General features: G+C 39.8%; 1 protein-coding gene across 6 annotated transcripts; it reads left to right on the top strand.

Annotated features, from left to right (window-relative positions):
• Positions 1-148,765: 148,765 nt before the first annotated feature.
• ATP11B (ATPase phospholipid transporting 11B (putative)) lies at positions 148,766-271,007 on the top strand. 6 transcript variants are annotated; one of them, XR_013959932.1, is made up of 32 exons: positions 148,766-149,094; positions 175,070-175,186; positions 185,875-185,964; positions 187,872-187,952; positions 193,498-193,605; positions 193,793-193,921; positions 195,884-195,987; positions 202,187-202,234; positions 204,095-204,159; positions 207,129-207,210; positions 210,637-210,787; positions 211,941-212,138; positions 214,366-214,605; positions 215,113-215,288; positions 215,702-215,770; positions 217,838-217,911; positions 217,985-218,088; positions 222,640-222,821; positions 224,584-224,787; positions 228,267-228,420; positions 229,777-229,879; positions 232,352-232,497; positions 234,822-234,881; positions 236,435-236,562; positions 238,539-238,677; positions 243,225-243,290; positions 243,720-243,823; positions 245,366-245,531; positions 248,560-248,645; positions 252,102-252,227; positions 261,947-262,080; positions 267,618-268,711. XR_013959932.1 is itself a non-coding variant. In XM_080656159.1 (31 exons), exons 1-30 carry the CDS (start codon positions 149,068-149,070, stop codon positions 262,047-262,049), a joined length of 3,504 nt encoding a protein of 1,167 aa, XP_080512285.1. In that variant the 5' UTR covers positions 148,766-149,067; the 3' UTR covers positions 262,050-262,080; positions 267,618-271,007. The 6 variants fall into 6 exon arrangements, 5 of the variants coding, with proteins under 5 accessions (XP_080512285.1, XP_080512287.1, XP_080512284.1 ...); XM_080656159.1 differs by lacking the exon at positions 252,102-252,227 and having other exon boundaries at positions 267,618-271,007; XM_080656161.1 differs by lacking the exons at positions 234,822-234,881; positions 252,102-252,227 and having other exon boundaries at positions 267,618-271,007.
• The last annotated feature ends 17,351 nt before the right edge of the window (positions 271,008-288,358 follow it).

Here is a 288,358-nt window from a genome sequence, read left to right as displayed (position 1 = left end):
TAGCCCATAAAGTCACATAACCATAAGAGACAATTGGCCCCTAATTGTACCTCAAAGGTTGGTCGATGGCAGTTCACTTATACTAGTACTTTCTTTCCCACTACACACACACATGGCTCCCCCACGTCACCCCCAACCAAAACATGCAACTTTTAAAATTAAGATTTGTGGAAAGGGCTAAATGGAGTAGCATAGATGAGTAAACAGTGTCACCTAGTGGACAGGAAAAGAAGACAACTAGCAAATCGGCACAAATGGAAATTTGGGCTAGCTGTCAGCTTTGGGCCACATTTTCCCCTCACTCCAGCCCTCCATGATCACCCATGAGCAAATAAGAAAGTTTCCTCAAGCAGACACCAAACAAAACTACAAACATGAAACCAAAATCTGCATAGTTTGCCTCTCCAGTTCTCTAATAAAATAACATTTATTGAGCATTTCCCATGAGCCAATATTTTGAAGCGTGCTCTATACGGTTCATCTCACATAGTCATCCAAATAATCTCTGTTAGGAAGTTTGGGTGATTTTTCCCAAGGTCCCAGAACCTGACTGTGATAGCCCATGCAACAACACCCACTATTTAGCACCCGACACACACAGCCCAAGGGCAAAGAAAGAGATCTTGGGAAATATATGCAATAACACAATAATTAGATACATGTCAAACATTTACTGTGCTCTTGTGACTATTTAGGGGGTACAAAAATGAACTAACATGAATCCTACCCTCTAACAATGTGTAGTCTTAAAACCTAAATTTGTAGACTACTTGAAGGTTGACATCATTACAACCTATCTGCATAGCTCTATAAGGTAATTATGCCCCTGACTTTAGAAATGAGGTTTTATGATTTATTCCGAGTCTCTTAGATAAGAAGTATCAGCTCTTCAGATTTTTTAAAAATATATTTTTATTGATTTCAGAGAGGAAGGGAGAGGGGGAGAGAGAGATAGAAACATCAACGATGAGAGAGAATCATTGATTGGCTGCCTCCTGCATGCTCCCTACTGGGGATCGAGCCCACAACCTGCTCATGTGCCCTTGACTGAAATCGAACCCGGGACCCTTGAGTCCACAGGCTGATGCTCTATCCACTGAGCCAAACCAGCTAGGGCACCTCTTCAGATTTAAAAGCAAGTTCATCGTTCCACGCCTCATGCTACCTCTTTCTCAGACACAGCTATGAGAGATCCCTGGCTTTATGACAAGGGGTGAAGGACGAAGGCAGAAGAAGGCTCTCTTGGGAACTAGTCATAGAGACCAAGGGTGAAATGTCATTTCTTCCTTCCACCCCAGACCTGAGAGAAATGACCATAAATAAACTCTCTCAATAGATCAGGTTAAAATAAACCATCGACATTCTGCAGGTCTCAGAAAATGAGAACTATAAAGAACTTCCATATCTAAAAGAAGAGTATACACAAAGAAACCCACAGCTAACCTCATACTTAACGTTGAGAGACAGGACATTTCCCCCCTAAGAAAGGTAACAAGACAAAGGTATCTTCTCTCATCATTCCTATTCAAAGTCCTAGCCAGTGAAATAAGACAAGAAAAATAAATTAAAGGTATACTGATTAGATAGGAGGAAATAAAACTATTTTTATTTGCAGACTGCATGATTGTTAATGTAGAGAACTCAAAATAACCTACAGAGAAAAAAAAAAAAAACCTCCTGGAACTAATAAATGATGATTGTAGCAAGGTTATAGAAAATAAGATCTACATACAAATGTCATTAATGAGCAACTTGAATATAAAATTGTGAAACAATACCATTTACAATACTACCAAGAAGAAGAAAAACAACTTAGTCATAAATCTAACAAGATACATATGGGGTCTGCATGTGAAAAAATTACCTTTATGTCCCAGAAAAACTTTCTGGGATATAAAAAATAAAACAATAGAATCAGGAATAAATTATATACTTAATCTTGTAAATGCTGGGGAATTCTACCAGAGGTAAGATGCTAAATTTCAAAACCCCAGGGTTAGTGGCCCATCAGAGGTTGTCTGGTTCCCCTTTCCCTGCTGGGCTCTTCTTATAGAGTAAGGGACCACAATCAGGTGTGGCAGTCTCAGAGTCCCTAAGTCACTTAGGAAAGCTAAGGAAAGAAGTAGGAGGGGAAAAAGTAAGGTTTTTTATAAAAAGCCTTAATATGGCAAAAAGAAACAAGTACAGCATTTCTTCTGTTCCAAAGACGTGGATGTTCTGCCTTTCTTCTAGCAGTTAAGATTCCAGATCTAAAATCCTCCAAATATCTTTTTTAATTAAAGAGGTCCTTTTGATTTATTGAATGGAGCTGAGAGATGCAACTAAGTTGTCCACTTACACTATCAGCACCACAAAATAATTCATCTGCATACATCATGCATCCTAAGAACTGGGTGCATCTTGACTTATATGCTGCTTACTCTATGTGACTCTGTGCCTGGCACTTCCATAAGTACTTTACACATATTAGCTCATTTAATCCCCAAGCAACCCCATAAAGGAAGTATTGTTATCCCCATATTATATAGTTAAATATAATGATTTTTTAACACTGCAAAGTTGTTGATTTTTTAAGTTTCACCTTGGATTGCACAACCTACAACATGTCAACTATAATACCTTACAATAATTTAAATATTTCATAACATTTCAAGAAACTATTGTTTGTGAAAAGCAAGGTGTGTTGGTGCTCTGGGGCCCTTGTGCGTCGGTAGACAGGAAAGAAGGGTGACTCAGCTTAGGGAAATCCATATAAATTTGTGGTGTGCTGGTCAGTGTTTAACAACTAGCTCCCCATTTAAATAAAAGGGGCAGGGGGGAGAAAGGAAACAACAACAAAAAACACTGACTTGTAGTGTTTGCCAATTTCCATATATAAATACTCCCACCATTGCCAGTTACTAGATTCACAAAGTTCCTGAAAATATAACCAGCCAGTGGGAGCTGACTCTAGCACACCACAGCAAAGCCCCATGAAAAGAGGGCCCATGACTGTTTTATTCAACCTGACACCCAGCACAAGCACTTAACAATTAGTTGGCACTCAAGAAATATTTGTTGAAGATTTGATGATGGCGGCATAGGTAAACACCTGTACTCACCGCCTCCCACAACCACATCAAAATTACAACTAAAATACAGAACAACCATTATCCAGAACCGCTGGAAAGCTAGCTGAATGGAAGTCCAACAACTAGAGAAGTAAAGAAGAAAACAACGCTGAGACTGGTAGGAGGTGCGAAGGCAAGGAACAGGCTGGTCAGGCACCCACATGTGCTGCTTTTTTTGCTTTTTTAATCGGGAGGGAGATCGCCTCTGTGGAGGCCTCCCAGAGGCACAAGGGGTCCCAGTCCCACACCAGACCCCCCAGCCCAGGGTCCCATTGCTGGGAAGAGAAGTCCCTATGGGCAGTAAGAACTATGGGCTGTAAAAACCAGTGCAGATTGGGGCTCAGTGACACAGACGCTGCTGGAGACCCAGCTGTTCCTCTTAAAAGGCCTGCACCACAAACTGAACTTACAAACTCCCACTTCCTCTGAGTTCCAGCAACAGGGCAAGGCTTTGGGGGAACAGACACATACAAGGAGGAACTGGATTGTCTGGCCTGGGGGCAGGAACTCGGGGCGACTTTCTCCCAGACAGAAGTGCAAGTAGGGATCATTGTTCCTATCCTGGGATCTCCCCCCATGACTGGCAGCCATTTCTGTTTGCTCCGCCCTGGTGATTCCCTAAGGCCCAGCCTCATCCAATTTATAACCCCACCCAAGCAGTGTGCAGAGGCTTTTGTATATGAATGACCTGTCCTTGCTCAAGCTAAAATCAAACAAGCTGTAGCTGGATCAGGGAGTCCCAAACCTATCACTAAAAGGCCCCAGATCTGGCACCAGCACCAGCCTGACTTGCTTCATAGCTGAGCCTCATCTGGAAACTTCCAAACCCAATACACAAAGGAGGAACCTGCAGATCTCTCTGTAGTTTCTGCTGGGTGGCCCCAGGCAGTGGCTGACTTTGCACCTCCCTGGAGACCTAAGATCCAGTGTACCCAGTGGTCAGTGTGAGACTATACCAGATTACAACTCTACACATCCATAAGAGAAACACTCAAAGCCCCACTGAAGCAAGTTCTGGTCCATAGGGGTGTAGGGGTATCTTCTACACAGCAGCTCTCCCACTGTAGTCACAGCTGGTCCTCACAGCCAATTGGCCTGGAGGTCAATTCCTCCTACTGACACCAACAGCAATCAAGTCTCAACTACAATAAGACTGTGCTCACAGCCCACAAAGGGGTGCACCTAGAGCTTCTAACTCAGGTGACTGGGGAGGCTGAGCCACTGGGCCTTATAGAACACCTACTATACAAGGCCACTCTACCAACTCAAAGAGACATAGCAGCTCTACCCAACACATAGAAACAAACACAGGGAAGCAGTCAAAATGTGGAGACAAAGAAACATGTCACAAATGAAAGAAATGGAAGAAAGTAAACTATTGGATATAGAATTCAAAACCATGGTTATAAGGTTATTCAAGAACCTTCTAGAAATCTCCCAAAAAAATGGAAAATGACCAGTCAGAAACTAAGCATACACTGACTGAAATAGAGTAGAGGATTCTGAGATTCAAATCAATGATTTGAAATAAGAGGAAGCAAAAAACAGCCAACCAGAAGAGCAAAAAGAAAAAAAAATTCAAAAATACGAATATAGTATAAAAAGCCTCTGGGACAACTTCAAGCATACCAACATTCACATTATGGGGGTGCCAGAAGAAGAGAGAGAGCAAGATATTGAAAACCTATTTGAAGAAATAATGACAGAAAACTTCCCCTACCTGATGAAAGAAATAGACTTACAAGTCCAGGAAGCATAGAGGATCCCAAACAAGAGGAACCCAAAAAGGACTACACCAAGACACATCATAACTAAAATGCCAAGGGCTAATGACAAAGAGAGAATCTTAAAAGCAACAATAGAAAAGCAGTTAGTTACCTACAAGGAAATGCCCATATGACTGTCAGCTGATTTCTCAACAGAAACTATGCAGGCCAGAAGGGAGTGACAAGAAATATTCAAAGTGATGAATAGCAAGGACCTATAACCAAGATTATTCTACCCAGCAAAACTATCATTTAGAATTGAAGGTCAGATAAAGAGCATCACAGACAAGAAAAAGCTGAAGGAGTTCATCAGCACCAAACCAGTATTATTAGAAATGTTGAAGGGTATTCTTCAAGGAGAGGAAGAAGAAGAAAAAGATCAAAAATATAAACAACAAAATGGCAACAAATACATACCTATCAACAATTGAATCTAAAAATCAAAATAAACAAATAAGAAATCTAATGAACAGAATAAACTGATGAATAAAATAGAATCAGAGGCATGGAAATGGAACAGACTGACGATTCTCAGAGGGAAGGAGGATGGGGGAAGTGGGTAGAGATTAAACAAAGATCTTGTATGCATATATGCATTACCTGTGGACATAGGCAATAGGGTGGTGAGGGCCTGGGGTGGGGCAGGAACCAGGTGGAGGGGGGCAATGGGGGAAAAAAGAGGGACATCTGTAATAATCTCAACAATAAAGATTAAAATTTTTTTTCAAAAAGAAAAAGAAATATTTGTTGAATGAGTGAGTGGGTTAATGAGATGCATCAAATAAATTAGAAAGAGGTAAGTATACTCTCCTCCATTTGTTGTAACATAACTGGGAACTTGCTGCTTCAATGACAACTCAGTCTCTGTTTATCATGATGGTTGTGATTTGTGCTACAATTTTGTGGAGAGAAGGGAAATATTATCTCAACTTTGTGCTTTGTTAATCTTAATGGGAATACTAAGGGATATAAGACTCCTGAGTACATATTTTTCAAAAGTAACAAATAAAAAAAAATTAAATTTGGTTTTTGACTGATTTAATCAAAGAGAATACTTAGAATTTTTAAATGTTATTTAAACTCCTGAAACTCTAGCCTCTAACCTCTTGAAATAATAATTGAAATAATTATTTTGATAAGGAACTATTCTTAGGAACTCATTACAACAAGACAGGGGACTAGCTCTCCACTGTTACCAGGTACTTTCTTACTGCTCCTGGACATGATTTTCTCATAGCATTCATTGGACAGAATCTCAGAAGGGAACTAGGAATTCATTCAATTGTAAATAAATGAATTTATTTCGATTTTTCTAATACCAGACGTGTGTACAACTTCAGAATCTATAAGAAATGGATGCAAGCATTGTATGACACCATTAAACTTCTAAACAGAGAATGAAGAAAAGTACTAGGGCCCTGATACAGCTTAAATTGAGATTTAGAACAATTCAGAGTGTGTAAACAGAAAGGCTAGTGGCTCCCAATCTATAAATATACATATATTTATAGGCTATAAATACACATATATTTATAGGCTATAAATATACATATACATATATTTATAGATAAAATATAGGATTTCCAGTTAAATTTGAATTTCAGATAAACAGTCATTACTTAGGATGAGTGAGACTCCCAATATTGCATGTAACATACTTGTACTAAAAAAGTAATTCTTTGTTTGTCTGAAATTCAAATTTAGCAGGGCATTTGTATTTTTATTTTTTAAATCTAGCAAACCTATCGCAAACACATATTTTCTTGAAATGGCTTTAAAAGGATCCTGAAAGTTCAAATAGATTCCATATTTAAAAGTAAAATAAATACAAAAATTTTTGAGAGAATTCTTTTATAACCTTAGTGTTGAAAGCTTTCTTAACGGACACAAAATCTAGATGCCATGGAAGAAAAGATTGATAAGAGCCACTCTGTAAGAATCAAAACAGTTTTTGAGGTAGAGTCAGGCGGGGGCGGGAGGGAGGAAGGGGATATAAGTCAAGTAAAACTCAAATAACATCTAGGCAAAAATAACAGCAACTTAAAACCTAGATAAAGGGCTAATCTCCCACGAACGTAAAGAGTGCCCACCAATCCATAAGAGTAAAATAAAAATCATTTATCCAATTAAAAAGTTCACAGCGATAGGAACTGTGTATTCACAGAAGAGGAAATAGATATGGTTCTTAAACAAGTGGGGGGAAATAAATGTCCAGCATCACTCCTGGTAATAAAATGCAAATTAAATCTAGGTGAAGTTGAAGGTATTTTCTTCTAATAGACTGGCAAAAATTCCAAAAGTTTGATAATAAACTGTTGGCAAAACTGCATAAAAAATAGCACTTTTATATGTTGTTAGTGAGCTATGAATTGGTAGAATTCTTATGGAGGGCTATCTGACAGTGTCTAACTAAGTTTCAAATACATATCCCATTGAATCAGCAATTCTACTTCTAGGAATTATTTTTTTAATTTAATAAATCTTTATTGTTCAGATTATTACAATTGTTCCTCTTTTTTCCCCCCATAGCTCCCCTCCACCCAGTTCTCACCCTACCCTCTGCCCTTACCTCTCCCACACTGTCCTCATCCATAGGTGTACGCTTTTTGTCCAGTCTCTTCCCGCACCCCCCACACCCCTTTCCCCCCAGAGAATTGTCAGTCCACTCTCTTTCTATGCCCCTGATTCTATTATATTCACCAGTTTATTCTGTTCGTCAGATTTTTTATTCACTTGATTTTTAGATTCACTTGTTGATAGACATGTATTTGTTGTTCAAATTTTTATCTTTACCTTTTTCTTCTTCTTCCTCTTCTTAAAGAATACCTTTCAGCATTTCATATAATACTGATTTGGCGGCGATGAACTCCATTAGCTTTTTCTTATCTGTGAAGCTCTTTATCTGACCTTCAATTCTGAATGATAGCTTTGCTGGGTAGAGTAATTTTGGTTGTAGGTTCTTGCTATTCATCACTTTGAATATTTCTTGCCACTCCCATCTGGCCTGCATAGTTTCTGTTGAGAAATCAACTGACTGTCGTATGGGTGCTCCCTTAACTAACTGTTTTTCTCTTGCTGCTTTTAATATTCTCTTTTTGTCTTTTGCTCTTGGCATTTTAATTATGATGTGTCTTGGTGTGGTCCTCTTTAGATTTTTTTTGTTTGGGGTTCTGTGCACTTCCTGGACTTGTAAGTCAATTTCTTTCACCAGGTGGGGGAAGTTTTCTGTCATTATTTCTTCAAATAGGTTTTCAGTATCTTGCTCCCTCTCTGCTTCTGGCACCCCCATAATTTGGATGTTGGTACGCTTGAGATTGTCCCAGAGGCTCCTTACACTATTTTCAAATTTTTGGATTCTTTTTTCTTTTTGCTTTTCCGGCTGAGTGTTTATTGCTTCTTTGTATTTCAACTCTTTGACTTGATTCTTTGGTCCTCTAGTCTGCTGTTAGATCTCTGTATAATATTTTTTATTTCAGTTAGTGTATATTTAATTTCTAGTTGGTCCTTTTTCATATCCTCAAGGGTCTCGCTAAATTTATTGGCCTTTTCTAGGAAATTCTTGAAAAACCTTATAACCGTGGTTTTGAACTCTATATCCAGTCATTTGTTTTCCTCCATTTCTTTTATTTGTGATCTGTTTCTTTGTCTCCGCATTTTTGCTGCTTCCCTGAGTTGGTAGAGTAGTTTTGTGTGGTAGGTGTCCTCTAGGGCATAGTGGCTCAGCCTCCCCAGTTACCTGAGGTGGACACTCTTGGTGCAACCCTTTGTGGACTGTGTGCTCAGCCTGGTTGTAGTTAAGTCTTGTTTGTTGTTGGTATCACTGGGAGGAATTGACTTCCAGGCCAATTGGCTGTGAGGATCAGCTGTGTCTATGCTGGGAGAACTTCTGTGCTGGAGACACTCTTATGAGACAAGAATTGCAAAATTGCAAAAGCCTCTGTGCTCAGCTTGGATGGGGTGGAGTTTCAGGGCGGAGCAGACAGCCTTGGTTTCCCATCAGCCCTGTCCTATGAGGCCCCTAGGTCTCAGTGTCCCTCAGTAATCGCTGCAAGCACCTCTGAGAGAAAGCTTCCCTCAAGTTTTGCCCACTGCCAAACAGTCCAGTTTCTCCCCGAATGAGTTGGGGTTCCCAGAAACTTGCCCAGAACTGGAGTTCAGTGCAGTCAGGAGCTTCTGTCTCCCTCACTCTTTATAAAGCCAGCCGCTCACTCAGCTGCCCATGCATTCAGCAGTCAGTCCTCTCTGCGCATACGCGCCTCCAGACCTCTGCCTTCTGCAGCTCCCGAGTCTCACTGTGCTTTCTCTTTTCCTGACAGTCTAGATTCCCCCCAAATGAGTCTGGTTTTCCAGCGTCTCGCCTGGGACTGGAGTTCATGCAGTTGGGAGCTTCCTTCTCCCTCCCACTTTAGAAAGCCAGCCGTGCACTCAGCCACCCGTGCACACAGCCGCCTGTCCTCTCCGCGTGCGAGTCTCCATACCTCAGCCTTTTGCAGCTCCTCTGAGTCTCAATATGCTTTCCTCTTTCCCTCTAGTTGTAGAATTTTCACTCAGCCAGCTTTCCTGTGGTCTGGATGGTGTCCGTTCTGTCTTTTAGTTGTAGTTTTGATATTGTTGTGCGAGGCAGCAGTTTAGGTGTTTACCTATGCTGCCATCTTGGTTTCTCCTACTTCTAGAAATTTTTGCTACAGATATACAAATGCAAAACAAATTAAGTACAGGGATATTATCTGTAGCATTGTTGTAATAGAAAAATTTGGCAACAACCTATAGGAATTAATTAAATAAATTATGGGTATATCTACATAGAATACTATGCAACTGTAAAAAACGAATTAAGAAACTATTAATGTGCTAATATGAAAAAAAATCTATATTCTTACTAAAATTAACTGGTATATACTATTTTAATATATTAGAAAAGTAAAACAAAAGGTGCATATGTATATTTGTATTGGTTTTTATTTGCATTAAAAATTTTCCCTGTAGGATAATAAGAAAGCAATAATAGTAGTTACCTCTCAGAGGAATAAAGATGGTTGAATAAATGGCAGGGAAGGAAAATAATCTTTTAATTAATAGTTTTTATACATTTTATATTTAAAACCTGTGAATGTACTACCAATTCAAAAACTTAAATAAAAGTTATAAAAATAGATGTATTGTGTCCGGACAGCATGGCTCAGTGGTTGAGCATTAACCTATGAACCAGGAGGTCACAGTTTGATTCCCGGTCAGGGCACATGCCTGGGTTTCAGGCTTTCTCCCCAGTGTGGGGCGTGCAGGAGACAGTCAATCAATAATTCTCTCATCATTGATGTTTCTATTTCTCCCTCTCCCTTCTTCTCTGAAATCAATAAAAATATATTTTTAATGTGTTATAATTATCCTGATACTGTTGTTATCCAAAATCAATAGGGCCTAGACATAGTGTGCTACATATACTAAGTGGTCTGCCCTACTGTGTTTTCCACCGTTTTTATCTCATGGCACACATAAACTAATTTCTAAAATTCTGTAGCACACCAAAAAATATTTTTGCAGATCTGACCCAAAAAAATAGGTATCATTTTCATTCATTCACACCGGATGGCTATTGTTTTGTTGGCTATTGTCATTTTTTCATTTGACAATCTAAGAGAAAAGAGGTCACTGCCCCTGACTAAATAGTCAGATATTGCATGTTTTTAAAATTATTGCAGCACACCAGTTGAAAATCACTGATTTAGACCATTATCTCTTCATTTATTCAACCACTTATTGAGCATTTGCTATATACTCAGCCTTATGCTAAATACTTAGAGTACAGATATAAATAGTATAAAAATGATTCCTACCCTCTCTGAGCTTAAAGTTTGGTTGAGAGAAAAAAATGCTAATAGCTAATCTTTATGGAGTGCTTCTCCATGGTAACCACTGTGCTATGCATTTATGCAGTTTATCTCATTTAATTCTCACAATAAATCTAAAAAGTAAGAACCATTATTTGAACTGGAGCTTGAGGGATAAGAAGACTTTCCATGAGCAAAGAATGAGGAAACTCACCCCTGCAAGTTGAGGAAACAGCATGAGCAAAGACACGAAGGTAAGTATAAGTTGGCAAGTTTGTGTGATTGTATCATCAGGTTCATGGAGGGATGAAGGGATGAAAAGTTCACTTGGAGCCATAACCCCCAGGCTAAGGGGGTTTGGAATTTTATTCTAATAAAATGGGCACAGATCGTATCTGATACTTTTTCCTGCTTTTATTTTGGGTTACTTGAGATTATGGACTAAAGCTTTAGTATAAGAACAGAACAGAGGTCCCAGAGCAGAATTCAGCTGGAGAAAAACTCATCATGCTCTCTCCCAGACACCTTGATGATGAACACATCAAATTACAGCTCCATTCAACAAGCACCTATGAAGGGCCAAGCCCTGAGCCAAGTGCTAGAAATGGGAAAACAAATAAGTGAAACACATTCCTTGTGCATGAAAGTTTAGAGTTTAGCAGAAAAGAGAGGCTGTTAAATGAGCAATTCCAGTTTAGTCACATCAGTATTTTGATTTGCGAAACATGGAGCACTGTGGGCGCAGTGAGCAGAAGTATATGATGTAGTTCATTGGAGCCCAGGACCACCCCCACCCCCCAATCCCACCCCAAGGAAATGCCTCTGAGACCGGAAGCACAAGTGTCCTTTAGCCAAGTAAAGTAGGGAAAATAAAAAGGAACAGCATGTGCAAAGACATGGAGCTATAACAAAGCACAGTTTGGAGAAATGAGAGAGATCCTGTGTGGCTCAACTGTGAAGGAGGAAGAGTTGTTTTTATTCCCTTTCTACACTGTGTTTCTTTCTCTTTTCTCTATGACCCACTTATCTCTCCCCCAATAGTCTTAGGAAATAATTGGAGAAGCGGAAGGGAAGAAGGCATAGAGTTCTGGATGGAAGTAAAAAGGAAGAGGAGAAGGCAAGATGAAATGACTGAGTGAGGAATGGAGAAGAAAGAAGGGAAACAGAGGAGGAGGCAAAGAAAGAGGTGACACAACTGCAGATAGTCCTAAGCCATAGGGCACTGGTAAACATTAAAATGCACTGAGCCCTGACTGGTTTGGCTCAGTGGATAGAGCGTCGGCCTGCGGACTGAAGGGTCCCAGGTTCGATTCCGGTCAAGGACATGTACCTTGGTTGCGGGCACATCCCAGTAGGGAGTGTGCAGGAGGCAGCTGATCGATGTTTCTCTCTCATCGATGTTTCTAACTCTCTATCCCTCTCCCTTCCTCTCTGTAAAAAATCAATAAAATATATTTTTTAAAAAATGCCCTGAGAACAGCAAAACCCAAAGCATTTTGAAAGAATCCTTTTTTAAAAAGGATCAGAAGAAAACAGCCATTGAGCATTTGCTGTGTGTACTAAGCATTTTCATACATGGAAATCACTTAATCCTCACAAAATCCCCATAACTAAGGCTTTGGAAGACTAAACCAGTGGCCCAAGTTCACATGATTGGTAACTGATGAAGCTGATGCTCAGACCTGGGTCTACTTGAAAATCTCTGCCATTCGAGATAACTAGAGAGCACGGACATTGAAAGAAGATATAACCAACAACTGTGTCATCCTTATCATTTTGCTCAAGGCTTTCTTTGAACCTGAGAAAGGAGTCATCTGCATTCTAACATGAAACTCTTGGAAATTATAGTTTATTAATATTTTTAAATACCTTTAATCTACTCCTGGCTGTACATATTACCCATGGCAATCAAATCATGGGAAACAAGAAAAAAAATAGATACATGAACTCTGACACTAATCCACAACCTCGGATTCACTAATAGTTTCCCAATCATTTCAACATAGAGACACAAACACATCACAATTAGGAGAAAAGAGGCATAGGCACAAATGCTAAGAAATGCAGAATTAAGTTAGCCATCTTTTCATTTCCTCTTCGTATGAGATACATAGTCCAAAATGGCAGAAGGAAAGAGAAGATACTAGAGCTATAGATGATCAGCTGATGATATAATCATCTGCCTCCATTTTCTCTTTCCATGGATAGCCATCCTTAACTATTTGGCGTTTGCCCTTCCAGACCTTTCTCAAATATGAATATATATACACACATAGAAAATACATATACATTTGATAATATACATATATATACACATACTTAACCATTTATATATAGGCTTTGGTTTGGTTTTGTTAGGTTTCTCTTTATTGAATTTATTGGGGTGACACTGATTAATAAAATTGTACAAGTTTCAGTTTTACAATTCTATAATACATCATTTGTATATTATATCGTGTGTTTACCACTCCCAAGTCTCCTTTCATCACTATTTATACCCCCATAACCTCTCCTATCTCCCCACAACCCCCTTCCCTCTGGCAATCACTGTACTATTGTCAGTGTCCATGAGTCTTTCTTTTTTTTTCTTTGCTCAATCTCGTCAACCTTCTCACCCAGCCTTCAAAATCCTCCCCTCTGACAGCTGTCAGTTTTTTCTCTGTATCTATGAGTCTGTCTCCACTTTGCTTGTTATTTTGTTCATTAGATTTCACATATAAGTGAAATCATATGGTACTTGTCTTTCTCTGACTGGTTTATTTCACTTAGCATAATACTCTCCAGGTCCATCCTTGCTGTTGCAAAAGGTAGATTTCTTTCTTTTTATGGCTGAGTAGTGTTCCATTATGTAAATGGACCACAGCTTTTTTATCCATGCATCAACTGATGGGCACTTGGGCTGCTTCCAAATCTTGGCTACTGTAAATAACACTGCAATGAACATAGGGCTGCATATAGTCTTTTGAATTAGCAGGCCCTCAAAGCCAGTCAATGCCTGGGGCCCACAAATGATAGCAAGAATAGAGTGACAAATCTAGTGGCAGCCATCAGGCAGAGCCAACCGTTTGAACTGGGAGCTTGACCCATAGGAAACTTCAGGTGAAGTTAGTAAAGGCCCACACTAGTTTATTATCATCCCCTCAAATATTTATTGAGCAACTACTACTATGTGCCTGGCACTGCACTAGGCTTGAAAAATAAAAAAATAGAAAATGTCTCCCTAACATTAGAGTTGCTGTATTCTGGAACTTGTAAGTGCTAACTAGTTCCAGACCTTGTTCTGAGCCTCCCCTTTCCCCCCACCGCACTCCACCCAGCTCCCTTTCTTTTTCCACTTTGCATAACAGCTTACAGTCCTGGTGTGACAATGGGGTGATGGCCAGAATGGGAAGGGAGATGTGGTAAAATGTAGGATGCATTTTAGCCCATTCAAGTTCTCCAGCCAGGGCAATGGAAAGTCATACACCTTTGCCTCTTCCCCAGTAATGAGTCAGACTCACTCTATATTTTTGGTTCATTGAAATGCTTCCTGCTGTCCTGGGTGGCTTAGGACAGCCAATTTGGGATTGCCATTCACACTTGGATTTAGAGAATTTAAGAGAGCAAGTTCTGTGTTTGTATCCATGGAGACAGGACTGGGGGTGGTTCACGCATTGCATGGAACAGGTAACCTAAAGCAGTCTCTGGGGAGGACCTCACAAGGTGACACCTCAGGCTTGTCAGGACACTTCCCTGCACCATCACATCGCCAATTTACGAAAAAGGGGGACCTCATATTTCCTTAGGTAATTACACTGAACTGGCAGAATGACTAATCCATCCGTTCTAAGCCATCACTTGTATTCGAAAGGTAATCCTAGTCTCTGCTCAAGATCAGAGTTCAAAGCAGGCTAGGATCTCAGCCGAAGGCTAAAGTGCTTGGTGCACCCCTCCCAAAACCCACCCTGAGGTGCTTCAGAAACAGTAACGAGCTCTCAATTAGAAAATCTAGATTCTCTTCTGTGCTCTGATACTAGATGTGTGTTTTAGAGATTCAGCATCTTCATGTCTAAAATGGTGAGACACTCAACACCCTCCTGGGGCCTCAAAGAACTGCCATAAAGACAAAAGAGAATGCATGAGAAGGTGCTTGTAGCTGCAAATTGCAATAGCTACATAAGTGACAGTGATGATGATGAGGAGGAGGAGGAGGAAGATGATGATGATAGAGGAGGAGGAGTGCAAGGGAGCATGGCTAACGTCCACCAACTGGATAAGACTGGTCAACAAATTATTCAATTTTGTCAGTGTAAGTGCATTAACTCTCAACTTTAAAGCTTATTTCATTTACTGTTCTAAGTGCCCACATTAGCCTTAGAAACCAAAGAGTAATACAAACACAGTCTATCACTTTCTTGAGTTCAGAGAGCAACATTTTGAGGACCTAGCCGTTACAAACTAGGTCACTGGACCCAGTATATGTGCCCATGGATATGTAAAAGTAAAGTTATGAAAGCTTCAAGTGGGAAAATCCTGAGGCCACACAGGTTGCTTAATCTTTGTGCTAAATAACTACCAATCTCCAGGGTGTGGCAGGAAGAAAACAACCACATACTCTTGCTAGTGACCCAACTGCCCAGGTGAGTATGAGTTCATGGGAATGCCTGCTCTATTGGGAAGTGGACTGGGCTGACCTGGAGGGACACCAAAGAACGGTTCTCCTTCATGGAGCTCTCATTGTAGACCTCACAGTCTTTTTTTCTTTTTGTTAATTGAAAAGCTAAACTCCTCCTGCCTCAATCCTGTGATTTCCTCAGTGGTTCCTAAAAAACTACAAATAAATCCCTGAAGCGTCCTAAAGCCAAGATTTTTAGAACTGACTTGCTTTCCAAAATCAATGAGGGGGTAGAAAGGGTATGAGGGAGACGGGGTTGTGAGCAGATGGAAACACAGATATAATTCCCTTGTATAAAATTATTACATAATGAAACTTTTTGCAAAACCAGAGATTATGTAAGACATAAAAGCAATGATTCCAAATCAAAGCACTTTATTTGTCAAAGTAACTAAAATAGTTATTTAAAACACACACGCGCACACACACGCACACATACTGTTTTCTAAAGCGTGATATTTCTGCCTGAGTCTTTTCTTCTCACTTGGCAGCCCTGTTGTGTACACAATCTCTACAGGAATGCAGAAAAACCACCTGAGGGAGAAAATTACTAATCACTAAAAATTACTAATCACTCTCTCACACTAAACAAATCCCACCGGGAGGTTTTTAGTTACACGTCGGGATATGGGTTCTTTTTTTTTTTTCCTCTCAGGTTAATGATACAAAGGCATACAAAATAAAAAAAGGAAGCATGTCACATCTTAATATGCATTAGTGGGGATATTTTTACATGATAGCATCTAGGTCTCAGTCCAAAATAAAGGCAAAGTAGACTGAAAGTCTCTAATGCCCACCACTGGGTCTCTCAGAAAGAAAAGAGGCTGGAGAGAGAATCGTACTTCCCACAGCACTGAATGCGGGGCCTATCATCCCCCGGTGGTGGCCCCTATCACTTACGCTAACATTCAACAACCTTATTTTCACATGATATTCAATTCACAAGCTCATCGGGTGCCTGTCATATATTATTTCATTAAATAGATTAGCGTGTTATTTATGGCGGTCCCACCAATTTATATCATATCTTTATACTGTTTATCTCAGACTTGTTTATCTTTTACTGTTTCTTTAGTCCATTGTAAATAGCCTAGGCCTGTGTACCGGCTTAGCTGATCAGAAGTTGAGTGTATCCAATTCAGTGGTCATATTACAAATGAGAGAAATTAGTAGAAGCAGTAGAATGCAGAGTTTCTTTTATTTGAGTGCCCCTCGGGTTCTTTTTTCTTCTTTATTATTATGGTTTTGGCTGATTATAAAACATAACACCATTCACTATGAAAAATGTTTAAGTAGGTCAACAGTATATAAAGTACAAAGTAAAAGTCACTCCCCAATAACTCTCTGATCTGAAGACCATATACACAAATATAGTATTATTTATGTATATTAATATAATTATAGATATAAATATATCATCCAAGTAGAATAATATTAAACAGAGTTCCATAATTTACTTTCCACTTAACAGTATTTTCTAGATATCTTTTCATATCAATAAACATAGAGTTAGCCCTAGCTGGTTTGGCTCGGTGGATAGAGCGTCGACCTGTAGACTGAAGGGTCCCAGGTTCGATTCCGGTCAAGGGCATGTACCTTGGTTGCGAGCACATCCCCCGTGGGGGGTATGCAGGAATCAGCTGCTCGATGTTTCTCTCTCATCGATGTTTCTAACTCTCTATCCCTCTCCCTTCCTCTCTGTAAAAAATCAATAAAAATATATATTTAAAAAATAAAAATAAACATAGAGTTATATCTTCCCTTTGAACAGTCACTGAGTATTCCATTTGGGGGTATATCATAATTCATTTAAATAATTTCCTATTAGTGGACATGTATTTTATACCCTATTTTCACTCTTACTAATGAAGCTGAGGTGAACAGCTTATAAATATGTCCTTGAGTACCTTTCTGATTTTCTTTTAGAATAAATTTCTAGAAAAGGGATCACTTCATCAAAAATCATGATCATTTTAAATTTTAAAATATATTTACAATATACTTTGCAAAAAAGTTGATCCAACATCCCCATAGTCTCACAAACACTACATATGATCAATATATTTTATCTTTGTCAGTCTGATAGATGTTAATGATAAAAATGTCATTATTCTTTTGGGTGCATTTCTTTGTTAGTGAAACAATATTTTCAGATGACTATTTCATTAATATTGTAATAGAATCAAATTTTTTAAGGTTAAAATTCTTCACATGCTATTCTACAGATGGAAACTACCCCTTGATTTTATTGACTACTATCCAATTATCACAACATAAAGGAGTCATCCCCATTTTATAGATGAAGAAGCTGAGTCCAAAAAAAGTTAAGTAGATGGCTAAAAGAGAGTAAACAGCTGACAAGCCTCCTCATGCTAACACTACTTCTGGGGGGATCGGGGGGAATGGATGGAAGGTACTCTGTGCTCTAGACAGGAAGTACAAAGCAGAAATATAAAATGACTCACATTTATCCCCATTCTAATCCGAGCCATACAGAGTTCAATTGCATTTACAACCCCAGAAACCTAACTGACAACGCATTTTAGTTTGTGTTCCAAAACCCCCAAATCTAGACCCCTGTGTTGCCTGCTGCACTGGCACCTAAAATGGCAATAGTAACTGTGCTCTATCTTCAGTCCTTCTTCAGTGTGCAGATGCCATTCAATACTGATTCAACCGCCGTTAAAAAAGAAAAAGCCACATCCGGGGGCAACCCACCTCTGACCCGTGGCTCCAACAGGGAATGGGGTTAACCCGGATGGAGTGGTTCAATCTATACTTTTCTATCAGCAAGTCAAGGAAGAGGAGCTACTTGGGAAACAAAAGGTAGAAGAGGATGCACCTTAGAGAGAAAAGAGAGAGGCGGGGAGGGGGGTGTGTGTGCACATACACGTTAAAATTCTACTCCCCTGTGATATTTGCCTTTCAAATTACAATTTGGCACTCAGAGTAATTAAGCAGCATCTGCTAAATACCCTGTTGAAGGTAATTTCCTTCCCCCTTCCCGACTCCCACCTCCACATCCACGGGCTTTGTTTTGTCCCCCCTCTGCATTGGGAGCCTTGCGGAGGCCTCCCTGTCACCACCTGTGTGGCAAAACCAGCCTTCCCTGGAGATCAGCCTCTCTGCAACAGCGCACAGGTGTGTCCTGAACAATCTCGGCATTCTTGTTCCTCACTTAGGCAGAAAGAAAACAAAGAGGCAGAAGATTAAGTTATACCCAGGTACAAACAGATGTGAGAGAGTACAGGAGAAGCCATGTAGGCTAGAACCATATTTAGGGAAGCGGTACTGGAGGGTGCCTAGCGCTGTCACTGGGTTCAAAATAAATTTATAAATTAACAACTACCGAGAAAAAGAACGCTGACTTTTACATGACAACACCAACTAATTTTAGTTATGGAAATAGCCAGTCTATAGTAAATCTGATTATATTATTGGTGAGGAAGAAAAATAGAATTGACATGTACTGAGTACACTTTTTCTGTGCCATACAGTATTTATGCCAAGGTGTTGGGGGTTTTTCTTGGAAGTTTGAACTTTGCCTCTATGATAGGAAGCACATAAATCTATAAAAATAGGCTTTCTTGTTTCTTCTCCTGCCCTTCACCAGTTAGCTGGCCATTCTGATGCCTCCGATTTGCTATTTTTCAATGTGGAAACATTTCTCTAACCTTCTGTCATACATGCACACATGTTGTGATAATAAATATGAAAATGCTGCATTCTACACAGACCCAAGGATCGCTGAGCCTTGTCAATATAATGTGCAAATCCAAGGAAATAATAACTACAATATTATGTTGTAATGAAGGAAAGCAAATTAAGATCCTTAAAGAAGAAAGGATTTTTTTTTTCAGTAAAGGACAACAGGTCTCTCTCTCTCTCTCTCTCTCTCTCTCTCTCTCTCTCTCTCTCTCTCTCTCTCCCTCCCCTTTTCCCCCTGCCCTCTTCTCTCAAGGGCTAACTCCCATGTTGCAATAACATTTCCACAACCTTGGGCAACTGAAATACCAGTCCTTAACTACAGAGTATTACTCATTCTATGCGTTAAGCTTTCTCAGGCATTGGCATGCCGGGACATCAGAAAATCACAGAGAAAAGGCCAGAGCAATTAATTTTTTTTATGTCTACAAGAAGAAAAAATATTTCAAGTAAACAACCTCAGCCAACATGAATAATTAATAACAATGTTTTAGAGATGCTTCCCACTCAAAGAAAACTCTTACTTGGTTGTTTCTGAGTTTTTACCCCTGAATATGGAGATGCTGATAGCAAACCTGCCATAAGACCAATTCTGAAGGAAACATAGTCTTGCTACCTGAACATGTGCATGCAGGCTAGAACATAGGCATCCTTAGCTCAGAGGTAGAAAACTGAGGAGCATAAACACACAAGCTCCAGGACGCTGCTGTCACACTAATGACAAATGATCTGAACATGGTCCTCCTGGGACCTTAGAGCTGCGGTTGCATTATGACAGGCCATAGAACTGAGCAAAATAGAGGGGTGGGGGCGAGTGGTGCATAGCATCGTGGTTCAGAAAACAGGCGCTCAGACCACTTGGGTTCAAATCCCAGCTGAACTAGGTACAACCTCGTGACCTGGGGCAAATTACCTAACCTCTCTAAGTTACCATCTCTTCTTCTTGACCTTGGGCAAAGTACTTAACCACTGGAAATGACATCTCTTCTTCTGTCAAATGAGCACGGGAATATGACCTTCCTTGTGACTTTGCTGCCATAATCAAATGAGATGATGCCTGTGAAGCTGCTGGCTGCACGGTGCCAGAGTCGGTGCTTGATAGATGGCAGCAGTGGGCAATGCTAGCCAGTGTCATCATTTGGGAGAGGACACACAACTTGTCCAGTGGCTCCCAGCCGATTAGCCAGGACTACGACTCAGTTAAATCCACTTCCTCCATTGCCACCTCTGCCACCTACCAGCTCTGCCATCACCAGGCCCAAGTGATTTAGAGAAACAAGTCAGTTTCCCATGCAACCCAGTCACACCCGCTCTACTCACCCCATCTTTACTTCACCCCAGCCCTGCCCTGCCCTGCCCTGCCCTCCACAGCCACCCTGGGTAAGTCTCAATGGGAGGCTCTGAGCCAGGTCTGAGCACCGGTCTAACTGGATAGTAAGGCCAAGGTCCAAAACCAAAACCTTGACCCGCAAACCCAGGGTGAAACTGCCGCCATTGCCAGCAAAAAGGCAAGGACTTTCAAACTAGGAGGAAAGGGAGCAGAAACAGATAAGTGGTCCCCAACCAACTCCTACCAAGCTCCTAAGAAAGAGGTTTGTCAAGGTTCTGTAGAAGCCCAACAAACAATTAAAATAAAAAATCTTCCACATAAGGATGAAATAGAATAAAGATAAGGCAAGGTGCCCAGGCCACCAGCTCTAGGGTTCCTGAGACACAGAGGCAGTGGTTGAGAAAGTGAAAAAGAGCAAAGGAGACTGGGCAGGCACAGGTCTGGCCAGAGAATGTCATGGACTTGAGAATGTCATGCTTGCACCTATCAGACTCACAAAGAATTCTGCACTCAATTCTGGTTCCTCCAAGAGAAGAGACAGACAAACAGTGAGATGACCTACAGGCTGGTGGTGAGTCTCAACACTGTGTGGGAGGGGGAATGGAGGTGTTTGTCCTGGAAAAGCAACATCTCAGATGAGATATATCAGCTTTCTATGAATTGTTGAAGTTTGCCCATCTAAGCCAACTTTGTCGCTATGGCTCCCACAGGCAGAGCTAGGCTTGGTGTGTGGAACTCACAGGCAAGCAAATTTCAGCACAACATCAAGGTATCTTCAGTGGACATACAAAGTTGTGGTGGGAGAGTTGAACTATTCTGGCAGTTGTCAAGAGGATAGTGGAAATCATATAGGCAGGATCCCTGCACTGGCTAATGGGGTGGAGGATGAAAGAGATGACCTGACACCTGAGGTCCCTTTCCATTCTGGGATGGCAAAATGGGGAGAATCAGTGACACACACAGAGCTACTTTTCTTCATAATAATTACCTATTTATGTTTCCTCCCCTCTTCCTACCACTTCATTTTTTTTTTCTAAATAAGTAAATGGGCCCTTGGCAAGTAGCTCAATTGGTTAGAGTGTCATCCCAGTATACCAAGGTTTTGGGTTCGATCCCCAGTCAGGACACATATAAGAATCAACCAATAAATGCATCAATAAGTGGAACAACAAATCAGTGTTTCTCTCTCGTGTACTCTCTCTAAAAATAAATAAATACATAAAATTTTTAAGTGAATGGGACATACTTGTTTCCTAACCCTCAGATTCAATCACATTTAGAGGCTGATTATTAACATGCTGAAAACACTGGATTACCTCTCTCTTATTCTAATGTGTTGGAAACAGGGGAAATAAGTAGTAATTTTAAAAAACACTTTTTTAAAATGTCAAGATTGAAAGATTCAATTATATACCTTTTCATACCTATAAAAAGCTTATGTGAAAAGTTTTGTTTAGGAAAAGTTTCTAAGCACCAACTAAAAAGGCATCCCTGGATGTAACTATTTTCTCTCTTTTCCGCATCCAGCACAGCTAGAGAGTGGGTCCGATTCCTGAGTAGAGGCGGCTGGGGATTGAGAAATAAAAGAAAGAGACAAGACACAGAGATAGAAAGAAAAGCTGGGGCTGGGTGGACCACTGCCCTCTTCTGATGGAGAGACAGTGACCAAGAGCCAATGCAGCGTGTTTATTTTACACCCCCAAATACCAGGAAGTTTCACCAAAAGGTGAAGACAAAAGGAGATTATTTGCATTCTTGAGTAGGCCCTGAGCATTCCTGGTGCTAGGCTGGATTTAGATATCAAAACCCACTTCCCCACACCATGGGCTGAAATGAAGGTCAATCTGACAACACCCTTGCCCTTTTGGCAAGGCGTGGTTCCAGGGCATGGCTTTGCCAACACCACTGGGTTCAGCTGACAATAAAGAATGCCCATGTGCCTTCCCAGGGGGCCGTCTACATCTCCCCCGTTTTTCATTTTTAAATGTAGCTTGTGGACATGTAGTTGGAGCCTTCGGACTTGAGATCTCAGGAGCTTGCTGATGACTGAAAAAAAGCAGGATAAGATTATCAGTACACAAAGGAATCCAATTAGGTACCAGGCAGTGTTTTTTAACATATTCCATGGATTAAATTCTTTCAAATCATCCAGCAATTCTTTTGCCAGTTTTGCCGGAGATATAATTTCATCATGACTATTCTGAATGGCTTGTACATGTTTGTGTAGCCACACTAGGTCTATACTGATATTATTATGATGCCATATTCCCTGTAGGTGCATCTTGATTTTATTCCAATCCCATAGAGAACTGTTATAGTGGGCTGAAGTCACACAAATATATGTAAAAGCAACATGGCATTGCAGCTGCTGTCTAATCTTTTTTTTAAGGTTATTTTTTTATTAAGGTATTATATGTGTACATATCTTACCATTGCCCCTCCCCACCGCACTCCCATACATGCCCTCACCCCCCAATGTTTTGCATCCATTGGTTATTCTTAATGCTGTCTAATCTTGATACTTTCTAATTGATTATCTAGTCCTATCACTACAGCTTTCAAAGCATTTAGCTTTGTTTCTAGCCTTTTGTCTATATCTTCTTGATCATGAAATGTAGTTGAAGTGTTCTGAGCCAATTCATTGACAAGCTTTGCGTTCTGGATGCTTTGGGTCAAAGGAAGAGAAGAAGTCACAGCAGATGCAATAACAGTAACTAGGGTAACAATACCAAAAATAATAAGTCCCAAAGCATGCTTTTCCCAGGACAGTTGATTGTGTAATTCCTGCAATGCCTAGAGGCCTGCATCATGATACCATTTTCCTGTTATGTTTGTAGGAAGCATAATAAAAGAAGGCTGCTTTAAAATTAATATATCTTCATTCAGGTTATGCCTGGAAGCACAGCTGGTAAGGTTACAGTAATGGCATTGGACAGCATAATGGGTGTCCAATCTGGTGATATTCACATTTCCAGTCACCAATACATATGGGGGCTGGACACAGGCTCATAAGCCATAGCAAGGGCTCAATGTGCATGCTCCTTTAGTATTAGCTAAGGAAGAGCCAATAAAATTAAGAAAGTCAAGAGCAGCAGCTAAACGCCACAGATCTTTCTATAAATTTTCTGTTTTCGTGGTTAGGGCATTACCTACAAAACCTCCTGGTGACATAGGCTCGTGATAAGGATATTTAGCATCAAGCCTGTGGGACCAATCTAATACATACAAGTCAGACCAGAAATATTATGTCTCACTGGTACAGGATTGGCGCAATCTTGCCATTGAGGAAATGCTCCCAGCTCAGTAGTGGTGCTATTAGGACAATAAGAGAGCAGGGGATGCTTATCAGACAGCCATCGGGTGGCCTTAGGAAACCCTAGTTTAGTAACTGTCTGAACATATTTTCTCATATCCCAGGGGCCTTCAATGTTAGCAATGTTTGTGCCTCCATAGGAAGTCTTATTTTCTTGGCCAAGCTGCAAACATCCTGAAGTCCCCCTTTTAGATAAACAAATAGGAATCTCCCCACTAAAGCCATTATAAGTATAATCACCTTGGGAAGAAGGAGTTATATGCTTGTCGGAGCTACCCCCGACCATATTAGTGTTGTTAGTAAACACTGGCACTGATTCTCCGGTCCAGGTGGCTGGATTGATCATAGGGGGATCTGGAACATAAGTCCAGTAAGTTTCTGCTGCAGCCATACTTACCTGGCAGCTGACAAGTGCCATCACAGCAAGAAAAAGGTTGCAGGGGATTACCTGAACCCCCTGTTCTTTCACCACTTGCCGAGCATCGGTGACCCCATGTGGGGACACTAGCTTCTCGGGTGGTTTTGGCCAGCTACCTTCTGCTTCTCTCCTTCTTTGGGGCCGGTAGCTGAGCTGGCATCATCACCGGAGGGGTGATCTTCAGCTTCTAGAATGGTGGGATGAGTTGTTCTCCCAGGTTCATGGTCATGACCCACTGTTCACTCTGGCACCCAGATGGGGTTAGAAGCACCTTCTGGAAAGATACAAACGTGGCCTCTTCCCCCCATCATTACTGGATCTGGCCCTCTCCACTGCCCTGTTTGTAAATCTTTCCATCGTGCCATGCCGGCAGATGCCACGGCACCAGGCGTTTGATGCCTCTCAGCTGCTGTGCGACCCTCATCGTCACAATTTTAAAAATTTAAAGTGTAAAGGGCATGATTTAACTGATTCTGTGGAGTAGGATTATACCTCTCTCCCCCTTTCTGTTTTTGTAATTGAGTCTTTAAAGTTCGATTAGCTCTTTCCACAATTGCCTGTCCCTGGGGATTATAGGGAATTCCTGTTTTATGCGTAATTTGGTATTGCTTACAAATTTGCTGAAAGAAGGAGCTATAGGCAGGTCCGTTATCTGTTTTTATCTGTAGGGGCCGTCCCATGACTGGAAAAGCTGCTAGGCAGTGGTTGATTACATGTTTTGCACTTTCCCCTGTTCGGGGAGTGGCAAAAATGAAACGTGAGCATGTGTCTATAGAGACATGGACCCACCAAAATCTGCCAAATTCAGGCACATGAGTAACATCCATTTGCCAGATTTGATTAGGTTTAAGTCCTCAGGGATTTACCCCTAATGCTAGCACAGGGAGGTGGGTAACACACTGAGGGCATTGCTTGACAATTTGGCGAGCCTGCTCTCGGGAAATAGGGAGTTCCCTTGCGCAAGGCAGAGGCATTTTGATGATGCAGGGCATGTGAGGCCTGTGCCGTGGAAAATGGAGTCTTCTTCTCTCCTGAGGCAACGAGGAGATCTACTTCCTCATTACCTGCAGCCAAGGGACCTGGAAGGCCAGCATGGGATCTAATATGGCCAATAAACATGGAAATCGTCGTTTTCGAATAACTCTTTACACCTGGATATCTTAACATTTCAATGTTATGTGCTTCGCTTGTCCCCGATCAGTGAGAAGAAATCAAGGGGAACTGAGTGGCAGAGGAAAAACAATGTGATGAGGAAGTATGGGAAGAAGGTGGGCACTCTTCTTTGAAAGAGCCAAGCTGGAACAGAGGCACTGAGATAATGGTAAGGAAAGCAGGTGCTGTAGGTGAGAAAAGAAAGAACGAAAAGGTATAAAAAGGGAAGCAGAGAAGGAAAGAGGAGGGCTGGAAAGAAGAGGAAAAAAACAGAGGGAAATTTTCAGTAGAGCAACTGCAGGAGCATCTTCCATGGGGCTCTTCCCTGATCAGTTTTCTGGATGTCCATCTCCGTGGAGGCAGGGAGCAGTACACTTCTGAATGCTCCTCCCTCTCAACCCTCTTTGCCTATTGAATTTCGTTGACTGGAACTGAAGTTAGAGAACGTTGAAGTTATCCTTGTATTCTCTTGTCCATTTTAATAACTTTTTGTTATTATGAGGCACGTTGATTGTAGAAAATTAGAGAATGCAGAGGAAACAAAAGGAGTAAAGTAAAAATCACCTTTACCTACCTCTCACCTAGTAGGCTTAGGTATAAATCTTCCTGTCTTTTTTCTGTCGTTTTTGTTTATAAAATGAGGGTTGAAATCAACAAGCAGTATCTGAATGGTGCACCATACTGTTTCAGATAAAATTTTAAAAGGAAGAGTAGAAGCCATTGGACATCATTTTCTAGATTTTTTTTCCAATGGTGTAAAACTTTCAACTTACTGTTTCTTAAAAAAATTAAAAAGGAGTCAATCTTGATTTTGTCAAGAGCTGGCACAAGGGCATAGGTAGCCAAACAGAGAAAGAGAGGAAAACAGAAATTTGTACAATTAAGAAACTGAGTAAACTACTTCAAAAAAGCAAAGAATTCTATATAATAAAAGCCTAATATGCAAATTGTCCCCTCGGGCAATCATTCAACCAGGAGTTCTACTGAGAGACCGGGAGTTTGACCACTCACTATGATGTGCGCTGACCAACAGGGGGCAGTGTGGAACATGGCGGCGACACGCTGTAACCTCTCACCGGCTACCTAGGGCAGGGGTGATGGGGATGGAGGTATGGTGAGAATGCAGGGTGTCCACCAAGCTCACTCCCCCTGCTACCCTCCCCCAGGACACAAGGGCTCACATGCTGGGGATAACCCCGTGCTCAGGTGCCAGGCGCCTGCAAGGAGCCTGCCCCACACCCACGCAGCATCTTCCAGGTGAGCCAGGCCGCAGCTGCCAGAACCACAGCTGCCGGAACCACAGGGGATTCGTGCAGAAGCTGGTATGCAAGGCCAGCTGGGAAAGAGTACGCTGCCCACTGGGCTTCTGTGCAGCACTGCTGGGCAACCCAGAGGCCCACACTGCGCCCTGACCCGTGGTGTCCAGCCGTGCTCACCGCATCTCTGCATGGGGACTCGGGCGGAAGGGGGCACGTGGGGGCCTGGGGACCCAGGTGCTGCCCAGGGCCCAGAGGTCAGCTGGGACCTGCCCTTCCATGCCAGATGCTCATGCTTTGATCGCCTGCCAGGCCTAGGGACTGCACCTGTGCACAAATTTCGTGCACTGAGCCTCTAGTATCTGTATAAGTTATTTTCAGATGATACAAAAGTAGTGTACTTAAAACAAATGTAAAATTGGTTAAGCAAATGCCATTACTCTACAGTTTTCAGGGTAACAATTTTCATTTCAATCATTACTAAAGACTGTACTGCATCCTAACACTTTTTTCCAAACCAACTAAGAACATCAGGACAAATCACCCTAAGAAATTATATCTAAACAGAGACCTGAGAGATAGGTAGACAGGTATGAGCAAGCTGACAGGTGGACCTGTGACCATGGTAGCAGAGAAAGAGGGTTCCAAGTAAAAGGAATAGTGTGTGTTTGAGAGGGAGGAGAATGTGTCACATTCTAAGACCTAAAAGGCTTCACTGTGGGTGGGTGTGGAGTTTCAGGATGATATGGCATGAGATGAGGTGAGGTGAGCCAAATAGGGCAGGTCCTTACCAGCCTGGCACTGCCCTTGTTCCACGTGGGAAATTAGTCACAGAAACCATTTCTTAGTGAGCCTTGAGGAATGCTCCCTGTAGGGAAAGCTGCTGATCTGGAGCCTTCTATATTACAACACTCTACCACAAAGCTTACCATTGTCACCAATGTGTGGTTCCTGCAAATTTTATCAATGTTGGCAACATCAACTAGCAAGTGTAACAGCCAGCAGCACTTCTATAGCACTCACTATGATCCAGGCATTGTGCTAAGAGCTGTGCATGAATTCATCTTCACAATAATCATATGGGGTAGGTACTATTATTAGCCCTATTTTACGGATTAGAAAGCACATAGAAGTTAAGTAATGTGCCCAAAGTCACAAAGCAGGCAAGTGGCAGAGGAAGGAAATTTGGTTCCAGCAGCTGTGTTCTTACGGATTACACCCTCTTCATGGGCCTACCAAATGGGTTGCACTCTGCATCAGTGTAAAACAAACCAGAGTGGGGAATGTGCCCCTATGACAAGAGGCCTCGGTCAGTATTCTGCTACAGAAGACAAACTGTATTAGAAGTCCCTTAGCTAAACATTTCAGTAATTCATCAGCAGGCGTGCCTCCCTCAGTGGCAATAAAGTGATAATGATCCCCTTTGGTATTTATATAACGTGCTGTCATTTACGAAGCACTTCCCCATGTTGTCTCATGGCGGTGGTTGTCACAACAACCCTGTGCAGCCAGAAAGACTAGATGATCCTGAGAATCAGACCCTGCAGAGGGAAGTGACTGCCAGGGCCACCAGCAGGGAAGCCCAGTGGCAAACCCTGGGGGCCTGGAGCAGTGCCAGCGGCTCCCAGGAGGCTCCCGGCACCTGCCCCAGCCTTGGAGGGGAATCGTGACTGGGACAAGTGGAAGCTACTTACTTTGCTGATTGTGCGACCTCTCTGCCTCAATTTCCTCACTTCCCAAGTAGGAATAATGCTATCTACAATACACAGTTGTCGTGAAGACTCGGTGAGGTGGCGGGGGACACAAAGCCCACTCAACAAAGTCCGTGTTTCCTTTTTCCCATCAACTCCATGTGTCTCCCATGAAGAAGGCTTATGACACATTCATTTTTTAAATTAAATCTTAGTTTATATGTTGTTATAAAAAGGACCAAATGTGGTAGCCTGAATAGTCAACCCTCCATGCTCTCCCCACCATCATTTTCACAAGTCTGTGTCTTCTGTCTGGGGTTTTCTTAAGGTAGGTCACTTAGAGTGTAGCCTCCAGAAAATGTGCGTGTGGGAGGGAGGAGGCTCCAGAACCCCGGCCCCTTTCTTTTATATATATTTTTTATTTATTTCGGAGAGGAAGAGAGAGATAGAAACATCAGTTATGAGAGGGAATCATTGGTTGGCTGCCTCCTGCACGTTGGACCGAGCCTGCAACCCAGGCATTTGCCCTTGACCGGAATCGAACCTGGGACCCGTCAGTCTGCAGGCTGATGCTCTATCCACTGAGCCAACCCAGCTAGGGCATCCCCCACCACATTTCTGACTGTGACAAAGGGGTTGTAGCTGGCTCAGGTGCCCACTCCCGTGTCCAGAAACATCCAGAGATGGAAGGGACTTGCTCCGGATCCCCAGAGACAGCACCATGCCCTTGCCTTCCCGAAGCCCAGCCCAGCATGCAGGCCGTTGGATCACACTCTGTCCTTCCCCAGGCCCAGGGACTCATTGTCCCAGGAGCATAAAAGCCTGAACATTGTGGTAAGAAGCTCCCCCAAAGCATTTAAACCCCAGAGACAAGCATCACAATCCTGCCACTGGCCCTTGGGCTTCCTTCCGGCAGCCGCACCTGCTCAAGTTTGCTCTGTGTTCCCCTGCAGAAGCAACCAGCAGAAAATGCTGGAAATTAAGGAAATTCACTGTCACCTTAAAAAGTGTGTTAAAAAGAAAAAACACATGTCATGCTTTTTATGTGAAATAAATTCAGACACTGAAATGTCTGAGGGAGAAAATGAGTCTTTGAATAGGAGCCGGCAGCAGGGAGAGAATGGAGGGAAAAGGATGGATTTTGAAAATAACTACATTTCTTTTCTTTTCTTTCCTTTAAACACTGCCTGTTCAAGCAAGAATAAGCAGTCTCCAGCAGCCTTCTCCCCTCAGCTTTTCCTAGGGCCTCAAAATCAGGGGAGGAAGAAATGGTATAGTTTGCTTTGCATCTTCCTGCTGTATTTCTGCGGCATTTGATTGCCCTGGTGGTACTTACCTCACAAATGCAGCCTAGTTCAGGCCAGAAGGGAGGCAAAGCCAATGAAAAGAACTCCACGGGCTGGAAGGTGAGCAGGCTGGATGCTGAACAGTGGAAGCCTTTTCATAGGCAATCAATAAGAAGTCGTGGTAGCTTTGGCTGCAGAGGATGCAGTATTCCTTGGGGGATGGTTAGAGTAGGCACAGAGACAGCCAACCTTTGGTTACAGGCAAGGACTCCATTATGTTAGAGCAGGGGTGGGGAACATCCGCCGAGGGGCCGTATAAGGCCCGCAAAATCATTTGGTCTGGCCCTGACAAGGCAGTAGAGGTGAGTTAATTAAATGTTTGACCAAATATAGCAGGCTAATTTTGTATGGCCCGAGGATGATGTTATAAATATCCAACAGCAGCATATTCACAAATCTCTGCAATTTGGAGGATCAATATCAGGAAGAAGGAGAAGAAGAGGGACTGCCCAGAATTACATGAGTTTATATGTGAAATGACTAACATAAGGAACTGAATTGACAAAGATGTACTAGTAAATGGACTAAGTGTTTTACATCAGAAAAAAAAATATAAGTTTAAGATAAAATTTAAGTACACTTATAGAAAAATAAAACTATATTTTTGCTCTTTGTGGGCCTTGAAACTCATACTCACAACAAATATAAAGCATCTAAAATGGGGCCCAGTGCATAGGAGGTTCTGAAGAAATTAACTTCCCTAGCCTAGACTGCTTTAATTTTTTTATGCTACTAATTGTCTCTCTTTAAAGTCTGTGACATTGTTGATTGGCTTAAGAAACCAGTTAGGTTTACTTTGAGAATGCAAACAAGTCAAACAACAATGACTAAAATACCCAACAACTATAAAAGCAGAGCACTGACCTTCCAGTAGTGATGTTGTAATAAGATGTCTATCATTACCCAGAGGCAGTGAAGTCAAAAAGGCCATGTAACACCTATATGCTCTATCTCCTAAGTATACACAGATTTCAGCCACTCTCGTTATTTCAACAATTCTCACCCTAGTCTCTCACCTGGATGCTGCCTAGTCTCCCCGCTTCTGCTCTGGCCCCTACAGTCTACTCTATACACAGAGTGACCCTCTTAAAGCATAAACAGGACTGTGTTTCTCCTCTGCTTAAAACACTCCAAAGAAGGTTAATTCCTACTGCCCCTCTTTTCCTGAGGGTGAGCTAGAACATAGTAGGAAAAGAACATAGTAGGAAAAGGGTAATATAGTAACTCTGTGGTAGAGAAAACTGGAAAACCTACCTTAACCTAGTAATGAAAGTTAACATCACCAGTGAGGTCATATGGATATGATGTGATGAGAAAGAACCTCGCCTCTGTAGTATACTGTCCAAAAAACCCACAACCCTAGTCTAATAATGAGAAAAGCAACAGACTAATCCAGGCTATAGAACATGCTACAGAATATCTGACCAGTACTCCTCCAGAGTCAAGGTCATGAAAAACAAGGGAAGACTGAGAAACGGTCACAGACCAGAGGAAACGAGGGAGATGTGAAAACCAAATGCAGTGTGGTTCCAGGGATTGGACCCTGGGACAGAAAGAGGACATTATGAAAAACCTAACAAAATCCTAATAAAAGCTGGAATTTAGTTCATAGCAATATACTAGTATCAATTTGATAGTCCCGACAAATGAACCATGGTGATTTGAGATGTTTACAATAGGGGAAACCAAATAAAGGATATACAGCAGCAACTCTGTACTATCACTGCAACTGTTCTGTAAATCTAAAATTATTCCTACAGCCCTAACCAGTTTGGCTTAGTGGATAGAGAGTCGGCCTGCAGACTGAAGGGTCCCAGGTTCGATTCTGGTCAAGGGCATGTACCTTGGTTGCGGGCACATCCCAGTAGGGAGTGTGCAGGAGGCAGCTGATCAATGTTTCTCTCTCATCAATGTTTCTAACTCTCTATCCCTCTCCTTCCTTCCTCTCTGTAAAAAATCAATAAAATATATTTTTAAATAAAATAAAATTATTCCTACATACAAGTTTAAAGACACATACAGAAATGTAATTTTCATTATATTTCTATAATCAACTTCAGTCTTTGAAACCCATTTCTGTAAATGATGAAAACCTTTTTAGTTTTATCATTTTTTAGATAATCAAGATATCTCCAGAATAAAATTTACTCACTTTTGGTTTTTTAAAATAAAAGACTTCACATAATTCCCAAATCCTCAATTCCAAAGTCCTCACCGTGGCCTAGGATGTCCTATATGATCTGAGGGGGTGGCCCCTCTTCCTTCTCTGGCATCCTTGCCATCCTTGGAAGCTTTACACAGGTCCTCACCTCAGGACTTACACGTTTACTGTTTGCAGAAACCTACATGGTGTCATTCCTTCCTTTTTCCCAGACCTTGACTCAAATATCACATCTTCAGAGAGGCTTTCTATGATCACACTAAAAAAACAAAACAAACAAAAAAAAAAACAAAAACAAAAAACACCTTTTGCCCCATCCTCCTCACTCTCTAGCCCGGTGGTTCTCAACCTAATGCCGCGACCCTTTACTACAGTTCCTCATGTTGTGGTGACCCCCAACCATAAAATTATTTTCGTTGCTACTTCATAACTGTAATTTTGCTACTGTTATGAATCGTAATGTAAATACCTGTGTTTTCCGATGGTTTTAGGTGACCCTGCTAGCGGTTCTCAACGGTTCTCAACCTGTGGGTCGCTGCTGTAGAGCCTAAGACCATCGGAAAACACAGATATTTACATTACGATTCATTAACAGTAGCAAAATTACAGTTATGAAGTATCAACAAAAAATAATTTTATGGTTGGGGTTCACCACAACATGAGGAACTGTATTAAAGGGTCGCGGCATTAGAAAGGTTGAGAACCACTGCTCTAGCCCCTTACCTTGCTTTATTTTTCTTCAGACTTCTTATTACCTAACATTACATTATGGACTCATTTGGGGTGGCTTTTGTAGTTTGGTTTGGTTTGGGGATTTTTTGGTCACTTTTGTCTGTGAGAAGAGAGATTTTTGTCTGTTTTGATCATTGCCATAACCCCAATACTTAGCAATTCCTGACACACAGTAAAAGTTTAATCTTTTTGATTGAATAAAAATTAAATCTGCACTATTCTTGCCCCTGGCCAGGTGGCTTGGTTGGTTGGAGTATCGTCCTGTACACCAAAAAAAAAAGGTTACGGGTGCATATGGGAGCCAACATATCCATGTTTCTAACATTAATATTTCTCTTTCTCCCTTTCTCTCTCTCTCTCTAAAAAAATAAAATTAAAAAATCAGCCCTAGCTGGTTTGGCTCAGTGGATAGAGTGTCGGCCTGCGGTCTGAAGGGTCCTGGGTTCGATTCCGGTCAAGGGCATGTACCTTGGTTGCGGGCACATCCCCAGTAGGAGGTGTGCAGGAGGCAGCTGCTCGATGTTTCTCTCTCATCGATGTTTCTAACTCTTTATCCCTCTCCCTTCCTCTCCGTGAAGAATCAATAAAATATATTTTTAAAAATAAAATAAAATAAAATAAAAAATCAATAAACATATCCTTGGGTGAGGATTAAAAAAAAATCTGTGCTGTTTTTGCTATAATTCATGTCTCTTCAGGTGGTCCATTTCAATAGGAAAACTAAGATTGCTTTCTGAGCCCAAAAGATACCAGTGATGGACATGTTTGATGTAAAGGAAATGAAACCTCCTGCCTTGGACTAATTATAAGAAGCTATTATAATTAGCTCATTGTTAAATTAATCAGCAAAGCTTTTGCTATCTCAGGAGTAAGTTTTTCCCGAATGATAAGCCCATGGGCAATGGACCATATTTGGCTGCCAGCAAATGTTAAAGAAAATTACTCGTTGTTTAAGATGCTGGTAATATGTAATGAGACCTATCTTTTTAACTTATTGGCATGAATAAGCCAGATTTCTGACTGCAATTATTTTTATAATCAAATGTAGTCTATATACTTCAAATTATGCTCCTACATTAGGGAATTTTCTGAAATTATGAAAATGTTCTCTATCTTGATTGGGGTGACAGTCACATATGTGAATACATTTATCAGAATTCATTGAGTATTATACTTAAGACATATGCAATTTATGTGAATATTACCTTGATATTTTAAAGTATGACCATAAAGTGGTTAAAATTCCATTGTACAAAACTATTTGTGGGAGAAATGTATATGTTTATGTAACTCTATCAGTATGGAAGGTGTATATGTATCACAAGTACTAACTTTTGTACTTATTTTCTGTTTGGAAGTTTCTAACTAAAAAGCACTATCCTAATATTTGCTATTATCATCATCAACATATTCTTTAATTTAAATACAAATCATCTTGAAACTGTTTGTTACCCTCATACAGTAAAATGCAAAAATTATTCCCTCAAATCTAAATAACCTTAACTGGAGACAAAAACGTACTTGAATATATCTAGTTGCTGGGAGAATTGAGGAAAGGTGAATACATTAATTGGAATTAAGCCAGGTGAAACCCCTATTCCTTAAAGGGGGAACTAAAGACACCTGCAGGTAATTAGCACAATCATTAACACAGGGAAACACAAGGTAATGAGCCAGGACTGCAAGCGCTCAGCTAGACTCTGAGAGCAATATTGTAAACCTAGAATTCACACAGTAAATTAGCTCTTAAAATTATTCCAATACAATAACTTCATAACATATATTTCTAAGTTGCCAGATCATAACCTATAAACAAGTAACACCAAATTTTCCCAAGAGGGTTACTAACATAAAAGTAAAATAAATATTTGCAACACTTCTACTTTCAATTCCACAAAGATGACCCAATACACTACCAATTGAAATATATAAGAAGTTTTTTCATTATATATTTTTAATATATTTTTATTGATTTCAGAGAGGAAGGGAGAGAGAAGGAGAGGTAGAAACATCAATGATGAGAGAGAATCATTGATCGGCTGCCTCCTGCATGCTCCCTAGTGGGGATCGAGCCTGCAAACCGGGTATATGCCCTGACTGGGAATCGAACCTCAACCTCCTGGTTCATAGGTCGATGTTCAACCATTGAGCCACGCCGGCCAGGCTTCATTATATTTTTATTAAAAGCTTCTTAAGGTAGAGATTGGGTGTGTGAAGCTGACATCCTTTCCCTCATAAGTATTTGCTTTGGGCATCAACCTTACTTATGTACTTCACAGCACATCTCACCCTCTGAAATCTCATGATTAATGTTTGTTGGCTGACTTGTTTGTGGGCAGGCTCCTCCATTGCCATGTGAGCACCATGAAGGTGAGACATGGATTCTCCTGTCTTTGTGTGTCCAGCACCTAGAAAAATGGGCAGATACACAGCAGGCACTGAAACCACCCAATTCAGCTACGCTAATGGTGTGTGCATGCCCTGGGAAAAGGCTGCTGTGGGAAACACTAAAAGAGCTGTATTGCCCAGCCAGCATGGCTCAGTGGTTGAGTGTCAACAAGGAGGTCATGGTTCCATTCCTGGTCAGGGCCCAAGCCCAGTTGTGGACTCAAGCCCTAGGGTGAGGAGTGCAGGAGGCATCCAATCAATGATTCTCTCTCATCATTGGTGTTTCTATCTCTCCCTCTTCCTTCCTCTCTGAAATCAATTTAAAATATATATATACTAGAGGCCTGGTGCACGAAATTCATGCATGGGGGGGGGGGTCCCCTCAGCCCAGCCTGCACTCTCTCCAACCCAGGATCCCTCAGGGAATGTCCGACTGCCGGCAGTCGGACATCCCTCTCATAATCCGGGACTTCTGGCTCCTGACGGTTCACCTGCCTGCCTGCCTAATCGCCCCTAACTGCCCCCCCTTCCAGCCTGATTGCCCTTAACTGCCCCCCCCACTGGCCTGGTTGCCTCCAACTGCCCCCCCACCGACCTGGTCACCCCAACTGCCCCCCTACCGGCCTGGTTGCCCCTCACTGCCCCCCTCTCCCGGCCTAGTTGCCCCCAACTGGCCCCCCGCTGGCCTGGTTGCCCCTCACTGCCTCCCTGCCAGCCTGGTCGCCCCTCACTGCCCCCCCCCACTGGCCTGGTCACCCCTCACTGCCCCCCCTGCTGGCCTGGTTGCCCCACATAGCCTGCTGTTCAATCCTTTGGTCACCCCTCACTGCCCCCCCTGCTGGCCTGGTCACCCCTAACTGCCCCCCCCCACTGGCCTGACCACCCCTCACTGCCCCCCCTGCCGGCCTGGTGGCCCCCAATTGCTCCCCCCCCCCACCAACCTGGTCACCCCAACTGCCCCCCTACTGGCCTGGTCTGCTCTCACTGCCAGCCTGGTTGCCCCCAACTGGCCCCCCGCTGGCCTGGTTGCCCCTCATTGCCTCCCTGCCAGCCTGGTTGCCCCTCACTGCCCCCCCCCCACTGGCCTGGTCACCCCTCAATACCCCCCTCACCCTTCACTGCTCCCATGCTGGTCTGGTAACCCCATGCGGCTGCTGTTCGGTTGTTTGGTCATCCCTCACTGCCTCCTTTGCAGGCCTGGTCACCCACGCAGCCTGCTGTTTGGTCATTGCATGAGGGCGTCCTGACCAATTTGCATATTTCTCTATTATTAGTATAGATAGATAGATGATAGATAGATAGATAGATAGATAGATAGATAGATAGATAGATTTTTTTAAGAGCTGTATTATGTTGGACCCCAAAGCAACTGTGTGTGGGGCCACTCCAAAAAGACTCACAAGGGATAGTGTAATGGCTAGATGTGTTGTGGACCACAGCAGGCAGTATAGTGGCAAGAGGGGGTGGAAAATAGGGGTGAGAGTAGGGTTGAAGGGGAGTGGTTAGGCCATGAGCAGTGAGGAGAGTGCCTGGATTGGTTGAGGAATATGATGCATAGCAGTTCTGAAGTGGGTGCCAGGCACACAAAAGTATGGCTTGTAGGAACATGATGTCAGCAGCACAGAGGGGTCATGAGGCAGGGCCTGAAGTAGAGCAGTGACAATGGCACGAGAGGCCCTATGAGATACACAGACAAGGCCAGAGGACATGTCCATCACACAGGGGGAAAAGAAGAAAAAATAACATAATTGATCTGTACCGCCCAATCACCATTACTGTGTGGGCATTTCATTCCAGTCCTTTTTGCTAGTCCACACGCTACACAAACATGTTACATTTTAGGGAGTAGTACAGCTCCTTCCCCTTGGCCCATGAACCATTCATGCATGTTCCCAGACATGCTCTCTAGTGTTCCGCCTTGTATCTGTCCTCACTCTGTTCTTTCTGCCTGAAATACCCTTTTCTTTTCCCATTTCCTTGTGAATAAATGCCCCCTACTTATCAAAGGCCAGCTCAAATATTGTACTGGTTTAAGTTAAATTATTTATGCCCTGCCTTAGCCGCATGGCGCAGTTGATTAGAGTGTCATTTTGTACCTCAAAAATGCTGTGGGTTCTGTTCCCAGTCAGGGCACATACCTAGGTTTCAGGTTCAATCCCAAATCCAGATACAAACAAGAGGCAACCAATCAATATTTATCACATCGATGTCTCTCTATCTCTATCTATCTATCTATCTGTCTATCTATCTATCTATCTCTCTCTTTCTCTCTCCCTCTCTCTAAACATATCCTCAGATGAGGATTTTTTAAAAATTGTACTTATATCCTTTTAGGAAATAGATCTCTTTGAGGGTGGTATTTAGCTATATCCTCAGAAAGAGGCAGTGAGGTATAATAAAACAAAAAATTCTAAGCTTTGGAGTGAGAAACATCTGAGTTCAAACTAGCAAAATCACACTGATACAGTATCAGGTAAACTATGCATTCATTGTCCCTTCTGCCATTAACCCATGGATCAAAGGGCCAACCAGATTTGATTGGTGGTAAAGTTAAACTCTTCAAAGGTGGCCTCTGTGATGGCCCCCTTGGATTCCCATCTTCCAGTGGACTAGACACAGGAGCTGACTCTGGAACTGTTATAAGTCCAACATCTTCTCTACAACACTCCTCATACCCTGTACAAGGCTGCTGGCACAAGTCACCAGAGCACAGGTAGATATCTTGGCTTGCTGCATCAAATTGCACTCTAGTTAAAGGCAATGAAAGATGAGGACAACTTCTGGTGTTCACTATCTACCTTAAAGGACCCCAGAAGTCCTCTAGCTTCTTGATGTATAAACACTAGGGGAGGAGTTAAGCATTATTTTGCTCTTGATGATGCTCTGAAGTTCCTTAGCTAGAAAGCATGCTTCAGGTCTTGGCTTTGGCAGGCCAGAGCTTCCTGGAGATCTATAAAATATAGTAGATACTGGTCAACTGTCAGGGCCCTGATCACAATCAGGAAGAGCCAGAGGTAGCAGAGGTAAATGCCATATTTACTCCAAATTCAGATATTCTGATCAGAGTTCAGTTCTCATTATGTGAGAATCTCCTTGTGTGATATATCAAGACAGGTCCTCTTAAACCTGGTGGCAGTTTTATTGGACTGTCGGTATAGATTAAACAAGCTTGGACATATTTTAAGGGTCTAGACCAGTGAGAGTCAGGTCGTACATTAAGACTTGTGGGTGATCCATGAAGGTAGACTGGTCTTGATGACAATGATAATAACAATAGATAATATTCTGTAGGCTTTCCATGTGCCAGGAGCTATTCTATCTCATGTAGGACCTACTGTTATTATTGCCATTTTATAGATGTAGAAAGTGAAACTCGGAGGTAAAGTGATTTGCATAACCCCACACAATGAGTGAACACTGGAGGTGGGATCTGAATCCAAGTAGTCTGAATCCAGAACCTGCCCTCCAAACTAGGCTGGATACATACAGGAGCAGGGCCTGGGCTGTGCAGGGTGATGAGTGCAATCTTGATGAGAACATCCTCTCCTTCAGGGCATTCAGTCAATGGAAGAGAGGCTGGTCAGAGATTAGAATAAGAGAAGAGGAGGGGACTCATGCCAGATCATCAAAAACCATACCCCTTATCCCTCCAACACTTTGTCATAAGACTCTTAAACTACATGGTACAGCTGGCCATTTTCCCACCTCTAGACAAAACCATCATAATATTGAGGCCAACTTATACCAAGCACAGCCCAAATTTGTGCCTTAGTGATGTTAAAAGGTTCAAGAAGGCTCCTAATGGAAGCTTACTAATCTGGATGAAAGGGTCTATTTAACTCTGCTTCTTTCACCAAATACAAGGCAAACCACATCACCTCCCTGGGATTATATGTCGATATGTTCCATATGTCCTGATATAACTGCACCTGCAGCAGAGAGCACAGCAATGTCTTTGAGTTGCAGGTGAACTGCTCCCAGTGCAGCTGTTCCAGGATCAAGGCAGCAGGAATGCCAGCAGGACCAGGTGTCCTAGGCTATACCCAGAATATGAGCTCACTTGGCTGCAGCATGAGGAGGAGGCCATGGAACGCACTGTCAGCATGGCATGTCCCTCTGTGACCTGAGGCTCAGAGTTGAGTCATCCGATTGTGAGAACGCAGGCACTGAGCCCAGAAACACCTTCTAAAGCTGCCTAAGGAGGGCTCTATTGCCACCCCAAACCTCCCGTAACTGGAGGACTGGTTAGGCCCTTGGAAACAGCAGGATTTCTGAGAATAACTGTCTGACACTGACTCCCATGGCTTCACAGCATTGGGATCAGCACCCAGGGGAAGATGGATCTGGGAGCCATGGCAGATACAAGAGCCAGGTCCAGGTGAGTGGGTGGGGAACAGAAGAGAATCCACAGTGCAAAGTCAACAACAAATAACAGGAGTACAGAAAAGGTTTCAAAGGTGGAGCCCAAGAGCTAATACAGAGAACCAAAGTTGCTGATACAGTGACTATTGCTGAGCCCATGGGCAGGGAAGCCCAAATAAGGGCACCAAGTCTATTCTAACAAGCATTCAAAAACTCCAATTCATCCTCATGCTTTTTCTGACAAAACTAGTATTGTCTTTCTCCATAAAAGGTAAATAAAGTAATTTATGTTTGCCCATTCAATGACAGAGGAAGTTGAGAGTTTCCTTTATGTGGGGGTTATATATACACTGAGTGGCCAGATTATTATGATCTCTGAACGCATAATAATCTGGCCACTCAGTGTAAATATATATATATTTACACTGAGTAAATATATATACACACACACACATACTAGTGGCCCAATGCACGAAATTTGTGCACATTAAAAGGGGATTAATTAGAGGAATATTAATTTAATATTGCTATTTGCCCTTTCTCTATAATAGAAGTGTCAGAGATTAAAGAAAATTAGTAAAATGTATATGAAAACCTTCCTCCTGTCAGAGTCTGGGGCGCACCACGGGACCCAGAGTCAAGTCCCTGCCCATCCACATGCACCTCAAAATTGCGTGAGACCCAGACCCGGCCCGCTCCCCCCCCCCCCCCCACATTGGGCTAGATCCAGACCTGGCCAGTCCCACCCTTGTCAAGCCCCACTGGGCAGGGGATGTAGCCTCAGGTCCCTTGGCCCAGTGCTGGGGCAGGGGATGTGGCCTGAGGTCCCCCAGCCCAGACCGGGGCAGGGCGCATGCCTTGAGGTCCCCCGTCAAACCCCGCTGGGTAGGGGACACAGCCTGAGATCCCCTGTCAAGCCCTGCTGGGTGGGGGGCATGGCCTGAGGTCCCCCATCAAGCCCCACCAGGCAGGGGGGCACAGCCTCAGGTCCCCCGGCCCGGCACCGGGAGGGGGGCACAGCCTCAGGTCCCTCGTCAAGCCCCACCGGCAGGGGCTGCAGCCTCAGGTCCCCCATCAAGCCCCGCTGGGCGGGGGGTGCGGCCTGAGTCCCCCCGACTTAGCACTGGGGGTGCACCTTGAGGTCCCCTGTCAAGCCCTGCCAGGCAGGGGCTTGCAGCCTCAGGTCCCCTGGCCCAGTGCTGGGGCGAGGGGTGCGGCCTGAGGTCCCCCAGCCTGGTGCCAAGGCAGGAGGTGAGGCCTGAGGTCCCTGTCAAGCCCCACCTGGTGGGGGCGGGGCCTGAGGTCCCCCGGCCTGGCGCTGGGGCGGGGGGAGCAGCCTGAGGTCCCCTAGCCCAGCACCAGGACAGGAAGTGCACCTTGAGGTCCCCTGTCAAGCCCCACAGGGGTGGGGGAGGGCGTAGCCTCAGGTCCCTGCTGATTGCTTGTTAAGGCTCCTTATGGGAACTTGGCCTCAGCTGTGGATGCAGCCATCTTTGTGACGGAGTGGTGGTCAATTAGCATATTCCCTCTTTATTAGATAGGATTAGAGGCCCAGTGCATGAATTCGTGCATGGGTGAGGTCTGGCCAGCTTGGCCAGGGGGAGGGGACATGAGCGGTTGGCCAGCCAGCCTGCTGATCGAACTCCTGGTCAAGGGGACAATTTGCATATTAGCCTTTTATTATAAAGGATATACACTAAGTGGCCAGATTATTATGCATTCAGAGATCATAATAATCTGGCCACTCAGTGTAAATATCTTTTGTGCACACATCCTACTATATATACACATACACACACACATACAGATAATGTGCCCACAATATCTAGGAAATATATACATAACACATCTCTAAGTATAAGTATTTAGTTGATGAAGACTTAAGAAGAGAGATATAGAAGGCAAGAGATACACAGAGAGAAAAAGAGTTAGAGGCTAAAAATATGAGAGAGATTTACAGATCCAGAGTTCTACATGTAGGAAGGAACCAAAGTCTTGTTTGTTTTTTGAGAGGGGTGGTGCACTTTGGATTCAGAATGCTGTGTCAAGAAAACAATGTCCACATGTCTGGATTATGTTTGGGTTATCTGCACCCTCCCATCTTAGTGCAACAGGATTTGCCAGTGGACCATGTCCAGTGGAACAAAGACGGGAAAAGGATGCACATTCCTTCACACACACCATCACACAGTGACCTCCAGGGTCCAAGGGCCACTTCTGTCTGTGACATGTCCATCTCCTGTCATTAGGCTTGAAGAGGTGACTAACAGAGAGAAGGAAAAGAAGTTTGACACCCATAGCAATTTAGTAAAAGCCCCTCTGCAGGTATATTTTCTTTAGTACTGCTGTTTTCCATCCATATTAGCCAAGGCTACACTTGACTACAGGTGAGGTAAGGGCTACCATGATGATAGTCATTATGCCTCAGGACGTCATTGTTTGTTGATGTGTACGCAGCACTAGTCACTGGCTTTCTTTGCTAGATACAATGCATTTGGGTAAAGGGACCTCCTAACTGCCAGCTGATATCCCCACTCAGTGTCAGAGTGCGAGGGTAGTGTGGGTCACTTGAAATGATAAATGTTGGAGGATGTTAGATTAGATTTTCCTGAAATCCTAGCTTTCATTTGTATAAGTAAATGTCATCTGATGCTTAGCAAAAGCATTCAACTGAAATGAACAAGAATCTTGGATTTCAGGCAGAAACAACCATTGAGATAATTTGTGTCAATGGATAAAGGTTGCCAGAACTCTCTCTCTCTCTTTTTTTAAGAAGTCTAAGGCTTAGCAAATAGTGCCTATATGCCAATGTAAACATGATTAATGAAAGAAGGGTCAAAGCACTACAAGGAAACTTAATTTTCATTTTAAAAATTTTAAGGAAATAAACTCATAAGAAAATTAGTTTAAAAGACAAATGAGTTGATTTCCACAAGCTGTTCAAAATCATAATAACCCATCACTTTTTAATTCTTAAGGGTATGCAAAGTAATCGGATGAAAAATGTCTACCTTTCAGCCCTACAGACATTTCTCTCTGCCCACATTTTCTCCTCCCATTTATCTTTTCTAACTCACCAAAGTATATAATTATTCATAGGGAGAGAGGATTTGTGACCCCAACTGTCTTCGAGAAATCCCATGGGAATACATAGTGGCATTTTCATTCATTCAGAAAATGTGCATTGACTAACTACTATGCCTGCCATTGTCTATGCTGAGAATCCGTTAAGGAGTAATTTAAGCAAGTTTCCTGCCTTCATGAAACTTATAGTTTGCTGGAAGAGAAGACACTAATCCAAAATCACATAAATAAATGCAAAGTTTCAATTCTGGTAAAGTACTATGAGTAAGAGATCTCTGAAACTTTAGAACTTTCTAAAAGGTAGCAATGGGTTCCATGTGCCATTTTCAAGATTTTTAAATGTCTAAAAAAATTTTTTTAGACTTGGTCACCATAAAGGAGTCTATGATTTCTACAATAAATTTCTTTGGTTTGGGTATGAATTATAGCAATTCTGTGTTTAATATATATTGTTCACATTCATCACAATGGTTAACTGGTAGCTACAACTGTCATTACTTATTAAAATGAAAAAAAAACTCATAATTGCTTAACAAATACAATTTGATGGGGGAAAATCTTTCAAAATGTATAGATCATGGGGCAGGCTGGTGATAGGACTTTTGCTACTAACAATGTTGGGAACCACTACTTCACTGGAGAGTCCTCTATTCCCTGAAACAATACATTTAATAAAACAGCTGCTTTCTGGCTTAGTAGTCTTATTAGCAGGCTGACAAATTTTGGTTTTGTTATCTGTGTTTGTGTTTACAGTTATAAACATTTCTTCCCTTGCATCTACAAGGTTATAATTATTAGGTGTTCCAATTAAAGCCATCTAGGAACTCATCCATTATTGCATGATTTTGAAAACATGCTATCTGTTTCAATGACTATGATATTATTAATCGACTAATTATCATCATTGAAAAAATGTGTCCAAGAAGTTTTAAAAACACCTTCTGAAAACAAAGTAATTAAAACCCTTAAAATGTGTATATTATTTGTAGATAAGATGCATTTTTATGTGTAATTGCTCAGCTCTAAGCAATGGCAAAAATAAGCATCAGACCCCACAGAAATTGAGTCATTATTGACTTCTGATGTTTTTGCGACATTCCCTCCAAGCTCAGCATAAGGTATGTGTCTGTCAGCAATGGTCAGCTAGAGGATTAGCTGACACAGCCCTTCACTCTATGGGTCACTGGCAGAACAGACAGGTTCAAATATACAAGATGTTGGCTCTAACTCTTCCTGAATGCCTTTCCTACTTCATTAAGCTTTGAGCATAGCTGCTTGTGTAGGAAAATAACACACATTGGCACTCAAAAATATAAACCCACTGCTTAAATGCAATAGATTTGTGTAGGAATAATGTGACAGACTAGTTCTCAAGAAAATTTTTTGTAAGGCTAAAATAAGAGATTTCAACTATGTTTTATTTTCAATTGTGTTTTATCCATATAATCATATAATTATAACACAGTGGTAGACCCAAATGTGATCATGATATCTGTTCTCCTTCCCTAACTCATGCCCATGCATACAGATAATATCAACCACAATTTATCAAAACAAATTATGACCAATAAAATATATTTAGCATTTTCTCAAAACCTCTCATAAGCCAAGTGTTTGATTTAGTACCATGGCTTTGTATTACTCTGGGAATGACTGGGGAAGACCAACAAGTAGGAAAAGGATACAAGATGCATGACTTGGAATAAAATGAGACAATCCAAAGGCTAATATTAAACTAAAATTCTTAATAAATGTAATTCTCAATCTTCCTTCCATAGACAGGCTGTTAAATATGAGGCTCCCCTAAGTTCTGGGAGACTGGAGGCCCCATCTCCCTGGTTTACCACTTCACCCTCAGTGCCTGGAACTTAGTATGTGCTTATAAATATCTGTTGACAAATAAGTGGAGTTTGAAAGGATATTAGAAACAAACACTTCATTTCACAGAGGGGGAAACTGAAACCCAGAGAAGTAAAATGATTTTCTGAAGTCACAAGTATGTGGCAATCTAACCCTGCTGCTTCCACATGTTGCTAGTGTTTCTTGGAGGAGGGCCTCATCCTCCACCCTCAAAGGAAGACATTTATCCTTTTATTCCAGGGTTCTGTTTCTACGGAAGTCAGAGTTAAAAGTGGTCACCCCTAATCTGAGATGTGCTCTAATCTTATTCCACTTTGCTGTGGCACCAGAACAGTTTCTCAGAGAGACTCCTTTCCGCTCAGATTGCCCCAATTTATGCTCCTCTTGAAGTGATAATATTTGCTAATGAAAGTTGAGGTATGGGCTCAAGGTGATCCTGCCAACCCAAAATAAAAGAAAATGTTGTGAAGATGGAGGAATTTTAAGAGCCATTTTGGTGCAATAGAAAGTATAATTGAAAGCCAAAGATATATTTAGACAGAAAAGATCCTATCCCAATGCCTAGTTTCCATGGTGTTGAAATGTAAGCTAAAATCCTTATTATATAAAGGGACGCGTTTTCTTTCTCATTTTGAATATGCTTGAGTGGTAATGGCAGAAGATTTTGTCATCAGACAAAATAGAAGAATATTACCATTTGTACAGGGTTTTATAGTGGAAGGATACCATTTTATAAACCCAAAATTGAATGTTAGAGACATAAACCAATGTGTAAATTCTATAGACTGTAAGGAGGGATTTAACAACCAGCTATTGTGTTAAAGTCAAAACAGATATGTCCACAAACCTATGGGGCTGGACTCCAGCGTTGTAGGTCAATGCAAGTCAGACCCAAAGGCAGAATGTTCATCCTCCCATCATTATAAAGCATCCAGCTGCATGTGGCCCCAGATGAGCCCCATTCAGACCAGGTAGCACACACATCCTGAGCTCCAGGACAATACAATAAAAAACAGCTCTAACACACCTGAACCAAATGGCACAGAATAAATTAGATACACATAAACCAAAGAAATTACCACATATGTCCCCATTAATTCCACTCACACACAGTGTAAGTATGTTTCACTGGGAAGTGGTAGAAAGGGCAGAAAAGTCTTGGGATTTATTTCTGCAGACAACTTGAAGCCTGAAAGAGCTTGTGACCTGTTGCAAGGGTATTCAGGATGACATCATGACAGTACTAGACATTCCAGAAGACCCTGACTGCACGGTAATTTGATGAGCACATGAGGTGAAGATAGTACAAACAGGAAACAACAGCCTGAGACCTCTCAAGGGTGAGATTGAGATGATTTGACAAGTTAATGAATGAATCTGCTTGAGAGGCCTGAGGATCTGAGGCTACCAGGAAGCAGGAGGAGCCTGGAGAAAGCAGAGCAGGCCACACATGGGAAGGACAGCTGCCTCCTGTGTGAGGGGTTTGGTCCCAACCATGCAGAGAACACCTGCTGAACTCCTAGTTCACCATTTGAGAATTTAGAAGTAATTTTCACTTTGATAAGCTTGGTCCCCACCCAGGCTATAAGCAATTTGGAGGTAAGAACAATAATCTCCTGTTTCATTTTCATTTATATGTATTTGGCAGGGAAGGGAAGCAAAATAGGAAACTCAGACACATGGACAGACCTGGGAACCTAAGAAAATGACACAGCCAGGCTCAGGGAGTTAGAAGATCTAAACTAGAAGGCCACTTCAGGTCCAAGAAAGCAATAGCAGTCAGGTCATTGTCACCCTCAGGAGCCCCTGGTCCCTTAATCTGGTGTTTAATTACAGAGTTGTAATCAAATGTATCTCTAAAGAAATTTCTGCTTTCCCCAATAATGTTTGCAAAACATTCTTCAAAAGACACTTACCATTCCAGAAATGGCGGAGGTTATTGTTTACATGGCTCTATAAATGCCTGTTCTGGCTCAGAGGGTTCTCTGTGATCATCCCAGTGTGTGCTCTGCAATGTTATTACAATGGGAGGTATCACCTGTTTCTCCCTCCCCACCTCCCAAAACACTGTGGCTATAGATTCCATAGCACTTCCTCCACATGGCCCACCACCAACAAACTCAATGGCCCTGCTAAAGCTCATTGGTCTATAAATACATAATCTTAGTTATTTTTCCAGCAGTGTGATAATTGCACATATGGGAACAAGATTTTGATGGAAAAATTTTAATATCTGAATTATCTTCTTTCCCTTTAGTTTGCTGCTAGCAGAAAAATACATTTCCATTAAAAGCTATCTAGATAGCTAAAGGGTACTCTATTCTAAGCAAAGTGAGTTCAGAAATTAGAAAATGAGCCAAAAGTGGATTTTTTTAAAAAATAAATTCATGGCTAAAGTAAGTGTATTTTAGATTCTAGATGTCAAACTCAATTTTTTCCTAGTCATAAATTTATTTTTTTTCTAGAACCAAATTTTAGAAAGAGAAGGCTTTGCAGCACATCATTACTTCATCAGGGCCTAGTTATATCATAGCACTCTATGAGCTGGTGTATACTTAGCAACATAAGGAGCGTAACATAAGGAGAAATAACAGTTTTGGAAACCACAGTCAGTAGAAGCAAAAACAAAGGAATTTGGCTTTATATTAAAGTTTAAAAGATCATGACAATGGGTTAGATGTGAATAATTTGTTTTGGGTAAGGATTATAACAATTCAGTGTTGAATATATATTGTTCATATTCATCACAATGGTAAACTGGTAGCTACAATCATGTTTGCTCATTAAAATTAAAGACTCATAATTACTTAATAAATATGAGTCCACATTTTATTTAGATAATTTCCTTACAATCCTTGCCTTGACCCTCCCACTTCACTTAATACATATACCAACTTTCAATGTCAAGAAAAGCAGATGACAGAAAGATTAGCCTAAATACTAGGGTAATGTTCAAAATAAATTAAAATACCAAATTACAAAACACAATACTACCTACCTACTGACAAGTTTATTCCCTTTTTGAGTCTTGATTGTACCATACTTGATTTCTCAGTTAATTAACCAACTGCCACTACAAAGAGAATTTTCCTGTCTTCTTAATTAAATCAAATGTTGAAAGTCTCTTGGATTACAGCAGTGACTCTCAAACTTGACTAAGCATCAGAATCAGCTGGTTCGTTGGTTAAAACACAGATTGCTGGTCCCCACCCCCAGTGTGTCTGATTCAGTGAGTCTGAATTTGCATTTCTAACAAGTTATTGGTTGATGCTGACACTGCTGATCCAGGAATGACACTCTGAGAACCACTGGATTAGAAGACATTATTGCTGGTTATTATCTTTAACAGAGAAAAGAAACTTGACCTCTCAAAACTACCAGAACCTATTTTTTTTTTCAACAAATATTTCAATAATGTTGTTATTGGCATTTTCAGCAACAGTTTGGTAGACCAGAGCCAAGCAACTGGTGAATGTACAGAGGGGTTAAAGAGTGGGGGTTAGTAGGTCCAACGGAGTAGAGAAAGGAATCTAAGAGAAGCTGACAGGATCAAGTCAACACTATAACTTGAGCTGCCTCAACTCTGAACTCCATTAGAAAATCTGACAGCTAAAGACCAAATCTGAACAATACCTTACTTTGAATACCTAAAATACCTGACTCTGTCAAGATACAGGTTGAGTGTGGGAGTCCTGGAGCCGTGAGGTGGTGAGGAATGGGAATCAAGTCTGGGAGACAACTCCTAAGAACAGGGTGGAAATGGTGTGAATACCAACCCAGGTCAAACTGTTCCAAGAATGTCATTAGAATAAATAAAGAAACATAGCTTAGATAGCACCCTGATTTCTTTCATAACACTTTTTATAATTTTGCTCATAGTTTATAATGGTATTAATAATGCTATTTATAATTGTATGTTGATTTCTGTGTTGATTTACTTTCTCTCATAAAATATAAGCTCCATGTGGACCTGGACCAAGTTTAATTTTTTCAGTAGCACATACTTAGCACTTCACAGAGTGTGTCACAGACGGAAGGCATCTAATAAATGTTTCTTAATGAATACATTCAGGGCATTCAGAGCAAGTGATAGACTAAAAAGCTCAGCCCATGCCAGCTAACTAAAAGTTTACATTGCACCAGAAAACAATCATCAACACAATCAAATTTTGTTTCAAAACCATGAAGCAAAATAACCACACCATCAACTCAATACTAGACAAAGGCAAAACACATTTCCCATTTTTTATTCTCTGCCAGATTAAAATACACCTCGGAAGCACATTAGAATGAAAATATTGAGACACCTTCAACTGCCACAGCAGGAGATAGCCCTGGAGAGGATAGAGATATTGTATTTTAGCAAAGCTGTAATCCACTCTTTGACTCAAACTTAGTCCTTCCAAAAGGAGCAGGTCTTAGTGAGTAGGCAAATATAAGCCTTGTCATAGCAACCAAACAATCAGAGTGACAACACAAATGTGATTTGGTAAGGCGACTCTATATGCTTTAAGGTACTACTGAGAAATTTTAAATTTTTTATTCTTTCTTTCTTGTGAAGGAAGTATATAATTTTTTATATATATATCTGGGGAAGAAAGAAAGAAACGGAAAGTCAAGACAGCCTTGAATAAGATGGAATCAACTGAGTTACATGAAGACAGTGTAAACTGTATTGTACACCAGCTCACTTGGGAAGCTTTGGATCACATGGATTGGTTTCATACACTCTTCTTAGTTGGGAAAAGTCTTCCTAACTGGATATTTTATATAGAAAAAGATAGTTATTCTTCCACTCACAAACAAAAAGAGAGCACATTGCTGCCAGTATATGCTAATGTTCCTTAAGTAATGATTAAGTAATGGTTACATATAAGAAGGGCTAAAGGATGAGCATAAATTTATGAAATTTCACGTATTTTTCTTCAATTTTTCTGCTGGGAGCTAATTATAGAAATAACATTTCAGTGTGTAAGATATGAAATAGTGCCTTGGATATTTCTTGGAACAATACCGTACTTTGAGTACCTGAAATACCTGACTCTGTCAAGATACAGGTTGAATGTGGGAGTCCAGGAGCTGTGAGGTAGTGAGAAATGGAAATCAAGTCTGGGAGACAATGCCTAAGAACAGGGTGGAAATTGTGTGAATATCAAACCCAGGTCAAATTGTTCCAAGAATGTCATTAGAATAAATAAAGAAACATAGCTTCTCCAGGTATTATAGGTGGTTGTGATGTAATACTGGAAGGAGATGGAAAATTCTGGAATTGTTCTTATAATTTTGGTTAATATCTATATATATAAAAGGCTAGCATGCTAAGTGTCCATCTGAGTGGTCACTATGACACACACTGACCACCAGGGGGCAGACGCTCAACACAGGAGCTGCTGTGACATGCACTGGCCATTTATAGAGAGATGGCACCGCAGACCTGGCGCCCACAAAGCAACACTCAGCTTCCCCCAAGTGGGACACAAGCCCTGCCACCACCCTGGAGCGACACCCCACCAAATCGCAGTCAATGCTACCAAGATCCCATGGCACAAAATGTGGCCCAAAGCCCAGCCCAGCCTGAAAACAGTGGCTGTGAGTGCCAGGTAATGATGTCATGTAGCAACGTGTAGCAATGCCCGGCTACCTCTCCCTAGTGACTAGCCTCCTTGGAGTTTCTTCAGCCCAGGAACATGACTTGCTTTATAGCCAGGTGGAAACATTTTACACTTTAACCAAATGTCTGTGAAGCATTTTCCCGTGCCTCATCTCATTTGATCCTCACAGAAGTCCTGGAGTAGGCAGATACGAGACTCAGTGGAATTCTATTTTCTTTTCATTAGCCGGAAAAAGAAGATTTAGAAAGCTTAGAAACTTGATCTGACTAAATAGAAGTAAAAAATGGTGGACCTTGAAAATGACTTCAGGTTTTCTCACTGTGCAGAATATAGTCAAACACTGCTACAGTTAAATATTTTACCCTTTGTTCTCCCTGCGTAATCTACAATAATAATGTGCTTTGTGTTGATATTTACTGCTGTATTGCTGACAATTACCTGAAAAAAAACTTGGGGTGCTTCATTGGGCTGGAAAAAGTTTTCCTAAATCAGAAAGCAGGTCTAAGTAAGCAAGTTTATTCTATATATGTAAAAGGCTAACTTGACTCGCACATGCGTGATACAGATAAAACTCTTTCTGGAGCCAATCTCAAGCTTGTGTTTCCATCTGTCATTGTCAATCGTGAATTTGGCTGACATTTCTATTATAGAGAAAGGGCAAATAGCGATATTAAAATATTTCTTCTAATTAATTTCCTTTCAATGTGAACTAATTCATGCACTGGGCCACTGGTACTATAATAAGATACAAAATGTCAATAATGGAAATAAAATTTATTAACTACATGAACTCTACTTTTTGAAAAACTTCTATGCTCATTTTCACTTTCATTTATATGTTTATTTGTTCAGTTTATGTTCAAAACTGAACTTGTCAACTTCCCTTAAAACCAGTTCTTACTTGGAATTTGTGTGTTGTGGTTCATTCTTCAAGTTTAGAAACATAGAGACCATTTTTTATTTGTCCTATTTGTATTTTGAATGAGTGTGTGTATATATATAGTAAATCCTATTAGTGATGCTTGAAAAATGCTTCTTAAATCTAAAATATATCCACGCCATTTATTCAGTAACTCCCTTCTGCTAGAAAAAAAATCATAAATAAAAGAGGATAATTTGGACAAAGACTTTTATAGCAGCATTATATATAATAATGAAAATGCATAGACAATGTCTGGCACATATATCCATTAGTGGCAAATAAATAGATTGTTATAACCAGAAAGGAAATGCTTTCATTTTTGCAAAGAATATTTAAATGTGAAAATACTTATTAAATATGTTGATTGATATGGGTATTGAAAAAGACTTAAAATATAAAATAAAATATTAACATTTTGCATTTCTATATTTACAAATTGTCTACTATGATATGTATTTTTACTAAAGGGGAAAAGCAAGTTACTAGGAAGAAGGGAATAAGAAAGAGAGGGAAGGAAAGTGGGAGGAGAGAAATGGAAAATTTCTTAGAGTTATTCCTTCCCCTCTATTCTCACTTGAACCACTCAGTACCTGGTCAAGGCACCTCTGGATTGCTGTGTGGCTCCAGCATCTCTTCCTCCCACTCCCTACCCCCTGCCTACTGCTTCCAGATTGCTCTTCCTCTGCCCAAGAGCTCCAAGCTCCTCTGCCAAGAGTAGAATAAAATTCATGCTCTCATACTCTGCTAGTGGAAATACATATTGGCACAAACTTTCAGTAAAGTAATTTAACAAAATATAGCAATAACTTTTAAAACATTCAATATTTTAGACCAAGATGTGTCCTTTCCAATTTCTCCTATGGAGAAAAATATCAGACTATTTAAAATCATTCTCAGGGGGAGAAACCAAGATGGTGGCATAGGTAAGCACCTAAACTGCTGCCTCGCACAACAATTTCAAAACTACAACTAAAAGACAGAACGGACACCATCCAGAACCACAGGAAAGCTGGCTGAGTGAAAATTCTACAACTAGAAGGAAAGAGAAAAGCTCACAGAGAATTGGAGGTACGGCAAAGGGTCTTTGTGCGCGTAGAGAGGAAGGGCGGCTGAGAGCCTGGCTGACTTTCTCTGGCGGAAGGGGGAAGGAAGCCCCCGACCGCACTGAACCCCAGTTCTGACTGTACTGAACCCCAGTCCCGGGCGAAACCCCATGGACCCAGGCTCATACAGGGGGAGTCTGGACTGTCAGGTAGAGAGAAAGGCACCCGGAGACTCGGAGAGCCGGGGGAGACCCGGGGGAGCCCCAGCGGGCAGGGGTCTTGAAGCGCGTGCGCGCCAGTGTGCACAAAAGCTGCAGAGGTTGCCACAGGCTTTCCCTAGCAGAAGGGAGTCAGAAGCTCCTGACTGCACTGAACCCCAGTTCTGACTGCACTGAACCCCAGTTCCAGGAGAGCCCCTGGGGACCCACGCTCTTACAGGGGGGAATCTGGACTCTCGGGCGGAGACTCGGGAGCCGGGGAAGGCAGAGGTCTGGAGGCGCACGCGTGCCAGTGTGCACAAAGGCTGCGGAGGTTGCCACAGGCTTTCCCTAGTGGAAGGGAGTCAGAAGCTCCTGACTGCACTGAGCCCCAGTTCTTACTGCACTGAATCCCAGTTCCAGGCGAGCCCCTGGGGACCCACGCTCTTGTGGGGGGAATCTGGACTCTCGGGCGGAGACTCGGGAGCCGGGAAAGGCAGAGGTCTAGAGGCGCGTGCAGGCGCGTGCGCACAAGGGCAAGGCTGACTGGAAGCCAAGACTGTCTGCTCCGCCCTGAGACTCCAACCCATCCAAGCTGAGCACAGAGGCTTTTGCAATTTGGCAAGTCTAATCCTATAAGGCTGTCTCCAGCACCAAACTTCTCCCAGCATAGACACAGCAGATCTTTACAGCCAACTGGCCTGGAGGTCAATTCCTCCCAGTGATACCAACAACAATCAAGATTTGACTACAACAAGGCTGTACACACAGTCCACAAAGGGGTACACCAAGAGTGTCTACCTCAGGTTAACTGGGGAGGCCGACCCACTGGGCCATATAGGAAACCTAGCACACAAATCTATCCTACCAACTCAGGGAAGCAGTGAAAATGTGGCATCAAAGAAACAGATCACAAACGAAAGAAATGGAGGAAAACAAACGACTGGATATAGAATTCAAAACCACGGTTATAAGGCTTTTCAAGAATATCCTAGAAAAGGCCGATAAATATAACGAGACCCTAGAAGATATGAAAAAGGGCCAACTAGAAATTAAACATACACTGACTGAAATAAAAAATATTATACAGAGACCCAACAACAGACTAGAGGAACACAAGAATCAAGTCAAAGAATTGAAATACAAAGAAGCAAAAAACACTCAACCGAAAAAGCAAAAAGCAAAAAAAAAAATCCAAAAAGTTGAAGATAGTGTAAGAAGCCTCTGGGACAACTTCAAGCGTACCAACATCAGAATTATGGGGGTGCCAGAAGAAGAGAGAGAACAAGATACTGAAAACCTATTTGAAGAAATAATGACTGAAAACTTCCCCCACCTGGTGAAAGAAATAGACTTACAAGTCCAGGAAGCGCACAGAACCCCAAACAAAAGGAATCCAAAGAGGACCACACCAAGACACATCATAATTAAAATGCCAAGAGCAAAAGACAAAGAGAGAATCTTAAAAACAGCAAGAGAAAAACAGTTAGTTACCTACAAGGGAGCACCCATACGATTGTCAGCTGATTTCTCAACAGAAACTATGCAGGCCAGACGGGAGTGGCAAGAAATATTCAAAGTGATGAATAGCAAGAACCTACAACCAAGATTACTCTACCCAGCAAAGCTATCATTCAGAATTGAAGGGCAGATAAAGAGCTTCACAGATAAGAAAAAGCTAAAGGAGTTCATCACCACCAAACCAGTATTATATGAAATGCTGAAAGGTATTCTTAAAGAAGAGGAAGAAGAAAAAAGTAAAGATAAAAATTATGAACAACAAATACATATCTATCAACAAGTGAACCTAAAAATCAAGTGAATTAAAAACCTGAGGAACAGAATAATCTGGTGAATATAATATAATCAGGGGCATAGAAAGGGAGTGGACTGATAATTCTCAGGGGGAAAGGAGTATGGGGGGTGTGGGAAGAGACTGGACAAAAATCATACACCTATGGATGAGGACAGTGCGGGGGAGGTAAGGGCAGAAGGTGGGGTGGGAACCGGGTGGAGTGGAGCTATGGGGGGAAAAAGGAGAAACAATTGTAATAATCTGAATAAAGATTTATTTAAAAAAATAAAAATTAAATAAAGTAAAAATTAAAAAAATAAAAATCATTCTTAGGGTAAAATCTAACAATAGTAGACTTACTAACTTACAAGATCGCAAAATGATTGTGTGGCATTAGAAACCATGCTTCCTAAAAATAATTAATGGCATGCAAAAGTGCTGATAATGTAATATTAAAAGCAAGTTACAAAAGTGTATGTATGTTTTCATTAGAAAGGTAAATATTTGCATAGGGAAAAAAGCGAGAAGGAAGCAGAGCAAAGTAGTTATCTCTGGGTGGTGGAATCATAGGATGTAATTATTTTCTCTCCTTTGTTTATGTCTATTTTCCAATTGCTAAGAAGTAGATCTATTTAGTCAACCTTGCCTTTTATAACCCATACCTTCAGTCAGAGGGTCTCATCTTGTCCCTGCATGATCTTTCCCTCCTCCATACCTTTGCTGACACTGATCCGCCTACCTCGAATTCCCATCTCCTTTTTCTCCAAGAGCAAATTTCAATCTCTCCATATCTATAAAGGTTTCTCTAGATATGCTGATCTTTAGCCATCACTTCTTTCTCTGGACCTCTGTTCATTCCTCGGTTGGTGGCATTACATGCCACTTATCAAGGGCATGGATTATCTCCCTTAATCCCCAAACCTCCCTGGGAGACTTCCATTGTTATATCCATTTCGTTGATGCGGATACTGTGTGATCTAGAGCGATTAGGTAACTTGTACAAGAGTGCTGTTTCATTACTCTTTAATTACTTCATGTCTTTACATGCTTTGTCTCTCCACCTAGATTATAAGCACTGTGTGTTCAAGGACCTTATTTTATGCAACAGTACCTGACTTATCTGGTATACAGAAATTAGTTTTTGCCATAATTGTATTTTCCAAACAATTGTTTGCTTTAATTATCCAACGGTATTTTGTGTTAACCATGTTTAGTCATTTTAACAATTTCCTGACTTCTTAAATTGACTATTGTGAGCATAATTAACTTTTTCTCTAACATGTGTTATCAGTATGAATATTGCTTATGATACAGTTCTGTAATACAATGATGCTCCCAGCGCATATTGGGGAATAGAATTTGCCCTTATACCAAACATCAGCCATAGAATCCTAGTGTGTCTTACATTAAGTACTACCAATTGAGACACATGGATCTAATTCCTTTTCTCTCCTCCCCACTATTAAAATGGACAAATGAGCTTATTTTAACAAGTATCATGTCTATACATATCCAGTTGTATCTGTCTGTTGATAAAAAGAACTTAGTACTGAAACACTACAGCTGGGCTAATTGTAATTAAAACTATAATGGAAAATGGGCAATTTAAAGAATGGGTCAGATAAAAAAAATCTGTCTATTTCAAGAATCCTTACATGGGATTTATATTGCAAATTTCCAGTTAAACTCTCAGGTAGATATAGGGAAGTAAATAGGTAGGTCAGTAGGTAGATGATCAATAGATTGGTAGATAGATAGATAGATAGATAGATAGATAGATAGATAGATAGAGAGAGAGAGAGAGATGATAGATAGATAGATGCATTTATGTATCAAATACACTCAGACACATAAACACTGCTACTGAAAGTCTATTCATACTAATTTGTTGTAAGATTAGATTTATTTTTCCCAACTTGCCTTATGATAATAATTGCATGAGGCCTTTTTGAAGTATTCAATTTAATATTTGAAATATTCAGATTCTAGACCTAACCTCAGGAAATCCTGATTTTGTTGATCTGGGTTGGAGCCTAAGAATCTATCCTTTCTTAACAAGCATTCTAGGTGATTCCTGGGTCTCTCTCAAGAACTTAATGAACTGATATTTGCGGGTAGTGTGGTCTCTGAGTCCCTGCATATCAACGTCTTTATTTTTCCCTCCATGAAAGAGGCTATCTTGGCTAGTATAGGACCTTCTTCCTTTATTGGACAGATGGTAAGAGCTCATAAGGGCCTGTTCTAGGTGGTAATAGTGAACACACAAATCCTCTGTCCTCATGGTGTTCGTATCCTAGTGGGAGAATGGTACAATGAATACATAAGTGCTATGTAGGAAATAAAGCAGAGAAAGGAAAATAGAGAGTGACAGGCGAGGTGGGGAGGGTGCTATTTTATTAAAATACATGGAGTTAGAAAGCTTCCTTGATAAGACCATAATTAAACAAAGACCTGAAGGCAGGGAGGGAGCCGTGTGGGAGTCAGGTGAAGTGAATCCCAGGCTAACAGCAAGGAGGCCATTGTGACCGGCAAGGTGTGAGCAAGAGAATAGGGGCTCTAGATGAAGTGAGAGAATAAAGGGAAGAGCTGCTGAGATGGGAACCACAAGAAGTTTGAGCACAGAAATAATGTGATATGACCAATCTTTTTAAAAGATCACTTGGCTGTTGTGTGAAGAACAGACTCATGAGGAGGTTCTTACAGTAATCCAGGTGAGAGATTTGGGTGGACTGGACCAGTGTTTGGGACAAAGGTTCACTGTTTCCTTTCATATGAATGAGACCGTAATAATTTTATCTCTGTCTTCTATAGATGCCATATTCTGTCTTTGGCTTTCATGTTTCAGAGGGAAAAAAGGCCAGCCTGACTCTTTACTTTTTCACAGAACTGTCCTTTCTGTTTGGAAAATTGTAAGGCTTTCCTGTTTATCCTTGAACCAAAATTTCTAATGAAGCAGACAAAAGACACATTAAGTGAGGTACCAAAAGAAAGAGTTGGGTTGTCAAAGGCCTTCCTTACCTGACCACAGGTGGCTGCCCTTCCCCCACAGCTTCAGCTCAAACCAATTAACGTCAGATCACAGCCCTCAAGCTGGACTAACATCTTATGTCCTCTGCTTTGACTATCACTTTCCTTTGCCAAAAAAAAAAAAAAGCACAAGTCAGAATTAGGTTTGGAGATAATTTCACTGGCCACATATGTTGCCAACATTTAATCTCTATATTTCTACTTTCATCTCTATTCATAAGCATCTGTTCCAGATACTTACTTAGTACTTAGATAAGTCTAAGTATCTAGTCACACATCTCTGTGGCCCTGAAAGAATTTTGATATATGTATTCAAATATATAAATAGAAATTCTGCTTTATTTAGATGTATTTCTTGTTTGTTTGTTTTTAATTTCATATTTGGCTAAAAGCTGAGTTCATGTCTATAAAAAGTTAGTCTCATATTGGATGTAGGCAGAGAAGAGCTTGAAGAAAGTATTTACGCCTTGTGCTGTTTTGTGGGGGTTGGGGAGGGGCTGAACATGGAAGCCTGACTGAATACAGGGTAAGTGAGACGAGGCTCCTCCATGTACTGCACGCTCCGGGAAAGATGTCAAGAAATAAGCAGTATCTAATGGGAGATCGCTGCAGGAAAGCAACTGATAACAACTGATAGGGATCCACAAAAAGATAGAAGTGCAATAAAGACAAACGACTTCTTATTTTATTGTGTGTTCTTCTCTGCTCTGTCTCCTCAGCTATTGGGTTCGGTCTTGCTTTCACTCTTTTCCTGTCACTCACAATCACCATGTTTTCTCTCTCATCCATTCATGAACATCTTCACCAGCTATTTCTGTGTTTTCAGATGAAGAAACACTTCAATGCATGTCATGTGCAGCATAGAAGATACGTATGCAATTGTAGATGAAGCTAACTGACCAAGGGACACCAGGAGGGACAACAAGACCTAGAGAACTAAGTGGGCAAGATGCCCAGTCAGTGGACAGAAGACAAAGATGAACAAAATCCAAAGAGCCACCTGGAGAACAGATGGGGACCGGGGACCAGAATGCTCTTCCCAAATCAAATGGAAAACAGGGAGGCTATTCAAAGATTTGGGGGGCTCGAGGGCAGAGAGAGTGAGCAATGCAGAAGGAATCGTGACTAATGAGCTAATGCAGGTCCAGGCACTATGGGGATTCCCATTAAATGCTTATCATATGCCCAACTGATTCTAGTAGAAAATCTCAAAGGGTGCCACCATTTTTAACCGTAAAAATATTTTTCTTCTTCAGTGGGTGCATTTGTTTTTAAGAATACAGGTACACTAAAATATTCATGGTGGAGGGTTTTCGATGGTGAGAGGGTATCCCAGGGGATATCTCCTGGTGCTGCATTGTCACTTTGTGTGGAACTTTCTCCCTCACTTCATTCTTCATTAGGTTGGAATTGGGATAAAGGAGCAGAATGGGTCATAAGGTCCTGTTCCAAGTAATTAGAGAGTTTCTTCTTTTATCTACATGTGCCTTGTTAAAGTATATCAGTGTCAGCCAGGTTAATTGGAACTTTAATACATAATTGATGTTAATTTATGGCCCTTTTTGTTCCAGGATGCTACTGCAGACCTTAAAGTCAGGATACAGTTTTCTTGTTATTAATTATATACAGAAAGCCAATATCCCCTCTGAGAAGAGACCCATGTCATCTGTAGCTTATTAAAGATACAGTGTGTCAACCATAGGTCACTTTTACTGAGTAAGCCCTCCTTAAATCCCATATTACTCTATAATAACATAATACACTAATCATAGTAAGTGAAATTAGAGTTTTGAGCTGAGGTTCATGCATACTGTATTATAATATGTTTAACACACAATGTTAAAAATGTTATGTTTCTATGACTCACTGTGTTCCACAAGGCCACGAAATCCTAGTTTCATTTTGAAAATCGGTATACCACCTGGAACCAAAAATGCCTCCATAAACATAAGCTATAATACTACCATAAGTGAGGTTGCCATGAATAAAAAATGACAAATGAAGACTATGAAATTTGGATTTCCTGCACTTTCCATCGCCATTACAATTCTAATTCTTATTAATCACTTTTTTGGAGACAGGGAAATAAATGGGGTGTCTCAAACCCAATAAAAAGCTCCATGTTCTAAATTTCTTCCACTGGGAGAAATAATGCTGAATTAAGAACTCAATAGGCAAAAATACAGAATCATGCAAAACTGTAAGCCACATAAAATGCCTTCATCGAAACCTCAAAGTAGAAATTGAGGGAAGGGCTATGCCCTTACTTGCTGAATACCAGTCCTAGAATTGTTGATAGTTAAAAGATGCTAAATTTGCCAATTTTACTTTGTGACTATACCATTTCAAAGAGTGAAAAATGGATGACTTTATATAAATTGAATGCACTGGATTTTTTTATATGTTTTGTTCAACTTAATATTAGCACCATGTGATCAGATATGACATAATGTGAGAAACAGCAGGGGTGTCTCACAACGGAACATGACACAACATGATGTGTCGAGTTTCTTTTGAACCTTTCTTGGGATCCAATATCAGCCAAAAGGAGGTCATTGTAATTATCAGATGATTAATTAATTAGACAGTTAATTGTCAGAGGTAGAGGAATCCAAAGACAGTGTGGTTCTACACATGCATGTTTGTACACAGAGGGAAAGGTGACTTTTTCCAATGTTCTGACCAAATGAAAAGATACTAAAGTTTATTAAAGGATTTGAATTGTTTCTTATGCAGGTAACATTGATGAATAATCACTATGTATTATGCCAGATGCTCTGTGAAGCATGCTCAGAAGTAGACACTCTTTCCTGCCCTCAAAAAAAGTTGATATTCAAGCTGGAAACACAGTGCCTTCCTAGAGACAGTCTGGACATTTGGAGCATGCATAACAAATGGTGTGGTTTTTGTAAGTTAACAATAAAGGAACAAGTTTTAAGGCAATGAGTAAAAAAATAGGAACTACCCCATATACACACTGAGTGGCCAGATTATTATGATCTCTGAAGGCATAATAATTTGGCCACTCAGTGTATATCCTATATAGTAAAAGGCTAATATGCAAATTGTCCCCTCAACCAGGAGTTCGACCAGCAGACAGGCTGGCCAACCGCCCATGTCCCCTCCCCCTGGCCAGGCTGGCCGGACCCCACCCATGCACAAATTCATACACCGGGCCTCTAAAATATATATATATACTGAGTGGCCAGATTATTATACGTCAGAGATCATAATAATATGGCCACTCAGTGTATATACCAGCCGTGGGCAAACTACGGCCTGCGGGCCAGATCCGGCCCGTTCGGCTGTTCTATCCGGCCCGTGGAGCCGAAAGAGCGGAGGGTTCTCTTGCTCTCCCCTCCGCTCCTTTACTTTGAATTTATATTAGTTCACACAAACACTCCATCCATGCTTTTGTTCCGGCCCTCCGGTCCAGTTTAAGAACCCATTGTGGCCCTCGAGTCAAAAAGTTTGCCCACCCCTGGTATATACCATGGTACTGTGTCACCACTTGCTTTTTAGGGGAAGTTACCAAGTGCCAGGAACGAGGGCAAGTGGCATAGCAAAGGCTTTTTTAAAAACAGAAATGAAACCCGTGTCAGACACTCATGAGTTAGGTATAAGCCTAAAAAAAATTAAGGTCCTATGTAAAACTTTAAAATAATCAGTGTTTTACAGTTATTGCCTCCTTTTTATTTTTCAGCTAAATGTAGAGATTCAGGACATGACAGATACTCAGTGTCACGTGTTTATGTAACGGTGGGACACCTCAGCTCCTATCTCTCCTGATTCCAGGGGAGCGGGAGACTCAGAACCCTAATGAAAGAGACTTGATATTTTGAGTTGCTTTATACATATTCAGAAGGTTTTTTAAAACAATCAATGGAAATTAATGCATTGCACAGAATCATTAACAAACACATTTCTTAAGCATCTGTTTGCATAAGATTCTGTCCTAGGCATTATAAAAAGAAAAGAAAAGAAAAAAAAGAGGCATGTAATGATGTGCAATCCAAGATGTAAAGTACTTGTCATTATTCTAAATTAATGAAGAGGTTTTTATTTTATCCCCTCCCCCTCCCAACATTTGTAATTAACTCCACTGACCTTTCTGGGCATAGGTCTCTTCCTCTGCAAAATGAGGCTACCCACTCACAGCCCAGTGAGTGCCAACAACTTCTGTAAATCAGGTGTGCTGTTTTCAATTGTTCTACATTAAAAATAAAAGACAACCAGAATGTTAGGAGGGGTTCTATACGAGAAAAGAGCCATAGTGTTCTCCAGTTATGTGAGCCAAGATGGTGAGAGCTCCCAGGCCTTCATTTTGAGATAGCCGAAACAATTACAATGTATTGCCTTTTTAGGATGCTTTTCAGAATAGTATTGTGACTGATCCTCTCCTTTCCTGCACATTCTTCCCACACCATCACCAAGACTGCACGTCCTATCTCCAAAGCATACCTGGAATGCATGCATGTCTAGCACCCTCTCCCTCTCCGGGTCCACAGCATCTCTGGCTGACAATGACTGCAACAGTCTCTTCAGGTGCGTGGTCCCCACCCAGCCCATCCCCCGCACCGCTGCAAGCGTGATGCGCTTTCAACACACCTTGGTGGGTCTATCCTAGACCCTTTATTCTTAAGTGATAATCTTATTTCACTGAGAAAATAGAAGAAAATTAAAGAGAGCTTCCAGAAAGCTCTGCCACCCCATCTAGCCACACACTCATCCATTCTGCCTGTCTTCCTATTACTCCAGATAAACTGCTTTTGTTTCTGTGTAAAAGCAACCTTTCCACTTGTCCTCTAGATCCCATTCCTTCTTACCCACTTGATGACATTGCTCCAATGATTTTCTCCTCTATGGCATCACCAGTTTCCCCTTTCCTGCTGGACAATCCCGAGAACAGGCAAAAACAGTACACAGTTGACCCTGAGACTCGGGTGTGGCTGAGCATTTACACTATGCCAAACACTTCTTATGTGCTATCTCATTTAATCCTCAAAGGGGAACTATGAGATATTATCTTTGTTTGGCTGCTATAACAAAAACATCATACACTGGATGACATATAAACAACAGAAATTTATTTCTCACAGTTCTGGACTCTGGGAAGCCCAAGGTCAAGGCACAGATCTGGAATCTGGTGAGGGCCTACTTCCTTATTCAGAGACTCCATCTTCTCGCTGTGTCCTCACATTTTGGAAGAGCAGAGGGAACTCTCTGGGATCACATCCATAAAGTAACAAATTCCATTCAGAAGGGGCTCTACCCTTTGACCTATTACCTCCCAAGAGCCCCACCTCTAAATACCATCACATTAGGGGTTAGGTTTCAACATACGAGTTTCAGGGGAACACAGATAATCTATAATAGGTATGTACTATGATTATCCCCATATTGCTGCTTTACAAATTAAGGCTTAATGAGTTTTAAAATGTGTTCACGGTCCCACAGTAAATGGCATAGCCCTGGCTGGAACCCAGTTATCTCTGACACCAAAAGGGTAAAATAGATAAAAGGTGAAGTACTCCTTCCCTTTAAGGTCCAAAGCAGACACACATCCGAAGCCAACCAGGACAGGGACCACCAGTTTCTGATTCTGAATTTCCATGGATTGCTTCCCTTCACGCTGGGAGCAGCTGCCACGAGCCCCGAGCCGCTCTGCTGCCTCCCCTCCCAAACCAGCAGCTCCTCCCGGGACCCTGGCCTCCACCTCGTGTGAGCTGGGGCAGGATAGCGTCAGTGATTTCTGTAATATCTCACACCCACCCGAGCACCTCTGTGGGTAGGGCTAATGTATTAGGAGACTCCAGAATTACAACCATGTAAGTATCAAATAATAAATGAAGGATATTTATGGTGTACCAACTAAAGATACGCTTTCTTTATTGAGATCTCTGACATCACCATGTAGGAACTTATCAGAAATGAGTAATTAGTTTAAGGCCAAGGATTAATCATTCCTACTTAAGAGTGAAGGAAAATTCACAAGATGAATTGACTACTCCGTTTCTATACAACTACAGAAGGCCTCCACCCTTTCAATTACCACATTAAATATGCAACAATGATTAATTTCAAGGGAAGAATATTCATTGTGGTGAATGAATGTTAATAAAACACCACTTCAAGGGAGGGATCAAGATGGCAGCATAGGAGGCTCCTAGACGTCCCTCCTCCCATGGACACACCTAATGTACAGCTAGACACAGAGCAAGTCCCGCACAGAATTCCAGAAGCTGAGTGACTCCTATACATCCAAACAGCTGGGAAAGGCTGAGACACCCTCTTGCCATAAACCCCACCCCCAGCTCAGCACCATACAATCAGGAGGGAACCCCCAAATTCCTGAGGAGCAAAGGATTTGTACTGCATATCTGCATACTATCTTCTAAGGATCCCATTTGAGGTTGGGCCCCCATGACACCTGGCTCTGAAAGCCAATAGGCTTGAATCCATGAGACATACTGAATTATCCTATCTAATAAAGAGGGAATATGCTAATTGACCGTCATGCCCTCACAAGATGGCGGCACCCACAGCCACAAGATGGCACTGCCCAGTCCCCTCAGCCCCGCCTCATCCAGCTGGAGTCCCCCAGTCCCCTCAGCCCCGCCTCATCCAGCCGGAGTCCCCCAGTCTCCTCAGCCCTGCAGGGGAAGGCAGTTGGGGGTGATCATGCCAGCAGGGGAGCAGTTATGTGTCAATCAGGCCAACAGGGGAGTAGTAAGTGGTGATCAGACTGGCAGGCTGAGTGGTTAGGGGCAATCAGGCAGGCAAGCAGGCGAGTGGTTAGGAGCCCGCAGTCCCGGATTGTAAGAGGGATGTCCGACTGCCGGCTTAGCCAGCAGTCGGACATCCCCTGAGGGGTCCCAGATTGGAGAGGGTGCAGGCTGGGCTGAGGGACAACCCCCTTTGCATGAATTTCATACACCGGGCCTTTAGTAGCAAATAAAGAAACAGTTCTTAACAGGAACACAAGCACTCTCCACTTGTATCCCCCAGGGATCAGTACAGAGGGAGTGGGCAAAAATGCCCATCTCCTAATTTGTCCCTCGAAGGGGATAACCACATACTTTCCCAGCTGCTGCCTGTGTCCAGCTTCTAATCAGCCTCCATCTAGGTGCTGACAGTGACCCTCCCCTTTGGGACACTGACAGGTCTTGGCACACTCTCAGATATTGGCTGCCACAAAGAACATAGATGGCAACTTGGACAATCACAAATGTATGAGAGACAACCAGGAGCTTGGGCTGGTCTGACTGACAAGCTTTGTCTCCTACATGAGAACAGTCAGTCAAGACTGGGAGAGGTGGTTATTTTACCTACTGCACAAAAACCAACACAGACAGTCAAGGAAAATGAAAAAACACAGAGGAAAAAGAGCAAACTACACCCAAAGTTAATAGAAGGAAGAAAATAAAGCTCAAAATGAAAATAAATGAAATAGGGACTTAAAAGACAAAAGAAAGATCAATATAACTAAGATCTGGTTTATAAACAAATTTAACAAACCTGTAGCTAGACTAAGAAAATAGAAAGAAGACTAAAATAAATAAAATCAGAAATGAGAGAGGAGACATTGTAACTGATAACAAATATTAAAGATCATAAGAAATTACTATGAACAACTACACACCAACAAATTAAATAACCTAGAAAATTCATAGAAACATAAGACCTAACAAGACTAAATAATGAACAAATAATAAAGAGATTGAATCAGTAATCAAAAACCTCCCAAAAAATAAAAGTCGAGGACCAGATGGCTTCACTGGTAAATTCTACCAAACATTTAAAGAATAAATGCCAATATTCCTCCAACTCTTCCAAAAAAATAGAAAAGAAGGGAACACTTCCAAACTCATTTCACAAAGCCAGCCTTACCCTGATACCAAAGCTAAACAAAGACACTACAAGAAAAGGAAATTATAGGCTAATATCCCTGATAAATATAGATGCAAAATATTAGCAAACCAAATTCAACAATACATTAAATATCAACAAAATATTAGCAAACTAAATTCAATAGTATATTAAAAGAATAATACCCCATGATCAAGTGGGATTTATTCCATGGATGCAAGAATGATTTGACTTCTATAAATCAATAAATATAATATATACCACGTTACCAAAATCTATGTATGATCACCTTAATAGCTGCAGAAAAAGCAGTTGGCATCATTTAACATCTTTTCATGATTTAAAAATAAAAAAAAACTGTCAGCAAACTGGGTTTAGAAGGAACATACCTCAACAAAATAAAGGCCATATATGATAAGCACCTAACATCATACTCAGTGGTTAAAAACTGAAAGCTTTTTCTTTAAAGAATAAGACAAGTCTTCCTATTCTCACCACTTTTATTCAACATAGTACTGGAAATACTAGAAAGAGCAATTATGCAAGAAAAAGAAATAAAAGCCATCTAAATCAGAAAAGGGAGGAATTAAAATAGTCTCTTTGCAGATGAAGTAATATTATATAATCAAAACTCTAAAGACTCCACCAAACAACTGTTAGAACTAATAAACAAATTCAGCAAAGTTGCAGGATACAAAATCAATGTACAAAAATTAATCCCTCTCCTAGTACATCTGGCTGCTTATTTTGAGTAAGATCTCAGGTTCTATGTTACCCACTGAGAAAGGCCTTCCCTAACTAACCAGCATCAGCCAGAACCTCGTCTCACACGCAACTCGCTGGCATGCATTTTCTTCAAAGCACTTTTCACATCTAAAATTGTCATGTTTACATGTGTCCTTATTTATTCTCTGTTTCCTCCTGCTAGAAAGTAAATACCGCGAAAGCACCAACCATGCCTGTGTTGTCCACTACGCGTACTTGGCTTCAATAAATGTTTATGGAATAGGCAGGTGAGTGAGAGGTAGGCAGAAAGAAGCATGGCAGTGTTGACGAGTAACCCAAGAGGACTCCAGGAACTCAATGGGCCTTGAAGGACAGAGTGGAAAACCACTCGGAATCTGATTTACCTGGCCCTCTGTCACTGCTTCTCTCACTGGGAAAGCATACCTACCTCAACATCTGCCAAAGTCAAATAAGTAACCCAGAAAGCAAATGCTAAAGGCTTATTGAATTTAATAACTTTATTTCTAAACAATTCCACAGGATATGTATCACTTCTGAATAGAAGCGAGTGCCAGTATGGGGTTCAACAGAGGTTTTTCTAGTTCAGACCAGCAGTGCCCCAGATAGATTGCTCTATGTATAGAGTAAGAACAAAATGAAGCAGAGCTGCAGGTAACCCTAACCAGTGTTGATGTAAGAAGAAAAAAAGAGGGGAAAAAAACTACTCATAGCAAACTCCTGTCCCATCTCTAAGCCTCAAGCCTAACTAACAAAAGCACATGGAATGTGGAGTCTTGTCAGCTTTGGTGATTTAAATGCTATGGTGTTTACCTTAGACAAGTATTTGGTTTCTATACCATGCTTTTATTTCTGGGAATACTTACACAAAGAAGAGAAACTTAAGGCTTTAATCTCCCACTCCATTAGATAACCACACTCCGGAAGTTTTACTTCATCACTACTTGGAATAGTTGCACCCCATTTCCATCCCTGGTCCCTAACACCATGCTATTTAAACCACAACCAGGTAGGATAGCAAAGAGGATTATATGTTTGGTGAGAATGAAATATGTTCAGAAAACCCCATAAGAAGGAAAGATCCTTTTTCTATCCGTGTGTTTAATGATGATGAACAAGAAAAGGGCAAATGGAAGAGAGCCTCAAGGGCATTTATCGGATAGTTGTTTGGGAACTAAAGCGTTGACAGGTCTTCTCTGGTATGACAACAGGTCTTGAGCCCAGTGTTTGTCAGACTAAGATTGGAACACCTTTTCGCTTGGCTTATGATGTTCTCAGAAAACCAAGGTCAAGGAAAAACTTGGTAAATAAGAGAAGGAAAATGTGCTATCTGAAATAAGTAAAACTTCCTCAAATCTTAGGTTGCACAGCTTATAGCAAGTTAATTTGTATGTATGAATGTGTTGCAAATACATACTCATAAAATTATTTTTTTAACTTCTAGCAATCAAAAAGTACTCAAGCACACACGTCGTAAACGTATATACACTGAGTGGCCAGATTATTATGATCTCTGAAGGCATAATAATCTGGTCACTCATTGTATACCCTATATAATAAAAGGCTAATATGCAAATTGTCCCCTCGAATAGGAGTTTGACCAGCAGACAGTCTGGCCAACTGCCCATGTCCCCTCCCACTGGCCAGGCTGGCCGGACCCCACCCATGCATGAATTCATGCACCGAGCCTCAAATATATGCACACACACTTAGTGGCCAGATTATTATGCGTTCAGAGGTCATAATAATCTGGCCTGGCCACTCGGTGTATATGGTGGAGGGAAAGAAGATTTACCACATATGTGACAAAAGATTAAAATTCTTCTCATGTAAAACACAGTTTGCAAATTAATAAGAAAAAGATTGCTGTCACAATAATAAATAAATGAACAGTATAGAAAAAGCAATTGACAAAAACAAGAAATTCAAACACCCTACTCACATTTACTCATCTTTTATTTTTTATTTATTCAATCAACAAATATGTATTGAGTACCAAGTATGTGCCTGGGATTACACAAGATACCAGGTATATGGCAGTGAGCAAAATAGGGCCCCGCTCTGGAGAGCTCATAGTACAATATTAAACCTGACTTGTAACCAAATAAATTCTAATTAAAATGATATTTTACCTATTAAATGCCTACAATTTACATTTTATAAATTTGGCAAGAAACACTAAGAAGCTTAAAATTTTTCATATGCCTTGTCTTGGTAGTTCCATACCTGAGAATTTTCTCTAATGAAATAATCAGAAAGATGCAAACAGATTTGTGCACAAGGGTGTTAACTGTGCTATTTGTAACAGTGGACGCTGGAAACTACTTTAGTATTCAGCAATTGGTAACTTTTTCTAAAGATATTCAATGTCATTAGAAAATTCTCACCAAAAAAAGTGTGGCTGAAAATTTCATCGTACAAAACTGGACATAGTGATAACATGCTATTGATGTGTGAATATATGTATATTCTACATTTTTTTATAGTTGAAGTGTTAGTCTAACAGTTAAGAAACACACTTTTAAAATAACCAACCTAAGTGCATTTGACAACGCCATCTTGTAAGTTAATTGCCAAATAAAAAGCCTAAACGTGTTTTTTGTAATGTTCACAATTTGGGTAAATTTTGGAACTCATTGGGGTTAAGAAAATACTCCTTACGTTGGAAGCAATACAAACCAATCCTCTTAATTGCTTGAGCAATAAAATGATACTTTATTGTTTTTAAGGGAAGGTTCAAAGTTTAGCTGACATTAACTCTGCCTTTAGAAACACAGCCTATGAAATCATTTAAAGCCCCAGACCACCGAGGTTTGGACTCAGGACTGGGATTGTCTCCCGTGTGGCCCGACTCCCAAAGGTCGCCACCCTGGGTCTGCAGAAGGCAGCCTCCTGCGGGAAGCGCCTCCACTCCACCTCCTGCTGCAGGAGGCACTTGGGCCGTCGCTGGCATTTCAGAACCCTGTTCGAGCCGCTCCTTTATGGCTGATCGTTCTTATTTACTAAATATTTACTTAGCTCTGTGAGGACTCAGAACTAATCACTGTCACCTCTCTTTAATAATAAATGGTGAACTTCAAATGAGACAGAACTCGACCGACTAATCAGTACTCGCCGGGAGGTGCAAAACTGCAACCCGCCAGCGGACATGAAAGGCTGAACATTTCCTGTTCCCGCTCGCGGCCGCCCAGAATAAACTTACACCAAGTGGGAGATGTGGATGCGACCGCCCCCCGCGCACCGGCCGCGGGAGCCCGGCATCCATCTGCCCACGCCCTGGCGGTCCGCCCCTTCCCCTTTCGCCCCGGGGACCCTCAAAGCCCGCCGCCCTGCCTGCTCCACAATCTGGGCTGCGGCTCCCTTGGGTTTTGAATGCTTCCTTTTAAACTCGCTGTTCGGTTGCAAACCAATTAGTCCTTTGCGTTGGCTCCGGCGAGCGCCTGAGAGCAGAGAGCGCCCTGCGCGCCCCTCGCAGCGGCAGCACGTGGGCCGGGCGCAGGGGGCTCCCCGGCCCGCTGGCCTCCGCTCCGCTAAATGGGGGTTCAGCGCGCCAGGCGGCTTTTATGCCAGTGTTCCAGGCTTTGGTGTTCAAGGTCTTTTTTTATTTACTAGGAAAGGTAAGGGTCGCCCCTTTGATCGTTTCATTGTATAACGTGAAGTATAAGGGCCACCCCACACCCTTGAATTCTCATCAAAGCTGCGCGGTCCCACCTTCATCCACTGCTGATCTGGACATATTTTCCGGCCTTTGGAAATCTTGAAAGATGTGGGACCAGACACAGGGATAAAGATCCTGAATATATGTTGGGGCATAACTCGTTTTCATCTAAAATTTCGTTTATCCAAGTTATAATTTGAACTCTATCTCTCCCATTTTGATGAAGGCATAAGCGTTTTAACTGGAGCTGACTACAATTGAGAACTATCTTATTCCCAAATTGTCCCATCTTTTGTGTAATTCTTTTATTTTTTTGTGTCCTGGAGACCCAAACAGATCTTAAGTGAAATTTGTTTTCATATTTAATACATTTCTGTTTCTTTTTTAAACGTGAATTAATTTAGAATAGGCTGTTAGCAACATAGGGATTTATATTAAAATGGCTTGGCCTGGTTCACACAGAGTCCTGCCAATGTACTTTCCATTTTTCCCACGTAATCATCGCTAGGGATGGAGAAAAGATTGGAAGCACTTGTTCTCCAACCTCTCACGGAAAAACATCCGGCCTGTCAGCGGTGAGCTTGGAGTGCCCCCGTGTGGAAGAAAGTGGACGCTACAATATTTTTTTTTTACAGGTGAGTATGGTGCTGCTGCCCTATAGGAACCTTGTAGTTCTTCACTTTTGGTCACATTCCAAGATCTGATGTAACTTTCCCGTTAACATCTGTGAGTGGAATCTCACTCCCTTCCTTCCATGGTAACATAAATATTTGTTGAAAATAATGAATGTATGAATCCTTTTGTTTCCTCTCCTCCCAAAGCTTTCTAGCTGATAAAAGGCAAGAACATTTATTTTCTCACAAAAGCCATAACTGTGTGAGTCCCCATTCTGACATTTAGGAGCAGATAAAATGAAACGATAAGGAGAGCAAATGGGTGTTACCTCACGTGCCCGCTCTCAACTATCAGCAGGAGCTGCCACAGGAGGATACTGAGGCCAAAGGGAAACGAGTGATGTGATGAGTGAGCAGGTGCAGAAAGAAAGTTAATCCCTCTGTGCCCTGGAGCTGAAACCTGTATTATCCTATATAATAAAAGCCTAATATGCAAATTGACCGAACGGCGGAACGACCGGTGGAATGACCGGTCGCTATGATGTGCACTGACCACCAGGGGGCAGACTCTCAATGCAGGAGCTGCCCCCAGCCTGCAGAGGGAGGCGACCAGTAGCAGTGGCAGGGAGCAGGGCCAGCGAGTGGGCGGCCCCAGGCTGGCCAAGGTGGGTGCCAGTAGGGGTCCCCCCCAATTGTCCCTCTGGTCACCCCACAGATCAGCCCTGATCGCCGGCCAAGCCTAGGAACCCTACCCATACATGGATTTTGTGCACCAGGCCTCTAGTTGATCTATAACAGTGTTGGCCATCGGCTAGTAGTCATGGAATTTAATCTTTTTAATTTATTTCAGACTTTGTTTTCAACTCAAAAGTTAAAACAGTGTATTCATCATATCCCTTTAATTCTGCCAAACAATAAATTTAAAAGCTTTCTCTACATAATCATTGCTATAGCCTCTATCCTGGTTTTCTAGATGATGACCCACTCTATCCTTCATGGCTGTTCTATTCCTCAACTTACTTTGATCCATGTGCCTGTGTGTACTGGTGCTTCTCAATCATTCAGTTTATAAATAGAAGTGGGAGGGGGTGTTCATAATTGTGGTGACATCAAGTGGGGCTATCCTAGACAAATTGGTACTTGTAAACTCTAACATTCAAGAGTCAGGGCCTCTGTGCACTCCAGAATGTGATGAGCAACTGGATAACCACACACCTGATAAGCTCGCACCTCAATAAATTCCCCCCAATAAATGTTCTTCAGAAACAGTGTCTGTGCTGCCTGGTCATTCACTCTGGTTTGCTTGACGGCAGATATGTGTAACTACAAGTCTCAACCTCTTTGCAAGCTTCCAGCTAACTGCTGGAGGCAACTTACATATGGACCACAGAAGATTGCCTCCTACTGGACCCTCAGAAGTTGAGTACAGAGATGGCATTTTAAGTACCAAGAAGTCCAAAACAGGCATGCTTCCACTTTACACAACTGATATGTCCCTGAAAAAGTGTGCCTCTCGTGAATCACATTTGTAATTCACTGGAGAAACTGGCTAAACGATGAGACCTTGGAGTGACCCTACCATAAAAAAAAAAAAATGTTTTTAACTTTTGTAAATCTGGATTGTTGTATACTTGGTTTTCTTAAAGCAGAAAGTGTGGCCTAGAACTTTGGTTTCCCTCAGAGATGATGAGCCTTTAGCTGAGTCACATGTTCAGTTATACTCTAAATGGAGGCATTTCCATTAGGATGCTGTTAACAGCAAGTGCCCAAACACCACATCTGTCCTGTACAATGAAGACGGTGGATTGCCTCACGTAACTGAGAATTCCAGCTGGAACTGGAAGCAAGAGTTGATCCAGAGGCTCCAATAGTGCGAGTTTCTTTCCATTTTTCTGCTTTCTCTTCCCAGGTGATGGCTTCATGCTAGAGTTGGATTCATGACATGCCGACATTATCATAGCTGCAGGAAGGAGATGACTCAGTGTTCTCTGAAAAGTAAAAACATGCAGAATCTTTTAGAGACAGACTGAGGATTCTCAGAGGGAAGGGGGAGGGGTGGGAAGAGAATAATCAAACAATTTGTATGCAGATATGCATAACTTATGGACACAGACAACAGTGTGATAAAGGCCTCGGGTGGGGGTGTGAGTATGGAGGAGAGGGCCAATGAGGGGGAAAATGAGGGGGACCTCTAATATTTTCAACAATAAAGATAAATTTGAAAAAATAAAAAATAATTTAAATCTCAAGGGCAAAATAGAGTTTTCACATTTTTTAGATATGTGTTTTCTTACCTCTTTTGTAAACAAAAAAGGTAATAACAGATGAAAATGGCTGAGTCATTTGATTCAAAATATTTTTATGAAATAATGGATAGATTAAACAGTATTTAAGAAAAAAAAAACTTTCTTTCTTGTGAGCCTATCAAGGTCCATGATGGAGGAACCTCCCTTTTGCTACTGTGGTTAGTGTGGTAGGAAGGGGAGGCTGTGGTGAATACCAACACGTACCCCAGGCTTCACATATTACACCAAACTGTTGGTGCGGGAGAAACCTTAGCGAACACAGGGTCCTGCCTCTGTAGTGTACTAAGACCCAGCGACAGAGAGTGGATATAAACTTCATTTTATGAGAACTGAAGAGAAAGTTAAAATGTGAATGCAGACCAAGCTTCTGCACACCCAGACTTGTTTATTTGTCAAGAAATAGCACCTGCAAATCTATCTTACCCAGAACTTCAGCTACTCCAGACCAAACCAGGCCTCCCAATGAGGGCATGGTGGTACAATTTCAGAAGGCAAGCTGGTTCTGATGCCCACAGCTTCTTCCTGGCTGAACATGGTGTTTTCTGCGTTGAGATACATATACAGCAAATGATGCATTGTATATTGTAGGAAAATATACGTGGTATGTTGAGCTCATGATTTCACTAAGATTATTGTTTAGGATGAGTCTATATCTGATGTGACACTGGTATTTCACCTATATAATCCTTTTTTATCTTTAAGTATAAGATTCAAAAATACCTATGATCATTTTACATAGTCAACCTATGCTTGAAAGCTAATTTTACACACTACTGTATTCACAGAAAAGCTTTGAACAGTCTGTGTATGTATGAAGATTAAGAGAAAAATTTTATAAAGCTTTAGAGATAGTCAATCTCATTAATGCCATTGACTGCCATTAATCTCACTGATTTCTTTGCTGTTTTCTTTATATAATTTTTAAAGAAATGGAGCTCATTGGCTTTTACTCAGTAGTATTTGCACAAAACTTCAAGTCTCTTCTCTATATAATCTTTAATCTGACAAATTGTATGCATGACCTGTGCTGATGTTAAAAGGTAATTGCTCACTTCAACATTCTAAGTTTAGCCTCCCATGGCACGTTTACATTCTACATGCAAGATAAAGTGAATGGAAAAGATCATCAACTGAGAACTGCTTGATCATGGTGAAGTTTTATTGTCTTAACTACCTTGTTTAAACTCTGCTGAAGAACTAGTTATAAATGTTTTAAACCTTATTAAAGAGACACTTGGGGAAACGTCTCAGATTACTGCTTCAGAATATTTAGAGACACTAAATATTCTGAAAGGTCCTTCTACCACAAAAATAAGTAAATCCTGGATAAGCCATCCTTTATTGCATTTCCGAATTTATAAAAAGAAACGGAGGGAGGAATTTTCAGGATATCCCCTCCAAAAATAAATATTTAAAATGCAGGAGCACGAGCAGTAATGAAAAGGGAAAGACATACTGGCCTAAAGACAAAAGCCAAGTCAGAGCAGTGATAGCTGGACTAAATCTTTGGCCAGAAGCAAGTACAAGAGGTGAACCTGAGATTCTCACATTAAGTTGATAGTCTCAACGGGAATTAAAATGTTCCAGGTCAGTAGTCTCCCTGTTTCCTAGCAAAAGCAAAAATGTTTTCTAGAGAAAATCATTCCAGTTGTATTTCCACAAGATTCCAACTGATTAAGGGCAAGCAAATATTGGGTCAAAACCAAAATCAGAAAATACACATAGAAAGAAGTCACCATTATTTCAAATTATCAGTAACTTCAAACAGATTAAAGTCCCCAAGGAATTCATTCTAAAATTGCCAGGTATAGAATATAAAATTGCTATATATAAACTATTCAAATAATTAACTGTGTAATCATTAAGAGACTGTAAAAAAAATATCCTGCGGATATGAAAAACAAAAACAAAAAGAACTTTTGGAAATAATAAATATTGTTGAAAAAAGAAAACTTAACAGATGGCTTAGATTTCAGATTACATGTCAATGAAGAGAGAATTAATGAACTGGAAGATATATCTGAAAGAAATAAAATGAGATAGACATTAAGTTATATTGAAAAATATGGAAGGATAGAATAAAAGACTTCATATAAATCCAGCCAGAGTCCTAGAGAAGAGAATAGATAGAATGGAGGCACTGTAATTTTTGAGAAGAAAATGACAAAGAATTTCCCAGAATTGATGAAATACATGAACTCACAGGTAAAGGAAATCAATACATAACAAGCAAGATCAATAAAAAGAAATTCACAATATAGACAGTGTAATGAAATTGTAGGCCACAAAAGACAAAAAGAATATTTTAAAGTAACCTGAAAAAAAAGGAATGATTATTAGACTCTCAACAATAACAACAGAACGCAAAAGAAAGGAAAAATAATAACTTCAAAGTTATTGAGAGAAATTGACTGTCAATTTAAAATTATGTATTCAACAAAACTGTATTTTCAGAAATGAGAAAATAAAGACATTTTCAGTGGAACAAAAACCTAGAGAGTTTGCCAACAAATCTTCATCATAGGAACTTTTAAAGAATGTGCTTTAGTAAGAAAGAAAATCATTGCTAAAAGAAAGTCTGAAATGCCCCCCCCCCAAAAAAAGTGAATAAATTGGTAGAGATGTGGATAACTCTAAAATGAAATTATATGTATGAATAAAAAGAAGACAAGGAGGAGGAAGAGGATAAAGAACGGAGGAGGAGGAGAGAAGGAGATCTAATTTATAGTGTTTAAAAATAAGATATAAAACTAAAGTTCTTACCTTCAATAGCATTTGAATCAGAAGTGAGTAACTAACGGGAGTGTTCTAAGATCCTTGTATTTTTCAGGGAAATATTGAACATATTGACTTACTTTAAATGTAAATGTAATATGTATAGTATAAATTCAGTGTTAATTACCAAAAGAAAATATATTATTTTTAACTAATAGAGGGGCAAATTTGGTTAAGAAAAAAAATTTTTACTAAAAAGCTGAATTTTAAAAAGGCAAAGGGAGGAAAGAAGTAAGAGCGAAACAGATATGGGGTATTACATTGCTGGAAACAAGTCCAAGTATATCAATAATCACAATAATTATAAATGAATTAAACTCCAGTTAAAAGAAAAATAACAGGTTTGTTATTGTTTTTTTAATCTATATATACATGCTATAATAGTCACATCTAAAATACAAAAATGCATTCGTCTACATTTGTATATGTGTAAGTTAGTGTACACACATATATTTCTTTGCTCTGTCAGTTGAGAGACCTAAAAAAAAAAAAACCTGAATAGCAATGAACACATCTAGCACCCAGATCATCAGATCATGGTTGCTGACACCATTCTCCAATAAAAAAGAACAAGGGCTCCTTGGAGATATGGCTGACTAGGACTAAGGCAGGAAATATACAAGACCAGAAAGTAAGAAAATGCTAAAAAAAATGATGAGAGTAGCTCAAAGGAGTACAAAAAGATCTCCCAATGGCCAAAGCTAGAGCAATGTGAACAATAAAATAAATAAAGTAGTACTGGTTTATAGCCCAAAGTAAAAAATAAATATCCATGAACCGATAGTTATATAAATGATTGGATAAATTAATAAATGCAGGGAAAATATCAAGTGCAAAATAATCCCAAATATATTGTGCAGATACACCCTCAGGAAGGGGGAGACATAACAACATAATGTCCCACTCTTTAAGTAAGGGCTATCTATAGAAAATATTTTCAGCAGGACAATAAATGAAATACATTTCAAAACACATGAGTTGCACATAAAGCCAAGCTTACATTGGAAATTTTTATGTTTAAATACGTTAGAAAAGAGATAAAAAATCAATTTTCTAAGAATCTATTCTCAAGAAGCTAGGAAAAGAACAGCAAAATAATTTCAAAGAAAAATGAAAGAAGGAAATATTAGAGCTAAAAGCAGAAATTAGTAGAAAATACATAAATATAAAAAAACACACAAATTATCAATATTAGGAATGAAGGAGGGGGTATCGCTATAGGTAATACAGATTTAAAAATAAATTCAAAAGATACAATAAATAATGTGTGCCAATAAATTTGACAATTTAAATGACATGGACAAATTCCTTGGAAAACATAACTTACCAAAAGTGACACAGAAAGGGCACAAAAGTTTTCTTTACAGAAAGATTTTTAACTACATATTCAATTTCTTTAAAATAGAAGAGGATTATTTGAGTAATTTTTTTCTTCGTTCATTGGCATTTTTGCCTTCGAGAAACTGGTCTGTTTACCTAAGTTGTCAAATTTATGAGCATAAAGTTACGTGTGATATTCTATTTATTATCCTTCCAAAGTCTGAAGAGTTGGTAGTTACTTTTCACACCTGACACTGGTAACTTTGTCTTCTCTCTTTCTCAGTTTGACTAAAGGTTTATCCATTTTATGGATCTCCTCAAATAACCAGCCTTTGATTACATTGCTTTTTCTCTGTTGTTTTTGTTTTCTATTTCACTGCTTTCTGCTATCTTTATTTTTCCCTTTATTCTGATTACTTTGGACTTAACTTTCTCTTCTTTTTCTAGTTTCTTGAGATAGAAGCTTCTAAAGGACATCTAAAAAGAAAACTTACATTTTATAACATACTTAATGATAAAAGACTGAATGCTTCCCCCCTAAGATCAGAAACAAGACAAGGATGTCTGCTCACTCTGCTGCTATTCTACATCATAATGAAGATCAAATGGAATAAGCCAAGAAAAAGAAATAGAAGGCATGCATTTTGGAAATAAATAAGCCTGCCTTTATTTGCAGGAGACATAATTTTCTACGTAGAAAATCCTAAAGAATCTTAAAAAAACACTGAACTATGAGTTTGGCACTATAGCAGAATACAAGATCAATATTAAAAAAATATTAATTGTGCCATAGCCAGTTTGGCTCAATGGATAGATCATTGTCCTGTACACCAAAGGGTCCTGGGTTTAATTCTGGTCAAGGGCACGTACCTCAGTTGCAGGCTCCTCTCTGGCCCTGGTCCCCTGGTGGTGTTGGGGCAGAAGGCAACCAATCGATGTGTTTCTCTCACATCGATGTTTCTCTCTTTCTTTCTCTCTTCCACCCTCTCTAAAATAAATGGAAAAATATCCCTGGGTGAGTATTAATATATATATATACATATATAGTATATATTAATTGTAATTTTATATACCGTTGCATGGATTCATGCACATTGAAAGGAAAATTAGAATATTTTAATATCACTATTAGCCCTTTCTGTATAATAGAAGTGTCAACCAAATTCACAATCAATAATGACAAATCAAAACAGATGCATGCGATTGGCACCAGTGAGAGCTTTATATGTACTGTGCATGTGCAAGTCAACTTAGCCTTTTACATATCCTATCTAATAAAAGAGTAATATGGAAATTAACATCACTCTGTTACACCCACAGGCCACACCCACCAGCCAGTCAGGAGCTAGTATGCAAATTAACCCCAACCAAGATGGCTGCGGCCACAGAGCGAGCAGGAGGCTTGGGTTTCCCAGGCAATGGAGGAAGCCAAGCTTTCCGCACACCCTGGTGGGCCCAGGCCTCCACTCAAAGCTACAAAGTTTCAATTATAGAAGATACATAAATCCCAACAAAAATGGCTGCGGCCACTGAGCGAGCAGGAGGCTTGGCTCCGCTCCAGGCTACAAAGTTTCAATTATAGAAGATAAATAAATCCCAGATCCCAGGCCTCCGCTTGGGTCACTGGGGGGGGGGGGGGGGCGTGGCCGGCCTGCAAACCACCACAGGCCCCTCGCCCAGGCTGCCCCATGCCCCAAGGGAACCCCCATCCTGATCCGGGACACCCTTCAGGGCAAACCAGCTGGCTCTCACCCCCACCCGTGCACCAGGCCTCTATCCTATCTAATAAAAGAGTAATATGCAAATTGACCATCACTCCAACACACAAGATGGCTGCCCCCATGTGGTTAAAGATCCTGCCCCCATGTGGACGCAAGATGGCCGCCACAAGACGGCCAGCAGGAGAGGGCTGTTGGGAGGGACCAGGCCTGCAAGGGAGGGCAGTTGGGGGTGATCAGGCCAGCAGGGGAGGGCAGTTGGGAGGGACCAGGCCTACAAGGGAGGGAAGTTGAGGGTGATCAAGCCCGCAGGGGAGGGCAGTTAGGGGTGACCAGGCCGGCAGAGGAGGGAAGTTGGGGGTGATCAGGCCAGCAGGGGAGGGCAGTTGGGGGGACCAGGCCTGTAGGGGAGGGCAGTTAGGGGTGACCAGGCCTGCAGGGGAGGGCAGTTAGGGGCAAACAGGCTGGCAGGGGAGCAGTTAGGCATCAATCAGGCTGGCAGGGGAGTTTTTAGGGGGTGATCAGGCTGGCAGGCAGAAGCGGTTAGGGGCAATCAGGAAGGCAGGCAAGCGAGCAGTTGGGAGCCAGCAGTCCTACCAGGATCGGGCCTAAACGGGCAGTCGGACATCCAGGATCGGGCCTAAATGGGCAGTCAGACATCCCTCGAGGGGTCCCAGATTAGAGAGGGTGCAGGCTGGGCTGAGGGACACCCCCCCATGCATGAATTTCGTGCACCGGGCCTCTAGTATAGAGTAAACTTGCTTAATTATACCTGCTTTCTGATTTAGCTAAACTTTTTTCAGCCCAATTAAGCACCCCAACTTCTCTTTCAGGTAATTGTCAGCAACACAGCAGTAAATATCAACATGAAGCACATTATTACTGTAGATCACACAGGGAGAAAAAAGGGTAAAATATTTAACTGCAGCAGTGTTTGACTATATTCTGTGCAGTGAGAAAACCTGAAGTCATTTTCAAGGTCCACCATTTCTTACTTCTTTTCAGTCGGGTCAAGTTTCTAAACTTTCTAAATCTTCATTTTACGGCTAATGAAAAGAAAATAGGATTCCACTGAGTCTCCTATTTACCTACTCCAGGACTTCTGTGAGGATCAAATAAGATGAGGCACTGGAAAATGCTTCACAGACATTTGGTTAAAGTGTAAAATGTTTGCACCTGGCTATAAACCAAGTCATGTTCCTGGACTGAAGAAACTCCAAGGAGGCTAGTCTCTAGGGAGAGGAAGCCGGGCATTGCTATGTGAGGTCATTACCTGGCGCCCACAGTGACCATTTCCGGGCTGGGCTGGGCTGTGGGCTGTATTTTGCACCATGGGGTCTTGGCAGCGTTGACTGCGATTTGGTGGGGTGTCGCTCTGGGGTGGTGGCAGGGCCTGTGTCCCACTTGGGGGAAGCTGAGTTTTGCTTTGTGGGCACCAGGTCCGTGGTACCATTTATTTTTAAATAACCAGTGCACATCATGGCAGCTCCTGCATTGAGCATCTGCCCCCTGGTGGTCAGTGCATGTCATAGTTACTGGTCAGACAGACACTTAGCCTTTTATATATATAGATGAATGAACAATTAAAAATTAAAATTTAAAAGCAGAATCATTTACAATTGCATCAAAAAACAAGAAATGCTTAGGGATAAGACTAAACAAAATTATGCAAAACTTGTATACTAAAAAGTACAAAGCAGCCGAAACCGGTTTGGCTCAGTGGATAGAGCATCGGCCTGCGGACTGAAGGGTCCCAGGTTCGATTCCGGTCAAGGGCATGTACTTTGGTTGCGGGCACATCCCCGGTGGGAGGTGTGCAGGAAGCAGCTGATCGATGTTTCTCTCTCATCGATGTTTCTAGCTCTCTATCCCTCTCCCTTCCTCTCTGTAAAAATATCAATAAAATATATTTAAAAAAAAAAAAAGTACAAAGCAGTGTTAAGAAAAATTAAAGAACTAAATGTAGTGAGTTCACAGATCAAAATATTCAATATTGTTAAGTTTTCAGTTCTTGCCAAATAGATCCACAGATCCAACACATTTCCAATCAATATCCCAAGATGCTTTTTTTTTTTTTTTTCCTTAGGAGTAGACTAGCTGATTCCAAAATGTACATGGGAAAGAAAAGACCTAGAACAACCTATTTTCCCACCAGGCACCAATACAGTCCCTATATCCAAGTTTCATATTATCTTCATAGTTAGTGTTTTCCCTTAACTATATCTATTTGTCCTGCACTCATTACTTAATCTATCGTACATGGAATGATTGAACATTCTTTAAACCACATATAACCACATTTTATTAAGAGTAATGGTTGACAAATACATTCAATTGAAATAAATTTCTATCGCTTTGAAGGTTATATAAATGTATAATCACTATATTATACACCTGAAACTAACATAATAGTGTATGTCAACTGTAACTGAAAAATAAAAAAATTTAACCAAAATTAGTAGGTTAGGGGGGAGAAAAATGGCAGCGGAATAGACAGACGTGTTCCGAGCCTTGTCCCGGAGCAGAAAGAAAGAACAGCTGAGGGTCGCACTAGGAGTGTTTGTTGGCAAGTTGGGGGACAGCTGAACTCCAGAAGAAGGTGGGAGACTGCTAGACGGGGTTCCCCTGACCTGGCAGCTCCCACTGCGGCTGGGTCCCCTCCCGGAGCTGCGGGCTTGGACGCGGAGTCGCTGCCATCTGGAACCGGAAAGTGGAGCTTATCGGAAGCCTGAGAATCCACAACTGCGGCACCCACGGAACAGCTGCGAGCCCCAGAACAACGCTCCCCAATTGGCGCAAACACACGGGTTCAGAGGAGCTCTACACTCCAACACGGAAAGGTCAGATTTCGCCTAGGATAAGGTGAGGTCTCTGGTCCCAGCGCGAGAGAGGAACGCGCGTTTTGCGGGAGCTGGAGGACCAGGGAAGTCTGTGCCTAGAAAAATCGGTGGCTGCTGGGGCTGGCGTGATCTGTGAATGTGGAAGGGGGTCCTCAGAGCTGCTAACAGAAGGGCTCTCTAAAAAGCAACCCATTTTGATCTGAAGTGCAGGGACACCCTAAGAATTTCAGGGGTGTGCTAGACTTACGCGCAGCCACGGAGTGCGCACACTTGGGCTTTTTCCTCTTGAAATTCTTGCTTCTGATTACTAAGCCCAATTCATAGGTTCACCCAGTTGGGGACACCCTGGGAGACTACAGGGGAAAGTTGTTTTTCTGGAACCTGGGGATCGGAGCGGGGAGTGACCATCGGAGAGCCAGCTCTGAGGCAGCCCACTCCCACAAACCGGGGAAAGAAGGCTCTAACACTCCCTAGAGAGGCCATAGATAAACCCGGAAGTCAATTCAGAAACACTGCCACCCAGGGGCTGAATCACAAATTGACTCTTGTGTAATCAAAAATAAAGGAATACGAATTAAGACACACCGCCTGCTTAAAATCAGGACTGGCTTACATCACTGAAGAGCAGTGGAACGCAGGGAACTGCAATACTGTCCGGACTGAGAAACAGGCGTGCCAAACAGAACAACAGAGGAAGTGAATGACCTTCACTACTCCACATTTTATTATTATTTTTTATTTTTTTATTTTCATTTTTTGCATCTTTTACTCAAGAAACTAATTTTTTTCCTCACTTGATTTTACCTTTTTAATTATTACATTTTTATTTTCAATCCGTATTATTACTACTGCTATTTTATCTTTTTTTTTTTTTTTAAGTGTCATTTTATTTTCTCTTCATTTTGTTTTGGGATTAATGTTCTACATTCTATTTTTATCTTTCCTTTAGCATCATTTTACTCTATCTCAAATCTACCTTTATGCCATCACTCTCTTCCTCACTTTTCCCTTTTCAGTGTCCTGTTTATCTTACCCCTTTCCTGCTTTAGATTTTCCCTATACTTTCTGTTTACCCCCTTTTAAAATTTCACCCTACTTATATATCTAATCTCCAATACCCTGCTCCAAGTCCATACACACCTCTCTCTTCGCTGTCTTAACTATCCAAAAAATTGTTTTTCTCTCTGTCCTTTTGTTGTTGTTCGTTTGAATGTAGATTATATCGAATTTTTATGCTTTTTTATGAGATTGTTTTGCTTATTCTTCTTTTGTTTATTTTTTTGTTTGTTTAGTGCTTCTGTTTTCCCTTGCCTCACTCAATATTAGTTGGTGTTGTAGTTTGTATTAATCCCCAGGTACTTGTTGCTGGCATTTGCTGGGATAAGTGATTGTTCTATTGGAGTTTTATCCCCAATATATATAGTCTGTTTCCCTTTCTCTCTTAGTCTCTTTCTTGTCTTTCTTACTTTTTTTTCTTCTTTTTTTCCCTTTTCCCAATTTCATTTTGACACCCCTTTTTTTCTTCTTCTTCTTTCTTTCTTTTTCCTCTTCTTCTTTCTCTACTATCCCCTAATTTGCCTTTCTCTCTCTGGTGGTCACCTTTATTGGAGGTTATTAATATCGTGAATACATTTCTGTTCAGTGCCTTGTGTGTTGTACCTGGTAGTGCTGTATTTTGTGTCTTTAAATCGACGCAGGAGAGAGAGAACTACATAACCAGACACCCAGAGAAGAGAGACCATGGGGAGACAAAGACACAGCCCGCATATGAAAGAAAAGCAGGCATCACCAGAAAAGGAAGTAAACGAAATGGAAGCAAGCAACCTTCCAGAAAAAGAATTCAGAGAAATGGTCATAAGGTGGCTGAAAAGAATGGAAGACAAATTTGACAATATGAGCAAGAACCAAGAGGAAATGAAGAAGAACCAAGAAGAAATGAAAAATGACATCGCTGCTGTAAAGAACTCAATAGAAAGCATCAAGAGTAGACTAGAAGAAGCAGAGGACCGCATCAGTGAGCTAGAAGACAAGATGGGAAAAAATACCCAAGTAGAGCAACTTCTAGAAAAAAAAATTAAAAGGCAGGAGGAGAGCCTAAGGGAACTTTGGGACAACACGAAACAAAACAACATCCGCATAATAGGGGTTCCAGAAGGAAAGGAAGCTGAGCAAGGAATAGAAAACCTATTTGAAGAAATAATGACAGAAAATTTCCCTGATATAGAGAAGAAAAAACCCACACAAATCCAAGAAGCTCACAGAGTCCCAAGCAAAATGAACCCCAAAAGACCGACGCCAAGGCACATTATAATTAAATTGGCAAACACCAACGACAAAGTAAGAATCTTAAAAGCGGCCAGAGAGAGACAGAAAGTTACATACAAAGGAACCCCCATCAGACTAGCAACTGATTTCTCAACAGAAACTCATCAGGCCAGAAGGGAATGGAATGAAATATACAAAGTCATGCAAAGGAAGGGTCTGAATCCAAGAATACTGTACCCAGCAAGGCTGTCAATCAAAATTGAAGGTGAAATCAGGAGCTTCACAGACAAAAAAGGACTAAGGGAATTTATTACCACCAAACCAGCAATGCAAGAAATGCTAAAGGGTCTGCTGTAAAAAAAAAAAAAAGAAATAGGAAGCGAAGAAGGAACACAGGTGTAAAGAATAGGAATGGCGACAAATAAGTACCTATCAATAATAACTTTAAATGTAAATGGATTAAATGCCCCAATCAAAAGACATAGGGTAATGGATTGGATAAGAAAACATGACCCATATATCTGCTGTCTACAAGAAACCCACCTCAGAAAAAAAGACGCACACAGACTGAGGGTGAAGGGATGGAAAAAGGTTTTCCAGGCAAATGGAACTGAAAAAAAAGCTGGGGTAGCAATACTTATATCTGACAAATTAGATCTCAAACTGAAGGACATAACAAGAGATAAGGAAGGCCACTTCATAATACTAAAGGGAGCAATCCAACAAGAAGAAATAACTCTGGTAAACATATATGCACCCAATACAGGAGCACCCAAATACATAAAAAAAACTCCTGGAGGATATCAAGGGAGAGATTGACAGCAATACAATCATAGTAGGAGACTTCAATACCCCACTATCACCATTGGACAAATCCTCTAAACAAAAAATCAGCAAAGAAACATCAATCCTAAATGACTCACTAGACCAGATGGAATTAATTGACATCTTCAGAACATTTCACCCCAAAGCCACAGAATATACATTCTTCTCAAGTGCACATGGGTCATTTTCAAAGATAGACCATATGTTGGGACATAGGCAAAGTCTCTTCAAATTCAAGAAGATAGAAATCATATCAAGCATCTTCTCAGACCACAGTGGCATAAAACTGGAAATCAACTACAATAAAAACAACCCAAAGAAATCAAACACATGGAGACTAAACAGCATGCTATTAAACCATGACTGGGTTACCAGAGAAATCAAAGAAGAAATAAAAAACATCATGACAACAAATGACAATGAAAACACTACAATCCAAAATCTATGGGACACAGCGAAAGCAGTCTTGAGAGGGAAGTTCATAGCTCTACAAGCCTACTGCAAAAAACAAGAAACAGGGGTAATAAATTACCTAACCCAACAACTCAAAGAGTTAGAAAAAGAGCAACAAGAAAAGCCCAGTGTAAGCAGAAGGAAGGAAATAATAAAGATCAGAGCACAGATAAACGACATAGAGACCAAAGAAACAATACAAAAGATCAACAAAACCAAGAGCTGGTTCTTTGAAAGGATAAACAAGATTGATGAACCTCTAGCCAGGCTCACCAAGAAGCAAAGAGAGAGGACCCAAATAAACAAAATCAGAAATGAAAGAGGTGAAATAACAACAGATCCCGCCGAAATACAAAGGATTGTTAAAAAATACTACGAACAACTCTATTCCAACAAACTGGACAACCTGGAGGAAATGGACATATTCCTAGAAAAATATAACCTTCCAAAACTCAATCAGGAAGAATCTAAACAGCTCAATATGCCAGTAACTATGGAAGAAATTGAAGCAGTCATCAAAGAGCTTCCGGCAAACAAAAGCCCGGGGCCAGACGGCTTCACAGGAGAGTTTTACCAAACATTCAAGGAAGAGCTAAAACCTATCCTCCTCAGACTATTCCAAAAAATTCAAGAGGGAGGAACACTTCCAAGCTCCTTCTATGAAGCCAGCATCACCCTAATACCAAAACCAGATAAAGACAACACAATGAAAGAGAATTACAGGCCAATATCCCTCATGAATGTAGATGCCAAAATCCTCAACAAAATTCTAGCAAATCGGATCCAGCAGTACATCAGAAAGATCATACACCATGACCAAGTAGGGTTTATCCCAGGAATGCAAGGATGGTTCAATATCCGAAAATCAATAAATGTGATACATCACATAAACAAATTGAAAGATAAAAATCACATAGTCATATCAATTGATGCAGAAAAAGCATTTGACAAAATCCAACACCCTTTCTTGATAAAAACTCTCAACAAGGTGGGAATAGAAGGATCATACCTCAACATAATAAAAGCTATATATGATAAACCCACAGCTAACATCATACTCAATGGGCAAAAACTAAAACCATTTCCCCTAAGAACAGGAACAAGACAGGGATGCCCACTCTCACCACTCCTGTTTGACATAGTACTGGAAGTATTAGCCATTGCAATTAGATAAGAAGAAGAAATAAAAGGCATCCAAATTGGAAAAGAAGAAGTAAAGCTGTCCCTATTTGCAGATGACATGATATTGTACATAAAAAACCCGAAAGACTCTACCAAAAAACTAACAGACTTAATAAATGAATTCGGCAAGGTAGCAGGATACAAAATTAACGCCAAGAAATCTATGGCATTTCTATACACCAACAGTGAACTTACAGAAAGAGAGACTAAAAAAGCAATCCCATTTTCCATCGCACCAAAAAAATTAAGATACTTAGGAATAAACCTAACCAAGGAGGTAAAAGACCTATATGTGGAAAACTACAGGACACTGAAAAAAGAGATAGAGGAAGATGTAAACAGATGGAAGAACATACCATGTTCATGGATTGGTAGAATCAACATCATCAAAATGTCCATACTACCCAAAGCAATCTATAGATTCAATGCACTCCCCATTAAAATACCAACAGCATATTTCACAGACCTAGAAAGAACTCTCCAAAAATTCATCTGGAATAAAAAAAGACCCCGAATAGCCACAGCAATCCTGAGAAAGAAGAATAAAGTAGGAGGGATCTCAATACCAGATTTCAAGCTGTATTACAAAGCCACTGTTCTCAAAACAGCCTGGTACTGGCACAAGAACAGACATATAGATCAATGGAATAGAATAGAGAATCCAGATATCGACCCAAACCAATATGCGCAATTAATATTTGACAAAGGAGGCATGAGCATACAATGGAGTCAAGACAGTCTCTTCAATAAATGGTGTTGGGAAAATTGGACAGATACATGCAAAAAAATGAAACTAGATCACCAACTTACACCATACACAAAAATAAACTCAAAATGGATACAGGACTTAAATATAAGACGGGAAACCATAAAAATACTAGAGGAATCCACAGGCAGCAAAATCTCAGACATATGCCAAAAGAACTTTTTCAGTGATACTGCCCCTAGGGCTATGGAAGCCAAAGAGAAAATAAACAAATGGGACTACATCAAAATAAAAAGCTTTTGCACAGCAAAAGAAACCATCAACAAAACAACAAGAAACCCCACTGTATGGGAGAACATATTTGCAAATGGTATCACTGATAAAGGTTTAATTTCCAACATCTACAGGCAGCTTATACAACTTAATAAAAGGAAGATAAATGATCCAATAAAAAAATGGGCAACGGACCTAAATAGAATCTTTTCGAAAGAAGACAGAAGGAAGGCCAAGAGACACATGAAAACATGCTCAAAGTCACTTATTATCCGAGAGATGCAAATCAAAACGACAATGCGATACCATCTCACACCTGTCAGAATGGCTATCATCAACAAATCAACAAACGACAAGTGTTGGCGAGGATGCGGAGAAAAAGGAACCCTTGTGCACTGCTGGTGGGAATGCAGACTGGTGCAGCCACTGTGGAGAACAGTATGGAGTTTCCTCAAAAAACTGAAAATGGAACTCCCATTTGACCCAGTAATCCCACTCCTTGGAATATATCCTAAGAAACCAGAAACACCAATCAGAAAGGATATATGCACCCCTATGTTCATAGCAGCACAATTTACAATAGCTAAGATTTGGAAACAGCCTAGGTGCCCGTCAGCAGATGACTGGATCAGAAAACTATGGTACATCTACACAATGGAATACTATGCTGCCATAAAAAAGAAGGAATTACTACCATTTGTAGACACCTGGATGGAATTAGAGAACATTATGCTAAGTGAAATAAGCCAGTCAATGAAAGAAAAATACCACATGATCTCACTCATTTAGGGATAATGAAAAACATTATAAACTGATGAACCAAAAGATAGTTACAGAGGCAGTAGAGCATCAAACAGAGTGTCTAATTACAGCGGTAAGGTTAGGGAGAGGTGGGGGAAATAAGAGATCAACTGAAGGACTTGTATGCATGCATATAAGAGTAACCAACGGATGCAAAACATTGGGGGGTGAGGGCAGGTATGGGAGTGGGGTGGGGGGGGCAATGGTAAGATATGTACACATATAATACCTTAATAAAAATCTGAAAAAGAAAAAAAAAATTTAACCAAAAATAAATAATAACATAAAACAATTTTCCTATCTTGATTGGCTTGTTGGGGAGAATCAAGAAATGTACATATCAATATGTGAATTTATCATATAATCTTTTTTCTAGAAAATATAAGTGAGAATCTGTATTTTCTCACTCATAAGCAATAGAATGAGTGTATTGTTTTCATATTTTTCAAAGCTGTTTTTTTCACTAATATCTGCTGCTCTTCATATGGTGTTTATGTGAAGATATATACCAATTATTGTAAACTAACAAAAAGGAAGGTACTGTGAACATAAACCTTAAAATATGAATAGTAAGGTCTTATTTTTAAAGTCCTACCTATGTTGTTTTCTGTTATGGACTGAACTGGGTTCCCCCAAAATTCATATGTTGAAGCTTTAATTGTAGAAATTAATTGTGATATTTTGTTATGACAATGTGACTATATTTGGAGATAGGGCCTTTAAAGAGGTATTAAAGCTCATTGAGTTCATAAAGATGAGACACCCCCCCCCCCAATCCAATAGAACTGATGTCTTTATAAGAAGAGGATGAGACACCAGGGAGTCTGAGGAGGTAAGGCCATGTTAGGTCACAGCCAGAAGATCTCCATCTGCAAGCCAAGGAGAGAGGCCTTAGGAGAAACCAAACCTGCCAACACTTTGATCTTGGACTTCCAGCCTCCAGAGCTGTGATAAAATAAATCTCTACTGTTTAATCCACACAGATTGTGATTTTTAATTGATTTTTTTATTAAGGTATTACATATGTGTCCATATCCCCCATTGCCCCCCCACCCCACTCCCATACATACCCTCACCCCCCTGCTGTCTCTGACAATTGGTTATACTTATATGCATGCAAGAAGGAACACAAACATTAAGAATAAAAATGATGATAAACAAGTACTTATCAGATTGTGATATTTTGTGATGATAACCCCAGGAGACTAAGATGTAATCTATCAAGCATTTACCACTAGTTTTGGCTTTACCTATTTCTGTGGATGTTTCTGTAAAGTAACCAAAATTCATGTCATTTGGCCTCCTCACCCCTTACATCCGCCACCATTTTTTGAGCCAATCATCTCCTCCTATATGTAGTGTATCCTGTGTGTGGCATGCCTCCAAAGCTTCCTAGAAATTCAGGGTTGGTTTCTGCACCTATTTGATCAGTTCATTTCTCAAGTTTCTGGGTTGATGCAGACCATCACAAAGCTCGCTTGGCCCAGGGACAGAAATCAATAAGGAGGGAGACAGCAGGAACGACAGGGGTTGGGTTCAGAAACCTTGCCACACAGTGCGCTGGCTTTGTTGAGCTTCATGGCACAGTCCCATGTTCTGTAAACTTTTCATCTGCACACAAATTGCATTTCACAGCGATACTAAAAGGGTGGATTCTGATGCTGCATGTGGGAGGTATGCACACAAATCCTGTTATCAGATAATAGGATTACCATGCATGCCTCCTGAGAATGCTTTGAAACTTTATTCCTCAATCTACATATACAGCCACAGGCCAGCCATTTTATTACACAACAAATAAAATTGCTGCCAAATCAAATCAAATCAAAGCCACTATTATTTTCCTCATCCTTTCTGAGTTGAGCTGCAACAACAGCCATATCAAAGTGAGTGTTTTCTTCTTCCCTCCCACATCCACACTGTCATACCCCCACCCACCCAGGTAACACATAGTTTCTTACATGCATTCGTTCGGACCCCCACAAGAAATTATAGGCCTTAAGGAAACTCAGAAGAAAAATGGATAGAAAAAAAAAATGCCAGGTCTTCTTCAAAACTTATAACCAAAACGTTATTTTAAATGGTCACTTGCCATACATGTTGTCATTGGCTTTGAGTTGACCCTTTCCCCTAGTCTTAGGACATGGACAGCACAGACACAGGTGCAAAAATTTCATGTGTGTGACTTCTGCCCTCTTGTGGCTAGGAAGACCTCATACCATCTCCAGCTTCATTGTTCAAGCTGTGGAAAGATCAGCCATGATCCCCAGGGTTGGGTGATGGATGGTTGATCCAAGTTCCTGAACCAATAACCAGAACGCCCTGACCTATCAAAGATTTTTCTCTCAAATGCAAATTTGTTTGAAAATGATTCACGGGATACAAATAAATATGTTGTACATTTAATGAATCATTTTTGCTGTAAATTAATTGATGAGAACTACAACATAAGCCCTAGCTGGTTTGGCTCAGTGGATAGAGCCTCTGCCTGCGGACTGAAAGGTCCTGGGTTCAATTCCGGTCAAGGGCACATTCGGGCTCGGTCCCCAGTAAGGGGCGTGCAGGAGGCAGCCAATCAATGATTCTCTCTCATCATTGATGTTTCTCTCTCTCTCCCTCTCCCTTCCTCTCTGAAATCAATTTTTTTAAATATTTTTTAAATAAATAAATAAAATAAATATGCAATTTAGTGAGTGATATACCTGTTTCAGGTAACATATGAACACTTGACATCTAGAGAATCCTAAAATATCTAGATTGTATGATTAACTCCTGTGCAAGATGAGTCTAAAGAGAAATTGTGAAATGCATAACATTTTATTCAGGGCCAACACCATAACTCCCCCCACTTTTTTTAATCCATTCAAGACCCTCATGCTACCCTTGGACTGGACAAGCCTCACCTTCAGCTGTCCTCTGCCCTCTCAGGAGGGATCCTTCTCTGTTCGGAATTATCTCCACTCATCCTTCTTCCCTACCTGCCCTGAATCTCATTGCCTCAGAGTTTTACTTTATGGCTATTTTGTAAAAGATCATTTCATCCTATACCTCTTAGATGTGTCACAATGTTGTAATCATCAAAGCAGGTGTGGATTCAAATAAATTTTTCAACTCACTACCTTCTTGACCTTGGCCAAATCCTGGAGACTCCCTGCTGACCCAATCACTTCCCCTTCCCCTAACAACTCTCTTGAATTTTATGGTAATCACCTCCCTGCTTTACTTTATATTTTCACTATCCAATTATGAAATCCTAACCAATATAATTTAGTTTTGAAGTCTACTTTTAAAACATATTTAATTAGAATATTTATAAAGTAGGGGGTATTTTTTGCATCTACCTTCTTTCACCCAAAATTATGTAAATAAAATTCAGCCATGTGCTTATATGTGGTTGTTGTTTCTTCATGTTCTTCTTGCTGTGTAATATTTTATCTTATTAACATACTATAATTTATTTATCCCATCTTTTGTTAATGATTCTTGGGGTTGTTTCCAATTTGGGGCTTTTTCAATCAATCCTGCTCTAAATATTATTGTACATGTATCCTGGTGAATATAAGCTCACATTTCTTTAGGGCATATAATTAGGAGAAAAAATTTCTGGGTCATAAGATATGCAAATCTACAATTTTACTGAATAATGTCAAATAGTTTTCTGGAATGGTTGAATCAGCTTACCTCTCTCCACTCCACCACCAATATATGAAAGTTCCTATGGTCCCACATCTTCCAACAAATTCTTATGTTTAGAATTTAAATATTACCCAGTCTGATGGGTATGTAGTTGTGCCTCATTGTAATTTTAATTTGAATAATCTTGGTTATGTACTATTGAATCTGAATGTCTTTACATGCGTTTATTGGCCATTTAGACATCCTCCTTTGTGAATTGTCTGTTCAAGTTTTTTCCATTTTCCTATTGGGCTGTCTGGTTTTTTTCCTTATTGAATTGTAAAATTTCTTTTTACATTTGGCCTTTATCTGTTAAGTGTGTTGTGTTTTCTTTTCTCTGTGACTTTCCTTTTCCTTCTCTTATGTGTCTTAATATATCTTCTGATGCATGTAGTAAAATTTAGCAATCTTTTTTTTCTGTGCCTTCTTTTCAAATATCTTTCCCTAGATCAGGAGCATAAAAATATTGTCCTAGATTATCTTCAAAATGCTTTATTGCTTCGCATTTGACATTGAGATCTACTTTCTACCTAAAATTAGCTTTTGTCATGTTGTTGATTATGAATCCAATTTCCTTCTTTTTTCTTTCTTATTTTTTATTTCTTTGTTTTGGTTTGTTTTTGTTGTTTGGGGGTTATTTTGTTGCTGTTGAATTATCAGATCCTTAAACATTTATTTAAGTTATCTTTATTTTCTTTCATTATGTTTTATAGTTTTCATCCAAAGGTCTTGCACTTTTTCTTTTAGATTTCATACCCAAGTACATAACTTCATATGCTATTTTAAATGGTATCTTTCACATCCTTTTCCAAATATTGATTGCTGGTATATAGAAATTCAATTAATTTTTATATTGATTTGTATCCATTTCTCAATTTGGTTATAAATTCTAATAATGCATTCATTGTTCTTTTAGATTTTGTGTATTAGAATCACATCATCTTTAAATAATGACAGTTTTGTTCCTTCCTTATCAATCCTTTTAATTCCTATTTCTTTTACTTACCTAATGGCTCTGACTGGGACTCAGCTAAAATTGTGAATGAAAATAGTAATAGTGAGCACCTTATATTTTTCCTGATTGTTTCATTTATAACCCTGGGATTTTAATTTATGGAGGTGACTAAGTGATGACATAGAGCGGTTAATGCCATTGAAAGAATGGCATTATAGTCCCTGAGATAAGAGGCCAACACCACATGACATAGGACCACCTGAAGAACACCATGTGTGGTCAAGAGGCAGAATAGGAGGGGTGGAAAAGCCTAGGCCCAGAGCCCTTACAGGTGTTTTCCTGGAAAAGGCAGAGCCGAGCAGAGCAAACAGTTCAGGATTAATTAGTTTGATCAGTCAGTGTTGGGCTGTGGGCTGCGGGCAGTCTCTAGCTGTCTGGTTCCTGGCTCTGAAATGAATTAGGCCAGGGGAAATAATTGGCTTAGTGTGTGAGAGTTAGGTAGAGGAGGTGGTTGGCTTACACATAAGAGGCATGCTGCCAAGTGAATTATTTACTAATTTTAGGGATTAACTAACCTTGTGTCAGTGTAAGAAATGTCCAAACCTGTAAGAATTTTTATGAGTCTATTTGAGCCAAACTGATAATTGCCGAGAAGCAGGATCTAAGCAGACTGAGAACATGCTCCAGAGGATGGCAGTTTTGCAGCTTATCTTATACATTACAACCCAAGGAGGAGGCATAAGGAGGGTTACATGAAATCCATTGGTGACAGACTAGGGAGGCGGGAGAAAGCAAAGCGGGGAAATCCCTAGGATTGGATACAGAGTAAAATGAAGAAACAAATACTTCTTTTACATGGGTGGGTATAGGATAGGTAACAATTAATATTTACAGCACACAGAGATGGTATGCTGTTATACGGGGGAACAAGATAACTATGAGGGGTCCCCTGGTCTCATACGCTGGTGGGAGATTGTGCCCTGAGGGGTCTGGGAAAGAAGAAGTGCTCTGACATCCCAAAGTTATATCCTGCATGCAGAATATAACTCAGTTAAGGTAAAGATTGACCTTTGTCAAAGATACCAGCCTAGAACATGACGACCCACCATGACTTGCTTTTAAGAAGTTTTCATTTCAGACCATCCTATGTGGTTACTTTAGGTCTCTGAGTTTGTAAGGCCGCCATGCAGGCCTCCCCTGAGCTTGGCAGGTTTAGTATGTGGCCCCCTTTTTGTCCACACTTGGGAGGCCAGCCTCTCCTCAGCCAGCAATTATTTTAAGATGTCAAAACATCATAACCCCAGCTGGTGTAGTTTAGTGGTTGAGCATCAACCCATGAATCAGAAGATCACAGTTGGATTTCCGGTCAGGGCATATACCCAGGTTGTGAGCTCGGTCTCCAGCAGGGGGCGTGCAGGAGGCAGCCAATAGATGATTCTCTCTCATCATTGATGTTTCTCTCTCTCCCCCTTTCCTTTTCTCTCTCTGAAAGGAAATACTAATAGGCTGGAGCAAAACTTCGGAGAGCCGGTTTCTGACCACACTTTAAAAATGAAGTAGGGGGCCTGGCCGGCGTGGCTCAGTGGTTGGGTGTCAACCTATAAACCAAGAGGTCACGGTTTGATTCCAGGTTGGTGCATATGCCCAGGTTTGCGGGCTCGATCCCCAGTATGGGGCATGCAGGAGGCAGCCAATTAATGATTCTCTCTCATCATTGATGTTTCTATTTCTCTCCCTCTCCTTTCCTCTGTGAAATCAATAAAAATATTTTTTTTAAATAATAAAAATGAAGTAGGGGTAAGGCAATAATGGCATAAGTAGGAAAGCAAATGTTCATGGTAAAAACTCTAAGGAAAATTATTTGCCATCCCCAGATTAAGTGTGTGAATAGATGTTAAATAGCCATTTTATTCCCATGAATGGTAACATTTCATCTTCAGAATCCAGACTCTAGATAGTTCAGCTAACCCGAGTGCAGATAAGAAAGACAGTAAAGAAAAAGTTATCCAAATAACTCAAATAGATTTGACAAGGTTTGTTCACTAAGACCCATGTCTTTTGCTCAGAGGAGAGGCCCTTTCACCCTCTTTTAGTGTTTCTTTCCTCTACCGTATTCACATTTCTCTCTTATCGTTGTTCTTCTTCCTCTTAGGAAGCATCCAGGAAAAAAAAAATGGTCTGCCATCAAGAGGTCAGAGTGAAAATTTGAAAAGAGAAATGTAATATCTAAAAAAAATATGGCAGTTTGGATTAATTTTGTTTATGGGGAAATGGCACTTGTATAGATATAGATGTGAACAAAAGCCAGCTCCATCTTTGTGTCCCATTTCACTTTTAAGTTTCAGGTTGTGACCTTTGACCAACTTTACTGTCCTTAGCAAGCACATCAAAGCTTTCTAGTTGATTTTCTGTGTTCTTTAAATGTAGTTATAAATATTTTTGTTAGCAACAGCTAGAATGGCCTGACAACCAAGATCAATATCACACTGGTCATAGAATCAATTATAAACAATTATCTAGCACAAGACCACCAGGGGGTATGGCCCTGGTGCTAATGCATTCTTTGTCTCCTTGTCTTTTCAGTCATTAGTACCCAAGAGATACTATTAAAAAAGTACTGCGACAGGTCAGTTAGTGGAGAATAATCTGCACAAAATTGCTGGATCATCTGTTCTGCTCCAACCCAATCTTCTGTAAGTAAATCACCTTATAATAAACTAGAGGCCCGGTGCACGAAATTCCCTCAGCCCAGCCTGCACCCTCTCCAATCTGGGACCCCTTGGGGGATGTCCGACTGCCGGTTTAGGTCTGATCCCAGGGATCGGGCCTAAACCGGCAGTCGGACATCCTTCTCACAATCCAGGACTGCTGGCTCCCAACCACTCGCCTGCCTACCTGCCTGATCACCACCTAACCATTCCCCTGCCAGCCTGATTGACACCTAACTGCTCCCCTGCCAGCCCGAATGCCCCCAACTGCCCTCCCCTGCTGGTACCCCCAACTGCCCTCCCTCCCCTGCAGGCCCGGTCGCCCCTAACTACCCTCCCCTGCTGGCCTGATTGACCACAGCTACCCTCCCCTGCTGGCCATCTTGTGGTGGCCATCATTGACCACATGGGGGCGACCATCCTATGCAAGGGCGTGAGGGTTAATTTGCATATTACCTCTTTATTATATAGGACTAGTGGCCCGGTGCATGAAATTTGTGCCCAGGGGCGGTGTCCCTCAGCCCAGCCTGCACCCTCTCCAATCTGGGACCCCTCGAGGAATGTCAGACTGCTGGTTTAGGCCCGATCCCTCTTGCAATCCGGGACCGCTGGCTCTTATCCGCTCACCTGCCTGCCTGCCTGATCACCCCTAACCACGCTGCCTGCCGGCCTGCTCGCCCCCAACTGCCCCCCCTTGCTGGCCTGATCGCCCCCAACTGCCCCCCCAGCTGGCCTGCCCACCCCCAACTGCCCCCCCCGCAGGCCTGCTTGCCCCCAACTGCCCTCCCCTCCTGGCCTGATCACCCCTAACGGCCTCTTCCTCGGCTCCGCCACCATGGCTTTGTCTGGAAGGATGTCTGAAAGGTCTCCCGGAAGATCTCCCAGACTAATTAGCATATTACCCTTTTATTAGTATAGATTCTGTTGTATTCTATGGAGTAGCTTCTTTTTTCTTTGTCTGAAGATACTTTCTCGTCAATCTAGTACATCTGTGCCCCACTGTTGACCAGCACTACAATTTTCAATTACAAGATCACAGCATCATACAATATCTAAAGTGCATAATGATTTTTCTTAAAGATCAAGAAAAGGTTAACTTGCCTAGCTGGTGTGGCTCAGTGGTTGAGTATTGGCCCATGAACCAGCAGGTCACAGTTCGATTCCCTGTGAGGGCACATGCCCAGGTTGCAGGCTCAATCCCCAATAGGGGCATGCAGAAGGCAGCCAATTGATGTTTCTCTCACTGCTATTTCTATTTCTATATCCCACCCCCTTCCTCTCTCTACAATCAATTGAAAAATATGTTTTTTAAAGAAGTTTACCTTGTTGTTCTTGAAAAGTGCAAGGAATGTGTATTGCACTATTAAAAGGAATCCCACTAAAACATCATTAAGAATCATTTTTAAATGAGGGCTTGTGAGAGTGTAACTCCCCTATTCCAAATCATTATTTTATTGTAATAATTTTTTCTTCTCTTCACATGGTGATGAGAGAACACTCTATTAAGCAATGTGACTGTGTGACTAAGAGGTGGCTCTGAAATCAGATAGCTCTGGACTCAGCTATTTCAGAGCTGTGTGACGTTGGACAAGTTACTTCACTACCCTAAGCCTGGGCTCCTGATCTCTAAACTGAGATAATTAGTACCTCTCTCCTAGGGTTAGTAGGAGGATAAAATAAGGTGACGCTTTCGAGGCACTTAGCCCACACAGCAATGGCTCAATAAGTGAAAGCTATAATTTCTATTGTCTTAATGCTGGAGGCAGTGTTGCCTAATGACTATGGACTCTGCAGCCAAAATGCACAGCTTCTAAGTTCAAATCGTGGCGTAACTACTTACTTAACTGTGTGACCTTGGGTAAGTTACTAAATCTCTCTAGACCCCTATTTTCTGGTCTTTAAAATTGCGATAGTGAGTGTACCTACCTCATAAGGTTGTTGAAAGGATTAAGTGAGTTAATGCATAGGAAGTGCTTACATCAGGGCCTGGTACATCTAAGTGTTGATTGCCACTGTAATTAACGATGGACTGTACCATTATTACAAAGTACTTTCCTCCTTCACTTCAGCCATGCCTCCCCTGGCAATCATGTCAGACAAAGTGCTCTTGGTGACAGCATCCCAAACCAATAATGATATCCTTGTGACACAAACAGGAGAATCTGATATAAATGTTTATAAATTCCACACAAATACATATTTGTCAAGCAAGTGTTTAACTGAATCAGGAATCCTAGCATCAAACAATTCAAGTATCACATTACATAATAGTAAATTTTGAAAAAGGAAATAAATTAATGATGTATAGTTACAAAAATAGGTTCCTTATCTCTCTAATTCATGGGGAAATTATAGCTGTCTAGTAGTCTAAATAGGTGCAATTCATCCAGTTTAGCATAAGGTGGCGCCAACGGATACTTTAATCTGTGGTTGCAAGTATTGGCCATCAGAAAGTCTAGAAATACAGCAAGAGCTTCCAAGTTAACTCGGGAATTCCCAAGGAGCCTCAGCTGTCAGCAGCTTCTGGAAACCTTTTGTGTCCACCCTTCTGAAATTGCTTCATCTTGGGTAAGATCAGGAAAGTTCCTCTACATAATTGGGCCTAAAATTAACCTTTGGCTTTACTGATATTATTAACTGGGGCATATATGTTTGACACCTGCCAGGAAGCTGTGCTCTTGTTCCTTTGTTTCCTTGGTTTCATTTCTGGTAAACAAAAATAACACATACGAAGGGTAGAAAAGCTATCCAATTTTAAATACTAAAAGATAATAATACATAATGTCCAGAGATACACATTAATCCCATGCCCCAAAATCCCAAATACCCTATTTCTGTCAGAAGTACCAATACTGCCTGGCTGGGGTGGCTCAGTGGTTGAGCATCAACCTATGAACCAGGAGGTCGCTGCTTCGATTCCTGGTCAGGGCACATACCCGGAGTGTGGGCTCAATCCCCAGTAGGGGCTATGCAGGAGGCAGCCATTCAATGATTCTCTCCTCTCTCCCTTCATCTCTGAAATAAAAATATATATATTTAAAAAAGAATAGTACCAATATTTACTGGTTGACTAAATTCACAGCATTTGGGGTATTTTATTCTTCCCTAAGAGTAATAATATCCACCTAGAACTTTATTTTTTAAAATTTTTATTGAAGAGCTTACACAATAACGTGTACACAACGTTATTGAACTGTAGACTGAAAAGTTGGTAAGTGTAAGATAGTAAGTTTTATGTGCTCTTTACCACAATTTAATGTTTTTAATTTTAAAAAATAAAAGAAAATAAACCAAAAAAAAGTATTTAGCCATTTAACATTTTGATGCATTTAGTGCAAATTAAGTGAAGCAGTGATGCCCATAGTATAGACAGGCCAATAAGCAAGCTCATACGAAAGAAATAAATTTTTGAAAGTCTGACTTTAGGATTCACTGGGCATGTGTCACAAGGAACACACACCAGGCCTAGTCCTATGGATAAAAAAAGGGCAATATAGATGTGGAAGGTAAGAGCAGACTTTCAACTTCAACCTCAACGTCTCCAATGACTGGGCCACAGGTCCATGTGACCCTGAGCACTTCTCCAGGAGGTCAGATGGTGAGCAAAAACTGTAAGAGTCTTTGGCACCCACAAGAATTACTGGGTGTCTAAAAGGAGGGAAACTAGTGAGAAAAAAAAAAAAAAAGAGAAGTAGTTGTTTTTTCAGATTCCATCTGGATTTCAGGCTGGATTTCAGACAAGACTCATTCGTCAACATCTAGGAAAACCCCAGCAATGGTTAGAAATGCCTATAATAAAAAATGACTACTTCTGTAGCCGAAAAACTCAGGGTACTCTACAGCATCCTCCACGTGGCCAAATACAACCCTCCCAGACCCCTTCACGCCCAAGTGGTGCTAGGGTCTCTGGGCACATTTGTCTAGCTCCTCCCTAAATGTTCTTTTAATTTTAATTTTGTAATTACAGTTGGCATTCAATATTATATTAATTGCAGGTATGCAGCATGGTGGTTAGACATTTATATAATTTGTGAAGTGATGCCCCTGATAAGTCTAGTACCCACCTGGTCCAAATGTTCTGATTCCCATAGTTAACATGTTCAAAAATGGTCCTGAATGCAGAGTACGGGAAACTCAGTCTTTTGTTTAAACTTTAGTCATGAAGAAGTTACCCTGAATATGTGTTGGGGAGAAGATAAAATCTTCTTTATTTCTACATTGTAGGAGATTATTTGGTCATAGAGGAGCATCTACTCTCTACCCCACTGGGACTAATTTATGTTTTCTGTCAGAAACAAGTTACCCCTTCTGCATGGTTTGTCTGAGCTCAGGAGAGAGTCTGGCCTGGCAGAGTGGTCCACTCGCAGGGGTTTCTTCCTCCTGTACCACCGATGGGTCCAAATGAACCCAGTACACTGAGCAATGCAGCCCGTACAGGGTGTGTGGTCTTGGGGATGAGAGAATCGGGGAGGAACAGGGTGACTATCCAGGGAGGTCTGTTCAAGGAGGTAATGAAACGAGGAGGGTCTGAGATAAGTATCACGAGTCAGAGTTCAAATCCAAAAACTTAACCTAAGGATTCTGGAAGAGCTGAAACTTCATGGGCCATCTGGGCAATGCCAGAGAGGGCTGTTCCCTCCATCTGCCTTTTCATGCTCACTGAGACATGGGGAGAGAAGACCAACCCCAAGGTGAAATGCCCTGGCTGTCAAACTTTACTGGGCCCAGGATCACCTGGGGACCTTGTTAAAAACTAGATTCTAATTCAGTAGACTCTGGTGAGGGAACAGGGTACAAAGACTATGCATTTTAACCAGCACCCCAAGGGATTTTTTTTTTTTAAATCCTCACCCAAGGATATTTTCCCATTGATTTCAGAGAGAGTGTAAGAGAGAGGGAAAGACAGAGAGGAATATCAATGTGAGAGAAACACATCAATTAACTGCCTCCTGCACAAGCCCCGACCAGGGCCCGGGCTGGGAGGAGCTTGCAACCAAGGTACGAGCCCTTGACCAGAATCGAACCCAGGACCCTTTGGTCCACAGGCTGACGCTCTATTCACTGAGCCAAACTGGCTAGGGTCATCCCAAAGGATTCTGAGGCAGGAGTTTCATGGACCACATTTTAAGAAGCACTAAAATAAGTTATAGCAATGCTCAGGTCACCAGGCTACCATTGGAAAAGTCGTTCCCAGAGATTGAAGTAATGTGTATGAGCATAAATGACTTTAAAAAATCCTATTAGTTAATGTGTGCTATGTATTGTCCCCACAGAAAGAGGTATCCAAAAACCATTGCATTTGAATTAAATGCTACTGATAAAAAAGTCCAGGACCAGGAGGCAAGGAGTGTAGTAGATGACCAGGCAATACCCATTATGACGCCCTCCTACTGGCAGGTGCAGCAACATAAAACACGCTTTACATCATTTACAAAAATTATGTCATAGGTCACAAATTCGATCAGTGTGGAGTTTATATTATTCCTGTAATAATTTCTATTTCACATTATATTTCTTTTTTTTCATAACTCATGGTTCAAAAGTAATACAAGCATATCTCTAACATTTAAGACTTCAAGGGAAAAGACCATAATGGGGCTGCCAAGTGGAATTCAGATCTTACAACAACCAAGAAAATTACAGCCCTTGAAAACCAAGAAGAGAAGCATTGAGTTGATAGTGAACACAGTGTTGTAAAGCAAAAGATAGCAGTGAAATCAGTCTGGAAATGTGAATTTACTGATTTGAAAGAGTATTGACTTCGTTTCTAGTGAACTGATACCCAACAATGAAGAGACATCAGAATTCGGCAGTGACAAGGGGGTTGGGTTTGATGTTTGACAGACGTTGAAGGAGAAGGTGTCCTGGGTTTTAAGGATAGAGAGTATCCGCCATGATGCATTTCTGTCATGTTTTTGTTAATTGTTATGGAGCTATGGTACCAATTATAATACTGATTTCTATTGGAAATCAGTTTCCTTTTTGCTTTCTGTATACTAATATTCTAACGAGAAGTGTGATTTAGATGCCCACATGCCTATGATATTGGCATTACTTCCAATCCAATAATTTACTTCTGTGCTTTGTGACTGTTTTTACTGAAATATTTGTTTGGCTACATGTGTCATGACTCACTAAACACAAACTTCTCCTCCATGATTCTAGCTCAGACCCTGCTGTATGGAAATTCTGTTTTAAGGATTTGAAATGAGGAGCCTGGCCAATTCCCAACCCACTTATATCTTTTTATTTTTATTTTTTAATATATTTTTATTGATTTCAGAGAGGAAGGGAGAGGGAGAGAGATAGAAACATCAATGATGAGAGAATCATTTATCGGCTGCCTCCTGCACGCCCACCCCCCTGACCTCCCACTGGGGATCAAGCCCACCAACCCAAACATGTGCCCTGACCAGGAATCGAACCATGACCTCCTGGTTCATAGATCGATGCTCAACCACTGAGCAACACCAGCCGGGCACCATTTATATCTTTTTAAAATTTTATTATTTCACTGATGTTCTTTTTTTATGGTAAAAAAACACATAACATTAAATTTACCATCTTTATCATTTTGAAGCATGTAGTTTAGTAGTGTCAAATACATTCACATTGCTGTGCCAACAGAGCTCTAGAACTTTTTCATCTTGCAAAACGGAAACTATCCCCATGAAGTACTAATTCCCCATCTCCCTCTTAAATTATTCTCCACAAACTCAAGTTCCATCCCTTGGTATCGTCTTTCATATTAAAAAAATGGCATTGAAATTCATCAACGTCCAAAATATCCAACTTAATTGGATTCTGTTTTCATAGAATTTGACTCATTAAATTAAAATCTATGAAGTCTAGTGCCATGAGGGAGCATTCTCTGGTATCTATGACTTGGTGATTTTCCTTTCTATTTTTTTTTTTTTTTTTAGTTGATTTCAGAGAGGAAGAGAGAAGGATAGAGAGCTAGAAACATCAAAGATGAGAGAGAATCATCGATTGACTGCCTCCTACACGCCCCCTCCCCACCCTCCCCCCCCCCCCCCGCCCCGCTTACTGGGCTTCAAGCCTGCAACCTGGGCATGTGCCCTGATCAGGAATTGAGCCATGACCTCCTGGTTCATAGGTCAACACTTAACCACTGAGCCACACCAGCCAGGCTCAGTGATTTTCAACAGGGTGATATTAGTATGTCCAGTGAGACCATTCTTCCCTGTGCTGTACTCTCTATGCAGTCAGCCCAGGACATTAGCATCCCTGCCCCCACTCCCACTAAATGCCAGCAGCATCCCCAATCATCGTGACAACCAGAAACACCCCTCATATTTCCAAACACCCTATGGAGAGTGTGGTCCCCTCCTGGCAGAGTTCCACAAGTTGTGCCTTTATTAGGACCCTTGACTCTGGGTGATCTCCTCTGCCACTCGTATGACCTAGTTCAATTAGATCACTAACAAGTCCAGGGTACTGATAAGGTTCCAGCTACTTATTATGCCAAAAATCATTATGCTTTCCCACACTCTTTTCTCCTACAAGCATCAGCTTGAGTTTTTTGGCCAGTTCCCTTGGGCCCACACTTCTTTGAAGTAACTGTCATTAAGTAAGTTCTTAATAAGAGAGTCCTGCCCTGCTTCATCCACCTGCTCGCCCAGTCCTGCCACCACATGTGCTTTTTATTTCCTTATATAGACCCAAGGGGGAGGTGGGTGCGGTGTCCAGGAGCACAGAGGTTGCCAGGAAGGGACAGCCTTAGAGGGGTTTGCATGCCAAATGACTGTTTCAAAAGCGAGGGCCTGGGTTATCACCACCATCATCACACCATTGGCTCAGGCTCCCTTTTCAGAGCAAAAGGCATTGCCTTGAAGAATAGTCCAATTTTGTCAGAGAGAATGAGAATGCAGCAACTTTTATCAGGCAAGACACAATGAGTCACTCCTTCCAAGCTGGTTTCTCTGGTTTTTCTGGCGTTGGGTAGTTTGATCTGATAGTGAGAACCAGGAACAGACTACCTGCTGGTTCTGCCTCTGATTCATAGCAAGGCTTTCTTTTTCTTGTAATGGATTTATTACTCACCAAAGTAAGCCCCAGCCACCAAACTTGATAGGATCCCAGAGAAGAGAGCTTATATTTGACAGCATACAGCTATGAAATTTATGTCCCCTCCAATTACATCTGTGATTTCACTTCACATAAGTGATGACAAGTTGTATGTATTGTGTCATGATGAGATTGCATTATCTGCTTCTTGTCGTGACAAGACAGACAATGGCCCCATTTTTACCGGAAGCTACAAAGTTAAGGTGTGCAGCAGACTATGTATCCTTTTTACTTTTTTTCCCCCTAGCTCAAACATCAGTTTACAGTAACATAATCTTCTGTGAAGTCTCATGGGGAGAAAAGCAATTTGGACATTCCCACTGTTACCTGATTCGCAGACTCTGTTGAATGCAGCAGACACCTCGTGTTACTGTCTTATCGATTCTGGAAACACCTGATATATGCCTCATCTCCTCTCCATTCTCCCTCCAAGCATCTCTCATTACACGCCCCGCCCTTTTTCTTTCTTTTTTTTCTTTTTTTTTTTTTTTTCATCCTCTCCACCATTCTCAGACAAGGGCTTATTAGCTTCCTTTCCCACTTGCTCTCCCCATCACTGTCTGTCTTACCTCTTCCTTATTCTGCTGAATGCTCTTTCTCACTTCCTTCTAATTCACTGGCCCTTTCCTCTGTCTTCCCTCGGAAACAAGCCTCCTCTGTCCTAGAAATAAAACAAAGCAAACAGAAACACCTTGGCTAAGCTGACCCATTAGTTAACCAGCCTGTTCCTTTCCTTCCTTTCTCTACCAAACTTCTGTTCTCCACCCACGGCTTCCACTTTTGTATCATCCATTCACTTTATTCTAGCTCCACCTCCAGCGTCCCAATGAAGCTCCATTCTCCAGAGATGTTCACCTTATGTCTCTGCAGTTCTCTGCAGCTGACCATCCAATTCAAAGAGGTTTTCTTTCTTTGAATTTCAAGACTTTTCTAATCAATCCTCCCACTTCTGCTCTCTTTATTCTTGACATCCACCCCACAGAAATCCCACCTACACTCAGGTCTTCGACTGCTCAATTCCCACCTCGCAGCGCACTCATAAGCAGCTGTGCTTACCCGAGACTATGTCCCCATTTCACACACTTTCTTCCTGAGCTGCAGCAGGTGGAGACTGGATGTCTGGCAGGGGAAGGGCCTGATTCATCCCAGCCCTGCTCCCCTGACATCCCTGTCCTTCAGTCCACTGCTCATTCTACTGGCATACCTCTCCCCTCAGATCATCGTATTGCTCCATCTTGGCAGCTCATTTACTTATTATATCTTGGATTCTGAGTTTTCTCCTGAGGTTTAATTATACATTTTAACTACCTTCTAAATATTTCCACTTGATTCTCCTATCATCACCTCAAACGCAAAGGCAACGAATAAATGAACTACCTCTTGGGGTGGGGGGGCACAGTATTCTTTCTGAATCACAGATTTCTTTCTTTCTCATTTTCACATAGTGAATCTCAAAATTCCAGTAAGTTTTGTGGGTTTTTTTCCTCCTGTTCTAGTTACCAAGCCCTCTTAATTCTTCCTCTGTACTTCTCTTTTCTTTCCTATGTATTTCCACTACGAGTATCCCATCTTAACTAGATTTATGTATCCCATCTGCAACTAGATTAATCTTCATAGAACCCTGCTCACAAACATTTATTCTTGCCTTTATTAATCGGAAGTTTTTCAGTTGCATAAAAATCCCAGTTCAAAATCACAGATTAAAAAAGAAATGTTTTGGCCACTTGCTCTCACCACCACTGTCTGTCTTACCTATCCGAAAGACCAAGGGTATCTGCCTTCAAGCATGGTTAGATGTAGGTACTCAAGCAACTCACCAGGAATCAATCTCTCTCTCTCTCTCTAATACATTTTATTGATTTTTTTTCAGAGAGGAAGGGAGAGGGATAGAGAGTTAGAAACACCGATGACAAAGAAACATCCATCAGCTGCCTCCTGCACACCTCCTACTGGGAATGTGCCCACAACCAAGGTGCATGCCCTTGATCAGAATCGAACCTGGGACCCTTCAGTCTGCAGACCAACGCTCTATCCACTGAGCCAAACTGGTTAGGATCTCTCTCTCTCTCTCTCTCTCTCTCTCTCTCTCTCTCTCTCTCTCCCCATCTCTTGGCTCTGGGTTGGCTTCACTCTCAGGCACACTTTTTTTTTTCTTTTTTTTAAATTGAATTTATTGGGGTGACAATGGTTAATAAAATCATACAGGTTTCAAGTATGATTTTTAAAATCATACATCATCTGCATACTGCATCCTGCACTCACCACCCAAAGTCAAGTGTCTTTCCACCACCATTTATACCTAGTTTGCCCTCTTCCACCTCCCCCCACCTCCCTTTCCCGCTGGCAATCACCGTCACTGTTGTATGTGCCTGGTTTTTCTTAAGTGTGACAAAATAGTCACCACCACCTGAAGTCTTATAGTAAAGAAACGTAGCATCATTAGGGGAAAGAGAGTATCCTTTCTTAATTGTCCAGCATAAATCTTAACACTGGCTCTGATTTGTAAGACCTGGGCTATGAATCCGTCCCTAGACCCTGGGGTGATGTCAACCTACCCCGCCTACCTAGATTAAGAGTGGGAAAAAGCTTGGTTCCCATAGAAAATAAGTGTGCTATTACAAGATAAGGGGATAGGTTCTGGGAAGGCAAAGGCAACAGGTGTCCAAACGCACTCTCCCACCATATAATACAGTTAAATTCCCTCAGTCTGACATTCTAGATCCTCATACCTTAATGTGTTCTAAAACTTCCTTTCCTATTTTTCTCACCCAGTATCAAGCATAAGCCTCTCACTTGAGACAATCAATTTTTCCAGTTTATTAAGATATAATTGACATATGATAATGTATAAGTCTAAGGTATACAATGTAGTATATATTGCAAAATGATTACCACAATAAGAATAGTTAACATATCCATCACCTCACATACTTATGTATGTGTATATATATATTTTTTTTTTCAGCCAATCTCAGCTATTTGCTATCCTCTGATCTCTCCACGGTTTTTCTATCTCTGTATCTTTGCTAATACCACTACCCCGTCACCACTTCAAATTATACCCATCTTCCCAACCCAAGATTTGTACACCTCTTTTTGGTCCATCTAACCATTCAGATAGCAATGGTTAATGCTTTTATTCATCCGATTAAGATTTATTGACTATGATCTGGGCCAAACAATACCACTCAAAAATCAGAAGTAGGAGATAGTGTCTGTTGTCACTTAACCAAAAGATTGGTAAAAAATGGGAAAAGCTAGTATAGAAATGAATATTTATTTAGAATGAGAAAATAAATTAGAAGTAGTTACAAATTTTGAAAAGTTGGCACATCACAAAATCACAAGATCTAACAAGCGACAGTATTTTTGTTAACTGCCTAGCACCCCTCTATAATTCTTGTTGGTACATTTTGGGCTGTAGATTCTTTAATCAGATCATCATTTATTTTGTAATATTTCCTATAAAGAAAATAAAAATATAATTCAGTGTTTTCTCTAACCTCACTGAGACTTTTTGCTCTTTATTATTGATACACTGCAGGACTTATTTCAGCTTCACAACTCACATTTGGTAACATATGTATAAATATTTAAGATGCTGTCAAACTTGAGGGAAACTCTATCTTCAAGTACTTTTTTTCCTATTTATGATCTATCGGATGGAAATTTTTCCAGAGACTAGCTTCTGGCTCTTAATGTTTTAAACCTTGTTGCTCCTCCACAACATACTGGTGTCTGTGGAACACATGCACATACCTCACGATAGCAATCTGGCCTGCACTCTGGGGTGGCGAATGGCATTGGAATCGGCACAGAGGTTGGTAGGAATGGTCTTAGAAATCTTTCCACATCCTACACGGAAATGGCCAACAATAACGTTACCCATGGAAGTGACAGTAGACTAGGTAAATACATCTAAATAAAATTCCACTGAATGTATTTCCAGCTCAGTTTCTGGCCCTGGCACCACTTGAGATTAGGTACAGCACTCAGGAATCAAATCCCAGGTCTCTTCCAGCCTCCTTCTCCCTGTACTTCCTAAATCTGACCAGGCACTCTTTCTTCTTCCAGAGCACCTCCTTTCTCAAAAGGTCGGCAGCCACAGAAATCTCATCGCCAAGATTTGTCTAACCACCTAGACCAGTTCTACCAGCCCTTCCCATTTCAAAGCTTTAGGAGCCCAAGAAAATTGGCCAGAAAATTCAAGCTGACACTTGCAGGGGCAAAAGACCAATGCTGAGTTACAACACAGTATCCAAAATGGCCAAATGTAAAACTCTAGTGCCTGCTTACTAAATGCTGTTCCCCAAACAATAAATGCCTACATAGACCAATTCTCAAGCTGGAGTGGCAACTGCCGCCAACAGCCCCACATCTGATCACCAAGGAGGTCAACTCTTCCCCCTTCCCTTTAACTAAGCTGAGAAAAGGTGTGGGGTTTTCTTTTCATAATGAATTTTTAATATGTGAAAAGCAAACTAGAGTTGTGTTTTGTTGGCCCATTAGAGTTCAACTTGCAGGTGCCATTCCCCTTGTGCTGGACAACGCTCCTTCCGGGGGAAAAACAGACCTCAATCACAGGAGGAGCAAATCTTTACTTTGCAAAAAAGATCCAACATTTTCCAAGAATTACACAGACCTCAAGGACCTGTGCAAAGAAGGCCTGCGCCAGGTAACCTTGATCATTCCTTGCAATGGCTTTAAGGCCCCAATATGTGGTTAACACAAAGCTGGGAGAAAGAGTGAATTAATAAAAGGAGCTAAAAGGTTTGCTCGAGTTAATTCGATGAAGTTTTAAAAGAAAGAATAAATGTGGAATACTATAGTTGAGTCAAAAAATCTCCAAATGCTTGCAGAAGTACAAGAAGATAAAAACAGATAACATTAATTGAATGTTACTATATGTTGGCCACTATTATAAGGGTTTTGCCTGTGTTTATCATATCCTAGATAAGTTGACTGTAAAGGCTGTGTGAGTACAAGCTATCAGTAACTCACTTGGCAAGACTGTAAGGACTGAAAATGGTGTGGGTATAGTGCCTGGCACAAAGTAGGCACTCAGTAAATGTGAGCTAATATTGGTTTCTAAAGAATGCTTGAAAGAAACTATCCCCTTTAATATAGAGTGATTCTTTCATCTTAGGTGGAGGGATGTAAATGAAGATAATAATTACTTCCAATTAGTTGTAGGATATCAGTCTGAGGAGGGAATGCATTTATTCTGTGTGGCCCCGAAGAAAGAATTTTTAAAAACAATGTATTAATGTTATGAGGAGCTGGTAAAAAGAAAGGGAGGAAAAAGGGAAAAGAAGAGGGAGAAGGGAGGGCAAAAAGTGGGGAGAGGGGAAAAGAAAAAAAGGGAAGAACAGAGAAAGGAAGTTGTTCTGCCTTAGAAGCAATGAACTCCCAGAAGTCTATGGGGCTATTCTAGAAAGGGCAGGACAGATCTTTGACAAGGCTGATTATAAGGGTATTTCAAGCATCATATAAGCTTGCAGGTAGGAGATGTTTTTTAGCACTTGTCTAATACCAAGTCTCATCTCCACCCAGATGGCTTGAGATATGAAAGCTAACACTATGGAGACTTTCATTAGGCCTCAAGTTTCACAAGGACAGTTTTCCACAAAATGGAATACCCATTAATGAAGCAAAGGATAAGGCTGGTTCCTGGATAAACCAGTAGGAAATATCCACACTATCTAATTTTTAAAGCCCTTTGAAATTAACAAGAGAGTAAACTTTCCCCTATCAGCCCAACAATCCTGAGGGCAGTTACTTTCCTCCCCCCGCCCCCCTTTCTGCTGCCAGAGGACAGTGGATAATATTTGTACAGCTTTAGGGAATTCAGTAGTTAAATGCATGGGATAATGTAATTCTTGGAAAATGTTGGATCTTTTTTGCAAAGTAAAGATTTGCACCTCCTGTGATTGAGAATTCAACACTATAAACAATTAAGAATTGTAGACAAATATAAAGTGCCATCTTTGTTATTTTCACAGTTTCATTCAACATATTCCTTGGGAAAAAATCGTGTTTCATTATAAAGAACCAGCTTTAAGATTAAAAAGACAGATATCTATGTTAACTGGATAAGGTATATCCTATCCTATCTAATAAAAGAGTAATATGCAAATTAACCATCACTCCGCTACAAAAATGGCGGCGCCCATAGCCACAAGATGGCGGCGTCCAGTGCTCTCAGCCCCGCTGGAGTCCCCAGTCCAGCCCCACTGGAGTCCCACAGTCCGGCTGGGAGGCACTCGCGCTCCCACGCACCGATCCCCACCGCCAGCGGAGGCAGCCCAGGGTGTCCGGCTGGGAGGCGGCCAGGTCCCCACACACCGATCCCCACCGCCAGCGGAGGCAGCCTGGAGTGTCCGGCTGGGAGGCGCCTGGGGTGTCCGGCCAGGGGTCACGTGGGATGCGCCCACTCAGGTAGCGGATCATGCCTGGCTGCTCTGCGGCCTCTGGAGTGTCTGGGGCTGTGCAGCGAGGCTGGAGTGTTTGGGCCTATGGGCCCGGCCAGGGGTCGTGGGGACCAAGTGGACAGGCGGGATCCGCCCACTCAGTGGCAGATCCAGCCTCACTGCTCCCCAGCCTCTGGCATGTCTAGGCCTGTCAGCCCCTCCATGAGGCTGGATGTTGTGTCCAGGGGACACACAAGTGGGCGGGGAGTTGACTCTGGGTCTTCTGGCGCAGGGGGACTTGATGCTGTGTCCCAGTTTGTGCTGGCCCAGACTCTGACAGCAGGGAGGAGGAAGACCCACCCACACAGAATCAGCCAGAATCAGCCATTGGTCAGACAGCCCTCAGTGGCCTGACAGCAGGGAAGAAGAAGTCCCACCCCTAGAGAATTGGCCGTTGGTCAGACAGCTCCCTGCCACCTGACAGCTAGGACTCTCATTCACCTGACAGCAGGGAGGTGGGACTATGTCTAAACATCTACTATTGATACAAGGTAGCTCTGCAGCTGAAAGAAGCCGGCGTTATCGACAGAAAATGTCTGAAGACCAACGTGTTTCAGATCTTGAAAGAAGGCAGCACCTGCAACAGAATGTATCTGAAGAGCAGCTATTGGAAAAATGTCGCTCTGAAGCTGAAAGAAGCTGGCGTCATCGACAGAAAATGTCTAAAGATCAACGTGCCTCTGAACTTGAAAGAAGGTGGCAGTGTCGACAGAATATGTCCAAAGAACAGTCATCAACAAGTACTACCAATACTTGTAGGAACTGCCTTCTCATCGAAAATGGAGTACATGAGGATGCAATTCTCGAACATAGTTGTGGTGGAATGACTGTTAGATGTCAATTTTGCCTATCACTAAATTTCTCCGATGAAAAACCATCTGATGGAAAATTTACTCGATGTTGTAGCAAAGGTAAAGTCTGTCCAAATGATATACATTTTCCAGAATACCCAGCATCCTATCTAATAAAAGAGTAATATGCAAATTGACCATCACTCCAACACACAAGATGGCTGCCCCCATGTGGACACAAGATGGCCACCACAAGATGGCCAGCAGGGAAGGGTAGTTGGGAGGGACCAGGCCTGCAAGGGAGGGCAGTTGGAGGTGATCAGGCCATCAGGGGAGGGTAGTTGGGAGGGACCAGGCCTGCAAGGGAGGGCAGTTGGGGCGATCAGGCCATCAGGGGAGGGCAGTTGGGAGGGACCAGGCCTGCAAGGGAGGGCAGTTGGGGGTGATCTAGCCTGCAGGGGAGGGCAGTTAGGGGTGACCAGGCCAGCAGAGGAGGGAAGTTGGGGGTGCCCGGGCCTGCAGGGAAGTGCAATTGGGGGGAACCAGGCCTGTAGGGGAGGGCAGTTAGGGGTGACCAGGCCTACAGGGGAGGGCAGTTAGGGGCAAACAGGCTGGCAGGGGAGCAGTTAGGCATCAATCAGGCTGGCAGGGGAGTGGTTAGGGGGTGATCAGGCTGGCAGGCAGAAGCGATTAGGGGCAATCAGGAAGGCAGGCAGGCAAGCAGTTGGGAGGGATGTGAGAGGTATGTCTGACTGCCTGTTTAGGCCCGATCCTACTGGCTGGATAAGGATAAGGCTAGTTCCTGGATAAACAAGTAGGAAATATCCACACTATCTAATTTTTAGGCCCGATCCTACTGGGGTCGGGCCTAAACGGGCAGTCGGACATCCCTCGAGGGGTCCCAGATTGGAGAGGGTGCAGGCTGGGCTGAGGGACACACACCCCCATGCACGAATTTCATGCACTGGGCCTCTAGTTTATATATAAAGTATTTTACAAAACTATTGTGTAAGTTCATTGTAACGTAGTCTTAGAGTCACACTTCTGATTTTCACTTGATTTGAATCAATCTCTAGTCAGGCATTTTGTAAACATTACACATATAACTCACTAATTTATATCTTAGTACGTAGTATGGTACAGTGGTAAAATGGGTTGGTGCTAAAGCCAGTCTGTCTGGTTCAAATCGTGGCTCCACCACTCACTAGCTATTAAGCTTAGGAGAGGTGCTCAAACTTTTGTGCCTCACCTCTAACACAGAAATAATGAGTATCCAGCTCAGAGGGTTGTTGCAAGCTAATACAAGAAAGCATGGGTAATTACTTAGTCAGTGAATGTCAGGTACCACGGTTATAGTACAAACATTAAAGGAAGAAAATACATCACATTTCAGAAAGGTTGACTGATGCTGAGTTTAAATACAGTACCCTAAGTAACCAACTGTAAAAATCTAATAGCTGATTTGATCCCCTGTCAGGGCACATACAAGAATCAACCAATGAAAGCATAAATAAGTGGAACTGAGAGCTGAGATTCGGGGGGCTGAACAGTGGACAGAAGTCAGTGAGTTCTGGGGAGCATCTGTTGCATAGCTTGTTTACTAAATGGTGTTCTCCCAAACAATAGTAGCTATACTGGCAAGAAAAGTTGACCTTTTATTTCAGAAATATAGATTTCTTGTTGATTCTTGCATGCAAAGAGTATCTTTTGCTATACATGTGAGGATGTGGGTGTTATTTAGGGGGTGGGTGTGTATCAGTCTCCTGGCAGAGTTCCCTGTGATTCTATAGTGAGATTTTCTCCACTGTGATAACTGAGATCAACTTAAGACAATCACATTTGATAACACATGATGAATTTTCTAAAGCTTCATTATCATAAGAAGCAAATATGTCAAATATATCCTATACATTACTTTTTAACAAAAGAATAAGGAACAGTAATCCATAAATAATTGGTGGGATGAATTACATACTATGATCATTTCCAGTGGTGACTTATTCTATAAAAAATTAGTAATAGCTAACATTTACTAAGTACTAAATATGTGCCAGGCATATTTCTAAGTGTTTTATGTCTATTTTTTCATTCTATTCTCATTTATTATTATCCTCCTTTTATGGATGTTCTAAGAGGCTAAGTAATTTGTTCAACATCACACAGAAGTTGTGAAGGCACAATTCAAAACTATGCAGTGTGATTTCTGAGCCCATATTATTAACCATCTCATCCTCCTCCAAAGAGACAAGTTCTCAGTCAAATCTTCACTCTCTAAAAAATGCTTCCAAAAAGAGTTTTATCAGCATATCCTAATACTTTTAAAATATGATATAATTTATAAAATTCAGTATCACACACATTTCAGGAATACATAGTTTGCATAATATTGTTTTTATTAGTTCAGTCTGGAAAAATAGCATATTATTGATAATCTGTTTTCCTCTTGGACTCCAAGTAAAGAATGTATTTACCTAACAAATGAAGTTAGAAATACCTCCATGAGCTGAAGAGAGGAAATGCCACAAGGGAACACAGATCATATATAAACTTGGGCTACAAGTTCTCCCCAGTTCTAGGAGGTACTGGAAATTTATTTCAGAACTAGAGGCCAGATGCACGAAATTTGTGCAAGGGGCTCGGCCCCTGCTGCCGCAGCTTCATCAGGAAGGTAGTCTGGAAGGATGTCCGGTCTAATTAGCATATTATGCTTTTATTATTATAGATCATATACATATTTATCTTTGGTGTAGTTTATAGTAAAGTGCACATACAGAGCTTTCATTCTAGAGTAGGTTTAATCAAACATAAGTGCCTTTATTCTCTTCATAAAATCCCAAGATAAATATTCTTTGAGGAGAAACTAAGGAGAAAATAAACAAATGGGACTACATCAAAATAAAAAGCCTCTGCACAGCAAAAGAAACCATCAACAAAACAACAAGTAAGACCACTGCATGAGAGAACATATTTTCCAATGTTATCTCCGATAAGGGCCTAATCTCCAAAATTTATAGGGAACTCATACATCTTAACAAAAGGAAGATAAACAATCCAATCAAAAAATGGGCAAAGGACTTAAATAGACACTTTTTGAAAGTGAACATACAGAAGGCCAAGGGACATAGGAAAACATGCTCAAAATCACTAATCATCCAAGAGATGCAAAGCAAAACAACAATGAGGTGCCACCTCACACCTGTCAGAATGGCTATCATCAACAAATCAACCAATGACAAGTGCTGGAGAGGATGTGGAGAAAGAGGAACCCTCATGCACTGCTGGTGGGACTTCAGACTGGTGCAGCCACTGTGGAGAACAGTATGGAGTTTCCTCAAAAAATTAAAAATGGAACTTCCATTTGACCCAGTGATCCCACTTCTAGGACTATATCCCAAGAAACCAGAAACACCGATCAGAAAGGACATATGCACCCCTATGCTCATAGCAGCACAATTTACCATAGCTAATATTTGGAAATAGCCTAAGTGCCCATCAGCAGATGAGTGGATTAAAAAACAGTGGTACATCTATGCAATGGAATATTACACTGCTATAAAAAAAAAGAACTCTTAACATTTGCTACAGCATGGATGGACATGGAGAGCATTATGCTAAGTGAAATAAGACAGCCAAAGAAAGATAAATATCACATGACCTCACTCATTTGTGGAATATAATGAACAACATAAACTAATGAACAAAAATAGATCCAGAGACAGAGAAGCATCAAACAGACGGTCAAACTTCAGATGGAAGGTGGGGGGCAAGGGGGTAAGAGATCAACTAAACAACTTGCATGCATGTATCTATAATAATAAAAGTGTAATACGCTAATTAGACCAGACGTCCTTCTGGATGACCTTCCAGATGAAGCCAGGGCTGCGAGGGAAGCCCAGGTCCTGGGTGCCAGAGGGAAGCCAGTGCCGGCATCCGGGGGAAGGAATGTCTACTCTTGCATGAATTTCATGCATCAGGCCTCTAGTATAAGAATAACCAATGGACAAAGATACTAGGGGGATCAGGGCATGTGCTGGGGGGTGGGGATGGCTGGGGAGAGGTCAATGGGGGGAAAAAGGAGACATATGTAATACTATATGTAATATTTTAAACAATAAAGAATTTTTTTAAAAAAATTGAATTCAGCTAAAAAAATTCTTTGAGGGACTGGTCAGAATAATTTTTAAATTTTTTAATTTACCCTCCCTGGCCAGGTAGCTTAGTTAGTTAGAATGTCATCCCAATATGCCAAGGTTGCTGGTTTGATCCCTTATTAGAGCACATACAAGAATCAACCAATTAACGCATAAATTAGTGGTACAATGAATCTCTCTCTCTCATCAATTTAAAAAATAAATAAAAATTTTAATTTATCCAATTCTCCTCCTCCAATCTCAAGCAAAAAGAAAAGTCCTATGTAACTTCTTACCTTAGGAATTGTTACAGAGCTGAACACATATACATATGAAGTCAGAGGCACTTCTGGTCTTTTGCAAAACCTAAGTCTATAGAAGATATAACCCTGGGTGTCTTGGAGCAGAAGAAGAGAGAAAAGAGCATTTTAAAAATGAGAAAAGAGAGAGAGCCGAGGTTCTGGGAGCTGGACAGTGGACAGAAGTCAGTGAGTTCTGGGGAGCACTGTTGCAGAACTTGATGGTAGTGTCAGCTTATGGTGCTCTTAAGGAGGATAGACCCTAGACACAAGGGCCAAAGGCTCCCCAAGACGCTCCTTCCCCAGGCATGATCTGGAAGCAGCCAAGCCCTCAGACCCCACTGATGAGACACGGGCATGTCAGCAGAAAACACAGTGGGCCATTGGTCACTGACCAAAGCAGTCAGAATCTTCCCCAAATATGAGCACCGTCCTGTGGCCAGAGCCAATCAAGACAGTGAGAGTATGCTCTGCCTGTTCTGTAGGGTGAGGGCTCAAAGTCAGATTTCAGTAGATTTAGGAAAAATAAAGAAATGTGATACTTCCTGCACAGCTGTTTGTGAACTGAAATCTATTCCCATACAGGTAGGTATCTGGAATGGATGCATACCACCTCCTTTCAAAGGCACAGTTTTGGTACCTAGAGAGTACAAACTCAGATATTCATCCCTTCTTACAGAATTATGTCTTAACAAGTTTAAACAAATAAGTGGAGTGGAGAGGTCTCTAAAAATTACTGATTGGAGACAGTTATTAGGGAATTTTGTCTAATGAATTAAGCTTCAAAGTATGGAAAAATTGGTAATAGAGGAAAAATTGGTAAATTGGTATAGTTTATTAACTTTGATAGTTCAAATATGGAATACAACTGTATTCACAGTATAGATCATGGGCTCTTCAAGAGACTTATTTAAGGATGTTATAAAGGTAACATATTTTCTTCTAAGAAAGATCCAAAAGATTAAAAATCAGTTCCTGGTTCCAGCTTACCTCTTATTAATTAATAACATTATAGAGGAATGTAAGGTATATTCTACATGGTCAATTATTGGATTTTATTTGTTTTGATTTCTATGGAATCATTGGTATAATTATTAAAATCTACATTGAAAACTCAAATATTTTAGTTAATGTTTTTGTGTCTTTTTAATTTCAAAATTGATAGCTAGGGAGTTTATTAACATAGCAAGAAACTTAAGACATCATGATTTGTGCAAAAGACAAGACATGAGATAGTTTCTTGATCTAAAATGGAATGGATTCCTTGCTCAAATCAAGAGAAGCGTCCTATATAATAAAAGCCTAATATGCAAATCAACCAAACAGCAGAACGACGGGTAGCTATGATACACACTGATCACCAGGGGGCAGACGTTCAATGCAGGAGCTGCCCCCAGCCCGCAGGCCCCAGGCCAGCCAGGGTGGGTGCCAGCGCGCCCCCCCCCCCCCACAATCGCCCTGCCGGTTGCCCCACAGATCAGCCCTGATCGCTGGCCAGGCCTAGGGACCCTACCCATGCACGAATTTCATGCATCAGGCCTCTAGTTAATAATAAAACATAATCCATTCATTTCAGATGAACTAAAATTATTAACTTAAAGTTAAGTTTCATTTCCCATTCCAGATATATAAATATTATAGTTTTTTTTTCCCTTGCCATTAAAGATAGATGAAGGGAGGAAGAGAGGGAAGGACGGAGACAACGGGAGAGGCTGTTGGTCCCTAACAATCTTAGAAACTAGTTGAGAGAAGAAAACCATCTGAAAAACCTCATGAACAAAGCAACACCATCACACGCTGGGTTCGATGCCATAATCAGTTGGTACATCATTTCACTAAACAGGCTGAAAACTAAATAACCACTTCGTGTTAGTGGAGTATTTTATCATTGTTTATTAGGTGCCAGAATATATGTCAATATCAAAAAAGGGCAAGGAGCCTGGAAAAGAACTGAGGACAGCTCAAATTGGTCATCAAGGAAGTCATTTCCTGCTGACTGATTGAAACTTGAGGTTACGGTACCTTTAATGTTTTCATGTCTCTCTTTTCATTGGTTTTGTGTTTTTCTACTTTTTTTTTTTTTTCACTTCTGTCCTCTTCTCCAGGAATAAAAGGCTGTCAGCCCATGTGGTTTTGAAGTAGTGAAAAGTATTCAGGCAAAAAGACTTGGGTGTGAGTCTCACCTGTGTCTTCCTACTTGCTCTTGGGCTGGGGAATTAAAGGTCCTTGTCTCCATTTCTTCCCAGGTAAAGGGAAATGATAGGGCCAGCTTCACAGAGTGAGGATGGGGGAAGTGGAAGTCAGGAAACCAGCATCTGAAAGGGATTAAGAAGTACAGGTTGGCAGTTACAGAAGAGTCAGGGGGATGGAAAATACAGCATAGGGAATATAGTCAACAATATCGTAATAACTATGTATGGTGTCAGATGGGTACTAGACTTATCAGGGTGATCACTTAGTAAGTTATAAAATGTCTAATCGCTGGGTTGCATACTGAAACAAATATAATATTGTATGTCAACTGTAATTGAAAAATAAAAAGTGACTTAAAGAAAAAAAAGGAAGAAAGCACCTGGCACAGAGTAGGAACACAATCAGTGGTGCCCATTATTCTTTTCCCTTTGGAAAAAGGATAGAAAGAGAAAGAATCTCTGTTTTAGAGCAGTGCTTCTCAGCTTTTTAACATCCGAGGGTGTTGTTTAAATGTAGATTCCCTTGATCTCAGTTTCCAGGAAGCTCAGAATTGAATGTTTGCTTATTATTGTAGGTGGGTTAGAATAGTAAGTGGTAAAATTATCCCAACTATCTATATAGTTTCAATATATGTATCTTTACATTTTTTGAGGTAATTTACATACAATTGAATACACAGTTATTAAATGTGTAGTTTGATGAGTTTTATAATTATATACACCCATGTAAACACTACCTAAATTGAGATCTAGAATATTCCTCTCACCCCAGAATATCACTTCTCGCCCATTCCAGTCAATCCTTTCTGGTTTTAATATCACAGACATGGTTGTTACCATGGGCCTTGGACTTCTTGTAACTAAAGTAAGATATATTCTTTTGTGTCTGGCCTCATTCACTCAGTATTACATGTGTGAGATTCATCTATGTTGTTGATTTATCAGTAGTTTGTCCTTTTTTATTGCTGAATAGTATTTTGTGGACATAGTTTAAATTTTCCATTGGGTAATTACCAAGGAGTGAAATTAGTTGGCTATATGGTAGATTTATGTAGAGTTATATGAACTGTCAAGCAGTTTTCCTAAATGGTTGTTCCACTTCTTTGTTAATATTAATTCATTGCCATTTTTTCTGATATCAGCCATTTAGTGGGTATGAAATTGTAGTTTCCATTTGTATTTTACTGATGACTTTTTATGTGCTTGTTGACCATTGGTATATTTTTTGAAGTATCTATTTAAATACTTTATTTTTATTTTGGTTTTAATTTTTTTCTTATTGATTTATAGTTCTTTATAATTTTCAATATAAATCTTTAGTCACATATGTGTATCATAAACATTAAAAAAATAAAGTAAAATAAATGTAGATTCTGATTCAGTAGGTCCTGGGAGGAGAGTCTGAGATTTGACATTTCCAGTGTTGCTGGTCCTTGGACCACATTTTGAATAGCAGAATTTTAGAGGTCAAAGAAACATGGAAATGGTCAGAGAAGAAAGAGCAATATGTAGGGAAATAAAAACCAATATTTATAGAATGCCTACGTATATATAATTATATCTTTTTTTAATCCTGAAAAGAACTCTAAGAAGTAGGTTTTATTACTATTTTACAGAGCAAGAAATTGAGGATCAGGTGCACTAGCTCATAGGATATCTTTGTAATTGCAAACTCACATTCACTGTCCACTTTGAAGGAGGATGCAGTCAGACAGATCAACAGAAGGCAGTCAGGACGAATGAGTCTAAGTGGAAGAGAATGATCAAGTGGGGATAAGCATCAGTGACTTATAGAGGGAAAAGTGAAGGGGCTCAGGGGATTGGAGAGTGCATTTAATGGGGAGAGCAGCAAAAAGAGTACAAGGGCAATAATCTCTTCACCCTCTCTCTTCCTCCCATACTCCTTCTAAAGCTAGGATAGCTGCTGTTCAAGGTTAAACCCGCCAAATCATCACTGACATAGCACTAGTGCAACTGTCATTTTCCATGCAACGAAAGAGTGGATCTGGGCCAACTTCACCTCTCCTCGTTATTTCCATGGCTACCAAGATAAGAAAGAAAATGCAAAGGGAAGGTCAAAAGGAGGACAATCAAGTACTGCATTTCCAAGGGGACATTTTCAACTACGGAGTTTAGCACAGAGTTCATATCTAATCTAAGTTCAACATTGCCCTGGCAAACAAGAGCTGGAGCCAAAGGTATCAGTTCATGATTATAATGAGGTCTAACAGGTGACAGTCATATGACAAGAAGAACACGCTGCCACAAATGTCTTACTGGAAGGCAGCAGGCATTGCCATGTTTAGGTTCCACAAACTGTGGACTTTGTTCAGGGCAGACACAAAAAAATATAACTAGATTTAATGAACTCTGACCTTAGTTTTGTCTTCAGTATGACACACTTAATTGTTTTTAAGGCACCATTCAGAAATATACCAATTTGGACCCAAATTAGTAAATTTCTTCAAAAGTTTTCATGAAAACTATATTGTAAAATGCCAATAATGCACATAATGTGTTTTATTACACTACCAACTTCTTTCCTTGAAGGTATAGGACCCGAGCGGAATTGCCTTGGATGAGTCCCCTTCCTTATCTTCATGGATAAGATCTGCCTAAGGTGATCCCACAGGGCAATGTTGATCAAGGAGTCAAAATAATACCAGGAAAACGGTCAAAAGACAAGCTGAACCAGCTCTATGACAAGGGAAATCAACATGTACTTAGTAACATCTACATGTTAATTTTATTTCATTTTCACAAATCTGTAGACTAGGTAGTGACATGACCATGATGCTGGGACTGAGATTCAGACAAATTCATTAACTTGCTCTTGCGGATAGTACTGGCAAGTGGCAGAGTCGGAATTTAAAAAGAAAAGCCAATGCTCCTACAGAGGATAGAGGATTGTGGTAGAAAGTGGCAATTGCCTCCTTATATCAATTCTCCTCTTCTTCCTTAGCAGAGTCCCAATTTTTACTGGGGAGTATTCTCATTTGGAATAAAATACTGTGTTTCCCAGTTTTGCAGCTAGTTGAGACAATTTTGCCTAAATTAGTTGTCGCAATTTAAACTCTGGGTAATGAGACGTAGGTGGAAATGTTACATGGGACTTGGGAAGTATTAATAGTAATCTCTCCTGTGTGGTCAGTCTCCCTTCTGAGACCTCAGTTCTTCGTTCTCAGGCCACCTCCAATTGGACTGGACTCCAACTGTGAACGCCATCACCATTGACTGAAACCCTTCTCCGGTCCCAGCTTATTTCCTACCTGCCTTTCCCGGGGCGGTGATGCTCCTCTGCTTCTCTGAGCTCCCCATGTTGGAAAGCGCATCCCAGATGCTACATGAGAACCAAGGAGCCACTAAAACTCACCAGGGTTCACAGCTGGTCTTTAGTGGCTGGTCGCACCTCCCGTCTGAGCCTCTGCAAGATTGGAGCCCAGCTCTGAACTCCAGCAAGCTGGCTGGGACTGCCACGGGCCCCATTTCCAGGGCTGGCCCAAGGATGCCTCACCTTATCACAAACATACCTGTCAGCTTTACAATCTCAGGCCACAGAGCATCCAGAACTAGTGCTGCCTGCTCTGACCCTTCAAATCAGATCCCCTTTGGCCACTGCCGCCTGCATGGAACAAACTGAACATTGTAGCATACTACCCCTCCACCCTCAGGATATTACCAAGAAGGCTGTTATGCCTTCCCAATGAGCAAAATGCCAGCCACATGTACATTCCAGTCAGTATATACCTGGCCAGTAAGTTGCAAATCTGTCTCAGCTCAAATGTTTTCTCCTTTCTTAGTGTTACCATTCAGAAACCCTTTTATGATAAGTTTATATGCCTAAGCCAACCTCTCTTGATTTGAAGTATATATAAAATTAGGTCAGTTTTAAATCATAGAAATAAATACGCCTACAATCTGACCATTATTTTCTACTCTCTTGTCAATAGATATGAAAATGTGTTCTAATGCAAAGCTCTTTTTTTTTTTTTTTTTTTTTTTTTTTTTGAGAAAGAGAGAGAGATTTGCTGTTCCACTTATTTATACATTCATTGGTTGTCTGGACGACACTCTAACCAACTGAGCTATCCAGCCAGGGCAACAAAGATTCTAATTAGATCAAGAAAGTTACTAGGAGACACAAGTTGGCAAAGATTCTAACTTGAGAGATTTGGCAAAGCCACAGCATGCAATGCTTGTAAGGTAATATTAATGTCAGTGAAGATCAATCTCTTAAGTATTACCAGGAGGACTCAGAAGGAAAACTAATCCAGATGAGAGAGAAAAGTAGGAGAGCTTATTTTTAATTATTATTTTAAACAATTTCAAAATCCTTATTGGCTTTTAAGTGTGGAAAACCAATGCGGAAATGAATCATTCTTTCTACAGGTCTGCTACTGGACTCAGAGATTGACATTGTTGATCTGCAGTTTGCAAGAGAAAAAGGGATGGACTACATTTTGGATGTGCATACTTTCATTCAGCATTATGTGGTTCTGAAACCCACCTTCCAGGACTCTCTAAAACACAGAAAGAGGAAAAAGTAAATTTGACTAGGGAAACATTGAGTTCCTTGTGAATATTAAGGTAGAATTTTTATTAACTGTAGAACTAAGTACAGAAGGCCAGTCAGCAAGATAAAAGTATAATCAGGATTCCTTTTGTGTTGACATATGATTATAGAAACTGACCGTCTAAATCTGCAGTGTGAGCCAGCAGGTGGAGACCCAGGAAAATTGATTGTGCACATGAAGTCTGCCGGAGCATTCTCTCTTATTTGGGAGAGGGTCAGTCTTTTTGCTCTGTTTAGGCCTTCAACTGATTAGATGAGGCCCACCCATATTAAGGAAAACAATCTGCTTTACTGATTAAAATGTTAATCTTACCCAAGAACACTCCAGCAGAAACTCCCACAGTAACATTTGGCCAAAGATCTGATCATCCTGTGGCCCGGCCAAGTTGACACATTAACATTCATGTGGCAGGGTTTATATAGGCCCTGTGCACTACATATTGCTCTGCATAATGAAGGTTCAGAGTAATTAGATCACTGCTAGTTTTGCATAGCATGGGCCTTTGCTTCTCAGAGATGTGGGTTCCTGGTCCTCTATGATGTCATTATCTATGTGACACTGAGCAAATTATCTCAAGTGGGTACACTTCAGTTTTCTCATTTGTATTTTAGGAATAATAATAATAGTACCTACTTTGTGAAGGCATTATGAGGATTAAAATTAAATGCATATAAAGCACTTAGCTCAGGACTGAGCACATAGTAAGAAGTCAATAAATGTTAACTATTATTACAATTATTCCCATATGATCTCCCCCTCTAATTGAATGATCAGTTACTCAAGGCAGAGAATTTATTTTTAACCTCTCTCAAACACAATCCATGCTTAATCCATTATGTGCATCTGTTAACTATTTATGGGTTTAACTGATCTCAGATTCTATGACTTTCCTTTTTATGATGAGAATGCCAGAGGCAGGACTATATTTTAGTAGCAGAATTTGTGCTCATGTTTTGTTTTTTTAAGAAATAAATGTGGGAACTAGTTCATAAGCTGTTGCAGTAATAGGAGAAGTTAGACAAAATCCATGAAGCAGAAATAAGCTCTAAACAGGCTCTGGTGAAAAAAGATAAGGTCCTTCAAAGGAATAAAATAAGTTTATAAATGGGATGGTCTGGAGCACATGTGCTGCATTCTACAGGCTTTGGTCGCTTAGCAAAATTGATGTGAGTTCTATTTAAAGAATTCCAGATTATTTTGAAGCAAATCCAAGAGATCATATCATTTCTTCTGTATATATTTCAATATGTATCATTTTTTATTGAAGAAACTAGAGGCCCGGTGCACGAAATTCGTGCACGAGGTGGGGGGTGTCCCTCAGCCCAGCCTGCACCCTCTCCAATCTGGGACCCCTTGAGGGATGTCCAACTGCCCATTTTGGATGTGCATACTTTTATTCAGCATTATGTGGCTCTGAAGGGGAGGGCAGTCGGACATCCCTCTCACAATCCAGGACTGTTGGCTCCCAACCATTCGCCTGCCTCTGCCTGATTGCCCCTAACCGCTTCTGCCTGCCAGCCTGATCACCCCCTAACCACTCCACTGCCAGCCTGATCGACACCTAACTGCTCCCCGGCCGGCCTGATTGCCCCTAACTGTCCTCCCCTGCAGGCCTGGTTGCCCCCAACTGCCCTCCCCTGCTGGCCTGGTCACCCCTAAATGCCCTCCCCTGCTGGCGTGGCCCCCCCAACTACCCTCCCCTGCAGTCCTGGTCCCCCCCAACTGCCCTCCTCTGCTGGCCTGGTCACCCTAACTGCCCCCCCTCCTGGCCTGATCTCCCACAACTGCCCTCCCCTGCAGACCTGGTCCTCCCCAACTGCCCTCCTCTGCTGGCCTAGTCCCCCCCAACTGCCCTCCCCTGCAGGCCTGGGTCCCCCCCCAACTGCCCTCCACTACAGGCCTGGTCCTCCCCAACTGCCTTCCCCTGCAGGCCTGGACCCCCAACTCCCCTCTCCTGCAGGCCTGGGTCCCCCCTAACTGCCCTCCCTTGCTGGCCTGGTCTCCCCCAACTGCCCACAACTGCTCTCCCCTGCCAGCCATCTTGTGGGGACCATCTTGTGTCTTGGAGTGATGAACAATTTGTATATTACTCTTTAATTAGATAGGATAATAGCCACAGTACTATCACCACCACCACCTCCACAAAAAACAAATCAGGAAAAATTCCTTAAGACTATTACTACCCAGTGCTCAGATTTTACTTATTGTAATTATAAAGCCTTTTAAAAAACAGTTTGTTCAAATCAAGATATAAATAAGGTCCATATATTGTGATTGGTAGATATATATCTTGAGGGCTTTTTTTTTTTTTTTAATAAGAAAAGATAGCTCTCTCTCTTTCTTGTTGACACAAAAGGTCTTAGTTTTGCAGAAGTTCTCACTGTCTAGATTTTGCTGATTGAATATTCATGGACTCATTAAACATATTCTTCTAGACTGCTTATTTCCTGTAAGTTAAAATCTAAAACTTGGTCATTTTTAGATTTTTCTTTTTTTTTTGATGGAGGACAAAATTACCTCCTAGGTTTTATATACTTCCATTAGAAGGTAAGTGTCTGGTTATCTTCCTGGAATGCAAACAGCCATTCTTAAGCAATGCCTACACAGTGATATTCTAATTCTATTATATCTTTCTTACTTATGGGAGATAAAAGAAAAACTTTCCCTCATTGCTATTAGCTTACTCTAAGGTACAGGTCATAATAGAACCATCAACTATTGAAATTATAAATTTATTAAAATTTTGGTAATTAAGTTTTATGTTTGACATTATATTATAGAACCAATCATTCCTTACCACTGTCAGCTGCTAAATTGTGTCTGTACTACACATTTATATCATAAAATAGATGCTCAATTTTAATTAAAGATGATAGTTTCTAAAAATGACCAACTAAAATTTTCATCTATACCTCTAATAGTATTTATTTACTTAACACCAATGTCTTCTTACTGTGGAAAAAGAGGTAATGAATGTATTCATGTTTATTATTTTTATTTCTTTTGAATTATTTTCTTGGGACAAATTCCTCAAAGTTCAGGAATTAATGGAAAAAGGACTTGATTCTATTTATGTCTGTTTTTCTTTATTAACTTATTTTTTACAGAAGGATTATATTAATTTACAGTATATTAATTTAAATTAATCAAAAATGAATCCATCATTTTACTTCAACATTGATAACTGTTATATATTGCTATTTTAATAGATATAAAATGCTATTTTAAAGTTGCTTTCATTTGTATTCCTTTGATTACTATCAAGAAATAACATTTTTTCCCATGTGTTTGTTTACTAATTATTTTTACTCGTGGGTAGAAGAGATATTTTTCTTGAACTGTGAAAAGGCATTTCTGAACAACATAACTATATAATGGGAGCAGGGAATTTTAGAATCTGGTCTCTATTCAGTTTTCACAAATTGACTTACTAGGAGTGAGTATGAATATTTCTGGTTTGAATTTCCTTTCTATAAAGTTAGGCTGATTATACTTTAACCAAAATGGAAGGCTATCCAGAAAAATTAGTGAGTTTACATACCTTTAATTCTTATAAAAAAGAATATATCCTGTATGCATATATGCATAACGCATGGACACAGACAATAGTGTGGTGAAGGCGGGGGGAGGGAAGGGGTGTGGGGGGGAGTGGGGGCAGGATAGAAGGTGTCAAGGGGAGAAATGTAATACTTTCAGCAATAAAGAGTTTTTTAAAGAGAATATCTAATTATTTTAAATATTTTTAAAGTAAAACTTTAAAATATGAATTTAGCATTACAAAAAAAGTTAATCCAAGATGAACTTTGAATTTTCTTACATTCAATTATATCCATGAACTTGGGATCAGGAATTTACTCTGAATAACAAGACTATTGTCCTCTATACATTCCTACTTAGGAAAAAAAATGGAGTAGATATGAGTTAAAAATTTTTTAAAAACCAGTTCTTCCAGAAACAAATCAATTTATTTAGCAAGTATTAACTAACGCATTGATTTCTTGAGGATGGAAGCAGGGGATGCTGTTTAGGGAAGGAAACTTCCCTGAGGGTTTGATTATATGATGACATTCCCTCCATCCCCTCCCACCCCCTGCACTTGGGAAACCCAGAGGATTTAACAACCAATCCTGTGCCCACCCAGATACTAGTACAAGTCAATGTACTGCTTGCTCCCCTGGGAAGGTGACTTTCCAAACCAAACCTTGGCTCCAGCCTAATCCAGAGGAATGAGCAAGAGAAGGCTAAAGAAAGCATGCACAGGGTGGCCACGGAGACCTGGCTCTAGGCTAGACTCTGTGTACTAGTCAGGGTCCCCAGTGTCAAGCAACCAAATTGACTTGAATTAATTTACAACTGACAACAATTTCACTTATCCATTTTGAACAGTTTACTGGACATAGCAATTTTCTTGACCCATAGATACACAATCACAGTGTAACAATGCCAAAGTGACAATGGTTTTGCAGAACATTTTATATCTCCTACAAATATTACTCCTAGGAAATGTGATCAGTTGTTTTCCCCAGAATACATAGACTTTCCTTTTTTCATTGGCATCTTAGTGGTCAATTAAATAATAACCATGCTAATAAAAATAGCAAAATAATGTATAATTAACTTTCAAAAACCAGTAAATTTATCAAAGGGTTAGATATTCAGAAACCCTAACTTTAAACTTAGCTTGTTAATGATAAGCTTTATTTCTATGCTCTTTATTTCTTCCATTTCTGGAACTAATGTAAAACTGGAAATAATGTCAAAATGATTAAAAGCTAAAAGTTTAGTAATCACTCTTGTAAGTAGTACATGAGATAAGGAGATACTCTTGAAGAAGAAATCAGATTGCCCCCTGGGTGTTAAATCAAAATCAACACTGAGGTGTACCTAATCGAAACAAAATAGCCTGCCACCTAATTGATAAAGTGAAGGCAAGTATGGTAGAGAGACCTGGTCTGCCACTAAAACATAGGAAAAGGAGATTCACAGTGTAAACACTGGCAGAGCCCAGTTAATTTGTGTCTTGAGGAAAGGGAACCCAGCCAGCTTCTACTAAGTATCTGGTCTGCCTGGTAGGTATTTCCTTAGAGCAGAAATGTGTGCATTGGGCTCTCTTAACATAACGCTATTAAATATCTCTCATAAATACATCCTCTTCTAAGCCTACGCTCCTCAAGTTATCTTCTGATGATTTGGCTTCTTTGTCATTCTTTCCATTCAAAGAATGACAGGAAGAAAAACTAAACAATGGGCTCCCCCCAATCCCTGAAGGTTGTAGTTCTCCTTTTTTTTTTTTTTAAATATATTTTATTGATTTTTTTACAGAGAGGAAGGGAGAGGGATAGAGAGCCAGAAACATCCATGAGAGAGAAACATCGGTCAGCTGCCTCCTGCACACTCCCCACTGGGCATGTGCCCACAACCATGGTACATGCCCTTGACCAGAACCGAACCTGGGACCCTTGAGTCCCCAGGCCGACGCTCTATCCACTGAGCCAAACCGGCCAGGGCATATTTCTCCTTTTGAATGAATAAAATACCTTTCTGGTTTCATATGTCAATCTTTGGCGTCTGATCACCAAAATCCGGATGAAACGTTTTCTAAACTGTGGGGTTTGCAGCAGACTCTATGGAACAGTGAGTTGTCCAAGATTTCCCCAGGTAATCCCCTCTGCATCAATGAGTGTGAAGCAAACCTCTTCTTTTCCAAAATGTCCACACCCTTACTAGTGAGCACAGTGCACTTGGGCCACACTGCAGCCCCAGGATGGAAGCATAATGGTGGATGCACAGGTTCACAACCAGAAGGTAACTTCTTTTCTGTCTCTTTCAGGTAAAAGAGACTTCACTTGCCCCATCTCCCTTGAACTATAGAGTGGCAAATACAGATGCTAGCATTATAATAGGACCTCAATAGATTTGTGGTGAAATGATGGCTCTTCTTGTGTATGTTTGATTGTCTATCATGAAGGATAGGAAGTCGCTCACCATTCTAGGAGTATTTTCATGACTACATATGACTGGACCATTCAGTCTGAGTGTGCTAGAGATTCGGCCCTCCCCTTCCTGGTCCCTTCTGTCTCCCATCAGTATCCCAGAGGATTCCCACACCCTCCTTGCTCCAGTCTTCAGCAACCACAATAGCTCTGATCTTGGCTTCTCCACACCAATTATGATCTCCCTGAGTGGAAAAGTAAAGCATCATTCCAGTCTCAGGTGTGTTCCTACAAAACTCTGAGCCCAGATCCTGCCTGCAGCCACCTTGCACCTGTAGAAAGGTGACCATGGGGCAGGCTGCATTCCTTCCTAAATGCTACTGAAAGTCCCAGGATTAGCTATCACCAGTGAGCCATGTGGCACAGCCTTAGGACCCCAAGGACCCCAGCCTTAGGGCACCAGGTGTGGCTCAGGGCCCAGGAGAGATAACAGGTGGGTATCCAATCCCTGCTGCCGCTTTGGTGTGGGGTTGCTTGGTGTTGCTGCAGGCTGACTCCTCCACTGGTCCCAGGAGTTTCAGATAGAGCCAAAGCCCACCTTGAATTTCAATGGGTCAGCAAGAGACAGGCACAGGCTGCTGTCCCAGAAAGAGAACGAAATTGGGGTCTCCATTAAGAAAGCTCCTTGGCCCTGGCTGAATAGCTTAGCTCCGTGGTTGGCAAACTGTGGCTCGCGAGCCACATGTGGCTCTTTGGCCCCTTGAGTGTGGCTCTTCCACAAAATACCACGGCCTGGGCGAGTCTATTTTGAAGAAGTGGTGTTAGAAGAAGTTTAAAAAATTTGGCTCTCAAAAGAAATTTCAATCGTTGTACTGTTGATATTTGGCTCTGTTGACTAATGAGTTTGCCGACCACTGGTAGTTGGTTAAAGCACCATCCCAATACAGCAAGGTTGTGGTTCCATGCCCAGTCAAGGCACACACATATCACCAATGAATGCAAAAATAAGTAGAACAACAAATTAATGTTCTTCCCTCCCTCTCTCTCTTTCAAGTCAATATATTTAAAACAAACACAACAACAAAAATACCCTCCTTGGCCCTGCCCCTGATGCCAGACAGATCTTCCAAAGGTCTTCTACTTATTCTTTCTCCAAATGCTACATATGGATAAAATGTAATGCTTCTCTAACCACATCCAGGGTATTTTTGCTTCCCCCCTGAGTAAATGTTCTGCTTTGGTGCATGGATGTCGTATATTCAATATTGGGAGGCCTACTGCATTTTGTTAAATAAAAGTGAAAATGTATAGTTGGCAGATTTGTCAGTGCTAACTAAGTAACTGCCTTTAACATAGCACTAGAATAAGAGCATTCAAATTTCCTTTAATACTAAGGATGGGGTTGTCTAAGTGACCTGGTTATTTATGTATCCTAAATTGGAAGTGTGTGTGCGTGTGTGTGTGTGTGTGTGTGTGTTTTAAATCAGGAAGAGAGAGAAAGACATGATAGATGAGACACAGAAGCAGAGAAGCAAAGTGTAATGCCAAGGGTTTTCAGCCTTTGGTATTGAGATTTTGGACACTAAAATTATTTAAGAGCAAATATAGTTTAAAAGTATATAAAAATGTTACTTTTGTAACTTACAATACTTGGTTAGGCAGAATATCAAGGTTGCTATTTTGGGGGCCCAGAAATAAAAGCCTAATATGCAAATCGACCAAACAGTAGAACGACCGGTCGCTATGACGCACCCTGACCACCAGGGGGCAGACGCTCAATGCAGGAGCTGCCCCCTGGTGGTCAGTGTGCTCCCACAGGGGGAATGCCGCTCAGCCAGAAGCCAGGCAAACGGCTGGCGAGCGCAGCGGCGGTGGTGGGAGCCTCTCCCGCCTCCACGGCAGCACTAAGGACCCCTTGGGGGTCCCGGACTGTGAGAGGGTGCAGGCCAGGCTGAGGGACCCCCGCCCCCAGTATGTGAATGTCGTGCACTGGGCCTCTAGTAAAGTAAATAAGAATGAATATCTATAGAGAGATGATCACAAAATACAACATTGACTAAATCAGTGAATATAGGCTTGTTGGCAAAATAATACAAAGTAATATTTATCATCCTAGTACTTAAATGCACATTACTATGGCTGGGAACCCGTTAGGAGAACAATATTCTTACAGCTTTAAGGTAAATATGGAAAACGTTATGAAATTTAAAGTTCACTGTGTAAGTAGTCAGACACAGGGTACAGAGTTCCAAAGCCATCCCTGTTGGGCCTGGGAAGTCAACATCAACAGTCAGCTGACTTTTTTTTTTTTTTTTTTTTTTTTTAGTGCACTGTAGCAGCTCAGAACAGGTATTTTAACCTGAGAGGAACATGGATTTGTTTGTTTGTTTGTTTAATATATTTTTATTGATTTCAGAGAGAAGGGAGAAGGAGAGAGAGATAGAAACATCAACGGTGAGAATCATTGATTGTCTGTCTCCTGCACGCCCCCTACTGGGAAATGAGCCTGCAACCCAGGCATGTGCCCTGACAGGGAATCGAACCGTGACCTCCTGGTTCATAGGTGATCGCTCAATCACTGAGCCACGCCCGCGAGCCTGGGTTTGACTATTGGCCCTGACACTTCCTCGGTGGGTGTTCTTGGGCAAATTGCTTAACTTTTATGAATTTCCCCACCTGCAAAATGGGAATGATTATAATTACATCCCTGCTAACAGTTAACATATTTAACAACTGGTACAGGTTGGGCACCAACAATTCAGAATAGACTCAGGCCTTGGCCTGAGAGCAGGGTCCTGGAGGGCTGCTACTGTGACCTATGTTAACTCTTTAGTTTCTAGATTTGAGGAGAACAAGGTTGAGGGGTCTGCAGATGAAGAGCTGGGCAACCAGAGAAACAGGGAGGGGGCACTTGGGGAATTTAACCAGCAACTCTCCACTGCCCACTCTGGAAGTATTTCCGTGGGTTTTTTTGTTTGTTTTGTTTTGTTTTTTAGTTAAATTTATTGGGGTGACATTGGGCAACATGAACATATAGATTTCAGGGTATCTCAGTGTTTTAACAACCAGTTTGGCAATATGGCTATGTAATGCAGAGTTGATGTGATGATTAAATTATAAAATGCAGGTAAAGTACTCAACATACATGAAGCTCAATAAATGCCAATTATACTACCATTAATAATAGTGTCATGATAGGAATAAAATAATGCCAACTTCAGGATTACAGTGAGGATTAAATAAGAAATGTGTTATTGAGTTCAGGGCTTGGCTCCCAGTAAGTGCTTAACACATAGTAGGTATTGTTATTGATATTATTATTGTTGTTACTTTTATTATTATACTAGAGGCCCGGTGCAGGAAATTCGTGCACGGGGGGGATGGGGGGGGTTGTCCCTCAGCCCAGCCTGCACCCTCTCCAATCTCGGACCCCTTGGGGGATGTCCGACTGCTGGCAGTCAAATATCCCTCTCACAATCCAGGACTGCTGGCTCCTAGCTGCTCACCGGCCTGCCTGCCTTGTCACCCCTAACCACTTCTGCCTGCCAGCCTGATCACCCCCTAACTGCTCCCATGCCATCCTGAATGATGCCTAACCGCTCCCCTGCCAGCCTGATCGCCTCCAACTGCCCTCCCCTGCTGACCTGTTTGCCCCCCACTGTCCTCCCCTGCCGGCCATCTTGTGGCGATGTCGCAGTGGCCATCTTGTGATGACATTGTGCAACACCACCTAGGTTTTTATTATATAGGATAATGTTTGGTGTGTAGATTAAATTGGATGCAGTAGATTAAAAGGCCAATCAGAGCCAGCCAATTTTGCATGTATCTCAGCTTTCCTAGCTACTAAATAGTTACTGTACTCAAGATGTAAAATTATAAAAAATAATATAAAAAACTAGTGAATATTTAAAAAAAAAAAACAAAGAGTTTTTCTTTTTCAACTTCTACAAGACATCTTATAATCTGGAAATACACCTAGCTTGTCAAATACTGCAAAAGAAAGTTGAATTCATAAGCATAATTGCATCTGACAAATTATTGATTGTAAACCCAGAGAAGGCACAATATAAAGAAAATGATAAAATCGATTCTAGCATCCTTGAAGCAACGTGAATCTTGATTGTTATTGATATTTTAAAATTTCAATGGTATATTTTTTCATTTCTGAAAGTTTATATTAGAGACAAATCATATTTTTGGCTAAATTAGCAAGCAGGTAATGACTTTTCCAATGAAATACATTAGCTCAAATCTGAGTCTTCTGAAAGCTTTCTTAGACTACATGATTTAACAGTTCCTCAAGACTGTGGTTATGCAAAGCAAAATAGCTATTTTTAAATCGCCTGCTCATTTTTCTTAGACATTGAAAACAGAATAATTTAATGGATTTGGGGTTTGTGGGTTTTGAGGTTCAATTGTGTCTTGGCACTCAATATTAAATCAATTAATTACCAATCTGCTATCTCATTTTACAATGAGCTTAAAGTCTCCAGTGTACAGTTAGTGGTCTAGTGATTTGAAAAATGTGGGTGAGATGAAGTGTAACTCTACTGAACTTATCTACAACTAAAATTAACAGTATTTTCTTCTTAGTGGTTTTACTCCACAAAATAACAGTCTTCACCATTGTTATGAGGGAGCTGTGCCTGAGGGCATCAATCACCTCAAAAAGCCCAGAGCCAGAACTGAGGGTCTTACTTTAAATTTCGATTCAAATAAATTATTTCCACAGTTTGAAGTCAAAGCTAATTTGTATTACCAACTAATCAATATTATACCACAAGGTCTGTTACGGCCTTAAAAGGGGTTTTTCTCACTCAAGTAATCCTGAGAGAAAAGAAGCTGCTATCATACGAGCTCTGTTTAAACAGAAATTTTAAAATTGTACTCACAGTAACCAGATGCATACTTTTATTAAACATACATTGTGCATATATAATTTTCTGTCTTCTGTTGATTCACTAGCTTTCAAAGGCTCATTCTATCTGAATGATGAAATAAAGACAAATGGCTTGCAGAGAAAGAAGCTGGAATCAATTGGAGATATGGAGAAGAAAGATAGGTAAGAGGTAAATGTTGAAGATCTGTTCCCCACAGAGCTGATATTGTTAGAGAAACACAAAGAAGTTACACAGACTTTGAGCTCCCCAGCACTGTTTATTCACAAAAGATATCTCTTACTCCACAATTATTTTCTCTGAGCACCATATTGAGATCCCCCCACTTATTAGTAATTAAAGAAAAACTCTGGATTAGTTACAAGAATGTATAGTGTTTAATAGTGTAATTATTGCATCACAGTTAAACTGCATCTTTCTATAAGTAGCCACATTTAATTTAATTAAGCATGTTTTTTTCCCTCAGCCTAACATTTAATCAATAAAAATGTAAGCCAGGTGAATAAAGAGGAATTAAAGAGTTCATTACATTTGCTCACCTCTGATACTATTAAAAATACTAAATAAAAATTAATATTAAAGTTAATAAAGCATCAAAGTTATATTAAAATAGATGATCAATAGCAGCAAATGTCCCACTTTGAAGAATGCAAGTGTAGTACTTTCTGTAATTCTCCTGGGTTGGATGCAGTCAGTGATGCGTCTCCTTGGGCTCTGAGCCAAGGGCTATGGAGAAGCTGGGAACCTGGATTCTGGGGAAGGACATAGCGGTCAAGAGGAAGGGAGATCCAGGAAGAAAAGACTGCCAGATTTCAACTGGAGACAAGTTATATGTTCTACAACAACCCCCAATGAGCACTGTTAGGACTGAGATGCTCACTGCTCTCTACATGATCTGGCCTCAAATAAGAATAGGTTCTCTCTGGTATTGGACTAGCACACCCAGCCTGATGCTGAGGAGCGTGCCAGCATGTATAGGAGTTAGCAATGGAACTCATTTCAGGGAGGCCAATGGAGACAATATTGAAACTATAAACTATCAAGAGCTTAAACTTGATAAAGCGTAATAGACAGAGCTAAAAACTGGCATTTCTGCCACTATACTATTTAATTAACTAACAAGGAGAAAAGCTGTATTTCCTTGTCTGGCATATCAAAACAATTCAATAAAGTAAAAACAAGATGCCATTCAGAATTCTAATGCAAACTTGTGGAACCTCTCACATTCACTAACATCATTAATTACTGAGTTGGACTAAGGCCTGTTAATTAGACTTCACAGACATTATTATATTGCTCAAGGTTAAATTATATAGTATTTATATCTTTCTATACAGGTACATAAATAAAAACAACATATAGAAAATAATATGGAGGGAAACATCTACATAGTGTGTGTTTAAAAAGTTGTTTATTTTTCCTATTGTGGTTGTGAGGGTTTTTCCCCTCTTCCCAAAGTACAGGGGAAAGTCACAGAATGATGCATATAACAGTAATCTCTTCCCTTTTATTTTCTAGTATAATGATAATGTTGATCCACCACTATATGATTGAATTGAATTTCTGTTCATGCCAGTGATTCATTACTTGCTCTCTCTTGTCCTATTTAAGGATGGAAGTGCAAGCTATGATCATGGCACGGCGTTTTCCTCTATGTAAAGCTAACAACCATCTCTAAGGGTTGAACCTATAATTTTATACTCATTAATACCTCTGGATATTAATACCTCTAGGCAGTCGCATATACACATGCATGCATAAATACACACTGACAACACCATCACCCCTGCTTTGTGTAGATGAGGTGCAATCTCCTTTTCTGCAGATAAGATGTTTCTTCAAGCAAAGTCACTGGGTGTATATATACTGATTGGCAAGAAATAATGCCCTATCTAGAAAATTTATTATGTCTAACTATAATTCTTTATTCTATCTACCTATAATTTTCTACATTGGTACAATTAGTGCATTTCTGAGTACTTTCACATATAATATTTTTATATGTTCAAGATGACAGAATTAAATTGTGTTGCTGTTAATAACATAATTATAAGACAGTGTCCAGGTCTTCACTATGAGCTCCTTGAGGGCTAGGCCTATGGAACTGCGAGCCCAGGCATCTAGCACAATGGCTGGCATTTGCTGAATGCTCAACAAATATTTGTTGAGTAACTGAATAATGGCAGAAGTGAGGATGGAGGGAGAGAGCCAGAATCTAGCATCTGGGTTAGAATAGGACAACCTTTAGTACGATTTTATGGGTGGGTCTTATAAAACTGTCCAGAATAAATTGATTATAATGACAGATTTACAATGTATTTGATAGGAATTATCTAGAGGAAATCACTTTACCTTTCCAGAATAGCAACGTTAAATAGTCTTTAAGTCTTTGATTAAATCAGTATCATGCAGGAGCATACCTGTTATTTCATTTGTCCTCACCTAGTAAGTCATCATTTTTATTTTTTTAAACAAAAATACACTGTTAATTATGGGATCATCCTATCGAATAAAAGAGTAATATGCAAATTGACCATCACTCCAAGACACAAGATGGCCGCCCCCATGTGGTCAAAGATGGCTGCCCCTATGTGGACACAAGATGGCCACCACAAGATGGCCTACAGGGGAGGGCAGTTGTGGGCAGTTAGGGGTGACCAGGCTGGCAGATGAGGGCAGTTGAGGGAGACCAGGCCAGCAAGGGAGGGCAGTTGGGGGTGACCGGGCCGGCAGAGGAGGGCAGTTGGGGGGAACCAGGTCAGCAGGGGAGGGCAGTTGGGGGGGCCAGACCTGCAGGGGAGGGCTGTTAGGAGTGACCAGACCTGCAGGGGAGGGCATTTAGGGGCAATGGGGCCGGCCGAGAAGCAGTTAGGCGTCGATCAGGCTGGCAGGGGTGTGGTTAGGGGGTGATCAGGCTGGCAGGCAGAAGCAGTTAGGGGCAATCAGGCAGAGGCAGGCGAGCGGTTGGGAGCCAGCAGTCCTGGATTGTGAGAGGGATGTCCGACCGCCCGTTTAGGCCTGATCCTAGTGGGATCGGGCCTAAAGGGGTGGTCAGACATCCCTCAAGAGGTCCCAGATTGGAGAGGGTGTAGGCTGGGCTGAGGGACACCGCCCCCCCCCCCCCCCCGTGCATGAATTTCTTGCACCAGGCCTCTAGTATTATATAAAGCTTTTATCCTTTTTCTTTAAGTTGCATACTGCAAGTATGTACTATATGCACGTGCATACTGTGAGTACATATTGTGGGTGCCAGGCGCTGTAATCAGTATTTTACCTTGCTGCCTCATTTAATCTTCACAATAACAGTTCTGTGACAGGTTCTAATATTACCCATCTCTCTCTCTCTATCCTATCTAATAAAAGAGTAATATGCAAATTAACCATCACTCCGCTACACCCACAAGCCACGCCCACCAGCCAATCAGGAGCTAGTATGCAAATTAACCCAACCAAGATGGCTGTGGCTATGGAGCGAGCAGGAGGCTTGGTTTCCCTGGCAATGGAGGAAGCCAAGCTTTCCACACACTCTGGCCAGCCCAGGCCTCCACTCAAGGCTACAAAATTTCAATTATAGAAAATAAATAAATCCCAGATACCAGGGCCTCCACTTGGGTCACCAGGGGGCATGGCCAGCCTGCAAACCACCACAGGCCCCTCGCCTAGGCCGCCCCATGCCTCAAGGGAACCCCCACCGTGATCTGGGACACCCTTCAGGGCAAACCAGCTGGCCCCCACCTGTGCACCAGGCCTCTATCCTATCTAATAAAAGAGTAATATGCAAATTGACCATCACTCCAACACAAGATGGCTGCCCCCATGTGGTCAAAGATGGCTGCCTCCATGTGGACACAAGATGGCCACCACAAGACAGCCAGCAGGGGAGGGCAGTTGGGAGGGACCAGACCTGCAAGGGAGGGCAGTTGGGGGCAATCAAGCCTGCAGGGGAGGGCAGTTAGGGGTGACCAGGATGGCAGAGGAGGGAAGTTGGGGGCAACCAGGCCTGCAGAGAAGGGCAATTGGGGGGGGGGGACCCAGGCCTGCAGGGGAGAGCAGTTGGGGGGCGGGGACCAGGCCTCCAGGGGAGGGCAGTTAGAGGCAAACAGGCTGGCAGGGGAGCAGTTAGGCATCAATCAGGCTGGCAGGGGAGTGGTTAGGGGGTGATCAGGCTGGCAGGAAGAAGCGGATAGGGGTAATCAGGAAGGCAGGCAGGCGAGCAGTTGGGAGCCAGCAGTCCTGGATTGTGAGAGGAATGTCCGACTGCCTGTTTAGGTCCCAGATTGGAGAGGGTGCAGGCTGGGCTGAGGGACACACACCCCCATGCACGAATTTCATGCACCGGGCCTCTAGTACAGTTATATTATTGTGGGATGACTATTTTTTAATTTATCTTTATTGCTGGAAGTATTACAGATGTTCCCCCTTTTCCCCTCTTGACTTCCACCTGCCCCTCCCTCAGGCCTTTACCACACTATTGTCTGTGTATGGGTTGTGCATATATGCATATAAGTTCTTTAGTTAATCTCTCCCCACCCACCCAACTCCACCTTCCCTCTGAGATTCATCAGTCTGTTCCAGGCTTTTACGTCTCTGGATCTAGTATTTTGTTCATCATCATCTTCTTTTATCCCCTTTTACTCATAAAAGTCCAGTTTACCACTCTAAAAGATTCTCTGATTTCTTAACTGCTTACTTAAAAGTTGATTGCATTTTTAGAGTAGCTGGTAAAACAAATATTGGTGCTCTTGAATGTCACAAGCTGAATCTCTGCCCTATAGAAGAACACAGTGTCATGGGGAAGACTGGCATTAAACAAATTTCAGCAAACAATTATATGATTACCAGTGTTGACTCAGCACCTGCTTGGGGCACCAGTAGAAACTAAAGGAGAGAGAGAGAGAGAGAGAGAGAGAGAGAGAGAGAGAGAGAGAGAGAGAGAGAATTTGAATCAGAAGAAAATCTAGAAAGAAGTTATATTCAGGATATGTATACATTTTATTGTAAGCCATTTCAAAAAAAAATAAACATTTGTTTTACCCAGCTCTGCAAGGGGACCTAACCTTCTTTGATGAGTAACTTTTAAGATGAGACTAAAATGATAAAGAAGAATTAGCCAAGTAAGGAGGTAGAGGATATCAGAAGAGATTTCCAAAGGGTACATGCATCATGCCGGCCTGATTGCCCACAACTGCCCTCCCCTGCTGGCCTGGTCGCCCACAACTGTCTTCCCCTGCAGGCCTGGTTCCCCCAAATGCCCTCCCCTGCAGGCCTGGTCCCCTCCAACTGCCCTCCCCTGCAGGCCTGGGTCCCCCACAACTGTCCTCCTCTGCAGGCCTGATCGTCCCCTACTGCCCTCCCTTGCAGGCCTGGTCCCTCCCAACTGCCCTTCCATGATGGCCTGATTGCCCACAACTGCCCTCCCCTACAGGCCTGGTCCCTCCCAGCTGCCCTCCCCTGCAGGACTGATCGCCCACAACTGCCCTCCCCTGCTGGCCATCTTGTGGTGGCCATCTTGTGTCCACATGGGGGCAGCCATCTTTGACCACATGGGGGTGGCCATCTTATGTGTTGGAGTGATGGTCAATTTGCATATTACCTCTTCATTATATAGGATGCCCAGGATTTTGCTCCCCTACACCCTCACCTGCTCTCTGATATCCCCTTGCTGTTATTACTGTGAAACTCCCATACCCTTCCTTGGTTGTAAGCTATTACCAAAATCAGATGTTCAGACTAACCCCTTGAACAAGTCACCACTGTCATGTCATCTTAAAACTCATCTTTATGACAATAATGAATGGTTACGTCTTATATTTTCCTTTATTCCTTCTATTAAAAAAACATTGAAGATGGCTTACAAAATATGCACTGTATAATAATATATTAAGGAAGTGAAGTAACCAACCAAAGGCAAACTAAGTGTACACAAAATAAAAAGCCAGGATAAAAGTATTTCACAAAACTTACACTGTGGAGTGTGGACACTTGCTCTAAGTATGCCTCTGAATTTTTAAACTACCAACACACGATAGAAGGAAGTACATTCAATTACACAATTCAAAATGCTCAGAGGATTATACGACAAACTTGTTGCTCAAGAGAAGCAGAGTCATTTGTGGTAATGAATTTCTGCAGGCGCTCCTTACGACAATGGTGCAAGAGTAAGTGGCATTCTCAGCTGCACCTCCACTGTAAAAACAGTGGTGAGATTTCTGAGACTGCTTCTCCTAGTGTTAGATAAGACAAGGGGCTCAAGGTGTGGACCAGGCTAGCTAAATGCTATTCTTGCTAAACGTTAAAATGTAACATAGTATTTGGCAAGTCAGCAGTAAAAAAGAGGAGCTTGACAGGAACTCAACCTAAATGTAGCCAACTGCAGAGAAATCAAGATGTAATTGACCAAATAGTATATACAAGCAATGACTAAGTCTCCCTTTGGGAAGACTGAGCTTTGAATATGAATGCCTTCTCCTTCACTTGCTGCAAGTAAATAAAACTACCTTGCAACACCCAGGTCATGTTCAAAAGAGTACCCCAAGCATGAACCCCATGAGTTGGGCAAACTCCTTGAGTTAGGTGACACTACTGTCCCTAGACTTTGTATGTTGTTCATGTAATCCTAAACTACAGTTCAGTAAAAGTAATCATAAGAGTGGCCATGATGGGGAAAATGAGACATTTTGGGGGGGCTAGCAATCTGAATCTGTGCCAGTAACCTAATGCACATTCTTGTTAGCCTACTGCCTAGTCACTGCCACTTCTTTAATTATCTGGTCCTGCAAGACCTGTTTACCTAAATACTACTCCCATTTTAGAGAGGCCATAAACCATAAACAATACACAGCCCCCAGATGGAGTTATCAGCACTGGTGCTAGGCCAGGCCTTTATATGTGGTCTCACGGCCCCCACCCCAACACACGGGGCTTTTTGCAAAGCCCGCAAAATGTCTGGAAGTCCCATCCCATATTTGGGGGACAGAGAAACCAAAGGGAAAGCTTCCTCCATATTGGCTTGCTCAGGATTTGGAGAGAAACAGCCTCCCCTGAGTCCCGTACTAGTGCATGAGAAACATCTGAAAATAAATGGGTTTTTCCTGTGCCTCCAGTACTCCTGTGTATTTTTCGGTTGCCTGGTAAATTCTATAACAGCCAAAAGAAGAGTATGCAAAGGCAGATTTCTCATCTGTTTTCTCTCTATATATAAAAGCCTAAGCAACTGTTCGACCGTTCGATCGTTGGACCATTCGACTGGTAGCTATGACGTGCACTGACCACCAGGGGGAAGATGCTCTGACAGGTAGGTTTGTTTGCTGCTGAGGTTCGGACGGTTTGGACTGGGAGAGATGGCCTGGACACGCCCTGGAGCCTTCCCGTGGTCCCTCCCCAGCACCGATCGTGCATTGGTGAAGTCCTTTGGCCTGGCCTGCGCACTTTCGTAATCCAGGACCCTTCTGGGGGATGTCGGAGAGCCACAGGCCAGGCCAAGGGACCCCACCGGTGCATGAATCCGTGCACTGGGCCTCTAGTCTAAAGATAAAATGTAGGTAGATTGCATAGTCTTCAGAAAATCCTCCATTAACATTACTTCTCCCAACTGTTCATTTCTGTAAACCACACAGGTATGTGGGCAATTTCTGGCATATTCATTTCCTTTAATACTCAGCAGAATTGAAGATAAGATTAATGTTGTTTTATAAATGTTAAGGAAACAGAGGGCAACTGGGGAAATATGTGTGGGCTAAGCCAAGATTTTCCTCAGACCCCACCGGGGCAAGAATCTGTGCACTGGGCCTCTAGTATACTTATAATATTGTGCAACCATCACCACCACCCATCTCCATAACGCTGTTCATCTTGTAAACTGAAAATCTATACCCACTAGACAATAGCATCCCATTCCCACCTCTCTCCAGACCCCAGCAACCTCATTTTACTTTCTGTAAGCTAAGACTGTCTGTAAGACCTAATGCAGTCTTTTTTTGTTTGTTTTTTGTTTGTTTGTTTTTAAGAGAAAGGGAAAGGGAGAGGGAGATAGAGAAACATTGATGTGAGAGTGAAACATCAATTGGCTGCCTTTTGCATGTCCCCTCCCCACTCAGGGATCAAGCCCAAAACCCGGGCTTGTGCCCTGACCAGGAATTGAACTGGCAACAGGATATGGGCTGACACCCAACATACTGAACCACACTGGCCAGGACCAAATGCAGTCATTTTAATGAGGAAAAAACACACACTCATAAAACATTTAACCTCAAGCAATGAAACTTCCTCGTGATGTGCATAAGATAAAGTATTACAAAACGAATGCTTCTTAGTGGCTAAATAACTTGACCTATTGTGTAGCATAAATAACTCAAAGTTGGTTAAGTGTTGAAGACTATGAATAGCAGCTTTGGTTTTGCTGCAGCTGCTCTGAGGCCATCAATCTTTCTGTCAGTAATTCAATCGCAGGATACTTGTGTGTCTAAGCTCCTCCTCTCTTACAAGTAAAACTAAGTCCAAAAGTACACTCGTTCATTTTTCTGTTTTGTTACAAGAGAAGTGATAGAACACTGGATCTAATTCATGCAAAAGTAGTATGGAGTTATTAAAGGGCAACTTAAAAATAAGAAAGAAGGAAGGTGCAGAACATATTTATGGTTTACATGCATTGACTTGTCGTTTTTATGGATCCTAACTCTCACTGTGCTTTTGAGTTTCAATTCTGTATAAGCATAAATAGCCAAAAATTAAAACTGCATTCATATAACTTAATCCACAACTGATAACTGTTTGAGAATCTTTCATGAAAAGTTCCAAAATGTAATGTGATATTGTTCCTAGTAAATTTCTTCACAAGGTGATAAAACATATAATCCTGGGCAGTACTGGAAAAGCTTGCCTGAAGAGTGTTTTCTTTTTGTGTGTGTGTTTTTTTTAATTTTTTATTTTTTTGTCTAAAGTCTGGTCTGGAAATTCTGGAAGGATAATCAGAAGGAAACTGCTTTTTTATTTATTTTTAATCTTCATCCAAGGATGTGTTTCTATTGATTTTAGAGAGAGGAAGGGAGAAAGAGAGAAAGACAGAAAGAAAGAAACATCAATGCAAGAGAGAAACATTGATTGGTTGCCTCTCATATGCATCGAACTCACAACCTAGATATGTGTACTGAGAGGGAATCAGACCCGAAAACTTTTGATGTAGGAGATGATGCTCCAATCAACTAGCCACCCAACCAGGGCCAGAAGGAAACTGCTTTTTAAGTGGAATAATTTATAATCTAGTAGATTTATGATTTTGAGAAAGTATAAAGTTGCTCTTTTAAAAAATGAGATAGAACAGATTCACTTCAGGCCAGAAGTGATTGGCATGAAGTATTCAAAATAATGGAAAGCAAGGACCTGCTACCAAGACTATGCTATTCAACAGGCCATCATTTAAAATTGAAGTCAAAATAGCCCTAGCTGGTTTGGCTCAGTGGATAGAGCGTTGGCCTGTGGACTGAAGAGTCCCAGATTCAATTCCAGTCAAGGGTACATGCCTGGGCTGCAGGCTCGATCCCCAGTAGGGAGCATGCAGGAGGCAGCCAATCAATGATTCTCTCTCATCGTTGATGTTTCTATCTCCTTCTCTCCCTCTCCCTTCCTCTCTGAAATCAATAGAAGTTAAAAAATAAAAATAAAAAACAAATTGAAGGCAAAATAAAGAGCTTCCCAGACCAAAAAAGACTAAAGGAGTTCACTATCATCAAACCAGCATTACAAGAAATGTTATAGGAACTGCTATAAGAATAAGAAGAGAGAGAAAGAGAGAGAGAGAAGGAGAGAGAGAGAGAAAGAGAGAGGAACATTGGCATAAAAAAATGGCAAAAAATACTAAGTGCCTATCAATAATAACCTTAAATGTAAATGGGTTAAATGCTCTAATCAAAAGACAGGGTAGGGGAATGGATAAAAAACATGACCCACATATATGCTGTCTACAAGAGACACACCTCAGAACAAAAGATACACATAGGCTCAAAATGAAAGGATGGAAAAAAATTTCATGCAAATGGAAGCACAAAATAAAGCGGAGGTAGCAATAATCATATGTGACAAAATAGACTTCAAAGCAAAGGATATAACAAGAGATAAGGAAAGCTACCTCGTAATACTAAAGGTATCGATCCAACAATAGGATACCCTGCTAAACATATGCACCCAATGTCAAAGCACTTAAAAATATAAAAAAACTATTGGTAGATTTTAAAGGTGACATTGACATCAATACAGTCATAGTTGGGGACTTTAATACCCTACTGTCATCAATGGATAGATCTTCCAGACAAAAAATAAATAAGGAAACAGTGATCTTGAACAACACCCTGCACCAGATGGATTTAATTGATATTTACAGAATATTTCATCCCAAAGTAACAGAATATACATTCTTCTCAAGTGCACATGGAATAGTCTCAAAGATAGACCACATATAAGGACACAAAATAAGTCTAAATAAATTAAAGAAGATAGAAATTATGTCAGCATCTGCTCAAATCACAATGCATGAAACTATAAATCAACTATAATAAAAAAATTCCTCAAAAATATTCAAACACATGGAGGTTAAATAGCATGTTATTAAACAACTAGAGGCCCGATGCATGAAATTCATGCAAGAGTAGGCCTTCCTTCCCCCGACTCCGGGAACCAGCTTCCTTCTGGCACCTGGGACCCAGGCTTCTCTCTGGCCACCAACAGGCACCCGGGACCCGGCTTCCCTTGCAACCCCAGCTTCATCTGGAAGGTTGTCCGGAGGTCATCTGGCAGGATGTCCAGTCTAATTTGCATATTATGCTTTTATTGTTATAGATGAATGGGTTTCCAATGTGATCAAGAAAGAAATTAAAAATTCCCTGGTAACTAATGAAAATGAATACACAACAACCCCAAATCTATGGGACACAGTGAAAGCTGTTCTGAGAGGGAAGTTCATAGCACTACATAGCACTACAGGCCTACTTAAAAAAAAAAAAAAAAAAAAAAAAAAAATTTAAGAAAGCATCTAACCCTACCACTTAAAGAATTAGAAAGATAACAACAAGAAAAGCCCAGAGTAAGTAGAAGGAAGGAAGTAATAAAGATCAGAGTGGAAATAAATGACATAGAAACTGAAAAATAAAGTAAAATAAAATAAAATACAAAAGATCAATGAAACCAATAGCTGATTCTTTGAAAAGATAAATAAGATTAATAAACCTTTAACCAGACTCATCATGAATAAAAGAGAGAGGACCCAAATAAATAAATTCAGAAATGAAAGGAAAAGTAACAACTGACATCCCAGAAATACAAAGGATTGTAAGAAAATACTATGAACAATTATATGCCAATAAGCTGGACAACGTGGATGAAATGGACAAATTCCTGGAAACATACTACCTTGCAAAATGAATCAGGAAGAATCGGAAAACCTGAATAGACCAATTACAACTAAAGAAATTAAAGCAATAATAATAATAATAAAACCATTCAAAAACAAAAGTCCTGGACTGGATGGCTTCATAGACGAATTTTACCAAATATTCATAGAAGAAATAACACCTATCCCCCTCAGACTATTCCAAAAAATTCAAGAGGCAGGAAGACTTCAAGCTCTTTTTACAGGGCAAGCATTATCCTAATTCTAAAACCAGGTAAAGACACTACAGAGAAAGAAAATTATAAACCAATATCCCTGATGAACATAGATGCTAAAATCCACAACAAAACATTAGCAAATTGGATCCAGCAATACATCAAAATATCATACACCATGATCAAGTGGATTCTATTCCAGGGATGCAAGGTTGGTACAATATTTGCAAATCAATAAATGTGATTTGCATAAACAAAATAAAAGATAAAAATCACATGATCATAACAATGGATTCAGAAAAAGCATTTTATAAAATCCAGCACCCGTTTATAATAAAAACTCTCAGCAAAGAGGGAATAGAGGGATCTTACCTCAACATAACAAAGGCCATACATATATGAAAAGCCTAGAGCCAACATTATACTCAATGAACAAAAACTAACAGCATTTCCCTTAAGACAAGGAATAAGACAGGGATGTCTGCTTTCACCACTCTTATTCAACACTAGAGGCCTGTTGCACGAAGAGATTCGTGCAATAGGCCTTCCTTCCCTTGGCTTCCAGCACCGGTTTTCCTCCGGCAACTGGGACCCAGGCCTTCTCTCCAGCCAGAGTCTGCCACCTTTGCTGCAGGCACCAGCCAGAGTCTGCAGCCTTCGTCTTCGCTGCAGGCTCCGGAGTCTGCAATCTTCATTTCGCTGTGGCCAGAGTGCTGCCCCCGCCCTTCCCTCTCATAGCAGGAGTCCTGCCCCGCCTGGCCACTCTGTGCCCGGAGCAGCTGGGCTGTGGCCATCTTTCTCCTTCTAATTTGCATATTCCCTTCTGATTGGATGGTTAATTTGCATGTTTCTCTTTTATTAGTGTAGATAGTACTGGAAGTTCTAGCAACAGCGATCAGACAAGAAGGAGAAATAAAAGGCATCCAAATTGGAAAGGAGGGAGTAAAACTGTCATTATTCGTAGATGACATGATATTGTACATGATATTGAAAACTCTAAAGACTCCACCAAAAAACTGCTAAACCTAACAAATGAATTCGGCAAAAGATCAGGATACAAAAATTAATATTCAGAAATCAGTTGCATTTTTATACATCAACTAGAGGCCTGGTGCACGAATTCGTGCGTGGGTGGGGTCCCTTGGCCTGGCCGGCGATCGGGGCAATGGGGGACATGGGGGACGTCTAGCTCAGTCCCAATAAGGGCCGATCAGGGGCCAGCGGGCGGGGGAGGGGGGCGGTAGGGACAGTGGAAGGTTGACTGGGCACGGGAGATTGGCTGTGGGAGCGCACTGACCACAGGGGGCTGCTCCTGTGTTGAGCATCTGCCCTGTGGTGGTCAGTGTGCATCATAGTGACTGGTTGACCGGTCGTTTGGTTGACTGGTCATAACGGTTGCTTAGGCTTTTATATCTATAATAATAAAAGTGTAATATGCTAATTAGACCAGGCAGCCGAATGACCTTCCGGGTGACCTTCTGGATGAAGCTGGGGCTGCGAGGGCCGAGGCAAGCCGCTGTGGCTGCAGCTGTGAGGGCCAAGCCCCTTGAATGAATTTCATGCATGGGGCCTGTATATAGATAATGAACTATCAGAAAGAGAAACTAAAAAACAGTCCCATTTACAATTGCATAAAAAAAATAAGGTACCAAGGAATAAATTTAACCAAGGAGGTAAAAGACCTGTGCTCAGAAAACTGTAAGACATTAAAGAAAGAAACTTAGGAAGATAGAAACAAGTGGAAGCATATATATATTGTGTTGATGGATTAGAAGAATTAACATCAATAAAATACTACCCAAAGCAATCCATAGATTCAATGTAATTCCATTAAAAAAGAAAAAAATATCCCTCTTGGTTTTGTCTTTGGTACACTTGAGAATCTATATTATATCAAACCAAGAGATGTTTTTTTTTTTTCCTTGGGAGTGAACACATCAAAAAGAACCATATTTTCCATTAATTCAGTGGCTGTCATGTGATGCTGGTAAACTTACTCTCTCAGGTCTGTCACCTCACTTGGAATGGCTTAAGTTTCAGTTTCCCTATCTATCATCAGAGCACAACTTCCTATAACATGCTTTTACTTCTGGATCTCTGCCAGTCCAGCACTTTTGAACTCAATGCTTCGCTCTAGCAATAATTTCCTACCTCACCCTTCTCTCTCCAACCTATCACACAGAATGTTTGTGGAGTAAGATTCTAATTTCATCTTGTCATTTCTTGTTCAGAAAATTCCAGGGATCGCCCATTTCCTATAAACTCTTGTGACTAGCCAGAAACTCTCCCAATATTATGCCTCACCTTACTTAACCAAATCCCACCTCCTATTACTCCAAATTAACAGTTGTTCCTCAAACACCCTGAACATTCTTATTCTTCACTCTTAAAAGTATTTGTTCCTGCAGTTCATCCTGAGGGAAAGTACCTCCTCCCATTCTCCCTCCCATTTTAAGTTCAGTTTAAATTTAGCTCCTTTCTTCTGAACTCTCCCCAATTACTACTGTGCACATCACATTTCTGAAATTAGTGACCATTATTGGTATATTTCTTTAGGACTTAATCCCATATTGACTTGGATTGTTATTTAACTGATTCCTGTCAGCATCTTCTCTTTCCAAGTAGATTATAAACTCCACCCAGAGCGAAGGTGCTCACCTTAAAAGTTTCATTTGTGTCTCCTCCTAGTTTTAGGCAGTTGTTATGCATACATTTGGTGCTCAATACATTTAAGAAATAGCTGTGTGTGATATATCCTGATTTTTTTATTCTATTTTTTAAAATACCAATCATGACACACCAAATTGATTTGCTCATGACTAAAGGATTATAATCTACATATAAAATACTTTATGCTCCTTGAATTCAAATGAGGTATATAAAATTGTTTTTGAAAAATGCTTACAACAAAATAGTACTTTGAATTCTCATTCTGTTCCTGACAGCTTGAGTTACAATTATTATCTTTAGAGTTATCTTGAGATCACTTCTTACCATATTCTACCATAGCATTTAGAATCAATTCCTCCTCCCACTTCTACTTTTTGAAATTTGGGACACCGTTAAATAAAACAAAGTGTCATCTAGATTTCTATTTCTTATGCTGTCTTGACAAACTTTAGTGGCATATAAATAAACATTTCAGGATTAATTTTAATTAGACCACTTGCAGATGAATAAAAGCAGGTATAGTCATACTTTCGTGTCTTTACATATCTTAGGAACTCGCATGAGCCTTATTGCCTAATCATACAGAATCTGAATCCCAGTTTTGCCAAGTTACTTACCCTGAGCCTTTATTTTCACATCCATAAAATGGGAATAATAATACCAACTTCAAAGAATTTTGGAGGGTTAAAGTAGATCGTGCAAGTACAGAGTTTAGGACAGAGCCTGGGACACACAAGTGTTCCATGACTGGCTTATCACTATAACAAATAAATGTATCTCAAACTTCCTTTAGGTTCATAAAGTAAGGTTCAATCATAAGAACAAAAGTAAGATTAATTTTTCTCTTTAAATATGTAGCTCAGCTCTGACTGGTTTGGCTCAGTGGATAGAGCGTTGGCCTGCGGATTGAAAGGTCCGGTCAAGGGCATGTACCTTGGTTGCGGGCATATCCCCAGTAGGAGGTGTGCAGGAGGCAGCTGATCGATGTTTCTCTCTCATCGATGTTTCTAACTCTCTATCCCTCTCTCTTCCTCTCTGTAAAAAATCAATAAAATATATTTTTTTAAAAATGTAGCTCAGTGACTTTTCTTTCTTTTTTAAAATTTTACTGATTGGTTTTAGATAGAGGGAGCGAATCATCCATCTGCTGTTCCACTTATTTTTGCACTCATTGGTTGCTTCCTGTATTGTTTTGCCCCCACCAGAGATGGAGCAACCTTGGCTTACCCAGACTACCCAGGTGGTGTTCTAACCAACTGAGCTATCTGGACAGGGCCTTTAGCTCAGCGATTTTCGACCTTTTTCATCTAATGACACACAAACTAATTACTAAAATTCTGTGGCACACCAAACAATATATATTTTTTGTGGATCTGACAAAAAAATGATATAATTTTGATTCATTCACACGGGACGGCTATTGTTGTGTTGGTTGTTGTCATTTTTTCATTTGGCAGTCTAAAAGAGGTCAGTGTCCTAATAGTCAGGTATTGCAAACTTTAAAAATTCTTATGGCATACCAGTGTGTCTCTGTGTCACAATGGTTGAAAATTGCTAAGCTAGCTAATTTTTGTGATTGGCTTATTTATTATATACAATTCCACTGCTGGTTTTATATATCATAAATATCCCTGAGGAAAGGCTCTATTTGTGGTGCTGGATAAGCATTATGTAATAAGAAATGTCTATGTAAATTAAAACAACATATATATGCAATAACTTGCCCAGTCATGCTAATCTCATTTAGATTTCTTTTCACGTTATAAAATGTCGTTTTTTAAAAAACCACAAGTGCCTGTGTTAAATGAAGTGTGCTTTAATTCAGCAAAATTATTGCACACAATACTTATACATAACACTTAAGATGTTCACGGGGCTGCTTTTGAACAAAGGGTGACCTGACGCTTCATTTCAGCCTTCCAAATCAAAGCCTTGTCCAGTTATTTTTATATTCCTCCTTGTCTTTGTTTGTCCACCCTTATCTTACCTAGGCCTGGTGTTTTTGATTGCAGGAGTGTAGCAATGAACAGAAAACAACAAACTTCCCACTGAGTATTTTTCACCCTAACCTGTTCAATTTAACACTGCAAAATAGTGTCTCATCCATTCTCCTGGAAACACTGGCCCAGAGTGGACCAGGCACAGAGGATCTGCATTCCTTTCAAAATTACTTAAAGGGAGTGATCAAGATTCCCCTTACCCCAACTCAGTTGTTTGCTAAAGAGGGCTGCGTTCTGCGCTGAGGCTAAGGCTTTGACAATTGAGCCCAAAGTCTGGGGATTAACCTTCAGTCCCCACTCTCGAGATGGTTGCATATGCGTGTCGGGGGACGGGTGCGGGTGGGGGGTAGGAGGGAGTGTACCTAGAAAGCGACGGCAGAAACACACCTGCAACAGGAGGTAGCAATAAAGGAGTCCGTCAGAAACCCCAGGCTCCACAGACTGCCCCTCAGAGGCGACTTACTCCCACCCCCGAGATGGGGCGGAGCGTAGAAACTGCGTTCGCGAACCCCGCCCCTTTCCTCGGCTGGACCCGCCCACACGGCTGAGCCCCGTTCTAGACGCCGGCGGAGCGCGCCCAGGCCCTGGGTCCGCCAGTCCCTGTCGTCACGTCCGGGGGCGGGCCGGGACGCTGGGGACGGGCCCGGGTGGGGCCGGGACGCCGGTAGGGGGGCGGGGGGGCCGGGCCGGGCGGGGGTGGGGTTGTGGCGGTGCCTTGGATGACAACGGTCAATAATGAAGGTGGCTGCGGCGAGGCGCCTGGCTCAGCAGCGCCGGGTGGGGGTGGCGCCGGGGCCGCGCCTGTGAGACCTTGGGGCCGGCGCGGTGAGATGGGGGCCCGGCACGGGGAGTGAGGTGGAGGCGGCGGGAGCGGCGAGCGCAACTTTAGCCAGAGGGGCTCTCACACTTCCTCTTCTGGCTCGTGGGCCTCCACCTGCAGCCCCTCTGCCCTCGCGTCCCGCGGGACCGGGACGGCGACGGCGGGGGCATGTGGCGCTGGGTCCGGCAGCAGCTGGTAGGTACCTCCAACCTCCCGCTCGCTCCCGCGCGGCCTCTCCGGCCGGGGTGGCGGGGCAGGGCCGGTGGCGCGGGGCCGGGCTGGGGCGTCGGGCTTAGGCCGCAGCGGAGGCGGGAGCGGGGCCGGAGCGGGCGAACCCTGCGCAACCCCGCGCGCGTCTCGCCTCCCAGCCCGGGTCGCCGGGGCTGGCTGCGGGAGGCGGCCGCTTCCTGCCCGCGCTTCTTGGCGACTCCCTCCTCGGCGGCTGCGGCCCAAATCGGGGATCCGGAGCGGGGATCCTGGGGAAACGGGGCGAGGGCACGGAAAGTGGAAAGAGGCTGGCGCTTCCTGCCTCTAGCAATTTGCGACACGTTGGAGGGGAGGACTCGGCTTCAGCCTCTCTCGTCCCTGTTTGCAGTTAGTGCAAGATCCAGTGTGGCGTTGGTTATCAAAAGGAGGGTTCCTGTCCTAGTCTAACCCCTCACAGCGGACGGAGTGTTCCCCAAAGCCTGCGTGAGGGACAGAAGATATTCCAACAACCCGTTTAGTTTCGGAAGAGGTTTGTATGGGAGTTATGTAGGACTGCGTGCTCCTACCTTGTCCTCACCCCACCCCAGGTGAAACTTTTGGAATGTCGACCTTATTTTTTTTTTTTTTTTCCGTCCTCCCGAAGGCAGTTTGAGCGAAATAGGGTTGGAACCAGTGGAACATCTCGGGGTGAGGGGGACGAAATCTTAGAAGAGGGCGAGTTAAGACATATCAAAAGCGCCACGTTCTTAGAATGAATTCAGAGAGAGAAATCTTTCCTGCCTCTTGGCAAATACAGCACGAGGGCAGCAGTGGAAATTTAGGACGAAAGTTGCTTCTGGCTGAGGAAGCCTAACCTTGTCTGGATGAGGAGGCCTGTGACTGGCTGCTGCTTAATTTCTAAATCGCTTTAGTTTAAATGCTCCTACAGCTCAGTGGTTCCGTGTATTAATTCAAAAGGCAGTGAAGCAAAAACGATTTTTGGTAGACGAAAGCGTTGGGAACACTCTTTCCCTGCCTCTAGAACAGCAGTTTGTCGTTAAGACTGCGAAGTATGCCGTTTCAGAGCCAGCCTTTATTTTGCAGTGGGCATTATTCTAAAAAAAATCTTATATATGAAACTAGAACTGCCTGCCACTCCCTCAAACAAATGTTGGCTATTTTTAGTTAATTGTGAATTCAGATAGTCCAGATATATGCCTTATTAGAAAATCAAGCTAATGATCTTCTATAATAATAAAAGCGTAATATGCTAATTAGACCTGATAGCCAAACGACCTTCCAGAGGAAGCCAGGGTTGCAAGGGCCCCTAGCCCTAGCCCCTTGCACGAATTTCGTGCATCGTGCCTCTCGTATCATTATACTACCATACTGTGGAAAGACTTCGTTGCAGTAAGCCATAGCACAGTAACTTGACTCGAAGTTAATTATTTTTTTCCTGATGTTAATTATTACAGGTCTGATCTCATGCTTTTGATTTGCCAGTCTTCCTGTATAGAAGGGTTATTTACCTGATGGTGTTTTTGTCTGGTAGGAAGATCATTCTGAAGTGGTTCTCTTAAAGCTTTTCCTGTAGATGAAGACACAGCTTCTCAGTGTTAGGTATTTTTGTTAACCTGAATAAAATCCTGCTTGTATAACCTCTCATGTTCAAGACAGACAATTTGGTCATGTTTTTTAAAAATGACTTCAAATGAATGCAACCTAAAGGAAGGGTGGCAAGTTGTGTGGCTAATTTCTAAGACGACAAGTCGAACAAGTTGCTGTGCGTAAAAAATGCTGTCTCTGACGTTTAGTTGCTCACCTCATTGGTTTTATTTTTAAGTTATCAGATCTTCTAAGTATGTAATCAAACCTGTGCCAATTTAGGACTTTGTACCTTTGATTAACTTTGTACAGTCACTTAAATTATACATTAAGGATAGTAATGAAAGCATATTTTACTATCCCAGTCATAAGCAGTTATTTTAGTTACTCTACCAGGAATTACTCAAAGTCTAGTTTAGATTATACTTCAATTTGCTCAATGGATTGAGTCATCTGTGTCTTTTAGGAAGAGACTTATTTTAAAAATTGATATAAATAGGACAAAATTGGGAAAATTAATATGCAAATCAAGGATAGGTTTTTGGAGTTCTAAACACACCTTATTTATTATATGAAACCTGATTTTCAACAACTTTTCTTGCCCAAAAAGTTTATAGTCATTTTATTATAGAAATAAATACTATGCTCTAGTACTTTCTCCTTAATTAAAGAAATGCTTGACTCCTTATCTCCACAAAGTATTTTCACTAACTAGAATCGATGAGGAAAATCAGGAGGTTGTCAGAAGCTTGATGTTTTCTGTTAGAGAAGTAGAGTGGAAAGAATATCATTTCCCTTTTCTTTTCTCAGAGAGAGTGCAGAAAACATCGATGTGAGAGAGAAACATAAATGATTTGCCCTGACCGGGGATGGACCCCCAACCTAACTATGTGCCCTGACCAGGACTCAAACCCATGACCCTTCAGTTTATGGGACAACCCTCCAACCAATTGAGCCACACTGGCTAGGGTTCTCTTTCTCTTTTGTTCTTTTCTGGCTCTCAATTAAGTTATTGTACACTAAGAAAAATTTTTTATGTCTTTTTGGTACAGTTAGTATTATCCATAGTGTACTTATTTCTAGCAGCATATGTGTATTAACTCAGAGATAGGATGACAGCATTTTCATTATAATAGTGGAAATGTCATTAGCTACTAACTGTTTTCTAATATTTAGATTTGTATAGTAATTATTAACCATATTTGCTATTAAAATTCTAATTAATTAAATTAAAAATTTATGTGACTATTACCTACCATATTGGATAGATCAGAGTAGAATATTATCATTATCACAGAAAATTCTACTGGACACTACTACTTCAGACTTTTAACTGAAAGTCTTTTTCAATAAATATTTTAGTTGATATGTAATATTTACAGGGCAATGTAATGCTATGTTTTTAAAGCACATCCTGTAGTGCAGACATTATAATGTGCTAAATACTGAGGATACAAATGTAGGTCAGTGAGCGCCTTAATTCATCTTTTTATGCTCATTGTCTATCATAGTACTTGACATAGAGTAGACATTGGGTTCATGTTTGCTCAATAAATAAGCGAAGAAAGAATGAATCCCATGGTATTGCTTCTGTGTTCAGAGATATACAGTGACAAAATCCAAGAGTGACCAGTCCAGAAGAAAGCTAGAAAATGGCTATAATTTTACAAAAATACAACTGAACGTTGTTATAGTAAGATGCTGTTTCTTAAATTTTTTCATATTTGTTTTGGCAGTGGTGGAAGGGCTGATAAGATTGTTTTCTGATTCACTGAGAAAAAATGGGGAGCTCTTATTCTAAACTGTCTCAACTTTCTGTTTTCTCACCACACACACTCACTGAACTTGTTTGTAATTTTACTAAATTCTTCCCTTTCCACCTGTCACAAGGTAGGTGTGATAGTCCTCTTTAGCCTGTAGCCTGTTTTCAACTTAGCAGCTAGAGTGATCTTATTTAAACACAAGTTAGATCATGTAATTCTTATATTTACAACCTTCTAAGGCAGGGGTGAGCAAACTTTTTGACTGGAGGGCCACAATGGGTTCTTAAACTGGACCGGAGGGCCGGAACAAAAGCATGGATGGAGTGTTTGTGTAAACTAATATAAATTCAAAGTAAAGGAGCGGAGGGGAGAGCAAGAGAACCCTCCGCTCTTTCGGCTCCTCAGGCTGGATAGAACAGCCGAATGGGCCAGATCCGGCCCCCGGGCTGTAGTTTGCCCACGGCTGTTCTAAGGACTTGCCTTCTTGCTCACAGTAAAATTAACTACTTGTGCTATTAATCCTGTTCTCCACAGTCCCCATCAAGTATCTGTACTTGTATGTTTAGTCTTTACCTTTAACCTGTGAACATGTTTAAGCCTCTCTCTACTATTTTAATTTGTACTGTACCTGAAAATGTCATATTCTTTTCAAATTTCTAAAAAATAGGTCTTTTCTGAATAACTATGCCATCTAATACACATGAAGTGTGGCTAATTCGAATTGAGATATTCTTAAGTATAAAATAAACACAGGATTTCAAAAACTGTATGAAGAAAAAGGAATGTAAAATCTCAATTTTTTTATATGAATCACATGTTAAAGTAATATTTTGGATATATTGGGTAAAGTAAAATATTATAATTCATTTTACCTGTTTCTTTTTACTTTTAAAAAATATGATTATTAGAAATTTTAAAATTATAAATGTGGCTTGCATTTGTGGCTCATTTATATTTCAGCTAGTGCTGTTGTGTTTCTATCTATATATATAAAAGCCCAGCGACCAGAACGGCGGAACAACCAGAATGACCGGTGGCTGTGATGTGCACTGCAGCAGCCAACCAGCCTGATCTGGGCCCTGATCAGCCCATTCCCGCCCCCGCCCCCCCCTTGCTGGCCAGGCCCCTGATCAGCCCCCAACACCCTGATCTGGGGTAGGGTTGGCCAGCCAACTGCCTGCGGCCCCTCCCCACTGTTGACCCAGCCCAATGGGCCCCCATTGGGGTGGGCCAGATGGACCCCACCTGTGCACCAATTTGTGCACCGGGCCTCTAGTATAGTATATAAGTCTAGATATCTCAGTAGACTAAATATCTGAGGGTAGGGGCTATATATCTTGCTTGTCTTTATATCCCTTGCTCTCAAGACAGCAGCTGGCCTATTGTAAGTACTCATATTCCAAATGTTGGTTGAATAAATGAGTGTCAGATTTATTTCAGCATCAGTTTGGAAGTACTAGTACCTGCATTCTTTGCCTTTCTCTCAAGGAATGAAGCATAGGAAAAGGAAGCTCAGGCCTCTGATAGTATTATTTTGATGTGGCTAATAAGTTTTAGTCTCATGAATTAATATTTAAGAACCTAGATCTTTGAATGTTTGCTGCTTTTATCTCTATGTTCAGGCATATATTTTTAGATACCCAGTTTTTCATTTGGTTAGGGAGAGTCAAGCATTAGAAGAATCCCAACTATCCCAGCAGTACTGAAGTTGGTATCTTGACCAGATTCTTAAAGAACCTTATGATTCCAATATTGTCATTAAATACCCTGTAGCCTGTTTTCAACCTAGCAGCTAGAGTGATCTTATTTAAACATAAGTTAGATCATGTAATTCCTTTATTTACAACCTTCTAAGGACTTGCCTTCTTGCTCACAGTAAAAACCAAAGTCTACTTGATCTGTATCCCCACCTCCCCAAATCACTTCTCATTTCCCATCACTCTTCATTCGCTTTATCCACGCTGACTCTCTTGCAATTCATCAGAAGTGTCAGGCCTACAGTGCTTAAATCCCAGAATCTTTGTCCAGGCTGTTACTTCTGCCTGGAATGTTCTTCCTCCAGTTATCTGCTGTCTCCTTTACTCCCTTCATGTCTTTACTCAATTCTTATAAGTGAGGCCTTTTCTGGACATTCAGTATGAAATTGTAACGCTCCCCAACACTTCCCTATCCCCCTCCCCTGCTTTTTATTTGTTAGCACTTATCACTATTCAATATACTCTGTACTTTTATTATTTATCTCATTTATCCTATGAAGGCAGTGATTTTGGTCTATTTGTTTTAGTTCTCCATATAACCACAGCTGTTTCTCAAATCTGCATCCACATTTAGGTAATAACCATTTCTCATTCATTCATTCATTCATTCAGACATTTTCTGAGCACCTACTCTGTGATAGCATGTTACTAGGCTCTGGAAGTACCAAAATGAACCCCTGTTTTAGCCAGTCTTCTAGGAGTCTCTTCTTCCCTAATGGATATATAATTGCATTGTTGTCATTTTTTTTCCTATTACAAAAAGTGTTTTAGTGACTGTTCTTATTTATGTATTTTAAATTTTTAAAAAATTGATTTTAGAGAGGGGGAGAGAGAGAGAGAGAGAAACATTGATGTGAGAGAAACATTGATTGGCTACCTCCAGCCTGAAATCTGGACATGGGTGCTAACAGGGTATCAAACCTGCGACCCTTTAGTTCATGGGATGTCACTCAACCAACTGAGCCACATTGGCCAGGGGCCAGGGCGATGTGTTTGTTTTAAATTGAAATACTTAGCAGTGGAACTGCTGGGTCATAGGGTATACACATTACGACTGTTACTAAATGTTGCCAAATTATTTTCCCAAACAGGAGAGTTCCCCTTTCCCTACATCTTGGTCAACACTTTGTACTGTTAGACTTAAAAAAATTTACCAATCTGATGGCTGTGCTTTATATCTCATTTTTTTTTCTAATTTGTATTTTTCTGATTGCTGGTGAAATTCAGGTGTCCTGTATTTCATTCATATGAATAGATTACCCATTTTTCTATTGGGTAGTTTGTCATTTCCTTATAGTTCCTTCTGTAGTCTGGATGCTAATTATTTGTTGTATATGTTGTAAATATCTTCTTCCAGTCTGTCCCTTGTTTTTCACTTGTTCATAATGTCTTTTGATATAGAAATGTAAAATTTATTTGGAAGTAATTGCATTAGACACATGATTTCTGCTTTTTTTTTTTACTTATCTAGAAATTCCTTTCCTATACCAGGATCAGAAAGCTGTTTTTCTAATGTTTTGTGCAAAGTGCCTTAAAATTTAGTTTGTCAACATTTAGGTGCTTAATATAGATGGAATTGACTTTTGTATATGGAATAAAGTAAGTAATTTATTTTCTTCCATATGAAAAGTTACTTATCCCAATGCAGTTTATTGAATGAGCCATCTTTTTACCACTAATCTATGTTGTTTGCCTTCTCTGTCATAAACGAGCATTCTCTTTCACATATCTTGTACTCCTTCTAGGTTCTCTATTCATGCATCTGTTGACCTATTGGGGCACCAATAATACACTGTCTTAATTATATATATATATATATATATATAGTTTAAAGTATTACATACTAGAGGCCCGGTGCACGAATTTGTGCACCAGTGGGGTTCCTGGGCCTGGCCTGTGGGATCGGGCTGAAACTGGCTCTCCCAAGGGGTCCCAGATTATGAGAGGGTGCAGGCCAGGTCAAGGGACTCCACCGGTGCACGATCGGGGCCGGGGAGGGAAGCGGGAGGTTGGCCAATAGGGGAGGAGTTACAGGAGGGCTCCAGGGCATGTCCAGCCCATCTCACGTAGTCCCAATCAGCTGGACCCCAGCAGCAAGCTAACCTGCTGGTCTGAGCGTCTGCCCCCTGGTGGTCAGTGCACGTCAGAGTGAGCAGTTTAGCGGCCTTAGCATATCATTAGCATATTATGCTTTGATTGGTTGAACGGATGACAGGACACTTAGCATATTAGGCTTTTACTAGAGGCCCATTGCAGGAAGATTCCTGCAAGAATGGGGCTTCCTGTGGCGGTCTCCACCGCCCCGCCTGCTTCCCTCCCATCTCTGCCGCCCCTCCTGCTTCCCTCCCTTCTCCGCCGCCCCGCTTGCTTGCTTTTCCGCAGCTTCACTCCCTTCTGCAGTGCTTGGCTTCCTTCTACGCTGTCTTCAGTCTTCGCTCTGCACCTGGATATGCAAATTAACCACCATCTTGGTTGGGTTAATTTGCATACTTGCTCCTGATTGGCTCGTGGGCGTGGCTTGTGGGCGTAGTGGAGGTACGGCCAATTTGCATGTTTCACTTTTATTAGATAGGATTATATAGGATGTCTCCTTTTTCTCCCATCAACCCTTCCCCCTCCCCAACCATTCCTACCCCACCTCCCCAGTGTCCATGTCCATTGGTTATGCTTATATGCGTGTATACAAGTCCTTTGGTTGATCTCTTACCCCCCTCCCCTACCTTCCCTTTGAGGTTTGACAGTCCGTTCAGTGTTTCTCTGTCTCTGGATCTATTTTTATTCATCAGTTTATGTTGTTCATTATATTCCACAAATGAGTGAGATCATGTGATATTTATCTTCCTCCAACTGGCTTATTTTACTTAGCATAATGCTCTCCAGGTCCATCCATGCTGTTGCAAATGGTAAAAGTTCCTTCTTTTTTATAGCAGCATAGTATTCCATTGTGTAGATGTACCACAGTTTTGTTTTGTTTTTATTGTTTAAAGTATTACATATGTCTTCTTTTCCCCGGATTGACACCCCTCTGGCCACTCCCACCCCCAAGAGCAAACCCCCACTACCCCAGTGTCTGTGTCCATTGGTTATGCCTAATATGCATGCATACAAGTCCTTTGGTTGATCTCTTAGCCCCCCCTCCCCTGCCTTCTCTCTGAGGTTGGACGGTTTGTTCAGTGCTACCTTGTCTCTGGATCTATTTTGTTCATCAAATTATGTTGATCATTATATCCCACATATGAGTGAGATCATGTGATATTTATCTTTCTTTGACTGGATTATTTTGCCTAGCATAATGCTCTCCAGGTCCATCCATGCTGTTGCAAATGGTAAAAGTTCCTTCTTTTTTATAGCAGCGTAGTATTCCATTGTGTAGCTGTACCACAGGTTTTCATCCACTCATCTGCTGATGGGCACTTGGGCTGTTTCCAAATCTTAGCTATTGTAAATTGTGCTGCTATGAACATAGGGGTGCATATGATTGGTGTTTATGGTTTCTTGGGATATATTTCTAGAAGTGGGATCACTGGGTCAAATGGGAGTTCCATTTTTAACTTTTTGAGGAAACATCATACTGTTTTTTCCACAGTGGCTGCACCAGTCTGCATTCCCACCAGCGTGCACGAGGGTTCCTTTTTCTCCACATCCTCGCCAGCACTTGTCATTTGTTGATTTGTTGATGATAGCCATTCTGACAGGTGTGAGATGGTACCTCATTGTTGTTTTTATTTGCATCTCTCGGATGATTAGTGACTTTGAACATGTTTTAATTTATCTCTTGGCCTCTGTACGTCCTCTTCCAAAAAGTGTCCTTTGCCCATTTTTTGATTGGATTGTTTATCTTCCTTTTGTTAAGTTGTATGAGTTCCCTATAAATTTTGGAGATTAAACCCTTACCTGAGATAACATTGGCAAATATGTTCTCCCATGCAGTGGGCTTTCTTGTTTTGTTGATGGTTTCTTTTGCTGTGCAGAAGCTTTTTGTTTTGATATAATCCCATTTGTTTATTTTCTCCTTAGTTTCCATTGGCCTGGAAGCTCTATTGGTAAAGATATTGCTATAATATATATCTGATATTTTGCTGCCTATGGATTCTTCTAAGGTTTTTATGGTTTCCCATCTTATGTTTAAGTCCTTTATCCATTTTGAGTTTATTTTTGTGTATGGTGTAAGTTGGTGGTCTAGTTTCATTTTTTTGCATGTATCTATTTTTCCCAACACCATTTATTGAAGAGACTATCTTGACTCCATTGTATGCTCTTGCCTCCTTTGTCAAATATTAATTGAGCATAATGGCTTGGCTCTATTTCTGGGTTCTCTGTTCTGTTCCATTGGTCTATATGTCTCTTCTTGTGCCAGTACCAGGCAGTTTTGAGAACCGTGGCTTTGTAATACAGCTTGATATCTGGTATTGTGATCCCTCCAACTTTTTTCTTCTTTCTCAGGATTGCTGTTGCTATTCGGGGTATTTGTTTTTTTATTCCAGATGAATTTTTGGAGCGTTTGTTCTAGGTCTGTGAAATATGCCGTTGGTATTTTAATGGGGAGTGCATTGAATCTATAAATTGCTTTGGGTAATATGAACATTTTAATGATGTTGATTCTACCAACCCATGAACACAGTATATTCTTCCATTTGTTTATGTCTTCCTCTATCTCTTTTTTCAAATGTCCTGTAGTTTTCCGAGCGCAGGTCTTTTACCCCCTTAGTTAATTTCATTCCTAGGTATCTTAATTTTTTTTGTTGCAATGGTAAATGGGATTGTTTTTTTAGTGTCTCTTTCTGTGAGTTCATTATCCTAATATATAAAAACCCTGGGTCTGTCACATCCGCAATGACCGGGAGGCTCAACCATTTCAAAATTCTCTCCATTTCAAATGAGGCAAGATCCTATCCATTTCCAAAGTTTTAATGCTTTAGACCTTAGCTCTTGATCATTTTCTCTTCTTCCTTGATCCCCTAATACTTGTTCTTTCCCATAAATTTATGTTTCTCCCTCTCCCAGATTTTTCATTTCAAATCTAAAAATATGCTTATGACTTGCTTACACTAAAAATTTTCACTTGGTCCAGCTTTTCAGTAGTTAACCACCTCCTCATCTTCCTCTCCTCCCCTATTCATCAATCCATATTAGCAAAAGTCACCAATGATTTCCTAATTATTGAGTTCAGTGGTCTATTTTTTTTTAGTTGATATATTTTTTCTGGGTTTCTGCCATACCACTCTTGTTTTTCTTTCTTTTGGTGACCTTTCTTCTTTACCTCTTTTCTCCTATGTTTATCTTAAATGATAGCCCTGAGAATTCCATCTCTTACCCTTAATTCTCTTCTTCCTCTGTACTCTTAATAGGCAGTCTCATATATATATTTAACTTCAACTATCATCATGCTTGTCAGGTTCCAATCTCAAGTTCAGCCCTCTTTCCTAACCTCCAAACAAACATATCTAGTTGTTTACTGGATATCTGTATTGGGTGTCCCACATTGAAACCAGAACATGATTCTAGTTTAATCTTAAATATGTAAGGGAAATAGGAAATTAGGTGATATCTAAGGTAAATAAGGCTTAAATCACTAAGGTTTCATCAACTCCAAGTGGGCAGGGACTTGTCAAAAATTTTTATCATCAGTGATCCTTAGCATACTACAAAGCACATAGAAAGTACTCAGTGAATACTCTGATTGGTTGCTCAAGTAGATTCTTTTCATTATATGCAGAAGGCAAGAATTGCAGATCAGGCTGTAGCCGGTTTGCTCAGTGGATAGAGCGTTGGCCAGTGTACTAAAGGGTCCCAGGTTCAATTCCAGTCAAGGGCACGTGCCTGGGTTGTGGACTTGATCCCCAGTCGGGGGCGTGCAGGAGGCAACTGATCAATGATTCTCTCTCATCATTGATGTTTCTATCTCTCCCTCTCCCTTCCTCTCTAAAATCAATAAAAATATATTTAAAAAAAGAATTGCAGATCAGTACAATTTTAATAGTATTATTCAGGATAAGTGAGCTTGCTGAAAGAACTAAAAATAAGCTCAAGTATTTTCTGTTTTAAAAAAATACATTTTCAAAATTATGTCAGTTTGACCCAGTGTTGCCAAATCACTTCTATGCTTAAAATTTAATTTTTCAAATTTTCATAGCAGTTTACGATTTGCTGAATCCCTTTTTTCCCTAACCTTATGTAAATATGTTTTACTTTCTTCTGAAGCATGTTTCTCAGGTTCCCAGCATATAAAATTATTAAGACAATTGTGTTCCTTTTCCTTCCACCTTGGTTTTTTTTTTAATCTTTTGTTTTCATTCTTATCTAAATACCTAAATAAATTCACATAGCATCTCCATTCTTTGAGTTCAGTATATTTTTTATAGTTTAGAATTTTTTACGTAATACATTAGCTTATTTAAATCTGTACTTGGAACTATTTGTTAGAGTTTCCTGGTTTGGATACTGGTTATACTGCTCATGGTATAAGCAGCAACTTCTAACATGAGTGATTCTGTTATAGACCCAAGATAGTGAATTCTTAGAAATAACTTATATTCAGCCATCCAAGTACATGATTGCTTTTCATCCCCATTAGACCCAATTTTCCCTGTTTCTAACAAATATTTTATAAATGCTCCTTCCTCACTTACCCTATATAATAAAAGGGTAATATGCAAATTGACCAAACGGCAGAATGACCGGTCACTATGACGCACACTGACCACCAGGGGGCAGATGCTCAGTGCAGGAGCTGCCCCCTGGTGGTCAGTGTGCTCCCACAGGGGGAGCACTGCTCAGCCAGAAGCCCTGAGCAGGGTTCACCGCTGGCGAGCCCTGCTGTGATGGCGGGAGCCTCTCCTACCTCGGTGGCAGCGCTAGTGATGTCCCACTGATGGCTTAGGCCTGCTCCCCGTGTCTAATATCTCTGCCTCACCAACCCATTTACCCACCTACCAAATGCCAGTAGACACTCCCCTCCCAATGATTGCAAAAATCATTACCAACCTTTTTTCTGAAATGGGCCTTAGAAGTCTTTTATCCTGCCTTAGGCTCATTCTCCAAAAGGAATTTTGACTTTGAAACATTTAATCTCTTAGTTGTAATAGAGAACAGTTACATATAGTTCTCTCAATGAGAATTGGAAATCACACTAAAGCAACCAATCAGGAAACGATAGATGAGTAGAAAAGCTTGTAGAGCAAAGTATATGATCATTCAGAAATATTATTTCAGTAATAGTATTATTTGGATTGATTTGCTAAATATAAATGCTTGGTATTTCATTGTACCTATCTGATAACAGGAATGACATATAGTTTTATTCTATATAAAATCAAGAGTCTTAGGGATTTAGAAAAACATTAAAAATGTTTATAATTATGGCAAGATGAAAGGTAGGATGTCTAGATTGTGGAAAGTGTACTGGTAGGTACAAGATGGTTGGTTTTTTTTATTGCTGCTGCTGCTGTTATTTGATAGCAGTTTCTAAGTTTAGGCATTCTTGAAAACAGGTTTCCTATATATAAAATTAGGACAATTGTGTATTTTCCTTTCACCCTACTTTTCTTTTTTTTGTGTGTGTCATTTCTTGCCTAAATAACTAAATGGGATTCACTCTGCATCTCTATCTATTTTATCTTTTTTACTTTAGCATGCTTTTTTAATGTTATTGTGTAGAATTTTGTGGTTGTATTTTTGTGATATATTAAACTTTGAAGGTACTGTGTAAAAGATACGTTGTTTGACTGACTATATGTCTTTGGCCTGTCTCAGAGTTGTAGCCCACTGCTTCTAATATACTAAGGAGGACCTAGGAAGCCATCTTCATTGCCATTGTTTAAATATATTTTTATTGATTTCAGAGAGAGAGAGAGAAACATCAATGATGAGAGAGAATCTTTGATTGGTTGCCTTCTGCACACCCCCTACTGGGGATCAGCCTGCAACCTGGGCATGTGCCCTGACTGGGAATTGAACCGTTGACGCCCAACCACTGGTCCACACCAGCCAGGCAATTGCCATTGTTTATGATTATGAAGGGAAAAGGAGAAGACTCAGAAGTGTTTGAGAAACCTGGGTAGAAATTTCTTTTTATCCATCTATTTCAAATCTGGATGCCAGTTAGAAGATTTACAAGTTTCATTCCTTATCTAGCCATTGTTCAGCTGATAAGCAGATCAAAAAAAGCCAAATTTAGGGTTCTTGATTATAGAAACCTAAATTCTCCCTTACTAAGGCCTGCAATTTTAAAATTTCTTCTAAGCTAAAACACTGTCACACATTTATTTTTGTCATAAATGTCTCTGATTCTATACATAGATATCACCAGTCTAGCAAACAGGGGATATTCATTATCATGGTCGAATTATGACCAAATAGGACTCTTTTAATCCAGAAAATCCATGGTGTAAGTCCAGAATGGGTGAAATTTATATTTTTAATTGTGGTAAAATATGCATAAATTAAAACGTATTATTTTAACAATTTTTAAGTGTATAGTTCTGTGACATTTAGTACATTCACAGTATTGTACAGCCATCACCACCATCCATCTCCTGAACTTTTTCATTATCCCAAACTGAAACTTTGTATTCATTAAACACTCTCTATTCCTCCCTTCACCAAAGGCTTGCCAAACCCTGAATTTGACGTCTCTTTCTTATTCCTTATACTAGAGGCCCGGTGCATGAAGTTTGTGTACTGGGGGGGCCCTTAGCCCTCCCCGTGCCTTCTCGCAGTCTGGGACCCCTTGCTCCTTACACCCGCCTGCTTGCTGCTCCTTAACGCTGCCGCAGAGGTGGGAGAGGCTCCCACTGCTGCTGCGCTCACCAGCCATGAGCCCGGCTTCTGGCTGAGTGGCGCTCCCCCTGTGGGAGTGCACTGACCACCATGGGGCAGTTCCTGCATTGAGCGTCTGCCCCCTGGTGGTCAGTGTGCATCATAGTAACTGGTCGTTCCACCATTTATCCATGTTGTAGCATGTGTTAAAATTTCCTTTTTAAGACTAAATATTATCCCATTGTATGTATGTACCACATTTTGGGTGATCATCTGTCCAATGCACACTTGGGTTGCTTCCATCTTTTGACTATTGTGAATAATATTACCATGAACATGGGTGTAGAAATATCTGTTCAAGTCTCTACTTTCACTTCTTTTGAGTATATATCCAGAAGTGGAATTGCTGGATCATATGGTCATCTGTTTACTTTTTTGAGGAGCTGTCATACTGTTTCCAGGTGTCTGCACCGCTTTACATTCCATTCAGCAGTGCACAGGGATTCCAACTGCTCCACATCCTTGCCAATACTTGTTTGTTGTTGTTTTTTAAAATAATAGTCATTCTAATGGGTGTACAGTGGTTATCTCATATTTCATCATGGTTTTGATTTGCATTTTCCGAATAAGTTGATTTCTTTGACATATGGAATGAACCCCACCAACTGTAAAGCTATACAAATGGCTTTGATGAGTATAGGATAAGTCTAGGAATACCAGACTAAAAAGTTTCCTATTAGCCTCTCTTTCACTAGTAATGGTAGATTTTTTTAAATAGCTAGCTTATGTTACCTTTAAGAATCTTAAAGTCTGGAGGGCCAGATGGATATACAGACAAGCAATTAAAATTCAGTGTTATAAAATCTAGAATGGGAGTGTATAAAAGGTTTGGTGGGTGTAGTCAATAGCAGATGCCGTCCTTTATTTCTGGAGAAGGGGTGTCAGGTAAAGCTCCACTGAGAAGGAAGTTCTGAAGCTGAAACTTGAAGGATCACTAAGCTTTTGCTGGAGGTATATGTCGGAGTAGGGAATCAAGATCGGGAAGTAACGTAACCTGTCATAGATGAGCTTTCTCTAGTAAAGCACTGGCAGATGATTAAAGAATTTTGGAATTAAAAAGTCACTCTAAATTTTATATCCTGTAACTAGAGAGCTTGTCCTAGTCCATCCCTGCACTAAACCAAAGTTCTTGAAAGCCGAACAATCTGATAGATGACAAACTACTTTAAATCTTAAAATGAAAATTATGTTAACATGAAACAAGTTAAAATTAAATTGTGTTCGAATTAAGGGCATATTTAAGTTATTCTCTATCACCTTACTTTGGTCTGTTAACTGTGTAAAATGATCTTGTCTTTACAATACCTTTACATGGATATATTTTATTTAAATTCTGTTTTCCAGAAAACAGTAATTTACAATTAAGTCTGTACATGTGGTAAAATACATTAAATTATTCCTCCCTAGAAGCATTGTATTTTTGCTAGGCCACTTACATGGACCTGTGGATGTTGGAACATATAGCCAACACAAATCACTTTCATATAAAAGCGTGACCTAAATAAAGCTCCGTCATTTGTTTTAATAATCCTATTCAATTTTTTACTCTGAAGCTTTTTTCATTGTGGTTTGAGTTTTGTTTGTTTTGTTGTTGCTTTTGAAATTTTCTGTTATGGAGGAACTAGATCACGTATAAGAATAAGAGGCACAAATTTACTTTTGATCACTGTGAACTCTAAAGATAATGTTTTCTTAGTTATGTGACAATATTTAATTATAGGACTACTAGAGGCCCAGTGCATGAAATTCATGTATGGGGGGGTGGTGTCCCTCAGCTGGCCTGTACCTTCTTGCAATCCAGGACCCTTTATGTAGGATCCCTAGGCCTGGCCAGCGATCAGGTCCAATTAGGGCTTTCCTTCCCCCGGCTGCCAGCAGCTGGCCCCACCCCCACCACTGCTTGCCATCTGTGCGGCACTGTCCCCCCTCCCCCGGCACCAGTCACTTCCCTCTGTGGGCAACAGGCCATGGGGTGCGATCACTTGGCTGGCCTGGGCCTCCCTCTTTGGGGCGATCGATTGCGGATCCCCCCCATCGGTTGCCCCGCAGAGGGTGGCCTGGGCCTTCCTCTGCAGGGCGATCATGAAGCGATGGCCAGGCCCCCTTGGCTGGCCTGGCGCCAGTGCATGTCATAACGTGTTTGTCTGGAAGGTCATCTGGACAGTTGTTCTGCTGTTCAGTTGATTTGCATACTACGCTTTTATTATTATAGTTTTAGTGTCTTCTTAGCTCATATATTTGTAACTAGTGGCCTGGTGCACGAAATTAGTGCACGGAGGGAGGGTTTCCTCAGCCCAGCCTGCACCCTCTCCAATCGGGGACATCCCTCTTGCAATCTGGGACCACTGGCTCCTAACCACTCACCTGCCTGCCTGCCTGATCACCCCTAACTGCCTCTGCCTGCCTGCCTCTAACTGCCCTCCCCTGCCGGCCTGATTTCGCCCCCAACTGCCCTCCCCTGCCGGCCTGATTTCGCCCCCAACTGCCCTCCCCTGCCGACCTGATCTCGCCCCCAACTGCCCTCCCCTGTAGGCCTGGTTGCCCCCAACTACCCTCCCCTGCCGGCCTGGTTGCCCCCAACTGCCCTCTGCAGGCCAATTTAGTTCTGATTGGTCGGTTTCTATGCCAGTCAGCATCAAAATCTCTGCCTTGTAGGCAGCCATTGGTTCCTCACACTTCATCCAGATTTGGTTCTGATTGGTCGGTTTCTATGCCAGTCAGCGTCTCTGGGCCTATCAATGGGGCCTGATCAGAAAGGCGGGGCTGATCAGCAGACCCTGTGGAGGCCTGGAGAGAAATAGAGGCGCGGCTGCTGGCCCAGCCCGGAGAGAAAGAGAGAGGCAAGTGCTGATCAACAGCTGCCACACAGGCTGCAGATCAGACCCTGCTTCTCTTTTCAGGCCTCTCTCCGGGCCTGATTCACAGCTCCCTCAGCAGTCAGTGCTGGGTCACCACACCTGCAGCCGCAGCAGTCAGTGCTGGGTCACCAAAGCAACCCAGTGCTGACTGCAGGACTGACTTATGGTTGGTCGAGCCTCCGGTCGTGACGGACCCTGGGTGTTTATATATTAGGATGCTTGCATTTTTTTTATAAAATCTTTGGGATTTTAAGATAGTGCAGAGGCTGGTATATTTGGTGTCAAAATGTGAAAAACTTTTGATTCATTTTCAAGTACTGCTTCGTGCCAAAAATCAATTTCTAAAAATTATAAAGCTACTTACTGGTTTCGTTTCCCTAGGCCTTAACAATCTGTGGTTATAAAAGGAGCCTATTTCAAATCAGTCCTGTGTGTTGTCAGTTCTTCCCCTAAATCAGCGGTTGTCAGCCGGTGGTCTGTAAACCACTGGTGGTCCATGAGGTCCGAAAGTTTGGCATCCGCTGGTTTAAGGAAACCTTTGGAGCAGCAGTCACCAACTGGTGGTCCACAGGCCACTGGTGGTCCATGAAGTCCGAAAGGTTGGCGACAGCTGCCCTAAAGACCACTGTGAGACTTTTTGTTCAACTTCAAATACTCACTCTTTTTTTTTTTTTTTAGTACCTGTGGCTTTAACATATGCTCACAAATCCAGAAAGAAGAGAAAAGAGGTTTTGAATTTCATACTTTAATTTTAGAGTATGAGAGTTTTTATTTTTAAACAATTTAAAGTTGTGTGCTTCCAAAACCCATTTTGGGTGACTAGAATACCACTAATATATCTTGATTCCTTTGCCTAGGACAAGATGAAATCAGAGGAGAAAGTAGCAGGCAAGCACCAAAGGGTTGAGGGTATAAATGGGTAGTCTGGGATGACTACAGAAAATGTAATATGTGCCAAAGGTTTCTGAACTCAGGTATTAGGGAGTTCAGATTTTACTTCTTTCTCAGTGCCATAAAATTGCTGATAATGCTTGCTAGAAATAGTTTCAAACTACTAGTATACTTGAAGTTCACACGAACAGTAGTTATTCAATTAATTTTAATACCAGATGTGTGGGTGTTGTTTTTTTTTACTTCTGTGAAAGAGAGGTGTTATTGAAACATAAAGATTTTCTTGTGTTATTTTTAAAATGTAAAATATTGAGATGGGGAACTGATTACAAAAGCAGACTTTAGGGTAAGTGGTTTTAAGCTTCTTTACATGAAAACTATGCTTGCTTTTATCAGAAAAAAATCCACTTATATGCAAATTTGCATACACTTTTAGAGATTCAGGTTTCAGAGACCTGAAGGCCATTTTTAGACCCTGCTATAATTCACTTTATTTTTACTTAGTTTGTGAGTAGTGTAATTTGTTGCAGAGAAAATGATGCCAGTGAACTGAATTGGGTTAATTTCCACAAGGGACCTTTAGCTGTACTTATACTACAGTCACAAATACAAATTTAACTATTTTATGTTTGAAAAAGAATATACACACCCACATATATTTGCATGTCCTTGATTATAGCATGATTGGAGATTGTGTGACTTAATCACAAGTGAAAAAACCACACAACTACAAATGCATAAGTGGGTGTTATGGCTTCTTTGGGAATAAGGAAAAACTTATTATTTTCTTGGATTTGTCTTCTTATTTTAAATTACGTTATTTTTGAATATGGTGATGCTAAAAATTCAGTTTAATTTAAAATTGATCTTTTTTGAGCATTTCAATATATCCTCTTAAAATAATTGAGAAAATATCTAAGGAATTCTCAGACTTGAGCATGTGATCATTGATAATTCTAGTCATGAATTAAATGTTGCATATATACATCCTATCTAATAAAAGAGTAATATGCAAATTGACCGTACATCCGCTACACCAACAAGCCACACCCACCAGCCAATCAGGAGTGAGTATGCAAATTAACCTAACCAAGATGGCTGCAGCCATGGAGAGAGCAGGAGGCTTCGGTTTTCCTGGCAATGGAGGAAACCAAGCTTTCCGCCTGCCCTGGCGGGCTCAAGGCTACAAAGTTTCAATTATAGAAGATAAATAAATTCCAGATCCCAGGGCCTCCGCTTGGGTCGCCCGGTGGTGTGGCCAGCCTGCAAACCACCACAGGCCCCTCACCCAGGCCGCCCCATGCCCCAAGGGAACCTCCACCCTGATCCGGGACACCCTTCAGGGAAAACCAGCTGGCCCCCACCCATGCACCAGGCCTCTATCTAACCCTATCTAATAAAAGAATAATATGCAGATTGACTGTCACTCCAACACACAAGATGGCTGCCCCCATGTGGACACAAAATGGCCACCACAAGATGGCCAGTTGGGAGGGACCAGGCCAGCAGGGGAGGGCAGTTAGGGGTGACCAGGCCGGCAGAGGAGGGAAGTTGGGGGCGACCGGGCCTGCAGGGAAGGGCAGTTTGGGGGGACCAGGCCTGCAGGGGAGAGCTGCGGGGGGGACCAGGCCTGCAGGGGAGGGCAGTTAGGAGTGACCAGGCCTGCAGGGGAGGGCAGTTAGGGGCAATCCGGCTGGCAGGGGAGTGGTTAGGGGTGATCAGGCTGGCAGGCAGAAGCAGTTAGGGGCAGTCAGGAAGGCAGGCAGGCGAGCAGTTGGGAGCCAGCAGTCCTGGATTGTGAGAGGGATGTCCGACTGCCCAGTGGGATCAGGCCTTAACGGGCAGTTGGACATCCTTCGAGGGGTCCCTGTTTGGACAAGGTGCAGGCTGGGCTGAGGGACACCCCCTTTCCATGGACAAATTTCGTGCACTGGGCCTCTAGTATGTATATATATGTTTATATGTATTTATTGGGAGGGTCTTCATTTTTTTGTCTCATAACTTTAGATGAACATCATAATTCCAATCTTGGTGGAATTTAGCAAAAAAATATAAAATTCTATATCAGTGGTTCTCAGCCTCAGTTATCTTGACATCCTGTTAAAGATTTGTATATTCTTTTAGACCAGCTGTGGGCAAACTACGGCCCGCGGGCCGGATCCGGCCCGTTCGGCTGTTCTATCCGGCCCACGGAGCCGAAAGAGCGGAGGGTTCTCTTGCTCTCCCCTCCGCTCCTTTACTTTGAATTTATATTAGTTCACACAAACACTCCATCCATGCTTTTGTTCCGGCCCTCCGGTCCAGTTTAAGAACCCATTGTGGCCTTCGAGTCAAAAAGTTTGCCCACCCCTGTTTTAGACCCTCAAATTTACTTTGTTTTTTCTCTTTAACTTATCCCAGAAGCTTGAATGCATGGTTATAACTTAGTGTTATTTAACATGGTTTCAGAGTAGATAGTGAGTGAATGTGCTTCATGCATTTTAATGCTCTAGTTATGTGTATTCTTATAACTTTATGAACTTTATAAGCAAACTTCCTATGAGCCCCCTTTGAAAAATAAAGTCAGAGATTACAGTATTAGAATTCAAGCTAGTTGCTTGTTCATTTATTTATTGAGTTGAAACATACCTTGATTTGCTCAGGTATACAGTATAACAAATCATATAATACTTCATGGCTTAACATACAACTTAAACTCAAATATTTGTTGAATAAATGATGCCATGTACCTTTAAGATGAGCAGTGGCTTCCAACACTGATTTTGAGACCTGCCTTCCCCCCCTCATGAGTTATTACAAGACACAATTGTAACATGTTTAAAAGATAAATAAGATGGATAAACCTTTAACCAGACTCATCAAGAAAAAAAAAAGAGGACCCAAGTAAAATCAGAAATGAAAAAAGAGAAATATAAAGGATTGTAAGAAAATACTATGAACACTATATACCAACAAATTGGACAACCTAAGCAAAATTCCTAGAAAGAGACAATCTTTTAAAACTGAATCAGGAAGAATCAGAAAACCTGAATAGACTGATTACAACTAATGAAATTGAAGTAGTAATCAAAAAACTCTCAGCCAACAAAAGTCCTGGACTAGATGGCTTCATAGGCGAATTTTACCAAACATTCAAAGAACTAACACGTATCCTTCTCATACTATTCCAAAAAATCCAAGAGGAGAGAAGACTTCCAAGCTCTTTTTACGAGCGCAGCATAATTCTAATTCCAAAACTAGAAAAAGATACTACAAAGAAAATTAATTAGTGGCCAATATCCCTGATGAACATAGATGCTAAAATCCTCAACAAAGTATTAACAAATGTGTGGATCCAGCACACATTTAAAAGATTATATACCATGATCAGGTGGGATTTATTCTGGGATGCTGGGTTGGTACAGTATTCGCGAATCAGTACATGTGATACATCAGATAAACAATATGAAAAATAAAAATCACATGATTATGTGAGTAGATGCAGAAAAAGCATAAAATCAGCACCCATTTATGATAAAAACTCTCAGCACACTAGGAAAAGAGGGATCTTACCTTAACATACCAAAAGCCATATATGAAAAACTAACATCACACTCAATGGGCAAAAACCAAAAGTGTTTCCCTTAAGATGAGGAATAAGATGGGGATGTCTGCTTTCACCACTCTTATTCAACATAGTACTGGAAGTCCTAGCCACAGCATCAGACAAGAAGAAATAAAAAGTATCCAAATTTGAAAGGAGGAAGTAAAACTGTCATTATTCGCAGGTGACATGATATTGTACATTAGATAACCCAAAAGCCTCACATTTATTAGACTACTAAATCTAATAAATGAATTCTGCAAAGTAGCAGGATACAAAGTTAATATTTAAAAATTAGTGGCATTTTAGCAATAAGGAACTAACATAAAAAGAAATTAAGAAAGCAATCCCAATTGCAGTTTTTAAATGTACCTAGGAATAAATTTAATCAAGGAGGTAAAAGACCTATACTTGGAAAATTATAGGAAATTAAAGAAATTGAGGAAGATACAAATAAGTGGAAGCATATACCATGTTTATGGATTGGAAGAATTAACATAATTAAAATGTCCATACTGTCCAAAGCAATCTATAGACTCAGTGCAATTCCTATTAAAATACCAGTGGCCTATTTCACAGGTCTAGAACAAATATTCCAATAATTAATATGGACCCCAAAAAGACCCTGAATAGCCTCAGCAATCTTGAGAAAGACCAAAGTTCGAGGTATCAAACTATATTGCGATGCCATTGTAATCAAAACAACCTGGTACTGGCATAAGACCAGGCACAGAGATCAATGGAACAGAACAGAGAGCCCAGAAATCAACACATGCCTTTATGGTCAATTAATCCTATCTAATAAAAGAGTAATATGCAAATTAACCATCACTCTTCCACGCCCACCAGCCAATCAGGAGCAAATATGCAAATAAACCCAACCAAGATGGCTCCCGCCACAGAGAGCAGGAGGGAGGCTTGGGTTTCCCTGGCAATGGAGAAAGCCAAGCTTTCCTCCTGCCCTTGCCGGCCTAGGCCTCCACTCAAGGCTACAAAGTTTCAAAGATGAAAGATACATAAATCCAAAGAGAAGTGGCGGCAGTGATGGAGCTGGAAAGAGCAGGAGGCTAGGGTTGCCCCCGGTGATGGAGGAAGCCAAGCTTTCCTCACACCCTGGTGGGCCCAGGCCTCCGCTTAAGGCTACAAAGTTTCAATTATAGAAGATACATAAATCCCCCCCAAAATGGCTGCCGCCACAGAGCAAGCAGAAGGCTTTGCTCCGCTCCAGGCTATAAAGTTTCAATTGTAGAAGATAAATAAACCCCAGATACCAGGGCCTCTGCTTGGGTCACCAGGGGGCATGGCCAGCCTGCTAACCACCACAGGCCCCTCACCCAGGCCGCCCCATGCCCCAAGGGAACCCCCACCCTGATCCGGGACACCCTTCAGGGCAAACCAGCCCCCCCCCACCCGTGCACCAGGCCTCTATCCTATCTAATAAAAGAGTAATATGCAGATTGACCATTACTCCAACACACAAGATGGCTGCCCCCATGTGGACACAAGATGACCACCATAAGATGGCCAGCAAGGGAGGGCAGTTGGGAGGGTCCAGGCCTGCAAGGGAGGGCAGTTGTGGGCAATCAGGCCCTCAGGGGAGGGCAGTTGGGAGGGACCAGGCCTGCAAGGGAGGGCAGTTGGGAGCAATCAAGCCTGAAGGGGAGGGCAGTTAGGGGTGACCAAGCTGGCAGAGGAGGGACGTTGGGGGCGACCGGGCCTGCAGGGAAGGGCAGTTGGGAGGGACTCAGGCCTGCAGGGGAGAGCAGTTAGGGGCAATCCGGCTGGCAGGGGAGCAGTTAGGCATCAATCAGGCTGGCAGGGGAGTGGTTAGGGGGTGATCAGGCTGGCAGGCAAAAGCGGTTAGGGGCAATCCGGAAGGCAGGCAGGCAAGCAGTTGGGAGCCAGCAGTCCTGGATTGTGAGAGGGATGTCCAACTGCCCGTTCGGACATCCCTCTCACAATGGACAGTCGGACATCCCTCGAGGGGTCCCAGGTTGGAGAGAGTGTAGGCTGGGCTGAGGGACACCCCCCTCCCCCGTGCACGAATTTCGTGCACTGGGCCTCTAGTATTTGGTAAAGAAGGCAAGAGCATACAGTGGGGTAAAGACAGTCTTTTCAATAAATGGTGTTGAGGACATTGGGTAGGTATATGCAAAAAAATGAAACTAGACTACCAACTTACACCATATATAAGAATAAACTCAAAATGTATTAAAGATTTAAATGTAAGTTGTGAAACCATAAAAGTCCTACAAGAAAACAAACGAATGGGACTACAAACTACAAAGCTTTTGCACAGAAAAGACCAATAGAATGAAAAGGCAAGCCACTGAAAGGGAGGACATATTTGCTGATATATCTGATAAGTTAATTTCCAAAATATATTAAGAACTTTTACCACTCAATACCAAAAAAACAATCCAATAAAAAGTGGGCAACAGACCTAAATAGACAGTTCTCCAAAGAGGACATACCGATGACCAATAGATATATGAAGAAATGCTCAACATCACATCGTTGGAGAATGGCTTGCATCAATGAATTAACAAACAACAAGTGCTGGCGAGTATGTGGAGAAAAGGAACCCTTGTGCACTTTTGGTGGGATTGCACACTGGTGCCACCACTGTGGAAAGCAGTATGGAGTTGCCTCAAACAATTAAAAATGGAACTGCCTTTGGCCCAGTAATCCCACATGTGGTAATATCCTAAGAATCTTGAAACACTAATTTGAAAGAATATATGCACCCCTATGTTCATGGCAGCATTATTTACAATAGCCAAGATTTGGAGGCAGCATAAGTGTCCATCAGTAGATGAGTGGATAAGCAAGCTGTAGTATATTTACATAATGGAATACTCAGCCATGAAAAAAAAAGATATTTTTTGACAGCATGGATGGATCTGGAGATTATTATGATAAGTGAAATAAGCCAGAGAAAGAAAAATACCATATGATTTCATTTATATGTGGAAACTAATGAACAGAATAAACTAATGTACAAAATAGAAATGGAGGCATGGATACATGGAACAAACAGTTGTCCGAGGAGTGGAGGGAGGGGAGACTGGATGAAAGAAGGTAAAGAGATTAGCCAAAAGATATATAAACATAACACATAGACACAGATAACAATGTGGTGATAGCCAGAGGGAAGAGGGGACAGGGGCTAGGTGGAGGTGAGCAAAGGGAGAGGAAATGGGGACATCTGTAATAGTGTCAACAATAATAATGTTAAAAAATGAAAAAAATAAATATGCATGCCACATTTTCTCCTTGAAGAAACTGATTTTGAAATTGGACACAAAATGGCACCTTCAGATCCACAAGATGAGGCCATCTCTATAAAATTTAACTTCATGTTTTTGTGTGTGTGTGTGTGTTTATGGAGCATACAAATGCATTTAATTCATAGTCCTGTACTAGCTGTTTCTAAGATAACAAAATAAATTTAAAAAATCAGAATAACAGCAGTTGAAAATTATATATTGTACTGTTAATATTCTTATGTACTAAATAAAATACCAGTTTAGGTAATATGGGAATTTCCACTATTTGTGTGTCTGTGCTTAATGGAAATTTTACAGGGATCCTAAGCATTGAATGGCAGCCACATTACTTAGTAGATTATAAAATTAGAGTCCTTAATATCTGAAAATGGATTATTCTAGTTTATGAATATCAAATTTAATTGACTTTCTAATTTAGTAGTACTAGTAAATAACCCTTGACCACCATGGGAAAAAAAAAAAGAAAGAAAATTCTAAGAAATTCCAAATCATTGTCTATTAGAACCAAAAAAAGGTTTTGGCATTTGGTGATTGCTTTTAGCTTGTCAAGGGGATCCAGAGATTTACCAGGGAAAAAGTACGGCACTATAGGAATTAAGTATTAGTATTCTTATCAGTACAAACTTTTCCAGTAGAGATCATTATTAAATGTACCTTGAGCTATGGTCGTTTAAATTTGAGGCCAGAATTATAACATAACCATATTTCAGGGAGTCAGTTGATAATTTAACTAGCACAAGGAGATGATTGTATGAAATGAGCCTGGCAAGACCTAATGCATTCTAAATCCTCTGGAAACAAAGTTCTTTCAAATCACGGTGATCTGAGTGTAGAATAAATAAAATATAAATCTTTTTCGTCACATGTGGTAGGTGCTAACTAGGTCCTAGCTACTCTTCTATGATATTTTTTTCTTGTGATAGCATTTCTGATAGTACGGACTGGTTTTCATTACCAGAGCTGTTACCCGGTTATTTTATATCTGAATAAAATGTTCCTGTTTACCTGTGAAAGAAAAAAAATATGTGGCTTAACTCTGCTAATAAAGAAATAGAGTCTAGCCGAAACCGGTTTGGCTCAGTGGATAGAGCGTCGGCCTGCGGACTGAAGGGTCCTGGGTTCGATTCCGGTCAAGGGCATGTACCTGGGTTGCGGGCACATCCTCAGTGGGAGGTGTGCAGGAGGCAGCTGATCGATGTTTCTCTCTCATCGATGTTTCTAGCTTTCTATCCCTCTCCCTTCCTCTCTGTAAAATATCAATAAAATATATTTAAAAAAAAAAAAAAGAAAGAAATAGAGTCTATACTGTATGTAATTCAAGGCCAGTAATATGTGTAATCTGAGCAGTTAAAACCAAATGTAAAGAATCATAACAACTAATCTTATTGACCATTATTACTTTTTCTTTGCTTTTTCTTAGGGTTTTGACCCACCACATCAAAGTGACACAAGAACTATTTACATAGCCAACAGGTTTCCTCAGAATGGCCTTTACACACCTCAGAAATTTATAGATAACCGGATCATTTCATCTAAGGTAAGAACTAACACTACTATTAAAATTATATATATGTATCACTTTATTTTGTACATTTATTACCTTAAAAATTCAAGGAAATAGTTGGTAGATTTATCTTAACTAAAATTGTGAACTGTAAAATAAAAGGAGTTGCCAACTGTTAATAGCACGTAGCCAACATACTAAAAATTATCTTTAGTTGCAATTAAACTAAGAAACTAATATTTATACTAAGTGCCAGGCACTGTACTAGGTACTTCTCATATCATTTAACCCTAACAGCAACTCTGAGATAGCTTTAGAAAGTGTTACACTCATTTTGTACCAGTTTCATAACTGGACTTGATGGGAAATAATTTACTGAGGGTTGCACACTAGTAAGTGATGAGATTGGAGTTTGACCTCAGTTCTGTGCAACTTTAAAAAGACTGACTTCCAATTTTATCCTCTTCTCTAAACATGTTATAGTATCAAATACTGCTTCATTCTTACATATTCTTCCATGTTTTATTTTTAAAAATCTCTTAGTTTATTTTGAAAGTGACGATTATAGTGTAATACTGTCCAATAAACTTCTCTCATGATGGAAATGTTTTCCACAGTAATATGATAGCCATTAGCCACCTAGGGCTATTTATGCCTTGAAATGTGGCTAATGCAACTGAAGAACTTAATTTATTTTCAGTTAAATGTCAATAGCCACACACATCTAGTGGTTTATTGGACAGTGCATTTACAGAGTATGTGAATCAAAGAGACTAAGGGTAACGTTCTTAGATCATACGTATTGCTTAATAGACCACCTTAAGAAGCATTTTTGTGTTACTCCTTCCCTTTCCTCCAGAGTGACAAACAATTTTCTCTCTAATACTGATCTGGTCTTTCTCAAGGATAATGTCTCAGGACAATATCCTTGGGAAAGATGAGGTTCCTTTGCTCTATTCACATTATTTGCATATGCTACACACCATTAGTGACCAATCTCATCAGTAGTTCTAAAACAGCAGAAAGGGGAAATACAGGAGTAATAGAGGAGCTCTAAATTAATGACACAGTTCTTAGTAAATTATTCAAGAAGTAAAAGTCTTGAAAATTTTAAGGTTTTTTTAAAAAACCTTTGGATATAATTTGTGTACAGTAAATTCAACAATTTAAGGGTACAGTTAAATGAGTTTTTACAAATGGATAAGATCATGTGACCACCACCACCATCAAGATGTAGAATATAGTCACCACTCTAAAAATTAGCAGCCAGTCCCCCTTCTTCTCACTTCTAACACTAGCAACCACTGATCTACTTTCTGTAACTATAGTTTTGTCTTTTCTGGAATTTCATATAAATACAGTCATACGGTATGAGTCTATATTGTGTCTGACTTCTTTTCACTTAACATAATACTCTTGAAACTCATCTTTGTTGTTGTTGCAAGTATCAGTACCAGTAGTTGATTCCTTTTTAGTGCATGGTTTAACTGTGTTCTGAATTTGGGTCATTTTTCTTTTGTGGTTCTTTCACTACCAGTATTTTCCCCTTACATTTTCAGCTACTTTCCCAGCCCTGAACTCTAATCTCTGTCATATTTTATTGATAAGGGTTTAGTTTTCCCTTGTTTTGCTGCCATAGCTGTGAGTTTGGATAGTGTCTCCAGACTAAGAAGCCATAGCTGACAATTCATACTCCTTCTAATTGCAATTTAAAAAAAATTAAACTCCAGTTTCTATTTATATTTTGGATATTTCCCAGAATTTTCAATAATTTTTTAAAATCTAGTTTTTGTAATTTTTATCTGCTAGGAGTTCACAGGACCACTGAACTCCTGCGACAGTACTGAAACCTATGTGTCCTGGAGAAGTTGGGATTAAGTATCTGTTTATGACTGTTTTCATATGAGGTAGTATTAGGTTTAATGTTTTGACCACAGTTTCAAAAATGTAGATATTGATATAAGTACTGCCCTTTTTTGTAGCACACATGAGAACTCTCTCATTGCTCCCTTATTACTTCCTTATTCTACTACTGTTTTCTTAAACTACTTCCAAACCAGATTACCTGCTATTTTATAGTCATATTGAACTTCCCTACCACTGTGCCTTTGCTATGATTTCATGTTGATAACCACGATCTTTAAAATATAGACTTTATGTTTTTGCAGAGTTTGTAGATTGCATATTTTTGTAGAAATGTAGAATCCATGTTTTTTACCACAATTTCAAGAATGCATATATGTGTGTGTGTGTGTGTGTGTGTGTGTGTGTGTGTGTGTGTGTGTACATATATATATATATACATATATATATATTAGAGGCCCGATGCACAAAATTTGTGCAAGAGTAGGCCTTCCTCCCCCCGGCTGCCAGCACTCACTTCCCTCTGGCACCTGGGAACCTGGCTTCCCTCTGGCTGCTGGCACCCAGGATCCAGGCTTACCTCTGGCCACCAGCAGGCACCCAAGACCCGGGTTTCCCTCTGGCCGCTTCCCTCTGGCTGCTGGCAGGCACCTGCGACCCAGGCTTCCCTTGCAGCCCTGGCTTCGTCCAGAAGGTCTTCCGGAAGGACATCTGGTCTAATTAGCGTATTACACTTTTATTATTATAGATATACTAGAGGCCTGGTGCACGAAATTCGTGCACTGGGACGGGGTGTCCCTCAGCCCAACCTGTACCCTCTCCAATCTGGGACGCCTCGGGGGATGTCCGACAGCCTGTTTAGGCCCGATCCCACAGACATCCTTTTCACAATCCGGGACTGCTGGCTCCCAACTGCTCGCCTGCCTGCCTGATTGCCCCTAACTGCTTCTGCCTGCCAGCCTGATCACCCCCTAACCACTCCCCTGCCAGCCTGATCGATGCCTAACTGCTCCCCTGCTGACTGGATGGTCCCCAACTGCCTTCCCTGACAACCCGGTCACCCCCAAATGCCCTCCCCTGTATATTCCCTCTTTATTAGATAGGGTTTTTTCTTTAACATATTGTACTGCCCTAACTGGTTTGGCTCAGTGGATGGAGCGTCGGCCTGCAGACTCAAGGGTCCCAAGTTCGATTCCGGTGAAGGGCATGTACCTTGGTTGGGGGCATGTACCCAGTGGGGAGTGTGCAGGAGGCAGCTGATCGATGTCTCTCTCATAGATGTTTCTAGCTCTCTATCCCTTTCCCTTCCTTTCTGTAAAAAATCAATAAAATATATTTTTTAAAAAAATAAACTTTTAAGATTCCTCCATATCTGCCTGGCTGGTGTGACTCAGTGGTTGAGATCCCAGGCTGCCGCCGCTGGGAGGGGATCGCTCCATGGGGGTGCGCGCCCCTCCCAGGCTGAGACTCCAGCCCAGGCTTCCGCCGCTGGGAGGGGATCGCTCCGGGGGGTGCACACCCCTCCCAGGCTGAGACCCCAGCCCAGACTGCCCCCGCTGGGAGGGGATCGCGCCATGGGGGTGCGCGCCCCTCTCCAGGCTGAGACCCCAGGCTTCTCCTGGGAGGGGATCTCTCCGTGGGGGTGCGGGCGCCTCCCAGGCTGAGACCCCAAGCTGCAGGTTTGAGTGTGTGGGATCACTCCGTGGGGAGTGAATTTGTTTTTGTTTTTTATAAAGGGTCAGGAGGGCCTCTGGGCAGCATTCCGCCAGGCTGCTTACTCTGCCGGCTCTCAGCGGCAGCCCTACCTGAGACTGGAGGACTCCGGTGGGGCTGAGAAGACTGGGCGCTACCATCTTGTGGCTATGGGCACCGCCATTTTGTCGTGGAGTGATAATTAATTTGCATATTACTTTTATTAGGATATGTATATAGTCAAATTTTTTTCTGACCATAAATGAGGCTGGCTTCTATTACTCCTTTTTTACTACCTTTTTAGTGTACTATTGTTCCCTTAAACTCTTCCAGAGTGCATTATCTTTTATCCCACAAAGCCATAATGAACTTTCCTCCTCTTTGCCTTTGTTCATACTGTCCTTCCTTCCCGAAATGTTCTCCCTCTATTTGCTCTCTATTTTCAGTCTGTGAATTTCCTCTCTTAAAGCCCATGTCAAATATGATCTCCGTTATTAAATTTTCCTTTCTAACTGCTTTTTCCTTTCAATTCTTTGTATATCTCTTCATTTTTTTAATCTTCAAATGCAGCTATTGATATTTTGTTTTTAGTCCCCTTTATTTAATATTGAATTTATCATTGTTCCTCTTACAGTGCAAGTATCTTGCATGTTATAGATGCATGATATGTTTTGGTTTAATTTAATTTACCATAGTGACTACCTTATTTTAAATTTAAACTTCTTTGCAAAAGATTTAATTTTATATCTTTCTTTTGTTCTCTTACTAATGTCAGACCTTACAAAGGAAAAAAAGTCAATTATACAGTAATATATAACTGCAGAGAAGTTATATTTCTAATTCATATTTCTTGTCCATTATTAATAACAATTTGCAATTTTTAAAGCATGATAAATCATTAGTTTTTTCAGAATATTTTCATATTGTTTAATATTATTTTACCAGTGTCCCTCTTCTATATATGACAGGACAAGCGCAGAATTTGGACTCATTTATTAATATATTTGTATTTTAGAAAACTTGGAACGGTAATCTCTAATATCTGTAAGCTAGTTTTCATAAGAAATTTTTATTTATTCCAAGTTTTTCCATTGCATTACTGAGCTAGCCAAAGAAAATGTCCTAAAACCTGTGGTGCGGTGTTTCTTCCTTTTGTGCGTCCCGCACGGAAAGGGAGAAAGACAGGTTCCTGAGGGGAGGAGCTGGGGATTAAGAAATTAGAGAAAGAAAGAGACAAGAGACAGAAATAGATTCAAGCTGGGTGCCGGGTGGCTTCCTATCCTCTGATAGAGAGACAGTCACCCTCACCTTAGACAACACAGCATATTTATTGGTTTCCAAAAGGGATTTTATGATCAAAAGGAGTTTCGGGTGTGCCCAAATCCTATTCATCATGATCTGAGTAAGCTCCTTATTTGGGTGGGTCAAGGTCCTTTTTGTTCCTCATTCCAAGTACATGGGTACTGATAACAGGATTCTGCCAGTGCCCTTGGGCTCAGCTGATAAGAATTAAAAAAGTATCCATGTGCCTTCCCAGGGCTCTCTACAAAAACCAGTTACCTTTCTGCCAATTTATGTAGTTGTTCTTTTCAGTATTCTGGAAGACAAAATATATTATCACTGTTTTAATTTAAATAGCTTGATGTAAACTTAGGACATTGCCAACGTAATTCTTATAAAGTTTATACATTTGATTTGATGACTGAGGGAGTTACATGGAATACTCTGACCCCTATAGGGACAACTGTATTTTTACTCTGGTTAAGATCAGCTAGAGATTATTTGAAACAGAGTTATTACCATATCATATATAGGTATTGAATAGTAATTTGTTTTGGTGCCAGGAAGTATCTACCTCTCTTCCTTCTAGAGCCCTGACATAAATCCCAGTCCCAGAATGTGGAGCCACTGGTTCGACCCTAGGAAAATATGTTTCAGGTATCCCAGATTAGAATTGAAAAATATTTCACCTAAGAAAAAGGGTTGTTCGCTATTGTACAACTATTTGTGCACCTTTGAGTCAAATTGGCTTTTGTGGGCTCTTCTGGGAATCTAACTGGTCAGAGCACATAACTAAGTTATGGTTTCAATCCCTATTCGGGGCGCATACAGGAAGCAACCAATGGATGTTTCTCTAACATATCAGTGTTTTTCTCTTTCTTTCTTTCTCTCTGTCTCTCTCCCTCCCACCCCCTTCCTTTCTCTCTAAAACATAAATAAAAACATATCCTTGACTGAGGATTAAAAAATAAATTGCTCAGGGAGAAACCAAGATGGCAGCATAGGTAAACACCAGAACTGCTGCCTCGCACAACAATTTCAGAACTACAACTAAAAGACAAAACGGACACCATCCAGAACCACAGGAAGGCTGGCTGAGTGGAAATTCTACAACTAGAAGGAAAGAGAAAAGCACACTGAGACTCAGAAGCTGCAAGAGGCAGAGGTACTGATACGCACGCGTGGAGAGGACTGGCAACTGAGTGCACGGCTGGCTTTCTCAAGCGGGAGGGAGACAGAAGCTCCTGATGGCTCTGAACTCCAGTTCCGGGCGAGACTCTGGGGACCCAGACTCATTCGGGGAGAAACTGGACTGTCTGGCAGCAGGTGAAACTTGAGGACGGCTTTCTCTCAGAGGTGCTTGCAGCGATTACCGCGGGACACTGAGACCCAGGGGCCTCTTAGGGGAGGGCTGACGGGAAGCCATTGCTGTCAGTTCCGCCCTGAGACTCTGCCCCATCCAAGCTGAGCACAGAGGCTTTTGCAAGTCTTGTCTCATAAGAGTGTCTCCAGCACAGAAGTTCTCCCAGCGTAGACACAGCTGATCCTCACAGCCAATTGGCCTGGAGGTCAATTCTTTCCAGTGATACCAACAACAATCAAGGCTTAACTACAACAAGACTGTGCACACAGCCCACAAAGGGGTGCACCAAGAGTGTCCACCTCAGGTAACTGGGGAGGCTGAGCCACTGGGCCCTATAGGACACCTAGCACACACAGCCACTCTATCAACTCAGGGAAGCAGCCAAAATGCGGAGACAAAGAAACAGGTCACAAATGAAAGAAATGGAGGAAAGCAAACAACTGGATATAGAGTTCAAAACCACGGTTATAAGGTTTTTCAAGAGTTTTCTAGAAAAGGCCGATAAATTTAGCGAGACCCTTGAGGATATGAAAAAGGACCAACTAGAAATTAAGCATACACTGACTGAAATAAAAAAATAATATACAGAGATACAACAACAGACTAGAGGAGTGCAAGAATCAAGTCAAAGATTTGAAATACAAAGAAGTTAAAAACACCCAACCGGAAAAACAAAGAAAAACGAATCCAAAAATATGAAGATAGTTTAAGGAGCCTCTGGGACAACTTCAAGCGTACCAACATCAGAATTATGGGGGTGCCAGAAGAAGAGAGAGAGCAAGATACTGAAAACGTATTTGAAGAAATAATGACAGAAAACTTCCCCCACCTGGTGAAAGCAATAGACTTACAAGTCTAGGAAGCGCAGAGAACCCTAAACAAAAGGAATCCAAAAAGGACCACACCAAGACACATCATAATTAAAATGCCAAGAGCAAAAGACAAAGAGAATATTAAAAGCAGCAAGAGAAAAACAGTTAGTTACCTACAAGGGAGCACCTATACAATTGTCAGCTGATTTCTCCACAGAAACTATGCAGGCCAGATGGGAGTGGCAAGAAATATTCAAACTGATGAATAGCAAGAAACTACAACCAAGATTACCCAGCAAAGCTATCATTCAGAATTGAAGGGCAGATAAAGAGCTTCACAGATAAGAAAAAGCTAAAGGAGTTCATCACCACCAACCCAGTATTATATGAAATGCTGAAAGGTATTCTTTAAGAAGAGGAAGAAGAAGAAAAAGGTAAAGATAAAAATTATGAACAACAAATACATGTCTATCAACAAGTGAATCTAAAAATCAAGTGAATACAAAATCTGATGAACAGAATAAACTGGTGAATATAATAGAATCAGGGGCATAGTAAGGGAGTGGACTGACAATTCTCAGGGGGAAAAGGGGTGTGGGTGGTACGGGAAGTGACTGGGCAAAAATCATACACCTATGGATGAGGACAGTTGTGGGGAGGGGTAAGGGCAGAGGGTGGGGTGGGAACCGGGTGGAGGGAAGCTATGGGGGGAAAATAGAGGAACAATTGTAATAATCTGAAAAATAAAGATGTATTTAAAAAAATAAAAAAATAAAAATAAATAAATTGCTCATATGGGAAAGGAAGTTTCAGGTCTCAAACCAACTGATTAAGAAGTAAATTTTTGACATACATAATTTTTGGAATTAGAACCATCTTACATTGCACCAGATAAAATTAAGTAAAATATCTCTTTAAATATCTTGAATTGTCAATTAAGGCTTCATTGCTTGACATCAGGATAATTATCTGGAAAAAATCCCAAACATTTCAACCATGTTTACTTATTTACTAAAGGCCCAGTGCATGAAATTCGTGCGTGGGTAAGGTCCCTTGGCCTGGCCTGGGGTCAGGGCCATCTTCCCTGGCTGCCTGCAGCCAGCCCTGCTCCCCACTGCCACCCACCCCCGTTTCCCCGTTTGCCATCAGGAGATTGGAGCCTGCCAGCCAGGGAAAGGGACCAAGAGGTGGTCAGAGCACCTCATAGTGACTGGTCAAGCGGTCATTCTGGTCATTCCGCTGTTAGGGTCAATTTGCATATTACCCTTTTATTGTATAGGATTCATCTATTTTATTAAAGTTTTGATCTCCAACTATGTGCCAAGTAGTAGTATAATTGCTGGATAGAGCAGTAAATAAAACAATGTTCTACCCTCAGGGATCTTACATTCTACTTGGAGAATGTACACAGGGTAATGTAACAGTGCTATAAAGTGTTCTTCTGTTTCATATCTGAAGTTGTGTTGTGAGTAATGAGTGACACAAGTGAAATTTGTACTGTATTTGTATCCTGCCCCTATTATATAGTACTAGAGGCCCAGTGCACGAAATTCGTGTATGGAGTGGGGTGTCCCTCAGCCCAGCCTGCAACCTCTCCAATCTGGGACCCCTCGAGGGATGTCCGACTGCCCGTTTAGGCCTGATCAGTTTGCATATTACTCTCACAATCCAGGACTGCTGGCTCCCAACTGCTCGCCTGCCTGCCTTCCTGATTGCCCCTAACCGCTTCTGCCTGCCAGCCTGATCACCCCCTAACCACTCCCCTGCCAGCCTGTTTGCCCCTAACTGCCTTCCCCTGCTGGCCTGATCGCCCACAACTGCCCTCCCTTGCAGGCCTGGTTCCTCCCAACTGCCCTCCCCTGCTGGCCATCTTGTGGTGACCATCTTGTGTCCACATGGGGGCAGGATCTTTGACCACATGGGGGCAGCCACCTTGTGTGTTGGAGTGATGGTCAGTTTGCATATTACTCTTTTATTAGATAGGATAGAGGCCTGGTGCACGGGTGGGGGCCAGCTGGTTTGGCCTGAAGGGTGTCCCGGATCAGGGTGCGGGTTCCCTTGGGGCATGAGGCGGCCTGGGTGAGGGGCCTGTGGTGGTTTTCAGGCCGGCCACGCCCCTTGGCGACCCAAGCAGAGTCCCTGGTATCTGGGGTTTATTTATCGTCTACAATTGAAACTTTGTAGCCTGGAGCAGAGCCAAGCCTTCTGCTTGCTCCATGGCAGCAGCCATTTTTGGGGGGATTTATGTATCTTCTGTAATTGAAACTTTGTAGCCTTAAGCGGAGGCCTGGGCCGGCCAGGGTGTGTGGAAAGCTTGGCTTCCTCCATCACCGGGGGCAACCCTAGCCTCCTGCTCTTTCCAGCTCCGTGGCTGCCGCCATTTCTGGTTGGGTTTATGTATCTTCTATCATTGAAACTTTGTAGCCTTGAGTGGAGGCCTAGGCTGGCAAGGGCAGGCGGAAAGCTTGGCTTCCTCCATTGCCGGGGAAACCCAAGCCTCCCTCCTGCTCTCTGTGGCAGGAGCCATCTTGGTTTGGTTTATTTGCATATTCGCTCCTGATTGGCTGGTGGGCATGGCTTGTGGGTGTGACAGAGTGATGGTTAATTTGCATATTACTCTTTTATTAGATAGGATTATAGGCTTACGAGTTGATTAATAATATATCAGACACATAGCAATTAATATGAGCCAGGTTATTTTCTAATTGCTTTACAAATGTATTAGCTCATTTAATCTTTACAGTAACATGATTATAAAATACAATATGATAATTATTGTCCTCTTTTTATAGAGGTTAACAAGGTCATTTAGTGACCTTGAATTAGGATGCAGGCCAGAACAATTTAAACCCCCTACCATCTATGTTCTTAACCATTATGCTCCACTGTTTTACTTTAAATATTGACATTGTGAAAGATTTTCATATCCTTTATGAGATTTTCTTGGTGGGTATGCCAGTGATCACTTATCTAAAGTATTTTTTATTTTTATTTTTTTGTCAATCCTCAACAGGATATTTTTCCCATTTATTTTTTGAGCAAGTGGAAGGGAGGGGTGTGGGGAAGAAAAGGAAAGAAATATTGATGTGAGAGAGGCACATCAATGGGTTGCCTTCTGTACCCAGGTACGTGCCCTTGATTGGAATTGAACCTGAGACCCTTTGGTGCATGGGCTGACCCTCTCACCATTGAGCCACACTGACCAGGTCTAAATAATTTTTTTTTTAAGTGTTGTTTTAGGTCTGTTTTCTCCAGCTTCTAAAATATCAAGAATTTAGTAGCAAAACTGCTAGGTTATAGTTTACCTCATTTTAAAAATTATATTAAAATTGCCAATAAATAGTAAAAGAAAGAAAAAAGAGTAGACTCTAAAAATCAGATAGTTTCTATAGCTTGGGGCAGGGTGAAAGGAGCAAATGGGGTAGGGAAATGGGGGATATCTATAAAATAAGAATTACACAGGTGCTCACTTCAGCAGCACATACACTAAAATTGAAACAATACAGAGATTAGTATGGCACACAAATTGTGAAGCGTTTCATTTTTTTGTAAACTTTAGAAAGAAATTCAACAAATTTCAATCATTAAAAAAAGTTACATGAATTTGGCTAAGAGCTTAATAAATCGGATTTAACTTTTATTATTCTATCTATAGAGTGTATATTATTTTTAAACATTAACTTATTGTTCTCTTTCTCTTTTTTTTTTAGTACACTGTGTGGAATTTTGTTCCAAAGAATTTATTTGAACAATTCAGAAGAGTGGCAAATTTTTATTTTCTTATTATATTTTTGGTTCAGGTAAGCTTTGTCACTCAATAGATTGTTAAATTTATAGATAAAATTTCTAAAAATATGTTGTCAGGGAAAAGTTACATAGCATTCTAAATCATTTAATTTTGGGGTCATATTTTTTTTCTGCAAAGCTTCCCCATGGTATTTAATGAATACAACCACATCAAGATTTCTAAAAACTAGCCAGTGAATTTTAAGATTAATTTTATTTGTTTCATTATTGATATGCTGTGATGCTGATAACCATAATCAAAGCCAAGAAAAAAAGATCATCTTTCAAATGCTCATTCAGAACATAAATATTTTGGGTTTTAATATATAGCACATGTTTGTTTTTTTTTGTTTGTTTTTTTTTATATATTTTTTATTGACATTTTTTACAGAGAGGAAGGGAGAGGGATAGAGAGCTAGAAACATCGATGAGAGAGAAACATTGATCAGCTGCCTCCTGCACACCCCCCACTGGGGATGTGCCCGCAACCAAGGTACATGCCCTTGACCGGAATCGAACCCGGGACCCTTCAGTCCGCAGGCCGACGCTCTATCCACTGAGCCAAACCGGTTTCGGCTATAGCACATGTTTTTGGCACATTTTTGCCTATAGCACAAAGTGTATTTTTCTTTTCTTTTTTTAATGTCAATTTTACTTTTATTTAAAACAATATTTTTTCATTTTTAAAAATCCCCATGAAAATAGGTTTTTGTTTAGAAGACCGTTTTCTTAACTTGAACCTGTATAAATTATAGGCTATTTAACAGTTTCTTAATTTCACATTGCTTTTTTTCTTTAATATCAAAATATCAAGAGAATAGCTTATGAAACTTGAGTAGGAGTCAATATTTAAAAATAGTTATTACTATTTTCTTTTTAAAAGATTATTTTTTTCTGGTAATACTTTAGCAGTCTCTTTCAATGTGGCATTGAATTTTCATATGAACTCTGAACTTTTCTCTCAGTAGAACCTAGAATTTCAAAAGAAAAAACACTTGCCAAGTTATTATTTAAAGCTTGAGGTAACATATACTATTTTTTAAAAATTGTTTTCCTTCATGAGCAGAGAAGAAACTTCTGATTTTTTTTTTTTTTTTTTTTTTTATCAATAGAACATCAGCTTGGTTTTCTCAGAAAAGTGAGAAATTTATACTAACCGTGTCCACATAACATGCATTTGTGAAATTACCAGCTAAGTTCAGGAATTCAGCTTGTCTGTGAAATAGAACAAATTTAATTATCCTCCATGGCATGGTGTAAAGGAACATTAATAGTAAATCATTTAGAGCCGTATTCTAACTAGCCAAACATAATTAATGCAAAAATTTATTTACTTCTCCAGCAGTTTTTAAAACCTCAGTTGTATGATAATAATTGCAGCATCATTTTCCAAGCTATACCCCCTCTGGCTCTGCTAGATTTAACAAAATCACTTATGGAAGAAAAACGCTTTCCCTAGTCCCATTCCTTGCTCTGTCTCCCTAAGTAGTGCGTTTATTCTGAATTCCAGAGTAAAAATTACTGACAGACTTTTCAGCATTTATCAGGATGGAAGAAGAAATGTGAAATAAGATTCAGAGCAGCTGTAGCTCCACTCCTTGGCAAATATGGAGGAAGAATTGAAGTACTCTCTGTAAAGAAGGCAGATTAATGACTGAGTCTACTCTAACAATATTTGTGGGTATCCAGTAGGTTTAGATATTCTAACCCCATATAAGAGCCAATAAAGTGAACTTGTAAAACTGAACTAAATTATCCTCACTGTATAATATGTCCCTCCTATTATTTTTACTCTGGACTATGATACTCATTTTGTATAGTGTTCTCAGAATTCCTAGTATGTTTGAGATTTAAGATGTTAATAGCATGATGTGTACAATATAAAAATATAATATTCTGTATTCTTTTTTTTTTAATCCAGCTTATGATTGATACACCTACCAGTCCAATTACCAGTGGACTTCCATTATTCTTTGTGATAACAGTAACGGCCATAAAGCAGGTATGAATTGCTTCTTATTCTTGTTTCCCCATGTCATTTGCAATTTGCTAAATATGTCCACTCCAAGGTAACATTTATTGTTGGGAAAATAATTTCCATAAAAAAGCAGCAAGTGTTTTTGATGTTGCATATGGTAAAATTAAACTGAGTTAAGCCACTCTGTTATATTTCAGGTGATTCATGGTATGTTTACCATTGTTAAAATGTTGTTCTCTTGACACACCCAGAAAGCATTCAAAACAAGCATTTTATATGTATAAACAAATTATATCCTATGTAATCAAAGGCTAATATGCAAATTGTCCGAATGACGGAACGACTGGTCACCATGATGCGCACTGACCGTCAGGGGGTAGGTGCTCAATGCAGGAGGTTCCCCCTGGTGGTCAGTTCACTCCCACAGGGGAAGCGCCTCTCAGCCAGAAGCCCTGAGCCAGGCTTATAGCTGGCGAGCTCAGTGGTGGTGGCGGGAGTGTCTCCTGCCTCTGCGGCAGCGTTAAGGATATCCGACTGACATCTTAGGCCTGCTCCCCCAAGGACTCCTGGACTGCGAAAGGGCACAGGCCGGGCTGAGGGACACCACTCCCCCTCTCCACAGTGCATGAATTTCGTGCACCGGGCCTCTAGTTTTAAATAAAAATTGTGTAGTGCTTTCCTACTTTTTACACTTTCTCTGGTTAAGTTGGTTTTTATGTAAAGTTGTACCCTAGTGGGAAATAGCTTCAACCAAATCCTGAATTGGTATTCAATTCTAGTTATAGAAAAGAAGAGTATTATTGCATGAACATGTCAAGTTAAAAATAAAGGAATTTGTAGAAAGGTCATGTCTTTATAACTACAATTTCTCTAAATATCTTGGCAGGGCCTCAGTTATACAGAGATTGTTCCTTCCACTTGAAAGAGAGTTAGTTGAATTTTCTTATGTAAATTTGATATATTTTCATTTTATAAGATTTAGGGATAAGGTTTAAATTGCTTGGGAGTGAAATTGGCAAACATTTTATAATTCCTGGGATGTAGTATATTTTAACAATTATGTTATATATCTAGTATGTCAGAATATCATGCTACTGCTCTCACTGTTTGATTTTCCTTTCTTCAGTGTTCTTTTGGAAACTGTCAGTCAGCATCCAAATCACTTCATATGGTCACATATTTACTTAGTTTTGCAGATGTCATTTATTTCATCAGAGTAACACATATTTGTCCCTTGGACCTATTTTCTATATGTAGTTCCCTCTTAGGTAATTTCATCCATGGTAGTGGTTTAATTTATATGGTACTTTAATGGTACTTTTATAAAGTAAATTTATATGGTACTTTATATGGTACTTTAAATCGTTTGCGGGTATGGTCCCTAGGCTTGGCCTGCGATAAGGGCCATCTTCCCTGGCTGCCCGCAGCCAGTCCCACTCCCCGCCACCACCCACCCCCGGTTTCCCGTTCGCCATCGGGTGAGTGATCGGTGCCTGACAGCCGGGGGAAGGGACCGAGAGGTCAGCTGTTCCCGCCTGCTCACCGGCCCCACCCCCACCGTGGGTGGTCATCGGAGCCTGTCGGCCAGGGAAAGGAACCAAGAGGTGGTCAGTGCATCTCATAGTGACTGATCCAGTGGTCATTCTGGTCGTTCTGCCATTAGGGTCAATTTGCATATTACCCTTTTATTTTATAGGATGGTTCCCAAATATATATGTATCCTGAAACTATTGCCTGAACTCTGACACTCACATACAACTGTGCAACTTTTCCACTTGGATAACTTAGGCTTTTCCTGACCAACATGTCATTCTCTCATTTTCTGCTCTGTTCTTTTTTCTTCCTATCATTTGGTGCTACCTGTTTCTATTGAATAAATGTTTATTAGTTTGTCTGTTGCCTTCATTTGAATGTTCAGCTCTGTGAGGGCAGATACTTTGTTTTATAAACCAGTTTATTTCTAGTGACCAGAACAAGGTCATGCTCCGATTGTATCTCCAATAAATAAATTGCTTGACAGATGAATGAATGAATGAATGAATGAGTGAATGAATGAAGCTACTGAGTATTTTTTTAAAGCAATTTTAAATGTTGCATTACTTCATGCCCTGGTTTCCCAATGTATGTATATTTGGCCAAATACAGCCTGGGTTTATTTGGAATGTGATGCCATTAACCAAATTGAAAAATGCTGATAAAAATCTGCAAAATAGGAATGTGATGCCATTAACCAAGTTGAAAAATGCTGATAAAAATCTGCAAAATAGGAGAGTTAAATATATTTATTATTATTTACATCCTGTCCCCTACTAAAATGGGTTAAATAAAAACACGTAATATAAAAAGCAGAAAGATTATACCTCAAACTGTGTTACAATGGTTGATGTAGTTAAGTTCTAAATTTACATGAGAGCTTCTTGATGACTAAAGCAAAAGCAGAAATACGAAAGGTCATAATTTTCAAAGAGAAAATTTGATGTATAAGGATTTTTTTCCCTTTACAACATCAGGATTCAGAGTTTTCTCTTTTCTAACAACTATTCCTAAATTGTGCTCATTTACTAACACACAACATACTAAATATACTGTTCAGGTTTATATGCCCATTCCTATAGATCAGTAGAATAAATTTTAGAAAAATTGTACAAATGAAAGTAGCCATGTTCCAGTCTTTCCTTTTTCTCTCCTTTTAGTCTGCCTTTGTCCTTTGTACTTTTATCAAAATAGGAAAAGCTATATTATCACTTTTTTATACTCTAATTGAGTAAAGATGTTAGTTTTCTTGTGTTTTTTTTTAACTTCTCCCAACCATATTTGCATATTAAAGGTTTTTTTAGTTATGTAATGCAAAGTGTAGTGCTGTGGTAAACATCATAGTCTTTGCCTTCTATGAGCATAAAACCCATGAAGTAGGGAAGATAAAACCAAACACAAAAGCAGTTATAGTTCAGTAAGGTGTAGTGGTCAGACCCAGTGAGCTGTAGATGTTCAGAGAAAGGGTGGAACACTGTCTGCATAATCAAGGAGGGTTTCGTGGAAGAAACATTATTAGAGATGAGACTTGGAATAAGGGTAAAATGACAATTGGTGAAAAAGGTAAAGTAGCAACAAACAACTTATGCAAAGTCCCAAATGTAAGAAAAGGCAAGACCTTTTTTGTGAAATGACATGGCTGACTAATGTTTGACACTATGTAGCAAAGTACTAAAAGGTAATACTGGAATTTACCATGCTTGGTAAATTAAACATGGTGGAAGATTCTTTGGTCTAAGCATTGGAGAGTTATTGAGGGGACTTTGAATAGGATAGCGAATTAAAACAGTGTTTTGGAAAGATTAATCTGGCAGTAATATGTAGGATGAATTAAAATTTGTGAACTTGTGTTAAAAATAATGTTTTTATTATTAGTGTCATCTGGCTATAAAAGGAACTATGCTTTTTGACAGTTTCAGAAAAAAAATGTTTTGACTCTCCATTAAATTTCTCTAAAATTGGCATACCACATCTTCAGTGGGGCCAACATCATATTTTTTTTTTTTTGAGAGCGAGAGAGAGAAACATCGATTTGTTGTTCCACTTATTTATGCATTCATTGGTTGATTCTTGTATGTGCCCTTACTGGGAATTAAACTGGCAGCCTTGGCATATCGGGATGATACTTGAACCAACTGAATTATCTGGCTAGGGCTGCATCATTTAAATGCTTTTAAGAATGGTTTCCCAAAAGGTTTCTCCCTGAAAAAAAGATCTTGAAGTAATTTTTAATATTTGCTTTATGTGTTATAGTGTTATAATATTTTTAGGTAATAGATGCACATGTTTTAAAAAATAGAAAGTACAAAATATCATATAATAAAAGTCATTTATACTCCTAAAACTCGCCCCCTCCCCGTCTCCTGGTTCTCCTCCCCTGAGGGAGCCATTATTTGTACATTAGTCCAGATATTGATACAGAGTGTTTTCAGAGGCAAGCATTTTTTTTTCATAATGTTCGCATAGAACACAACATATTCTGTACTTTACTTTTATCACTTAATGCTATCAGATATCATTTTGTTATCTTGTGTTATACCTCTGAATTCTTGACTTTTCTTTGAAATAACACAAGATGTCTTGTCCACTTAGTCTTTGTGAAATGCTTATGTCTATTTCCTTTTTTAATGATGATCCACATACCCTATCATATTTTTTGCAAGTACAAATAATAATTCTATTGGTCTAGTGTTTAAGAAAGTGAAATAATTCAACATCAGTTTTAAAATGTGTTCTTTTTTCCTATTTATTGTCTGTAATAATGCTGTATGAATTTTTATACATATACTATAGGCCCGATGCATGAAATTCGTGCAAGAGTGGGCCTTCTTTCCCCCAACTGCCGGCACCAGCTTCCCTCTGGGACCTGGGACCTGGGCTTCCCGCCAGCACCCAGGACCCGGGCTTCCCTCTGGCTGCCACAGGCACCCGGGACCCGGGCTTCCCTCTGGCTGCCGCAGGCACCCGGGACCCGGGCTTCCCTCTGGCTGCCCGCAGGGACCCGGTTCAGCCGCCGGCAGGCACCCGGGACCCGGGCTTCTTCGGGAAGATCTAGCATATTTCGCTTTTATTATTATAGATATATTTAGAGAGAAGAAGGAGGGGGAGAGAGTGAGAGAAACATTGATGTGAGAGAGAAACCTTGCAAACTTCTTGCACTTGCCCTGTCTGGGGTTCTGACTACAAATTGAACCTGCCACTGTTTGAGACGATGCTCCAACTGACTGAGCCACATCGGACCGGCTGCATAAATTTATATTTTTTTGTTTAAAATATCATTTGTATGTAGAAGCAATAGAACTTATTGATTGACTAGGTGTTAGGGAAAGGTAGGAATAAAAAAAATGACTCCTCAGATTTCTAGCATGAGCAGCTTAGTAGATGGTGATGTCATTTGTCAAGATGGGTAACATGGAAAATGCAACATATTTAGAAGATAACATCATTAATTTTTGAAATGTTCAATATATTAGATATCAAAATGGAGATATTAAGAATACAGTTGGATTTCCAAGTTTAGAGTCTAAAAGAAAGATGTGAGCTGAAGATATAAATTTCAGAAATTTTTGAAGACCACAGGTATAGAAGAAATCTTGTAGCGAGAAAGTGAAGGGTGAAAAAAGGGCCCATAAAGATGACAGAAGGAGGCTTTCATAAGGAAACTGAGAAAGATTAATGGAGAGGTACTCTGAAAATAAGAAAAATGTATGTAATGAAACCAAGTTTTTATGAGTATATGCATCAAAATTGCCTAATATAATACTGGTGAATGAAATGTTTGAGGCAATTTTTATGTTTCTTTTTCTCATTTGATAAAAATATCTTCTAATTAGGTGAAGAGACTAGCCAAAGAACATATATGCATAGCCTATGGACACAGACAATAGTGTGGTGAAGGCCAGGGGAGTTGGAGTGGAGAGGCTGGGTGGGGTGGGCAAAGGAGAGGATAGGGGACATCTGTAATAGTGTCAACAATAAAAGAATATATCTCCTAATTATACTAAAAAGGGCGCTTTTATTCTTTTGATATTTACAGGGGTATGAAGATTGGTTACGACATAACTCAGATAATGAAGTAAATGGAGCTCCTGTTTATGTTGTTCGAAGTGGTGGCCTTGTAAAAACGAGATCAAAAAACATCCGGGTATGCATTTAGTAAATAATGTATGTCAATTATATTTTGATATCACAAACTTTAATCTGATTATATTTTACTGAAAGCCTGCTTTTCTACATTAAAATATTTTGATAGACTACTTGTTTAGAACTCAATTAAATAAGTCCTTGACTTTTAAAATTAGTATATTCACTCTCCCCAAAATTCTTCATAGGTGGGTGATATTGTTCGAATAGCCAAAGATGAAATTTTCCCTGCAGATTTGGTGCTTCTGTCCTCAGATCGACCTGATGGTTCTTGTCACATTACAACTGCTAGTTTGGATGGAGAAACTAACCTAAAGGTTTGTATGTGTATAAAATGTCTTTGGATTATAGTGATATTTTCTTTTGGTTAAGGTAATAAAGTTTGACCTGATAAAGGAGAAATATTTTTAAATTACTGAAAATTCTAAGAATTACTAAGTTTTTAAAAGAAATAATGTTCTGTATTTATTTCAAGGGTAGCCTCACATGGTTTAGTCAAGTTAAAGAGAAATGGGAAGTGTTGTTAGGAAAAATAAAATATTTTAATATTTTGGTGCTTTTTTTAGATAAGGGAGATTTGAAATAGATGGGGATGTAAAGTACAGCATAGGGAATATATATATATATATATATATATATATATATATGGTGTCAGATGGTTGCTAGATTTATCGAGGGGGGTCACTTAGTAAGTTATATAGATGTCTAATCACAGTTGTACACCTGATTATATTATAATTTATACTAGAGCGGGGGGAGGGGTGTCCCTCAGCCCAGCCTGCACCCACTCCAGTCCGGGACCCCTCGGGGGGTGTCCGACCACCATTTTAGGCCCTGTGGGATCGGGCCTAAACCGGCGGTCGGACACCCCTCTCACAATCTGGGACCACTGGCTCCTAACCACTCACCTGCCTGCCTAATTGCCCCTAACCCCTCTGCCTGCCTGCCTGATCGCCCCTAACCTCTCTGCCTGCCTTCCTGATTGCCCCTAACTGCTTCTGCCTGCCTGCCTGATTGCCCCTAACCTCTCTGCCTGCCTTCCTGATCACCCCTAACAGCCTCTGCCTGTCTAATCACCCCTAACTGCCCTCCCTTGATGGCCTGATCTCACCCCCAACTGCCCTCCCCTGCCGTCCTGATCTCATCCCCAATTGCCCTCCCCTGCCAGTCTGATCTCACCCCCAACTACCCTCCCCTGCCGGTCTGATCTCGCCCCCAACTGCCCTCCCCTGCCAGCCTGATCTTGCCCCTCACTGCTCTCCCCTGCTGGCCTGATCGCCCCTAACTGCCTCTGCCTGCCTGATCACCCCTAACTGCCCTCCCCTGCCAGCCTGATCTCGCCCCCAACTGCCCTCCTCTGCTGGCCAATTTGGTTCTGATTGGTCAGTTTCTGTGCCAGTCAGCATCAAAAGCTCCGCCTCCTAGGCAGCCATTGGCTCCTTACATTTACCCAGATTTGGTTCTGATTGGTCAGTTTGTATGCCAGTCAGTATCTCTGGACCTATCAACGGGGCCTGATCAGAAAGGTGGGGCTGATCAGCAGCCCTGGTGGAGGCCTGGAGAGAAATGGAGGCACGGCTGTTGGCCAGGCCAGGAGAGAAAGAGAGGCAAGTTCTGATCAATGGCTTCCACAGAGGCTGCAGATCAGACTCTGCCTCTCTCTTTGCAGGCTCTCTCCCGGCCTGATCTGCAGCCCCCTAGGCAGTCAGTGCTGGGTCGGGGCACCGGCAGCAGCCCCAGTCAGTGCTGGGTCGCCATGGCAACCCAGCACTGACTTCCTGTCTGGTCGAGCCTTTGGTCGTTATGACCCTGGCTTTTTATTATACAGACTAGAGGCCCAGTGCATGAAAATTCGTGCACTCGGGGGAGTTCCTCAGCCCAGCCTACTCCTTGCAGTCCGGAACCCCTAAGCCGCACTTGGACATACTTAGCGCTGCTGCGGATGCGAGAAAGGCTCCCGCCACCGCCGCTGTGTTCATAGCCATCAGCCCGGCTTGTAGCTGAGCAGAGCTCCCCCTATGGGAGCACACTGACCACCAGGGGGCAGCTCCTGCATTGAGCATCTGCCCCCTGGTGGTCAGTGCATGTCATAGCGACCAGTCATTCCCAGTTGTTCTGCTATTGGGGTCAATTTGCATATTACCCTTTTTATATATAGGATAATATTGTACGTCTATTATAATTGAAAAATAAATTATTTTTTAAAAAAGAAATAGTTGATATGTAGGGTCCCATTTAGATCTTGAAACTGCAGTTTAATCCTTGTGGTTTTTTTTTAGACTCATGTGGCAGTTCCAGAAACAACAGTATTACAAACAGTTGCTAATTTGGACACTCTTGTAGCTGTGATAGAATGTCAGCAACCAGAAGCAGACTTGTACAGGTATGGTGTGATAGTCATCCTACTCATTTAAAGTCCTGTTCACAGATTTCATTTTTACCATCATAAACATACAGTGAAATCTTTAGCTAATCAAAGACATTATTGAAGAGGAGGTAGTGGAGAGATACATTAAAGGGAAAAAAGGCTAAAGCAGAATTTGCCAGAATTCTAATCCAAAGTATTAATTCAAAAACCGTGCTCTTTTATTCAGACGTTTCTTTCCATTACTTTCTATTTCTATATGAACTGGTTTTATCACCATTATAGGAAATTTTATAACTATAATGGTAGTTATTAGAGAAGTAAGATTATTATTATTTTTTGATCCTCACGTGAGGATATTTTTTCATTGATTTTTTAGAGGGAGTAGAAGAGAGAGGGAAATACAGAGAAATATCAATGTGAGAGAAACACATCGATAGGTTGCCTCCTGCACAAGCCCTGACCAGGGCCCAGGGCTGGGGAGGAGCCTGCAACTGAGGTACGTGCCCTTGACTGGAATTGAACCTGGGACCCTTTAGTCCGAAGGCCAATGCTCTATCCACTGAGCCAAACTGGCTAGGGCAATGGTCGGCAAACCGCGGCTCGCGAGCCACATGCAGCTCTTTGGCCCTTTGAGTGTGGCTCGGCGTTAGAACCACTTCTTCAAAATAGACTTGCCCAGGCCGAAAACCGACGTCTGCGCATGGGCCACGAAGTTTCAATCGCACTGTACGTGCACACCCGCACGTGGTATTTTGTGGAAGAGCCACACTCAAGGGGCCAAAGAGCCGCATGTGGCTCGCGAGCCGCGGTTTGCCAACCACTGGGCTAGGGCGAAGTAAGATTATTTCGTTAGAAGAAAGTAACTCTGTGTATACACGTACTCCATGAAGGCAAGGGCTCTGTCTTTGTGTTCACTTGGAATGAATTCCTTTTAATGTTGTGATTTACTAAATACAGTTTAAGTCATCTTCCAGTGATATACTAATTATTGTGGGCTGTGAAATAGGAACAACTTTTTATTATGAAAGTGATATACTAAACTCATTTTCACTCAGTAACTGGTGATTAAATACAAATTACAACCACATTGTAAAATTCACCCTCAGCTTCTTGTCATATAATATGTCTCCCTCTATTGGTTGAAATGTTCATATCTTATTAGTCATTTGCTTTTCCAGAATAATCTCTTACATAATTTGTTTTGGATCCATATATTATTTATAATGGAGTTTTCTATGTGATGTTATATAATTTTGTGGTTTCATTATAGTCAAATGAAGTATAGAATTTTCTAATTAGCTAAAAATTTGCTGTCCTATGCTTTAAGAGTTTAAACTATGAGATTTAACTGTGAAGAATTTAGTACTTTAAGATTTCTATATTGCTATTTCCTTGTCTCAAAAAATGGTGAGTTATAAAAAATTGTATGAAATGGAGCATTAAGTAGGCATAAGATTAATATGAGATTAAGTATCACTAATGTGATGATGAGTAGTTTTTATATTATCTTGGAAAATGTGGAAAAAATTAAAACATTTTTTAATAGGAAATAATTCACTGTTAAATATAAGGTGTTCCTCTTTATTTTATCTTTCCCTTTTCCGTAGTGAAAGTATATATTTTGTTTTAAATATATATGTAACTACTACAGAACACTTTTGTAATAGAAAGATAACTCACATTTATTGCTGTTTATATTTATTCATTCAGCAAGTTATTGTTGAGCACCTATCTGTTCATTATGGTGAGTGGGAAATAAGATGAATCAGCATGGTTTCTATCCTTGAGGAACTCATAGCTGTAAAGATATTATATATATAAAATTATATTTTTTCACTTTTCTATATGCTACATATAAGGGGAATATTGAAAGCATTTTTTTTTAATATATTTTATTGATATTTTACAGAGAGGAAGGGAGAGGGATAGAGAGCTAGAAACATCGATGAGAGAGAAACATCGATCAGCTGCCTCCTGCACACCTCCCACCAGGGATGTGCCCGCAACCAATGTACATGCCCTTGACCGGAATCGAACCCGGGACCCTTGAGTCCGCAGGCCGACGCTCTATCCACTGAGCCAAACCGGTTTTGGCTTGAAAGCATTTTAAGTGTCCAAGTAGGAGAATGCTTAGATGGGTACATGGTACAGTTATATAAGAGGGAAATATGTAGATTATAAAAATATTTTCAAAGAACTTAATGACATAAGAACATACTGAAATACAATGTTAAATAAGATACAGAGTTGTAGCTCTCATAATCCCAATTATATATTTTTAAATGTGTATTTCTGTGTACTTGATAGATAGTTAAATGGCAAGATAGAAGTATAGATAAGTACAAAGAGAAAGAAAATTCTGGAGGAATTACATGTCAAAATGTTAGTAGATATTTCTTGGTGATAAGATTTCAGCTGCTTTTTATTTATTTATTTTTGTTCTCCATAGTTTCTAATATTTCTTGAATGTGGAATGCTTTTGTACTTTAAAAAAGTATTTTCCATTTTACTGTACAGTATTCTTTTTTAAAATTAAATCTTTATTGTTGAAAGTATTACATATGTCCCCTTTTTCCCCTATTGACTTGTCTGTACAGTATTCTTAATGATCATTTCTAATGGCTACATAACAGTCTAAGTGCATATACTATTACCTAACCATTACCTAATTTTTCAATACTTAACTTCCTCTGTTTTGCTATTACAAACATTGCGTGGCGCCTTGTTACAAATAAGTTCATCAATTCAAAATCCAGTAGCTAGATAGTTCATTGCTTCTCTTTTTTGATATAATTAGTTCACTTGGCTCCGAGGATATTCCCCTCTCTTGGTTTTTCTCCTACTTCAATAGTCTCTCCTTTCATTCTCTTTGCTGAGTTCTCTTCTCCTTTGACTTCTTGATGTAAGAGTGCCCCAGGACTGTCCTTGGTTCTCCTCCTTTCCCTACCTATACTTTTCACTATCAACACTCACTCCTTTGGTAATTGCATCCAAGGTGATGGCTTTACAGATCATCTACATGCTAACTCTCAGATTTATATCTCCATTCAAGATGTCTTTTCCCAAATTCCAGACTGTTATATCCAAGTTCATGTTCTACAGTTCTACTTAGACATTTAATAGAAATCTCAAATTAATCATGTTGGGAACTGAGCTGATTTTCCCTCCAAAACTTTTTATGCCAACAATCTTTCCTTAGTTGATAACAGTCTCTCCTTCCAATTCTTCAGGCCAAAACCCCTTGGAGTCACATCCCCTCTCTGCTAACCTCTCCTCACCTCCTCTCTCACATCTCATCTCAATCCATCAGAACATCTTATCTGTTCACCTGCAAAATATATCCAAAATTTGACCATCTTTTACTCATTTCACTGCTACTGATTTGTTCTGAGCCAACATAACCTCCTACCTGGCTTACTGCTATTCTTACCAGTTCTCCCCTTTCTTTCCCTTGCAGTCTGTTCTCACAAAAGCAGCCAGAGTGGCCTTTAACTTTTTAGACTCTGACTTAGAAGTTCCACTTCTAGGAATTTTTTCTAACAAAATAATGAAATTCTACTACTCCTAGGAACTTAGCTTAATGAAAATGTGAAAAGGTATGTATACAGGCTATTCAGGGCTGCTTGTTTAGACCAGTGATTTTTAACCGGTGTGCTGCAAGGATTTTTATTTTATTTTATTTATTTTTTAAATTCCTATTTTTTTCTAATAAACATGTTTTAAAACTTATTTACTTACTTATTATTTTTTAAATCCTCGCCCGAGGATATTTTTCTATTGATTTTTAGAGAGAGGGGAAGGCAGGGAGAGAGACAGACGGAGAGAAACATTGGTATAAGAGAGACACATCGATAGGGATTGGTTGCCTCCTGCACATGCCCCCACCAGGGTCCTGCAACCAAGGTGCCTTCCCTTGACCAGAATCGAACCCAGGACCCTTCAGTCCACGGGCTGATGTTCTACCCACTGAGTCAAGGCTAGGACACTGCAAGAAATAGTAAAACATGCAGTACCTGACTATTTAGTCAAAGGCACTGACCTCTTTTCCCTTAAGATTGTCAAATTAAAAAATAACAACAGCCAACACAACTGTAGTCATCTGTGTGAATGAATAAAAATTATTCCTTTTTATTTTTTGGTCAGATCGGCAAAAAAAATGTACATTTTGGTGTGCTGCAGAATTTTAGTAATTAGCTTATGTGTACCATGAGATGAAATAGGTTGAAAATGACTGGTTTAGACTACCCATAAGTTGGAAAAAAGAAACTTTCATTAGTAGTGAATTATTTTAAAAAGTTACACAGTAACCCCCAAAACACAATATTATGTGTGACCATTAAAAATAATGATGTAGATCTATGTTTTTGACAGGACATGTTAAGTGGGAGAGGGTATTACCAACAGTATTTAAGGTATGGTCCCATTTTTGTTTTTAAAATACATATTTTTCTATATGTGTATGGAAAAAAGCCTGGAAAACATATCCCAAAATAATAGCAGTGTTTGTATTTGAGTAGTGGGATTACCTGTAATGGTATTTCCTTTTTGATATCTTTTTTATATTGTCTGAATCATTTTTTAAAACATGTGTGTTTGAGTGTATATCTATATGTATAAAAGCCTATGCGACCGTTACAATCGGTCGACCGAATGACCATTCGCTATGATGCGTACTGACCACCAGGGGGCCGACGCTCAATGCAGCCAACCTCCCGCGGTCCCAGCCCCAATTGGCCCCGATCACCGGCCAGGCGGAGAGACCCCGCCCGTGCACAAATTCATGGACCAGGCCTCTAGTAGTCTTTATAATCAGAAAAGAGAATGGTAAAGCTATTTTTGCTTTGAAACAAAACAGTGTGGCTTTGGAGAAAGGGCTAAGGAAAGTGCAAGATGAGTTAATCCAGCATGGAACTGGCATGAACCTACAGTTAAAGATAACAGGACAGATAAAATGAAGGAAAACAGGAATTCTCTTGTTGGAATTTAGCTCAGGAAAATCAAAAGAATGGTCTACATCATCTCTGAAAGATGCCTAGGGAGACAACAGCTGAATTGGTTCTTTAAATCTAAATCCGAAGTTGAGGTTGGAAACAAGGCTACATAAAATCCACTAAGTGGAGATTAAAAAAAAAAGAAGAAAAACAGCAGTGCATTTCCCTGATACAGACAGTTGAAGGAAGCAGAAGTAAGAGATTAGCAAGAAACAGTGAAGCCCAAGGGATAAAGCATCTGTGACCTGGAAACAGAAGGAATAATAGGGGACGTTGGGAAGGGAATGCTTAATATTGCTTTGCCTAGTTAAATGATTAACATGAAGCTCTGTCTAGAATTTGCTTCAACTCAAAATTTACTTCTCACTGTAGTAGAAAATAATTGTTCATTTGAATTGACTCTGTGATGTGGAGCTGTTTAAGTAGTGGAATTTGGATCTGAAAGGCCAGGTTATGAAAATTCATTGATAACAAGCCACTTATTCTAGAACCATGGTCGGCAAACTGAGGCTCGCAAGCCACATGCGGCTCTTTGTCCCCTTGAGTGTGGCTCTTCCACAAAATACCACGGCCTGGGCGAGTCTATTTTGAAGAAGTGGCGTTAGAAGAAGTTTAAGTTTAAAAAATTTGGCTCTCAAAAGAAATTTCAATTTGTTGTACTGTTGATATTTGACTCTGTTGACTAATGAGTTTGCCGACCACTGTTCTAGAAGCTCTAGAGTTCACTGATAGGTTTTTGCTTACTACTCTATTCCCACCACTTAATTCACACATAGTAGTTGCTCAATGAATATTTGTTGGATGAATGAATGCATGAATAAGTAAATGAATGATTCTAATCACAGGAAGCTTATTTAATAAACTGATGAAATATGTGAGCATTCATTTTGGCTAAATAATGTATACTTGTGTAGCAAATATAAATTCTCATGATGATAAAACTAATAATGATAATAATATATAACATTTGTATCACCATTTTGAAAACATTTTTATATTCATTACCTCATTCATAGCTGGAGTGGGATGGCAAGAATTGTTAGAGCTTATTGACTGATAAATATTATTTTTATAATTTCTAACATGATTATTGGACCAGTCATAGAAGCAAAATGTTCGTTTGTTTCATGTATAAGAATAGTGCCAAAAGTATCTAGTTTTCCACCTATGATGTCATAAGTAACATATCTGTTTTTTTGGTAACATGGTGAATTCTTTGATAGATTCATGGGACGAATGATAATAACCCATCAAATGGAAGAAATTGTAAGGTAAGAACAAAATCACATTATTTGGGGGAGGGACTAAAATCAAGTTAAAGAAATATTAGATAAGTAAGCTTCATATAATGTAAAAGGGTTCACGTGAAAGCATTTAGCACTTTATCTTCTAGTTATTTATACCAGCAACAAGTGAGGGCGAAGCAAATTTCATGAAATAATATCAAAATAATTTAGTAAGATTATTTATATACTTGTATTTTTTTCTAATAATATCAGGTAGTAACATAAAAGGAAACATAAACATTCTTATTCAAATCCTTACCACCACTTAAAGTCTAGAATACAAGAAAGGTTTTCTATAATGTTTAACAAGTATAAGTGTTACAGTCTTCTTCATTTCAAAATCATTTAACACAAACTAGAGTACTTAGTGGCCAATCCAGAACCTCTTATTTACTCTTCTGATTGTTTTTTTGTTTGGTTGATTATTTTGTTTTCCCTCTATATTAAGGTTAATTTCTGGCTGCTGCATGAAAGGACTTGGGCTCATTTCAAAGATTTGCTAATAGGATGAGATTACATTGTTACTCCTGACCACAAAGCCAAATTTAAAATAAATCTTGGAATCATCCCTTGAACTTCTAAATCAAATTAGCCTTTCACCTTTTTTCTGGAGACATATTCATTTGAACTGGCTGCTTGAAATAAGTCACTGACATAAAGAGTTGAGCATTTCTTAAAATGAAATTCTCAAGTCAAGCCACCAAAACTATCATGCATCAGCACTGATTCACATTTTTAATAAACATTAACACAGGAGCATGTTCAATGAACTCTTTAGCCATGGTCTTTGCTGAAGCAACCAGAGTTTGCTGATGAACTACCTTTTAATTCAAAGCTTTCTATCATTATATCCCAATTGTATATGCCAGTGTGAGCGCAAAGTTTTTCTATTCGTTGTTAAAAACAATACCATGTGAAAAGGAGCTATTTTATGGCTTCTGGTTAATAGATTTTGGAATATCCATGTAGTGTGCTCCACATATGACTCAATATTAAAACCATACTTGTTAACCATGTCCCAAACACCTGGTCCTCCTTGGTTCATTGATTTTTTTAGAGTGTTTGGGTTTGTAGACATCTTGGTTCTGATTCTGTTTGATTTGGATGACTGTGTATGTATGTTTCAGAAAAGCGTAAGGGATCTCAACAAAATTAAGACTTTTTAAATTATCCATAACAGTCTTATCATTTTGCTGTCACTAAAAAAGTACAATTTCCTTTCTAGTTATTCCTTCTCATTTTATATCTCCTTTATGGAGAGACATTCAAACAGCAAGAAGACCTGAGCTCCAAGAAGTTTGCAATGCAAGTAGTAAAGTTGTAGTATCAATCTTGCCTACAAAAGTACTAACTCACTTACTACATGATTTTTTATAATCCAAAGTAATTTTAATTGTGCAGAACTCATGCATTTACACATAAATCATGCTACAATTCTTATTTATGTTGCATTTTAATTCTCTATTTTCTTTGAAAACTGTTTATTAATTTTGCTCAAAATTTTCATCCTCTATTAAACATTTAAAAATCATTGCTTAAACTTTTATTTGTGTTTTATGTTTAAAATTTTTGCAACTGGTCTGGTGGCTTTATGAGTTTATGTACCAGCATAATCTTATTTCTGAGCCACCGATCTTAAAGTAACTGAAATGCTAAAGCAGGTGTTTTTGTTATGGTAACTAACATTATGATTGACCTAAATAGTAGCTAAGATTTTGGTTCTATATAAAAACAGTGTTGTAACTATAACTCAAGTACTTTCTGCTAAAGATGCCATTTTAGAATTTAATTAAATGTTTAATATATTTAATGCTTTTTTTTGTGTGTGTGTGTGTTTTTCCCTAGACCTCTGGGGCCAGAGAGTCTCTTGCTTCGTGGAGCCAGATTAAAAAACACAAAAGAAATTTTTGGTTTGTATATGTTGAAAGTTTTTAATTATAGGTTCATGTTGATACTTTATGAAGTATTTTTAAAAGCACAGCATTTGTGTTCTTTTGGTTGGGTAACTTGTTACTTAGTTACATGTTGCCTGTGATAATTTTCTTACAAAGATTGTGTTAATATAATTTTGGTTGTAGTGTTTGTTATTAATCTCTATTTTTGAGTAATAGACTAGAACCTTACTCTTATATTTTCTTTGTTAATACTTGTGAAACTGAGTGCTAAGAAGATAATTCTGGCAATTCTTTCTATTCATGGTGGATGAGAACCAATATTATCTGGTATTATGGTATAGTAAACCACCCGTGTAATTCTATTATGATTATTCTTAAATTGGATGAATAAAACTGCTGACTTATTCTTTAATTCAACAAATTCTTATTAATATGACTATATATTTGACCAGGTACTGTTGAAATGTATACTGACTGGGTCAAAATGATGAATAAATAATGTTCTTGCATTGGAGATTTATTAATTAATCAATTAATTAACTTACGCTCTGAGTCAATTTTAGGCAAATTGTGAAATCAGTGATAATCTTTAGCTGTCAAATAGTTCTTCCCTCTTCAGAAATGGCCCTTCATATACTAGCCAGCTTATGTTATTTACTGAATGTTTACAGCTTTAGGGGTCTGTCCTCTTCCTCATCCTCTTCTTTCATCTGTCTTATCTCTCAGTATTAGGCTCTCTGATAAAGAAGTCCATATACTTTTTTTTTAATGGAAAGTAACAAGTGTTGGTAAGGATGTGGAGAAATTGGAACCCTCATACATTGCTGGTAGGAGTGTAAATGTTGCAACTGCTGTGGAAAACATTGTGGCAGTTTCTTAATAAGTTAAATTCAGGATTACCATATGACCCAACAGTTCTACTCCTAGATATATACCCCAAAGAACTGAAAATAGATCTTCAAACGAAGACTTCTACAAGAATGTGCATAATAGCCTATTTACAATTGTCAGAGAGTAGAAACTGCCCAAATGTTCATCAACTAATGAATGTATAAACAAAATGTAGGATATTCACATAATGGAAAATTATTTGCTATTAAACAAATGAAAACATTTGCTGAGTGAAAGAAGCCGGACACAAATGTCACATATTGTAGGATCCCATTTACTTGAAGTACCTGGAATAGGCAAATTCATAGAGATGGAAAGTAGATTAATGGGCTGGGTAGTGGAGGGGAATGGGAATGATGCTCAGTAAGTACAGGGTTTCCTTTGCGGGTGATGAAAATGTTCTCAAGTTAGATAGTGAGGATGGTTGCACAACAGTGTGAATATACTAAGTGCCACTGAATTGTACATTTTTAAATGATTGAAATGGTAATTGTATGTTATGTATATTTTACCACAATCTAAGAAAACTATAATAAATGTTCTATGGCAAAAGCCAAAGAAAACCTCCAAAGCTTTAGACCCTCTCATGTAATGCTGTATTTTAAAACATCTCTCTAGCATTAAAACCTTTCACGCTCTTAAAAGATGTGTATTTGAATGCCTTTAGATGGGTCTGCTATTGTTTGCCTCAGACCCACCTCTCTCTATTGTGTAATTCTGGCTGATTTCTATAATTTTGGTGCCATTTGAGTTATAATTTCTGCCTTTATGGAATAATTTTAATGGTGAAAATTCCAGGACAAATGTTTAAGAAGAGGACATGATGAATCCTACACTGCTTCTCAAATCTTACTATTTAGGCATGGGTGTAAACATTTATTGATTATCTGTTTCTAGGCATTTTGCTAACTTGTCATACAAACTGCACAACAATTTTATGAGGTATTAGAGGCCTGGTGCATGAAATCGTGCACGGGTTGGGTCCTGCCCCACCCCTGATCAGGGTGGGAGGGCCAATCGGGGGTGGTTGTCCAGCCGGCCCCACCCCCTGGTCAAACTCTTGGTCAAACTCCCGGTCGAGGGGACAATTTGCATATTAGCCTTTTATTATATAGGATATTTTTCCACTCTAAAGGTGGAGAAATTGAGACTCAGAGATTAAATAACTTGCCCAATGATGCAGAACTAATAAGTGGCAGAGCTAGCATTCAAACCAAGGTCTAATTCCAACAAAGTATTTTAGAAGGCTGGTCTTACCTAATTTCATTCACTCCCCAGTTTTAATCCCATTATTACTGTCATTCTCACTAATTTCATAGTCATTCACATAGGCACAAACTTTTTAAATGGCCCATTCCTTGTGTTTATTTACCCTGATAGGTTTTCATATTATCTCTCCAGTGCTTATGAAATTATGACTAGGGGTTCAGATTCTGGCATTCAGGTGTTTTCAAACTCTGATCATAATCTATTGTTCCATCAGAACAGAAAGTGCTTTTTCATATCTGTCTTTGTTAACAGTGTTTGCTCTATCTATAATGGCCTGCCCTACCGTTTTTGTTTTCCCAAATCCTTTTTTTCTATCAATTTCAACTGAAATAGTATCTCATTCTTTTTTTTTTTTTTTTAATATATTTTATTGATTTTTTACAGAGAGGAAGGAAGTGGGATAGATAGTCAGAAACATCGATGAGAGAGAAACATCGATCAGCTGCCTCTTGCACACCTCCTACTGGGGATGTGCCCGCAACCAAGTTACATGCCCTTGACCGGAATCGAACCTGGGACCTTTCAGTCTGCAGGCTGACGCTCTATCCACTGAGCCAAACCGGTTTTGGCAGTATCTCATTCTTATATCTCAGTTATAACTCAGAAACAGAATCTTCATGCCTTCCTTATCCAGCAGGTTGAGTAATTGGAGTTCCCTAAAATTAGTATCAGAAAGCCTTTAAAAAATTCAAAGAAAGAAAAGTCAGATTGTAACAGCTGTCAGATAATGCATTTTCCCAGATGCTTTCATGCTGGTGAGTACATTTTTCTTGGGAAACATGCTAGGGCATTATTTTAAAGTACTATTTTGTTTTGTTTTGCAGGTGTTGCTGTATATACTGGAATGGAAACAAAGATGGCGTTAAATTATAAGAGCAAGTCACAGAAGCGATCTGCAGTAGAAAAGTAAAACTTTTCATTTATTTGCACATAAATATGACTGTGGATGTGTATATAATTCATTGTGTATAATTTTTTTGTGTATAAAAATATATTTGACCCCTGTATAATTTCAAATCAACACAGGATGGTATCCTTGAGATTAGGGATGGCTTCTTATATTTTTGTATACATGTAGCATTTTGCACAATGTTTGGCATATAGCAGATGCCAAATTATGACTTTAAAATAAATATTATTTGGTAATAATGGAAACACTTGATCAGACTAACTCTCCTACAGATAACAGTAGTAAAATCTGGACAAAATATTTTAAAAAAATAAACGATAATTTTAAAGCTCTGGAGAGTGGCCCAAAAAAAGACAGAAACTGGCAAAGAATGTACTCTTGAAAGACAGTATCAGCAAGGGGAAAAATTTAAGAATGTAGCTTTTTTCCTGAGGGCACTCTCAAATTCATGGACTGCAAAGGGCATCCGAGAGCCTGAGTCTTTACAGGATTTAGGTATCAGAGGACAGGGAAGAGCGTCTAAAAAGGGGAAAATCTTATACAGGAAGGAGCCACAGAAGAAATGAGCTCTAAAACCTGCACATAAATTATTTCCATATCCTTGGCTGACTATTAGAACTATACATGTGCAGGGGAGACCCCAGTGGGCTTGACAATGAAACCGTAACAGTATGTACCAGCAAGCTGAAAGATCCGAGCAGAGAATTTTGCTGTTGCCTGTTGCAATGGAGATAGTCTTTGGTGTTTGAGCCTAGCCAAGTTAACTTCCTGTTAAAATTAAAAACAACACACTTTGAGGAACCTAAAAGGATACACTATGCAATCAAAAATAAGCAGACGTGAAGAAAATGTAACTTGTACTAAGTAGAAAAAGCGCTCATTTGAAACTGCCTCCATAATGATTTTGCAATTAGCAAAGACTTTAAAGTATATATTATAAACTAGAGGCTCAGTGCATGAAAATTCATGCTCTGAAAGGGGGTCCCTTAGCCCAGCCTGCCCCCTCTCACAGTCCGGGAGCCCTCAGGGGCGGGAGGCGACCCAGCGATCAGGGGAAGGCAACGCCCCCATCACACCTCTGCTGTTGCCACTGCTGGCAGCACAAGCCTCGGCCGGCCCTGGTTACCTGAGCCTCGGGCAGCCCTGGGCAGTTGGGCAGCTGCCATCCAAGGCTTGCCTGCGCCTCAGGCGTCGTCTGGGCAGCCACCATCAGTGGCTTGCCTGTGCCTTGGGCCGGCCCCGGGCGGCTGAGGGGACTGGGGTACTCCGGAGGCAGGCGCCCCAGTGGGGCTGAGGGGACTGGGCGCTGCCATCTTGTGGCTGTGGGTGCCGCCATCTTTGGGGACTTGGCAGTCAATTAACATATTCCCTCCTTATTGGCTGCCACCATCTTTGAGGGTGGGGCAGTCAATTAGCTTATTCCCTCTTTATTGGCTGTCGGTGCCACCATCATTGCGACGGCGTGAGGGTCAATTAGCATATTCCCTCTTTATTAGATAGGATAGTTTGTTTCAAAGGTCTAAAGGACATGTCAATGAACGTAAGAGAAATCTCAGCAGAGAAATGGAAACTGAAAAAAAAAAAAGAACTCAGTGGAAATTCTTGAGTTGAAAAACATAATGACTGAAATGTAAATGTTATTACAAGGGCTCAACACCAGGTTGAAGAAAGAAGAAATTGTCAGTGAACTTCAAAGAGCAACAAATTATTCAATCTGAAGAACAGAGAAATATGAACAGTTTTAGAGCCATTTGGGACAGTATTAAGCTGTCTAGCATAAGTATAATCAAGATCCCTGAAAAAGAGGAGAGAAAAGGGACAGAATAAAAATATTTGAAAAAATATTTGAAAATTTCTAAAATTTCACACACACACACACACACCCAAAAAAAAACAGCAACAGAAAGGCAAAAGCCTAGGTTAGAGGAAAATTCCTAGCTATAAAAATTTAAGAGAAGAAGAAAAGGTTAAAATCAGTCATCTAAATTTCTACCTTAAGAAGCTAAATAAAGAGGAGCTATTAGACCCAATCTGAGAAGAGAAGAAATACTGAGGATGTGAGCTGAAATCAATAGAATAGGAAACAAATAATAGACAAAATTAGCAAAGCCAAAAGTTGGTTCTTTGGAAATATTAATAAAATTGATAAATGTCTGTCTATATTGAGGGATGGGGGGAGGGGGGAATTGTAGGAGAGATATACTGGAAAATTACCAATATTAGGGATGAAAGAGAGGCTGTCACTATAGATCTTACCTACTGTGGTCACTGTATCCACAGACAAATATAAACAACTTTTATGTCTCTAAATTTTCCTTGATGAAATGGCAAATTCTTTGAAAACACAACTTCCAGAAATTGACACAGGATAAAACAGAAAATCTAAACCACCTTTTATCTATCAAAGACATATAATTTATTGTAAAAAATATCTCCACACAAAAGTATAGTGAGTCTTTCAATATATGGTGCTGGAACATTTTGACATCCATTATCCAGAAACTGACACATGACCCTTTCCTCCCACCATATATAAAATTAATTCCAAATGTAAACTTAAAATATAAGAGCTAAATTTATAAAACATGGGAGAAAATATTTGTGACCTTGGATTAAGGAAAGATTTCTTAGATAGGAAATATACAAAAAAAAGTGAACGAAAAACAAAGCCCCAAATTGATAATTAAATTTCATAAAAATTAAAAACGTATGCATTTCAAAAGACACTGTTAGAAAAATGAAAGAAGACAAGCCATAGAGTAGGAGAAAATATTTGCAAAGCTCATCTATATATATAAAAGGCTAAGTGACCAGCCAACCTGCCAGGAGGTATGACACACTGACCACCAGGGTGCAGACCAGGGGTCCTCAAACTTTTTAAACAGGGGGCCAGTTCACTGTCCCTCAGACTGTTGGAGAGCTGGACTATAGTTTAAAAAAAAAACTATGAACAAATTCCTATGCGCACTGTGGGCCCAGGACAAGTCAGCTGCTAAGCAGGACAGGCAGCGGCACCCAGCAGGCCGGATAAATGTCCTCGGCGGGCCGCATGTGGCCCGCGGGCCGTAGTTTGAGTACGCCTGGTGCAGACGCTCAATGTAGGAGCTGCCCCTAGCCTGCAGGCCCCAGGCCACCCAAGGCAGGTGCCAGCGGGGAGGCCCCCCCGATTGCCGAGGTAACTGGCGGGGGCGGGGCCAGTGAGTGGGCAGCACCAGGCCAGCCAAGACTAGTGCCAGCAAGGGCCCCCCCGATCGCCCCACCAGTCGCCCACAGATGGGCCCTCATCGCCGGCCAGGCCTAAGGACCCTACCCGTACACGAATTTCGTGCACTGGGCCTCTAGTATCTATATAATAGGAAACAGTAGGAAAATTAAATTTTTTTAAAAGCACATAATTGATATGTTTTATATTCTCATTTTAGGTCAATGAATACATTTTTGATAATTTATCTAATAATCCTTATTTCTGAAGCCATCATCAGTACTATCTTGAAATACACATGGCAAACTGAAGAAAAATGGGATGAACCTTGGTATAACCAAAAAACAGAACATCAGAGAAATAGTAGTAAGGTATTTTATTCTGTTCTTGATTCTGCTGCTGTAAAGGAAACTTCTGATAGGAGTGACCACTCTGATCTTCCTAAAACCATTACTATTGAAGGATGACAAAAGGACATTGCACACCTGGAACCAATACAAAATATTGAAATTAAACTGTAATTAAAATAAAAGAATCACAGTAGATGAAAAAACAAACTACATTGCAAATGAAAGGTAGCCAGCCTGTATGTACTGGTATACTTTTTGCATTTTAGGACATGAACAATTATATTTTTATGTCATGATTTGAATAGTTACAAGAGATCACAAAAATTTAAATAATCTGTATTGGCATCCACTTGAATACTACAAATTCATTTTTTTATTTCTGTATCTTATAAGTGAAATAAAGAGTAAGTTGATTTATTTTCAATTCTGTCAGAATAATTCAAGGAATCTTATTGTCAGTCTGTTAATAGAATGAAGTTAATAACACAGTTTATGTCATACAAAGTTTTAAACGGATTAAATATGGACTACCAAGAGAATTTAACCTACAATTTGGGTAAATAATTGTTCTCCAAATTTCACTTTAGATTAAAATACAAATACTGAATACAAATTTGGATCTCAAGAGACCACAAAGCAGATAATCTCAGGAACATATTTTCAGGATCTTTCACAGAATGCAATTTAAATGTGGTACTACTATGCCATTGAAGTAGGCTATTTCTGTGTAATCTGTAATTTAAGAGTTTTAAATCCTAGCAGTTTCAGCCTACCAATTTTATAATTTTTAAAAATTACACTCAATTTTTAGTTATCTGTAATTTTGAAGAGTAAAAGTAGAATGGTAAGCATATTCCAGAGGTTATAATTAAAATTTTGCAAAAGCAGTTTCAGTCACACCAGGTTTTTGGTAGCTTCTGAAAAGTAACACATTCAATAATTTGAATGTAACCGTTTTTTTCTTTTATTTTGTTTGAGAGTCTAATGAGCAATAAAACTACCAAGGAAATGTGTTAAAAAGACAACTCAAAAATGAATTTTAATCCATGAGACTATCTGCTTCAAAATATAGTTAATAGTCTGTTTAGACATGAAACTTTCTGATAATTTTCTGCAGTAATACTAAAGATAGTTTCATATTTTCACTTATCAAACAATCATTTTTTCCCTCTAGATTCTGAGATTTATTTCAGACTTCCTTGCCTTTTTGGTACTCTACAATTTCATCATTCCAATTTCATTATATGTGACAGTCGAAATGCAGAAATTTCTTGGGTCATTTTTTATTGGTTGGGATCTTGATCTCTATCATGAAGAATCAGATCAGAAAGCTCAAGTCAATACTTCTGATCTGAATGAAGAGCTTGGACAGGTAATGACCCTTTTAATTTGTTTTCCTGACTTGTTATTTTAATCAAAACAATACATGTGCAAAGACTAATAAAACAGAAAACATTAGAAGCCTTTTACCAAAAAACAACCCTACTTTGCTCCACACCTAATTTTGTTTTCCATTTTTAAATTTTAAATCTGTTATTTGTTTGACTGGTGATGTATTTTATATCATCATATTTGTTTAAGACTTCATTCTCACTCTTCCTAATCTAAAAGTTTTTTATTAACTTATATAAATAAGTGACATCTCACCCAGGCAGTGTGGCTCAGTGGTTGAATATCAGCCTATGAACAGGAGGTCACAGTTCGATTCCTGGTCAGGGCATATGCTCGGGTTGCAGGAGGCAGCCTATTAATGATTCTCTGTCATCATTGATGTTCCCTCTCCCTTCCTCTCTGAAATCAATTTAAAAAAATATTTTTTTAAAAGTAAGTGACACCTCCTAAAATATCCTTCTTTAAATTACAATTCAACATTTTCTATAGATACTGGGCAACCTTTAATATCACATAGCAAAGGTAAAGTATATTTTATTTCTAGTTTCACCATTTGCTAGTTATATGATGGGGGTTAGTTACTTAATTATTCTGTTTATCTTTACTATTTCCAAAAAAATGAACTTTGAGGTATAGTTTCTCATGTATCATTATGTCTTGGTCAAAACAATTTTGTTCCAACTTTAATTCTACCTCCCTTGTTATATATTGATCTTTTTATTCTGCAATTTTGCTGAACTCACTTGTTAGTTCTAGTAGTTTTTTCAGTGGATTCCATGACCTGTATACAAGTTTGTGTTATCTGCAAATGGAGATAGTTTTACCTCTTCTTTTCCAAATAAATACTTTTTCTTTTTTTTTTGTCCAATTGTCCTGATTAGACCTTCAGTACAGTGTTGAATAAAAGTGGCAAGAGCAGACATCTTTGTCTTATTCCTGAACTTGGAGGGAAAGCATTTAGTCTTTTTCCATTAAGTAAGATGCTATCTGTGGGTATTTGTAAATACATTTTACCAGGTTGAGGAGTATGCTTCTATTCCTAATTTGTTGAGTGTTTTTTTAATCATGAAAGAGTATTGAATTTTGTCAAATGCTTTTTCTACATCTATCAAGATAATTATTTTATTATTAGAATAAAGGTCAAGTACCATTTATTATTATGGTGGGTTTCACTGATTGAGTTTTATATGTTGAACCAATCTTTCATTCCAAGGATAAATTTCACATGTTCATGGTATATAATCCTTTTTATATGTTTCTGCATTTGGTTTGTGTCTATTTTCATAAGGGATCTATAGTTTTTATCCCCTTGTGATAGCGACCTCCCGTTTTAAATGACTTCTTTCTCAAGTCATCATTGCAATAAGCATGTTCTCATCATAATTCTAGTTGTATCAAGAATTGAGTATTTTATTCTTCTCTTTATGGACCTACCTTCTTTTAGGGTTAATTTTCTAGAATTAGTCTCAAAGAGTAATAAAATTATTTGTCTTACTTACTTTTTAAAATATGTTTTTAAACATTTCTTTTTACTGAGTGTGTTTCGTGCCCTCAGTTTCAATTTCCTCTGTCTATTTCAGACAACTTTCTACCTCTGACTTTTTGTGTTGCTATCATTTTGTGTTTCTGGTTCCAGCTCTGTACCATTTCTCCTGGACCAGATTCCCTTTCACATTCTAGGTTAATTAAGCATGCCTTCCATCCCTGCTCATAGATCATTCTATTTATTTTTTATTGATGAGAGAGAAAGAGAGAGAAATATTGATTTGTTGTTCCATTCATTTATGTATTCACTGATTGATTCTTGTATGTGCTCTGACCGGGGATTGAACCCACAACCTTAACGTATTGCAACAACACTTTAACCAAATGAGCTACCCAGTCAACACTCAGAGATCATCCCTGAATCCTACTAAACATCCAGGAGATAAAAAGAAGTACTAATACTACATTTTTAATCAATTCCACAGATGAACATGCACATACAGATGCCACAAACTTCAAAGTGTATATTTTAAAAAATATTTTCTGTTACCCTGTTTTGTTTCCATGGCATCTCTAATTATTTAACGGATTATCAGAATTAGCATCAATATATCAATTTTAATAGGCAGACTTCACTTAAGGAGACAGAGGACAACATTTCTTGTCTAACGTAGGACCGTGAACACAAAGGTTGTGCTTTTTTTTTTGTTTTCTATCTCTAGGTGGAGTATGTGTTTACAGATAAAACTGGCACTCTGACAGAAAACGAGATGCAGTTTCGGGAATGTTCAATTAATGGCATAAAATACCAAGAAATCAATGGTAGACTTGTATCTGAAGGACCAACACCAGACTCTTCAGATGGAAACTTAAGTTATCTTAGTTTTTCCCATCTTAACAACTTATCCCATCTTGCATCCACTTCTTCTTTTAGAACCAGTCCTGAAAATGAAACTGAACTAGTAAGCAATTTTTAAATTAATAAATAGGAGTTTCTTTTCAAATAGTTCTGTTTGTGTTAGTGGGGCAAGAAATATGTATTTGAAATGTATATCCTTTGGTTTAATACTGAGAATTTACAGTCACTTAATATGTGTTTGTAAATGGAACTAAGCTAAGGAAAGCCTACTGCCTTTAAGTAAAGAAGACTATGTGAGACAGAGCTTAAATTTATTTAATACTTTCTGAGACCCACTTCTTCCACAAAAGAGGTTTCACCTTTACTTGCAATTTGGTTATGCCTCCTAAAAAGTTGGCGGGTCATAAGCAAATGTGACATTTTACTCTTTAAAGGTAGAAGCAACCAGCTGTTATTTAAGCAGTTCAAAATTGTAGCATTCTTATTCTAGCTCTTAGGTTACCAAAATATGAACTGTATTTATTTGCATTTTTTAGAATTCTGTTTCTGGTTTCCTAAATGTTATTTGGGATTGGTATTGATAGTGTGAATATTAATTATGTATTTACAGATTAAAGAACACGATCTCTTCTTTAAAGCCGTCAGTCTCTGTCACACTGTACAGATTAGTAATGTTCAGTCTTATGGCATTGGGGATGGTCCCTGGCAAGCCAGCCTTGCACCCTCCCAGTTGGAGTACTATGCATCTTCACCAGATGAAAAGGCTTTAGTGGAAGCTGCTGCAAGGTAGTTTAATCTGATTTCCAAATTGTCAGAAAAAACGTTTTCAATAAAAAATGTGAAAATACTAGTATTTGAATTGTCAGACAAAATTCATAAACACATAGAGGTAGAAATTTATTTCAGTTTTTTTAATGATGTGTCATTAATTGTTAAGCTTGCAATAGAGTCATATTTTGATGTGATCTCTAAAAATCTGGTTAATATGAATAATATAATCTGTGAGAATACATGTGTATTGTTTTGGACCTACTCTGATCCTTCAAGTTCTTAAAGATAGTGCTATATTAAAAGGAAATATTTTAAAATCCATCTTAAACTTGTATTTTAAATATTTTTATTCAAGCTATGTTATTATGATATATTGAAAATATGAAATATTCCCTAAATTTTATATTTTTTTCTCATTTTAATCCTAGGATTGGCATTGTATTTATTGGCAATTCTGAAGAAACTATGGAAATTAAAATACTTGGAAAACTGGAACGGTAATTATTTTCTTTATTGTAATTTTCTATATATCAAGCATTTAGTATAGAACAGATTTAGGTAAATTGTGGCTCAAAGGCCAAATCTGGCCTACAGCTTGTTTTTGTACAGCCCATAAACTACATTACATTTTTAAGAGATAGTTTAAAAAAAATAAGGAAGAATATCTAACATAGACTATATATGTATACAAAGCCTAAAATATTTACTATCTGGCCCTTTACAGAAAAAGTTTACTGACCCTGCTCTAAAATGATGTTATTATTACATTGTATTTCATCACAGTAATAACAATATTCTGCTCTGAATCTTTCATCTCTATTTTAGCTTAATGGTTCTTGAATTTATTTATACTTTTGTTTTTACTTACTCCTAGGGGAATGATTTTTATAAGTTTCTTACTAATAAAGAAAAACTTTCTTATATTTTCTATGATTTTATCTTTTAAACATTAAAGAACAGCTATCTTATTTCCACTGTATGATAAAGTAGGCCCATTCTTAACTATAATCAAATCTTTCTTTCATGATGTTATCCGTTTCAGTCATCTCAACTCCAGCTGTAAGTTTTTAGACTATGCCTTTCCAAACTAAGTAGAGCTTATTCTTTGGCTGCTTTCATGTGGGAGCCTGTCTAGCTCATTCTATCAACTTAGAAGCCATCATTCCAATCAGTGTTTATCTTTCAGATGGACAAAGCATTGCATATGTACATCATCTATAATAATCTATAATAATAAAAGCATAATATGCAAATCAACTGAACGACCAAACAGCAGAATGACTGTCCAGGTGACCTTCTGGACGACCATGCTATAACACGCACTGGTGCCAGGCCAGCCAAGGCGGGTGCGATGCGATTGGTTAGGGGGCCCCCGCCATCACCCCATGATTGCCCTGCAGAGGGAGGTCCAGGCCACCCTCTGTGGGGTGATCGACGGGGCGGGGGAAGGGGCTCCACAATCAATCACCCCCAAGAGGGCGGCCCAGGATACCCAGCCAGCGGCGCTGCGGCAGGCGGGTGGGGCGTCCCTCTGAGGAGCCATTGATGGAAGAGCCCCACAATTGATCGCCCCACAGAGGGGGGCCCAGGCCACTCAGCCTGTGGCCACAGAGGGAGGCCCAGGCCACCAGCCAGTGACGCTGTGGCGGGTGTGTGGGGCTGGCCAGCGATCGCCCCGCAGAATGAGGCCCAGGCCAGCCAAGCGATCGCACCCCACACGTGTCGCCCACAGAGGGAGGCGACTGGTGGCGGGGGAGGGGGGGCAGCGCCGCACAGATGACAAGCAGGGTTGGGGCCAGCTGCCGGTAGGTAGCCAGGGGAAGGAAAGCCCTGATAGGCCCTGATCGCTGGCCAGGCCTAGGGACCCTACCTGAGGGGTTCCGGATTGTGAGAGGGCGCAGGCCAGGCTGAGGGACACCCCATCCCCTGCCCCCCCCCCATGCATGAATTCCATGCACCGGCCCTCTAGTTGTATATATTCATCCAGAAGACTTTTTAGTCTACACCTGACCCATCCATGCAAATTCTTTTACTGCTCCTTAGAGAGGCATTTATTCCCCAACCCTATATACATATATTCTATCCCAAGTTCAAAATCACTGCTATAATGAGCCTCTGTTATTCATGTGAGTGTGTGTATTTCTTAGGTGTGTCTGGGCAGAAAAGAGGAGAATCAGTTACATTTTTTAGTGAGAAAGACATGGAGCTATGGGCAGATCTGGATTCCACTCACAAACTTATTTGATGTTAGGCAAATTACTTAGTCTTTCTGTGTTTAATAGTCCTCATTTGTAAAACGAGATAAGACCTACCTCCCTTGGTTCTCGTAGGTCTTAAAGCACGATATGTAAACATGGCATTTGGTAAGTGCTCAATAAATGTTAATTCCTTCTATTGTATCTTCTTTGTTAGTAATAACTTATAACCCGTCATCTTGAAAATGTAGTTGAGGTTAATTTCTTGTTCTAAATTAATCATTTTTATCTTTAATAGGGACTCTTTCTAAATATTTACTTGATATTATTCAAAAAAGTAAAGTTTTGTCTTTTCTTTTTTCCCATTAGGTACAGACTGCTTCATATTCTGGAATTTGATTCAGATCGTAGGAGAATGAGTGTAATTGTTCAGGCACCTTCAGGTAACCAACCTGAACTTCTATGAATTTTTATTTATCTAATATTAAGAGCTTGATAAATCATTTTTCTTTTTAGGTGAGAAGTTTTTATTTGCTAAAGGAGCTGAATCATCAATTCTCCCTACATGTATAGGTGGAGAAATAGAAAAAACAAGAATTCATGTAGATGAATTTGCTTTGGTGAGTGCAAATATCTATGATTTAAAAACTCTGAAAGATATGTATATCTACCTATATATTATATGAATATTTGAAAGATTTGGGATTTCATTCTTGCATTAATTTATCAAAAATTATAGAATTATGTGTTGGTTCCATGTTCTTCAGTTAAAAGTTGACTTTTAACCTGTTAAAATGTGTCTTCTCTTTGAACCTATTAAAATCAGGGTACTTCCAGCAGCAAGGACCATTTAGGTTACTATATTAAAAAGTGGGGAGGGATTATTCTTCATGGGAGAAATCAAGATGGCGGCATAGGTAAGCACCTATGCCTCGCACAACAATTTCAAAACTACAACTAAAAGACAGAACGGACACCATCCAGAACCACAGGAAAGCTGGCTTAGTGGAAATTCTACAACTAGAAGGAAAGAGAAAAGCTCACAGAGAATTGGAGGTACGGCAAAGGGTCTTTGTGCGTGCAGAGAGGAAGGGCGGCTGAGAGCCTGGCTGACTTTCTCTGGCGGGAGGGGGAAGGAAGCCCCTGACTGCACTGAACCCCAGTTCCGACTGCACTAAACCCCAGTTCCAGGCGAAACCCCATGGACCCAGGCTCATACAGGGGGCGTCTGGACTGTCAGGTAGAGAGAAAGGCACCCAGAGACTCGGAGACCCGGGGGAGCCCCGGCGGGCAGGGGTCTGGAGGCGCGCGCGCCAGTGTGCACAAAGACTGCGGAGGTTGCCACAGGCTTTCCCTAGCAGAAGGGAGTCGTAAGCTCCTGAGTGCACTGAACCCCAGTTCTGACTGCTCTGAACCCCAGTTCCAGGCGAGCCCCTGGGGACCCACACTCCTGCCGGGGGAATCTGGACTTTCGGGTGGAGGCTCGGGAACCGGGAAGGCAGAGTTCTGGAGGCGCGCGCGGGCAAGGCTAACAGGAAGCCAAGACTGTCTGCTCCGCCCTGAGACTCCACCCCATCCAAGCTGAGCACAGAGGCTTTTGCAATTTGGCAAGTCTAATCCTATAAGGCTGTCTCCAGCACCGAACTTCTCCCAGCGTAGACACAGCTGATCCTCACAGCCAACTGGCCTGCAGGTCAATTCCTCCCAGTGATACCAACAACAATCAAGACTTAACTACAACAAGGCTGTACACACAGTCCACAAAGGGGTGCACCAAGAGTATCCACCTCAGGTTAACTGGGGAGGCCGACCCACTGGGCCATATAGGAAACCTAGCACACAAAGCTACCTTACCAACTCAGGGAAGCAATGAAAATGCGGCGACAAAGAAACAGATCACAAACGAAAGAAATGGAGGAAAACAAACGACTGGATATAGAATTCAAAACCATGGTTATAAGGCTTTTCAAGAATATCCTAGAAAAGGCCGATAAATATAACGAGACCCTCGAAAATATGAAAAAGGACCAACTAGAAATTAAACATACACTGACTGAAATAAAAAATATTATACAGAGACCCAACAACAGACAAGAGGAACACAAGAATCAAATCAAAGAATTGAAATACAAAGAAGCAAAAAACACTCAACCGGGAAAGAAAAAAAAATCCAAAAAGTTGAAGATAGTGTAAGAAGCCTCTGGGACAACTTCAAGCGTACCAACATCAGAATTATGGGGGTGCCAAAAGAAGAGAGAGAGCAAGATACTGAAAACCTATTGGAAGAAATAATGACTGAAAACTTCCCCCACCTGGTGAAAGAAATAGACTTACAAGTCCAGGAAGCGCACAGAACCCCAAACAAAAGGAATCCAAAGAGGACCACACCAAGACACATCATAATTAAAATGCCAAGAGCAAAAGACAAAGAGAGAATATTAAAAGCAGCAAGAGAAAAACAGTTAATTACCTACAAGGGAGCACCCATACGACTGTCAGCTGATTTCTCAACAGAAACTATGCAGGCCAGACGGGAGTGGCAAGAAATTTTCAAAGTGATAAATAGCAAGAACCTACAACCAAGATTACTCTACCCAGCAAAGCTATCATTCAGAATTGAAGGGCAGATAAAGAGCTTCACAGATAAGAAAAAGCTAAAGGAGTTCATCACCACCAAACCAGTATTATATGAAATGCTGAAAGGTATTCTTAAAGAAGAGGAAGAAGAAAAAAGTAAAGATAAATATTATGAACAACAAATGCATATCTATCAACAAGTGAACCTAAAAATCAAGTGAATTAAAAACCTGAGGAACAGAATAATTTGGTGAATATAATAGAATCAGGGGCATAGAAAGGGAGTGGACTGATAATTCTCGGTGGGGAAAGGAGTATGGGGGGGTTCAGGAAGAGACTGGACAAAAATCATACACCTATGGATGAGGACAGTGCGGGGGGGGGAGGTAAGGGCAGAAGGTGGGATGGGAACCGGGTGGAGGGGAGCTATGGGGGGAAAAAGGAGAAACAATTGTAATAATCTGAATAAAGATTTATTAAAAAAATAAAAATAAAAAGTGGGGAGGGTTACTAAAAAAATAAAGGGGAAATCCCAAGGATGTGGAGAAATTGGGACCCTCATACACTGGTGGGAATATAAATGATATAGCCACTTTAGAAAATAGTTTGGCAGTTTTTCATAGGACATGGAGTATACTAAATGATGTAGCAATTTCACTCCTAGGCATACACCCTAGAGAATTGACAACATGTCTACCAAGAACTTGTACACAACTGTTCTCAGCAGCAGTACTTCTAATAGCCAGAAAATGGAAACACCCATATGTCCATCAACTGATGAATGGATTAAACAATATGTCATATCCATATAATGGACTATTTGGCCACTGAAAGAAATGAAGTACTAATATATCCCACAACATGCACCAACCTTGAAAAGATTATGCTGAGTGAAAGAAGCTAGTCCCAAAAGTCCACAGAGTTTATTTATATGAAAGATCCAAAATAAGCCAATTTATAGTGATTGCCACAGTCTAAAGGAATGGGGGGAAGTGTAGTGTCTGCTAATGGATACAGAATTCCTTTGGGTATGATGAAAAGGTTCTGGAATTAAATACTGAAATAATTACACAACTCTTTAACTAAAAATTAATGAATTATTCTCTTTAAAGGAGTGAATTATGTCTTTCAATAAAATAATGTAGGAGAATCTTACAGAAATAAAGTGCGAATTATGTGAATAGAAAAATTATTAAGCAGTTCTCTCAGTCTTAGGACCTCATGATATCTCATTCCTGCTTTTCTGTAAATGTATGCTATGTACTCATCTCTGCTCAACTGCCTCCTTTACTTACGGTTTCTTTTTTCCTATTACTGTTCCCTAATTGTTTATGACCTGGTTCATTTACCACACTGTAACATCCATGAGAACAAAGACATTGTTTTACCTTACTATCATATCAGTATTCAGAACAGTGTTGGCACATAGTTGACAATAAATGTTTGTTATAGAGAAAACTAAGTTCATTTGTTAATAAATCTCATAGTCCTTTAACTGTTATTTAAGAGAAGCATTTATAGGTGTGGGTCATTTGCAAATCAAGAAATGCCAATATTTAGAAATCTGCTAAATAGTGTCATATAGTATTTTTAAATCTGCCTTTCCAAGTTCTGTAATTAGAACATTTACTTTGGGTTTTTCTGAGGAAAATATATAGCAAGAAAAGGAACTTTTATAAGTTTGTAGATTTATATACCAACTTTCAAATACTAATACCATAAGAAAAATTTGAACCCAGTAGGATCAGAAAAATCAAGCATATATATTTTAAAATTCTGTGTAATTCCAGTTCACCAGTGAAGATGTAATGATACAATTTTAATTCATTCAGTGGCTCTAGAAAGTATTGGTTGTTTGACAATGGCCACCTTATAGACTTCTTTATTTGAATTGCAAGTTTGTCATACCATAAAACCAGGAGTGGGGAACTTTTTTCTGGCAAGGGCTACTTACATATTTATAACATCACACATGGGCCATACAAAATTGTCAACTTAAAAATTAGCCTGCTGCATTTGGTCAAACATTTAATTAACTCACCCCTAATGCTTTGGCAGGGCCAGACCAAATGATTTCACAGACCTCTTATGGCCCGGATGTTCCCCACCCCTGCCATAAACCCTCAGGAAATGATAGTCCCTTTTGTTTAAAAAATTTCTTATGAAGTAGGTAAAAGTGGATTTCTAATAGTTAAAACAGAAAAGTAGAACCTGGGGCTGCCTCTCTCTTGATAATCATGAAGGTTCCATTATGGAACTTTCTGGCTTTCCATGTAAAACAGTTTTAAAACCACAGATAAGATAATCTTATGATTCTATCTATTCTCTAATATACAATTCAATGACCTTACTTGTTTTGAGCAATTTATTAAGAACTCCTTAGAAATTGAAAGAGTTATGATAATATGTGTTCCATAACTCAGATCACTAGGACTTTGTGTCACCTCATTTATTTTCTGTCACTAGATGATAGCACTTTTTAAATTATTTGTAATTGATTTTTGGTAATGGGGTCCTCAGTTTTATTTCAGTGACTTCTTGATTCCCCATTAGTTATTTTTGTTTAATTTTTGTCTTTAATTTTTCTGTGTTAGAAAGGGCTAAGAACTCTGTGCATGGCCTATAGACAGTTGACATCTAAAGAATATGAGGTAATAGATAGACGCCTATTTGAAGCCAGGACTGCCTTGCAGCAACGGGAAGAGAAATTGGCAAATGCCTTCCAATTCATAGAGAAAGACCTAATATTACTTGGAGCTACAGCAGTAGAAGACAGGTAAGTATCAGATAAATAGGCAATATCATTTTTCTCATGCAAGAATTTTTTTAGCCAAGTGTTCCTAATTTATGACATAAGTTTTATTTATTAACATCATGTAATTAATATATTTAAAATCAAAATCAGCAGTTAAAGCCTTTTTTCCCATCAGTGTGTATAATTTTCTTCTAGCAATTTATCTGAAATAGTTGAAAAAAATACAGCTTTGTATAATTTTGCTCATAGACTTAAATTTTTAGGATACTCTGCAGTATGTTCCATACAAAGACTTTAAGCACCTGCTTAATTCTCTGGCCTCACCTCCCACTACTGTGTCCTTCCATTTTATACTTCCACTAGAGGCCTGGTGCATGAAAATTCATGCCCTGGAGGGGGGTTCCCTCAGCCCGGCCTGCCCCCTCTCACAGTCCGGGAGCCCTCAGGGGCGGGAGGCGACTTGGTGATCAGGGGAAGGTGACACCCCCATCACACCTCTGCTGCTGCCACTGCCGGCAGCGCAAGCCTTGGCCAGCCCTGGTTACCTGAGCCTCAGGCGGCCATGGGCGGCTGGGCAGCCGCCATTTGAGGCTTGCCTGCGCCTCGGGCCAGCCCTGGGCAGCTGTGGGGGCTGAGGGGCCTGGGCGCCACCATCTTGTGGCTGTGGGCGCTGCCATCTTTGAGGGTGTGGCAGTCAATTAGCATATTCCCTCCTTATTGGCTGTGGGCACTTCCATATTTGTGAGGGCATGATGGTCAATTAGCATATTCCCTCTTTATTAGATAGGATAGTACCAAACTGTCTGCAGTTTTCCTCTGAACAACTATAGTTAACACTGTTCTATTTTATGGCTTTGTTCCTTGGCAAGGCTATGCCTTCTAGCTGATCATTCTCCTCTTACCCATTTATGAATACCTATTTATAAAGTATAGTTCAGGTATTACCCCACTCCACTAAAACCTTTCCATACTTCTAACAGAATTTAAAAAGCTCTTTTAGTGAAGTCTCTCTCCATGTTTTGTAGATCTGTGTTGTCCTTGTGGCAATATATTACAATTATTTGTTTAACGACTTTTTTCTCTATTAGCCTGTGAATTTCTTGAGGTCCATTTATTTTTTGTCTTTGTTTCCAGCACCACTCTTAATATGCCTTTCACAGTTTCTTGAGTTAAATTGAAATCTGTGAATTAAATTGAATTTTACAAATTAATTCTGTTATATTTTTTCTACCTCTGAGATCCATGTGTGTTTGCATTAAAAAAAAACAACCCTAGATTTTCATTTACTTTTCAGTTGTCCTTATGAAAACATTTCTGAGACTCACCTGAGGTTATATAGTCCTTTATTGTCTAAGTCTAATTTTTGAACTGCTGATATGAGAGATTTCCTTATCAAAAAAAAAAGAGAAAAATCTTATAGTGAAATTAAAGCTTTCTAATAAAATAGTTTATGTAGGCCATATACTTAATTGCTTCTATAAAAATCAACTTTGAAAATATATTCTTAAAATATGAGTTTGTAATAAACGAGGCATGTGGCCCATCAGCTGAGAGTTTGACATGCTTGTAGATTTTATGTTAAATAGATGATCACGGATTTGGTTTTCTTGTCTTTTCCCTAATGGAGAAAAAGAAAATTCAGTTTTATCACTGAACTGAATGTTACTATAACATTCTTAGGTCAAGAAGTCCAGAATTTACCTTACTTATACTCCGTGATTTATATTTAAAATACAATCAGAAAAGTATTTTCTACTGCTAATTTTGTTTCATTCATTTTCAGACTACAAGATAAAGTTCGAGAAACTATTGAAGCATTGAGAATGGCTGGTATCAAAGTATGGGTACTTACTGGAGATAAACATGAAACTGCTGTTAGTGTGAGTTTATCATGTGGACATTTTCACAGAACCATGAATATCCTTGAACTTATAAACCAGAAATCAGACAGCGAATGTGCTGAACAATTGAGGCAGCTTGCCAGAAGGTAAGAATATAATTATCTGAGTCAGATAGTTGAGGGGTAAGCAAACTATGGCCCACTGCCAGTTTTTTAATGCCCATGAGCCCAAAATAATTTTTATATTATTTGATCAATAAAAAGGAATCCAAAGAATAATATTTCATGTTGTGAAAATTATATAAAATTCATATTTTGATGCCTGTGAATAAAATTTTGTTGGAACACAACCACCTTCATTCATTTACATGTCGTAAGTGAAGGCTTTTGCACTATAGCAACACAGCTGAGTAGTTATAACAGAGACCTTATGAAACATTTTTATCATTTTTCACTGCTGCTTGATACACTTCAAGTTACAGCAACTCAATTATAACTCAATAGTGTCTTGAGTGCCACACATACTGCTATCTGACATTTTACTTTTTATTTTCAATCCTCACCTGAGGATATGTTTCCATTGGTTTTTAGAGATAGAGAAGCATCATTGTGAGAGAAACATCGATTGGTTGCTTCTCATACAATTGAACCTGCAACCTAGGTATGTGCCCTGACCAGGAAACAAACCTGCAACCTTTTGGTGTACAGGACGATGCTCCAACCAACTGAGCCACCCAGCCAGGGCTTACTATTTTAATTATCATTATTTACTCATCATCTCCAAACAAAAAAATAGACTTTTATTTATTTCTTTCTTTGTTTTAATTTTATTTTTATTGTTTAAAGTATTACAAATAGTAGTACATATGTCTCCTTTTTTTCCCCATTGACCTTCCCCTGGCCTCACCTACCCCCTGGCACGTGCCCTCACCCCACCCCTCCCAGTGTCTTGTGTCCATTGGTTATGCTTATATGCATGCATACAAATCCTTTGGTTGATCTCTTACTGCCCCCCCCCCCCCCCTCAAACAAAAAGATAGATACAGAGGCAGAGAAGCATCAAACAGACTGTCAAATTACAGTGGGAAAAAAATGGACTTTTTAATGTCACACTTTTTTTTTTTTTAATATATTTTTATTGATTTTTTACAGAGAGGAAGGGAGAGGGATAGAGAGTTAGAAACATCGATGAGAGAGAGACATCGATCAGCTGCCTCCTGCACACCCCCTACTGGGGATATGCCTGCAACCAAGGTACATGCCCTTGACCGGAATCGAACCTGGGACCCTTCAGTCCACAGGCCGACACTCTATCCACTGAGCCAAACCGGTTAGGGCTAATGTCACACTTTTTAAAAAATATATTTTTATTGATTTCAGAGAGGAAGGGAGAGGGAGAAAGAGATAGAAACATCAATGATGAGAGAATCATTGATCAGCTGCCTCCTCCATGACCCCTTCTGGGGATCGAGCCTGCAACCCGGGCATGTGCCCTGACCTGGAATCAAACCCAGGACTCTTTAGTCTGCAGGCCGACATGCTCTTCACTGAGCCAAACTTGCTAGAGCTAATATCACACTTATAAAGCACAGTGAAGCCTTAACCGGTTTGGCTCAGTGGATAAAGCACAGTGAAGTGTTGATTATTTTATCAAATTAGATGCAGCGCAATGCTACTTTGAGTGCTGGCCTTCAACAATATATTTAAGTGTCTCTGAATAATAAATACAATGCTTGCACCAGAATGTAAATCTGTGTATTGCTTCTTTTACCAAGAAAATCTTTACAAAAGGGGACTGGGGAGAAACAGTGGAACCAAATAGTGTGATCAGTAATGTAGTTGATTTAGATACTGATGCAAGCTTCTTATCTCTTCCTGGCATCAAATAGTTTGCCCAGTTGCCAGTAATCAGACATGAGTAGTACTCATATAGCATACTAGTGGTCCAGTGCATGAAATTCATGCACGGTGGTAGGGGTTCCCTCAGCTCAGCCTGCACCCTCTCTAATCGGGGACCCCTTGGGGGATGTCCGACCGCCGGTCTGACATCCCTCTCGCAATCTGGGACTGCTGGCTCCTAACCGTTCACCTACCTGCCTACCTCATCGCCCCTAACTGCCTCTGCCTGTTGCCCCTAACCCCTCTGCCTGCCTGCCTCATCGACCCTAACCTCTCTGTCTGCCTGCCTGATCACCCTGACTGCCCTCCCCTGCCGGCCTGATCTCGCCCCCAACTGCCCTCCCCTGCATGCCTGATCTTGCCCCCAGCTGCCCTGCCGACCTGATAGCCCCTAACGGCCTCTGCCCCCACCACCATGGCTTTGTCCAGAAGGAAGTCAGACATTTGGAAGATGGCTGGTCGACCCGGTCTAATTAGCATATTACCCTTTTAGTACTATAGATAAATTATATAGGATATGATTGCTTAAATGGGGGGGAAAGCCTTTTTCATTAGGAGGAGATGCTCTTGGCAGACAAAAATACATAATCCCTATGTCTGGACTGATAGCCAGCCATATGCACTATACTGCCAAACTGGTCATTAAAAAATTGAACCGCTTTCTTACACCTTACACCAAACAGCTGTTACCCTTAAAACCCCTCCTCAGCCCCCACCTTAGGTTCTGCCTTTGCAGTTCACCCAGATTTGGTTCTGATTGGTCGGTTTCTATGCCAGTGAGTGTCAAAAGCTCTGCCTCCTAGGCAGCCATTGGTTCCTCGCAGTTCACCCAGATTTGGTTCTGATTGGTTGGTTTCGATGCCAGTCAGCATCTCCAGGCCTATCAACGGGCCTGATCAGAGAGGCAGGGCTGATCAGCAGCCCCAGCGGAGGCCTGAGAGAAAGAGAGGCGCAGCTGCTGGCCCGGCCCGGAGCAAAAGAGAGGCAAGTGCTGATCAACAGCTGCCACGGAGGCTCCGGATCAGACCCTGCTTCTCTCTCCAGGCCTCTCTTCAGGCCTGATCCGCAGCCCCCTTGGCAGTCAGTGCTGGGTTGGGGCGCTAGCAGCGGCAACCCAGCACTGACTTCCGGTTGGTCGAGCCTTCAGTCATTTTGGATATTACAGACCCTGGGATTTTATATATTAGGATATTAGGATGCCCACAAGGGAAGTGTTATCCATGTTTCACCATAGTAATAGCTCATGTTACAGTCCATTGTAGGAGTTAATATCAAGAATAGTTATGATTCCTTCATTCCTTTGCTTCCTACTTACACATTTTCATGATTTTTTCTGAATGTTTTTATTTAATTTTTTAAAATTAGGATTTACTAAATATAACAATGTTTTTATTTTAGTAAGACTTTATACTCACAATTTGGGAGAATATACTGAGATTATATGTTACAGTTCACATTTAGAAAATATAGTTACTGTGTCTACATATCAGTACATTGTAAAATTGAATATCATCTGTTTAATTCATGATATCAGGCACTCTCAGTTCTACTTAATCTTAACTTCAAGGTAATACAATTTAGTTTGTTCCCTGACATGTCAGTTTTGTAATAATAAAGTCTGTAGATGAATGGTCCATTTTTCAGTAAGAAACTTTTGTTTACTAAGCTAGTGTAAATAATATGACTTCAAAGTATCTTACAGAGGACATAATTATTTTCTGTTTTAGAATTACAGAGGATCATGTGATTCAGCATGGGCTGGTGGTGGATGGGACCAGTCTATCTCTTGCACTCAGGGAGCATGAAAAACTATTTATGGATGTTTGCAGAAATTGCTCAGCTGTATTATGCTGTCGTATGGCACCACTGCAGAAAGCTAAGGTATGTTTGTGTTATAAAAAGTTCAAATTAGATACATAGATCTAAAGTATTCTTTAAGATTAATGACTTAACTAGGTCTATTTGGAGGTATGCAGTATATGAATCTTAACTACAGGTCAGTCATTTTTCATATTATGAATTTTAACCATGTATATTATTAGACCTTTGGAATTTTCAGAGTCAATGTAGAAATTTCATCTATGCATAATAAATAACCTAGAAAGTCTGTGATGGGTAGCAATTGTGATTTTTCCTGAGACACAAATTTGAGCTCTGACAACTAAAGTTTCACAATTTAGTTACTTACCTACTGAGGGAACCTATAAGACTTCAGTTCACATGCACCTTCAGGTGGTTCTGTTGATCTTTGCTTATTCTTGCATTCTCGTGAAATGATAATTCTCTTTATTAAAAATGGCTATTAAGTAATAGAACTTTAGTAAGAAGTTGAAAAGCCAGTTGTGGTATTAAGCTATATACAAAAATTTAAATTTCAGCTATGATTCTAAGTGAAAGCCTATACAAATACTTTTTATAACTCCAAATTTGTAATTTGAGGTTTTAGACTATATCCTTCACAAATAGTATCCTTTGAAATGTACATCTAAACACTGGTTTGTTTCACATATAGATCTAATAAATTAGGCATTCAGTAGTTTTTGGCTTCATGGAACTTTCTTATAATGCCTATATTATTATAACTCATGTCCCCTCAGACTATGGAGACTAAAACTGGAGACCAAACAGAGCTAACATCTAGGTTCTTTATAACAGTACATGCAAGAATTTCAAAGAAACATTTTTTTAAATTTCATTGAATTTAATTTTGATTGCTTTTTAAATTTTTGAAAATAATTATTTTTGCCTAACAAAGTTCAAATAGTTATTACTTTTTGCACCGTTATTAAGCTTTTTACAAAGTTAAACTGTATTTAAAGATCTTTGCTTCCCATAATAAAATCCAAGATAATACTGTGTGTGTGTTTTTGCTTTTTGTTTTTTGTTTTTTAATATTTTTTATTATTGATGGTATTACAGATATCTCCCATTCCCTCTCTCCTCTACCCTCCTCTTCCCAGCCCCTACCCATCCCCCCAGGTCTTCACTACACTTATTGCTCATGTCCATGGGCTATGTATGTAAGATAATACTGTTCTGCAATGTCATTCTGAAAGACATTTCTAACATCCTAGTGGAAAGAGACATCCCTCAAAAAATGAACCATAGAGAATATTATTGTCTAATATAAAATTAATTTTTTCTACTTCCTTCAACAGAGTCATTTCTGATAAATGGCTTTCTATAAATATAAGAAGTTGAAATTTTACCGTGATTAATTAGTTGTATGTCTTTCAGGTAATAAGACTGATAAAAATCTCACCTGAGAAACCTATAACATTGGCTGTTGGTGATGGTGCTAATGATGTAAGCATGATACAAGAAGCACATGTTGGCATAGGTGATTGATTTTTCCTTTTTCCCTGAGCTTTTAACATTGGTACAGTTATTTGGGGATTTTGAATTTTTCTTTTGTAGACTAAAGTATAGTATCAAATACACGAATGAAAACTGAACGCAACATGGTAATATATTATAGTGTTTCCCTATCAATATTTTGAATATTTTATTTCCAAATTTTCAAAGAAATGAATACCATGTTAATGAATTTTTCTATTCCAATTCTCCTTAATAATTAATTTTATTTTTACATGTAAAGTACTTTCATATATTATTTTATCCCTTTTAAACTCTAAATTTGTGATTTACATAGATACTTTCCTGGTTTTAAATTCTCGTTTTAGAATGTTATTGTTATTTTTTGTCAATCTAAAGATTCTGCAGCTCATTTTAAAGACAACTTTAGAGACAAAATCATACCAAACTGTAATAAAATATAAAATTCCAAATAGCCTTCCTACTTAATAACCTTTATCCTAAATTTTTTGCCTAGCATTTTTATTGGATTCAGAATACTAATTATTTTATTTATATTTAAACTATCAGTCATTTACTATTTAAACCATATTCTGACCTGTTTTCCTCAATAATTTTATTATACAAATACAGAAGTAAAGAGAAAAGTGGGTTTTTCATTAAAGGATAAATTTTTAATTTTAGAAAAGAGTGTTACTGGTCCTGTTTTGGAATCATCTCTGTAATATCCTGTGAGGCATAGTTATTGGGTCTAATGTTTCTATTTTATTTCAAATAAACTCCTACTTCTTTAGGATAATTAAATCTTCATTTTGAAAACTTAATTTTCTTTCCAGTTTGTATATTGTTTCCCATAATTCTCCCTAATAATTTGATATCTTCCTATATCATATATTAAAGCATAAAAAGCTATAGTATTTATAACAGTTTGAGTCTAGTATGCTAGCAGACCGACTAATGAATAGGATAGATTTAAACAGATGTTTAAATAGATTCAGATAGATGTTTACCTGGTAAAGCTATTTAAACATCAGTAGGGAAACAACTTACTTGATAAAAAATACTGATAAAACTTGTTAAAGACCGTAAAAAGTAATAGAGGAAAAATTTAATGAATAATCGTGTATTTTGAGGTGTAAAAAGGTCTATTAAGTACAAAACCAAAATAAAGCAAGAAAAAGATCAATATGTGTGGCAAAAGTAAATACTGTCCCAAAACAATTTTAAAGACAGAGTAGTAAAGAATATTTTCAAAATAGATGACAAAGTCTTAATATTCCTAATATGTGAATTCTTAACAAATTAAGAATAAGAAAAATACTATAGTAGAAATATGTGGAAGGATGTGAACCATCAGTTGTCACAAAAGGAGAAATCTAAAATGAATACTAAATGCATGAAAAAAGGATTCAGTCTCTTACTAACAATCAAAAGAATGCAAGTTTATATTGCCTATCAGAGTGACAAAAATTACAGATTGATAAAATCTGGAATTGGTAAAGGTATAGATTAGTAAATGCTCTTATTCGATGTTTGTGGGAGTCAAATTATAAATGTTTGCCTGTTGACCTGGCAGTCGTGCATCTAGAATTTCTTTGAAGAAAATATGTGAATATGTTGACAGACATTTGTTATAAACAGTGTCCATAATAGTATATTAAGAGACAAAAGTAGATTACAAAACAATCCCATTTTTATACACTTGTTTGTATGTATAATAAATATACAGACATACAGAATATGTGGAAGGAAAAATCCTGAAAGTATATATACCAAAAATAGTTTTCTTTTTCTAGATGCTGTGAATAAAGTTGTCTTTACCTATAACACTTTCGAACATTTCTATCCTTTTATGACAAAAATTTAAATTTTTAATTTTGAAAAATAATTTTTCAAAGCTGCTTCCAGATTTAAAAAGTAAACTTGGCAATAACTCTTTTGAAAACTAAAAGATTATCATAACCTTAAAAAAGTACTCATTTATCAGATAAAATTATGTACTGGTTTCAGATGATAGTGTACTTTAAAAACGCATTTTGTTTGAGTATGTGTGAAAAATTTAAAGAACTCAAACATGCTCATTTTTGGTAGGTTCAAATTATTCAATCTGGATATTATTTATGTTCAGTGAAGTTAAAACTATTTTATAGCAGCCTCTCCATTAGAAATCTATTAACAAATACTTTGAACTTATTAGTGTAATTTATGTTCTTATTAGATCTGGGACTTTCAATATTATTTTTATATTAATTATATTTTATATTACATTCTAAACCTTTGGAAATTGATGCTACCTGCCTAGTATATATTGTAGTTTTATATTCATTATATATTTGATTTAGAACAAATTTTTGGGAATCTGCTCTCTGCTGTATCTTAGGATATAGTGATCCTAAGTCCAATTTCAACTGTTATAATTAACACATTCACAGATAAATCATGAAAATTGTACTTAACAGTTTTCAATGAATTTGCCTTTTTGTCTTCTTTATTGCAGGAATCATGGGTAAAGAAGGAAGACAAGCTGCAAGAAACAGTGACTATGCAATAGCAAGATTTAAATTTCTCTCCAAGTTGCTCTTTGTCCATGGTCACTTTTATTATATTCGAATAGCTACCCTTGTACAGTATTTTTTTTATAAGGTGAGTTTCATGGAAATATTTTATTTATTATTTATTTTTTAAAAAATATGTTTTTATTGATTTTTTAGAGAGAAAGGAAGGGAGAGAGGTAGAAACATCAATGATGAGAGAGAAACATCATCTATTGGCTGCCTCCTACATGCCCCCTACTAGGGATTGAGCCTGCAACCCGGGCATGTGCCCTGACCGGGAATCAAACCAGTGGCCTCTTGGTTCCTTGGTCGATGCTCAGCTGCTGAGCTACACTGGCCGGACTCATGGAAATATTTTAGAATCAATTATTGACAGTAAGTTGAAGCTTCAATTTAAGGAATACTATCACCATACAAATTATTCTTAAAAATTGTTCCCATAACAATTTTTCTTAAATATCATTTCCATAAAATAACAGTTTGTGGAATATACTTTGATTATTAGTCATGAATCTGATGTGTACTGACAGAAAGCAAATCAAGGGTTGCTTGGTGCCAAGGGTGCAGGTTATAGAGTTGACTGGAACGGGATATGGAAAATTTTGCATGAGAGAAAAATTAATCTAGTTTGATTGTGGTGGTGGTTACACAGGTGTATAAATTTGTCAAAACACATAAAAAATTTACACTTAAAATAGATACATTTTATTTTATGCATATTTGAACTCAATTATTTTGATTTCTTTGATGTTATATTGTTTTGAACCAGTAGTAAGTTTTAATTTAACTTCAATGCGATGGTTTTAAGCAGGCATTCTAAATCTTTTTGTGTCATGAATGACTGTTTGGTAATCAAGTGACATGTATAAATTACTCAGTATAGGGCTTTTAACACGTTAAGCGCCATGTCAATCACCGGTGACTGACACTGTACTTTCCGGAAAGGAAGACAAAACAGGCTTGGCGCTTAATGTGTTAAGTGCATAAAATAAAATACATAGGGTTACAAGGAAACTAATTATGTTGAAGTACTGTTCTGTCTCTTGACTCTTTTGAGGAAGGTAGGATTTGGTGGAACTCACGTTAAGAGCCCCTGAGTACCAAGACATTTAATACACCAGAATATCCTATGTTGCCTGTATACCTGTAATTAAGTAATAGCTGCAAGCCAATGAAAGAACACAGGTAGATTGCATATCCTATATAATAAAGAGGGAATATACAAATTGACCATCACTCTGCCACAAAGATGGTGGCGCCCACAGCGGAAGCTGAGTTTCCGTAACACAAGATGGCTGTACCCACAGTGGAGGCTGAATTCCCATAACGAGCCTTAACGAGCAATCAGCAGGGCCCTGAGGCTGCGCCTCCCCCCCGCCCCCAGGGGGCTTGACAGGGGACCTCAGGCCGCGCCCCCATTCAACAGAGCTTGACAGGGGACCTAAGGCTGCACCCCACTCCCGGCGCCAGGCCAGGGGACCTGAGGCTGTGGTGCGCCCCAGACTCTGACAGGAGGAAGATTTTCATATACATTTTACTAATTTTCTTTCATCTCTGACACTTCTATTACAGAGAAAGGGCAAATAGCAATATTAAAATATTTCCTCTAATTAATCCCCTTTTATTGTGCACGAATTTCGTGCACCAGGCCACTAGTCTATATATATATATAAAAGCCTAAGCAACCGTTCTACCGTCTGACTGGTAGCTATGATTGTGCACTGACTACCTGGGGGCAGACGCTCAACACAGGAGCTACCAAGCTGTGGTGACTTGGCAGCTGCGGTTTTCGGGTGATGCACCCGAAACCAGAGAGGAGGGAGCCCGATTTCAGGGTGTGTCACCTGAGAACCACCCTCCTGCAATGTGGAACCCCTCAGGGGATGTTGGAGAGCCGGTTTTGGCCCAATCCGTGCAGGCCAAGCCGAGGGACCCCACCCGTGCATGAATCCTCTAGTTGTTAATGATGGTGGCAGGTTTTTTTTCTAGCTTATAGTTTTGCTGTGACATAAGTATATTGAAATCAGAAGATGTTTGACAGTTCCATTTATTCTGTTTTAAATACTTTAAAGCTACTATACCCTAAAGTTGAAGTAAAACTTACTTGTGCTGTATGTGAAAAGTATCGAATAGTAATTGGAAGGTATAAATTCAGAATTATGGTATTACTTGGCAATGATACAAGTTGAGAGCGTTTTATTCTGACATTTGCAGTTCTGTGTAGAATACTTTCAGACATTTTTTAATAAAATGGGAATTCTATTTTCCCATTTTATATGGACAAGTTCTTATAGGCAGATCTGTTTTCCATATCAACTGAGACTGTGTTTCTAGACTCATTGGTCATTTTAAAAATTTTTTTTCTTTTGGACCTAAATATTTTAATTATTTCCATTTAATCTTGTTTTTCAGAATGTGTGCTTTATCACACCCCAATTTTTATATCAGTTCTACTGTTTGTTTTCTCAACAAGTAAGTAAATAGAAGCTTTTGTTTTTATACTTTCAGAATAAATTATGTGTATTCAGTGTTTGATAAATCCTTGGAGGGAATTTTTTGTAGTCCTACTGATAATTAGATAAAACTTTTCTGATTAGTGTATTTAATCAGTATAGCATTCATAATATTTATTCTGATTTTTAGTTTGAAATGTGTTAATACCAAAATATATTTTAATTCTGGATACTTTTTTAAAAATAGATATTAACTCTTAACAACTTAAGAGATAATTTTGTAACATTTTTCAACTTATGTGTATGTAATATTTCTATAAAATTTATATCAAGCCAGGACAGAAAATTGTTGGGGATATTACCTCTTTTTTTTTTTTTAACTCATAAATTTTTTTAGATTTGGAAGGAACCTTACTTACCTAGTGATAGAGTTCAGGGATGACATACAGGTTTAATCTCAGAAGCTTACTAAATAATCGGCAGGACCACCAGGAGCACTATATTGAAAGCGGTTCTCAAGCTATAGGCTCAGAGGGAAAACCCTTTTCTTGATTAGCAGTAGCTATACACATGTCACATATTTCCCATTCCTGATCTACTCTGTCTTACTGATCTACTCTGTCTTACTTTATAAAAAAGGAAATTAAAATACACAGAGATTCAGTAACTTGCCCAAGCTCTCATAGCTAATAACTATACCATATTTGGACCTACTGCTTCTGACTAATTGAGCGCCCTCTTCACAAACTGCACTATACATCTCTAATTGATCAAGACATTTGTTTAAGTTTATTGAAACAACAAAAGCTTAATTACTTTAGGTTTTTCATGATTTTTTCCTAACCTTATTGTTTTCTCCTGTTTACAATCTGTAACTTCTAATTCTAAATATCTGCTTAGACATTGATTGTCAATAATGTTTGTTTACTTGAATGAAGTAAAGAATGCTATAAGAGCATATGACAAGGAGAACTAACCTATTTTGATTAAGTTTCAAGGAGTTTACAGTATAATTAAAGATAAAATATTAATAACAATAAAAACAATATGTGAAGCATAGACAAAGTGCTAACCAAATTAGTACCAATAGTAGCACATAGGACTGTTTAGAAGAGAAAGCTATCATAAATTTGTAAAGTTTCATGGATCATGCCTTAAAGGAAGCGTAGGACTTAGATGCAAAGACAAAACCGTGAAAGCAAAACTAAATGTGTAACATATCAAAGGGATAGTAAGAAACCTAGAAGCATGTAGGAGAATTGTGTAAAATTATATCACAGTGACCAAATTGTGGAGAATCTTGAAATGTAGATCCAAATCACTGTATTTCCAGAATTATTTGGCATAACAAAATATTCCAATTTCTACAAGAAATATAAATCTATGAACATTATATGTGAATGCTTAAGTCAGAAACAAATTGGGATTATTAAAATGGATTTTTATATAAATTGGAAAAAAACTACATAATTTTTGTTTATTTTGATATGCTTCTTTGTTTTTAATATGCATAAGTATAATAATTAATACATACTTTAGAATCTCAAAATTCCTATCAATTTCTCTTTCTAGACATTGTATGACAGCGTGTACCTGACTTTATACAATATTTGTTTTACTTCCCTACCTATTCTGATATATAGTCTACTGGAACAGCATATAGACCCTCATGTATTACAGAACAAGCCCACCCTCTATCGGTAAGTATTTTTCAGTATTAAATGTCCATAACATTTCTGATTGCAAGTTACCAATTTTTAAAAATAAGCAAATATTTGGTCATTAATACTTTACTAAGGAAAGTACTTTAGTTGTTGTATGGTTTATAATTGTTGAACACAATAATTTTTCCAATGTTTTTAGGAATGAACACTTTTACCCTAGTAATGCATCAAGTAGCAGTTGTATAATTTACATTTACTGTTGGAAGCCAGTAATAGTCTATTTCATGTGCACAAATGAAGTTATTCAGTAATTGGTTGTCTCTAGAGTTTCTTAAATATTAATTTTTATGTTCTGGCATTGCCAAATTTATGAGTAGTAATCAATGTAAAATGTAGGGTTAGGGACATTAATTCTATCCCATATCCTCTGCATTAGTCCTGGTTCCACAGAACCAAGTAATCACAGAGATGTGGAACTTTCCTCAGAACCAGTTTGATTTCCACGTTAACCTGACCTCCACTCTTATAGAGGCATTCAGTTATCTGGAAATGGCAAAAACTTAACCTTGATTTCCCAGGATATCTAGGACTGGGCTTGACCCAAGATTGGCAAAGACTGGTTTTCTCATGATAGCTATTGATGGACATGAAATCTATCGGAGCCTCAGTGCTGAACCTAACTGAAATGACTCCACTAAAAAGAACAGTCATGGCAGAGTGACTGAATGTTCACAACAGAATATAATACAGATAAATCAACTTTTTACAATTAAGCTAAAATATTAGCCTATATCATATTTCTTTTTCAAATGAGTAAATGAATTTGAAAGTATTATCCTACATAATAAAGAGCTAATATGCAAATGGTCATCACGCTGTAACGGCTCAGATACTTAACACTGGGGAGAGGAATGGGGATCATCCAGACACAAATGAGCTCGCAAGAGATGAATGTGAACCAGCCAAGCACAAATGAGCTCGCGAGAGAGAAATGGGGACCCGACATGCACAAATGCGCTCACAGGAGAAGAATGGGGACCCGACATGCACAAATGAGCTCGGGAGAGAGGAATGGGGACCAGACAGGCACAAATGAGCTCACAGGAGAAGAATGGGGACTAGACAGGCACAAATGAGCTTGGGAGAGAGGAATGGGGACCAGACAGGCACAAATGAGCTCGCGTGAGAGGAATGGGGACCAGCCAGGCTGCGGCCCAGGAAAGGGACAAGCCGCCTACCCCGCGGTCCCGGGCACCGGCACCTGCGGCCCAGGCAAAGCCGGCCCGGGTCCTGGATACCTGCTGCCAGCCAGAGGGAGGGAAGCCCAGGTCCTGGGTGCCTGTGACCAACCGGAGGAGGGAATCCTGGGTCCCGGGTGCAGGGCAAGGCAGAGGCAGTTAGGGGCGATCAGGCCAGCAGGGGAGCAGTTAGGGGCGATCAGGCAGGCAGGCAGGCGGTGGTTAGGAGCCAGCAGTCCCGGATTGTGAGAGGCAGTCAGACATCCCCTGAAGGGTCCCGGATTGGAGAGGGTGCAGGCCAGGCTAAGGGACTCCCCATTCCCCCCATGCATGAATTTCGGGCACCAGGCCTCTATTCTATATATATAAAAGTCTAAGTGACCATTTGACCATTCGACCAGTAGCTATGATGTGCACTGACCACCTGAGGGCAGACGCTCAATGCAGGAGCTGCCGATCTGCGGTGACTTGGCAGCTGCGGTTCTCGGGGGACACACCCACACAATTCCAGGGTGCGTCACCTGAGAACCACCCCCTCGCAATCTGGGACCCCTCAGGGGATGTCAGAGAGCTGGTTTCAGACCAGTCCTCCCAGGCCAGGCCGAGGGACCCCACCGGTGCATGACCCCGGTCCTCTAGTGTGAACTATAAGTTGTTATGCAGTTATATATTATTACAAGTAGTGGTTTGATTGTATTGATTATTGATTAGATAAATAATAAATATGAGTCCTAATATGTTCCTTTTTCTTCTCTTTTTTAAAAAAATGTACAGAGACATTAGTAAAAACCGTCAATTAAGCATTACAAATTTTCTTTACTGGACCATCCTGGGTTTCAGTCATGCCTTCATTTTCTTTTATGGATCCTATTTTCTAATGGGGAAAGATGTATCTCTTCTTGGAAATGGCCAGGTAAAATTTATAATTTTTAAAATTGGTTTATTAATGGTTTGATTTAATTTGGTTTTTGATAACTTTCTGTCATAAAAAATAAAAGTGAAATTCAGTTTAAATTATAAAATTGCAGATATTAAATTAAAATGCAATTATAAAAAGGTTTTAACATTTTTTACTTGATATAATTTTATTCAAATTAAAATAAAAAGGCAATACAATGTAATCATAATATGAAGCTCAAAGTACCAGGCAATTTTGCTCTTCAAAAATACAAGGGGATATATTCATGTCCCTGCATGCTGTTCACTCCATAATAATGAAGTTTTTAATAATAGCTACTGTCGCCGAAACCGGTTTGGCTCAGTGGATGGAGCGTCAGCCTGCGGACTGAAAGGTCCCAGGTTCGATTCCGGTCAAGGGCACGTACCTTGGTTGCGGGCACATCCCCAGTGGGGGGTGTGCAGGAGGCAGCTGATCGATGTTTCTCTCTCATCGATGTTTCTAACTCTATCCCTCTCCTTTCCTCTCTGTAAAATATCAATAAAGTATATTTAAAAAATAAATAAAAAAATAATAGCTACTGTTTACTTAGTGCTTACTTTTGTGCTAAGCTCTTTACATATCCCATATCCATTAATCCTCACAATAATTCTGTTGGAGAGATACTATGACCCACCCTTTTTAGATGAGAAATGAGGATTTAGAAATGAGGATTTGCTTTTAATTGCATGAATTATTTTTTTGGTATGTTTAGGAAGTGCTACAGAGTTTTCTGCCCTTCCTGCTATTCTCCACACAGCAGTCCACATGATCTTTTAGAAATGAGAATACAATCATCTATCTAATATGCTCAAAATCATCTGGTGTTTTATTATAAGCCACACTGATTTTCTTGTCACTTGAACAGACCAGTTTGTTCCTGCCTTAGGACCTCTGCACTTCCTGTTTCTCTTCTTGGATGCTTTTCTCTCACATGCTTTGCTGAAACATCACTGGCTCAAGAAAGCCTTTCTAGCCCACTCCCTTAAAATGCTGTCTCTTTCACCTTTCATCACTTACTGGCCCCTTACTGTACGTTTACATTTCTTCATAGCACTAATCTGTCCCTCAAGGTATATATTTTTAATTTATTTGTTTATCTGTCTCCTTCACTATGTGTAAACTCCATGAGGTCAGCAATTTTGTCTTATCATTGCTTTATTGCCAAGGCCTGGAATATAATAGATGTTCAGTTTCTATTTGCTGAGTATACAAGTGAATAATGAATGAGCCTTTTTAACTTGGCTTTATTAAATAACTAGAGGCCCGGAGCATGAAAATTCATGCACTGGAGGGGGTGTCCCTCAGCCCAGCCTGCCTCCTCTCACAGTCTGGGAGCCCTCAGGGGTGGGAGGTGACCCTGTGATCAGGGGAAGGTGACGCCCCCATCAGACCTCTACTGCCACTGCTGGCAGCGCAAGCCTCAGCCAGCCCTGGTTACCTGAGCCTCGGGCAGCCCTAGGCAGCTGCCATCCGAGGCTTGCCTGCACCTCAGACCAGTCCTGGGTGGCTGGGCAGCCGCCATGCGTGGCTTGCCTGTGCCTCAGGCCAGCCCTAGGCGGCTGGGGGTCTGAGGGATCTGGGGGACTACAGAGGCAGGCGTGCGGAGGCTGAGGGGACTGGGCACTGCCATCTTGTGGCTGTGGGCGCTGCCATCTTTGAGGGCGTGGCAGTCAATTAGCATATTCCCTCCTTATTGGCTGTGGGTGCCACCATCTTTGCAATGGCGTGAGGGTCAATTAGCATATTCCCTCTTTATTAGATAGGACTAGAGGCCCGGTGCACAAAATTCGTGCACGGGGTGGGGGTGTCCCTCAGCCCAGCCTGCACTGTCTCCAATCTGGGACCCCTCGAGGGATGCCCGACTGCCCTCTCACAATCCAGGACTGCTAGCTCCCAACCGTTCACCTGCCTGATTGCCCCTAACCGCTTCTGCCTGCCAGCCTGATCACCCCCTAACCACTCCACTTCCAGCCTGATCGATGCCTAACTGCTCCCCTGCCAGTCCGATTGCCCCTAACTGCCCTCCCCTGCCAGCCTGGTCACCCCTAAGTGCCCTCCCCTGCAGGACTGGTCCCCCTCAACTGCCCTCCCCTGCAGACCTGGTCCCCCCCAACTGTCCTCCTCTGCAGGCCTGGTCACCCCCTACTGCCCTCCTTTGCCAGTACGGTCACCCCTAACTGCCCTCCCCTGCAGACCCGATTGCCCCCAACTGCCCTCCCTTGCAGGCCTGGTTCCCCGCAACTGCCCTCCCCTGCAGGCCTGGTCCCTTCCAACTGTCCTCCCCTGCAGGCCTGGTCCCCCTCAACTGCCCTCCCCTGCAGGCTTGGTCACCCCCAACTGCCCTCCTTTGCTAATCCGGTCACCCCTAACTGCCCTCAGGCCTGGTCTTCCTCAACTGTCTTCCGCTGCAGGTCTGGTCCCCCTCAACTGCCCTCCTCTGCAGGCCTGGTCACCCCCAACTGCCCTCCTTTGCCAGTCCAGTCACCCCTAACTGCCCACCCCCCCTTGCAGGCCTGATTGCCCCCAACTTCCCTCCCTTGCAGGCCTGGTCCCCCCAGCTGTCCTCCCCTGCAGGCCTGGTCCCCCCTACTGCCCTTCCCTGCTGGCCTGGTCCCCCCAACTGCCCTCCCCTGCAGGCCTGCTCCCCCCAACTGCCCTCCCCTGCAGGCCTGCTCCCCCCAACTACCCTCCCCTGCTGGCCTGATTGCCCACAACTGCCCTCCCCTGCTGGCCATCTTGTGGTAGCCATCTTGTGTCCACATGGGGGTGGCCATCTTTGACCACATGGGGGTGGCCATCTTGTGTGTTGGAGTGATGGTCAATTTGCATATTACCCTTTTATTAGATAGGATTAGGTAACAAATTCAGTTAGAAGAAGTTATCCAAAAAATAAGCAAATAGTGATAGAAAGTGTTTTGAGCATCTGTCTCTTCTGAGTGGGGTAGAGCTAGGGTTAGTACAGTTTAAACTTTACACATTTTGGCAGGCCTTCTTTAACTGAGAAAGAACATACCACTGTAAGTATAAGCTTAAGTATACTTGTAAATAACTGACTGACATAAATAGGTCCCACTTAACCCAAACCAGTATAATAAGCCCAACTAACTTCTCTTTAGCCAGATCCCCAAAATGCCCTCTGCCTCTCACTTCATTACCAACTCAGGGGGAAGTCAGAATGGAAAGAGGCAGTAGTCTTAGCTGATTAATTGCAGTTGAAATACATTACTTTTGCTAATTGCATAAAAATAACAACAACATGTGAATGTGTTTTTATAGCTCCCTAGGGCCTCGAATGCAAGAGGAAGCCCTAAATAAACTCTGCTTCTAAGAAAGATTCCATGTAACTGGGCCCTGTAAAACCAGATACTGTACTGAGGGATAAGACATGTGCAGTTATTACCACATCCAGGCACAGGTTCTCTGGCTGCATTTAATATCTGTCCACATAGCCCTGAAAGAGGAGACTGGCACTCCTCCAAGAGCTGAGTAGAGTGAGACCCACTGTTTTTCAGTATTTCTAGGTAATTTCTAGAGATGATAAAAGCAGAAAAAAGAGGGATTCATTATGCTTTTTCATTCTCTTAACCAATAAACTCTTCTAATACCTTTAAATAAAAGAATATTAATTGATATTTTATTGTTGATAACTATTACTTATAGATTGCTGTTTATCAGGCACCCTATCCTTTTTGCAGACCCTAATTATAAAACCCATAAGGTTTCCCCCCATTTTACAAATGAAAAAAGTGAGATACAGAGATGTTAAGTAATTTGTCAAGTAAATGCTAATTGTTAGAAATCTGTGATAACAAAACAGAGCCTTTTAAATAATTTTTAAACCAATAGTAAAGACTATGACTACTTTATGAACTAAGTTAACATAAACTTCTAGTTATGTTCTTATTTGTGGAACTTAAATCCTGACATTCTTTGGGGATTCTGCATTTTTAATAAACTATGTAAGTTTTTGCTATTAAAAAAGCCCAGGGGGATACTTTCTGACTGACATTAACACCATTTTTACAAGGAATCCTTGAGGAGTAATTTTGTTAGCCATTATCTTTCAGGTAATGGTTTTGTGTGTAATTTTTTTTTCCTGCTCTGCCTATGCCTTGTCCAGAAATACAGTGACAAGTTATCTGGTGTAACTTCCGGTTGGAATGGTTATAAAAAATAATTGTGATCAAGCAGGGTTTTGTTATCATTTTTACTGTGTGACAGGAATGAAGCAGTCACTATATCTTTCTAAATAAAAACAGTGTGTGCCACATAATTCCAAACCCATCTTGGGTTTTCAGTCTGATAATGTTATGCCATGGATAATAACAATAAACATAGTAATTCTTATGGTGTTTCTTCTCAGACTCCTTTAACTTTACTAATCTAGTCACAGATTTCAAATGTAACTGGCTTAAATAATGCAAGTGCTTTTGGTAAAGAATGAAGTTACTTTCTGCTTAACATCCAACTTAGCATCATGGTGACACATAGTACAATAAGGGTTTGTTCTTTCTGTTTAGATGTTTGGAAACTGGACATTTGGCACCTTGGTCTTCACAGTAATGCTTATTACAGTCACAGTAAAGGTATGGCAAAGAAATTAGACAGATGAACACACTTTGTATATATATATAATTCATAGTTAAATTTCTTTAGCCATAGATGCATATTTTTCCTTTTTCCTTCTTTAGTCATGAATGATTTCACTGATTGCTATTTAATAATTCATTTTTGTCAAAAATCTTAAGTTCATTATTTTGAAAAGCATCTGCTGATTATTATGGTCAATAAAGGTTAACCCCACAGTACGCATCTCTGAAATTTTGCTTCTCTGTATATAATGCATGACAACACAAGTTATTTCAGGCAATGGAATTGAAAATAAAGTACTTTATCTTCTAAGAAACTTTGTCATAGGAACCTTACTCACTTATAATTAATATATTTCATTCATAATTTTTATCTTGGAGGTTAAAGACTTATATTAAGGATTTAAAATTTTTTTCCCTTTTTAGATGGCTTTGGAAACTCATTTTTGGACCTGGATCAACCATCTTGTTACTTGGGGATCCATTATATTCTATTTTGTATTTTCTTTGTTTTATGGAGGGATTCTCTGGTGAGTAATTATATTGTACTTTAATTACATTCATTCAACTCTGAAAAATACAGGTGGGCAAAAGTAGGTTTACAGTTACTAGTATGGAAAATAATACAATCCTATATAATAAAGAGCTTAATATGTTAATTTGACCGAACAGCAGAACGACCATCGGGACGACATTCCGGATGAAGCCAGGGCTGCGAGGGCCGCCTGAGGCTGTGAGGGGCTGCAAGGGCTGCCCGGGGCTGCAAGGGCTGGCTAGGCTAAGGGGGGCTGCGAGGGCTGAGCCCCTTGCACGAATTTCGTACATTGGGCCTCTGGTAATTAATAAACAGTAATAGAAGAATAAACTTTTGTGTACTCACAGCTGTAAACCTATTTTTGCCCCAGCCCTGTGTTGTGATAGATTTCTATTTTGAACAAATAATCTTGAGGTCCTACAGATTTACATCTTTCAGTAGTAAATATAGAGTAAAAAGAAACTAACAATTACTGAATAGTATGTTCTAGGTGTTTTACCTAAGATATTACATTGATTCATCACAATAATCTTAATAGTCTCCATATTTTCTATATGGAAACTGAGCCCCAAGATTCCAAAGGTTAAAAAAGAACAAAGCTAGGATTTAAACCCCAGTTATTTTGTTCCACAATTAATGTCCTTAACACTAACCTTATTTTCTCTAAATTATTTACTAATGTACATACTAAAAAGTCATATTGAGCCATTAAGTTTTCATGAATGACAACTTTTCTGTTAAAACTAAATAGTATGCTTCATCTTCATTGGTAAATTGCCACTCATATTTTCAGCTACTATGATAGATTAAAAATTAATGCCTCTACTAAGAGTTTTTTATAAGTGATGAACAACTAAAGTCTCTCATTTGGAGAATTTATAATACATTTATCTGCTGTGCCTTTGATCCCTGTATTGGGTAAAAAATTATAGAAGATGAGCAAAAAAACTTAGATTAGCTAAATAATTATCTTCCACTTAGGATCATAGAAGGCTACTCTTTGGAATAACACTTTGTTTATAATGTTTGTTTTTAATGTTCTTTATTTTTTCATTTCTTTCTCTGTTTCCCCATTTTAAAATATATTTGTAGAGAAGAACCTCTAAGTAGAACTTTTCAACCTAAGATTTGGATAATCGATCTTTTAATTGCTTAGTAGAGAATATTTTACTACATACTTTTTCTTGTGTTTATTGGTCTCAAGTCTGTATTACTAAGTAATTCTTTTGATATCCTACTAAGATAAGAGTTATCTAGTCAACTACTTGCCACTTTTCTAATAAAAACTATAATTGTCATTGAAAGTAATTAAATTGAATTTTATTTTTAATAATTAAAGTCTATCTTATTTTATTAGTAATTCAGTTAATTACTGGTTCTAAATTTTGAACATTATCCCAAACTTGTATTCCAAATTAAATTGTAAACCTTCAAATATAGTAGGTTTGTAAAATATTCACATGTAAAACCACATGACTTGATTTAAGAAACCCTTATCAGTTTCTACTTTTATTAATCCCACTTCCTTTTTTTGCAGGCCATTTTTGGGCTCCCAGAATATGTACTTTGTATTTTTTCAGCTCCTATCAAGTGGTTCTGTTTGGTTTGCCATAATCCTCATGGTGGTTATATGTCTGTTTCTTGATATTGTGAAGAAAGTATTTGACAGACATTTCCATCCTACAAATACTGAAAAGGCACAGGTAACCATTTTTATATACAAAACCTTTTATTTAGGGGTTTTTAACAATGAATAGCTATCATTATAATTTGCTTATATCAGAAAATAAGAAATTATTCATTTCTGTATTAAGCATTTTACAGTGTAAATATTAAGTCTGATCTTTTTAAAGTTCTGTTAATTGTATGACTCCTGACACATAGTAGATGCTTAAGAAATAATAGCTATTTAGTTGACTGTGCCTTGTTTGTATATTTGACTTGTACATGAGCCAGAAGTCTATCTGATTAATTTGTCTTATTACTGTACCATAGCATTGGATCCATAGGCTCAAGAATACATTCTAATTAACATTTATGCCGCAATAAACACGGATTTTTTTCGTCTAAATTTGGAAATTTAGTTACATATTCTACAAATAGAATTTGTTTCCCTAAGTAAGGGTTGAGTTAGGCTTCCTATGTGGTGCATTGGGGTTTTTGTTTGTTTTGTTTTGTGGTGCTTTTTTGTGAATGCTCACCTGGGGATATTATTTCCATTGATTTTTAGAGAGAGTGGGAGGGAGGAGAAAGAAGAAACATCTATGTGGGAGAGACACATCAATTGGTTGCCTCCCACACGTGCTCCAACCAGGGCCTGGGATCCAACCTACAACAGAGGTACATGCTATTGACCAGGAATCAAATCTGTGACCCTTCGGTGCGCAGACCGGCGCTCTAACCACTGAGAATACCGGCCAGGGCAGCATTGGTTTTCATTTCAATGATCATGTCAACATTTCTTTAGCCTTTATTTATTTTGGTAACTCAGTCCTAACCAATATACATTTTAACACCATTGAAGCAGCATAGGCCTCCAAAGCCTGGCAAACTTAATTCAGATGCTGTTTTAACCATTTGTAAAATGTGTGCCTTTAATCAAGTCATTTCCTAAGCCTCAGTTTCCTCCTCTGTAAAATCAGAATAATAACTACTGTCATACATGATTCTTAGAGTTGATGAATATAAAACACCTAACACTGGACCTGTATATAGTAAGTCCTCAGTAAAAACATAATTAGCCTTCGATCCCCAGTCAGGGCACATACAAGAAACAACCAACGAATACGTAAATAAATGAAACAACAAATTAATATATATCTCACTCTCCTCACTCCCTACCTTCTTTCCTCCCTCCCTCTCTGTCCTTTTCTTTCCTCTATCTCTCTGAAATCAGTTTTTAAAAAAACATAATTACAAGAATGATGAGGATGTTGCTCTGTGATAATTGATCTCCAAATAAGGCTAAATAATTGACATAATCTGATTACTCTACATATGCATATATTTATATCAGTATGGAAAAACTTTTCTACTCTGCAGTCTATTACTTAAATATACTAGTATATCAGAAAAGTTTACCTACCTTTTTTAATCTTAAGAGAGAAATATTTATAGTAACAGAAGAATATATATATAATAATAAAAGCATAATATGCTGATTAGACCTGATGTCCTTCCGGACGAAGCCGCAGCAGCCGGGGGCCAAGGCAGAGGCTCCCGGCCACCGCACTGAGGCAGAGTCAGCCACCGCAGCGGCCGGGGCCGAGCCCCTTGCACGAATTTCACGCATTGGGCCTCTAGTTTTTAATAATTGCCTATTATACTTTTTCTAGACCTTTATAAAGTTTATACATTCATCTCCCACCTTGATCTATAGAAAGTTATATTTCACCAAAATATATTAATGACATCACTGTAAAAACTATTCTTATTTTTTTTTATGTTTTTTCTTGATTTCAGAGAGAGGAAGGGAGAGGGAGAGAGAGAGAGAAACATCACTGATGAGAGAGAATCATTGATCTACTGCCTCTTGCACAATCGAGCCTGAAACCCAGGCATGTGCCCTGAGCGGGAATCAAACCAGTGACCTCTTGGATCATGGGTCAACACTCAACCAACTAAGCCACACTGGCCAGGCAAAACTTTGTTCTTTATAAAAGTAAATAATTAGATTTATTTACATTTACCTTTAGAAATTCTATAATAAGCAGTGCATTTGCAAATTATGATGTATTTTCATAGACTTCTTAATAAAGGTGATAATATTAGTTCTTGTTACCTTTTTGATAGCCTCTTTCTAAAGGATTACATAGGAAATATTTTGTACCTTAAGGAGGACTCTTAGACAAGAAAAGGTTAAAAGTACCTTAGTTATATTGTGGTTCTTTTTTTAAAAAAATATATTTCTTTATTGATTTCAGAGAGGAAGCAAGAGGGAAAGAGAGATAGAAACATCAATGATGAGAGAGAATCATTGATTGGCTGCCTCCTGCACGCCCCCTACTGGGGATCGAACCCACAACCCGGGCATGTGCCCTTGGCCGAAATCGAACGTGGGACCCTTCAGTCCGCAGGCCGACGCTCTCTATCCACTGAGCCAAACTGGCTAGGGCTATCTTGTGGTTCTTTAACCATAGGTTAAAATTGATTAAAAATGGAATGTGTAATAAATCACTCTTTCTATCTGTGTGTGAAAGCTGCCATAATCTCCCTTTTTATCCCATTTTAAATTTACTTTAAAATGACTTGACAGGTGTTCTATGTTTTCTAATCCAAAAAAGGAAATCTCTGCTTCCACTCAGGAATCTTCTGTGTTTTGTTTTTTTCCTTCAACAATGTATGATCATTCAGATCCCATGTGTAACATTATTCCTTTGCTGTAAGCAGTAATCTTTATTATTTCAGCCTTATACCTTTGAGTTCACATGATGAAGAATAATTAGAAAGTTGTCAGCCATTTTATTGTTTACTAGAAAAATCATATCAAAAGAAAAGTTGTCAGCATTTATTTTGCACTTTGTTTTACTCCAGAATAACAATGTGGTATTAAGCATGAAGAAAGCGAGTAGTCCTACAAATGTCAGTCATGTATATATACGATGTATGATATTTCCTGCTCTTATAGGGACAGATGTGTCTTTATATAGCTTGTCCTGTGTCTGTCTCTTAGGTGATGAATACAGCTCACTGACTCTTTGTATGTCCCATCCCTTTTCTGTCCACTTATAGATGTACTCCAACACAGTTGCTTTAAGTGACGAGTTCATCGCACTGCAGCCATTGTCAAGGGCAAGGAATCAGCTGAGCAAACTTAGGTAGAGTAGGAGTAGAACCTTGTTAACTTCTGCATGCTAAAGGTCAATTAAACACTATTTAAAAGATGGGCAGAGGCATGAATTAAGAGTGGGCCATTTTTTGTTAGCACAGCTCTGTCTCTAATTTGACCTTTATTAATATGTATGTTAAAACCTAAAAAAAAAAATCCATTTCTTCATTGAGAAGAAAATTTAGCAGAACAGGACAGAGATCTGTACCTTGTTATATATTTTACACTATTTTTTGTAGCACAATTCTAATGCTTCTGCTTGTCATATTCATATTTAAGAATGCTCCTGCATGTTGAGAAATTTAAGCTAACAAAATTCATCAAAATTTAGTTTTAAGTTTCTGTTACTTGAAAGTGAGAGTTGCTCATTTTTTATCTTGCCTTAATCTGTGTTGTAAATTCATGTGCATATTTGTCTTTGTACATTGTAATGGCTGCTGAAGCATTTCATATCCTTGCTTCTGTTTAGTGCATCTATAAATTGAACATTTACTTTATATCTCTTATACATACCTTTATCTCTACAGACAGTCCCATTCTGTCAGTTACCACAAAAAACACACACCCAGTAATCTAGAGAAGTCTTTTGATGGAAGAAAATGAAAGCTTACATCCTAGAACTGTTGGTATTAAGATACCAAAATCATATAGTGTTAACTTTAATACCAGTCTGGTTTGAAGAGAAAAAGTAATATAACTAAAATATTTGTTTAATTTTGGCACTCTTCAGTTTCTCATTCTATCAGTATTTTGTGGATTCTTAATCATATGCTATATATATATATATATATATATATATATATAATCGGATTTCCCAAAAAATGTATGCACACACTTTGAATAATTATAAAGGCAGTGTTTATTAAAATACATTTTATTTTCAAAATTGAACTTTCAGCTGTTAAAGTATGTATACATTTTTTTGAATACCCTATAGTTTTATGTGTTTTTTTAAAAATATATCTTTTTATTGATTTTAGAGAGGAAGGGAGAGGGAGAGAGAGATAGAAACATCAATGATGAGAGAGAATCATTGATTGGCTGCCTCCTGCACACCCCCTACTGGGGATCGAGCCCACAGCCTGGGCATATGCCGTTGGCCGGAATTGAACCTGGGACCCTTCAGTCCGCAGGCTGACGCTCTATCCACTGAGCCAAACTGGCTAGGGCAGAATACCCTATAGTTTTTAAGTCTTTTTTATTCTCAAGGTTTCTAATCTCTACATTCACTTGATCAAATAAATATTTTAATATATTTTATTGATATTTCACAGAGAGGAAGGGAGAGGGATAGAGAGCTAGAAACATCGATGAGAGAGAAACATCGATCAGCCGCCTCCTGCACACCTAATACTGAGGATGTGCCTGCAACCAAGGTACATGCCCTTGACCGGAATCGAACCTGGGACCCTTCAGTCCGCAGGCCAACGCTCTATCCACTGAGCCAAACCGGTTTCGGCCAAATAAATATTTTTTACAAAGCACCACTAAACCTCTTATGGAACTCTGTGAGTTTACAATTTTGAGCTGTTCTAAAGTTTTACCAAATCTTTTGAATTTATTATTAGCTTCAAGATTTTTGAAATATTCTACTTTGAATTACAGTTATAAGAATTATAGATGAATATACAAATGAGTGTAAGTGGTAGTCAACTAAATTTTATGTTTAAAACAAAAACTAAAACAATCTTGAAGATGTGTCTTCACCTTTGGTTGAGCCAAATATGTATATCACATTTTATCTGTATGTGCTTTTCTGAAAACAGTGGGTATTCATTATATATTTAACAGCTAATTAACTCTAAGGCAATAGGAAAGCTCATTATTTAAAGAACATTCTTTTGTCAAGTAAAGATAACTTTTGCATTGAGAATAATCATAATATTTTTATGAAATCATATTTTACATAGTGTGTTGACTTAAATCAAGCCACAAAAAAGAATGAGGTAAAAAGATCACAAACTAGAGATTTCAGGCTCCATAATCATGTAACAAAATAGTAAGTTTGACATTCATCTGTGCAAGAACACAGTGATAGCAGGCTATGTTGATCAGGTAGCCTTTGCTGCAAGCCACTCTCCAATCAGGTGGACTAAGAAAGGGGAGATAGTGGACTGTCAAATGCTATCCTCAGCACTGCTTCCTATATGTCCTAACCAAAGCAGTTCACCTCTCTGAGCTTCCAGGTTCCTCACCCATCAGATGGTCATTTTACACACTGTGACTTATTTTCTTACTATCAGTATCAGAGGAAAACGTGTACCCACATACATCTCCTGATGCATCCTATAACTTTTGAATACATCTTGGTTTTGAACTGCATTGAGCTATATTCCTGGGTGTGATCCATGGTAGCTTGATTGTTTACAGAGAGGAAAATTATACAGATATCAAATACCTTTAACAGATTTCAAATATTTAATCAGGTCAGTACCCTAAGACTGGTACACACAAAACTATTAGCAATTTTCTTTTGAATAAAAGAACACTCATTGTGAGTATTTTCTCCTCCCCTGTATTATAGGCAAAGCTATTGTGAAAAGCTATCTTTACATGAACTTATTGTACCCTTGAAACCAAAAAATTCTACTACAGGCAGTCCTCGGGTTACATCGGACTCGACGTACTTCGTTTCGTGGTTATGTCGCCATCTCCCATTTATTTATTAAAAAAAAAGTTTCGTCATTTCACCGTATGTACATACATATGTGCTTTATGTGTTTTATTATTTATTTAACACAAGTAAAGGTCAGGAATTGTTATCTTTTAAATTTTTTTTTTTTTTACTGTTTCACTTCATTACTGCTGTGTATGTGCTCCATGTGAGTGACGTAGGTGCTTATGTAGGTGGGTTCCGACTTACAGCGAACATTGCTTACGTCTTGCGCCGTAGGAACGGATCTCCGATGTAACCCGAGGACCTACTGTACTTTATTTTTTATATATGTATTTTTCATTGACATAATTATTAGTCAGTTCTAAGGCAGAAAATACATAGAAATGAGGAAAATTCTGCGTTTTATTCAGTGAGGACTCATAATTGTAGAAAGTTTCCAATTAGTTTGGCTATTTGTAAATCGAGAAGTCTTCTGAGAAGGGAGCATGAGAGGTGCAAAATGGGACCTATCTTTGCAATGAGAACCCTAAATCTTGGTGACCGGGAATTTGCTTAATAGAAGAAATTTAGTTTTATTGAAGGAAACCTGGTCTTATTTTGTCCTTTGTGCACTGGAAAATCATGGCTTTATTTTGTGCGCTTTGTTGTACACCCTGTAAGCAGCTGCTGCTAGCTCTCTTTTTGTGATAGTAAATGAATGTAGTGGTGTGTGAACATTCATTTGTGCCTCACAGATTGTGGACCCCAACTTACTGTTTTGATTCTGAACCTGTATACAGTGAGAGTATTGTCTGTAATATGAGACTTGTTGCTTTTCTGTCCTTCCAGATGGAAGAAGATAAGGGTTCAGTCAGCTCAGCATATGAATTTGCTGAAAGCAAGCACAGAGGGGAGGACAGTAGGCACCTGCTAGCTGAGGCTTGCAGCCAGCAGGACAGTTCTTACGTGCACTAGGTAGTACTGCGCTGGATCTTCCTGGGGACGTATCCGCTAAGTTCTCGTGTTTGGGGCATGCTGTGGGAGAACTGGCCTGATATTTTAGTTTTACTTTACTAATAACTCATTGTTTCTCACATTGTTGTTTTTGTTTACTTGTTTCCTTTTTTCTGATCTTTACTTTTTTTATATGTCCATTCTGTATACTTTATTAATCTTCCTTTAGAGTTACACCGTTGAATCATACTTCATCTCAAATTCTAACCTAGTAAGGTATTTTCACAATATTGTCTTATATTCAAGAAATTATTCCTTGTCACTTCTTTTGAAAATATGTCATGCTATTTCTATTCTGAAATCACTTTCCCACTTGAAGTTGTAGTTGTCTATCATTTTATACATCTTAATGTAGTTAGACACTGAGTTGCTTATCTAAGTCTACCTCTTGAATTGAATGATCAAATGAATGAGTTTTAGGATTGGTGCTGAATAGTTTTTTGTTGACTGATATTCACCAAACTCTCAGTTCTTTTCATAAACTTTAATAGTTATATCTTTGTAATAAAAAGTATGAATTTATGAGGGCTTGATTAATAAACCCTCTTGAGAAATAAACCCTGACAACCTTATTGGGATGTGCAAAATATTCTGAGTTGTAGTAATTATGGAGGATAATTCTTACCACTAATGTATTTTTACTTGATCTACTTACCATTTTGTATATTGTACAGCATGTCTTTGAATAACATCATTTCATTTAATGGCTCTTCATTGTAACATTAATGAGATGCTGTAGGGACTTAACTCTTGTTTATATCAATTAGCCTATGATAAAATTGGTTTCATCATATGTCATTTCACTTAAAGTCCCACAACCCTATCAATGACTCTTATATGAGGCCTTCAGTAATTACTGGTCAAGAAGGTGCTATTGTCTCACCTGAGGTAAATCCTAATAAGTGGTGAAACTTAAAAAAAAAATACTATTTGTAGATTGTAAATCAAACCATGTTACAGGTATAATAATATGAAAAATCTAAATTATTTTGGAAGACGTATTTTTAAAATTAGATTCCTTTATTGAATTGCCCTAAATGGAAATTGTTGAAGATAATTAATCAACTCTTGGTTATTATTATTAACTAGAGGCTCGGTGCACAAAATTCGTGCACGAGGGGGAGGGTGTCCCTCAGCCCAGCCTGCACCCTCTCCAATCTGGGACCCCTTGAGGGATGCCCGACTGCCCGTTTAGGCCCGATCCCAGTGGAATCCAGGACTGCTGGCTCCCAACTGCTCGCCTGCTTGCCTTCCTGATTGCCCCTAACCGCTTCTGCCTGCCAGCCTGATCACCCCCTAACCACTCCCCTGCCAGCCTGATTGATGCCTAACTGCTCCCCTGCCAGCCTGTTTGCCCCTAACTGCCCTCCCCTGCAGGCCTGGTACCCCCCAACTGCTCTCCCCTGCAGGCCTGATACCCCCTAACTGCCCTTCCCTGCAGACCCAGTCACCCCCAACTTCCCTCCGCTGCCGGCCGGGTCACCCCTAACTGCCCTCCCCAGCAGGCCTGATTGCCTCCAACTGCCCTCCCTTGCAGGCCTGGTCCCTCCCAACTGCCCTCCCCTGCTGGCCTGATCACCCATAACTGCCCTCCCTTGCAGGCCTCGTTCCTCCCAACTGCCCTCCCCTGCTGGCCATCTTGTGGCGGCCATCTTGTGTCCACATGGGGGCAGGATCTTTGACCACATGGGGATAGCCATCTTGTTTGTTGGAGTGATGGTCAATCTGCATATTACTCTTTTATTAGGTAGGATAGAGGCCTGGTGCATGGGTGGGGGCCAGCTGGTTTGCCCTGCAGCGTGTCCCGGATCAGGGTGAGGATTCCCTTGGGGTGTGGGGCGGCCTGGGCAAGGGGCCTGTGGTGGTTTTCAGGCTGGCCACGCCCCCCGGCGACCCAAGCAGAGGCCCTGGGATCTGGGATTTATTTATCTTCTACAATTGAAACTTTGTAGCCTGGAGCGGAGCCAAGCCTTCTGTTCGCTCCGTGGCGGCAGCCATTTCTGTTGGGATTTATATATCTTCTATAATTGAAACTTTGTAGCCTTAAGTGGAGGCCAAAGCAGGCCAGGGTTGCAGAAGCTTGGGTTCCTCCATCGCTACAGGCAACTCTAGCCTCCTGCTCTCTCCAGCTCCGTGGCTGCCGCCATTTCTGTTGGGATTTATGTATCTTCTATAATTGAAACTTTGTAGCCTTAAGTGGAGGCTTGGGCCGGCAAGGGCAGGCGGAAAGCTTGGCTTCCTCCATTGCCAGGGAAACCCAAGCCTCCCTCCTGCTCTCTGTGGCTGCAGCCATCTCGGTTGGGTTTATTTGCAAATTCCCTCCTGATTGGCTGGTGGGCATGGCTGGTGGGCGTGGCGTGTGGGTGTAGCAGAGGTATGGTCAATTTGCATATTACTCTTTCATTAGATACAGGATTGAAAAGAAATTTAAAAGAATTCTGAATTTTTATTTTGTTTCTAATGCAAATTTGGCTATTTTAAAAGACATAGGTCTGGTGCACCTTAACTTTTATATGCCCATTAAAATGTACAATATAGTTGAGAATTGGGATCTTAGAATGTTGCTATTAAATAACAGGGGCCTGGTTATTTTTTTTTTTTTAACTATGTTACTTTTACAAAGTGAATTTTCTCATCATTCTCTTGACATTTGGTCTCCCTTCCTATAAACAAGAAGCCAGAAGAATCCTCAAACTATGAATATGACTTTAGTAAAATTGCTGGGGGTATAACCCTGATCTGCAGTTTTTCTCTAGTTGTCACTGAATTTTAATTGGTTGAATGAAATATAACCTGAATATTTTTCTTCTCATGTATCTTGCCTTTGGCATATTTTTTTTTTTTAGATAAAAATCACTTTTAAAAATAAGTGTTATATAATATCCTCTTTTTTTTTTTCTGTCTTGAAATTGCATTTTTTTCTGCACTCAAAATTTGGTTGGCCTTGCAAAATCAGACAGAAGGCTATGCTGCGCCCTGAATGTTGCAGTGCACTAAGGTCTTCTAGTCATCTCTCTCTACTGTCACCTGCCTCAGAGGCCTCTATTGCTTTGTCATTTTTTTGTCTCTGCATTACTGCTCTGAATGCCCTCTTTCAGGGTGTATCTAACAACCACAGAGATAGCATTAGGATGCTATGGCTACTGACTTTTCTCATTCTGGAACCAGGTGCTTACACCTTAGACCCGAAACCTGCCACTACCAAAAAGAGAACACATTTTAAGCAGGTTAAACTAACTGCAAGTCCCTTTTCTCTCTTGTAACAAAGGTACAGATACTGCCTCATTTAACAAAGCAGAGACAGAAAACCTTAATGACTAAAAAACGAATATTAATAAGGCTGCCACCTGTGGCAGGAACTAGATGCATGCCTGATAAATATGACTGACACTTTATAAAACTAGTATTATTTTCAAGTGTGTGCTGACTTACTGAACACCTTTTTCATCTGGAGGTTAAAATGAAGGAAAATAATTAGTATTGACAGTATTTCTACCATTCACTTTTCCTATGACATGCTGTAAAATGATTGATACTTAGAAAACTGAATTCTTAATATCAGCTCTGCCATGACTTGGTGCATTAATTAGTGCTATTCTGCTTTACCCCCTCCATCAAAAGTGGGAATCTTACCATTTTTCATAGATACTGATACTTTTCTTCACCTAAACTACAAATTCTGTGTTATAAATTGTTATTTATGTAACCACATTATTAAAATAAAGGAGTCCATCTTTTTGAAACTAGGAATAAGCAAAATTATTAAAATAAGCTTACCTTAAAGTAGAATTATTATACGCATATTTTCGTAGATTTAGGCAACACATACAGAAATCTCCTCCTCTTAGGAGATCCCTCAAAGACAGTGTGGAGGTAGTCTATCTATATTTATAACTGTCTTTCCAAATTGTTCATTTTACTTGGAGAGAAGGAAAGAAGGAAGTTTAGAGGAGTGACTGTAAGCTTGAGGCATGTTTTGGAGAAATAGGCCTTGAGTAAGACAGAGCAGTTATCTAACTGCCTTCATCAAATGGCTGCCTGTTGCAATCCTATCTAATAAAGAGGGAATATGCTAATTGACCGTCATGCCCTCACAAAGATGGCAGCGCCCACAGCCAATAAGGAAGGAATATGCTAATTGCCACACCCTCAAAGATGGTGGCACCCAGTCCCCTCAGCCCCCCAGTCGCCCAGGGCCAGCCCGAGGTGCAGGCAAGCCTCAGATGGCGGCTGCCCAGCCGACGCCCGAGGATTGGGCAAGCCTCGGATGGCGGCTGCCCAGACGCCCAGGGCTGGCCTGAGGTGCAGGCAAGCCTCAGATGGTGACTGCTCAGCCAACACCTGAGGCGCAGGCAAGCCACCAATGGCAGCTACCCAGCTGCCCAGGGCTGGCCCAAGGTGCAGGCAAGCCTCAGATGGCAGCTGCCCAGCCGCCACGGGCCACCCGAGGCTCAGGTAACCAGGGCTGGCCGAGGCTTGAGCTGCCGGTAGTGGCAGCAGCAAAGGTGTGATGGGGCGTTGCCTTCCCCTGATTGCCAGGTCGCCTCCCGCCGCTGAGGGCTCCCAGACTGTGAGAGGGGACAGGCCGGGCTGAGGGACCCCCCTCCAGTGCACGAATTTTCATGCACCAGGCCTCTAGTTCTTAATAATGAGATGAAGCTATTACTTGTTTTAGGGATGTTATTATTCTTAACCAAATTTGGAGTCAGTAATATTTTATGACTTTTGATTTTACCTTTAAAGGAAAAACGTTTTCTTAAACACAAACTTTTTCTCCTTTCATAATTATAGTGTAAGGCTCCTTTCCAAATATCTCCTTTAAGGCTATGAAGGGCACTCATTTTGAATATCAAGTATATAAAACAATTTTAAGGATAAAAGAACAAATACGGCTAATAGCTTGGTAATTATCATCTAAACTTAAAAACATTACTTGATTTGATAGGTAATATGTAATAAAGTGATTAAAATATTTAGAAATGTATGAAAATTTTTTAACTTTTAGGAGATTTAGGGAAGATATTTTGTAGAAGCTTCTAATGGGAGAAACTTCTAAATGTTTACCATCACTGATATAAAAATAATGGAAATAGAGCCGTGAGCCAAAATTTATTTCAAAAGGCAAGTTCTGTAAACATGAAAATTGTTATTAGCCATACATAGTCATGTTGAATCTCCGTAGTTGTTTTGCTTGGGAGCCCTTCAAGCTCTAAATGACGTTCCCGGGAAGAAAGTGGTGGAGTGTGTCGTACAAATTAATCAAAATTTCTCATAAATTAAAAGTTTCTTCTTTGTGCCACCAGGTAAGATCTCACTTCCATTACTATGCTTTTCTTTTTTAGTATTTACAATTAGTAAAAAAAAAAAAAAAAAAAAGTATTGATTTCCTCTCTAAATGCTACACCCCATTTCCACCCCCAGTTATACTGGCAACTGTGGCAACATGTACTCTGGCCGGGCTCCCAGTTCCTAAATATGAGATCAAAGATCTGTATGGGAAAGTGATAGAGCTTGAAGGTTTGCTGGACAACAACATAGTGTTATTTTATAGATCTACTAGAGGCCCGGTGCACAAAATTCATGCACGGTGGGGGAGAGTGTGTGTGTCCCTCAGCCCAGCCTGCACCCTCTCCAATCTGGGACCCCTTGAGGGATGTCCGACTGCCCGTTTAGGCCCGATCCCACTAGGATCGGGCCTAAACGGGCAGTCGGACATCCCTCTCACAATCCAGGACTGCTAGCTCCCAACTGCTTGCCTGCCTGCCTGCCTGATTGCCCCTAACCACTTCTGCCTGCCAGCCTGATCACCCCCTAACCACTCCCCTGCCAGCCTGATCGACGCCTAACTGCTTCCCAGCCGGCCCCATTGCCTCTAACTGCCCTCCCCTGCCAGCCTGGTCACCCCTAAATGCCCTCCCCTGCAGGCCTGGTCCCCCCCAACTACCCTCCCCTGCAGGCCTGGGTCCCTCCCAACTGTCCTCCCCTGCAGGCCTGGTCCCTCCCAACTGCCCTCCCCTGTTGGCCTGATCGCCCACAACTGCCCTCCCCTGCCGGCCATCTTATGTCCACATGGGGGCGGCCATCTTGTGTGTTGGAGTGATGGTCAATTTGCATATTATTCTTTTATTAGCTAGGATACAAAAACACAACTAGCATTCAGCATTTTCAAAGCAGCTGTTTTTTTTTTCTTTTTAGGAAAAAAAAAAAGAAACATTTTTCTTCGTTCAAAAGGTGATCCGAGGAAGTCATCTATATATATATAAAAAATTAGGGAAATATGCTAATTAGCCAAGACACCATAACGGGTCGACCGGACAGGAGGAGGTTGCGCACGTAGCATCAGGGGCGGGGCAGCAGGGGCCTCCGCATGCCTGCGCTGGGGGAGGCCCTGATCAGCAGCGGCTGTGGCTGCTTCAAGGGCCAGAGAGGGAGGCAGGGCCGGACCGGCAGCTCGAGGGTGGGCGGTGCCGCGCGATTTCGAATAGCGTGCTGGGCTCCTAGTTTCTTTATATTATTTTAGACATTTCAAGATGTTTACTCTGTTGGGTTGCTCATATATTAATATCTGCCCTTAGATTTTAAAGTGAAAGGGGATGAATGCAAAGCAAGACCATTACCTAGTGTTCTGTCCATCTAGCTGCTGACTTTACAGATGTCATTTTCAGTGAATTCCCATCAGTTGATTGAGCACTAGCTCTATAGGTAAAGCACAGTTGTTAAACTCCTTGATCTCTCTAGTTTCTGGTCTAGTTCAGTGCTTCCTAGGTAAATGTGGTGCACGACAATTTAGTTGTTTGCTTGTTTTGTTTTGTTGTTTTTAATTTCCAGTCCATCACAGACCAATACTTTTTTTAAATACAATAAAAATTAATTACTAGGAAATGAAATTTAAAAGATATATAAAATACGCCCCAATTTTAAAATTATTTTTAGATTCAACAGTTATAAAAGTATTATGTCAGAGTACCTTAAAATTTTCTAATCTTTTATTCTCAGAGTCCAGAGACACCTATATCCTCATGAGTCAGCAATTATTTTTGGATAATACTGATTTGTGGATCGTGCATTGAGTTGCACTGGTCTTTTTGCAAGGGGGCAGAAGTAACGACTACTCTCTCTATGCTGAGGCTAAACGTACTGAATACACATCATATTTTTCTGCCCACACACAATTACTCATTTTCTTCACTTAGCCTGGAGTGCTCTCTCTCCGCCATCTCCAGCTATTGAAATCCCTTTCAGTCATCAAGGTGTATTTCAGATGCCATCTTTTTCACCATATCTTCCATGCCCTCCCACCATTACCAACAACAGCTGGGTGTGAGCTTTCCCTTCTCTCTTTTGATATTTGTGGTCTGCCTCATGCCATAATTATAAGAAGGCAGTAGAATGTCATAATAAAGAAGTTTGGGCTCTGGAATCAAAGAAACCAAGACTCCAGCCCTAGCTGGATGACCTTGAACAAGTTCTTAACCTCTCTGTTTCCTCATCTATAAAATGCTTATGAATATGGTGCCTATCCCAAAAGGTGGTTATAATTCTTCGATAATCCATGAGAAGCATCTTACATAAGAGGTGGCACACACATAATAAGCGTTCCATTATTTGTTCCTGACTTCTCTAATTATCCTTTATTAAGCACAGCTCCTTGCTTAATAAATATAAATTGAATTTAATTGTTTGTGTCATTTAAGTGATGTCAACAGGCAGTGGAATAGAATCCAGAAAGAGATTACCTGATAGTTGGAGAGGTCAGGGAGATTTCATGGAGATGATGGTATTTAAACTGAACTTGGTGTCGGGGTCAGCCTTCTGGCCCTGATTGGTGGCAGGCCCTGGCACGTAACCCCAGGCAAGGAACACTGCCTGGCTGACAGTGTGGAGACTACAGGAACATTGGTAAGTTAAGCAGGAAAGGCAGCCTCAGATCAGTTTATATAGGGCCTTAGGGGTCTCCCTAAGGTGTTGTACTTTCTCCTTTGAGCATTATGGGGGAGCTATGGACTCCCGCTTTCTACAGAGGGTGATTTTGAGATGGTGGAACTGGAGTCTAGGGACCCAAGGAGGAAACTGATGAAATCTTGTTACCTAAACCAGCATTTCCTAAACTATTCATCTGAATATTATCATTCCTCCTGATGTTGATTAATGTTCCCTTGGGGCTTAGGGTCTGTTATTGGAAGAAGAAGAAAAAAGAGTTTCAGAATTGCTCACTCTCCCCTTGGAGACTGACCATGCACACTGACTCACAATCCTTTACTCAGACTTTTATTGAATGGTGTTTCCTAAACTAAATTAGCCACAGAACTTTTTTTTGTTAAATGTCTGTAAACATCTCACATTTTAAGAAACAATACTATGAACAGCCTAAACCAAGGGTATTGTAAAGGAAAAAGGAAAATTTGGTTATTTCTCAGTGCTTACCAGATCCTAGGACATTGATTGGTGAAATCGGGCAATGCCCAATCAGGAACTGTGTTGACTTGCACTGCTTGGTATTAGGTAGAATTACTCTGTGCAGGGATTTTGCAGGACTTCACCAGTTGATTAGGTTCATTCTCAATGCCAGGTTATTTACATTCCACCCTGTCCATCTTCTGTCCATTGTGAGTGTCTCCACAATGTCCCCCATTGTCATGCCTGCTCTCAACACTTGGTGATTCCCAACCTTTGTGAATCGCAACCCTCAAATGAATCTATTTTTCTTGTTGTTCTTCTTTTATGCTTTTGAAAGGTTTGTTATGCAATATGTTACATATGTAAAGGAAAGTAAATGAAAATAAGTTTATTTAAAATGACAAACCGTGAGAAACTTAGCAGTATTCTTGACTATCAAAACCAGGTTTTGGATTCATTAACTATGTGCCATACCATTTTTTCCTCATTTAACAGGATTAAAATTATTAGTAATGTGGCTTAAAGTTATCTTGCTGGGTTTATTTATGCCTGAATCAATATAAATCTTGCATACTTTCAAGAATTAATTTATTTTTACATTTTAATAGTACTGTTTAGTCACTTGTTTAATTGATTTTAATACATGTACCATCAGTTAATTTTTTTAAAAAGTAAGATGAGCTGATTAAGGGTATGGTTGGCACTTACGAGTTGCTCAGCAGTTTAAGGTAAATTATGTACTTTTTTCAAGGATAATTATGAAGTAAATATATGTAAGTGCTTAGAACCTGGCATATAGTAACATTGCATAAAGTATTTGCTACTATTTTTGTTGTTATAATTATTATAGTTGTTGAAGGTTGGGATTCGATCCTGCCTGGTTATTATTTCCCAGGCTTCAAAATAGTTCACACTCCATTTTTCTTGATTGCTAGACATTTTAGTTGAAATTACAGGAGCATTTCACCTAAACAAAAACCTCAAGAATTCCAATTCATTATGCTTCTGAGTAGTTGATGTAACTTTGACCATAATAAAATATTGACATTAAAATCCAAAATCTTTGCATATTTAAATAATGTTCATTGTTTTTGTATAATTATTTTACTTAACCTCAAATTTAAATATTTTTGTATGATTACTCTTAAATTAAGCCTTTCATACCATACATTTTCATATTGTAGAAAACATGTTTATATACATTACTTTTAGTTTTAAAGTGCTTGTAATTTTTAATGTTTTTTGAAAAAATAACTAATTTTTTTCTGCTGCATCTTCTCCAGCTTACTGAAACAAATTCAAGTATCAAGTGCTTGGACTCCATGTGCTGTTTCTCAGAAGGAGAAACAGCGTGCGCATCTGTTGGAAGAATGCTGGAACGAGTAATAGGAAGATGTAGTCCGACCCATGTCAGCAGGTGTGAAATTTCTCTAAGTAGCCTTTGCTGCAGATGAGTGTCCTGTAAACTGGAACAGATGAACATGCATCCCTAGATACCTAATAAATCAGCAGCTGGTTTTACCAACTGAAGCAGGAAGTGTGCTATTTATTAGCACTCTTTGATGATAGATTTCACTTTATGGCTTTGGGTAAGGGGTTCTTTCACTAACAAAGGAAGAAAAAGCACCTTTGAAGAGACTTCATCTAATGAACAAAAAATTTTGCTTCATAATCTTTCTAAAATGTGGTAAATAGGAGTGTGTATATGGTATTCATATTTGGTTTTTATAACCTTTTACTATGCTAATGTTTTATTTCCTATATATTTTTGTTTGGTTGGTTTTTGTATTTACCAGTACAAAATAATCTGCATATAATAGTAAAATCAAAAGATTTTGCTTTTCTTATTCTTGGTCTGTATTTTCTAGTCAGTCATTTGAGACTTTGAGGTATTTATAAGCACACAAGACTGTATTGCTGTTTTCCTACTCCTTTTTATCTCTGTAATAAGGTTTATAATCAGTTGTGATTTTTAAGTTTTTACTTGGTATTTATGGTCTAATTAAAAGTTGTTAAGCTAGAACAGGCTCTTTAAATTATGGTTTATTAGAATCTTTGCATTTTTGTCTCTAAAATCTATTTCTTTTTTTTATATTTTTTATTGATTTCAGAGAGGAAGGGAGAGGGTGAGAGAGAGAGAAACACCGATAATGAGAAAGAATCATTGATTGGCTGCCTCCTGCACACCCCCCAATGAGGATTAAACCTACAACCCCTGATTCATGGGTTGATGCTCAATCACTGAGCAATGCCAGCCAGGCCCAAATCTATTTCTTAAAAGATTTATCAGTGCTTGCTTTTGTGGGTCACAACAAACAATGCAGTTTTTTGGTAAATTCCACTTAAATTTATTTGAAAGTGAAATGTATTCATTTCTTCATATATTTCCCCAAGAGACATATTATTTAGGGGATATTATTATTTAGGGGATATTATTATTTAGGGGATATTAAGGAGTAGCAATAACTTTTCACACTTTGGTGTTCTTTAGGTCGATGATATTCTTAAAATCAAAGCAGCAATGCACTGGTGTGCATGAAGGGTTACAGATGAGCAGGGATAAATGGTGATTTCCATTGTCCATAGTGCACCATGTGAATAGTATCACTTTCTATATGTGCCATGGCTTGGAAAAGGTTGGAAAGTATAGCAAGAAGGGGGGAAAAAGCCAGCTGGTATGGCTCAGTGGTTGAGCATCAACCCATGAAGCAGGAGGTCACTGGTTCCATTCCCAGTCAGGACACACGCCTGGGTTTTGGGCTTGAGCCCCAGTGTGGGGCAGGCAGGAGGCAGTGGATCAATGATTCTCCTTCATCATTGATGTTCCTGTCTCTCTCCCCTTTTCCCTTCCTTTCTCTGAAATCAATAAACACTTTTTTTTTTTTTAAGAAAGTACAAGAATAGAGAATCAAGAGTGGAGGAGGCACAACTCTTACCTGTTGATAAAGGAATTTTTAGTATTTGGTTAGCTTTTATGTTTTAAAAATGATGAGTATGATATTCATCTATGATAAAATTCAGGTAACTTTTACTGGTGAACTTGGTAGTTCCCACTTTGCCTTTAATTGTAGCCACGTCTTTATGGTACAGTTGCATTTGTAAATAGCTTTTTCATGTTAATATGTCTGTCATTTCAGTCCCACTTATTTATCATAACATATAATCAAAAATATTCTCATAATGCTGTGATATCATTTCTAATAATTTTATTCCACATAAAAGAATTATTATGAGCAGTTAAATTTATTGGGATTTACATGTTATGACTTACACAATTGTATTGTAAAATGCATTATGAGAAAGCAGCGTTGTCATGTACCAGGCCAAAAAGTTTCCCAAAGGAAGTTCCAAAAGGACTGAATGTGTATTATTTTACTTACTAAGACAGCTTCATTGCATAGAACTAAGGTGGGAGTTAGAATAAAAGAATACTATAGATATCTATAATACCGTCAACAATAAATATATATGTGTATATATATATTTTAAAGAATACTGTAGAAAGTCACAGAATTTTAAAATTTTCTACTTCAACAGGAAGTTCTCATTAATGACAGGATACATCTTCACTGTTACAAAAAACTAGAATTGATTTTCAATGAGCCAAAAATATTTTTCTGCGTTATATATGCTCCCACTTTCTTGATATTAATTGTTTAGGTAATATGTCTCCATTATTTTTACATAGTCATTTTTCAACTGCATTTTCCCTGTTGAGCCTGCCCCAGGCATTATGAGATTTATTTCAGCCTGTTCTCTTAAAGCTGGCTATTATCATCTATCCTTTTTTTCACTTAGAATTGTATCATATTCTTTTTTTTTGTAGGACTTTATTTTTTTATTTTCTTAATAAAATCTTTAACAGTAATTAATATCTTATCTGACAGACTATAAATATCTTTCTAATTTTGTCCAACATCTAAGGTTATAATTATCAGATGCTACTTTAATTATCTCCTTTTTGTTCTTTAATAATCTAAAAAGTGTTTTGAGATCTGTTCATTTTTTTTTTCTAGTGGTAAAAATCATATACTATGTAAAACCAGTTGGTGTTTTCAAAGGGCTATAGAAAATTGCCACAATTCCATTAAGATTATATTTGAACATTGAAAGTTACTTTGATACATAGAGTTTTATTCCTGTTTTTTACATGTAATTGTATTAGTGAAATATTTTTGGCATTTCTGTTTTGATTTTGAAGCAGCCTTTATTCTACATTTCTATTTTATGTCTAATTTAAACAGTAGGGCAAGGCCTGTACTGTTACGAGATGTAGAAGCCCTTGGCCTATTCCATTAACATGTTAAACATAAAAGGGCATCGCTTCAGAAATATAACTAGTGCTTTTATAGGACAGATTTCTCTGCTGATTAACCTTTTACTATCCAGGCATAAAAATTCTAATTACATTTTATTAATTGATTGTCAAAAGAATTTGCCATTTTTCAAGCTTGTTTTCAAAGGTAGCATCAGCCCTGACCGGTTTGGCTCAGTGGATAGAGCGTCGGCCTGTGGACTGAAAGGTCCCAGGTTCGATTCCAGTCAAGGGCATGTACCTTGGTTGTGGGCACTTCCCCAGTAGGGGGTGTGCAGGAGGCAGCTGATCGATGTTTCTCTCTCATCGATGTTTCTAACTCTCTATCCCTCTCCCTTCCTCTCTGTAAAAAATCAATAAAATATTTTTTTTTTAAAAGTTAGCATCAAGGTGCTATATGAAAGGCTATGTCATGTTGTACCCTAAAGAGCTGTACTTAAGCAATAAATGATTTTCTGTATGTGTTTTATCAACAGTTACTTCATCCTAATCAAAACTGTTTTCTAATTAGAAAGGAGTTAATAATTGATATGTAATTCAGGTATTTAATGTTCTGTCAAATATGATATTTGACATATGAATGCACATGTGTGCTTTGAAAAGAAAAATAAATGGAGGAAACCTTATCTAATAACATTTTTATGTAAGCAATAGTTGCAAAAAAGAAAAATTTATATTAAAAACATTGGCAATTTGGGAACTTGACTCCATATAATTGGGGTGTTGATACTTATGTTTTATCATATATGTCTGAGCATACTTTTTCCTGCATGAATACTTATTTTAAGAAATGTTCATAGTTCTGTTTCATTCATATATTTTACAAATACTGAGTGCCTACTATGTACCAGGTACAGTTCTAGGTGCTAGAAATAGGGTAGTGAACAAGCCTTTCCTTAAACTAAGGTAGATACTGTTTAAGGTTTTCTGGAAACTAGTAAGTTCTGTAAACCATTGGTATGCTTGTTGTTTGTCTTCCTCTTTGCCAACTTTGTAAAATTTCCAGGTTCCAAACTCATTATAACTGCTCACTTAATTGACTTAAATTTGAACATACAGAGTCTCTTAGAATGGCAGTCGCCAACCTTTGGACCTCGCGGACCACTGGTGGTGACCGCTGTCTTCAAACAGCAGATATGTGATAAAAGTGAATATGGGCCATTTTAAATGTTAATCTCTTCCTCTAACATCTTTGTTTAAGGAAAGTGGGAATCCTAGAAAATTACATAAAATGTACTTACTGTTAAATTCTTTTAGTCTTTTAAGAAAAGCCAGCTTTGACTTGGTAATCCTTAAAGTAGGTTAGGCTGTTTTAAGTATGGCCGGCTATTTTTTATCTTAAGTTACTTAAGCTTAAATTAATACAGCTGCACATAAAGTATTATGTAATGAACTAGAGGCCCAGTGCACAAAATTCGTGCATGGGTAGGGTCCCTAGCAGCTGCCGGCTGCTGGCCAGGACCTCCCTTCCCTGACTGCCAGCTGGGGCCTTCCTTTGTTTTGTGCCACCCCTGGTGGTCAGCGCACGTCATAGTGAGCAATCGACTTTGGTCCATCGAACACCCGAGGGGACATTTTGCATATTAGGCTTTTATATATATAGAAGATTGCTTTATGGGCCTTATCATTCAGACAGTAGTTGACTTTTCCAGACCGGTAAAAGATCATTTGTTCTTAATTAAATAAAAACCCTAATTTCATTAGACTTAGAGGTGTCTTTGATGCCTATTGAATAAATCATTCACAACATTCAAACTAATTATGCTAAAATCTTTAGAATAGAATTTATAGCTGAAAAGAAATAAATTAAGAACATACTGATATTTTGTTCCAAAGTTTTTGGTGTGATATTTGTTTGCTTCTGTGATGTCAAAATACAGCCTAGTTGCTTTTCAGTGCATAACTCTTAATAACATACTTATTTTTTAAATTAAGATCTTAAGAGAGTCTTATACTCTACTACCTATAGAAAATGTTTTAATGCTAATGAATGTCTAAATTTTGGCTATTATTTTTATACTAGAGGCCCAGTGCATGGATTTGTGCACCAGTGGGGTCCCTCAGCCTGGCCTGCACCCTCTCACAATCCAGGACCCCTGGGGGACGTAGAAGTGCGCGAAGCGGTGGGTGGGCAGGAAAGAGCCCGTGCTGGGCGCCATGCCTCTCCCACTCATCCTTGCCCCACTGTGCCTGCCGCCCCCACTGCTGCCGCTCGGTAGCACTGCCACAGAGGTGGGAGAGGCTCGCGCCGCCACAGTTGCGCTGGCCAGCTGTGAGCCCGGCATCTGGCACCCGCTGTGGGAGTGCACTGACCACCAGGGGGCAGCTCCTGCATTGAGCATCTGCCCCCTGGTGGTCAGTGCACATCATAGCGACCAGCCAGTTGTCCGGTCGCTTAGGCTTTTATATATATAGATAGATGATGATTAGAGCATTATTTTCCCCAAGTTTTTGTATAATATAAATGAAATGTTTGTTAAACTCATCAAGTATGAAGAACTTCCTTTTAGCATTTAAAAATTAATCAGTGATTATTTTAATATTCAAATTGCATTTTGGTTCTAAGTTTTAGAATACATTTTTTTTCTCAATTAAAACATAGGTCCTGGTGAGCAAACTTTTCTCTTATTGTTATTTAGATTATGGAGTGCATCGGATCCCTTCTATACCAACGACAGGAGCATCTTGACTCTCTCCACAATGGACTCATCTACTTGTTAAAAGAGCAGTAGTACTTTGTGGGAGCCATTCAACTCCTTTCCTAAAACTCAGTGTGGCATCCTGGTAATGGCCACACTAGCTCTGCAGAATTACTTTCTGAAATCTCTGTAGTTCATACCCACCCAAAGTTATAATGGCAAACAAAAAAGGATTTACATGGACCACTCTCAACCCCTTTAATTTAAATCTGAACGTGTTAAAATTTGTGAATAGACATTTTCTATCTCTTTGGGTTGTCCCTTGTGTTTGTGGGACTCCTAATGGCATTTCAGCCTCTTGCTGAGGCCACCATATTTTAATATCAAGGTTGAAAAAGTAATTCCTAGTTAATTGTATTTTTGAGTATTAGCTTACTTGTTGAGTCTTCTATTTAAATCTGCTTCTGTAAATTATGCTGAAAAGTTTGCCTTGAAAACTCTATTTTTTTATTAGAGTTATATTTGAAGCTTTTCATGGGAAAAGTAAATGTGAATAGTAAGAAATTTTGGTCCCTTAGTGACCCATGTTGTGAATTCATTACTGCTTTCTAAGTTCATAGAGAAAATTAGGAGAATGCATTTCTAACCATTATTTACTGCACCGTGGGTAGTAAATATATACCAATACCAAACTTCTCTTAATTTATGTAACACACCAGTAAAGTTAACCATATACATGCAAAGTGTGTATCATATCTTATACATAAATTGGGAATCAAGTCCATTCACCAAATTTCAAATTGATGTTTACTGATATTTTTATGGCAGAATATAAAGTGAGTAAATTAGCTATCATTAGCATATTATTATTTGATGTGTTTTTCATTTAATCTTTTGCATGCTTTAATCTAGATAATATATTTAAATTTGCCTTTTTTTCTCTATCTGAAAATTGTTTATAATATTTTATGACACTGTTGTAAAGTTCAACTATATCAATAAAAAACAAGTTTGGACAGTATTTAAATATTGCAAACACTTTTAATTGTGCAAATTAAAATGTTGGAGTAATTAAATAAAAAATAAAGAGCCTCTTTCTGTGGCTTGCCTTTCAGTAAGCTAGATTATAGTGTAAAGGATCTCAGACAAGAATCCTATTATTTTTAGGTTAGTATGTTATCTGAGTTACGGCAGACTACTACAGCAAAGGGAAATCTGCCCAGGGTTTCATTATAAGGTATATTTTCAGGTATGGCTATAGAATGTAAGTGGAACAAAGTCTAAAACGCTAAATTTTATGGGTTAAGAACTATTACCCAGCCCTAAGCATATTTAATGATTGTGTACATATACATTTTAAACTATATGGAAATGGTTAAATAAGGTTTTGCTAAAGTTTTCCATACAGTTGACAATATAATTCTCTTTTATAGATTTATTTTGCAGCCTTCCACCCCTTTCCCATTTCATGAATATAAGACTTCTTGAATTGGGCTAATAGGGAATAGTCAAGAATTAAGACTTTACCTTTGTTCACTGGTAAACTATTTTCTTGCTAATATAACCTTTGTTTCAATAATGCAAGAATATTGTGTTGTGAATTTCAGCTTAAATATTAATTTTTATAAATAGTCCTTCTTTAACTTAGATATTCCAAAATCTCTTTAGGACGATTTTGTTATTCTGAAAATACGTTAAAGGGATAATAAAATGTACATTGACTACACTTACCAATTCACATTCCATAATAGGAAATACTGCTAAAAATATTCAGTAGGGTAATTTCATGGAGGATATTATGGAATTTGCTTTTCTTAGAATGTCTTATAACAAAATGACATTCAATGGGGCCTGCATTACATCTACCTAGCAGTGTTTATTTGCCATCAACTAGACTGACTGCTGACACTAGAGAAGGACTACAAAGCCATCAAGCAGTCTCTAACCACTGCAGCAAGGCAAGTCAGCTAACCTGTATGGTGCTTAGGTTAAGGCGTGGTCGATGTAATTTCCTGCATTCCTATTTGAAGTTATTTTAAAACTTTATATTTAAAAAAAATAAATGCATCTACTGATAATGCTTATCCTACTCTGTTGTTCAAAACCTACTCCACTTAAAGGAAGATTATCTTATTAACTGTAAGAAAAAGGGTTTTCTTCTATTTGTTTAAGAGAATATCAGTGTTGTAAGTTTCCAATAGTTTTCTATTGCTAATACTCATATTGTAAAACTATTACTACATAACCAGGAATCTCAGAAAATTTCCCCTTTGCATATTTATTTAAAATTCTTTGGAAAATACGATGTTAATTAACTTACTCTTATCTGCCAAAACCAGAGTAAGATGCTACATGTGTTATTACTAGTTAATTATTGGTCTCAAATCTATTTTCCTCACATGTTTGCCTGAAGGCTGTATCACTGAAGATAGTAGCAAGCACCAAGTCAGTTTCCAAAATGGCCCGTCAGCTGTTTTATGACTCAGCACCCTGCTGAAGCTTTAGCAAGCATTAGGTTCACCCTAGGGGAGTAGGGTGTTGGCTAGTAGAACTACAGGGTTGCTGCAAGGTTGAGAATGAAGAAAAAGGAGAGTTTACGGTGAATTTCTCTTAAAAACCATCGCCTTGGGTTTTAATTTCCACTATATCCGAAGGCTTCCCAGACCTGACCCAAACTCTGGCACTGTCCTGGTTAGAAGATAAAAGAGGCACATCACCCTGGTCAGAAATACTTTTACTTACACCAGGGTGTTTTCTGTTACGTAAGATTGTGAAATTGGGCTGTTGGGCTTGTGTGATAAACTTGAGACTCTTATCTGATAGGCAGGAGTCAAGTGTAGTAAAAAATTTAAATTACACAAAGTTTTTCAAGTATGCTAGTCTGAAAAGTTATTGGGGTCTGAGGGAAAAGGGAAAATCATTCATGTTTGTATTTTTTATGTAAAGATCAATTTGGTGTATGATATACATAGGTATTGATAAAAGTAACACACCAAAGAGTTATGTGAAACATGTTTTATTAATTTTGGGTCCCCTTTTAGAGACACTTTTATTTCTATCCTGAAATGCGTTCACCTATTTTCATAAAAATAAAACATTATTAATGTGCTATTTATGTGAGATAACTTGAATGACATTCCTACAAAAATAGAGCATAATTAATTATATGTTTGTAGTAATGGTGACTTAGGTTTTTATGAGGAATTAGTAACTGTAAATACTGTAGCAACACTTAGTTTAAAATTTTGGACCTCAGACACTGTGGCTGTCTAATATAAGCCTATAAAAATTTTCTGCGTTTTTAGTAAATGTAGTTACTTATTGTACAGATCTCAGTGATTTTTAAAGTTTATGAAATTATATTTATCTAATAAAATTTTTCCTATATAATTAAGTGTTTTTTCATCATTTAAGTATGGTAAGCCTCTTTGCTCATCACAACCAGCACTGCCAAATTTGTGTTGAATTACATTTTACTACATTTACCCTGCATTATAGTACAAGAATACCATTATGCTTTTCTCTAACTGCAGTTTTCAAAGTTGTTTGGTTACACAGGTTTATAGATGATCAGTACAGCTCCTGAAAAAGGGGCCTGATAGAAATGCACCAGCTGTAAAGACCAACACTCTTGAACTAGAAAGTGCATCTTTCATGAAGAGCTAGCCAGGGAGAATTTGGAAATGCCTTGGTCCATGGAAAATACGTGCTTTCTTTAAAATATAACAGCCCTGCCAAAACCGGTTTGGCTCAGTGGATAGAACGTCGGCCTGCGGACTGAAGGGTCCCAGGTTCGATTCCAGTCAAGGGCACGTACCTTGGTTGCGGGCACATCCCCAGCAGGAGGTGTGCAGGAGGCAGCTGATCGATGTTTCTCTCTCATCGATGTTTCTAACTTTCTATCCCTCTCCCTACCTCTCTGTAAAATATCAATAAAAAATATATTTAAAATATTACAGCCTAGTCAGTTTGGCTCAGTTTGGCTCAGAATGTTGGACTGCAGACTGAAGGGTCCCAGGTTTGATTACGATCAAGGGCACATGCTCAGGGTTGTGGACTTGATCCCCAGTAGGAGGAAGTCGATCAATGATTCTCTCTCATCAATGTTTCTTTCTTCCTCTCTGAAATCAATAAAAATACATATTGAAAAATGAAATATAACTGATAGTGCATATTTATATATAAAATATTCTAACCTTCTAATGACAGTTGTTATTCCTGATGCTTGCTCAGTTGCCAGTTAAAACACACATAATTGTTTAACCAACTTTCATTTAAAGGTAAGCTGTTACCTTTGCCCAAGTATTAGTATTTGCAAAGGATGACAATGTATGATATATGTAACGTATTTTTATTTCTGAAATGAATATGATCCTGGACAAGTCACTTCATCTAAGCTTCTGTTTTTCTTTAAAGGAGGTGAGGGTTTAGACAACCTTTAGGGTAATTTCAGCTTTTATTATACATCTAGAGGCCCGGTGCATGATATGCGTGCACTGGGGGACCCCAGCCTGTGCCCTCTCACAGTCTGGGACCCCCAGGGGACAGCAGGTGGACATCCCTCTCACAGTCCGGGACCCATCGCTCCTTACCGCCTGCCTGCTCGCTGCTCCTTAGTGCTGCGAGGCTCTTGCCACTGCCGTGGCACTCGCCAGCCATGAGCCCGGCTCCTGGCCGAGCAGCGCTCCTCCTGTGGGAACGCACTGACCACCGGGGGACAGCTCCTGCGTTGTGCATCTGCCTCCTGGTGGTCAGTGCGCATCATAGCAACTGGTCGTTCTGCCGGGATGGTCACGTGGGCTTTTATTATATAGATATGATGGATTGTATTTTTAATGAATAAGAGATATAGGACAAAAAATTTTATGAGCAGCATTTCACCATAAAATTTAGTGAATTTAAAAACAATTCAAGTTTCATTTTTAAGAGCTAACTGACTTAAAAGACAAAGTTACTGTAAATGGAGATAAATCCACCTGTCTCCAAACAGCTCTTTTGGGGAGTGGCAGAGAGCCCTCTGATAAATCAGGCTTTTTAATACTGATTTTTGAGGTAAAATGGTTTGTATTCAAGTAAAATTTGTAGACAACCAAGTGCATAGACTTTAGGATTATATTCTGTCATTTTTTTGGCAAATCGATGCATCTGTGTAATCATTCCCCCAACCCAGCAAAGAACCTTTCCATCATCCCAGAAAGTTCCCTTGTGCTGATTTCAGTGTATTACTCCCTTCCTGCCCTTGACAACCATATTTCTGTGTTCTCTTTCCATAGGTAAGTCTTAACTGTTCTTGAATTTTTTTTAAAAAAATGGAATTATACAAGGTGTTCACTTTTGTGGGTGTCTCTATTGCTCAAAATATGCTTCATTCATGTTACATATACCCCCAGTTTGTTTTTGCTACTCAGTGGTGTTTCATTTTATGAACATCCTACTATTTATCCTTTCTCTTGTTTATGGACACTTGGATTATTTGGAATTGGGGTGGTTATAAATAGTTATGAACATGCTTTGTGGACATATTTTCATTTCATTATGAAATAACTAATACGATTATTTGGTCATAAAGTTTTCCAAAATGATTGTATGTGCCATTTTATGTACATTTATGTACAGTTATGAGAATTCCAGATGTTCCATTATATCCCATGATTTTAAATTGCATGATAACAAATGATGTTTAACTCCTTTTCATATGCTTATTGAAATTTGTCTTTTTCTTTTGAAATGTTTATTCATGTCTCTGGACATTTTTTATTTAGACTTCTTGTATCATTACAGAATGTTTGGAATCCTTTATATAAAGATGTAAGTCTTTTGCTAGCATTTCTCCCTTGTCTGTGGCTTACCTATGTATTTTCTTCATGGTAACTTTGGGGAGCAGAAGTACTTTATTTTTTATGTAGTCAGTATTTTTTCTCCTTTATTGTTATGTGCTTTTTGTGTTTTGTCTATTCCAAGGTCATGAAGAAATTGTCCTTTTTTTTTTTTTTTCCTGAAAGCATTATAGTCTTTTATGTTTGTCTGTGATCCATCTCAAATTCATTCATGTGTATGATGTGAAGCTAATCCCCATAAAGGTATCTGTTTGTTTATTCTCATTGTTGAAAATATATATCTCCATTTAATTTTTTTGGTGCCTCTGTTTAAAATTAATTGGCTATATAAATGTGGGTCTATTTCTGGACTCTTGTTATATTCTATTCATTTATCCTTACCAATAGCAAACTGTCTTGATTACTATAGTTTTACTAGTGGCCTGGTGCATGAAATTCGTGCATTGGGGGGAGGGGGAGGCAGGGGTCCCTCACCCAGCCTGCACCCTCTCCAATCTGGGACCCCTTGGGGGATGTCCAACAGCCCTGTGGGATTGGGCCTAAATTGGCAGTCAGACATCTCTCTTGCAATCTGAGACCACTGGCTCCTAACCGTTCACCTGCCTGATTGCCCCTAACCACTCTGCCTGCTGGCCTGATCACCCCCAACTTCCCCCCCTTCTGGTCTGATCACCCTTAACTGCCCCGCCTGAAGGCCTGATCACCCTCAACTGCCCCCCCTGCCAGCCTGATTGTCCCCAACTGCCCCCCTTCTGGTCTGTTCACCCCTAACTGCCCCCCCCCCCGCCTGCCTGCTCGTCCCCAACAGCCCCCCCTGCCAGCCTGATCGCCCCCAAATGCCCCCCTTGCCGGCCTGCTCACCCCCAACTTCCCTCCTCACTGGCCTGCTCACCCCCAACTGCCCACCCCCCCTGTGGTCTGCTCACTCCTAACTGCCTCTGCCTCGGCCCCGCCACCATGGCTTTGTCCAGAAGGATGTCCAGAAGGTCTCCCGGTCTAATTAGCAAATTACCCTTTTATTAGTATAGATACTTACCTTTGAAACCAGGTAGTATAACTTCTAACTCTATCATGGAGATTGTTTTGGCTATCCTAGGTCTTTTGCATTTTCATGTAAATTTTAGAATTATAGGATCAGTTTCTAAATAAAAAAATCCTAATATTTTTATTATGATTGCTCTGAATCTATAAATTAATTTGGAAAGAACTGACATCTTAACAATATTGAGTCATTTAATCCATGAGCAAGATATAACTGTCCATTTAGTTCATGTCTTCTTTAATTTCTCTAAAATTATACAGGTTTCAGATATACAGGAATATTTTGTAGTCTCCAGTATAGTCATACTGTGTTAAGGACTTCTTATGTATATGTGCTTATGAAGGATATACTAGTAGATCTGTAATTTCATTTTCTTACCATATCTTTACCAGGTTTTGGTGTTTGGGTTATACTGGCCTGATAAAACAGTTTGGGAAGTGTTTCCTCCTCCCCTCTTTTTTCGAAGAGTTTTTGTACAAATGTTGGTGTTTTTTCTTCTTTTAATATTTTGGCCAATATTTACCACTTAGGTTATGTGGGCCTAGAATTTATATTTGGGAATATTTTTTATCACAAATTCAATTTCTGAAACAAATACATAAGTATTCATATTTTCTATTTCTTTTGTCAAATTTGGTAAGTTGTATCTTAAGAAACTTGTCCACTTCATCTAACTGCAAATATTTTTTACATAAAGTTGTCCAGAATATTCTGATTATTGTTATAATGACAATGGTATCTATAATATTCCTGCATATATATATATATATTGATAGCTTTTTCTTGACTTTTTACCTGACCAGTTTTGTTAGGGGTTTAACCAATTTTTTTATTAATCTTTTTAAAGAATCTACTTTTGCCTTTGTTAACTTTATCCACTGTTTCTTTTCTACTTTATTGCCTTTTGTGCTCATCTTTATAATTCTACCTTTCTATTTTGGTTTCAATTTGCTTTTCTTCTATGGATGTTTTTGAATTATAGATAATTGATTTTAATTAAACCTTTTGTTAGTTAAATTTTTGGGGGTGACATTGGTTAATAAAATTATGCAGGTTTCAGGTGTATAATTCTACAATACATCATCTAGTTAAGACTCCTTCCATCACCATTTATCCCCCTTTGCCCTCTTCAATTTCCCCTACCCCCTTTTCCCTCTTGTAATCACCATATTGTTGTCTGCATCTAAGAGGTTTTTTCTTTGCTTAATCCCATCACCTTTTTCACCCAGCTCCCAACCCTCTTTCCCTCTGATATCTGTCAGTGTGTTCTATGAGTCAGTTACTATTTTGTTTGGTTTTTTTGTTCATTAGATCCCACATATAAGTGAAATCATATGGCATTTGTCTTTCTCTGGTTGGCTTATTTCAGTTAGCATAATACTCTCCAGGTCCATGTATGCTGTCACAAAAGGTAAGATTTCCTTCTTTTTTATGGCTGAGTAGCATTCCATTGTATAAATGTACCACAGCTTTTTAATCCACTTTTCTACTGATGGGCACTTGGGCTCTTTCCAAATCTTGGCTACTGTAAAGAACTTTGCAATGAATGTAGAGGTGCATATATTCTTTCAAATTAGTTTTGGGGCTTTTTTCAGTTGTATTCTCAGAAGTGGAATTTCTGGGTCATAGGCAGTTCCATTTTTCATTTTTTGAGGAATCTCCACAGTGGCTGCACCAATCTGCATTCCTACCAGCAGTGCATGAGGGTTCCCTTTTCTCCAAATTCTTGCTAACACTGGTTTGGTGATTTATTGATGATAGCCATTCTGACATTAAATTTATCTAATGATTAATAACGTTGAACATCCTTTCATGTCTATTGGCCATCTGTATGTTCTCTTTGAGGAAGTGCCTATTCAGTTCCTTTGCCCATTTCATAATTGGATTGGGTTTTTTTCGTGTTGAATTTTTAAGTTCCTTATAAATTTTGGATATTAAGCCCTTATCAGATGTATCAGCAAATATGTTCTCCCATTCAGTGGGTTGTGTTTTCATTTTGTTGTTGGTTTCCTTTGCTGTGCAAAAGCTTTTTAGTTTGATGTAGTTCCATTTACTTTGTTTGTTTGTTTCCCTTGCTCAAGGAAATATATATCAGGAAAAAATACTGCTACAAGAAATGTCCGAGATTTTATTGCCTATGTTTTCTTCTAGGATTTTCATGGTTTCAAGTCTAACATTTAAGTCTTTAATCCATTTTGAGTTCATTCTTGTGTCTGGTATAAGAAAGTGGTCTAGTTTCATTTTTTTGTGCATATCTGTCCATTAATTAAACCTTTTTAATAAAGTCACTAAACCTATACATTTCCCTCTAAGATATACTGCTTAAGATACATCCCACAAATTTTATTTTCCTTGTCATTTGAATCAGAATATTTCTTTTATGCGTTGTTTTTTATCCCTGGATTACTTAAATATTTCTTTATGCGTTGTTTTGTTTGGTCTGTAAATACTTTGGGCATATACTTTTATTCCCCTTTCATGCCCTTGGCTTTTTTTCTGACAGTGTTAGGCAGACTTTCCAATACTATGTTGCACATTTGTGGTAACAATGGCTCTCTTAATCTTGTTTCTTATCTTAAAGGGAGTGTCTGAGATTTATCCATATATTGTGATATATGCTGTAGGGTTTGGACATATGTAACTTTTCCCAAATTAAGAATATTCCTTTCTAGTCCTACCTTGCTAACACTTATAGACAGGTATTGAACTCTGCAAAATGATGGTTCTGCTTCAATTAAAATATATACTAATAAAAGGGTAATATGCTAATTAGACCGGAGACCTTCTGGACGACCATCTGGGGATTAATGGCAGAGCTCAGGCCAGGTAGGAAACAATTGCCTCTGCTCTGCCATTGATCTCAGAGCCACAGCCAGGTGGCCAGGGCCTCGTGTGGGCGAGGATCAATGGTGAACCCAGGCCTGGTGGGAGGGCCTCCCTCTGTTCTGCTACTGATCGCAGAGCCCAGGCCTGGTGGAAGGGCCTCCCTGTGGGCGGGGATCAATGGCAGAGCGCAGGCCGGCTGGGAAACGCCTACCTCTGCTCTGCCATTGATCCCAGAGCCCCAGCCGGATGGCCAGGGCCTCCCTCTGCACATCATTGATCACATAGCCCTGGCAGGGTGGGCAGGCAGGTGGTGGGGGGCAGTTGGGGGTGAGCAGGCTGGCGGGGGGAGGGCAATTGGGGGTGAGCAGGTCAACAGGGGTGGCATTTGGGGGCGAGCAGCTGGCAGGGTGGGGGAAGTTGGGGGTGAGCAGGCTGGCAGGGGAGGGGCAGTTGGGAGCTATCAGGCTGGCAGGGGTGGCATTTGGGGGCAAGCAGGCCGGCAAGGGGGGGCAGTTGGGGACGAGCAGGCTGGCAGGCAGAGTGGTTAGGGGCAATCAGGCAAGCAGGCAGGTGAGCGGTTAGGAGCCAGTGGTTCCGGATTGCAAGAGGGATGTCCCCCGAGGGGTCCCAGATTGGAGAGGGTGCAGGCCAGGCTGAGGGACACCCCCGCCCCCATGCACGAATTTTGTGCACCGGGCCACTAGTTATCTTAAATTCCTTTCTCATTCATTAATGTGGACAAGTGTATTGATGGATTTTTCTGATGTTGAACAGTCCTTGCATTACTGAGATAAATCCTGATTCTTCATGGTGTATTATTTTTAGTGCTATGTTGGATTCATTTAACTATTACTTTATTTAGAATTTTGCATATATATATATATATATATATATATATATATATATAAACAAAATGGGCTTATAATTTTATTTATTCTTTTGGGTTTTTTTGGGGGGTTTTTTTCTGGTCCTGGAGTCAGTATTACAATAATTCCATAAAATGAGTCGGGGAGGCCTCTCACTTCCCTGTTTTCTGGGAAAGCTTGCATAGTAAGGAATTAGCTATTTTGAAAGTTTGTTAGAATTTATCTTAAAACCATTTGGCCTTGAGGTTTCTTGAGAGGAGAGGTCTTTGACTACCATCTCTAAATTTATAAATATTTTATTCAAGTTATTCCTCTATATTTTATATGTTTGTATGAATTTATTCACTGTATCTAAATTTTCCAATTTAGTTCACAAGGCTTTTTATTTTTATTTATTTTTTTAAAATATATATATTTCTTTATTGATTTCAGAGAGGAAGGGAGAAGGAGAGAGAGATAGAAACATCAATGATGAAAGAGAATCATTGATTGGCTGCCTCCTGCACGCCCCCAACTGGGGATCGAGCCCGCAACCCAGGCATGTGCCCTTGGCCGGAATCGAACCTGGGACCCTTCGGTCCGCAGACTGACACTCTATCCACTGAGCCAAGCCGGCTAGGGCTCACAAGGCTTTTTATATCTATATGTCTGAAATAATTTTTCTTTCCAAATAATTTTTTCATGCATTATTTCTCTTTTCATTTCTTTATTATGGTATAATTGATATATAACATTAGTTTCCGGTGTACAGCATGATTTTATATTTGTATGTATATATTGCAGAGTGATTAATAAGTTAACATTCATCAACAAACACAGTCATAAAAATTTTTTATTGTGATGAGAACTTTTAAGATCTACACTCTTAGCAACTTTCAACATCCCCTATGAGAGATGGACAGATCCTGCAGGCCAAAAATCAGTAAGGTTAGAGTTGTTGAACTAAACAGCACCAATCAACTGAATATAATGGGCATCTATCAACTGCTTTATTTGACAGTGACAGAAAACACATTCTTCTCAAGCTCACACTGAACAGTCACCAAGATAGACCAACCAGATTATGGCCCATGAAACACCTTAACAAATTCGAAACCATACTATGTTTGCTCTTAGACCACAGTGGAATTAAACTAGAAATCAGTAATTGGAAAATCCTAATACATGGAGATCAAACACTTCTAAATAACATATGGGTCAACAAAGAATTCTCAAGAAAAATTTTACAATATTTCTCACTAAATAAAAGGGAAACCACAAGTTATTTGTGGGATACAACAAAAGCACTGCTTAGAAGAAACCAAAATTTTGTTCTTTGAAAAGATCAGTACAACTTAAGCCAGGCTAACTACAAGAACACAAATTACTAATATCAGAAATGAAGGAGGAGACATCACCACAGATACCACGTACATTAAAAAAGGTAATAAAGTTTAGGACTGCATGCTCACAAATTTTATGAACTAGATGAGCTGGCCAATTCATTGAAAGATGTAATATGTCAAAACTCACACAAGAAGAAATAGATTATTTGAATAGACTTTTATCAAATTTAATCAATCATTAATAGCCTTCAAAAACAGACAGCAGCAGGCCCAGGGTTTGCTGGTAAATTCTAACAAACATTGAAGGAAAAAAATTACACCAGTTCTCTATAATCTTACAGAGGGTAGACTCAGAGGAAATACTTCCTGACTAATTCTATGAGCCCAGCATTACCCTAATACCAACACCAGACAATTATAGACATCATAAAATAAAACTACAGACAAATATCTCCTATGAACATAGATATAAAAATCCTTAGTAAAAATTTTGCCAATGAGGAGTGACATCAGCATCATGGCGGTGTAAATCATTCCTTTTTTCCCTCCTCTTTGTCTTATAACTAAGCAGAGATCCATCTACCTGTGCACCCAAATGTGGCTTGGACCAGGGAAGAGACTGAGGACCCAAAAGAGTGGCGGCAGCAGGTAACCATGACCATTGACAGTGGTGGTAGAAGATGAATGGGGGATCTACCTGGCCACTTGTGTTGTAGCTGGAGGGACCTGTTGCTCTCTCTGAGGAATGATTGCAGTAACTCAGAAGGCAGGAAAGAGAAGAAGGCAGACAGAGTTGAAAACACTTTTCTTGCTGTCTGCCCTGAGATTCTGGCAAGAGGTCTACCCACAGACCTTTGAGACCACCTCCAACTCTACTAGAGGATCTCCCTACCGGGCAGTGGACACACCCAAAACCCCAAGCACATACCTCCCTTCACTGCCACCACCCCTGCTTTTTTCCCTCCACCAGTTTTTTTCTTTGTTTGTTTAATGGTGAGTTACCTCTAGTAAGAGAAACCAAATACTATCACACACAAAAATACAATATTCCAGTAGCCAAACCCAAAGACACAGAATACTGTGATCTAACAAAATTCAAGATAGCTGTTGTGAAGAAATTCAATAAGCAGAAAATAAACAAATGGGACTACATCAAAATAAAAAACTTCTGCACAGCAAAAGAAACCGTCAACAAAACAAGAGAGCCCACTGTATGGAAGAACATATTTGGCAATGATACATCTGATAAGGGCTTAATATTCAAAATACATAAGGAACTCATACAACCTAACAAAAGGAAGACAAACAATCCAATTTAAAAAATGGCAAAGGACTTAAATAGACACTTCTCCAATAAGACATACAGAAGGCCAAGAGACGTATGAAAAATGCTCAAAAGTCACTAATCATCCGAGAGATGCAAATCAAAACAACAGTGAGGTACCAATCTCACACCTGTCAAAATGGCTACCATCAACAAATGACAAGTGCTGGCAAGGATGTGGAGAAAAGGGAACCCTAGTACACTGCTGGTGGGAATGCAGACTGGTGCAACCATTATGGAAAACAGTATGGAGTTTCCTCAAAAAATTAAATATGGAACTGCCATTTGGCCCAGTGATCCCATTTCTAGGAATATATCCTAAGAAACCCAAAACAGCAATCAGAAAGAATTTATGCATCCCTATGTCTATAGCAGCACAATTTACCATAGCTAAGATCTGGAAACAGCCCAAATGCCCATCAGCAGATGAGTGGATAAAAAAAAGCTGTGGTACATTTATACCATGAAATACCATGCAGCAGTAAAAATAAAGAATTCTTACCCTTTGAGACAGCATGGAGACCTGGAGAGTATCATGCTAAGTGAAGTAAGTCAGTCAGAGAAAGACAAGTATCACATGATCGCACTCATATGTGGAATCTAACAAAATAAACTGATGAAAAGAGTGGATCCAGAGACACAGAAGCATGGAACAGAGTGCAGAATCTCAGAGGGAAGGCAGGGGAGGTGGGAGGTAATCAGCCAAGACCTTGTATGATAACCCATGGACACAGACAATAGGGCGTTGAAGGCCTGTGCTTGGGAAGGGGTCAGTGGAGGTAAAAAGGGGACATATGTAATACTTACAACAATAAATTTATTTTAAACATTTTTGAAAAAAAATAAATTCAATAAGCTATAAGAAAACTCAAAAAGGCAATACAGTGATCTCAGGAATAAAATGAACGAACGAGGAATACTTTATTGAAGAGACTGAAATTAAGAAACCAAATTCTGGAACTGAAGAACTCAGTAAATGAGATGAACAATGCATTAGAAAGTATTGGAAAGAACAGATCAGATGAAAGAGGGAGGGAATAAATGAGCTCAAAGATAGTAATAAAAATATTCCAGGTGGAAGTGGAGAACAGATTTTTATAAAGTGAAGAGATGCTACAAGAATTTTCAGACTCCTGGAAGAGCCAACATAAGATTAATGGATATACCAGAAGGAGAAGGGAGCAGGAACATATTTAAATAATAGCTGAGAACTTTCCAAATCTGGAGAAGTAACTGGATATACAAGTCAATGAAGCTAATAGAACATCTTATTATCTCAACACAAAAACATCTTCTCCAAGACACATAACAGTCAAAAGTCAATGATACAAAATTTCAAAGTGGCTGCAGGTAAAATACAGTAAGCTACAAAGCAATCCCCCTTAGGCTATCAACAGATTTCTCAGCAGAAACTCTACAGACCAGGAGAGTAGAATGACTTGGTTGAAGGATTGAAAGATAAAAATTTCCAACCAAAAACATTTTATCCAACAGTGTCATCCTTCAAAGATACAAAGACTTTTCCAGGCAAACAAAAGTTGAGGGAGTTCACAGCCACTAGACCTACCATACAAGAATTGTTGAAAGGAGCTCTGTAAGCTGGGACACGAAACTTATTAAGATGATAAATGGACAGTCAGAATTAGAAGAATGCAACTCTTTTTAAAAAATAGTATTTTTATAATTATACTGATTAAAAGAAAGGAGCATTAAAAATAACCATACTTCACCCTAGCTGGTTTGGGTCAGTGGATAGAGCATCAGCCAACAGACTGAAGGATCCCAGGTTTCATTCTGGTCAAGGGCATGTACCTTGGTTGTAGACTTGATCCCATGCGGGAGGCAACCAATGTGTTTCTCACATCAGTGTTTCTCTCTGTGTGTGTCTCTTCCCCTCCACTCTCTAAAATTAAATAGAAAAATATCCTCAGGTGAGGATTAACAACAACAAAAAACCATACTTCAATTTGGTAATGAAATCACAGAATAAAAAGATAATTTGTGATATCAAAAATATAAAAGGGGAAGAGTAAAAGGATGGAAATGTTATAAGTCAATGCAGATAAATTACAATCAGCAGGAAAAGGACTATTATATCTATACTTTATGTAACTACAAAAGCAAAATTCTGGAACAATGACACAAAACATAAAAAGGAGAGACTGTGAATCACCATGGAAAACACCAATTTACAAAGATAGAAACAGAAGGAAAAGTAAACAATGGAGAGATAAAATGACCAGAAGGCAACAAATAAAATGGCAGTAGTAAATCCTTACATATCAGTAATCCCCCTTAATGTAAATGGATTGAACCCACCTATCAAATGGCACTCAGTGGCTAGCTGGATGAAAACAAATAAAAAACAAGAGTCAACTTTATGCTGCCTACAGGAGACTCATTTCATCTCTAAAAATACATATAGGCATTCCAAGCAAACAAAAAGCAAAAGAAGGCAGTGTAGACATACTTATATCAGACAAAATAGACTTCAAACCAAAAAGGGTAATAAGAGACAAAGGTCATTATCCTCCTATATGATAAAAGGGTAATATGCAAATAGACCGAATGGCGGAATGACCGGTTGCTATGATGCACACCGACCCCCACGGGGCAGACGCTCAATGCAGGATCTGCCCCCTGGTGGTCGGTGCACTGCCACAGGGGGAGCGCTGCTCAGCCAGAAGCCGGGCTCAGAGCTGGCGAGCCAGTGGTAGTGGCAGGAGCCTCTCCTGCCTCCACAGCAGCGCTAAGGATGTCCGACTGACGGTTTAGGCCCACTCCCCATGGGCTGTGAGAGGGCGCAGGCCAGGCTGGGAAACCCCCAAGTGCACGAATCTCGTGCACCAGGCCTCTAGTATGATGATAAAGAAGTCAAACATCAAGAGGATATAACAGTCTTAAATATATATGCTCCCATCACCTGAGCACCAAAGTATATTAAGCAAATATTAACCAATCTCCAGGGAGAAACAGATAATACAATAACAGTAGGGGACTTCAATATTACACTATCAGCAATGTATATATCATCCAGACAGAAAATCAACAGGGAAACATTGGAATGGAATCACACATTAGAAGAAATGGACTTAACAGGCATTTACATGACATTCCCTCCAACAGAAGCAGAATACACAGTCTTCTCAAGTTCACATGGAACATTCTCCAGGATAGATCATATGATAGGACACGAAAACAAATCTTAGCAAATTTAAGAAACTGAAAATATACCAGTTATCTTTTCTGACCACAATGGTATGAAACTACAAATCAACAAGGGGAAATTAAGAAGGTCTACAAAATATGAAAACAACATACTTTTAAAAAACAACCAATGGGAAAGAGAAGAAATCAAAAAGAAAATACGTTGAAACAAATGAAAATGGAAATACAACATATCAAATATTGTGGGATGCAGCAAAAGAATTCTAAGAGGAAAGTTTATAGTGATAAATGCATATGTTATAACTTTATACCTTAACGAACTAGAAAAAGAACAGATTAAGTCTGAAGTTAGCAGAAAGAAGGAAATAATAAAGATCACAGAAGAAACAAATGAAATAGAGACCAGAAAAAAAAAATTGAAAGGCTCAATGAAATCAGAGCTAGTTCTTAGAAAATATAAACAAAATTGACACATCGTTAGCTAGACTAAGAAAAAAAAGACTCAAAATTAGAAATGAAAGAGGAGACATTACAATGGATACTACAGAAATACATATGATAATAATAGACTATTATGAACAGTTATATGCCAACAAATTACACAACCTATAAAAAATGGGTAAATTTCTAGAAACACAAACTACCAAGACTGAACCAGAAAAAATATAGAGAATCTGAACAGACCAATAACGAAGCAAAGAAACTGAATAAATAATCAACTCCCAACAGAGAAAACTCCAGGACTAGGTTGCTTCGCTAGAGAATTCTACTAAACACCGCAATTAACACCAGTCCTCCTCAAGCTATTCCTAAATATCAAGGAGGTGAGTACACTTTTGAACTCAAAACCAGATAAGGATACCACAAGAAAACTATAGACCAATATTCCTAATAAATATAGATGCAAAAATTCTCATAATTTTAGCAAACAAAATTTAAGATCACATTAAAAGGATTATATGACTAAGTGGGATTTATCCTTGGGATACAAGGATAAACATATGCAAATCAATAAACGTAATAAATCATCAATAAAATGAAAGATCAAAATTACACCATCATTTCATAGACTCAGAAAAGCACTTAACAAAATAAATCCTTTTATGATTAAAAAATAAAACACAAAAACCCTTCACAGATTGGGTATAGAAGGAATTTACCTAAACATAATAAAGGCCATATATGGCCATATATGACAAACCTACAGCTAACATTATTTTGAATGGACAAAAATTGAAAGCATTTCCTTTGAGATCAGGAACAAGACAAGAATGCCTATTCTCACCACTCTAATTCAGTATAGTACTACTCAGTAAGTACTGAAAAGTTCTGGCCAGAGCATTTAGGCAGAACAAAGAAATAAAAGGCATCCAAATCAAAGGATAGAGAAAAATTGTAACTACTTGCTGATAAGATCTTATATATGTAGAAAATCCCAACGAGTTAGTCAAAAACTACTGGAATGGCCCTGGCCAGTGTGCCTCAGTTGGTTGGGCATCATCCAGTGCAGCAAAGATTGCCAGTCTGATTCCTGGTCAGGGCACATACCTGGTTTGGGGCTCAGTCCCTGGTACGGGGTGTGCAGGAGGCAGCCAATCGATATTTCACTCTCCCTAAAAATCAATTTTAAAATACATTTTTAAAAACAATTGGAATCAATAATTTTAGGATAGAGGCAGGATCCAAAATCACATACACTAATGATGAAGCATCTGAAAAAGAAATAAAATGATCCCACTCTTGTGCATAAATACTAGGAATAAAATTAACCAAGGAAGTGAAAGATCTGTACAATGAAAACTATAAGACTTTGCTGAAAGAAATCAGTGAGACACAAGAAAGAAATCAATGAGACACAAATGGGAAGACAGTCCATATTCATAGACTGGAAGAATGAATAGTTAAAAATGGCCATACTACCCAAGGCTATCACAGGTTCAGTGCAATCCCCATCAACATACCAAAGGCAATCTTCACAGAAATATAAAAGACAATCCTAAAATGTGTGTGAGACCACAAAAGACCCCAAATAGCCAAAACAATCCTGAAGAAAAAAAAGAATAAACCTGGAAGTAACACGCTTCCAGATTTCAAATTATACTACAAGCCGTGATTTAAAAAAAAAAAGTATGGTACTAGCACAGTAACAGACACATTAAACAGTAGAACAGAATAGAGTTCCCAGAATTAAGTCCAGCATATACCATCAGCTAATTTTTAACAAAGGAGCCAAAACCACCCAAGGAGAAAAAAGGATAATTTCCTCAACACATAGTGCTGGAAAAACTGGAGAAACATATGCCGAACAGTGAAGTTGGACCCCTGTATCCATACCACTCATAAAAATTAACTCACACTAGATCAAAGATTTAAACATGCCCTGGCCAATGTGGCTCAGTTGATTGAGTGTGGTCCCATGCACCAAAAGGTCGCTGGTTCAATTCCTGGTCAGGACACACACAAAAAATTAATTAATTAAACGTAAGACCTGATACCATAAAACTAGATGAAAAGATAGGGAAGAATCTCATTGACAGTGGTCTTGGCAGTGATTTTTTGGATGATAACAAAAGCAAAAATCAACAAATAGGACTATATCAAACTCAAAAGCTTCTGCACATCAATAGAAATAATTACCAAAATGAAAAGACAGCCTGTAGAATGGGCAAAAATTTTTACGGACCACATTGGATAAAGGGTTAATATCCAAAAATTATAAAGAACTCATACAACTTACTAACAAAGAAAAATATACAATTTTAAAATGGGCAGAAGAGCTAAATAGACATTTTTTCAAAGAGAACATCAAAATGGCCAACAGACAAATGAAAAGATGCTCAATATTGCTAATCGTCAGGGAAATGCAATTCAGAACCACAAGGAGATAGTACCTCACACCTGTTAGAGTGGCTATCATCAAGAAAAAGAGACAGCAGGTGCTGGCGAGGATGTGGTGAAAATGAAATTCTCATACATTGTTGGCAATGTAAATTGTCCAAGCACCATGGGAAACAATATGGAGATTATTCAAAAAATCAAAAATAGCCCTTGCTGGTTTTGCTCAGTGGAGAGAGTATCAGACTGAAGGATCCCAGGTTCGATTCCAGTCCAGAGTACATGCCTGGGTTGTGGGCTTGATCCCCAATAAGGGATGTGGGGGAAGCAGTCAATCAATGATTCTCATCATTGATGTTTCTCTCTCTCTTTCCCTCTCCCTTCCTCTTTGAAATCAATAAAGATATATTTTAAAAAATCAAAAACAGGTCTACCATTCAATCCAGCAATTCCATTTCTTCATACATATCCCAAGGAATAGAAAACAAGATTTCAACAAGATACGTACACTCTCAGGTTTATCACAGCATTATTCACAATAGCCAAGATATGAAAACAACACAAATGCCTACCAACGGGTAGATAAAAATGATGTGGTCCACATACACAGTGGAATATTTAACCATGAGAAAGGAGGCTATCCTGCTATTTACAACAATATGGATGGACCTTGAGCACATTATGTATGCTAAGTGAAACAACTTACTTACATAGGTAAGTTCTATATGATATCTCTTATATGTGGAATCTAAAAAAGTCAAATCTGAAAAAAATAAAAAAGGCAATAAAATGGTAGTTACCAGGCATGGGAAGTGGGGGACAAGATCAAGGGTGTTTAAGATGCAAACCTACAATGAGTAGTAAGCCATAGAGATCTAAGGCACAGTATAATGAATATAGATAATACTATTGTACTATAATTATGTACTGTGACAATCATATTACTATATAAATGTATTAAAATAACATGCTATACACCTTAAACTTGCACAATGTTAAAGACATTTAAATAATAAAGTTTATGAAAGTGCTAAAAAAAATCCAATCGAGTGTTTATTCCAAGTATGCAAGGCTGGGTTCAACATTCTAAATTCCATGAAGTCAAGTTATTATGCTGCACACCTTAAACTTATATGGTGTTGTATATTAATTATATCAATGTATCACATCAATAGCCTACAGTAGAAAAACTATATTATCTCATCAACAGATACATAAAAAGCATTTGATAAAATTCAACACTCATTCATGATTAAAAACCAAAAAGGCTCTCAGTAAACCAGTAATAGAGGGCAGTTTCCTCAACTGAAGAACATCTGCCAAAAGAGTCTACAGCTAACACATTTAATGATGAAAAATGGATTTCCCACTAGGATCAGGTACAAGACAAAGATGCCCCTTTCACCATTCCTTTCAACATCCTACTGAAAGTTCCATCTAGTACAGTAAGAAAAGGAAAAAATAAAACTGTCTTTCTTCACAGATGACATGACCATCTATGAAGAAAATAAATTTTAA

The sequence above is a fragment of the Plecotus auritus genome (assembly GCF_963455305.1).
Source record: "Plecotus auritus genome assembly, chromosome: 2".
NCBI lineage: Eukaryota > Metazoa > Chordata > Mammalia > Chiroptera > Vespertilionidae > Plecotus > Plecotus auritus.
Note: the sequence above shows the minus strand (reverse complement) of the source record. Positions and strands in the feature narration are given on the sequence as shown.

Coding starts and splice junctions, on each gene's coding strand:
- ATP11B (XM_080656158.1), top strand. CDS start 149,068: ATGTGGCGCTGGGTCCGGCAGCAGCTG. Junction 149,095..175,069: donor GCTGGGTCCGGCAGCAGCTG/GTAGGTACCTCC, acceptor GCTTTTTCTTAG/GGTTTTGACCCACCACATCA. Junction 210,788..211,940: donor ATCAGAGAAATAGTAGTAAG/GTATTTTATTCT, acceptor TTTTCCCTCTAG/ATTCTGAGATTTATTTCAGA.